At 43.4% G+C, this 288358-nt stretch overlaps 6 protein-coding genes across 10 annotated transcripts; all 6 read left to right on the top strand.

Moving 5' to 3' along the window:
* The first annotated feature begins 65344 nt into the window (after window positions 1-65344).
* Window positions 65345-81986, top strand: hmg20a (high mobility group 20A). Its single transcript, XM_083763068.1, has 9 exons — window positions 65345-65442; window positions 72360-72442; window positions 72639-72851; window positions 73010-73142; window positions 73737-73774; window positions 75799-75874; window positions 79391-79606; window positions 80052-80184; window positions 81161-81986. The coding sequence occupies exons 2-9, from the start codon at window positions 72377-72379 to the stop codon at window positions 81162-81164; spliced, it is 879 nt and encodes a 292-aa protein (XP_083619194.1). The 5' UTR covers window positions 65345-65442; window positions 72360-72376; the 3' UTR covers window positions 81165-81986.
* An 8404-nt stretch (window positions 81987-90390) lies between these two features.
* On the top strand, window positions 90391-225180 carry peak1 (pseudopodium-enriched atypical kinase 1). 5 transcript variants are annotated; one of them, XR_014569152.1, is made up of 10 exons: window positions 90391-90554; window positions 146870-146958; window positions 181045-181115; window positions 199873-203725; window positions 211899-212137; window positions 215480-215895; window positions 216331-216660; window positions 217853-218074; window positions 219153-221259; window positions 221395-225180. XR_014569152.1 is itself a non-coding variant. In XM_083763291.1 (9 exons), exons 4-9 carry the CDS (start codon window positions 200022-200024, stop codon window positions 220623-220625), a joined length of 6384 nt encoding a protein of 2127 aa, XP_083619417.1. In that variant the 5' UTR covers window positions 90391-90554; window positions 146870-146958; window positions 181045-181115; window positions 199896-200021; the 3' UTR covers window positions 220626-225180. The 5 variants fall into 5 exon arrangements, 3 of the variants coding, with proteins under 3 accessions (XP_083619417.1, XP_083619416.1, XP_083619418.1); XR_014569153.1 differs by having other exon boundaries at window positions 219153-221279; XM_083763291.1 differs by having other exon boundaries at window positions 199896-203725; window positions 219153-225180.
* On the top strand, window positions 113442-115544 carry LOC310857181 (thimet oligopeptidase-like; the record flags this gene model as incomplete). The annotated part of the gene is made up of 1 exon (XM_083762792.1): window positions 113442-115544. The coding sequence occupies one exon, from the start codon at window positions 113442-113444 to the stop codon at window positions 115542-115544; it is 2103 nt and encodes a 700-aa protein (XP_083618918.1).
* An 18887-nt stretch (window positions 225181-244067) lies between the features above and the next one.
* Window positions 244068-261935, top strand: syt12 (synaptotagmin XII; the record flags this gene model as incomplete). The annotated part of the gene is made up of 7 exons (XM_083762391.1): window positions 244068-244107; window positions 246358-246551; window positions 249148-249537; window positions 255338-255553; window positions 258514-258634; window positions 261234-261367; window positions 261762-261935. 7 exons carry the CDS (start codon window positions 244068-244070, stop codon window positions 261933-261935), a joined length of 1269 nt encoding a protein of 422 aa, XP_083618517.1.
* A 4923-nt stretch (window positions 261936-266858) lies between these two features.
* cat (catalase) lies at window positions 266859-281086 on the top strand. Its single transcript, XM_083763801.1, has 13 exons — window positions 266859-267015; window positions 270184-270355; window positions 271004-271114; window positions 272107-272237; window positions 275067-275171; window positions 276418-276543; window positions 277024-277215; window positions 277647-277799; window positions 278354-278492; window positions 278682-278812; window positions 279220-279327; window positions 279613-279696; window positions 279986-281086. The coding sequence occupies exons 1-13, from the start codon at window positions 266950-266952 to the stop codon at window positions 280043-280045; spliced, it is 1578 nt and encodes a 525-aa protein (XP_083619927.1). The 5' UTR covers window positions 266859-266949; the 3' UTR covers window positions 280046-281086.
* Window positions 281087-281743: 657 nt separating this feature from the next.
* On the top strand, window positions 281744-284570 carry tmed6 (transmembrane p24 trafficking protein 6; the record flags this gene model as incomplete). The annotated part of the gene is made up of 5 exons (XM_083762791.1): window positions 281744-281956; window positions 282501-282627; window positions 283047-283228; window positions 283944-284347; window positions 284458-284570. The coding sequence occupies 4 exons, from the start codon at window positions 281744-281746 to the stop codon at window positions 284175-284177; spliced, it is 756 nt and encodes a 251-aa protein (XP_083618917.1). The 3' UTR covers window positions 284178-284347; window positions 284458-284570.
* Window positions 284571-288358: the final 3788 nt, after the last annotated feature.

The raw sequence follows: 288358 nt of genomic DNA, 5'->3' as shown, positions 1-288358 counted from the left end.
TAAACGACCTGTGCAGAGTGGTGGGATCTCAGACTGCGGCCCTAGTGGAGCTTAATCGGAAGCTGGACACTCAGTCTGCGGCAATAATGGAGCTTAATCAGAAGCTGGATACCACCCTCGTTAGACTTTCTGAAAGACTCATTGCCCAAGATCGGAAAATGGACATCACCCTGGAGCGTTTGACAGCACTGCAAGGAACTTTGCTGCGGGCACAACTGAGGGGAGAAGATGAGTAAAGTTTGTCTCCTTGCTAAAAAATCCTGATTAACCGGCCATTAAACTGGCCTCCCTTACAGATGAAAAAGACAGTGGAGAGAAATCACGTGCACCCGCTCCCCCCCCGCCCCCACCCCCACCATACAGCCAACTGAGGGTGCTTTTCGACTGAGAACCAAGGCCGCAGTCTCCACAGCTAGCTGTGTTTACCTCCCACTATCTGGACTTTGAGACAACGTGACCATGGGACCCAGATCCGAGAGGGCCGCTCAGGATACGCAGACATAAACAATGAACTAACGAGACATTTCACACACATTTCGCACCACATGCCGCCTTCACCCTACCCACCCCCCAACCCCCACCTGAGCTGTTCCGGTTGTGCTACACTTTTTCCTACACGCACGCAGCCCCTCCATCCAGAGGGGTGGCGTGCGTGTAGTGGTTTTTTTGTTGCCCAGACCTACAACCCGCCCCGCCCCCCACCCAAGTGATTCTGTGCCTGCACGATACAATGACAATTGTAATGTGATGTGATGTATGCCCCCCACCCCCTCCCTCTCTGTCAATACCCCCACCCAAACCCTGCCTCCCTCCCCGCATCCTCCCATATCTTTCTTTTTTTTTTCTGCAAGGAAGAAACTAGTGGCGGCGCACTCACGTGCAGCGGCTCAGTGCACTCTTTGTACACCCTTCATTTCATTGCCTAAGTATTTGTATACTCTGTGTAGTGACAATAAATTGAATCTAATCTAATCTAATCTAATTGCACTCACTAGTGTGAGCACTGAGCGGACACCAACACACAAGGCACTGGTTTAGACTGGGCCACCACGGCCGTTTATTAAGGATAAACGCGCTTCTAGGCGCGCGGCATGAAATGCAACTCAAAATGTCATTAACGAACAAAACTCCGCCTCTTCTCTGGCGCCCGTCACACGGGCAGGATAGGCGGTTTAGTTAGGGTTATTTTTCCCTAACGGGCTTAGTGCGCCCTATTATATCACACTCTGTCCCCGGGTTTGACAGGTGCTTCTCTTTCCTGGTCAGTATTCTCCCGGGGAAGTGGAACTCTCATCAGTAACAATTCGTCCGGGGTAGCGGGTTACCTATACAGGAAGAGAATAGGCTTTTAATATCATGCTCACATCAATGTAGATATGCCTGGTGTCGTGGTGTGAGAGAATGAGTGAGATCTCGCTTACCGCCAAGCATACCCGAACTGTCCCTGTCAGCTGTCAGTGAGGAATGAGCGCAGAGGCAGACATCTCTTTCCTTTTAACCTGGCGTAGGCGCGTGCACTTGGCCTTGAGCCAGGTAGGCGGGGTAGTATGTCTGCTCGATGACGAGGCCGAGTAGGCGTGTCCTCCTTGGCTGCGCTCTGCCTCCTCCCCACTGCCTGTCTGGGCTACTATTATGCTCACCTGGCGGGTGGTTGCCTAGCGACACCCCACAACTAGTAATAGTTTCAATTTATTATATGATGGCGGATAGATGTTAGGGACATTTTATTTAAGTAAGTTCAATATATATTGTTTTGTCAACCAGAATAGATAATTTAACTTTGATTTATCAACTCCTAGTCAGAACTACCCTTTTGGTCGAGGATTGTAAACCTCCTACATTAAAAAAAATTCCCTCCCCCTTTCCTGTAACAAACAATAGGCTCACACCTCTTGGTCAGCTTCTAAAGGAGTTTGGTGACCACAGACAAGAATTTGCACTTACTGAACTGAGTCTACAACGATGAGAAACATGTTACTGACTTAGAATAGTAATTTGGTTCATTTATATGGAAATTATACGACAGTTGTTTTAATAAATAATGTTGTATTTGAGGGCCGATGCCTCTCCACTGTGTGTGGGCTGTCTGGTCAGCCAAGGACAGTAATAGAAACACAACAAAACAAAAAGCCAGATAGATAGCCTTCGACCAGACGAAAAATAGACATCAGTGTTCATTTTGTCGAATAAAACTATGCTGGAAAATGTCCGTCGATTACCTTTTTTCACAGACAAAAATGATGACTATGATGACTATAACACTAAGACAATTTCGTCAACAAATAGAAACTAGGCTAAACATTTTAGGGCGAAGAGCTAAAGACAGGTCCTTTTATGTTTGGTGCAGGTGGCACGTTTTGAGCCTGTAGATCGGCTATTTTCGGCACACAGCTGAGTATAAATCAGGCATTTCAATGCCATCACGGCCTGCCAAAAAACATTTTAGTCGACTAAATCAACTGTTGATAAACAAAAACTATGGTAGTCTAAAACTAGACTAAAAAGAATGTTATTCAAAAGACTACGACTAAAACTACATAACAATTTGCTATGTTTGTGTTTTCATAATATTACATTTCATCATCAATTCATTTATTATAACAGAGTTGACAGATTTTCTCTAATGAGTAACTATGCATGCATCCTCTCACACACAGCTAAGAGTTACTGTAACTGGGTAGACCAGGGGTAAGCAACCATAGGCCCAAACCACACCAAAGGGCTAAGAGTTACTGTAACTGGGTAGACCAGGGGTAAGCAACCATAAGCCCAAACCACACCAAAGGGTCCAGACGGGGCGAGGCGGTTTTAGAGTTACTGTAACTGGGTAGACCAGGGGTAAGCAACCATAGGCCCAAACCACACCAAAGGGTCGAGACGGGGAGAGGCGGTTTTAGCGTTCGTACCAGCGGTGTCATATGTCCTGTTGAACGTCGACCCACGTTGACCCAAGTTGACCCAAGTGATTGAACTGGTTTAATTAAATGGCCCAAACCACACCAATGGGTCGCCATGCAATGCCTCACAAATGGTTGCGAGGAGTTGTATACCCATTTAGGCATTAGGCATTAGGCTTTAGGCATTGGTAGGCTTTAGGCATGGGTGGCAGAGTGCCAACATTGGCACAGGGGAGGGTGATCACTGCACTGGCTCATATAAACTTGGCACACTGGCTATCAAGATAATGATGGTACTTCATGTAAAAAAGGTTGCCGACCTCTGAGCTAGACACTGTAGCTATCTAGTGTAGGACTGTGCATTAGATGGAAGCATCTTTCTGAGTTGACTGGAAAAAAAGAAAGGTCATTACATTTTTATTTGGGTCTACTCTAAGACCTTGCCCACTCACTCTTTTTCATGCTATTATGGTAGCCCAAAGTATAATTACATGTTCCAACATACAGTAGTATTTTAGATCACTTCTGAGGATCACTGGGGATCAGTTTCCCCAGACACGTGACTGGCGGCGGGTTTACTTTACACCCTATTTGGTGACTGGTGAGCCATCAGATTCCTGGCCTGGCCTGCCATTTGACATTTTTATGTTGTTTGAGGGCCGATGCCTCTCCACTGTGTGTGGGTTGTCTGGTCAGCCAAGGACAGAAATAGAAACACAAAAACAAAAAGCCAGATAGCCTTCTACCAGCCGATAAATATACACTAGGGATTCTCCCATGTGCTTCTGACAGCCTGTCCATCAGTGTTCATTTTGTCGAATAAAACTATGGCGGAAAATGTCCGTCGATTACCTTTTTTCACAGACAAAAACGAAATAAAACTAAGCTATGATGACTAACACTAAGACAATTTCGTCAACAAATAGAAACTAGGCTAAACATGTTAGAGCTAAAGGACACGTCATTTTATGTTTGGTGCAGGTGGAAAATAGACGATCTACACTGCGGCACGTTTTGAGACGATAGATCGGCTATTTTCGGCAGACAGCTGAGTATAAATCAGGCATTTCAATGCCATCACGGCCTGACAAAAAACATTTCAGTCGACTAAATCAACTGTTATATCAACAAAAATATTATGGTAGTCTAAAACTAGACTAAAAAAGAATGTTATTCAAAAGACTACGACTAAAACTACATAACAATTTGCTATGAAAATCAACACTGCTGCATGTCCATCACGGCTAATCTCAGTTCAACAGTCTCCTTTCTAATGAAAACGACGTTTCCAATGGTCAAACAACCTTAGTGCATGCCGGGTGGACTCAGGCAGTTGTGATACATACATTACTGTCTATCATCTGAGGCTATAAGCAAAACTCTATATTTCATTCACTGGGATCTCCAAGAGCTCTGTCCTTGGGCCCCCCCTTATTATATTCCTCAAATCTCTGGCGGAAATTGCCGTGTTACGATTACAACGTGACGCGTTGTGAGTTTCGGAGGCGTGCATTGGCACTGACTCGATTATGATTCACCGAGGTAACGATTCAATTTGATTCTAGGATGCATCGCGATGGATCACACTTTTCAATACAAGCAGTCAGATATACTGAACATGAACAACATATTTTATTTAGAAACTGCTGTGATCAATCATTCTCCTGTACCACGATTTTGCAAACCATTTTTCAACCAGTGTCAATTATCTAATGTAATCCTGGGCACTACACTTCCTCCGCCAACCTGGGGGGCAGCGGACTGACCTCATGCTTCCTTCTATGCATGAGGAGTGCAAGCTGCTTTTTTTCACCTGACAGGGGGAGTTTCCCCATGCAGCCGGACTTAGCGCATGGAAGGAACACGTTATTCCGACCAGTTCCTTTGGTGCATTCATGTAGGGGCATTTATGTAGGCTGTAATCGATTATGTCATGTTGCTGCATCGATGCAGAATCGTATACACGGCATTGCTGAATCGATTATTTTTGGCACCACTACTAGTTTGTAGATCAACTGTTTTCACAGAATGTTGACAGAATCGGAATCCCTTTAAGATATTTGTTTATATGTTTTTTTTTATGTTTTATCCCCTCCACATTTTGCAACGTGATGGGAATACTCTCCACTGTGTGAAACTACCACCCTGAGGATTGTTCTGTTTTGCTGAGCTGGGCATGTCTTGGGCCAGTTTTTTATTAACCTGATGTAAGCAATAAAGAAGAGACTTTGCCTTATTTTATCACATACTGACACTGTAGAACCATCTATGGATCCCTATTACAATAAAGTGAAGGTTAACAAGGTGGGGTCTGATCATGGTGTGGCTTCATGCGGATCAAGTCATCTATGACGTAATGACTCCGTATTTGGGAAAGTATATACTCAACCCTACTTGAGTAGTATATTATATAGTTACTCTACTCCAGGTCAAATATATACTTTATTTTTGCCAGCTAGCATTTATGACGTCATAAATATTTACATTTACACGGGAGGAACATGGTATACAAAGTCACAATTTTGATCCGAAATTTGGATGGCAGAACATCCACCAAGGACAGCTCCCCTAGATTCGGATTTATGGAGGTTTGAAAATCCTGTTTGTAACCGAGGTAGACGGTGGTCAGACTTTACGATCCCATAGCTCGAAGTGACGGGCGTTGCCACAGCAACCGGATATTTTTTTGTCTGTGTATACGGACATATTGATGAAACCTGAGCCTGAGTGTTAAAATGAACCCAAACATGTTTGAAAGTTAAATACCTTTGATGTAGGCTGTAGGTGCATGCATTTGAAGACTCCCCTCATGGTACTGTATGTAGTACGTTGGTCTTCCAGACCAACCATGTGCTCATCTCTGACGTTAAATCATTCTATTGGTATTTATTCTGATCACAGCTGAGCTACCACTCTGTAATTCACTTTCCTGCCACTGTCACTCTTTTATTCAATCAGGCCACACCTCCTGCTGCTCTCTGCGCACCTTATACTCATCTCCCGTGCGCTATGACACTCGGCCATCTGGCACAAACACACACATGCACGCACGAACGCACGCACACACACGCGCACATGAGACCAACGCAGGATCCACCATTGCTCTACTTCTGACACCCGGAGTTAAACTGCTGAGGTATTTAGAACAAGACTGGAGGTATATATATATATCTCTAAAACACACTGATTAATCATAAAACTTTATTATTTAAATATATCATTACTTAATTATTGAACCTGTAATGTGGTTGTAATCCCCTACAGCAGCCACGCTGCTGTATAGGGCACTGCAACCCTGCAAGCTCTCACATTGTGAATCCCTCTGGGAGTAGGAGAACGCCTATGGCAGTGTTCATTTAGTTGAACAATGTTGGTCGACTACCTTTTTGCGCAAAAAAGATCTAACTATGGCTAAATGTACTGACAATTTTGTCAACAAATAAAACGTAGCAACTATTGGAGAAGCGGTTGTGCAGGTGTCACTCACACGTTGTGAACTTGTAGATCGGCTATTTCTTGGCACACAGCTGATTATAAATCATCGTCATCGTCATTTCAACGCCATCACGGCCGGCCAAAATACATTTTAGTCGACGAAAATCATATGGTATTTAGTCTAACTAAAACTAGACATGAACTGAAAAGTTCAGATGACTAAAATACGACTAAAACTAAATGGAATTGTATTCAAAAGTCTATGACTAAAACTACATAAAAATGTGCTGTCAAAATCGTCACTGGTTTGTTTGTTCACCAGTGACAAAGTGAAGGCAGCCTTATGACTGATGATACTAGTAGCCATGTCATAAGGACCCACATGGAGGAATGCAGGTTGTTCACTCGTGGTGATGTTGGCCCATATGTGTCATCATCATCATCGCTGCTGTCTGTGAGAGGCCGCGTTAAGCCTCGCGTCGCTTGATCGGTCGTGAGGGGCTCCGCGTGGCGTAGTTAGTGTTCATGGGAACGGGACGCCTCGACGGGCCGCTTCTCAAATTGAGTTTCTTCTGGCACTTGCTGTCTCTCTGAGACACCCCCGGAGACGGCTCATGCACCAAAATATCTCTGCAGTGTTTTTACTTAGGGTGACTTCCAACGATTGTATGCCGTTTTGTTCCCTTAATGAATATTAAGAGTGTCTGTCTCTTCCCCTTAATGGAGAATCTTTACAACTTTCTTGCAGTAGGCTACATCTCTGCTTCCTGCTGTGATTCTGCACAGTTACGTAAGCGATTTAACCCATTTAGGCCTGACGTTGAAATAAAAAAAACGTTTGCTCTGAAAGAATATATACCTGAAAGATTTGTGCCGCATTTTTAAGATAAAAAAAAAATAGCAGACCTGCTATTTTTCAATAGCTAAAGTATAACAGAATGCTTGAAACACCAAAAGGGGTTCCCACCCAAAATGGGTTAATCAACGCCTCGGTAGGTGTTGACGGATTTCAAGGCACAACTTGGAAGAATTACTCGACATGAGAGGGTGGTCGGCGTCAGTGGTGGCAGACAAAATACATTTCATTGGGCAAAAAAAACTAAACTACATTTACAATAAGATACTGCCATCTCTTGGTATCCAGTGATCACAAGTGATCTTGTGCATTTTGTATATATATCCGTATCTCAATACACAGCCTTCTAGTCGATCATTATGCATGATGTACGTGCGCATCCCAGGAGTAAACATGCATTTCTCCATTGGTGTGTGAGGATCAGAGGTGGGCCAACTTCACACGTACAGTACAGTTGGCTTATGGGGGTTATGGGGAGGGCCTTGTTTCAGGTAGGAAAGACCCCAAAGGGGCACTATAGCCCCTCCTATTTACAGCTTTTTGTCCTTAACTCGTGTCACATAATTTGCCATTGACAATGAAAGCAGAATTTACGTCATATATGTCTGAACAAATCAGCTTTTTGTGCTAACACAAACATTAAATGCCATTGACAATGAATCACATAAATTCAGTTGTAATCTTACATGATCATGGTGAAAAGATGATTTGTTTTTAAACATTGTATCAGTTGACAAATTTGTCAAACATAAGTTGACAAATTAATTCATGAAGAACTATGTTAATTTTTTATTGGATGATGTACGACGACAAGAGCGCCCCTCACTTCACATGGGTGTGATTTTTGTTCTTCTAGTTGCTGCAATAGAACGTCGCAGTCCCGCCCCCTCGAGAGACCCGGAAAAGAAATCGCTGTTCATTTTCCTCATAGGCATTTCTTAAAGTATTTATTTAAAGACGGTTACGCCGCGGACAAAGCCAACTCGGATCGTGACAAATCATGACAATGAACACAATATTTTGGTCCGATCAAATCATTAGAAAGAAGAAAATAAAGGCAGGAGACAACACTATTAGTTTTGTTTTTCTTCTTATAAATTATTTGATCGGCGCAAAACATTGTGTTCATTGTCATGATTTGTCACGATCCGAGTTGGTTTTGTCGCGTAACCGTCTTTAAATAAATACTTTAAGAAATTCCTATGGGAAAAATGCATTGGGATTTATTTCCTGGGCCACTCGTTGTTCTGAAAGGGGGAGGGACTGCGACACTCTATTGCCTCTCTCCGTTGGGAGTGACATAACACATGATCAGTGGTGGTAAAAGTACTCACATTTAAGTTTTACTTAAATAAAAGTATCAATACTGCAATGTAGCAGTAACTCAGTTAGAAAAGTCCAGAATTCTACATTTTCTTGCAAGTATTGGCATCAAAATATGCTTATAGTATACCCATTATGCAGAATGTCCCATTTCACAGTTTCAAATGAATCAAAATCTTTTGAAAATAGCAGATCTACAAGCTCACAGCGGGTCATGATTCGGCACGTTGTGAGCTTGTAGATCAGCTATTTTACAAAATGTAGTCAATAATGTTAAGTGGTTAATGTATGTTTTGTAATAATACAAATCCACAAAGTAACTAGTAGCTAAGGTTTTCAAATAATTGTAGTGGAGTAAAATTATAATAATTGCTTCTGATGTATATGAGTAGAAGTATAAGTAAAAGTAATGAAAATTGGAAATAAGTTGGTAAAAGTACCTCAAATTGTTTTTTAGTTTTTTTCATTCTAGTACTTAAGTACAGTACTTGAGTACTAGTTACTTTCCACCACTGACAGTATCTAGATAGGAGAAGTGCTAAACTCCCTGAAGCACTTATAATGGTATAATTTCTGTTTGATGTGATAGCTATAAACCCTTGTAATGACCTGTGCCCTATAAAACTTGCACAAGGAGTTGTATATAAATGAGCCTGATGGTTTTAAATGTTACTCAGCTATATATAACATGTGCAGGACGGCAGGCTTGTGTTCTTCACTTCAACTCCCCAAATCCCCCTCGGATGGATGCTGCATGGTAAATACTGTGCACCACACAGCGTTGTGCTTCATGAGCCTCAGGCTGTTCTAGCATGAGTCCCTGTGTGCTTCACTTACTGTAGTGTACATCATCAACAGATACCAATACCTTGAACAATGTGATACATGAACCACTTGAACCCCTGCATGCAGCATCCCCGCCCATACTGGGAGGAACATTCGCCAAAGAAGTAATGGCAAGAGATAGTCATAGGGCCAGATTCACAACGCCGTTTACGCTCATATTTTGAGTGTACGGACATTTACGACCATTTCCACGTTATGTGTGGAATTCATCATTTTGAACTCGGCCGTTGGTCGTATAAAGTCCGCTCATTTCCACGTCAGCTCGGAGGGTGCCGTATCAGTGATCAAGGCATGCATATATTTATTTAGAATGGTTTATGGTCGTCATGCTGAATCAATTAATACGGTAGTCCCCAGACTAAAATATGTAGGCTATATGTCCCCAACATTGGTCAGCACATAAAAACATTATAGCCATATATATAGCCGAAAGAGATCATGTATTGCGCAGCTTCCGCTTGTATGCCTATATGCATGCATTATATGGTTCACAAACATGACGGTCTGACAGACAGACTGACAGTCACAGGGCTAATTATATAAAACATTTAAGTTCACATTATTGAATGGCATCAGTATGTTTGCAAGTCGTCATCATGAATGACATGCCTCAGCAGCAAACTTTCATTATGCCAAGTGCCAACTATAACGGCAAATGTCCCACGAAGACACCCTTTTGGTGTTAGCATTATGTTATGCTTTAGCTATTGAAAAATAGCAGAACTACAAGCTCATAGCGCGCCACCGAGTGGCGTGCTACGAGCTTGTAGGTCTGCTATATTTGAAAAATCGAAGAACGACTGACATAGAAACATAGCTTTTTCAGAAAACTGTCAGGATGTATGAGACATTTTTAGTTCAAAATGGGCTAGTTTAGCACTATGATGTCGTTGCCATGCATGCAGGGTATTTCAGGCCCTCTCTCCAACCAACTGTGAGGTGTCAGAAACCGCTTCACGTAGAGGAGAGGTGACAAAAAGACGGATGCCCCCGGGCAAGGCTAAACACTCGATGGAAAAGCTCCCCGCAGTCTGACTTGAAAAGCCTTGAAGGAAGGTATATGTACTGCAGGCAAAGGCATGTTTGCCGGTGGAGTTGCACTGTGGACGACGTAAACAGAAGCCAGAGAGCACCCGTTTCATTGTTTTATCATCGGAGCGCGCTCCTCTTACGAGTGTGGCCAGATCAATGCCATCTGTGATCTTAGCTGGAGATAGCACTTTATCTCAGGCAGTTTGAAGCATCGCAGATCATTAGTTCATTAGAGGGCCATCAGCGTGGTGGGTGGATCAGGAGAACGAGGCCTTGATGTTTCACAGGTATAAACAGACTGCATATCACCTACCGCCACAGTAGGGGGTAAAAGGGCTATTAAACCCATTTGATGACAGTTTTCTGAAAAATGGATAGATTTGAACAAGAAACAAGAACAAGAAAGGAGGCTTTCTTGGTTGGTTGCTTGGTGATCTTTACATGTATGTAGATATCTGATGTAAGTCAACTCTGTTAATGAACCTCAGCTACTACATGACTAAAATAGAATATTAATGTTACTGGAAATGAACTGCATGCTATTTTAATTAGATTTTTAGTTTTTGTGCGTTGAGAAATTTTTAGACCTGCTTACAGACATAATTATCATTTCAGAGACTTTGAAGTGAGAATCCTACAAATTAACTCTTAAGTGATTTATCCTTTTTCCCTTTTCCATGTAACCTGCTCCCTTTTGAACACAGTTTAGCTGCCATTATAGAAATGTCCCTAGCAAGGACCACACTGATCGCATCTCCAAAAACAACATGACATCCCTTCACGAGGAGAAAAAGAACAGCCCACACACAGACATTGAATAATTAAAGAGGCTGATTTCTTTTTCTATTAATGCTTTTAATTATAGAGGCTTCGTGATGGAATAAATAATTCATGGTGCATTTCCTCGTATTTACAATTCAAATGTGATGTGATGCTCGCCATGAGGTTTTCCCCACTGTTTCAACTACTGTAAGTTCACGCAGAGTTTCCTGTGACCAAGGGAAAGGGGCAGAAAAGTGCATGGTAATGATATTTCTCTCATCCTTCTCATAGTGACGCTGTCGGGCAGAAAGCTTCTAGTGCCATATGTCATCTCTTTATGTTTAATGTTGTCTTCTTTTTGCCGAACTACAGTGCAAGCTCTCAGTGCTCTCATAGGCCTATATTATATTTATTGTACTGTTCCTTACTTTTATATCTTTGGAAAATACTTTGTTGGCTCTATAGTAGTAGTATTTAGTATTTGTAATTGCTGTAGTTGAGTATGCAGTCGGTGCAAAGTTAGAATTATTAGTTGGTACGGTATAATGTAATATTCATAATTGTAACAGTACTCATAAGCTATCTCAGAATTCTAATCAGAATTTTACTTACATAAACGTTTCACCCTCCCTGCAGCAATAAATGGCAGGCCGGGTATTATAGTATTATAGTGTGCGTGCGTGCATGCATGTTTTTGTAAACAATGCAGGCCCATAGTTTCCTTGTTCAAGCACTTACCACGACGTCTTGAAGCTCATAAATGTTTAACTTTAAGCTATGAAATACCCATTCCTCCCTGCTAATTGGACCAACTCTGTCTCTCCTCTCCTGCCTCCTGCCTCCATTTTGTCACTGGCTGCTAATTTGTGTGCCAGAAATCTCTGACTCAGGATGACAGAGAGCTATTAACGTTGTGAGAGGTCCTGATCAAAGTGCCAGCCCAGCCATCGTTTACTCACTAAAGTGTTGAATATTATGTAAGTGACTTATGATGTCCTTTGAAACTCCTGTCATCCACAGAAGACTGATTAGCAGTCAGAGACGACCTTCATGGTCCCGCATGGTAACGAGTAAACATCTTCAGAGCCAGCCAACGAGTCTAAGTAGCGAAACTCAGAAACACAACTTCAAAGTTTACCTCCCACTCAGAAATAATTGTTCCATATTGACGTGAATGAGTGCATCCTTCTGTCACGGTTGTGGCACGGTTGAAATCTTCACTCTAGTCATGATCCACATCCATTATCTTTAAAACAGGACAGAAATAATAATAATAAACTTTATTTATATAGCACCTTTCATGTCATAAAATGCAACGCAAAGTGCTTTACAGGGCAGAAGAAGATAAAAACACAAACGTAAAATAACAGTTAAGCTAGCAAAAACACAGTAGCCTTAAGACAATAAAAAACAATAGCAAAGAGCATAAAACAACAAAGCATTAGCAAAGATTAAAAAAAACAGCAGTAAAACAGGCAAGGCAGTAAGAGCAAACAGGTTTAAAAACTCAACTAAAGCCAAGGCAAGAGTAAAGAGGTGGGTCTTGAGCTGTGCTTTGAATATGGCTAAGGAGGGTGTTATGATTCTGTACCGATCCCCAGTCCTATGGGGGACCGTACTTAATTTATAGATTGCTTGGACACAGAAGCCATGTTTCCTGTGCTGAAACTTAACTGTACAGGTCTGCAACATGTTGAGAACTTGTAGCATAGCTACTTAACCCATTAAATCCTAAGGCCGATTCATCAGTGGTGCTCAAACTCTTTCATGTCAAGGACCCCCAAAACTATATGTATTTAGTCGCAGACCCCCATCTCAAAATATTTGGTTCCGGGGACCCCCACAAGTAAAGGGGAGGCATACTATGGTCCGACGGAGCATTGGTTCGACACCGCACCTCGGACTAGCGCCTGCTCCCATGCTTGCGGTTATGGTTAGGTTAGGGTTTTGAGGTAGGTTGTCGTTTTTCGGACCAATGACTAGTCGGACCAAACACATCCAACCAAACCAAACGCACCCCAAGTAAAGACATGTGTTAAAATGTTTGCTTTGAAATAATATATGCATTCAAATATACACAAATGTTCACCATTTTTCAGAAATAGCAGATCTACAAGCTCTATTGCGGCACGAAATGAGCTTGTACTAGTCTGTATATCTGCTATTTTTTTATTTTATTTTTAGATCTTTTTTTGTGGCTTACGCCTTTTATTGGTTTTTTGAAGGGACAGACAGTAGGCTGACAGGAAACGGGAGAGAGATGGGGGAAGACATGCAGTAAAGGCCGTGTCGGGCTTGGGAGTCGAACCCGCGGCACACTGCGACTGGATTACCAGTCGGGTGCCCAGACGGTTACGCCACCGCCTGGGCCATATCTGCTATTTCTGAATAGCCATATAAAATAATGCATTTTAGATCAAATCTAAAATTGCTGATGCTTTCCCAGTGTCGTCCCGCAGATAGTCCATATTTTCATAATGTTCATAATAATTAGGACATTTTGGTCACCGTGCTTATTCAAGGATCATCATGGGTAAGAAGACGTCTGCAGGTCTAGCAACGAGACCCCATTGTCCAAGTCACTCTGTATGTAAAATCTGTAACTCCACCTTTCCTGTCTATGCAAAACGTATATCTTGTGTTTGTAACTACAATGATGCATTAGTCGTGGCTGTCCGCGTCCAGCGGTCAGGTCAGTTTTGCTGTGCTCCCGTGGGCCATCAGGCTCTGCTGTCTTTGTCTTGGTTCATTTCAACACTCTGAGGAAACCTCTCTCTGGCTGCGTTCTTCATCTGATGCTTTGATGACATGGTTTTCCACTACTCTGCAGTTTGCTTTAGAGAACATTATTTCATCTCTAGTTCAGTCAGTCTGTATAGAAAATACACGACACCAGTTACTGGGTGACACAGATTCTTCTCCTTTCTCCCACATTGTGTAATGACCTCTCCTCTATGTCACGACTGCAGACTGACATTCGCATTTCCTTGCATCAATACTTATATAATAGGCAATCTAAATAATTTAGATTAGGTCTAAATATTGTACTTTCACTCCACTACAATTATTTGAAAACTTCAGTTACTAGTTAGTTTGTAGTTTTTGAAACATACATTACCGACTTCAGCCCTATATAGACATTTTGGCCATATGAAAATAGCAGGTCTATAAGCTCACAATCTTTTGTGACACATTGTGAACTTGTAGTTTGGGTCCCGGGCAAAGGTCTAATTTATTTTTTGGGTCTTACTCTTCAGCTAAAAAGTTTGGGAAACACTTTACTAGATCACTTCGGTCCCATGTTGTTTATTGAACGAAACAAACAACCTGCAAGACGAAGAGAAAAGAGGCAGGGGAAGAGCTAGAATCTAGCTGCTAGATGGACGATGAGCAGACATACTCCTCTCTCTCTCTCTCTCTCTCTCTCTCTCTCTCTCCTGAGTGTGTTCTCTTATCCTCTCAACAACAGTTAGCTTAGTAAAGCTTACTGTAGGTGAGATGAGTTCAGTCCTCTTCCACAGCACCGTGTTCTCTTAATAATACCTGAGTGATACTTGGTTACCGCGAGTAGCTCACAAGCTTGCTCGTAATGCGTAATTGTGAGCTTATACATCTAAGCTTTTCGATCAGGCTATGAAGTCTGATTATTTTTTTCGTTGTATAATGTGTTGCTATATAGCTTATCTGCTATTGACAGAACACATAGTCTATCATTCTGATAGATTAGTCCTCACTCCTCATGATGTACCGTACTCTTTTCCTCTATTTTTACAATTTCTGTAAAAAATGATGCATTGATATTAAAAATAGAATGTATCTTGTGCGGGCGGCGGCGGTGGCGGTGGTTCAGGGGTAGAGTGCCTGGATGGTAACCGCAAGGTTGCCAGTTCAAACCCGGTCTCCCCCAGAGTTACTGTCGAAGTGTCCTTGAGCAAGACACTGAACCCCTAATTGCTCCCGATGTGCTAGTTGGTGCCTTGCATGGTTTCCGCTGCCATCGGTGTATGAATGGGTGAATGTAATGCACAATCTCTGTAAAGCGCCTTGGATAAAGGCACTATATAAATGCACCATTTACCATTTACCATTTTGTAATTTGTACTTTGAAAAAGAAAAAGAGTTCATCAATGCTTAAGAGGCCTAATTGAAATGGTAATGTCAAACTACCTGTTATTAAGTATAAGTATTATTTTCAAAAGCAAGTACTCTCTAGTCCTACATTTGAACTGAGCAACTTTCACTTGTAGTTGAACAATATTTATGTATCTACTGTATACTTTGACTCAAGTACTGGGGTTGAGTCAGGTTGAGAACTTTGTCCAACACTGCACAGGACAGAGTATATATAAATTAAGCATAAGACGCCTATCCAAATCCAAACCCGGGGCTATAATCTCCTTCCCTGTCCCTCTACTCTGATGTTCTTCCATTTATCCGTGTTAGAGTGAATATGCATGGAGGGGGGAGACGGAACGGACAGTGTGTGAGAAAGGACAGAGGGGATTTGAGCTTCTTTTTCCCCTCCCCTGCCTACTTTGCCATGCTGCTTGGCAGGGACCGGGGTGGTTAAGTCATGTGTCCAAAGCCTGTGAGACATCTCTGAGCTCAGCGTCCCCCTGCGGGCGAGAGCGCCCAAGGCAAGGGGGTCTCAGGGCTCAGCAGAGTGTTATCACTCCACTGCCAGGGGTGAGAACCTTGGAACCAAGCAGGGTTTCACCTCAAGGACATGCCAGCAGGAGAATGTGACCCTGCTGCAGTGCAAGGGGGAAAAAAATAAAGTTTTGTCTATACTTTGTTGAGTGCAGAGTAAAAGGGATGTTATAAAGCAGTGGTTGGTTCTCAAACATTTTAATGTCAAGGACATTTGAAAACACCTGTTGGAAATTACTTTGTGCGAGGGGATCTCCATACAACATTTGTCAACATTATTTGAAAACTAGACCTGTGCACTGGCCTATTCTGGAACGATGCATGGTGGGAGCAATAAGGGAATGCATTACGTGTGTGTGTGTGTGTGTGTGTGTGTGTGTGTGTGTGTGTGTGTGTGTGTGTGTGTGTGTGTGTGTGTGTGTGTGTGTGTGTGTGTGTGTGTGTGTGTGTGTGTGTGTGTGTGTGTGTGTGTGTGTGTGTGTTTGTTCGAATAGTTCTCTAGATACATATAGGCTAAACAACAGACGCATGCACTCACACATAGATGGACAGATTATGCAAAAAATTGTTTTACTATAATTTTTATCCCACAATTTTGTAACCCATTTTTCACCCCTGTGTCAATTATCTAATGTGATCCTGGGATCTACACACCCTCTGCCAACAGATTATGCACAGTTTAAACACTTCAGCCCTATTTTTATTGTACCTCTCAGTCCCGGCATAGTAGTTCCGGAGTGGTTCCAACGGATTGTGTGGCCCTGGTCTTTCCCTATGTGGGTCTGATTGAGGGTAGCTACTGGGACGTAAGTCGAGACTTGATCACCCCGGCTGGGTCAGCCGAGTGAAGGCTCATACATAGTCTGGATTTTCGGTGGTGAGCTGACCACCGGAGCTGAAATAACGTTGAGTGGTGGTGAGTAAAAACAGAGAGAAGGGCTGGAGCGGTGGCGGTGGTTGCTCTTCACCACGGCTCGTGACGTCATGTTGTAGTTTTGTGGTCACCTCACCACCGAAAATCCAGACTATGAATAACGCATATCTACGTATGTATGACTTCATGTGGTCTATGACACCAGTCATCTATAACATATCTACGTATGTATGACTCCAAATTTGGCAAATTTGACAACCCAAGCCCACTGACAGTAACTTCTATTAGTTTTTGTTGTTGGGGTATTTTGAAACATAGGAAAATACAGTAAGTAAAGTTTCCTAATTAAATTTGTGCTGATCGGTACAGCAGTTTGCGAGATTCAACAGCACGCACGCACGCATACTTCCAATGAGAGTGTGTGTGTGTGTGTGTGTGTGTGTGTGTGTGTGTGTGTGTGTGTGTGTGTGTGTGTGTGTGTGTGTGTGTGTGTGTGTGTGTGTGTGTGTGTGTGTGTGTGTGTGTGTGTGTGTGTGTGTGTGTGTGTGTGTGTGTGTGTGTGTGTGCGCGTGCATGCGCAAACTGAATCTGTCCATCTGGTATCCCAATAACATTGACATGACAGCATTGTTGACATTATTACCAAAGATGTGCCACCTATGTTTGATTCCTCTGTCACTCGGAGATCCGGGTTTGTATTCCAGGGAGGACATGAATGTTACGGATTGAAGCTTGAATGTAAGACAAGGAATTTTTCTGTTTTTTGTTCTATGTATTGTACAGTATGCAGTTATATGAATTGCCTAGCTGTGTGGTCGTCAAAAAAGAAAAACTCAAAAACGTGTGTCATTGGTTTAATCTAGCTGAAAAATCATGTGGCAATTACAGAGCATTTATTCAACCCAAAAATTCTACCAGAAATTCTATTGCTGTGCGAACACGGAACACATGGTGGGGAGTAACAGGGTTGGACTACATAAACGTGTCATATAGTAGCACTACATTCTCCTCTGTTTGTAGCCTTGCTTTAACTGAAGAATAGCCTCCTACTGTCACTTAAAATCCACCAGAGACTGATCTCCTCAGCACCTTGGGAGAAAGTGGAACATCTGTAATATCTGGTGATTTGTGTTGTTTTTCTTTGGTCCAAGGTCACATTGTTTCCAACCTGCTAGGAAATGCTGTATTGTCACCGAGGGCGAGGGCTCTGGTGGCTTGGAGGTTACAGGAGCAAGGGGTTTGGGAACCAAAGGTCCCAAGCCCCTGGGTTTGGGTAAGAAAGAAACTGGCGAGGAAAGCCAACGCGTAACTCCCTCCCCTTATAGTTGAGGTGCCCTTGAGCCAAGCAGCGATGACCTGATTGCTACTGTGGAGGTTCTCGAGGTCGGTGCCGGAAGGCTGGGGCTTCAACGGGGCAGCTCCTATGTGGGAGTTTGTGAAATTGGATGAACACAGAATAAATGAAGTAAATAAAAAAGATTGGTCCCTGTTGGATTGCTGTCCTAGAAAACCATAAAAGGGTAACCGAGTATTGAAAAATGTCCTGGAATGTGCACTTTACTTTCTGCCATGAGCATCGTCAGTATACTCAACGAGAAGTGTGTTTGTTCAGGAACATTTAGTGGCATGACTTTAGCTGATGTGAACTTCAAGTCCTAGCCATGACCTTTAACCTTTAAAGACAATAAAGGCAACGCATCAGTGTATCTTTATGGGGCAAATTAGTGCCGAGTCCAGTATGTGTGTGTATCTTGCAGTGACAACAACGATTGCGGAAGCTGTCAGTTACAAGCCTAGCCCGGCCGCCACAGCCCTCACACAGACACACACATGCAGGCCTCAGGCGCACTGGCCACTCGCCCAAGAATGACAGACACTCAGCCTGGACATGCATGATAAGAATGGGGATTACAGGGCCGTGCTCACTAAGAATGATAACTCTAAAGATCACTAGTATCAACATTTTAAAGAATGTGCTCTAGGTGGATGGTGGGGTCCCACAGTGATAACGACAGCTGACCTTGATTAGTCGACTAATCGATCGAGGGAGTCTTAGTCGACTACCAATCACTTAGTTGATTAGTCCAAATAAAATCCTGTAGTTGCCTATACAAAATGTGTATTTATTTGAAAAAGAAAAAGAGTTCATCAATGGTTAAGAGGCCTAATTGAAATGGTAATGTCAAACTACCTGTTTGGGTATGGTAATAATAGTAGATACAGTAATGTGTTACTTACCTTACCTTAATCCTCTTCGTTCCCGGTGGAACATAAGGCCTCTCCGTGTGCTGCTACCTTTCCGTGGTGGGGAGGCTTGCGAGCCTCCGTGACTCAGAAGGCTATACCGGAGGGGGTTCATACCCTCAGCAGGTTCAACCAATGCCGGGCAGGTTTCTAGAGTAGAGGCCGGACGAAAAGCAGCACCTGGCCCTCCAGGTTGGGGGTTGAGCGTGGGGCTAACAACCCCACCCCCTAAAACAACCACTTGTTACAGAAACTACGACAATGTGTTACTGCCAAACACTTATATAGTTGATACAGTAATGTGTTACTGCCAAACACTTACTGTATATAGTTGATACAGTGATGTGTTACTGCCAAACACTTATATAGTTGATACAGTAATGTGTTACTGCCAAACACTTACTGTATATAGTTGATACAGTGATGTGTTACTGCCAAACACTTACTGTATATAGTTGATACAGTGATGTGTTACTGCCAAACACTTATATAGTTGATACAGTAATGTGTTACTGCCAAACACTTACTGTATATAGTTGATACAGTGATGTGTTACTGCCAAACACTTATATAGTTGATACAGTAATGTGTTACTGCCAAACACTTAAATAGTTGATACAGTAATGTTTAAATTGCAGAATATAAACATGTAAATTGAATCAATAGTTTGGGTCAAACATTGCTTGTGAGATATTTAGCTAAACCACATGTTCAATTACTCCCATGAAGTGTCAATTCACCGCCAAAATGCGACAAACAGTAACCAGTATTAAACTATATGCGTGTATGTTCGTGTTTTCAGGAAGTTATACTATTAATTTGTCCAGATTTATATGAACGGATTTCTCATTTTAGACACCAAAGCACTTATTACTCCAGAGCTATTTCCTTTTCCCTTGCTGTGCTCCTCGATTCCCATCTCATTTCCTGTCCTTCCTCTCAGGCTTATAGACAATTATTCCGACCTTCCCCCAAGGCGGCACCATTGCTCCATGTCTCTGTGAGCCGCTGTCTTGTGTTATCTCATGACTTCCGGAGTGTTAGCACCAGGCAGTATCCTATACCTAGGCGAGCTCGCGTCAGTACAGTGCACACCACTACAAGTCTAGTTACTGTACTGTATAGAGGGCATGCGCGTGTTGTTTTTGATGTGGGTGTTTGAACAGACTGTGAAGACGAATATCCTTCGGGACAAAAAGATTATTGATATTGTTATTATGAATTCCACCAACGTTCTGGGATAGATCCACGTTACCTTGTGTCTGATTGGCATAGTTTTACTAGTTTTGTTATAATAACAGATTACACAATAAATTAAACTAAAACAAAACAATTCATTAGCAAGTAGCAACAGAGTAGCTTTTTCGTTGCTCTGATTAGGGTTGAATCATTTCACATTTTTGTCATTGGAATCAGGATATTTAACATCAGCAAGAGTGTACATATTACTAACAAGTCTCTGTAGAGGGAATACTAAGGGTGAGCCAGAAAATAGCAGCCAGGAGAATGAGACTATAGCAGGGCACTGCCAAAGACATCAAGAACTGCCATCCAGCAAACTGGTGCTCTGGGAACCAACCAGGAACCAACACAGGGGCATCGATCACGAGGACGTCCCACACTAACATACGTGGATGAACGCAAGAACAATGCATGAGCGCAGAGTATACAAACAAACTGGCCAGATCTATGGAAGCGACAATGGAGGGGTTGTCTGAGGACGACCTATAGAGAGATATGAATATAAATAGTGCAATAACAATAATACACAATTATCTATCATCATCATCATAATCTTTCGACCGCGGTCGAGATCATGTATTTCACAATGCCACACCAGACTAATGCACCACGTCTCTGTGTGTGTGTACGTACGTGTGTACGTCTGTAATCCACGTAACTCGAGAACCATTTTCCCCACCGACTTCAAATTTGACACACGCATTCCACATGCACCACCACAGGGAGTGCAGTTCCCAGTTGTCCAGAACCAGCACAAAAGCCTCTGCCCGGACTCTGGACCCGATCACCCCTGTATATATGCTGTCCTGACATCACAATGATGTTCTGACATCTGCATAGACTCCATATTTGGGCATGCCTGACAAATAACTCCATATATGGGCATAAAAGGGACTGGGTGGAGCATTTATTTCCAAGTAGGCCAGTGCCCAACGAGCACCGCTCTAGTATAGATAATGACGATGACAAGTAAAACCTTTTCAGGAGCATGTGTGAGCACAGAAGAAGATGCACACACAGCCATGGTCTCAACTGCAAGCTTGCAGTCGGACATTGCCTGCGGTCATCCATCCACATCTCCTGCCAATTAACAGACTCATTGTTGCCAGAGAACCAGGGCTATGTAAACAAACAAAGCCCAAAAGAAGTGACTATAGGCCCACACGAGCACTTGAAACCAATATTCAGTACACACTATTTTAAAATATGCGATGTGACACGCTGTGAGCTTGCGTAGATCGTCTATTTTCAACAAATCTTGAGGGAAAAAAGAGCTTAATGTGGAATATTTTTTTGAAACATTGTTTGGCAAGAAACCCAAGGCTTCACTCCTGAGCATGTAGCTTAGTTGTAGGGCCTGGTTGAGCCCACTAGAGGCTGTTGTGACAAGCCAAGACAAACCAATGGTTCTCAAACTTTTTCTTATTAATCTAAATATGTAGTTGGTCACAGACCCACATATGAAAATATGTTGTGCCAGGAACCCTCATGCAAGATTTGTGTTGTATTATGTTTAAATGAAATCACACCCGTGTGAAGTGACTCTTATCATCGTACATCATCATACATCATCTCATTCCGGGCCAATCACAATTTGCGTCCTCACCTTTGTCATCAATATTTGACGCAATGTTTGTGTTTACACAAACACTCAAAATTGTCCATTCATTGTCAATGGCATTTAATGTTTGTGTTAGGACAACGTTTGTGCACACACACACACCAAAAGCTGGACATAGGAGGGGGCCGAGGAGCTAGCTAGCGCCCCTCAAAAATCATACACATTTTTGTTCCCAAGGTTTTTAGTTCAGTTTTTAGTTTAGTTGTATAGGCATAGATGTATTTACAGTAGGGTTAAACTGGTTCAACGTATTGTGATGCTATTTTAAACTATTTTGCTGGGGACGCCCGGGAACCCGCTCAAGGACACGGTGCCCGGGCCTGGGGTGCCCAGACCTCACTTTGAGAACTGCTGGCTTATAGGACGAGGGCGCATAGGCAGAAAGAAAGTCTCTGCTTCGAGCCCACTCTAGTTGTGACAAGCTAAGACAAGTGTAATACACAAGGTGTGTGCTTTTATCCACAGCTAGACTATATGTAGCAAACTATAGTGGTTTTGTTTGCAGTCGGCCGGGGCAGCAGCCCTGCAGGCAGCGCCACTAAACACTATACTGATATTGGCTGCTTAGCCTCTCTCACTAAACACTATACTGATATTGGCTGCTTAGCCTCTCTCACGGCTTTGCTCTTACCTTACCTTACCACTAAACACTATACTGATATTGGCTGCTTAGCCTCTCTCACGGCTTTTCTCTTACCTTCGTCATTGAGACGACATCACCGTTAAACATGAGCAGCACAACAACTTGGCCTCTGCAGCCGGGTGCCAGCAGCAAGCTGTTTGGATTGTTTTGAACTCTGACCCTCACAGAACCAAAGGAATTGGCGGGTGGAGGAGGGAAAGTGGAGAGGGCGAAGGGAAGGGGGTGGCTGGCAAGGTCAAGACCAAGGTGATTATTGTTCTAGTGTGTGTGTGTGTGTGTGTGTGTGTGTGTGTGTGTGCACGTGCGTGCGTGCTTTTGTGTGTGTGTGTGTGTGTGTGTGTGTGTGTGTGTGTGTTTGTACTTGTGTGTCCGCTGCACAATGGTGCACGTCATTCAAGAATCAAGGCTTTATTTGCACTTACTAGCAGCTAAATGTTGGCGGCACTAACATAATAATACAATAAAAAAGTAAGTTGAACTGTGCCGTGCGTGCGTGCGTGCGTGCGTGCGTGCGTGCGTGCGTGCGTGCAGTCAGACAGCCATGTGAAAGCGTGCAGTGTGTTTGGCCTGGCTGTGATGTGTGTACACATTGTGCTATTCTATCCCAGGTGCTTTGTGTTGCAACGGAAGCAGCGGAGTCTTTGGCCCTCATCTGTGATGAATAGCTGTGGTGTGTGTGTGTGCGTGTGTGTGTGCGCGTGTGGGTGTGTGTGTGCGTGTGTATGTGGGTGCGTGCGTGCGTGGCTCTCACAATGAACACAACAAAGGTAATCTTCTCTTTACCTGGAGCTCACTCTGCTTTCAGACGCTTTTCAGCTCCCAACGTCCTCTGGGAACATCCTGCCGTCTTCATCGCGGCAGGAAATAACAGAACATGGAGCTGTTACATCAGATGTCGTTTTTGCAGTATATATATTATTTATTATTTTGTTACTGTGTGGTCAAAGGGTTGTCAATAGAAGGAAGTTGTGAATAGAAGGACAAATATTGGGTGTTGCTCAATAAAAAACAAGAACTGTATTTGTCACAATGGCTAAAATTGGCACCAATTCAATAGAAGGAAGTAGAAAGAAAGAAAATAGAAGAAAGATAGACAGGGAAAGAGATGCAGGCAAATAAAGTAGTAGCAACATTACACCTAGCTACATGTTTAAGCTACACTTAGTAGTAGTAAGTACAGTATAACATTCTTTAGGCGGTCGGGTGGCGCAGTGCTGAAGAGCTTGCCCACTACCGACATCGTGGGTTCGAATCTATTGTGGAGCATGGACACATTTGTACAGAGAGGCCTTTTTAACCCCCAGAACTTTTATTCCCCCTGATAGTGTTGTTGTTATAGTTTTGCTTGTAATTGTTGTGATTGCTTTAATTATGTTGTTAAGCACGTTGGAACATTGTTCAAAAAGGTGCTATATAATTATTATTATTATTATTATTAATAATATTATTACTGTTACACTTATACCAGTGGTTGCCAAAGTGGGGTCCGGGGACCCTTAGGGGTCCTTATTAGTGTCAATGTGGGGATCCTTGACAAGTTTGGGAACCACTGACCTATACTGTATGTTGGTTTATTTACTGTTGACTGAGAAAACAATGTTGCACATTGAGCTAACCCCCCAAGATAATCTCAGAGTTAAATTAACTTTGATTTTACAATATACATTGGGGTCCCAGAGAACTCCTTTTGAGGGCAGCAAGCTCATATTTGGCCTGGTGTTTAGCATTTTGAGGAACACCACCTTTTAAATGTGTACTCAGTTCTTGTCCACATTGTTTAGTGGGCAAATGAGCTGCAGAGGGGTGCTGCTCGCCTCTAGCCAATGAGCTGCAGAGGTGCTGCTCGCCTCTAGCCAATGAGCTGCAGAGGTGCTGCTCGCCTCTAGCCAATGAGCTGCAGAGGGGTGCTGCTCGCCTCTAGCCAATGAGCTTTGACCTGTGCATGCATTATGTTTATGGGTTTGCATTGAAAGTCTATTCCCTAACGAGCCATTCTACTGCTGCTGCTGGAATGCTTATCCAGAGTCTACTACATTATAACACGCCCAACTCATGTAAAAGAAAAGGAAAAACCCCGCCCAGTAGGGGAGGGGTTTGGGGAGGCGACCCTCCCATATTTATCAGAGATACAGCTCAGCTGATTTCACCCACCACTGTATAAGGTCCAGTTGAGGAGTGACTGATCTTTGAATTTGTATGTCAACTTCAGGGTGGTCAGACCAGCGCTTGGCAGAGTGTACCCGAGTTAAAACGCTGAGACAGGCAAAAAGTCTGAAGCCAATAAGGAGTGGTTGTTGCTGAGAAAAGATCGCCAAAGAACAAAGTTGTGACAATGTTGTTGATGACGAGTCCCCGGAACTGACTGGATAACAGTGAAATCTTGATGATTGTGATGAAAACTGCAGTCGCTGTCATTCTGTTGAAGTTTTCCTGTGCTGAATGGTGTCATGGAAACTGTCAAAAGTGCAAACCCCTGGAAAATACAGAGGAAAGATAGTGCTGATTCAGGGTAAAAGGCCCTGTGCTGCTAGGATGGGCTGGAAGAGGGAGGGCTGGCCTGAGATCAGCGGACTCTCATTTTCTATTCTACAGAATGAGCTTCACCAGAAGGGTCTCCGCCGTCCTGGACTCAGCGTTTCAGCTGTGATTGGCCTCAACGGTAACAGCTAGTGAGCACAAAGTGATGCATTCCATCATTCTGCTGTGTCATGGGCTCACTCTGCCAGGAAATGTTGTGAACAAAACTAATCAAGCAGAGCATCTCAATATTTACTGCTTGAATTACTGAGACGGCTGTAATAAAAAATAATGCCAAACAAAATAGTTTCATTTTCTAAACGATAATATTGTCTGGGCGTACTCGGTTTAGTGGAAAAACCATTCGTTGAAGTTCAGCCAGGTTGAAACTCGTATTATTTATCAGCCAAATAACTACCATTTAAAACAGCCTCATGTATCTTTAAGATACATGTCTACATGATATGCCTAATAGGCATAACTCTGCACTTGTGTGCGTGTGGTGTGTGCAGTAATGCATGGAACGCAGGCACGCACGCACGCAGGCACGCACGCACGCAGGCAGGCACGCACGCACACACACTATGGCGCTCCATTAGTGCCACGCAAAACGCTGCTCGCGTCGCGTGGACCCGTTGGATTTTTTAATGCGTGCGTGCGTGCGTGCGTGCGTGCATACGTTCGTTCAGCGCAGGCCATACAAAAACCATATACTGCATTGGTACTGCACATAGCCGCGTTGAGTTTTTTTAATGCGTGCGTGCATACGTCCGTTCCGCGCAGAAAGCACCGCTGCTTTGACGTATGCTTTGACGCATGCTTTGTGGCTTGCAGCTCTGCACCCCGCGTTACTACTGCATCGCGTTCGCGTTCTGTGTACTGTACTAAAAAATATTTAAAAATATTTAAAACATATTAATATTAATATTAAATATATTATAAATAATTTTATATAATATAAAAATATTAAAGATTATCATTATTATTATAATAATAAATATTAAAAAATAAATATAATACATATTAAATATTACATTAAATTAATAATAAATAAAATAAAATGTAATATATATATACATATATAATAATAATAATAATAATATAATAATAATAATAAATAATATTAATACATAATTAAAAAAAAAAAAAAATATTTAAAGTTACTTTAAATATATTAAATATTTCTATTAAATATCCTATTCATATATCCTATATATATATTAAATATCCTATATCCTAAATGTCCTATTAAATATATATAATAATATTACTTTAAATTAATTAAAAATATTTAAAAAAATTATAATAATAACTAAAGTTTGTTCGGTATCGTTTGTTCATTAATCATTTGTTCATAATCATTATGATTATTATTTTTAATGAGTTATGGCCTCATTAATTCCTCATTAATTCGGTGTTCATTAATTAACACCGATTGCACAACACAATGGGAGAGTTTATAAGTGCCGCCCGCCCACTGCTGTTTAGCACAGATTAATAGCCAGATTAATTCATAACATATTCAATTAAGTAATAAATGTCCTCTTCTCTGCTGTGGTCAACATGCTTCAATGCTGGAGACTGAGTGACAGCAAAGTTTGACCTACTTTTGAACAGCGCACTCAGGTAATAGCTAATTAATTATTTGGGCGCGCCTCTAAATTCCAATAGCATACTCCAGGGTTCCCCAATTAATTTTCCTCAAGGGCCATATTTTGACTAGAGTACCAGGCTGGGGGCCGAGTCAGTAATGCCTTGCTCCGAGCTGACAGTTTACATCCGCTACCATTGAAACGCAGCCTTCCTATAAGCCAACATAGCCGCATGAGGAGACATCCTCAGCAGCGACCCCAAACTGGCCAATACTTTTAAAGAAACACCTAAGGGTTGTTTACAAACGTCCTCCCAATATTAGACAAACTGTTGTCAAATCAGATCTCACTCCTATCTGGCCAGATTCTAACTTTTTGACTCAAATCCCCAATGGCAATTATAAATGCAGCAGGTGCGCACAATGCAATTTCACCACTAAGAGCCACACTTCCGCAGCAGCGTCCGCGGTGGCACCGATGGAGTGCCATACACACACACACACACACACACACACACACACACACACACACACACACACACATGGGTCCTGCGGGGGGCAGACGTCAACACTGCTGCCCCCCCCCCCCATGGGAAAGGGAACAGTTGGGGAAGTGAGGAAAGTGATCCCATCCCACAGGAGAATGTGGCTAGGTTGGTGACCAGCATGAGGATCAGGTGCCAAGCTGTTGTGGCTGCTTATGGATCTTAATCCACACGCTATACTGAGGTCCCTGACGCTGTGAAATTTAAATGTATGTTATTTTTTTTATCCTTATTACTGTGGGAGAGCAACTCAACACAAGAGTGCATACCAACAAAATACCTTCTGAACAGAAGAATATTAAAGGGGATGTTGGCACATTATTTGGGAGGAGGGGGGCGCTAACCACACACGGACGCGGTCAGCTGTGTTGCTCATTCCACGAATAAACACCATCCTTAGTTGTATCTCGTTGTAAAGGTGACTAATCAAGATTTCCAACGATATGAAACACAATACCAGTTGGTATTATTCAAGGGGAGAAATAATAACGTTTCCGAACTTCTTTTGAGGAGAGTGGTGTAGGTAGGTAGGTAGATAGATACATAGGTAGATATATAGGTAGATAGGTAGATAGATAGGTTGATAGATAATGTGTGCACCAATACACATTGACGCCATCAAGGCCCGCCAAAATACATTTCAGTCGACTAAATCAACTGTACATTTTAAAACTAAATCAAAATTTGCTGTCAAAATCAACACCTGTGCACCCAATTCAATTAAATTAGCCTTTATTGTCTCAGAGGAGAAATTTGTCTTGCACTCACCCCCCTCCAGTAGCATCTAGTCCTAGATGAATCCATACCCTGTAGGCCAGGTGTAGCTAATCAGTGCTGAGGTGTAAATGGTACACGTCACATTCGTCTATACCAGAGTACGTTTTGTTTCGCCTGCAGGAAGCCCTGCTTATACCTGAATGTTTTTATACACGACAACTATCGGCAGCTTTTTGGCATCTATGAAAAATATTGTGCTTTGGGTTTCCTCTCCTTCAGGGCCACGTCTCGTCTCAAACCATTTGATGCTGAGCACTGCCTTGCTCTCTTTTCTCCCCACTCTGCCTGTCAGAGAGTACACAGCAGCCCTCGTTCCATTCCCATCTGTGAGTGGCTTGTAAGATATTAATAACTCACCTGTGTGTGTGTGTGTGTGTGTGTGTGTGTGTGTGTGTGTGTGTGTGTGTGTGTGTGTGTGTGTGTGTGTGTGTGTGTGTGTGTGCGTGTGCGCGTGCGTGCGTTGTGGCCTTGTGTGTGGTAGCGCAGGTGTTTAGTAGGAGATGAAGGGAGTGCGTGCGTGAGTGCATTGTGGCCTTGTGGTAGGGGGGCCGGACTGGGTGTGCATGTAGACATAATAATGTGTATGTACGACGTGTTTCCGTGTGTGTGTGTGTGTGTGTGTGTGGGTGAGAATGAGAGTGAGTGCTGATGAGAAATCTGTTAAAAACCCACAGCTCCCTCTAGTGTCTCCAGAATTAACTGCTGCCTTTAGAAATATACTAAGCAAGCCACGCACGCACGCATGCACAGCTCACACATGCACAGCTCACACACGCACAGCTCACACACGCACAGCTCACACACGCACAGCTCACAGCCTCACACACGCACAGCTCACACACGCACAGCTCACACACGCACAGCTCTAAGCCTAACCTCGCGTCAGCAGGCTTTCCACTTCGGAGGAAAGCCTGGTCTGGGTACTGCCACACCAGAGCGGAAACCCGTTTTGCGCTGCCGACAGTTTCGGCTGTCGGCAGCCGAAAAACCGGGTTTTTAGACACCTGGTGGATGGAGAAAATGCTCCACTTCCGCAGACGACTTCCGCGACGGCCAGCTTACATCTGACGCTCTCCTCAGCTTCCATCGTCGGCGGAGGTGGAGCTTAATTCCCATCCACCAGCTGTCTAAAAACAGCCGCGCACACGACGTCACAGCTTTTTCTGTCGGCAGCGCAAAATCTTTTTCCGCTCCTGTCTGGAAGGAACCTCTGTGTTCCAAAACCATGTGAACCGGTCTGGAGTGGATTTTTAATTTAGTGTTGTAGTCACTGATTTGTAGCCATCAGGCAGGAATCCACAAGGTGGAATTAGAAGTACCATATTCATAATACTGATTCTAAACAGGGGTTCTCAACGTTTTTGGCTGGGGACCTCCGAAAATGCTTTGACCATGTCTCGCGACCCCCGCCCCGCCCCCCTCCCCACCACCAATACAAATTGACCACTACAATAACCTTAATAATAGAGAAAACTTTAAATACATCATAAATAAATACTGAAACCAGATAATCATTAAGGAAAGTGTATGCATGCATTATGTGTACTATGTAACTCAAAATTTCGATTTTCCAGCCATTCAGTTGCAAAAAAAAAGGAAAAAAAGAAAATAAATGTATTTGGGGACCCCCCAAAATAATTTGGGGACCCCCTGAGAGGTCGTGAGCCCCAGGTTGAGAACCCCTGGACTACAACATGACGAAAGTTACCATCCGCTCCCGACCGGATCATAAACCCGAAATGGAATGCTGCCCAGGCTAGTCTAAGCCTAACATACACACACACCCTTCAACACAACAGGTGTTTTCTGTAGATATGCTGTCTTATAGTTATGTCCAGCCCCATTACAGACACAGGCAGTACAAGGACTTGTGTTTGACCTGATGAACAAAGATCCTCCTGCTACACCAAACGCCATTAGTCGGTCCTATATTGGACATAACTAGCCTGAGCTAACGTGTTATAGGATTCTGGTCTAGAGGGGCGGGTCGCAGCAGAAATGTGCACACGCCCTGATTGGATCCACCCCCCCCCCAGTGCAGCGTTACATCACATCATTTGGAGCGACGCCCACCCGGAAGGGTTGACTCCCACTTCTAGCCCAGAGCGGCCAATACGTTCCTCCAGGCTTTCATTTTTTGCACAGACGCAAATGAAAGCCTGGGTATCGAGGCTAGTATACATACTGTAACAACTAACCACTCCTATACACTCAGCCGAAGCCAAACCTGGCGTCACCAGGCTTCCCACCGGGGAGGAAAAGCCTGCAGGTATTCGTTCTAAACTAGCCCCTGTGATCCGGTTTAGAAAATAGGAGACAAAAATAAACGGCGGTGGGTTCTGGCTCGACTGGCTGGCGTCCAATTGTTTTTGTTCCCCCACATAATGTGAATGAGAAACCAAACTAAAACTCATTTTAAACTATCGGGAATCATTTTGGAGGTGCACGCCATGCACCGGAGGTTCCGGTCATTGGCTCCGGTCGCCTGATGACGTGAAATTATTTCCTTTTCGAACAGATCAGAATACCCGAAAATGGTATTGATCCCAGGCTAGCCGAAAGCCAGACCTCTTCGGCACACCACAACACTTAACCTCCCCCCCACCCACACACACACACACACACACACACACACACACACACGTGTCCCTTCCCTCAGCCTCAGCCATATGGGAGCTAGCCTGCTGTGTCTGCGGCCCACACCATGCCTCGTGTTGACGTTGAATCTGTGCATACGATTATAAGTACCGATCAGTCCAGTGATATTATTCCGGTCACGCATGTGTGCACACAGGCGGATTTACGTCAGTTCTCGCGTGTGTGTCTGCGCTGGGTCACCCTTCAGCAGAACAAACCAGCAGGGAAAATGTTTGCGTTTGGATTTTGCGCGTCAGACAAGCTGTCGCAGAACACACGGACTGCTGAGATGACGAGGGCAGCTGTCAGGTTTTGTTTGCTCTGGGAATTTGTCTTGATGATCTCCATCCATGTTGTCGAGTGTTCAACAATGGGACGATGGAATCTAATCTAATACCTTATTGTTCTGAGATATTATCATGGGTGTTCTCTTATTTTCACATCACCGTACAATTCTAGAAAATTAAGCCTGATTTATTAATTACACGCCGGTGTCACACACTGAAAATAGCAAATTTTGGTGTGTGACAACAAGACAACCACACACACAACTACGTGTAACTCACACTTTGTCGTCTGCTTTGTCGTCTCCTTCTTCTCCCAAGTCACAACATGGACATTTTTCAAATGGAACATCTCGTTTTAGAGTGGAACGCAGTCTATATGCTGTTTGACTGGCTGGCCGGCTGATTGATTGATTGCCAGCAGTTGCGTTGTGTTGACTGCTCGAAACGTCCTTCCTGAAAACACATATAAACTCCCCTATAGCCTCTGACACATTGTACCGCGTTGTCCATCATCTACATTCTACAAGATGTTTCTTTATTTGATCTTTAAGTCTGATTCATACGTGCTGGCCACTCTGCTAGCTCATAAAGTGTGTGTGTGCCTACATGAGGCAATAGGATATGCTGATGCACACTGTGTGTGCTGCAATATATTGCTATTTTACTGACATCCAGGATATTGCGAACAATATATACTGGAATAAGTTCACTCTGCGTGTGTGCGTGTACTGTGTGTGCATCTCTCTGTGCGTGTGTGTGCGTGTGTGTGTGAGTGCGTGCGTGCGTGCGTGCGCGTGTGCGTGTGTGCAATAGCGTGTGGGCAATAGCAGACGTACACAGAGAGAATCCAGGGGGATAGACAGATTGGCTCTGTCCACCAGAGTATCTGTCCCTGACAACCCCTGGGACATACACCACACACACACACACACACGCACACACACAGGTACAGACCACAGTGCTGTGTGTAAACTGTGCTCCTAGCTATAATTGTTGGAATGTCGACGACTCGACACAATCTGTCTTCAATCTCTCTCTCTCACACACATTGTGCCAGTCTGACTCACTGTCTGCCTGTCTGTCTCTCCCCACTCTATCTCTCTATTCATCTTTCGCTCTCCCTCTGTCCTACACTCTCTCCATCCTTCTCTACAACTACACACGTTGTACTTTCTCTATTTTATACCCCTCCTCCTTTTATATCTCTTTCTTAGCTCAGTTCTAGACATACAGACGGATAGACGGATATACCATCTCTTTTATTTTCTTCTCTCTCTCTCTCTCTCTCTCTCTCTCTATCTCTCTCTCTCTCTCTCTCTCCCTCCCCACAATAGTTATCTTCAACACAATAGTTCCACAAACCTGATTACCTGTTCCCATGGCATCGCCGGGGAGTCGGGGACAACAGATGAGGGTATTGAACCGGCGAGTTGGTCGCCGAGAGACAGACTCATCTATCAACGCGGATACACAGGGAACGAAGTTTGCATGGCAAACATTTTTTATAACTCAGTCAAGACAATAATAACACCTAAAGGGCTCCCAAAATATAGTCGTTTATTTTTGTTTGTTTATACATAGAGTGGGTTATTTTTTTCACAACTCAAATTGTTTCTAATAACCTAATTATTTCCCTTGACAGCTAACTACTGTATCTTGGTGGATTATTTACTGTAGTTGATGTTTGGTGTTGTAGCTTGTTGTGTTAGTCAATAATCTGCTTAACTCACATATTAGCTTGTATAGCAAGTTCTGCAAGATAGCTTGACATTTTATTTGACAGACCACCATCATCATCATCATTGTGTTTTCAGCCAAGAAACAATAGGCCTGGCTATTGTACTGTCTTGTACTGTCATTTTGGCATTGCACTGATTGAAATGGTCACTTTATGTGTTTTGGGGTGGGATCCGGTGAGGACACTGTAACCTTGTGTTGTTCTGCATAGTGCAGGATAGCTGTAGAGGTATACCGTATACTGTCGTATGTTGTTCTGTATTGACTGTGATTATTATTGTTTTTTCTTGCCTTTGTACTGCTGTATACGACAATACTTCCCTTTCTGTACCTGTAACTCTGTAGCCTCGGAAATCCAGACGTTTTTATTTCCAGGGAGAAAAAAAAGTCTGGGTCCGAGTCCACTTCAATTTGGCATAGAGTAGCGCAAACGTTGATCACTCTCTGCTGATTTCTGACTTGTTAAATTGACGTACACACACACACTCCTCCCTCTCTCTCTGTCGCTCAAATTAATTAGTCTCAGCGCAGCTGTGTCTAGATTCTCCCGGCGGATCCTGCCGGGAGCTGCCTATGCCATAGAAAGCATAGGTGGACCCCAGGCTAGTAACTCTGCAACTCTTAACTGCTGTGCTGCCCCCGGGCAGCCTCTGAAATTCCCTAGTATAAATACCCTTCGTTAAAATGTCTTACCGTTAATTTCATACAAAACTAGTAGCGTTAGGGTCAAACATATAGGAAGGAAAATAACGAAATGGAGGACTGTGTCACTCTCTCTCTCTCTCCATCCCTCCCTAATCTCTGCTGTCTCTCTGCTCTGACCAGCTCATTAATGTGACATGCAGTAGGCTATTAACACAGGTAATGCACTGTGTTGCGTTGACATGGACACAAAAAAACATAATCACTGACATAGAGAGAGAGAGATTGAGAGAGGGGGGGGGGGGTATGATTACATGATGTGTTGCGTTAACCTGGTTTACATGGTTTGGTCTTTATTGGTCTTTGATTACCCAGAGAAAAATATGAATCTATCTTGATCCCTGGGTATAGTTGTCATAGCAGCAACAGCTGTAAGTGGAAAACACAGAGGGTACAGCAGGTTAGTAAGGGGCAGTTTTACCTTTTTCACAATATTTTGATAATAAAGTCTTAGTCTTTTGAATAACACACCATTTAGTCTTAGTCCTTTAGTCTTCTGAAAAACTTTAGTTGACTTAATCTTTAGTATTAGTCAACAAAATTAACACTGGTAAGGGGTTGTGTCCACCAAGAATCGTGTATAATTACGCGACTGGACACACAACAAGGCACTGGTCATCTATTCTGTGCTGCTGCGTTTACGTCTAGTGTTTTATCTGGCCGCAGAGTGTCGAAATATTTCAATTCAATAGGCATTTGGACAAGCGTTTACATTTTTTATTTACCCCTTTTTCTACGCAATTTAGTCGACACCAATTACTCCGTGCCGTACCGTGCCGGTGCTAATGTCCCGAGTCCCAGTATGTCTAGGGTGACCCCCTTCTTCCCCCCCCCACTTCTGAAATTGCACCGTCTGTCCCGCGTATTTCAGTACCCATCTCTACTCTTAATCCAAAGCGATATACAGAATAACACAAGGTAATACATCGAAATAGATACATCTAGGATTATCTAGTAAACCAAGAACCATCAGTCTAACAGTAGAATATCCGTACATTGGAACTATAAACACTATAGGATGCCAGATCAGTAATGACCTGGCATCTGTCTACACTAAATGCAATCTAAATCGCATGCTATCTGTTTACATCTGTCTACATAACATGCTATCTAAATTACATTTTTGGCCGTTGCATAAGCCTGCAAGGTCGTCGACAGGTCAAGTGCTACGGGCTAAGGTCGACTCTGTACGGCGGAAGATTGGGAGTGACGCGCATTTTAGAAGAGCGCCTTGTGTTTACAGCTGAGAAACAATGCTTTTACGACCTAAAGCCTGAAAGAATGTGACCGCTTCAACGCTACAGTACTCAAAATCCATTTCATGCGTTGTTGCATTCTGTCACCTGAAAATCATGACATGCAATAAGGGTTTCTATAACAGGCAACAACTGAATAAAGCTGTCTTCTTGTATTCATGTTCTCCGTTCTTCTGTTCTATATTTCATAGCATATAGCAGAGTATAGTTTCAAATGTAACGTTGAGTATGTTCATCACGCAGGGCATGTGTGCCAGCAAGGTCAGGCATGCATTGTTCATTTGCTTTTGCATACTTTTGTTTTTCAACATTTAACTTTTCAGCCTTGCTTTCCTGTGTCTCTATACACTCCTATTGATTGATTGATTGATTGAAATGTTACCCAATTAAGCATTACACTTGTTTACAAGAGGGTCCACCATGTTCAATTCATCAAAACATTTAGAGACGTACTACAAATAGACACTTCTATATAGTTAAAGAACAGAACAGGAATTCATCATAAAGGAAGCAGAAGGGGAAAAGAAACATATACAGTGAGGCGGAAAAGGGGGGGGGGGGGATTCAGATTTTACAGGGGCCAGTTTCGAATTGCAGCCGTCCGTAGGTGCCCTTTGAGAGCGGTTTTGAAGGAGTCAAGGGATTCACATGTCTTAATGACTGTTGGTAGGGCGTTCCACATTTTGGTGGCATAGGAGCGAAAATAATTTAGTCCCTTGTTTGTGCCGAATCTGGGTTGTACATGGGTTCGTTGCACTCCCTCTGGGGTTGAAGAATAAGCATAATACTGTAAATGCCAGAAAATACTTTAAACCAGAACCAAACCATTTGACAACTAGAAAAAGTGCCCTTCCGGGCACAGGTCTCCACCAGGTTATCCACAGATCCGTGCAGTTAGAGGTAAAAACACTTTTCGGCCAGTTATAGCGCCACCTTGAGGCTGAGTTGAAATTGTTCATGTGGCATTTCGTCCTCGGCCTAGTGGGAATGTGGGTGCACAATTTCACGGAAATCACGCGATGTGTTCATGATTTGCAGCATTTTGTTTGAAACTGAGCACTCCTGTGAACTTTGGAAGCCAATGTTAACCAATCAGGATGGAGTCTGATAAATCTGAAAGACCCGTTTCGTTGAATGGCTCTAGAGAGACTGTGTACCAATTTGCGTGATGTTTGGACAAAATCTGTAGGTGTACTGTGCAAAAACTTGTCCTGGTGGCGCTATAACAGGCCGTTCTGGAAAGTTTGGGGCAGAGGTTCATGGTTGGCATCCAGGGAGTGTGTGTGCAAAATATGGCATGGAAAAACTTGTTTTGCACAAAGCGGCCTCCTGGTGGCGCTATAACAGGCCGTTCTGGAAAGTTTGGGGCAGAGGTTCATGGTTGGCATCCAGGGAGTGTGTGTGCAAAATATGGCATGGACCGGGTTAACGGTGGCCGAGATTAGCTGTTCACGGACACACAAACGGACGGACACACAAACGGACGGACACGCGGACGGACGGAGTGCAAAACATACTCTCCCCACATGCCTTCGGCCTGGTGGAGACAATAATCATGCTAATAATAGAGAAATGATACTGTCTGCGAGGGACCATGTTGTAAAACAGCATGTCCAGCAGTTGGGTTGGCTCCCTCTGGCAGCCGGGTCAGTTCAACTACAGCTGAACCTGGTGCATACTATTATACAGCTCCCTGTACACCTGTGTCTGTGTGTGCAGGCTTTTTCAGAAGCCAGCATAGCAGACTTGTCCATGCCCACGTTCACCATTGAAATGGGAAAAGGCTCATTCAGATTTGGAGGAGCAGTAAAACTGGAACTCCCTACCCCCGATAATAAAGAGCATCAGCAGCCACAGCTCCCTTTTTAAGATAAGGGTTAAAGCATGGCTTCTAGAAAATGTTCTATAGTATGGTCACTTATTGTCTCCACCAGGCCGAAGGCATGTGGGGAGAGTATGTTTTGCACTCCGTCCGTCCGCGTGTCCGTCCGTCCGTTTGTGTGTCCGTTTGTGTGTCCGTGTGTCCGTGAACAGCTAATCTCGGCCACCGTTAACCCGGTCGATGCCATATTTTGCACACACACTCCCTGGATGCCAACCATGAACCTCTGCCCCAAACTTTCCAGAACGGCCTGTTATAGCGCCACCAGGAGGCCGCTTTGTGCAAAACAAGTTTTTCAATGCCATATTTTGCACACACACTCCCTGGATGCCAACCATGAACCTCTGCCCCAAACTTTCCACAACGGCCTGTTATAGCGCCACCAGGAGGCCGCTTTGTGCAAAACAAGTTTTTGCACAGTACACCTACAGATTTTGTCCAAACATCACGCAAATTGGTACACAGTCTCTCTAGAGCCATTCAACGAAACGGGTCATTCAGATTTATCAGACTCCATCCTGATTGGTTAAGATTGGCTTCCAAAGTTCACAGGAGTGCTCAGTTTCAAACAAAATGCTGCAAATCATGAACACATCGCGTGATTTCCGTGAAATTGTGCACCCACATTCCCACTAGGCCGAGGACGAAATGCCACATGAACAATTTCAACTCAGCCTCAAGGTGGCGCTATAACTGGCCGCAAAGTGTTTTTACCTCTAACTGCACGGATCTGTGGATAACCTGGTGGAGACCTGTGCCCGGAAGGGCACTTTTTCTAGTATTTATAATGCGGTCCTATGTAGTTATGCTGGTAGTGTTTTATTTATTGCTGTACTGTCTGTATTTTTGTTGCAATGTAATGTTTAATTGTCTTAGACCTTAATGTCTCTCCGATGAGATCAGAGAAATATGTTTCTCCTGCATAACATCTAATAATCAAATCAAATCTATCAACAGTGCTTATATGATATGATGAATATATGATGAATATATGAATCAATATAATTATAAACGTCTCTTTCAGTTATCTAACTCGCATTTTTCAAGGTTCTGTAGTGTACATCCTAGCAGTCCACGTGTCCATTTGTGTCAGAGTCAAAGCCAAAGTCAGTCACCCAAAAGAACAGACAGTGCCAGAGGCGAAGCAGGAGTGAGTGAATCCCAAAAGAACAGAGCAGACGGACATAGTGGAAGGAAGGCATTATTACCTGTATGAGAGTATTACATCAGATGACAAGAAGTGGGCATCAGAGTATTGTTGTGAGCGATTGAAATCTGGGCTCAGGGCGAGATAATAATATGAACCACGTCATGTGCACTTTAGAACAGTGTTTGGGCCCTGGGAGACCAGAGGATACATACGAGTGGAGTGGAGTTGGAACGGAATGAGGGGGGGGAGCGGCACCATTTTGAATTGAGCGTGGAGTGGGTTTTAGGGCTGCAGTCACGCATAGGCCTTATACACACTTACAGAACGCATGTTCTATGTTTGACTGGCCGCCTCAATGCTTTTCCAATGGGACTCACATGGTTTTGACCAAACATTTGTGTTTGATTGCTGATTGCTGCTCCCCTCCCACCCATCAAACACAAATGTTTGGTCAAACCATGTGACTCCCATTGGAAAAGCATAGGGGGCGGCCATTAAACACGGACAAGACACAAGACGGGGACAAGACAGCCTTCTCGATAGTGTGATTGAGGCCTAAGCGGAGTGCAGAGCGAGAGGTGTGCAAAACAGAGCGGCGGGGAGCGGAGCGGAGCAGGGGGGAATCAACAACATGAGCCAATGAGCGAGTGCAACAGACCCCTGGAGCGTGGAGCAGCTTTCTCCCCGCTCCACTCAGCTTGCATCAACTTTCTCTTTTGGATCTCAAGCTAAAAAGTTTGGGAAACGTCTGATCTAGAAGTTCTAGAAGTCGCATGACTATACCACTGTATATCCACCCCATCTTATTCACAACATATATTGCGCTAATGTTATGACAGCATATGACATGTTATGACAGCAACAACATATGCCCATATCCGTGTGGAGGTGGCTCCGATGCATCTTTGGGGTGTTATGTAGAAAAAGCCTGAAAATGGATCATGCTAATGTAGTCAAAACTGTCTGTAAATAATATTTGACATGGGTCATGTCATGTGTGCAAGTTGATAAAAACCAAAACACATATGACTAATAATGGAAGCCATTTTTCTTGCGTTAGTAAAAATCTAAATACTAATCTTTGAAATCTTGATAGGGAAAGAAATCTGCCTAAAGTTGATGTCACTGGTAGGCGGGTTTCTGAACTGTCCACAGCCTTTCTATGAGACACGGACCGAGTAGAAAACATATCATTCTGAGCATTACTGACGACCCAATTATATGAAGATAGGTTGAAAATGGTCCTTTAAGTGTTTGAACCGTTCCTTATTTGACTGCATGGGGGACTCGGTGGGGGCACTTTAAGAACCTGTAGACAGAGCTCTTTACATGCATGAATGTCCCTTCTCTCCCTCACTCCTTACCCTCCTCCTCATCTCCCCCACTGCACGACACACACACACACACACACACACACACACACACACACACACACACACACACACACACACACACACACACACACACACACACACACATCATCATCATCCTCTCCTCTGATCTCCTCTGAGCAGCTGCTGTTGCGTTGACAAAGACTCCTCTGTGTGTTTAAGCAGAGGGTTGGTTAGGCAGTGGTTGGTGTTACTCACGTTTTGTATATGCAATGTAACTAGTATAACTAAAGATTTCAATTTGATGTCAAAAGGGGAGTATTATAACTTATTGAAAAGAAGACATATAGGGTAAAAATAAATATAAACTGAATCAGCTTCATTGTCACATCACAGGTTTACAGATTATGAGCTCCATCCTTTTGTTATTTTCAGAAAGTAGGCTACACTAAGTAAATGTACTTCCAACACCGCTCTCTTCCATCTCCTCTCCTCTCCTCTCCTCTCCTCTCCTCTCCTCTCCTCTCCTCTCCTCTCCTCTCCTCTCCTCTCCTCTCCTCTCCTCTCCTGTCCTGTCCTGTATTCTTCACCCCTCCCCTCATATCCTCACCTCTCATCTCTTCTCTCCTCAGCCCTCTTTCATACATCACAAACACTGTCTTCTCTGTCCAGTTCTCCCCTCCTCATCCTCCTCCTCCCCCCCCTCCTCCTCCTCCTCCTCTCCTCCTCTTTACTATGTTCCTTCCCACCTGTCTTCTTTTCATCCTGTCTTGGTTGCATTGCATCCTCTCTCTCACCCGTTTCCATTTCCTGACGTTTGTTCTGCCACACTCCCTGTTCCCTCTGTGTGTGTGTGTGTGTGTGTGTGTGTGTGTGTGTGTGTGTGTGTGTGTGTGTGTGTGTGTGTGTGTGTGTGTGTGTGTGTGTGTGTGTGTGTGTGTGTGTGTGTGTGTGTGTGTGTGTGTGTGTGTGTGTGTGTGCTCCACATTTTAATTGAGCATTGAGTGTTGTTGAGCTCACTCAGACACTGCATGTCCAGCCTGTTGAGCTGGAAGCTGGACGTGTGGAAACTACTGGCCCACAATGGTAATACGGCTCCAATTTGAGACATTTATTGTAATGAACAACACAAGCATTTTCATCTTCAATGGCTCTTTCAACACTAAAACAATGATCTCCTCCACTCGAGTGTGGACCTATATTGTATTGTGAAACTGAGGAAGCTTAGCTGCAACTAGCTCTGGTCCATAGCTCTAATGCCGTTGCATCTGGAGCTATGTTACAGATTACTTCCGGGGCTCGCATAAATGCAGACCAGCCTCTCGTCTTTAGCGTAAATAAAAAAGAACGTTTTTGCTATACTCACCAATACAAAGGCGGGTTGTGTCATTAGAAAGCCTACTTTCCTTAGTGGAAGCACCACACGTATAAAAGGTACTTTTTGGCCAAAAGAAATCCACCGGAAAAAACTCCACTGCGACCTCTACCGATAATTATTGCCAAGAGAAAACCTTCATAGAGAATATTTTTCCTCCAGTGAAAAATAATCCCTTTCTAGACAAAAAGTAATGTTTATACATGTGGTGGGGGGCTCGGAGTGCTTCCACTAAGGAAAGTAGGCTTTCTAATGACACGACCCGCCTTCGTATTGGTCAGTAGCAAAAACTTTTTATTTACGCTAAAGACGAAAGGCTGGTCTGCATTTATGCGAGCCCCGGAGGTCATCGGTAACATAGCTCTAATGCAACGGCATTAGAGCTATGGACCAGAGCTAAGCTGCAACATGAGGTGAGGACACATCTGATATCGACGTTTAGGTTGTTGAAATGAAAAATATGTTTTTCACACTTTTAGTGGGGCGGCCATTATAGCTGAGTGGTTAGTGAGCCCGCCTGGGGAGCCAAAGTCCCTGGTTGTCCCATATGATGCCAGGCCAGGCCAGCAACGTGTCTCTGAGAACGCTCCCAGAGCTCCTAGATGTTATATAATGGCTAGTAAATGCAGAGGACGGATTTATGTGCATCATGTGGTGAGTATTATATGACCATATCATTTCATAGCATATGGTCATAATGGAGACATAGTTAACAACAAATGTAACATTAACATGATCCTGATTATTTCTACGCTGTTGCTATGTTACACCACGGTCAGATGTGCGAGCCAATCTGAAGCGTGCTGTGCCCTGAAGAAGACATATTTACTCCACCACACCACACACACTGCATAGAAGTATAGCAAATATCCTTAACACACTTTTAAACTAGCAGTTGCATGTGTGAAATGGAGATTGAGCAACATGCGAGGCCTATTTCTTACATAAAATGTATAAATCATTTACAAACTGCCGGAGGTGAGCATTGAGTACTTCTCCTCCCTCCCTGTCTGTCTGTCTGTCTGCGGGCTCCCTACAGCCAGGCGAAGCTGCTGTCTTTGATCCACTGCAATAATCGTATTGCATTTTGCGAACATCAGCAATACAGACATTTGCTTCCAGCTGCTGCGGTGAAGGATTTGCTCAAGGGCACAGGCTGGAGTATTTTCTAGCAAACATGTCTATTAGTGAGAGGATCTTGTGTTTGTCTCGCTCCTCTCCTTTCTTATAGTCCACTTCCTCCCACCAGGTGCTTATTCCTATTACTAACAACATGTTTAAGGCTTATTCTGAGACACAGCTGAATTAAATCAGCAGATTAGTGTGAGAGACACCCCACATCCTCTAGGGGTGTCAAACTCATTTTAGGCTGTTTAAGGGTTTAATGGTGTTCAGCAGAAGTGTTAGTCTACTCTGTACAAGTGAATACGTGCAAGTCAAGCTCTGTAGTCTCATTTCCATACATCAGCATAATTGAAAGATTATGTGATTATGTGAGGTGGAGGGGACGCCCCCCCCCCCTCATGGAACTGTGCACACCAGTGTTGATTTTGTCGACTCGAAAACTGTGACAAAAATGTCTGTCGACTACCTTTTTTGCTGACGAAAATATTATAGAAAATAAGCTAAAACTGAGACCAAATTGTCAACAAATAAAAACTAAAAGGTTTTGGGAGGGACTAGTGGAGAAGAGATCCAGTAGCACTAAAATACAAGTTTCATGCTTGGTTGAACTTTGTGTTGCAATAGCAGAACTAGCCTGAGCTAACGCGTTAGGTTTATGGTCTAGAGGGGCGGGTCGCGGCTCAGATTTGGATCTCATCGATCTGTCCGTCACCCCCGGCCCCTCCTCTCCCACCTAGTGCAGCGCTACGTCACATCATTTGGAGCGACGCCCACCCGGAAGGGTTGACTCCCACTTTTAGACCAGAGCGGCCAATGCGTTCCTCCAGGCTTTCAATTTTTGCACCAACAAAAATGAAAGCCTGGTACCGAGGCTATAGCAGAACTAGCTCGAGCTCAGCTCACCACGTGTCGACTAAAACTATAGACTAAACTAAAACATTTCCGATGGTTAAAACTGAATGAAATTGTATTCAAAAAGCAAATCTGTCAAAATGAACACATGCAATGCACACATCATCACACTCAGGGTGAAGTGATGTAGGCTATTCACCTTAACCACATGTGGCATCACAGAACAACAACAACCAGCATGCAGCATGCTTGCTGTAGCTGTAACCATGGGAATTGGGAACGCTAAGAAATACAGCCACCGTCAGTCTGACTTTGACCCCATGCACCCACAGCGTAACCATTTGTATTTAGACAGCTTTTTTCTTCATCCGCACCGAATTTCTTCCTCAAAAATTGCCAATCGTGTCACGTTGTGAGCTTCTAGATCATCTATTTTTGGCAGGAATAGGGATGTGGCAATTGATGCTGTTAATGACATGTCATTAATATACCGTGATATATCAAACCCTCACCCTAACCCTAACCGCCCACGGGGTAGCACACCTAAACCTAACCTTAACCCTCTCCCAACCCTTAACGTACCCCTCACCAACCTTAATCTGGTCGTTTTAACGCACCCCTCACCAACCTTAATCCGGTCGTTTTAACGCACCCCTCGCCAACCTTAATCCGGTCGTTTTAATGCACCCCTCACCAACCTTAATCCGTTTGTCTTAACGCACCCCTCACCAACCTTAATCCGGTCGTTTTAACGCACCCCTCACCAACCTTAATCCGGTCGTTTTAACGCACCCCTCACCAACCTTAATCCGGTCGTTTTAACGCACCCCTCACCAACCTTAATCCGGTTGTTTTAACGCATGCCCCTCACCAACCTTAATCCAGTCGGACCAATGCTATGTCTAACTAATGCTATGTCTAACCAAGGTATGCCTCCTGTCCCTGCTCAGACATTTGATCATTTTTGCTTTGTGATGCATTTGCAGTTTATATAATAGATCTAGACTTTTCTTATCGACTAGTCTCTCAAGACAGACTGTTGACTAACTAAAGAGACACCGTTTTTCCTTTATTTTTTGACGATGGGTTCTCAGATTGCTTATAGACAAATCCAAGGAGCAGAGCCCTGTAGGCCAGGTGTAGCTAATCAGTGCTGCAGTGTAAAGCTGCACTTAATGATACACCGCAGGCTCCGCAGCTATGGCCGAGCCCGGGGCTCTCCTCTGTGGATTCGTCTATATTTTTGACTGTCTTCACAGATGAATAATTGATAACGCGTGCACATCTTATGAGCACAGTCTTCTACATTTGGCCAATTTGCAACTTGAAACTACATGGGGGGGCCTGCATACAGCCTTTGTGATCTACCAGTAGATCACAAATATATATATATATAATTAAAATATATGAAAAAAACAATTGGTGACTTGATTAACATCTAAAGGTCCTGTCAGCTCAAACCAGCAATGCAATATTTTGTTTTAAGAATGTTGCGCACAAATGTCACTACTGTAGTATTACTAAAGATCAATTCCATTTCCCCCCACTATTTCCCATTCCAAGTGCGTTTGTCTTCTATGTAATGCCAGCACTGCTATGTGATGATGCACAACTTATTAACCGTTTATTTGAAAAGATACTTTTAAATTTAAATTGGCAAATTATCTAGAGAAAGCCTGGGACCTGAGGAAAATGGCCATGTACAGCCAGTAAGGGATATGTATGCTAGTTACGGTGTTTTGTTTTGTTTTGTTTTGTTTTGATTTGTTGTATTTGTATTTATGTTGTATGCGATCAGTAGTATGCGATCAGTAGTATACGTAAAGAACTAAGTATAACTGTTTATTGTAACTTGTGACATGTTGTGTCATATAATCCCATGAGGGATGGGCCACAAGGTGGCATGACACTTAAATAAATAAAACCATTCATTCATTCATTCATTCATTCATTCATTCATTCATTCATTCATTCATTCATTCATTCATTCATTCATTCATTCATTCATTCATTCAATCATTCATTCATTGTTGTTGAGAACTATATATACTATGCTCAAACGACCAACAGAACAAGACTGTCACTAACGGTAGAAAACTGTTTATAATGGGCAGCTCCCAGCAGGTCTGAATTTGTGTGCAACACTAGGAGAGAAAATAGATGTTGCAGTTGTGTGGATACTAGTGCATTTTTGTTTTTCCTCTCGTCAACAGGCAAAAGGTAAAGCGGGTCACCAAACAATTTCAGTTGTAGATGCGGTGGGACTCTGAGGTGAACCTTCACGTCCGACAGCTCACAGCAGGAGATGAAATGACCAGAAGGACAAAAATGGAAAAGGAGCGCTTGACCTTCTCTGGCAAGTTGCAAAACAGCAGGAACGGCTGCTATTGAAGACAAGTCCCCACGGTTATCGAAAAGCAGCAAGGGGTGGTGGGTACAGCAGAGGAAGTTGTGTGAAGCCTTTGTTGGCATCAGAGTTTAGTTGTGTTGTTTGCTGTGTTGCTGCATGACCGCATCTTTGAAATAGACAGGCTATAATGTCAGCGTGGTGTTCTGTCACCCCACTAGTGATTATTATGTCATGATCCATCTAATTTAGGACATTGCTTTAACTTGATTGAACGTCTCATAAATGGAATATGGCAGCATTTGCAGTCAATGGTGTTACCAACTGTAGGGGTATTCCGTCAATTTCCGTGAGGGAGTAACCTTTTGTCAACTAGACAGGTTTTACATATTAATTTAACAAAATGAGCCTGTTCTTGCACTGCCACCTACCCCCCCTCCCCCCGACCTACACATGTGTCTGTCTTTCACAATGACCAGCTGCACTGGTTTTTTGTCCCAAAGGGGCTTTTGCCTATGACCCAGCGTGCATGCTCTGAGCTACGGTGCATTCTAGATGTTTTTTTTGTTATTATTATATGATAACAAATGTAACTGTTTTGTAACTGTTTTTTACTTTCTCCAGATCTGTTCTATAACAGAAACTCTACTCTCCCTCGTGGCTGAAAGTGACTCACTCCACATTAACAAGCACAAAGACTAATTTTATCCTGCTCGATTGGAGGTGTCTATAAAGCATATTTCTTGCTTCTCGAAATGAAGTTTGATGAGGTTGAAAGAAAAAAATATATATAATGAATTGCAAAGAAAAGAAAAATGCACAAATACACTCCCATGCCAATGGTTTTATTTATTTATTATTTATTTATTGTGCATCTCTTGTGCCACCGAGATTTTCTAACTACAGCCACACCAAGATTATATCAAGAAAAGGAAAATGTCGAATAACAAAACAGACAATAGATAAGTCTCTTGTGCAAGTAAGACATCATCACTTTGCAGAAGATATCATATCAAGTGATAGTGCCAGTGTGAATCTGTGTGATGGCGATGCAGTATATTCATATCATATATTCATAGTCATGAACATAAAGTAATAGTGTGCCGGAAAGAAGTATGCTGCTCGCGAATCAAACTGCCCCTCACCCCCCAAACAAAAGTACCAGGGGAAACCAATTGCTCATTTCCTTTTTTTATATTTTTAAGTAAATATCCAGTGTCCTCCGACCCCCCACCCCCCAAGGTTGCGTTTCATTATTAGTTTATAACACTCTGCTCTAACTGCTGTGGCCTTCCGCCAGGGGACAAGCACACAAATAATGGATGAACAGAGAGGAGCAGCGAGCCGCCAGGCTCTAACAGGCGACTATAGAAGACATGAGTGATATTAATGGAAGCCATTAGAGGAGTCCTCCTAACACCAGACAATACGGCTCTGAGACTGGGCCTGGACTTGGCTGGATCGGAGCCGTTTTCTTTTGTTTTGTTGGTGTTTGCAGACACCGTCATGCGCTTCCACATTTTTAACCACTTGAACCCCATCCCCTACTTTGAGTTGGGTAGCGTACGCCCAAATAGCCAAGCTACAAGCTTGTAGATTAAAGAAGGTCTGCCTACGCCCCCAGCCATTGTAAAATACCCGGTAACCTGAGACCTCTCATGGCTTATTGCTTTTCTAAAACGGTTACAAACATATAGCAATATTAACCTAATAAAACTATTAAATTCACAAAAGTAACTATGCTTTGCGCCACCAGAGCGAGCCACAACACTTCCTTGTTTTGCTGCAAGTAGGCTATGTGACGGGAGAATAGTGCTTGATGTATTTACGGGGCCGCCTGGAGCCTCACATTCACAGTCATATGAGCCGGGCGGCGCTTAGACGCCCGCACGGCATGGGTTTGCAAGGCAATCAAGCGCTCCCATTCCCCAGTACAGCTACAGAGATGCGGAATCAGCTGCAAAGGATATAAAGTGATTGAAGGTGTGGGTTATCTGTGAAATTTACACCGGTCACGTGATGGTAACCAGCCAATCAGAATCAAGTATTGGGACTACCCGTAACACCAGAATGTTTTCTCAATCCACACAAACACCCGACCGCAGGTGTCAGTATTGCTGCCGATGGCGGCTGCAACTTCCTACAATGAGAAAACATGGAACAGGCTGACTAAGGCCCCGTTTAGAAAATGTCAAAATAAAATATAAGATGTGCCTGTGGAAATGTTTGAACATTGAACCAGGTTCAATATAAGAACATAGACACAATTGTGTCTATTCACTTAAGTGATAGCCTATTTGGCAGTCTGAAAATGCTTCCACCACAAAATTAAGTATAGGGTCCATTTCACTAAGAACATAGGGTTTCAGTATAGGGTCCATTTCACTAAGAACATAGGGTTTAAGTATAGGGTCCATTTCACTAAGAACAGAGGGTTTAAGTATAGGGTCCATTTCACTAAGAACAGAGGGTTTAAGTATAGGGTCCATTTCACTAAGGACAGAGGGTTTAAGTATAGGGTCCATTTCACTAAGAACAGAGGGTTTAAGTATAGGGTCCATTTCACTAAGAACAGAGGGTTTAAGTATAGGGTCCATTTCACTAAGAACAGAGGGTTTAAGTATAGGGTCCATTTCACTAAGAACAGAGGGTTTAAGTAAAGGTCCATTTCACTAAGAACAGAGGGTTTAAGTATAGGGTCCATTTCACTAAGAACAGAGGGTTTAAGTATAGGGTCCATTTCACTAAGGACAGAGGGTTTAAGTATAGGGTCCATATCACTAAGAACAGAGGGTTTAAGTATAGGGTCCATTTCACTAAGAACATAGGGTTTAAGTATAGGGTCCATTTCACTAAGGACAGAGGGTTTAAGTATAGGGTCCATTTCACTAAGAACAGAGGGTTTAAGTATAGGGTCCATTTCACTAAGAACAGAGGGTTTAAGTATAGGGTCCATTTCACTAAGGACAGAGGGTTTAAGTATAGGGTCCATTTCACTAAGGGCAGAGGGTTTAAGTATAGGGTCCATTTCACTAAGAACAGAGGGTTTAAGTATAGGGTCCATTTCACTAAGGACAGAGGGTTTAAGTATAGGGTCCATTTCACTAAGGACAGAGGGTTTAAGTATAGGGTCCATTTCACTAAGAACAGAGGGTTTAAGTATAGGGTCCATTTCACTAAGGACAGAGGGTTTAAGTATATGGTCCATTTCACTAAGGACAGAGGGTTTCAGTGGGCAGTTGGCTGACACCCACAGAGACTCACAATAAGCATGCAAGTAGGACAGCAGCGGCTTGAGTGACTTTTGCTCAAGGACACATTATCCCCCATTTACACGTTGGTATTAGACAAATGTGTCTTGGGTAATCAGTGCTAATTTTGTGTGTGTGTGTGTGTGTGTGTGTGTGTGTGTGTGTGTGTGTGTGTGTGTGTGTGTGTGTGTGTGTGTGTGTGTGTGTGTGTGTGTGTGTGTGTGTGTGTGTGTGTGTGTGTGTGTGTGTGTGTGTGTGTGTGTGTGTGTGTGTGTGTGTGTGTGTGCGCGTGCGCATGTGTGTGTGTGTGTGTGTGTGTGTGTGTGTGTGTGTGTGTGTGTGTGTGTGTGTGCATGTGTGCATGCATGTGTGCGTGCATGTGTGCGTGCGTACGTAAATGCACCCGGGACACACTGGGCATAAATTGAAATCTCACAGCTCACATCACCTCCGGTGGTGATGGCTTGAGACCCATTTGGCCGTATTTGGAATAAATGAGAGTACATTTTGTACACAGTCCTCTCTCTCTTTCTGTCTGTCTCTCTGTCTCTCTACCTGGTGGTAGAGGTAAGTAGGACAGGAGCAGGGGGCCTTTGGGGCCACAGTATGACAGCAGCCAGCCGGCTGGCTTCATATCCATGTTGGCCCTAAGCGACTCCCCCAGGAGAAAACCCTTAATTACCCCCCCCTACCCATCCCCAACACACACACACACACACACACACACACTGTACGCACACACACTGCACGCACACGCACGCACGCACGCACTGCACAGATATTCAACTCCTGAGAGTGTAAAATCATTTACACTCTTAAACTAAAGAGTTAAATTATCTGCTTTACTAAATTTATAAAAAATGAATAAATGTGTCTATACATATTAGAGAATGTAGTTTTTGTTTTATTTTTGATCAACGTTTGCCTGTTATCACTCCTTTGGTACCACAGCTTGAAATTGTTGACAAAATTTGCAACGACAATAATTTAATAAATTATTCTTGTCTTTGGTCTGAGAGGCAAAATCTCATAAAATGGTGGTCCGTGGCTCAAATGCCAAATGCATAATGGACCAATATGACATGACACCGGTTGAAAACCGCACTGATAGGGGGGCATGTTACGGCACAGTCGGTAGTGCTGTCGCCTCACAGAAGGTCCTGGGTTCGATTTCCGCTGGGGACGCTGTGGGTGCTGGGGGTCGTGTTCTCTCCTCCGTGTCATCAGTGCCCATGCATACCTGAGGCGGGGAGTTTCGATGTTCACCCTGTATCCCCGACTCCTCTAGGGTAGGTATAGTGTATACCCTCACAAAAAACATGCAGTAATCCTGGTCTCTAAACTGCCTCCCCCTGGCCAGCCTGGTTGGAATAACATGTTCCTTCCACACGCTACAGTACGTCCAACCAGGTAAACTCCCCTAGGTCAGGTGAAAAGAAGGAGCTTGGACTCCTCATGCATTGAGGAAAGCAATAGGTCAGTCAGTTTCTCTCCCCAGGTTGACAGAGGGAGTGTAGAGCCCCCCCAATAAAAATAAATAAATCCATATAACATGTAAGCATAACCAGACTGATGCTGTATTACCTACCTCCTTGAAGGTGAGCCTGATGACTTTCTCTACATCTCTCTCCCGCTAACTTTACATTTCTCCCTTTCACTTTCCATCAAGCCCCCTATGCTCTAATTCTTTCTCTACCCTATAGGGCTGAATGATATTGGAAAAACTGACATTGAGATATAAATATATATATATATATATATATATATATATATATATATTGCAATATGTGCTATGAGAAACATGAGTTACGTCATTTCACCAGATCATGCAAATTTGCATTACAATCTAAACTTTTGCATTACTTATCTTAACACTATAGTGTGCAAGACCACTAGACCAGTAATCATTATTACATATTATGTTATGTATAAAACCTTGTTTTATCACTGTCACTGTCTATTACTGTGTAATGTGTAGGCTGATTATCAGATTGAAGAGGCAGTCCAATCAAAGAGTGGGCAGGGTCTATGTGGTCTGGATCCAGGCTAGCCTGCATGGGATCAATTGTCACGGTACGCTCCTCTGCCCTTGCCCTTGGACTTTGTCTGTGTCTTGGGACTTTTTACTTGTATTTGTGTTCTGTACCTTATTTTGTAGTTCTGTGATTTCCTGTCTGCCTTGTTTGCTGTCACCTGCCATGTCTCACCTCCACCTTTGTTCTGTTGCCTGTTGGCCTATCCCAGTGTTGATTGTGTGTTTCAGTTCACCTGTGTGTAGTTAGTCTTCTCTATGACCCAGTGCTATCAGTTCCTTGTCAGTTCCTTGTGTATTTCATAGTCCTAGTTATTTCCCAGTTCCATGTATATTGTTCCTTGTGATTTTTCCATGTGGGTTTTTGAGAATTAAACCTCTTGAACATTCACTTCTCTGCCTGGCCTGGTCGTTCTGCATTTGAGTCCTACCTCCATGACCACACTGTGACATCACTACCATTTACAGGTTTCTAATCCGGTTGGAGCAGAAATAACTTTACGTCATCAGGCAACCGGAGCCAATGACCAGAACCTCCGGTGCTGTGCACCTCCAACATGATTCCCCTAGTTGAAAATGTGTTTTCATTTGGTACAATCTTTTCATTTCTTTTGGTATAATAATTGTTTGGTGTGTCCATCTTTTATTTTAACTTGTGGCACGACTAGCGAGACTAAAATAATTGATTGACATTATGATAGGAACAAAAACAATGTTCCGACCGCCCGGAACCCACCACTGGATTGACCGGAACCAGCGCTTGTTTGTTTGCTTGCTTGTTTGCTTATTTGCTTGCTTGTTTGCTTATTTGCTTATTTGCTTGTTTGTTTGCTTGTTTGTTTGTATAACACAGGCCAGTTCCAAACTGAGTCTGGTGATTAGATCCAGCTATAGGCTTTATTGCATTGTGTGTACAATGCAATAATGAAAGGAAATATTATTGTGCAGCCCTACCGACTCTATCTCTCTCCATCTCACTTTCTCTCAAACTCTCTTTCCATCTCTCCAGTTCTCTCTCTATATCTCTCTCTCTCACCCATAGTCTGTTTAAAGTCGTTTGTTCATTTCTCGCATTTCCTCTAACCCTCGGTTTTAATCAACCACATGTTAAGCTCCCATCCTGTCTAACCAGAGAGGATGCCTCTTTGTAGCCTATTTCTTTATCTGTCTTCAAATAAATGCAATAAAGTTCATTTTGGGACAAAATACAAGAATTTCATTCCTCATTCTCTCAGGAAATGTGGCTGTACACAATGCACATTGAGGAAATCAGCGTGTGAATGTGAATGCACACACACACACACGCATGCGCACGTACACACACACACACACACACACACACACACACACACACACATACACACGTGTGTGTGTGTGTGTGTGTGTGTGTGTGTGTGTGTGTGTGTGTGTGTGTGTGTGTGTGTGTGTGTGTGTGTGTGTGTGTGTGTGTGTGTGTGTGTGTGTCTGGCTTGGTGTCAGGGAAAGGTTATTCATGACATGTCTAACCCTAACCCTTTTTGACACACACACACACACACACACACACACACACACACACACACACACACACACACACACACTGTCATTCCATTAAGTGTACATGTACATGTAGAGTCCAGATGTCGTGTACATTAAGTGTACATGTACATGTAGAGTCCAGATGTCTCCACTCCACGTGGCTGACTGGACATAATATATCTCACTGTTGAACATGACAACATACTTATGACACACACACACACACACACACACAAATAGATCTATACATAACAACATGACTCAAGCAAGTCATGTGTAACATCTCATGTAACATGTCTCTTTCTCTCTCTCTCTCTCTCTCACACACACACACGCTCGCACGCCCATGTGCACGCACGCAGTTGCAGGGTCTCATGCGTGCCAGCGGTCCAGGGGGGCTACTTTGTGTTTTGAGACAGTCGCCTGTCCTGTTAGCCTAAGCTTTTATTCCAGGCTGCTAGGCTAATGGGAGCTAACACGTCAGTGTGAACTACACGCACTGAAGCAATGATGCCAGGACACTGCGGCAGGGACACACTAACCACTTGAACCCTAGCACACTTGAACCGTGTGAACATCCAGCGGAAATAGCCAATCTACAAGCTCACACGCTTGTGGCGCATGTGCACAAGTACAGGGTGGCTGTCACGCGCACAGCGTATGCAGTTTAAAGAAATTATTTATTTTCACTGATAGCAGCCTGAAGTCATTGTCATGTCTGTCAGTACGTCCTGGTACACACTCTGGCAGTCTTGGCTGAGGTTGAGTGGGTGACGCCTTCTGAAAATCTCCATGGTTTCTGACTGTTAACTTGTGTCTGACATCAGTGCATGTTGATCTCCATATAATTATGTGCATTAGAGGGGGGCCCTCTCGGTGGTCCACCGAACGCACCACCCATTAGGCAATTTTGATATAGGATATAATACTGTATTTAATACATTATGGATATTCAAGACATTTTAAAACACTATAGATACCGGCCTACTATAGGGAATGATGCAACGATACTCCCTTTCGTATCGCTTTTTACCCCTTCCTCCGTGTCATGGGTCACTCATTCGTGTTGTTTTGCGTCGACGTCGGTCGTAACCAGTGGTGTCATGCTCATAGAATGCAGTACCATGCCGTGGTACCCAAAAAACTGTGACGTGCACGCCATGCGCAGGTATGGAACGGAACGGTGCACGTGCGTGGATGCTAGAGAACGCACCCCTCCCCCCCCCTATATTCAAGAGAAGATGCACCTAACCTCGGGACGGGTCACCAGACTTTCCAGCACTACCCTGTGCTGAGTGCCCCGTGTGTCCGTGCCGAATTCAAATGGCTACTACTTTGCCGCAACGTGCACATGCATGTAGGCATATGTGCACATGCATGTAGGCATATGTGCACATGCATGTAGGCATATGTGCACATGCATGTAGGCATATGTGCACATGCATGTAGGCATATGTGCACATGCATGTAGGCATATGTGCACGAGTGACGTTCCATGGGAAGGAAGTAATTAAAAAATATATTTTTAAGGACTTTTGATATAGAAATACACAAAAATTTAAATGTTGCCATTTTTTTGGCATCCATTGTTACTTATGCACATATGATGACCACGGATATGGTCTAAAAGTGTGAAAAAAATTACCTAGGACCTTTGACCTTTAACCCTGATAAAAGTAATTAAAATGCCTGTAATATATATTTTTTTGTGATCATTAGAATGTCTAGAACATGTTTTATGTATTATTGTGAAAGATATCCCCCAAATGTAAATTAATTTATTATTATTGTCTCCACCAGGCCGAAGGCATGGGGAGAGAGTATGTTTTGCACTCCGTCCGTATTATTGTCTCCACCAGGCCGAAGGCATGGGGAGAGAGTATGTTTTGCACTCCGTCCGTCCGTCCGTCCGTGTGTGTGTGTGTGTGTGTGTGTGTGTGTGTGTGTGTGTGTCCGTCCGTGACCAGCTAATCTCGGCCACCGTTAACCTGGTCGATGCCAAATTTTGCACACACACTCCCTGGATGCCAACGATGAACCTCTGCCCCAAACTTTCCAGAACGGCCTGTTATAGCGCCACCAGGAGGCCGCTTTGTGCAAAACAAGTTTTTGCACAGTACACCTACAGATTTTGTCCAAACATCACGCAAATTGGTACACAGTCTCTCTAGAGCCATTCAACGAAACCGGTCTTTCACATTTCTCAGACTCCATCCTGATTGGTTAAGATTGGCTTCCAAAGTTCACAGGAATGCTCACTTTCAAACAAAATGCTGCAAATCATGAACACATCGCGTGATTTCCGTGAAATTGTGCACCCACATTCCCACTAGGCCGAGGACGAAATGCCACATGAACAATTTCAACTCAGCCTCAAGGTGGCGCTATAACTGGCCGAAAAGTGTTTTTACCTCTATCTGCACGGATCTGTGGATAACTTTGTATGCCAACTCCCTAGAGGCCAAGGAAAAACCTTTGCCTGGAATTTTTCACATCTGCTCTTTATAGCGCCACCAGGAGGCCGACATATGTAAAACACATTTTCTATTATTACTCCTTCAGATTTTATCCAAATTTCACGCAAATCGGTACACATGATCTCCATAGTCATGCCATGTCCTACATTCCTATCCTGGTGGAGACCTGTGCCCAGAAGGGCACTTTTTCTAGTTATAATTATTATTATACAAAACTTTATAATTTCAAGTCTAGTAGTAAAAAGTAGTAGTAAGTTTGAAATCTCTTTTTTTGCTAGTAGAAATTAATCCGGGTGTTACAGGGTTAATGTCATCCCTGGCTATAGCCTATATCATTTATATTCTACTTCAGTTTATGATTATTATCCTAGTTTATGTTTATTCAATACACACAAGTGTGTATACTAATGCTCTTTTTGCATACTTATTTGGTTTTTGCACTTTATTACTACTGGCCTACTGTATTGTTTATTAGCCTACTAGTAGCAACTTACTTATATTATAACATTTTAATTACCTATAGTCTGTGGCTTGTATTATATCTATTGTTATGTTGTTATTATATATATGTTGTTGGACAATAAGTTACTTAGCACAGTCTGGCATGCAGCGTGTGACAAATTAAGTGTTTGAAATCTTTTGGACAGCATTTAATTAACTCAGTCAGCAGATAAATTACCAATTAAATTAAACAGGCAGAACTTTGTGGGTGTGTGGGTGTGTGGCTGCGTGCGTGTGTGCGTGTGTGTGTGTGTGTGTGTGTGTGTGTGTGTGTGTGTGTGTGTGTGTGTGTGTGTGCATGCGAGAGAGAGTGTGTGTGCGTGTGTGTGTGTGTGTGTGTGTGTGTGTGTGTGTGTGTGTGTGTGTGTGTGTGTGTGTGTGTGTGTGTGTGTGTGTGTGTGTGTGTGTGTGTGTGTGCATTTTATAAACACACGCAGACACTCTTTTTTATCGTGCACACAACCACATAGCAAGACACAGCAGTAAATCCAGTTATGGGAATTCTACTTAGAGCCAGGCTCCATTTGTTCTCTGTGTGAGAGAAAACAGATTAACTAAATCTGCTGAAATGCACCTGCATATAGGCCTAGCTATGCATGCATGCGCAAACACACACACACACACACACACACACACACACACACACACACACACACACACACACACACACACGCACACGCACACAAATTGATATACACATTGTGCCATGTGGTTGTTGATCACACCGAATAATGAAAGAATGAAAGCCATTCTGTGCCTTCTGCACTGTATCACAACTAGGCAACATGTGACCATATATCGTAAATCGATTAAAATTGATTCAAACTGGTGACAATTTTAATCGCAATTAAATCGAGGGCATGTAAAAACAGTACGAATATACTAGCCTGACACTGAATTTTCATTTCGTCTCAGTTCATTATTCAGACTGAAGCTCCCCACGGTAGCAGTTTCTGGAATGGCCGTTGTCAAAGCAGTGCGTGTGCGTGCGTGCGTGCGTGTGCGTACGTGCATGCGCCCTATGACATCACACTGTAGCCCCTGTTTGAGGCCGATGCCCATTGGGAACCCGAGCCCCTCTGGTTTCCCGTCCCAATTCCCCCGTAAAAAATACTATCCTGTGCCCCAGCCTAAATCCCTAAATTAAGAGAAAACTGCAATCCATGATATCTTGCCTTACACTATATGGCCCATGGAATTGCCATGCGTGTTGCTGCCTTGGAATAAATGTATATTTATACAGAGGTTGGTTTTGTGTGTCCAGGCAGTAGCTCCTCTATCTATCATCCATGATTCCACTCTGCAACGACCCCCCCCCCCCTCCCCCCATGCAGATCTGCTACTTTGTGCCGTCACCGCGCACAGAACCATTATGGATATCATCATCATAATCTTTTGACCGCGGTCGAGATCATGGATTTCACAATGCCATGCCAGACTTCCCGGTCCTAGACATTGCCATTCCCAGTTCCTACTTACTGATGCATCTGTCCCTATAGCGATGACATCAGGGAACGACATCAGGGAAGTTAGGGGACTATGGATAACTAATTATAAATATTATAGCTATAAATATGTGGGTGAAACTATAGAAACACAATAGCAGAACTAAACCAACATAGATATAATATAAATAATGCAAAATAAACAACATTATATTAATTGTACAGTATGTCATGGAATTAGTGCCATGGAAGTTTGTGGTTTAGAACACAACAAAACCTGGACGGAGGGGGAATGCAGATTTACAGAAAAGCAGTGAATAGTAAAAATTAAACACCACATTTCTACAAGGCCTGAACAATACCAATCTGTAAATGGTAATAAGGGGAGCAAACAGGGGAGCAAACAAACCTCTAAATTGCTCTAAATTAGAGCAGAACGAAAATAAATCGCATGGATGCAACTGGGACGTATCCTCAGTGATGTATCCCAAGGTCATCGGGGTTTCGGGTCTCGCGAACAAGATCATACCCCTTAAGGCTCATACATAGTCTGGATTTTCAGTGGTTAGGTGACCACCGAAGTACAACATGACGTCACGAGCCGCGGTGAAGAGCAAACCGCTGCCCCCGCTCCAGCCCTTCTCTGTTTTTACTCACCACCGCTCAACGTTATTTCAGCTCCGGTGGTCAGCTCACCACCGGAGCGGTGGTCACCTCACCACCGAAAATCCAGACTATGAATAGGCCTTCACTCGGGTGACCCAGCCGGGGTGATCAAGTCCCGACTTACGTCCCAGTAGCTACCTTTGATCAGACCCACTAGGGAAAGACAGGGCTGCACAATCCGTTGGAAGCACTCCGGAACTACTATGCCGGGACTATTCTGGCATGTGGAGGGACTAGGCTCTGTGGGTTGACTCCTGTCCGGGCCCTTCTACGTCTCACCAGGTCCACTCATGCTCTCACCAGGAGTACAGCTAGGACCTGTGCGTTGCACCAGACTCCCAGCACTCATCTGCTATTTTTGAGTAGACGATAAAATGACCCAAAATTGTTAAAATTAAAATATTGTTTTCCTGGTGGGTGATGGGTGGTGATCCACCTGAATTTAAGCCGCACCCACAGCTGTAGTTGTATGATAAAGGAGGAGGGGTTAGGGGAGGGGCTGATAATGTGATGTCACTATATTACTGTTTTTTTCATTGGCACGTTTGACTGTCAAGGGTTCAGCCTCCAGGAAGAAACCTTAAATACAAAAGGAATACATCATTGTACATCAAAACGACTCCAGGGTGTGTGTGTGTGTGTGTGCGTGTGTGTGTGTGTGTGTGCGTGCGTGCGTGTGTGTGCGTGCATGCATGCATGCGCCCTATGACATCACACTGTAGCCCCTGTTTGAGTTTCTGTACATCTACTGTACAAGGCCGATGCCCATTGGGTTCCCAATTCCCCCGTAAAAATTACTATCCTGTACCCCAGCCTAAATCCCTAAAATACATCTGCTACGCGTGACACTATGCATAGGTGCATGGTTTTGTACATTGTCAGTTAGTTCAATGTAAATAGTTTACTTTAGGTTGTCCATGAAGCATGTGAAAACAACACTAATCCTTTCTATAAACTCTCACAAGAAATGTCAATTAGGTGTTTCTGATTCTGATTGTGGTTCAGAGAGAGAGAGAGAGGGATGGGGAGAGAGGGAGATAGAGAGAGAGAGAGAGATGGGGAGAGAAAGAGTATAGGAATGAGACAGAGGGTATAAGCAAGAGATAGCCACACACAAATGTAGAAATGTAAATGTAATTATTTGTGCATTCAAAGCAACACACCATCCGTGTCTGCTATCTGTCACAGCCACAGCGAGCCGAGGTGCCCGTGGTTGAATACATTACAATACATTACAATTACATGACAATGCATTACTGTTGCAACCCCACTTCTCCTGCAGACTCTCACGCATTGTAATAAACTGACACTTGTTTCACACCAGCTGCTTTTCCAAGAGTCCGTGTCAGGATAATTAGGTAGAAATGCAATTATCACAGAGAGTGGAGCTAGCAGAAGAATATCACACTGCTATTGTGTTGTCATTTCAGCCTTCCGTCATCTGAGACGCCTGCGATAAAGAAAACAGATCGTCTGCCTTTTTTGGAGTGTTCACTTGCTGCGAATGTTTGCACATTTACACGAAATGGCACTTTGTTTATCCATTGAGACATTTGAAGTATTTATTTATGTTTGGAGTCTTAAGAGACATTGAAAACATTTAGTTAAGTCATCGACAAAGAACAGCTTTATCGCTATCAGCAGTGTTAATTTTGTCGACTAAAACCATGGCGAAAAATGTTCGACGACTACCCTTTAACGAAAAATAAAGAAAAGCTAAATAAAAAATAAGTTATGATGACTAAAACTTAGACTACATCATTACAACCAGAAACCTTTACTTTACTAGCTAAAATACATCATTTTATTTATGGTTGCACTATATGTGTGTTCTCTAAAAATATGTCTACAAGCTCACAACATGTCGCACTGCAGGGCATTGTGAGCTTGTACATCGGTTATTTTCAGCATGCAAGCAAGTGTAAAATCTGTCACCATCAAGGCCCGCCAAAATAGTCCACTTGCCAGAATGTGAACCCCGGCATTTTGAGTACCCTAACGTTTTATGTTGAGTATGGGTCCCCAGCATGTAGTGTCAAACTAGGGTTTTTTCATGATTCTGATCCATTCCATTCCTTCTGCATTACAACACTTGTTGGACTAAAAATGGCCGTCATCACAAATGTTATGAGGTCAGCACATTTGGGCAAGTGGGGACCAATAATCAACATTTCTAACAGAACTTTAGGGTACTCAAAATGCCTGGGTTCACAATGGGGCTCTATGGGCTGGCAAGTAGACTTAGGTGGTTATAAAGGCACATAGAGAAGTGCTGTAATGTCTGTGTCATAATGCATTATAACCAATGTGTATGTCTGTATGACATGGAATAATGTCTTATAAACATCAATAATATGATATAGCAGGACTTTGAGACCTTTAAGTAAAGTGGCAACATTATTTAATGGTTATTAGCAGTTGTATCATTTTATAATACCCTATAGCATGACTTTGTGACCTTTGAGTAAAGGGACAAAACTTTGTATAATATGCTATAGCATATTATTGATGTGTATAAGACATTTTTCCATTTATTAAACACATTGGTTATAATGTATTATGACACAGACATTATGGCACTTCTCTATGTGCCTTTATAACCACCTAAGTTATAATAGTTATAATGTGCTGTTCCACTGAGCATAATAATGCGTTATGACCAGCACTTATACTATGTTATATACGTGGTTATAAGTTGTTTTATACATTACAAACATTTATAGCAAGTGTTATAATGCCTTATAAGCACATTATAATGCATTATAAATGAGCTTATAATGCATTATATAATTATATCCTTAATATAAAGTGTTACTGAAGAGTTTTCCTCTCATCCACTAAAATTACATTGGATGTTGCCCAATGGACGCTCCCAGCCTGTGGAGCGTGGATCGATAGGACGGAGACCTCTGTTGTGCCACCTCTGGCCGTGGGAAACAGTGGACATTGTTTTGTTTCTTTCCATCTGTTATGTTTCTTTAATCGTTTACTGTCAAGGTGTCCTCTCCTCACAATCAGTATGCACAAACACAATAACATTATTGTGTTTATAATAATCCATGCAACCATTTCAGTGTATAGAGGCCTTATTTCCGCCGCTCTCATCTTCATTAGAGACACTGTACACAAGATGACACTCACATTGTACGGTATTTGCAGCACATGAACACCATATTGTGTTCTATTATCATACTCACCTCCACGTCCTTGATGCTGGTTTAGTGCCGAGCCCACGTCGAAGCAATTCATCCAAATTTGTTATTTAAATAGATTTGTCCCCAGTGTGGTATATCACGTCAGACTGTGAGCTTTTGTACTTAAATTGTATACCATTCCACCGCATGCATCAATGCTAAGTGTTACATTAGATTCCACTTAAAGCACCTGAACATGATGATTGCTCGAAACCGTTCTCCTTGAAGTCAATATAACCTCTGTGTGTGTGTGTGTGTGTGTGTGTGTGTGTGTGTGTGTGTGTGTGTGTGTGTGTGTGTGTGTGTGTGTGTGTGTGTGTGTGTGCGTGCGTGCGCATGCGTGCGCGTGCGCGTGCGTGTGTGTGTGCGAGAGAAAAAGAAAGAGAGAGAGAGAAAAATAAAGAGAAAAGTCAGCAGCATAGCTCATTGCCATGTTTTGCTGGCCATGGTGATTGCTTCACTCATTTGTGAATTCTAAATTTGTTCAGTTCTTTGTCCATTATCTGCCAGATGGTACAGAGAGCATGACAGACGTGACATGGTTAAGGAGAAGCACAGGCTTTGTATGTGAATACAAACGTGTGCAGGGCCATAACATTCAAAGCTCATGCCAAGGTGCTATATATCAACGTATTATCCGCTGTCATCTCTTTCTCTCTGTCTCTTTTTTTCTCGCCCTCTCCTCATTATATGCCCTTACAAAAGCATGCTCTCATCAGCTGTGTGTGTGTGTGTGTGTGTGTGTGTGTGTGTGTGTGTGTGTGTGTGTGTGTGTGTGTGTGTGTGTGTGTGTGTGTGTGCGTGCGTGCGTGCGTGCGTGCGTGCGTGCGTGCGTGCGTGCGTGCGTGCGTGCGTGCGTGCGTGCGTGCGTGCGTGCGAGAGGGAGAGAGAATTGAAATCGACTGCAATTATGTAATCACAAAATCAATCATTAATCGCGTGTCAGCTGCTTTGTATTTGGACTGGGTTGTGTGATTGAACACAATTATTGTCTCACCTCCACATTTGTCACATCTTTTCATCCATTCACACTGTTTTGTGCTGCTGTGCCAGACAACTGAAGAGGTGCTCTCTTCACCTTAACCACAATTTGGACAGTTTCAAGAATCATAGTTGGCGAAAACTTCTGGGAACTCTGGGATTAATAATTAGGCTATATGAGACAAGAGGCTGGTAAAAAAGAAAAGTAAAAAGAAACTCACAATATATTGCAACTCGTTGTGAGCTTACAGATTGGCTATTTTCGCCGTAATGATTTGGTGTAGAATGTAGATGATACTAGACATAGGGATGGACATAGGGACATTGCTGTTCCCACCACTCAAAAAGGAAGGGGCCAACTCAATTTTGAGAATGTAATGTAATGTAAGAAGGCAAAAATGTTCTTTAGTTTATTTGGGCTTGTTTACCAAGTGTAGTTTATTTGGGCTTGTTCATTGAGTGTAGTTTATTTGGGCTTGTTTCTGTAGCACTGTCTCTTTAAGGGTAGTGCATAAAAGGGGTGACCAGGTTTGAGACCTCATGTTTAGCCAGAAGCCTGATTTGAGTGTTTGTTGGGGACCTGGAGAGTGGAGACATGAGGTCACAGCCCATTATGCTGGCCACAGTGGTTTTGGGAGTGGTGCCTTTCCCAGAAGCTCATACTTCTGAGAATATCGCCAGTGAGTTCAGGATTCTCATGGTGGAATGGGGCATCTATGATACGGTGGCAGCCATTGTGAGATGCAGGGGCTAACATGGTTGCAGCTGTCAAACTGTTAGGGATACGTAATACAATTTGCTTTGCACATGGACTGAACTTAGTCGTGAAGAAGGCACTAGTGTCAACGCCTGGCCTGGAAGACCTGCGCACCAGGTCACGAAGAGTTGTCACTTACTTCAAGACCAGCACTAGAGCTAAAGAGATGCTGAAACTAGTGCAGAAGACTAATAAGAAACCAGTCCTGAACTGATGCAGGAGGTGGACACTCGCTGGAACAGCACCTACCTCATGTTCCAGCGTCTGTATGATGAGAGGCAGGCAGTGGGGGCAACTCTTTTGTAGTATTTATGCCTTTCAACAATGACTTACACAATTATCAATGATTAGTTGACAATTGCACGTTCTTATGTCAATATAAAGTCAATATAAATACAGCTAGTTCTTTGATCGTTGCATTGTTGATAATTGTGTAAGTCATTGTTGAAAGGCATAAATACTACACTTTCCACTATCACAAATGATGTGCCACCGCTGTCCTCGGAGGATTACGAAACCATGGCTGCATGCATACAAGTCCTTGGTGCATTTTATATGGCAACAGTTGAATTGTCTAAAGAAAAGAGAGTCTCCGGATCAATGGCCATCCCAATGGTAAAAATGTTGCTTCACAATCTGTTTCAAATCACTGGTGGTCAGCAGCAGGCCACAGCAAAACTACTGGGAGAGAACCTGATGCATATTTGAAGGCCTGGAGACCCAGACACAAACAAGCCTTGCGACACTGCTAGACCCTAGGTTCAAAACCCTAGGGTTCAGTAGTCCGGGTCGTGCCCAGAACCAAGTCAGAAGACTGAGAATGTGCAACTGTCATAAGTGCAGCATCAGCAGCACCACCAGAAGAACGGCCATATACATCAACACAACCAGCAGATGCAGCCACAGGTAATATTCAATTCAACTTTATTAGCAGACTCATGAATAGGTATTGATAAAATGTAGAAATTGTAAACTTTCAGTCAGTAATTAGTACTAATTACTGTTATGTTTTGTCTTTCAGATGATGGCCTGTGGGCACTTATGGACCGGGAGGCTTCTGAAGCAAGGATGTCGAGGAATGTCACAGCAGATGCAACAGTGGAGGTGCAGAGTTATATGACAGATCCACCACTGGAAAGAAAAGAATGGTTTACTGGGCTGACCATAAACATGTGTATCCAAACTTATATGTACTGGCTAGGGCTGGGTGCAATAACCGCAATACCGCCATACCGCCGGTATGTAACGCATACCGCGGTATCGGGTTCATTACCGCGGTTAAAAAAAAATGAAATGTTTTTTTTGTTTTTTTTAATGAAATGAAAAGTGTATCATAATAAACAGTGACGCTCAGTCAGTCTAATCATGCCAGCAACACAACAACACCAGAGGGAGTTCAAAAAACCATGTGCAACCCAGATTCGGCACAAACAAGGATTGATTGAGTGATTGATTGATTAAAATATTTATTAACAGTTTGCAGAATTACACTACATTTCAAGCACAACTCAATACAAAGACTGTTAACTGTGAGTGGACACTTGTTTACAAGAGGGTCCACCTAAATTCATTTCACTCCTATGCCACAAAAATGTGGAACGCCCTACCAACTGTCATTAAGATGTAAATCCCTTGACTCCACCCACCCCTTTCCCCCCTCACTGTATACGTTTTCCCCCTTTTTACCTCCTTTATGATGATTTCCTGTTTTTGGCTTTATAGAAGTGCATAGTGCACAAAATTATATGATGAATTGAAAATGGTGGACCCTCTTGTAAACAAGTGTAATATAACCGCGGTAATAAAAATCCCATACCGCCCCAGCCTTAGTACTGGCAATGAAATTTCTGTGCATGCCAGCCACATCTGTACCCAGTGAACGTGTCTTCTCAAAATGTGGAGAAGTTGTAAGTAAAAAAAGAAACCGGCTAAAGCCAAAAACTGTTTTTCTAAATAAAAATCTTTGACTTACACAAGCATACCCTATGCCATTTTTTCTCCCACCACATCCTGTTTCCCACGCACACTTTGCGATAACACAATACACATCAATCTTTATTTGTATAAAGATATTCAGTCTTTGTATATTTTATTTATATAATGACACAATACACATCAATCTTTATTTGTATAAAGAACAAGATATTCAGTCTTTGTATATTTTATTTATATAATGACACAATACACATCAACCTTTATTTGCATGAACAAGATATTCAGTCTGTGCATGTACAGCCTATACACAAACCTGTCTAAAAGCCTCTAAGCCAGGCCAGCCTAATAGACTGCAGTCTAACATTTTGCCAGCAGATGTCACTATTCACTGAAGCTTCAAAGCTCCTCACTTCTCTGCAGCCGTGCGTCCTTGACCAATGTAAGCCCTTGATGTATTCTATGTTGATCACTTTGCCATAATGTTGAGTACTTTGCCATACGATTGGTCACATAGGCCTATGTTCTAGTGTATAATGCCCAGTGAGTAATAATCTATGTGTATATACACATACATCCTGTTGCCATTATGTTCTGAGCTATATCTGATTTACAGTACTTGTCATTTATATGGTCCCTTATTGTTTAATAGTGGTGCTAATGTATTCCCTTTCTTTACCTTGTTTATAGAAACCACGGTTTCATGGAGAAATAAACTACCACATTGTTGGATTATACTTTGGTGTCAAGAAACCTGTTTTATCGGAGAACCTTGGGTGGTCAGCTCACAACCCTGCACTAACAACCAGCAGAGAATATTTATTAATGTTGATATACATTTTGTTCTCTCACGGCTCTCCACTTCTTTTTGTACAAATGACATTAGGCTTTTTACACTGTCTGAACGTATACTGTTCTTTCCATCACCATCCTCATCACCGCCAGTTTGACGAGTTAACCCTAATGTGATTTCCTCCGGTATCATTTTCATGAGAATTGGTCACAATACGTTTCCTTACGTGTCGGATACAACTGCCATTGAATCTAGGCTTCTTACTTGTATATGATATCTCAATGTCATCATACAGTTTGCGTAATGCAATCACATCTGTGGCCCTTTTAACTGGAGTCAGATTTAAGTCATTTAACAGTTTGTTCATGTGGGCATTAATTATTAGATCTTTGCGCCCAAAACGACTGCAGCATTTTAATGGCATTGTCATAATTCTGCTCTGATAAAGCCAATCCCGCGACTATAGCCGCTGTACGTGCCACTTAAGAATTACTTTAAATATGTGAATTTATCAGACTTACTGAGACTCGTGTTTTTGTCTATTGCTGTCTCAAATTGACTTCAAAAGCTTTGCCATTGACTCACATCTATGCAGTGAACTTCTCCATGGTCAGTTTAGAGGCAGTTTGACGGACACAAAATATTATCATGCAAAACTATGGAGAGATATGTCCTACGGGTGAAAACATTTAAAAAGAACAGCAGGTGGCAGCATTGTCCTGCCAGAGAACAAAATGGTTCTGCAATAGAGCATAGGGTGGGGGGTTCTGCAACCCTTAGATGTAGCATAATACTTTATCCAGTGTTTCAGCCAGACTCGCTGACGCACTGGACCAGGGCTAGCAGCTGGAAGAATCAGTGTTTCTGTGAAAACTACAATAGCCTCAGCAGCACTACTATTTACACAGTCAGTAGCATATGAAATAAAATGCAATGAAGAACTTTATCCGGGCATTTTTGCATCTAAACGGGTCAATATTCATGTTTTACTTTTAGACTTTGTGTCTTTATTCTAAATGTTAAATTAACTTTATGTCCCATTTATATGATAAACAAAAACCCAGCCAAAGTCATATAAATAAATAATGCTAAAAATAGCCTTTTAGCTCTCTGTGTGTCTGAGTCTGTCCCATCCCAATGATCCCATTCAAGCAATTACACAAAACCTAAATATGAGAATATTCAAGCCACATCCCATACGCCTACAATAATCCTGGGATGTGCTATTGTGATCTCGCGTGAAGTCACGCGAGCGGCGAGATTAGCATAGTGACCCGGAGATGCCAGGTATTACATTGTTGTGCTAAAGGCTAGCCTTCAGTCATACTGTACACGTTGCGATAGAACATACCGTCCCAGGTAATAAAAGCCATTTTTTAATCTATATTTTTTAATTGGTCGAATTTTACCATTACTACTGTAACAGAAAATAATTATTGCTCTCCACTGCCAGCCAGTGAATGTGTATAGCTGTTAGCAAACCGATGCTAGTTGAAATGCTAACACCTTATTGTTTATTATGGCTGTATCTGGTGCTGATTTGTTGGGCCATTAATTAACGCCATTTGTAGCTGAAGTGAATGTTCAATTAACATTAATTAGCCATAATAACGTTAGCTTTTCGTTCAAGCCAAGATTGTATACATTTCATTGTGTTGTACTATATTAAAAATTATAGTAGAGAGAGAGAGAGAGAGTTGTACATTTCAAGGGAATAAATTGAGTCAATTTTATTATTTCAATATTTGCAGTCCATGTTAATGTGTTCTATTCCATTGTACAGGTTACTGTACTGTTGGTGTCAATCTCGTTATCATATTTTAGTCTGTCATAGGTAGCTTGTAGCCCTCCAAGCAGAACCCAAATGCTACTGAAGTTTCTGACATTTGTTCGACCCAGTGCATTGGGTCCTGTTCCACGTCGTCCATGCCACCTGATTAAAACATTTACTGGCTCATGTTTACATGTTAAAACGCCTCTCCGCGCTCTTTGACGATATTCTTCAGTATGAGGCTTTCTGAATATGTAAAGTATAAGTACACATACATACCTTTGCGAATATCTCCTGTGGCGCGGAAGCCGTTAAGTATTTTTAATATATGTTTGCCCGATTTGGAAGCTTGGATTCTTCTTTTCCTTCCTTGTTTATTGACACCTCATTGTACCGCCTATCTGGCTAGCTAGTGGCGCTATAGCTATGACACAGCAGATCAGAGGCAGGGACGTAGCCTCACAAGCCAACCGCACACCGGGAGGCGGTACAATAAACGGTAAACAAACAAGAAGAAATAAAGCGACCAAATCGGTCAAACAAAGATTAAAAATACTTAACGGCTTCCGCGCCACAGGAGATATTCGCAGCTGGATGTATAGCTACTTAAAGTTACCGAATTCAGAATAACTCAAGGAAAATAATGGCGTCACATGCCGCGGGTCCTATTTTAGAGAGAATCTCCATATCCGCATATAGGAATTTCCATACGAAAGTACAGTAGCGAGCAGGGACCCAACGTAAAACTCAACAAAATATCAGAAAAGTTTTACGTAGGGTCCCGAAAGGGGCTAGGTAGCTTGTTACTGTTGCACGTAGCCATGTCACCCTGCTGTTATGTGCTTTACAGTCCTGCTTGTGCTTTCAATGCATGCGTGTTTCCTCACTCTCCAGTTAATTTAAACCCTGCCATTCAGGTCCTATAATTATCTCTCCTTGTTATTAACACATGTCTACAATTCCTCTGGCTCAATATCAATGGAATGGTGCTGTACTGTACTGTATGTTGGCTTTGTAAAGTTTACTGTTGTCTCTGAGTTATAAGGTCTAATGTCCTTCCTAAGTTCCTTACTTGCCCATTAACCGTGTCAGCCCTTGCCTGTCTGTACAGCCACAGCAGACAATCTTTTTTTGCCTCAGGTCTCAGGTGTTAATACTTTTTCATCAATGAATCATGATGAATTTCATTGATACTTTATAGAATAGAATACATTGATCTCATTATGATACGTAAATATGTAAATATTCCCCTTAAGATACAGTATGTGTCACGACTCATGGGGAAAACTTGAGAGAATAGTAGTTTCCATTACGACAGATTGGAAATAACGCCATACTTGACATTTAACCACTTGAACCACAGCATCCCTATTCTGGGGGGAACATTCACATTCACTAAAAATAGCAGATCTACAAGCTCAAATGGGTATTGTGAGTTCAAGTGGTTAAACTAAAGTGATCCTGATGAATTCAAATTATGATCAAAGACAAAGTATTCTGCGGCACCCCTGGACTTGCGTTACAGCACCCTAGGGTGCCACAGCACCCACTTTGAGAACCAGTGGTGTACACGGTAGGTACCTTTACTTTGAGAACCAGTGGTGTACATGGTAGGTACCTTTTCGATAGACTCCCTTGTCTGTGGCCAGACAAACAAGGGACAACCAATGCAACTATCGTCACAACTCCTTGCAAGTTTCAAGCGCAATCCATCAATGCAACTCCTTGCAACTGCCTTTGGGAATGGAGTTGCATTGGTGTGGACTGTGGACTGGACTGGCTTTAACAGCTAATTATATAATAATAATAATAATATAATAATCAATTGAAAAATGATCGATAATTGATGTAAAATTGATTTGTAAATAGAAATTGATCCCTTCTTTAGGCATGATGCCATTATAGGCAGAAAGTTTCAAAACATTTCAAAATAGATGATTCACTATTTTCACTAGTTGACACCTTTGGTATAGAAAAAAGTATATATTTATAAATAATGCCAAATAAATGCCAAGTTATTAATCAATAGTAGCCATATCAACAAAGTTGTCAAAGAAATGTCCTCCTCCTACCTCCTCATAACAGCAACAAACTTACCTTTTTGGATGTTGACCGAGAGATGTAATGCATGTATTATTCCTAAAGAGGGCACTGTTACCCAAGCTAGGCATTGCCTGCTGTGCTCTCTAGTCTAGTGACTGTGGCAGATGTTGATTAATAAGCACATAAATTAACTGTCCAGTGATTAGTTCATTTCCATGCTGGTTGTGCTAAATTGATGCTATTTTTAACTTGTGACTGTGATGGCTGATAGCTTTTCAAACCCTGACATATCCCTCTCCCTCCATTCTGTAGATGGAATTTTAATTTAATTCTGTTTGGGGGCTGCTGTGGAGAACTCTTGTAATTTAGATCATTCATGCCATGATAGAACAAAGTCCTAATTGGGAGGATTGAAAAAATATATAGCTAAAAGCTAAATCATCAGCAGAATAGAATAGTTACAGTTTTTGACTATACTGTGTAAATTTGCCTTTGGCTTCATTGTGGTTGTATGACAAAAAAGACTGAAACATGATGCATTCTCATAACAGGAAGATGGGACAGTTATTCCTCTGTGGTCTGTCCAGTGTCCACACACACTAACTGGAAACTGCTTGTAAATATTGGTAGTTGCACGGTTGCTTATTTGATACGGTTGATAATGTTTAAAGTTTAAACCAGTGGTTCCCAAACAATTTCACATCAAGGATCCCAAAATGAATGTCTAGGGCCAGTCCTCATCTGAAAATATTTTATGCCAGGGACCCCCCCCCCCCCCCCCATAGTGCATACAAGATATTTGTGTTGTGAAATGTTAAAAAAAAACAAATTCCACATTTTTCACATTTTCTTTCAAGATATTTTAGAAAATAGCAGATTGCAACACATTGCGAGCTTGTATGATGTTAGATCCCTTTCGCAAAACCTGGCAACACAGCATGCTGTGGTCAGTTCAGCTGGTACACAGAGGTCAAGGGGTCAAGTAAGACACACTCATGCACTTCCTGTTTTCAGAGCTCATCTCCCGGCAATCTGTAGTTTTATACTGGGTGACGGAGACAGACGGATCTGGTTGGTGTTGGCTGTTGGGCCATTTCATTTTATTTAAATATATATCGTCATTATTGGATGGATATCTTGTCATGAATGTAATTGGAAAAATAACCTGTGTTCCAATGGATCCATTGTAGTAATTTTTATAATTCTTTTCATTGGTTCAATATCTATAAAATCCACAGACAGACCTTTAACGACACTTCACTGTAAAAGATTTTCAAAAACATGTACAATTTCGCAATGCGTCACGTCGTGAGTTTGTAGATCGGCTATTTTGAAACTTTTGTGCAAAGTAGGATGATAATTTAGTAGGTTGATAATTTACGAAGAAACATGAAATGTTGCAAAATGGATATATGAGGTTTCTGTCCGAAATCAACAATATGTGATCCAAGTTAAATGTGTTATTTCCATTTGCAAGGATTAGAAACCTTTTAGGGTAGAAATCCTTTTGTGTTTATGTGACTATTTTACAGATGAAAATCATGCAACGATATCCCCTATTTCAGTGCTATACATGTTTTAGGGTCATCCTGCTTCAGGCTCCTATTCCTAAGTTATCATTATTGTTAGAGCTGGAGATATTAATTCAGTGTTATCACATTTATCATATTCATAGACTGATATCCATATAGCATGTGTCACTCTCTGTATTTTTGTGTTTCTCCTAAACGTTCTTATTTCTCTGTCTTCAGTGGACTTATAACACAGTTTAAAGGAAAATAAATAGATGATTTAGTGATTTGGCTGGCTCTTAATCTACTTTACTTTTTACTCCATTCGGAGATGCATAAGACAATAAGCATATATTTTATCATTTCATTTTGACTTTGGACTTTTCATTGTTCATTCAAATATTGTCCTATTAGGCCCAGACTGCTGGCCTATCAGTGCAGGCACCTTGGCTACATTGCCACCGTGGTTCAAGTCCTGATCCTGACGGCCTTTGCTCCTTGTCATATAGAGCGCCGAAGTCCTGACGTCACTTGCTCATCCCCTGTTTCACGGAAGTCATTTCTCTATGGAGAATAACACACCGTCTCAGCAAAACTGTCGGGGAGAGGTGTGTGTGTGTGTGTGTGTGTGTGTGTGTGTGTGTGTGTGTGTGTGTGTGTGTGTGTGTGTGTGTGTGTGTGTGTGTGTGTGTGTGTGTGTGTGTGTGTGTGTGTGTGTGTGTGTGTGTGTGTGTGTGTGTGTGTGTGTGTGTGTGTGTGTGTGTGTGTGTGTGTGTGTGTGTGTGTGAGTGTGAGTGATTTGGATGTTTAGACATGAACATCTCACTCATGGTCATGGTCATGGTATGAAGTCTCTTCCAGGTCAGATACTGACCACCAGGCCATCTGTCTCAGGGAACAAGAGCATGAAACTCTGCTCCCTCCTCTGTGATTATGGAGGGTAATTCCTCCCAGCTCCACAGTGGTACTTCCTGCTGCTGAAAGCCAGGGCTATGAACTCCCTGGAGATAAGCACTTGTGAGGGAGGTTAGAAAAGAATGAGAGGTCTTTCTCTCTCTCTCTCCTTCAGCTGGCTCAATAATGAACTGGGCTGCAGTGTGAGATTCTATTCTATCACAGGAAATGGTGTCTGGCCAAGAGAGGGCTGAGGGCCAGAGCTGGCCGGAGAGGAGAGGCCTTTCTGCTTTGTAGGGCAGGGTAGCACCATCGAGTGCCAGCTTCCATGATGGGATCTATTTTAATGGCTGATATGAACATTTCAACATTTTGTGATTGTATTTTTAAACGGTCTAAACTTTTAAACCGCTTCTTCTCCTGTAGTAACCTTTTAAATGTATAAAACCACTTGAAGTTAGATTGTTGAATTGTGTCTGTCACAGTGTCACAGTGATGAAAATAGCCTGCATCCTGCATCCATAGACTCACTAAATTGAGAGAGGACGCAATCATGTCAACCTCCGGGGGTCCTGGGTTGGTCGTTGAAGTAGGACTCATCTAAAAGAATTACAGTGAAAACCTATTTACATCACTGCTACTCATTAAGAGTTTAGAGAAAACGTGACAAAATGGAGACATAACAAATATTGTGTTGTGGATTACACTTCTCTGTAACGTTGTGCGGAAGACTGGGACAGTACCAAAGGAGTGACAGACCGGGATGATGATGATGGTGGCTCCATAAGCGGTAGAAGATGGCTGGTTGGATGAACCTTCGGTAGATGAATAAGAGTAAAGAAGGAAAACAAACGATTGTCTACATTGTAATCATCTATTCTAGTTATATATTAGGATATTTTTGCAATCCTTGATTGTGTCTCTGCCAAAAGTCAGTCGGAACACTTTAACTGTGTGTGTGTGTGTGTGTGTGTGTGTGTGTGTGTGTGTGTGTGTGTGTGTGTGTGTGTGTGTGTGTGTGTGTGTGTGTGTGTGTGTGTGTGTGTGTGTGTGTGTGTGTGTGTGTGTGTGTGTGTGTGTGTGCGCGCTCTGCTCACGGTGTGATGTCTTTCAGCAGAATATGTGTTGACTCTGCTGTCTTTTCCTCTGAAGCAAACTTCAAAGCAATAAACACTGAACAGCAACTCCACTGTTGGCCTAACAATAGGCTGACCTATTTGTGTCATCTACCTGTCTGTCTGTCTGTCTGTCCGTCCATCTGCGTTCGTCTTACGAATTCTCTCTGACTGACCTGTGTGTGTCTATTTATTCATCTATCTCTATCTAGTTTGTCTATATGTCTGTCAATCAGTTTGTCTGTAACTGGGTGTGGTTTACATACATAATATTCATGTTCATGTCATGTTCAGAATACAGAGAAACCTAATGTCTCAAACACTTAACTGGCTTAGCTAAAACGTCTCTTTACCCACTGAACACTCCTTGGTGTTGTAATGTTGATGAAGAAACTTATTCTATGTTTCTAATTGGACAAGGGCATCGGTGAAAACCGAAAAGAAACAAATGCAAAGCAGTATAGCTGAGAACTGTTGTCTACAAGCTGGAATCCAATGTCCCGTCTCAAACCAGTGTCCTCCTGTCTGAAACCAGTGTCCTGTCTACTCTCAAACCAGTGTCCTCCTGTCTCAAACCAGTGTCCTCCTATCTTAAACCAGTGTCGTCCTGTCTGAAACCAGTGTCCTGTCTACTCTCAAACCAGTGTCCTCCTGTCTGAAACCAGTGTCCTGTCTACTCTCAAACCAGTGTCCTCCTGTCTCAAACCAGTGTCCTCCTATCTCAAACCAGTGTCCTCCTGTCTGAAACCAGTGTCCTGTCTACTCTCAAACCAGTGTCCTCCTGTCTCAAACCAGTGTCCTCCTATCTCAAACCAGTGTCCTCCTGTCTCAAACCAGTGTCCTCCTGTCTCAAACCAGTGTCCTCCTGTCTCAAACCAGTGTCCTCCTGTCTCAAACCAGTGTCCTCCTGTCTCAAACCAGTGTCTTCCTGTCTCAAACCAGTGTCCTCGTGAGGAGTTATGGAGGAGCAGTCTGTGTCTCCTGGGACCAACCCTGACAACACCAGCCAGCGTAATGGAGAGGAGGTAAACTGGTCCAAAGAAGGCAATATCAATCATACTTACATAATACATTGGATTAAATGTAAAAATACAACATTTCTAATGCTGATTGCTAATTCAGAACAATGCCTACAGAACAGTTGTTTGGAAAGTTATGAATAAAGTCTGTTCAAAGGCGATCATTACCTGACTCTCCCAAATGTGTTCCCCTTCCCTCCAGAAGCCCCGTCGGGGGGGCAACTGGTCCAAAGACAGGAAGAGGAAGAAGCCGGTGAAAGACAGCAATGCCCCCAAAGCTCCGCTGACCGGCTACGTTCGTTTCATGAATGACAGGAGAGAACAGCTGAGAGCCGAACGACCCGACGTTCCCTTCCCAGAAATCACCAGGATGCTGGGGAACGAGTGGAGCAAGTTGGGTGCCGATGAGAAACAGGTAGGGTGTGTGTGTGTGTGTGTGTGTGTCTGTGTGTCCTTTACCTCATTTTCTGATGTTTCCTCTTCTCTCCTGCACCTCCTGTTCCCACCTCTTCTCCTCTCCTATGCTCTCCTCCCTCATGGTGACTCCTCCGTTTCTCCTCTCTCTCTCTGCAGCGTTACCTGGACGAGGCTGAGAGAGACAAGGAGCGCTACATGAGAGAGTTGGAGAAATACCAAAAGACTGAAGCCTACAAGCATTTCACCAGGAAGGTTCAGGAGAAACAGAAAGCAAAAAGACAAAGAGGAGGTGAGTGGGTCAAGAAGAATACATTTGACACTGTAAATTCCATCTCCTGTTCAGTCATTGGGCATCACTCGCGAGCTGCTATTGATAGACAGCATGAAAGAGTATATAAAAGTGACGTTGAATCTCACTTCAGTTCAGCCTCACTTTACATTATTTGGATTATGTTGACAAATCCAGTCCTTGAAAGGTCATGAATACAGTTTCATTTATTTCAGTCTCTGAGGTCTTAAAATGATCGGGGTATTTTTATGCACTGAATTATACCTTATACTGAGACACACCAACAATTGCATTGTACCTCATAAAATAATATTTTATTTAACATGCCAAAAGTTGCAGTCACACTGGCTAGACGCCATTCTGTGCCCACAGTATGCAAAAACTACAGCTCATACGAGAGCTGTAGTTGATTTATTTCAGGTGAGTCTCAGTTACGTTGGAGCTGCTCTTAGTTTGATACACTTTTAATAGCTTGATATAAATCTGAAACACAGATGTGATAAAGGCCTCCTCTTGGTGTGTGTGCGTGCACGCTATATTCCTCTGTCATTACTTACTCCATTCTTCTGTCTCTATGCCTTCCTTCCTCTCCAGATGGTGGGCACCAGGTAGCCAACGAGGGGCTGCATGAGGTGAGCACTTAAGACCACGCTGACCAATCAGAATCACAATTTCCCGCTTCTTTTGTAGTATTTAATTTTGCTTGGCTCGTTGGCTCTCACGTACTGTACAGTCCCACCGGACAGTGTGAGACTTTGACTAGTACGATATTGACAAAAACATTATATAGTAACATTTTACCATCATATTGCTATAATTATGCCATTAAGAGGCCAGCACTATAACGCACCGAAATGTAGCTCTTCTAAAGAGGCTGAGACGAGTTCTGTAATTTGTGGACAATAGAACTATCCAAACGGCAACACAAATGAATTGAAGTGTGACAGGTAACTGTTGATCAGAGTAACAGCTGCTGTCACATTGCAAACCAAGCTACTAAAGTATCAATACATTTTACCATTAGACTTGGACAGTATAAGAAATGTGAGTGCTAGTAGAGCTTAGTCAGTTATGGTCTGCGTGGGGTGGGTCTGTGACTTTGGAATGCCATGCTAAAATGATGCTAAAAGAATATGTCCAACTTTCCATAAAAAACGGTGGTACCATAGGAGAGATAACAGGTAAAAGTTGACTAAATTAACAGTTCTTCTATATTCTCTAATTGTGTAGACTTATTTACGTAATGCAGATGTTTAACAATAATTTAACTCTTGTGAGTGTAAAAGAGAACCACTGCTCTACACCAAATGCAGTATCTTCACTACAAATCTACAAAGTCACAACACATCAGTTGCGATTAGTCGAGCACTCAATGTTCCCCCCAGAATAGCGGGAACACGGCATTCTAGCCGTGTTCTAGCAATCACCAGATCCCCAAATCTCTCTGACTTTGTTTCTTTCTCTGCATCTCTCTCTCTTTCCCTGGTATTTCACATTACACTGTTGCATCTCTAAAGCCGGCTTTCTGCCCCTTGTTTGTGTGTGTGATGCAACGCCCTCTAGCCTGTGCCGAGTGTATAATGGGGTTCTATTAAGTTAAGTAGTGTAATTAAGGCATTTCCTGCTGTAAATCTCTGACAGTCTTCCAGCAGAGCTGAAGGTGACTATGAAATCCGGACAGTGGTGTTCTTTAGAGAGCACTGAAAGCAGATTGCAGTGGAGATGAGATCAGAATAAATAAAATATCAGATAAAACTTGCGTTACTCCTCCTGAGAGGAACTTCAGTTGTTGCAGAAGTCAGTAGCAGAACAGAGATGCAAAATTCTTTGGTGTTTTTTTGTATTTTCTATCCCCACAAAGACCCATTTTTGAACAATCAGGCTTTCTCATCCTATAGGCCCAGGGGATTTTATGTAAATTCTATGTAAAAACAGTTCATCTGATTTGGTCGTATGGCTGACGTCAGCCCTGTCACCCTACTTTGCATAATTCCTTCCTCTCTGCAGTTCTCCTCCCCCTCTTCAGTTCTAAATTTGCATATCCTCCAGAGAAAAAGTTTGTTGACAACGGCCACCATTACTGGTTTTCGCGACTAAATGATATCATGTCTAAAGCTAAGGGTAAATCATCTGTAAGGTCCCATAAATGTGCAGTTGTAGACTGTATCAACCAAAGCAATACTACTCATACAGTTACGGCTCAAGAGGACATAAAAGCGGAGTGGCTTAATTTTATTTTTAACGGCAGCATTCCTTCAGTGGTCAAGCCAAGTCTTTTTGTGTGTCAAAATCACTTTGCGGTGGATTCTTATGAAAACTTGGCGATGCATATGGCTGGTTTCGCAGTAAGCAGGCGTTTGAAGCGGGGAGCAATACCAACAATCCGTCAGTTAACTGTAAGTAACTGCAGGGTCAATAGGTCCTACTCAGACAGGGGTCAAAGGTCCTACTCAGACGGACAGACAGACACACATTGCTGGGCATAGGAGACGGTGTGTCACCGCTCAAAAAGATGACACGATGGTTTGCTTCATAATTCACGTATAAGATGTGAAACTCTGTTAGGCTTTGGTTCAACACAGACTAGTTTTTGGTTTTTTTGCATGAATCTAAAACCACAAAGGAATAAAGTAACGTTCTCTCTTTCTGTCATCAGAAGGACATGGAGGGTAAAGACAGATCCGTATTTGACATTCCTATCTTCACTGAGGAGTTTCTCAACCACAGCAAAGGTACAGAGTGCTACAATATGACTCGTGTGTGTGTGTGTGTGTGTGTGTGTGTGTGTGTGTGTGTGCGCACGCTACCAGTAATGTCCAATATACTGTAATATATACTAGATCTGTGTGTGTATATATTAGCGACCGAAAGTCTACAGACATTCATGCCGCGAAACGATGAATACGTTTGAATTATTTATTACTATGTTTTAAGGGGAGTTCTGGACCAGCCGTTCTCTTACCGTAATATGATGACAATATATCCATTGATCACTGGACGTACTGGTGGAAAAAACCTCCATGCTGAGGCTGAGCGCTCCTGAAACGCTAAATCTGTTCTTAAATCTTATTTTCTTTTTGTTTACATCTGTTTTTTTGTGGGGGAAGTATTGCACCACTCAGTTCGCACGGGTGTGATTTTTTTTATCCCACTCTACACTCCCTCCGCCAACCTAGGGGGAGCAACGGACTGGCATCATGCTTCCTTCAATGCATGAGCGTCCAAGCCACTTCTTTTCACCTTTCCCCGGTTGAACGTAGCGCGTGGAAGGAACACGTTATTCCACGTGTCTCCTTTCCCCTCCATCAGGCGCCCGGCTGGCCAGGGGGAGGCAGTTTAGAGACCAGGATTAAAGCGAGGGTGTGAGGGTACCTACCCTAGGTTAGGGGACATGGGAGAACATGCAAACTCCACAAAGAAAGGCCCTTTCGCCAACCCCACCTAGGGTATGGGCACTGATTATGCGGAGGAGAGAACACGCCCACAGCGTCCCCAGCGGGAATCGAACCCAAGACCTTCTAGCTGTGATATGATATATGATATGATATAGTACTTTATTGTCAGTTCACACTGAAATTTGTCTTGCGACACAGCAGCCAAGTATGCAGAAACACATATACAAAACACAAATAACAAGACAATTTACATTTAAAGACATGAGCAATATCCACCGCTTAGATTATCCTGTGGCTACTACATCTCCTGATTAAGCCTCAAGGTCGACTGGTAGACAAAGGACCTCTTTAGTCTGACCTTATTGTATGCTGGTACACCATATCTCCTTCCTGAAGGTAGCAACCTATATTCTCCATACAACACATGCTTAGTATTAGAGGTGATATTCCTTGCTAACCTTAGGATGCTGTTATCATATGTGGATGTATAAAGTTTCTGAAGTTGTTGTCCAACAATCTTTGAACAAATGTTCAGTTGTTGCCGCAGTTGTGACTTTAGGGCTGCAGACAAACATCCATACCAGGTGGTACTACAGTACTGAAGAACACTCATAATAACAGAAGTGAAAAACGAAAGAAGAATCCGTCTACTAGCACCGAAGGATCTTAGACGGCGAAGGAAGTAGATTCTTTGCTTTGTTTTCTTACACACTGAATCAATCTGATCTTTCCATGACAAAAGATGGTCTATTACTACTCCTAGGTATTTGTACGAACATACCTGGTTGATCGGTTCACCATGAATAGTAATGGGGGATCTGTGTATCTCTGGTGGTGTACCAAAAACAATCTCTTCTGTCTTTTTTGTGTTAATGATGAGAGCGTTGTTATCACTCCATTCAACCACCTTATTGTCTCCACCAGGCCGAAGGCATGTGGGGAGAGTATGTTTTGCACTCCGTCCGTCCGTGTGTCCGTCCGTCCGTCCGTGTGTCCGTCCGTCCGTGTGTCCGTGAGCAGCTAATCTCGGCCACCGTTAACCCGCTCGATGCCACATTTTGCACACACACTCCCTGGATGCCAACGATGAACCTCTGCCCCAAACTTTCCAGAACGACCTGTTATAGCGCCACCAGGAGGCCGCTTTGTGCAAAACAAGTTTTTGCACAGTACACCTACAGATTTTGTCCAAACATCACGCAAATTGGTACACAGTCTCTCTAGAGCCATTCAACGAAACCGGTCTTTCAGATTTCTCAGACTCCATCCTGATTGGTTAAGATTGGCTTCCAAAGTTCACAGGAGTGCTCAGTTTCAAACAAAATGCTGCAAATCATGAACACATCGCGTGATTTCCGTGAAATTGTGCACCCACATTCCCACTAGGCCGAGGACGAAATGCCACATGAACAATTTCAACTCAGACTCAAGGTGGCGCTATAACTGGCCGAAAAGTGTTTTTACCTCTAACTGCACGGATCTGTGGATAACTTTGTATGCCAACTCCCTAGAGGCCAAGGAAAAACCTTTGCCTGGAATTTTTCACATCTGCTCTTTATAGCGCCACCAGGAGGCCGACATATGTAAAACACATTTTCTATTATTACTCCTTCAGATTTTATCAAAATTTCACGCAAATCGGTATACACTATCTCCATAGTCATGTGATCAACACGGAGCGCCACCATTTCCCATCTTCCATCCTGATTGGCTAAGATTGGCTTCCAAAGCTCACACGATTCGTCCATTTCGAAAAAAGGCCACAAATCACAAACACAGTGTGCAATTTCCGTTAAATTATACACGCATGGCCCAGGCAGTGGCGTAACCGTCTGGGCACCCGACTGGTAATCCAGTCGCAGTGTGCCGCGGGTTCCACTCCCGAGCCCGACACGGCCTTTACTGCATGTCTTCCCCCATCTCTCTCCCGTTTCCTGTCAGCCTACTGTCTGTCCCTTCAAAAACCAATAAAAGGCGTAAGCCGCAAAAAAATCTTAAAAAAAAAAAAAATTATACACGCACATTTTCACTAGGCCGAGGACGACATGCCACAATTTTTTCCTCAAAATCAGCCTCACGGTGGCGCTATAACAGGCCAATTCCTGTTTTTAGCTATAACTGCATCGATCTGTATACAACTTAAGTATGCACACATGGAAAAACATTGTACCTGCATCCCTCCAACATGAACCTCTGGCCCAAATCTTCCTCAACAGCCTGTTATAGCGCCACCATGAGGCCACAACCTGACCTGCCCTGGTGGAGACCTGTGCCGATTGGCACTTTGTCTAGTTTACTCTGTGTTGGTGCAGTCCAGGATCACTGGAACTATCTACAGTAGGAGAGAAATCAAAACTGTATCATCTGAGTATTTTAGAATGTATTGGTCTGGTGTGTCAGTGCGACATTCAGACAGGCATTCCTCAATACGACAGCTGTCAGTATAGTGAGGCGGCAGCGCTACAGACCGTGTCACAACTCCACAGAAAGTTGTCAATCTGTCGTTTCACCGGTTTGACCCCACCTACCTTCTTTTTTTTAAAGATATTATTTTTGCCTATTATTGATAGATTACAGTAGTTCGACATGAAAGGGGGAGAGAGATGCGGGGGGGGGGGGGGAGAGACGCAGCAAAGGTTGCCGGGATCGTGACTCGAACCCACGACACGCTACTGTGGAACTCCCCTATTAAGAATGACATGTGCTACATATTATAGAAATAGTAAAATGTCTGTGTCTGCGCGTGACGCGAGTGCATTACATGAGTGTGACTTACACACATGCATGTCTGGGAAGTTCCTGTGTTTGTTAATATGTACACATTCCAATGCGTGTCTTGTGGTCCATGTGCAGCGCGCGAGGCAGAGATGCGTCAGCTGCGTAAGACCAACATGGAGTACGAGGAGAGGAACGCGGCGCTGCAGAAACACGTGGAGAGCATGAGGGGAGCCGTGGAGCGTCTGGAGGGAGACGTGCTGCAGGAGAGAGGCAGGAACGGCCTCCTGCAGCAGCACCTGGAGACCCTCCGACAAGCCCTGACCTCCAGCTTCTCCTCTGTCCAACTACCTGGTGAGGAAGCACGGCCATTTACAGTTACACCCCAGAGAAGAGGAAGGCCACGTCTTCTTTACCGCCCTATACAAGGCTGTATTCTCATAGTCGGTTGTTTTTCAGATTATTTGATTAATCCATGTCGTGCACTACACTATAAAATGACGGTGAATTAAAACAGCTCTATGTAGTTTGGGATAACATGGCTGCAGCCCACGGCTTTGACTTTTACCCAAGAGTCTGCAAGCATATAAAATAATAATAATAATAATAATACATTTTTAAAATTATGTTTAACTAATACGATTATTTTATTAATAAAACAGTCCGGTTTCAGTAAGTGGTCAATGGTCAGTGGTCATTTTCTATGTTTTGTACTGTAATTTCAAAATATCATAAAGCACCTTGAGCATCATGTATGCAAAGTGTAATGTATTGCTCTGTGCTGGCGGTGGTCCTACAGGCAGCGGGGAGACGCCCTCATTGGAAACCATCGACTCGTACATGAAGAAGCTTCACACCATCATCGTCAATAGCCCACAAGAACATGACAACCTCATCAACACCGTGAGAGACGTGGTCAACCGCCTGGACAGGTAACACAACAAACAGTGCCCCCTATGGGCAGGATGAGGAACTGCATCAGAACACCCATGTATAGCTATTTGCCCTGTTAGAACGTTTAACACTTTTAACTGCCCAGTGTCAGTTGGAACCAGTAAATCGGTGTGCCCAGCTATTTGCAGCTTCAGAGCTCTTTTCAAGGTGACACAGTGACTCCATCTTGTTGTACAGATAGCATAGATTCTAACCGAAACATTCGCACGAGGATCGCCGACCACCCGAGGCATGAATTCTTCTACCGCGACTAGCGACGGGACCGCGTATCAGCGTTAGAAGATTTTTTCTCCCGTCCGCTAAAATGGAGGGGGAACACTTTTGATGACGCACCAACCAGAAGTGGTTTCGAAAGTTGCACAACAGACGCACTCAGACTGTAGTGTATCAAACAATTGCCGGTATAAAGCAATGGAACTTGCGTTCTGGGCAGACAGTGTGTTTGACGTCGGGTTGCATCACAAAGCTAATCGTACAATATTCGCTACATATTTATTTTCTGTGGTAACGGAAGAATTGTCACATCCGCCGTCCCACTCGGCCAGTAGCGACATAATGGTCCAGATTCATAATTATAATCCCCTCTCACTACAGGAGTGGTTCAGACCAGCCTCTCCCGGTGGGTCCCTGACCCCAAATCTACCCAGATTATCTTGGTAGTGAGAGTTGAGCTTCATTAAAACCCCATGGTTTTAAAAACATTGTAAGGGTTGGGTCATTTTGTTTTAAATATGGTGCATTCGAGAGCAGACTAGACACTCTTGGGGTTTTGGAGGAACCGAAACATGCCAATTTGAGTAGAGCTGATGCTGCTGAGTAAGAGCAGAGTGCAGGATGTTTGTTCAAAAATTTGTCAGTCACTGTCACAACGCACCTGCATCTGAACGACATGGATGTGCAGATATTTTCTTTGCAATGATGGTGCATTTAAAACCAAAATGTTGTCTTTTTCAGATAATTGGATGGGTGGACTGACGTTCAAAGTCAAAACCGTGTCTCCAGACTGATGCTTCTATCACTCGAGTACTCAAAATGTCACGTGAAGATAGATTTGGGTGACACTTTAATAGTGGCCTTGTTCTAGTGTATTTACGTTATTGTTACAGCAAAGTTCATTCAGAGGTGAATAACCCAATGTACGTGTATCAAACATTCAAACACTGCAATTTGTCTTACAAGCAAAAGAACATATAAGTACATTCTAATTATGCTAGATTCTTCTGAATATTTACTATTTCTATTGAGTACATGCTAAGGCTATATTCCTCCTCCGAACATTATATTTATATAGATCATTTCACAGGGTAATAACACTAGGAGAAGGCCACTGTAAAAGTATTATTTGTAATTTGTATTTATTTTTTATATTACTTTTTATGTTTTTTGTTTTGGTTTCCCCAAATGTTAACATTAATATAGCTGTAGTAGATTGTTTTTTTATATATTAAAAGAAATGTCAGCATTGGGAAAGTTAATTATGTGAATATATATGTTATTCACTGCTTCACTACTTGTGTGAACATGTTTCGGCGCCTGTTTATTTTGTATGGCATGTTAAAATGTTTGTTACCATTATTTTATGTCAAATATTTCCACTACCATATTTTACCTGTATCGCACATATCCAGTATGGGTTAGTGTAAGAAATGTCTATTTCCCAAAACCTTTTCTTTCTTCTCTTTTTTCCTTTTTTACCATTGTTAAGCTCTGTTGTGCTCATCTTTTTCTAATGTGGGAAAATGTAATTGTTTGTCTTTTCAATAAACACATTTAGACTGTACTTTATAGAAGGCCTCTTGTATAAATGTCCACTGTCGGTTGATGGATTTGTGATGTGTTTTGAAAGGTGTATTGGTTAGAAACCAATCTGCAGATAAGCTTGATGTGAACTCGGAAGAGAAAGTCCGAAAGGATGAAGTATGCATTGGCCATAATAAAGGTAAGATTTCATCATTTTCAAATAAATGTAGTGTATTTTTCAAAGTATTTTTTCAAAGTTTCAATGAAAAGATAGCAGACTGTACTTTTTGTTGTTAAACAAACCAATGCTTTCTGTATGACAGACAAATCTCACCCATTTTGCAATGCGACAACATTTCACAATGATAAAAAAATAAAGTGTTCTTGGCAGAGGAAACTCACCCTGCAGTATTGTTTCACAGCATGTCACAAAGTTTCTCCACAAACCCTCTGATTTCAAAGCTGCCATTTGCTTAATTCCCACATTATCGCTGCTTGGCATTGTGGTGTCTAAAGCTCCGAGCTGTTGGCTTTACGACTGTGGCTTAGAGTCAAACAGATTGGTAGAGGTTGAATTGATTGAGATGCTTGTGGTCACACCATTGATGGAATGTGGGGAGAGAAATGACTGTGAATGTTCTGTGGGACAGTTAATGGGGAGCCAGTAGCCTACACTGAAATATACATTATATATACAGTAGAAACCGTGAGTAGGCCACTACCTCCAGTCTAACTATGTTTGCCATTACCACTATTATTGCAAGATGTAGGAATGGCATGAAATGTAATGGGGGGAAGTTATTGCTTAGGCTACTACTGTAATGTTAAGTTTTGAGCTCTGATATTAGAGGACCCCCCCCCCCCCCCATTTTCCTATTTCCTCTGCTGCTGTTGCCCATTTCCTCTTCGCCAGCTGTGCCTTCCTATCCACAACAGCCCACATGTGGGTGTGAGCAAGGTTATAATAGAATTGGACTTTTCATCATAGTTAAGTTTTAGTTAGTAACCTATTCTTTTCCCCAATTCAGTTTATTTCGTTTTTATTTCTGTGAAAACGCTTAGTTTTAGATTGTTTGGCCCTTTTCAATCCTGCACCTGACGACAAATAAGGTGACTGAAAAGGGCCAGAGTAAGTATTGTGTAATAAAAACTCAAGAAAAGATAGCATTAAAATAAATATATATATATATTCAGTTGCCGATTAAGCTTATAAATAAATAAACTACCAAACCAATGGCATTTTGTCCTTTTCAGTTACTTTTAGTTATATGTAAACACATTTCCGTTATAATTTATTTTCCTTTTCTATTTTTTATTTAGTTCCAGGTAATGAAAATGTATTTTTGAGGGGCACCGCCCCCCCTATACACAGGTCAGGTTTGTCTTCAGTTCAATGTTTGTTTAGTAAACGCCATTGACAATGAAGTGAAGATTTACGTCATAATGTGCCTCATTACGTCATATTGTGTCTTTATTGTTAATGGCGTTTAATGTTTGTTGGCACCGTTTGTTTCACATCACCTAATCAACATGAGTCAGACTTTAATATATTAGCGCCCCTCACTTCACACGGGTCTGATTTTAGTTTTGGTAGTTTTAACTATAATAACCTTGATCTGGAGGCCTGTTTTGAGTATGTGGACTTCACAAAATCAATAATGCAGGGACATGAATTGCTTTATTAATTTACAATTTACAATTTAGAATTTAGGCATTTAGCAGACGCTCTTAATCCAGAGCGACTTACATTTAGGCAAGAACAAAAGCATGGGAATACATCACATAAAAGCATTTATCATGAAACATGCGTAAGATAAGAAGGTAACAGTGGAATATCTATATGATGAAACTATACATACACTATACATAATAAACTATACATATTCACTACTATGCTATACATATGTACTATGGCGTGCTATGACTATATACAATACAATTATAGTGCTGTCTACATAACATGCTATAAGTCTGTGTCAAATGCTATCTAAGCCAACAGAAATGCTATGTAAGGGGTTAGGGTAAGTGCTATGGGCCATGATGGAGTCTGAAAAGGTGGGTTTTCAGGCTACGGCGGAAGATTGGGAGTGATGCTGCAGTTCTGACTGCAATGGGAAGTGCATTCCACAGTTTTGGAGCCAGAAGGGAGAAGAGTTTGGGACGTGTGGAGCGTTGTCCCGGCGTTTTTAGTGAGGGTACTTCCAGTTTCCCTGCGTTGGCTGATCTGAGTGCGCGGGAGGGTTTGTAGGGTTCAATCATACTTGTAAGATATGGGGGAGCCATACCTTTGGTTGCTTTGAATGCCAGCATCAGAGTTTTGTATTCTGTGCGGGCAGCGACCGGGAGCCAGTGGAGGGAGCGGAGCAGGGGGGAGACATGTGAGAATTTTGGCTGGTTGAAGACCAAGCGAGCTGCTGCATTTTGGATCAGCTGGAGAGGCTTAAGTGCACATGCTGGTAGGCCAGTAAGGAGGGAGTTACAATAGTCGAGTTTTGACAAGACTGTTGTCTGGATTAGGAGCTGGGCTGATTCCTGGGTGAGGAACGGTCTAATTCGTCGTATGTTATAGAGTGTGAACCTACATGATCGAGTGACAGCTGTGATGTGAGCTTTGAACGAGAGCTGACTGTCCAGGACAACACCAAGATTCCTGGCTGTTGGGACAGACGTTACCAGGGCGTTGTCTACGGAAATAGTTAGCTCCCGCATAGGGCAGGACTTAGCTGGGAAGAAGAGAAGCTCAGTCTTGTCTGGGTTCAGCTTGAGGTGGTTGGAGGACATCCACTGTGATATGTCAGCCAGGCATGCAGTGATGCGCTCTTCCACCTGAGTGGCAGAGGGGGGGAAGGATAGGAACAGTTGTGTGTCATCGGCGTAGCAGTGATAGGATATATTGTGAGCAGAGATGATAGTGCCAAGGGATTTAGTGTACAGTGAGAAAAGGAGGGGACCAAGTACAGATCCCTGTGGGACCCCAGTTTGGAGGGTTCGGGGGGATGATAGCAGACCTTTCCAGGAAACCTGGTAGGTCCGATCGGTGAGGTAGGAGGAGAACCACTTTAGTGCCGTTCCACCGATGCCTAGCTCCGCTAGGGTTTCTAGGAGCAGCTGGTGGTTCACTGTGTCAAATGCTGCTGATAGGTCTAGGAGAATCAGTACTGCAGAGTGGGAAGCAGCTTGGGCAGCATGTAGTGCTTCTGTGACTGCCAGCAGGGCAGTTTCTGTGGAGTGGGCCTTCTTGAATCCGGACTGGTTGGGATCCAGCAGGTTGTTCTGTGAGAGATGGAGAGAGAGCTGGTTGGAGACGACACGTTCAATGGTTTTAGAAATAAATGAAAGGAGTGATACCGGTCTGTAGTTCTTGACATCTGAGGGGTCAAGGGTTGGTTTTTTGAGGAGTGGTGTTACTCTGGCTGACTTGAGGGCAGATGGGACGCAGCCTGAGGTTACTGAGGTGTTGATGATGGAGGTGATGAAGGGGAGCAGATCAGGTGCGATGGTCTGGAAGATTGGAGACGGGACAGGGTCAAGAGGACAAGTGGTAGGTCTAGAGGATGTTACTAGTTGTAGAACCTCGTCTGGGGAAAGAGGAGAGAAGGAGGACATGCATGGTATGTTGGGGTTGGTGTTGGTTGAGTCAGATGCCACTTTATGTGGGAGGGGAGGAAAGGAGCTGCTGATATCATCAACCTTCTTCTCGAAGTAGTTGATTGTAAGATTGTAATTTAATTTACTAGTAATTTCTTTTTAGCTCAAAGTTTGATTTCCCCAACTGAGATAATGGGGTGAAAGCCACGCCTCCATCGCAGTCAAAACAGTACTAGTGTAATATTGATTTTGGGGTTTTCTAGTAGTGTATGTAGTATGGAATTGCCAATCCGTGTTATTTCACTGGTGGACTATGCAGTGTGCACACACATTGCCATTTTTACATTAATGGCCAGCTTGTTTTGACAGCGGGAGAGGACGGACTGCAACAGGGAGAGATAGAAAGATCGAGTGAGGGGGATGTGGAAAGAAAATGAACAAAGGTGGCAAGAAGGAGCATGCCAGTGAAGGATGGGGAAAAGGCGCAGATTATGTGATGGATGTAGAGCGAAGCGAAAGAAACAGGAAGGGAGGCGATTGTAATAAGTAAAGGGTGGATGGACACGGAGAGAGGGATGAAGGAACAGAGTTGGAGTGTGGGCATTAAGACCAATGGAGGGAAGGGAGGAGGAAAGGAGGGGTGGCTATAGGTGGAAGGAGAGGGGAAGGAAAGGTGAGGGGGAGGAGGGGTGGTTGGATGCAGAAAAGGATGGAGTGACTCAGGGAGAGGCAATGAGTCAGCCTTCACATGCTGAGCTGGCCAGCCTCCGTTTTACCCTCCTGTTTTTCTCCATCTCACTCTCAATCTCTGTGTCCTCCACCTTTTAAGGCGCTATCTGTTTCCCATCTCTATATAGGCCTATTGCCCTCCCCCCCCCCCCCACCCTCTCTCTCTCTCACTTTCCAAGTTTCCATCTGGGACATTTTATAAACAGTGTTTGTTTTCTCCCACATGTTGGAATGGATGAAAAAACAAACTCAGCAGAGTTGAACAAAGTCTACAAGTTTTAATCCCAGATAATGTCTGGTATGTTTTCAAACTAGGAAACAAACAATCCAGCAAATATTTATCCCACATACTAGGTGGCTACTGTTTGCAAGAAGAAAGATGATGGTAAAATCCAAACAGATAAAAAGCACATTTCAGAAGCTAACAATTCTAATAAAAAATAAAAAATAACTTTAATACAGGTTCATGGAGTTGAGTCACCTTTTATACACGATAAAGCACATGGTGCAGTGCACAGCTGCTGCACGAAACATTTCCTGCAAAGGTTTCTTTTGTTTTCTTTTGGCCCTGTCAGCTATCTTTACTTCCTAAACACTGGAGTCGTGTTTCATTATTCATGTGAAACGGTGTAATTCTCTTCCACTCATCATGCTGACAGTCTATTCATCATCACTTCACAAGTGTCTCAGTAAGTAGTAACTGATCTGTGTGTGTGTGTGTGTGTGTGTGTGTGTGTGTGTGTGTGTGTGTGTGTGTGTGTGCGTGTGCGTGTGCGTGTGTGTGTGCATCCTTTGTGAATCTATTGTACAAGTCAAACTACATCCTGTGTTTGTGTGATCTCTACAGACCATGGGAAATTAGAAGCAGCAATGCATGCCAACAGAATATACATTGCATGTTTGTGTGCAATGTGCACATAATTTTGTGTGTGAGCGCATGGTTGTGTATATGTCTGTTTTTTGGCCAAAAGACAACCTATGTTTTTGTCTGCCTTTATTCCCTGATGGAAAAATATTTGGACAGATTGAATTCTTGTCAACATCGTCTGGTGATTGTACTGTTTGCATGTGGTGTGTGGGCGGCGGTGGCTCAGGGGTAGAGTGGCTTGATGGGAATCGCAAGGTTGCCAGTTCGAACCCGGGCTCCCCCAGAGTTAGTGTTGAAGTGTCCTTGAGCAAGACACTGAACCACCAACCTGCTCCTGATGTGCTGGTTGGTGCCTTGCATGGTTTCTGTCACCATCGGTGTATGAATGTGTGTGAATGTAATGCACAATCATGTAAAGCGCCTTGGATAAAGGCGCTATATAGATGCCTGACAAGAAAAAGGCAAATTCCCATATAATGAAAACGGGGACCCCTATACTGTCTACTTGCAAGTTGCAATCAAGATATTTATTAGATAAAATAGACAATGTTTCATCTCTCAGAATATTGACAACGATATATGTAGTTTCCTACAACATTATATCCTAACAAACGCTTTTCAGGTTTGCTACTACCGTTTTGCTACTACCATTTTTGCATTCGAATTCTGAATACATTCACACATGTCACACCAGAAATGTTACAGAACTACTGCAATGCCAATATAAATGTATACTGTAATGTGTAATATTACAAATTATTTGCTTATGAAAGATTACCTTTTCTGTTTCTCCTCCTTTTTCATAACTTTTCTTCACTTTTGATTGAGGAATTTATTAACAGTTTTGGAGAATTGTAAGTACATTTCAAGCACAACTCAATACAAGACTTAACTCTGGACGACACCATAAAGCATTACACTTGTTTACAATAGGGTCCACCATGTTCAATTCATCATAACATTTAGAGACGTACAAATATACACTACTATATAGCCAAAAAGTAGGAAATCACCATAGGAGGGAAAAAAGGGTTGAATTGCAGCCGTTGTTGAAATCCCTCTGGTGTTGTGGGCATGGACTTCGTTAACATTAAGGTAAGGAAGTATTTAGACAGGTACATGGGCATCCAGCTCACTGATGTGCTATATCAAAACTAATTGCTTTTAGCTTGTTAACCAGTATGGAGTGGTTCACGGTGTCAAAAGCCTTTTGGAGGTCCAGCATGACCATGCCACAGTATTTGCCAGCATCCACCTCATGTTTGATGTGGTTGCTCAAATAGAGGAGACATGTGTCAGTGGAGTGGGGTGTTCTGAAGCCAGAACATCCCACTTGATAATCATGAATCAAATCAAAACAAATACCCTACTACTGTATATGTATTTTCCCCATTTCTTCATTTGTTTAGAGCACTGAAAGCTACCACCAATGGTTTCAACTCATTTTCAAGTTTTCACTTTTCAAGAGATTTAAGTGACTCAATGCTCATTATGGCTACATAAAAAACTAAAAACCGCAGGAAACACTAGACTCCATCTTAATTACACTTAATGCTACAGGTAAAGCTGGGAAGGATAGCGCACGCACGCATGCATGCATGCATGCACGCATGCACGCGAGCACGCACGTGCATACACACTCCAACTGTCTTATTTATTCAGCTGGAGAAGTGTGAGTGTGACTGAGAGAGTCTTATAGGCGAGAAAATGGGGAAAAGCGAGTCACTCCATTGAGTTTGTCCTTGATCCGTCATCCCTTCCACCAACCCCCTCTGTCTGAACTCTGGAAAAACCTCCACCTTGGAACTGGTGCCAGGTCCGGGCCGAGCCGGAAACAATGCCAGGAATGTGTTAAAATGACTTGAGTCATTCAGACATGTCAACTGCTCTCCTCCCTACTCTTTCTCCTCTTCCCACTGGACCCAATTTTGCACGGTGAAAGAGAGAGGAGGGGAATTCCTTCCTCAGAGTCAGAGAGCTGGATATGCAATCTAATATGTAATCTCACAGTAAAGTCAGAACAGAAATTAATTATGCATACTTGTAGCATGAACTATAGTGCATCTATGAAATTAGTTAGTTAGTTAACTAACTTAACATTGATGAAATAATGTACAATATAAATAATTATAATTGCAACCGTATGTCACAATTATCTGCAAAACCTGTCAGTCCGTCACGCCTCGTGACACGCTCCATATATGGCCAATACAAAATTAATTATATATGTTGATCATCAAACCCTGTAAACTCAAGACACTGCTACCCTTAGATCTCCATATATGGAGCTGACCTGTTCTGACATTCCATATGTTGATCTGACATCATCAACACTCAAGACACGCTCCATATGGCCAGTATACAGAATTCATTCCATATGTTGATCTGACCCAGGTTTTTGTGCAATCATGAAAACACCCAAGTTTGACATATCACAAAGTTTTGACATTTTTGCCAATATATAGGGTGTTAATGGTATGGTCGCATATAAACTCCAATAAAACTAATTGCTCAATACCGACAGCCGGTCAGCAAGTGGATTCATGAATGTATATAGACAATATTTTAGGCCAATAAAAAATACTATAGGCCTACCAAAATTCCAACTCCACACCCCGGGCTGCCGGACAGACTACAGCGCTTTACCCAACATACCCAACAAAGAAAAGGCGCAATAAAACTGACTTTTTGATGTTTGTGTTGTGTTCTTGACTTCTACTTTGTAAAATAAATCTTGTCATATGTCTGTTATTTGCAGTGTGTTCTGATTTGTTAATTGTGTTAATTACAAAATGTGATTTTTATTTGCGTTTGAGTGGTGGGTGGTGTTAAGTACTTAATTGCGGTGAGTGTTTTATCACACGTTTATTAATCCTCAACTCAACTCCGCTCAGCTGTTTTTATACAGCCTAGTTATTTTTCCTCGTCTATTTTATTGATTTGTGGGGGTTTGAGACGTGTGTCCGTGTGCGCGTGACTGTTTAGCAGAAGTGAGAGGATCCATTCTTTCTAATCTACATCGTTCAGTTTGGGGACATGATTTAATTTCATGACAGCTTTCATTCAGTTTTCTGTCCCTTTCTTTCGTGTCCGTGCGCGCCCCCGCGCGTCGTCAAGAGGTTTGTGGAAAAATTGCGGCTGTGTTGAAGCCACGCAGACTCGCAGAGAGGGAGAGAGAAGAAATAGGAGAGAGGGAGGAGGAGTGTACGAAAAATCCGTTCGACTTCGAGAGAGAGAGAGCCAGACTCAGAGAGTGGGCAGCTCTGCTCACAAGTCACACTGAAGCGACACTGCCGTTGAAAGAAATCCACGCGGATTATTATTATTCTCACTTTATTCCCCAAAGCACGACACGCGGATTATGACCGCCGAACTGTCTGTAGGAGGACCGCGGATCTTTGTGGCCAGTATTTGGATCTGAAGGTATGTGTTGAAAAGTTCAAAACGTTGTTTCCCTCTCTGTCTCTCTATAGTCTCTTCTTTCCAAACTGAAACTGCCTCACATCCCGTCGCCACAGTTTGACTGTTGCTGCGAAGTTCCAGGCTTGTAGTTCCAACAACACAAGGCATGGCATGGTTGTTGTTCACTCACTCCGTCTCCAATGCAATGTCTCTCCCCGTTGGTTCACTGCAAAAACACTGCCTGAGCCGTGAGCACCCGCTCCAGTAAACACGCGGCAGTTTGTTGAAGGTGTTTGGGAAGTTTGCTTTGGTCTTCACCGAGTGCTCCATAATGTTGCGTCGGGGGGCTAAGGGGCTTCCTTAAGTTCCTTCCTATACTATGTTGGCTGCTGCATAAAACGTGTTAACGTGACGCTGATTTCCACCCCATAAACTAACGGGAATGTAATCAAAGATATCGATAATGTATGTTCGATGTCATTGTTGGTTTTGTAGTTTGAGATAAAATGTTAGTTTAACAACAACAACGTCATTTTGGCAATCCTGGCCCTTGACAAAAAGGGCTGTTTTAACACGCAACATCAACATGTACACATCAAGTGATAATGTATGTTTTCATCATGTGTTGCCTCTGTTGTTGGTATCGGTATGACGACCTACACATTGAACTGGAAAGGGAATGAAAACGCCAAGCTCGCAGTGTCGCTGCCATGCTCTCTAGTCAACAACAGTACCCACATAAGGACTGCTCAAGTGCCATGCAGTTCTCCTCGTGTTCAAAGATAAGCTAAATGTTGAGCCATATACCGTAGGCATTATGGATGCTGCTGTGCTGTCTAGTGTATAAAAGTTGTATGTATGGCTTCTTGAATCATGGATGTTGTCTAGACTAGTGTATTGTATTCTGGATTCGGCTATGTGCTGTTGTGTATACGTCGTAACTTCGTAAGTCGTATTTGGCTGCATTTGGGGTTCTTTTCACTGCAGAACAGAACCAGCCAAAGCAAGTCATTGTAAGAAATCTCAGTCACACTGAAAAGTGGCCTAGCGGTGATTCAGATTATAAAAAGAGTCATACTTATTATAGTGAGTTGGCAAAAGGTTACTGAATCTGTGTTGTACTAGAATCGCATGATGCCAACCTAGTGGACAATTGACAACCCCCCTGTGTCAATACTACAATACCAAGTGTAAAATTCTTTGGAACAATAGGTGATGCAGTAGACTGGATAAAAGTCATGGCATGTGTCATGTTTCCTTTTCTTTATTGACTGAAAACATCTTCTTGACTTTCATTCAGCTTGGACTTACCCTGCCTTAATAAAGCACAAGGTCAATGTTAAATTGGAAGCAATGGAGAGATAATGAGGGTGGTGAATAATCATCATTCTTTAATCATAATTAATTCATTCTTTAAAGTAAAAACATCACTTTGGACAACCTTTCTATGCTTGTCCTGCAGGTTAGGTAACCAGATGGAGATGTTACTCACTGTATGCAATTTTAAAATCACACCTGTGTGAACTGAGTGGTGCAATTCCGTGTGTCGATCCCTGGAACTTCCAAACCCACAGGAACGCACGCGCCCAGGGTGGTGGGCCGGTTCCGGCAAGCCACCCTGTGTCCGAAACGATCGAGAAATGACAGTTACCATTTGGGGGTCCCTCTACTGTACTGTACTGTCACACCCGGGGGGGGGGGGGGGGGGGTCTCTATCCTTGTATTACTCTATGGCTATCCTTGTATTACTCTATGGCTGGTACTAGGATAGAAAAACAGCAGCACTACCGGTAGGATAGAAAACCAGCTGTCCTGGTTAAAGGACCACTTCACCACTTTTCAACATCTCTTCATATAATTGGTCCTCACTAATGTTCATGATAAAACACCACCATTTTTTCCTACTCAGTCTGTGTCTCATAGGAGGGCTTTGGGCAGTTCGGACACCCTTCCACCAGTGACATCATCATTGGGCAGAATTTTTGTTAAAATATATTTAGATTTTTATTATCGTGAGAACGATGGCTTCAACTTTTGCATTGCAACTTTTCAGGAAAATAAATCCTGCCGTTTCTATTAGCTTGGAATCAGATTCACCATCGATGATGTCACTGGTGGACGGACGGGTTTCTAAACTGCCCCACAGCCTTCCCATGAGACACAGACTGAGTAGGAAAAAATGGTGGTATTTTATCATGAGCATTAGTTAGGACCAATTATAGGAAGAGAAGTTGAAAAGTGGTGAATTGGTCCTTTAAGGATAGAAAAACCAACAGTACTAGTGTGTCCTGGTAGGATATAAAACCTGCAGTACTAAATGTCCTGGTAGGTTGGAAAAGAGCCGTACTGATGGTCTAGTCTACTCTAGCTTTATATGGACCGGAGTTGATGAACCCTACTCCAGTGAGACCACCAAGTTCTTGGTGAATGACATCCTGTATTGTCATGTTTACATTGAGGTTGGAGTCTCTTTTTTTGTGTGTTATAGGATTAGGACTGTGACTGCTTGTTTTTACATGCCCCCAGGCCGTGCTATCATTACCACTCATACAGCTGACACTGTCAACAAAACGGCTCCATCAGTATTGTTATTTCTGCTACGCTTTCAGGAGCATTTCAGCTAACAAAAACACATTTTGTGTATTCTGTACATAATCTTGGCCTTAACCTCAAAACCATGAACCGTCTTGGAGGACTAATGTAATATTTAATGAGTCACTTACAAGAGTTAGGCTTGTACTTGGAAAATGTCTTCCTAGTAATGTTATTTTAAGATGCCAAATTTGAAACTGAACATATTGTGACCTCCAGAATTCAGTGATATACAGTATCTAGGAAAATGAGTACCACTGAATTTCTGTGACAGAAATGGGTTGAAATGGGCCTCTTTAAAAATAGATGAGAAGAGGCCTTGAAGTTTGAGATTTGGGATTCTGATAAGGTCCTTTTTTTTCATTGCTGCCACCAAAGTATGTGGGACAAATATTTGCCGGATTGTTTCCTGGCGTTGAGAGAGAGAGGGAGAGAGACAGAAAACATACCTGGAATTCTTTGGTGACAAATGGAAGACTTTGTTGTAATCTCTCTGTTGAGTTGCTTTGTATCCATTCCAGTAATGGTATGTTTGGTTTGGTTTATTCGTGTGTCCAAGAACGAAGCAGAGATGATCTTTTCTTCCATATGACCACTGATCCTGTTAATCCACCAAAAATATTCTGTGTTCTGTTGTACTTTGTCCTATTGACCCCATGAACAGTAGCGTCCATATAACGAGGCAAATGTTCAGTGAAAATAGCAGATCTACAAGTTCACAAGGTGACAACGTTAAGTGTCTGCTACTGTATGCAGTTTCACTTTCAAGTACGTACGGACGGTACGGTTTAAAATTTATTGCCATTATTTATTTCCTTTTATTATCAGTCCAACAATTCCTGTTGGAGAGTTTGACGTTATTGATCCACTCTACTCACAGCCATATCAAATAGACTACTAGCTGTTTAATTTGCTTTTCACCTTTCTGTTTACAGATCACAAACTAGAACTGCACTCTGTCGAGTGCATACTTGCTTGTTGCACACTAGTAGGCCATAAATGGCCAACTAGTGCGCAAGCAGAGCGCGCAAGTCCTTTCGACCGCTGTAAACTGTCAAATCTCAGTATCTCTGTGAAGGAACGTTTGGAATGTATAATTTTTAGATGTAACTATTTGCTACCTACCTACTTTATGCATATAAACACCTAGTATTATTAAGTATGATTCAAGTTTCTATCTATATAAGTTTGGGTGAAGAGCTAGTCATACATATACACACCACATACTCTGGTCCCAGCAGATCAGGCACAACTTGCTATTTTATTTTTATTGATTATGTATATAGTATACGTATGACTAGCTCTAAATGATGACGTAAGAGATATGGTAATTTGTGGTCGTTTGGTCCCAGCAAAGCAGGCATATACTATATAGGCATATACTATATATAGTATATATATAGTATATACTATTTAGGCATATACTATATACGTATACATATATACTATATAGAGTGTGTTGTTGTAAGTTGATTAGCGGTATACTGTGGTTACTTTGTGCCAAAAACTGTGACAGCTGTCCCGCCATTTGATGTTTATGCAAGAAAACAGCAAATCTGTGCCTGGTTTGCTGGGACCAAACGACCACAAATGACCATATTTCTTACGTCGTCATTAAGAGCTAGTCATACATATACACACCATATACTCTGGTCCCAGCAGATCAGGCACAATTTGCTATTTTATTTTTACTGATTATGTATATAGTATACGTATGACTAGCTCTAAATGATGACGTAAGAAATATATATAGTATATATATAGTATATAGGCATATACTATATACGTATACTATACATATATACTCTATACTGTATAAAGTGTGTAGTTGTAAGTTGATTAGCGGTATACTGTGGTTACTTTGCGCCAAAAACCGTGACAGCTGTCCCGCCATTTGATGTTTATGCAAGAAAACAGCAAATCTGTGCCTGGTTTGCTGGGACCAAATGACCACAAATGACCATATTTCTTACGTCATTAAGAGCTAGTCATACATATACACACCACGTACTCGGGTCCCAGCAGATCAGGCACAATTTGCTTTTTTTTTTTTTTTTTTTTTTTTTTTAAGATATTTTTTTGCGGCTTACGCCTTTTATTGATTTTTTAAGGGACAGATAGTAGGCTGACAGGAAACGGGAGAGAGATGGGGGGATGACATGCGGTAAAGGCCGTGTCGGGTTCGGGAGTCGAACCCGCGGCACACCGCGACTGGATCACCAGTCCGGTGCCCAGACCGTTACGCTACGGCCTGGGCCTGCTATTTTATTTTTACTGAAGTGATTATGTATATAGTATACGTGTGACTAGCTCTAAATGATGACGTAAGAAATATGGTCATTTGTGGTCATTTGGTCCCAGCAAAACAGGCACAGATTTGATGTTTTTCTGCATAAACATCGCAGTTAACTATGGAATTGTGCGTTTTCTGTCACTCAAAATCCCCATACATGGGGAAAGCCCCCATATATTGTGCCCAGGTCTCATGACATCACTATGACATCATCAGGGATGATAGTAAATCAGGGATCATAGTAAATGCGACTTGCTGTCGCAATTAAGCCCATATATGGAGATCCCTGATGTCATAAATATTAGTATATGGATATATGGCAGATGGCCTCTTCGATGTCTCCCTTTTGACTGATACCTGTCCATTTAAACTCTAGACGGGCCTGCCCCAAAGTTATTTGTGCAGCCGTGCCCGGCAGCCTGCAAAAACTGTGTTCTCAACAGGCCCGAATATTAATGCCCGACCCTACCTGGGCCCTCATCAAATCCTGTACACTCAAGACACGCCCCCGCTGCCACCCTTAGATCTCCATATATGGAGCTGACCTGTTCTGACTTTCCATGTGTTGATCCGACCTCATCAAACCCTGTACACTCAAGACACGCTCCATATATGGCCAGTGAAGGGCGAGGTCGCTTCTCGCCCTCAGGTGTCTTTCTGGTATCGTATACAGTTACTGAAGTTCTCTTGACATCACTCGCTAATCCCCAGAGTTGCAGAAGTGCTGCAAATTCTCTATGGAGAATAACATAACACAAATAGTCTCATATTGTGGTCTAAAACTAAACAAACTGACACTGTCTCTGTGATATGTCTCGGGGAGGTGGCTCTGTATAGTTTACGATAGTCAGTACACTCATATTTCATAAGTCTGTTTCTGGCGAAAACATTACTAATTTGGCAGCAGTAACATAAGCGTTTTTTGCCATTTGATTCTACATATCCATATGAGTGAAACCGCAGATATCATTTGTTTCTTACGTGATATAAGAAAAGTCTATGGTAATTCAGAATAATGGAAAAAAAACACAACCCAGGTAGGATGTGTAAAGTACGACACATTTCAGTGCTCTAATGTGATTATTTAAAAACACAATTTCAGCCAGTTTCAAAACTAGTGAAAGTAGTGTATCTACAAGCTCTCAACGTGTCGCGATGAGCTTGTAGATCGGCTATTTTGGAACCTTTTGAATACTTTTGGAAGTATGAAAGTGGGCTGAAGTGATTAAAATCAGGGAAAGACCACACCTATGGTATATTGCGATAAGCATAATCAAATAAGGATACAATATCAATATATTTCCCAGCCCTGTGGGGGGTGGGGGCTAGCTAGTAGCTACCATTGCGTGAGTGTAGTTGCAGCTGTCTTTCATAGAACTGGAAGCTACTACTAAAGTCAGAGAATAAATTATGAAAAGTCTCCGCCAGCCAGGTCAGGTAGGTTATAGTGGGCCAGAAATGTTCGGAATCGGAATTCACCATTCAGATTTCAAATCTGACTGATCCGCGCTGATCACATGACTATAGGGATACTATGTATAGATTTGCGTGATGTTTGGACATAATCTGTAGGAGTAATATCAAAGTATTCTAGAAGTAAAACTCATTGACAAATTATGTCAATAGAGTGTAGGCACTATATACAGTCAAACACAGGGGAGGGGTAGAGTGCAGTGAGGGGACATATTTGTCTGCTACACCGGTACATGGCGTCATTAGCTCTCCGTTTTTGCATTTTTGGTGGGTCTAGTTAAGCTTGGCTGGAAATTGGAGAAACGGTCATCTAGTATTCTGCTGGCTCAAGACCTGAGGTCGATTCTACAAATCGTCTCTGTTGGCTGGAAGCCACATACAGTATGTCCAAATTGGACTTTTCTTAAACGGCAAAAGTAGTTTAGCAGATTGAGCTCCAAACGCGTCACTTCATGACGCGTTTCGAACTTGCGGATCTTCTACATTTGATGCTTTTGTGTAGTGTGACACTGCTGTGGTGTGATCAAGTAGGGACTCGGGAGTTAATTTATGAAAAAAACGAAAAATGTATAGTATAGAATATGGAGATAAGAGGTTTCTGCCCGACAGGAACAAAATTCTTTATAAACTTATGTTGATCAAATAAAATGGCATGGATGCTTTCCCGGTTTTTATGTGTTAACACACTGACTGACCACAAAGGTTCTGTGTTAGAATCCCACCTCAAAGAACTGTGTTGCACATCATCTCCCCACAAGACTTGTCTTGACCTGTCTAAATAAAATATAAATATAATGCCCACTGCCCAGCCAGAGAAATACTATAAAGCATGATTTTTGTGTGATTTGTGATGCATGTAAATGTAATCTCTCAGATTTGTCTGCGGCTCTGCCTCATTGTTCTTCTGTGCTTATTAAAGTAAAATACAAATAAAAATGCTTAGTGAATGCCATGCGTTACATTTGTTAACCTTTAATGACCTACCGGCATCAGACTACCTTGTGTAGGACTGGCATGAACATTGCAGCCACGCAAATTCACTAAATTCCAATTTAGTGAAAAATATATTTAGACCTATGTTGCTTTTAGGTTGTCCCTGTATTCAGATGGTGAATGAAAGATTATGGAAGTGCTAGACTAGAGCGTGCCAGACTGATTGATGGCTGAGAGTTTGACCTGCCCTCGGGGTGTGTGTATGTGATGACTATCTGTTTAGGATGGAGGGCCGTTACAAATCAGAACCATTTGGGGCGCAATGATTAATTGATCATCACTTTCAAATCTGACTGCAGTCTCCTTGCAAAGGGTGTGTGTGTGTGTGTGTGTGTGTGTGTGTGTGTGTGTGTGTGTGTGTGTGTGTGTGTGTGTGTGTGTGTGTGTGTGTGTGTGTGTGTGTGTGTGTGTGTGTGTGTGTGTGTGTGTGTGTGTGTGTGTGTGTGTGTGTGTGTGTGTGTGTGTGTTGCACAATATGTTTCTTGTGCATGTGTGTGATTGAAACAAGATTTATGATGGCTGTCATTTGACACCATGAACTTTGCCTCTCCTCCTTGATGCCTAGGGGTCAGGCCAGGGCTGGAGTTGTGCAGCAGGTGTGACAGTGAGGTCAACAACACACACACATGGACACATGTACACCTACAACCAGACATTTCTTCTCACACATTCATTCTCTCTCTATCACTCTCTGACACACTCATCAGGCATATTCTAAAACATATTTAGCCAATCGAGTTTGGAGGTTGGTTCTACAAAAGCCTTCTAGATCAGTAGTATTTTTCAAAACTTTTTTCTATTCAAATATATTCAACACGAAAAGTTAAATATTTTTGAGTGGTGCAACCACTCCAAAGAACAGCAATGTCCGTGTTCACCTGTGTGTTCACCTATGTGACGTTAATGAGCCAGTTCCTATGAGTACCAGTAGGGGCGCTGTTGTGCCAGAGAGAGAGAGATAGAGAGAGAGAGAGGGAGAGAGAGAGAGAGAGAGACTCAGTTTTTTATACCATACATAGTTTTCTGTTATCTATTTGTTACTGTGTCAAGAATGAAGATTTACTGGTCACTACTCTATACAAGTAATAGCAGTGAAATAGAAGTGTGGTGTCTGCAATACGGTACGCCATAATAACAATAATAACTCTGAAGCTTATTTAATTAATGAGATAAGAAAATGAATTACTATAGCAGCAATGGGGATTAGGGAGGTGGAATAGCTTATAGGATAATGTGCAATGTATACACGTTGTGTATATATACATTGTGCAACAATATGGGTTATCGTTTTATTGTTTTGCATGTTAACGCATACTTTGTGGTAGTTAGAGGGGAGTATAAACATGGCTGTGTGCTCAGAGACGTAGGCCCTCGCATCAAGGACACGCATCTCCGCCTTTCCACAGAGAAGCTGATATGTATGAGCTTTGATCAGAGGTATACAGCAGGTTCATCACAAATGAGATCTCATTCTCCAGTGTGCACGCACACACACACACGCGCGCGCGCTGCACGCACACATACTGTATACACACCCTAGTTCTGAGGGAGACTGTGTACGCCTGCAGGCTCGTAATGAATGCAGATGCTATTTGATGAGGGCTGTGTCAATGTCAGGGGACACACACTTTAACTTCTATGGCTGCTGCTCCATTATTCTATTGTGGTGTTTCTCAAAGTGGGATTCTGGGTCATTCTGAATACATTTGCACAAAACAACTCTGTGGGGTTTACCCTGGCGCCAAAGACGGGTGGTCCGTGGCCAAATGCAAACGTTTGAGAACCACTGTCCTATGGTGTTCAATCACTTCAGTTTCTGTAAATGTAGTGTTGAAGTGGTTGAGCGATAAGGTTTCAAGTCCACCTGTGAGCTCTGGACCACAGGTTGAGAGAATCAGTGTTTTGGGACATGTTACTGGAATGTGACGTCAGGAGGAGTACTATTTATGTGTGATGCTGGTCACACTCACAATGTCTAGCTCTGTCCTGATCAAACTGAAGGAAGCAGTCACTTTACATCACTGGTCTGGCTCTAAATGTCACACTGTCTCTATGGCAACCGCCGAAAACGCTTCCTGTCTGGTTATCAGGTCTCCGGGGTCTTGTGTTGGTTGCTGCGGTAACAATATCCCACCTCTGAGAAGGTCAGATGAACTCTAAAGATTAATTGTTTTTTAGGCTAGAAGTCAATGTTGTTGAGTCGACCACTGTATGTGCAGTGGTTCTCAAACTCTTTTAATTAGAGTAGAAAACGACCTCCCCCCTACACTTCCGATAGCCTCTCTGCCTTAGGTTGTGACCAGGCTTTTCTCTTCGCAGATGAGTAAGCCTGGGATCGAGGCTAGATCTACGGTAGAGGACTGTGGTTGTACTGGGCAGCACCATAGAGGACTGTGATTATACTGGGCAGCGCCATAGAGGACTGTGATTGTACTGGATTATTAGATGTGATGTGTGAATCGGGGTGTTTCTGTGTTTTTCATTTTTCAGCGAGTTCATCCTGTACCGTCTGTCTGGCCTTATGTCCCTCAAAACATATGCCCTGGCTGCGGTCACAGTGGCCTTGATGCCCTATCTGTGCCATCTCCTCCTTTCTCCTGTCAATGTGTTTACTTTTAGACACCAATGATTCAGAATTCTTAAGTGAAACGCTGGCAGCACTGCTAGGTGTGATTTCGAACCTGTTTTGAACCATTGGCGCCAGCCAATCAGGAGACTTAATCTGGCTGATGGTGATGTGCCGGTGTCACAAAGATGTGACTTCAGTGAACATGATGTTGGAAGAGAATGGTTGACTGAGCTGGTGTAAAACGGTTTGATACATTTGTAAGTATTTAGACATTAAATAAACAATGCTACAGTGACATTGCTCACCCACTGCAGTAGTCTAACTCTAAGGAGTGTTACGTGCACTTTGAGCCTCTTCTCACCACAGGCACACAGACAGCTGCTGCATGGCTGAGATAGACTGGGTTAGACTGAAAGTTGACATGGTGTGCTCTGTGCTGCCACAGGGGTCAGACCTTCCTCCCACTATGTTCAAGGTTACTCCAACCTGCTACACTTTATATCCAAAACATAGCCTGCACTGCAGCTCCGCATCCCTATGTTCAAACAAGTCCAGTGACTGATGGGCTGAAGCTGTATGAAGTTTTGACTTCGGCAATAAAACTATGCGATAATTTGTACTTTATTTCACTGAAATATGACCTTATTGATGCCCTGGCATGTGGCCTTTGTGACCTCAAACAATTTACAACACCAAAGGCCAAGTGGCCTTGCCCCTAAAATGAGATTCCAGGCCTGGTGTTCAGTCAACTTTCCCTGGATAAATGAAGGTCAGACAGGTTCAGGGGGTGGCAGCTCATTCAGAGTGCCTACTGCAGCTGTCGGGAGGAAACAACTTGTTTCTTTAAAAAGGCAATATTTTACCCCTCTACCAGGAGTTAAGTGCAACTGTGTCATCTTTATTGTCTCCACCAGGCTGAAGGAATGGGGAGAGAGTATGGTATGCACTCCGTCTGTGTGTGTGCCTGTGTCCATTCGTCCGTCCGTCCGTCTGGTGGAAAACTGGTGGATTTTTGCAAAACACAATTTTGGAACAAAATGCCTCAAATCGTCCAATTGCCATCCAAGGCGTAAGAAGAAATATCACCCTTTTCACATTGGCCTATTATAGTGCCACCAGGAGGCCACAACCTGACCTGCCCTGGTGGAGACCTGTGCTCCGAGGGGCACTTTTTCTAGTTCAGATTGATTTTATAGGGCCGACGGTTAGCTCAAGCATCTGGGCACCTATGCTGACGAGCCAGCTTGACAGCGTGCCGCGGGTTCGACTCCCGATCCCGACGGCCTTTGTCGCATGTCTTCCCCCCCCCGCTGTATGTATGCCTTTTCCGGTTAATGTTCTGAGGAAAACTGGTATGACACCGTAGTTCTGACCTTATTGTCTCCACCAGGCCGAAGGCATGGGGACTCGGGGAGAGAGTATGTTTTTCACTCCGTCCGTGTGTGTGTGTGTGTGTGTCCGTCCATCCGCGTGTGTGTGCGTCTGTCACCAGCTAATCTCCGGCACTCCAGAATGGCCTTTTATAGCGTCACCAGCATGCCGACTTTTGAAAAACACTTTTATATTAATAATAAACACATTTTTGGATAAAAATTCATTATACATTACAACAGTTAAGTAGAACAATAACACATTTTATTTCTGTAAATGATTTCCCTAAATGAATGGATGTCAGTTTATTAATTATTATTATTATTAATTAAATTAATTATTATTAATTATTATAATGAATGTATATATGAATAACGTCACCATAGCATTATGATGAATGCATAATGAATGAATGAGTCCATTAACTGCTAATGGACGGATGTGGGCCTTTCCTACAGTAGCAGTAGTTGTCTAAAAAGTCATTTCAATTTGTGTGGAGTGAGACGGCAGAGCTTGGCAGACGATAAGGTTATAGCCGTGTGCGCGGATATAAGTTATCCAGACTGATGCTAGGTGCGTGATCTGGTAGATGGCACCATTCATCACTATTGTGTGTGTGTGTGTGTGTGTCGCAATGTGTTACTTTATGTGTATGTGCTTAATTGTATATGTCTGAAAGTGCGTGTGTGAACACACAAATGCACTTTAGAGCCAGTGGGGGGAAAAAACAAATTTCAGCCACTTTACACGTGTAAACCTGTGATGATGGTATCATTGCTTGACCGATGTTAAACAAACTATTAAGTTAATATAGTTAAACAGCATATATGCCATTATTAATCTATCCTTTAGTTCTCTCCTGACAGGCTCCTTTGTGCCTATGTACAACATGTATGTTTTATGCTGAAAAAAAATGAAAGCATATGTTCGACTTCCAAATATCGATTTTTATTTTGTTCAACGCTGGTTTGCTTGATTGTTGTTCATACAACTATCTTCTTTTATCAGTAATAATGAATTAAACATTTCCCTTTGGCAGTAATACATCATCGCTGACTTGATAAGCAATATTGATCTTGTAAGAACGTTGAAATTATACACCATGCTGTAATAGCCTATTTCCCGAGCTTATGACCTCGTTAACGTCCATCTAGTTGCATATTAACGTAGGTTATGGCTTTGTAATGGTGCTGATTAATGAAGCAACCTCCATGTATATCAATGTTTTATATGGACGGACAATAATGTATCCCTGTACTTCCCTTAATGACTGTAAAGGCACTGCAACACTGCATGTTGTGCATATGCATGTCCTTATTTCAGCTCATGAAACAGAGTGCTGCATTGTGTCCGCATGATCAATAAATTATCAGGTATTTGTGCAGTAATGCTCCATGCTTCATGCTGGCCATACTGATAGTCTGATTTCTGTGTTTGTTTCAATTTGATTATGAAACTGATTCAGCATCCAAAACAATATTGCGGGCCTTGAGGCTAATAAGTAGTCTTCATCTACTGCTGGTAAATTCTGCTGTCCTATGTATTAGCCCTCCCCGCTTCCCACTGGAACCATTTCTGGATTTATTTTTATCCGTGTTACCATAATACCATCTCTCTGTCTCTCTCTTGTTTCTGTTTAGTTTACTTTGTATCTTTTGGTTTCTTTTGTGGACATATCTGTCACAGGGTCATTTTAGACCGGGTGATGCTGCTGTGTGAGACTGAATGGCGCATGTCCTTTCAGCGGGAGTCTTTATCAGATTTCTCGATCTCATTTCCTTAATACTTCCGTCTCAGTGAAAGCTGATCTCGGCCTGCCAGCCTCAGGAAGCAGGAAGAAGTCACAGCCGGCTTATAAACGACACAGTAGTAGTTGGTGGGAAATATGAATCTCTGGATCAATCCGGTCTCCAGTTTCATGTTAAATATACAAAGTAAACGTCTTTAGGCCTTTAGTTTTCGCAGCTTGTGGTTTATGTGTATGCATGTATGTGTTTGTGCACCAGGCAGAAGATGGCAATAAAACTCTTCTAAAAAAAAAAATCATTGCACTTCCATGTGCATTGTCTGAAGAAGAAGAGTGATTTGTGTGTAGAATTGATTATCAATGTCGGTTCATTTCCTCAGCTAGGAATAAGATGCACTATTTCTGATGTGTAAACTATTGCAGTGACCAGTCGTGCATTGGACACATGGAAGATGATATAGACTATAACTACAGTATATACAGCTTTGTATATTGTAGTCTACTGCATAGTATTGTCATGAAATTCTGGATCAATCCGTTGTGTTTGTCCAAGAGCCTTTTAATACTTTTCTTTGGTTCAATATTTGTTTTCACCGACACACAGACGGAAACAACACTGATAAACGGGTGGAGTTAGCTGGTTTGGCAGATAGTTTGAGGATTCAATGGAGTTAAGAGGTTTTCGCAGAATCGCTTTTGGCCATTTGTTCAATAATGTTTTTTAACCAACACATAAATGTAAAGGGTGTTCAATAGCATTGATACAAAAATAGAGTTAGGTGGTTTCTTCCAGTCAGCAACAATATTATAAGTGATGGTAAAATATAAAGTTTAGATTTAAGCAACCATATAATTTCTTCCCAAGTATATTGGACATTTACACATTGGCCATTTTGAAGCATATGACCTATTTTTCGCTCCTGAATGAGTCGGTGTGTAGTAGAGATGCAACCGATCCGATATTATATCGGTATCGGCCTCCGATCCAGCTTAATTAGATCGGATTTGATGCCACCGATACACGCTCCGATACAGGAGGGGGACACGTGTTTAATGTTTACAGTCCGTCCTGCACAGAGAGTGCAGTGAGCGAATCCAACCTCCAGTATGTACAGACTGCAAACAGACTATAGAATAAAGCCCCACTAAGGTGCAATATGCAAGAGAATGGAATCACTTTAATACAGACTTAACAGTAATAAAAGTATAACGTTTACCCGTCGTCGCATTGATCAGTCATGTCACTGCAGTTCAGTTGTGTGGTGGAGCCTATCATCTAGCTGCGTTCTGACATTGTTGTTGATGAGCTTGCTCTTGTAATCCATTCTTCTGCTATATATTTACTGCACACACGTGCTGTTTAGCGCTATGTGATTCAATCTTTGTAACTTTATTATTGCCATTGAAAAAAATGCTGCTGTGTGACGACGATGATGATGATGAAGAATAAGCGCATGTCGTCGTCGCGGTTAAATCCGTCTTTATATAATTGGCTCAGTTATCAAACCATGACATTGTTGTCAGAAGCTCAAACACTGATTCAGATTGTAAGTGTAGTGCAATTCTTAAGACAAAGACAGAGTTTGCAAACTAACGTATCATAAACACAACACCAGCGCCATAACAAACGTCCTGAGGTATTTTCTTTCTCCCCGAGTTCTGTCGGTAAGGCTCAAGGCTTTTGTCACATGATAGTGCACTGCGCAGCTGATTCCCGGCATCGCATTAGGGGTAAAAAGGTACCACGTGTATATAACAATAATAATAATAATAATTATTATTATTATTATTATTATTATTATTATTATTATTATTATTATTATTATTAATAATAATAAACCATAGAATGAATTAACAGGTTACATGCAGGCATCACTTTAGGGGTAAAAATGTACCGTTGCACATAATAATAATCCATAGTATTAATTAACAGGTTGCCATTCCCTTAAGGTTTACAGGTTAAACAGTTCATATTCTTATTTTTACAAGTTAAACACTTAACCATAAACATCCCCTCTTTGAATTTTTTTGTATTTATTTGTTTTGCTATGTAGCCTACAGCAAATATCGGATCGGAAAATATCGGATATCGGGAAATTTCTAAATTAATATATCGGATCGGATCGGAATTGAAAAATCAGTATCGTTGCATCTCTAGTGTGTAGTTACAGTTGAAGTGCTCATACAGTAAAATCATGTTCATAGTCATTAGCCTGCCTCATAAAAAATACAACGTGACTTAGATGCACAACGTCCCAAAAGTGGTAAAAATTTAGTAATGTGCCACATTAAACTAAATTAGGGATGGCCATTTGGACACCGTATTACCAATTAACAGTTATGAAATATATACTTGGACGAATGTCTGTGAATCACTCAGAGTCACCCGACAGGACTGCAGAGATTCCGATCTTTTGAAAATCATGTGATCGGAGCCGATTTCCGATCACCCGGTCCGATCGGGACAACCCAAGTTACCGCTAAATAAATTCATGGTTGAGTAACATTTTGTAACATTTTATGGACTATTTTATTGGCTTTTTTGTATGATTTGTTTAACCTTACTTACTATCTAGTCCGTCACCTCCAGAGTGAATGTGTAAAACTATGTCAAACAGCTTCGTAGCTCTGGCCTATCCCTGTCTGGCTGTTATAAATACCTCTGTACATGTCTGAGACATACTTGCACTGTGTTGTTGGCCTTGTCTGCTGTTGTCAACCTGAACCACTGGCTGTCTACTGGGAGATTAGCTGGCCTGGGCACTGACATGCCTCAATGCCACATACAAGCAGGACACACGTACAGTATGTACAGTACATGACGCATGCACGTACATGACGCACGTATGTACATACTGTATGTACATGTATGTACATGACGCACATGCATATTCTGATGGGAGTTGTTCATGGACAAACTGGGTAAAAAAAGGTGTCTGTTATTAACCCATTTTGACCTGAGATCAGATTCTAAAGATGTCTTCTACATCCTGACAGTTTTCAGAAAAAGCTATGTTTCTATGTCAGTCGTTCTTCGATTTTTCAAAAGTAGCAGACCTATGAGCTTGTAGATCTGCTATTTTCCCGCCCAAAATGCGTTAAAGGAGCATCTCACAAAATAAACGTTGGAGTTATTCTGTACATAATCTAATCTCCCATAATGGCCAATATAAATCACACTAACTGATTTGTCTGGAGAGTTAACGTTTGACTTTGAGAGTTTGACTTTGTCGTCAGGGAGCACTCGGTCCATGTAGACTAGAGTTAAATCCAGCTCGGTGAAATGATGGCATGACTGAAGTGTCACTGGTGCGTGTTCATCGTGGGCACATTGCGTACAGAACTGATGATTTGTCACTGCTGGCAGGGAACAGACTTGTATACATCACTTTGCCCTGCATGCACACTGAAGTAAGTTCAGTCAGTGCACTACAGTAGGCCTACATTTATTTAAGGTGCAACAGCATAGTTGCGGCTGTGTGGTTTCTGTTTTGAAGCAAATAATAACAATGGAAAATGCACGGATATCGGTTATTATAATAATTGGAATATCCAGCTGCGTGTTGCGTGTTTGATCCCAATCCCGATGACCATTGCTGTCAGTCTACTGTCTTATAATTAAAGACGTAGTGAAATGAATAATACAGGTATTTTATTTAGTAGTTTCACTCTGAAAAGGAAAGCTGTGTGTTTTTAACCAATGAGTAGAACGTCACATCCCTCCAGGGTATGGGACGTAGATCCGCTACATGCGTGCACGCCGTGCACTTTGTTTACAAAGTCACAGAGATATTGGCAGAAAAGCTTGTGGCTTATTTCTAACCTATAATGTTTTCAGATACATATTTTAGTGTGCTGATTAAGTTTAAAACGAGTAATACTGTCTGGAATCTGGAGGTCATCTTGAATGAGATTAAAAAGTAGTTCTGTGATCAGAAGCAGCTGTGTTTGGACAGACGTGCAGCAATGGGAATAAAACGGGTCAATGACATCAAGTTCATTTTTACTCATGCTGGACTCGACACGCCATCATGCATCACGTTTTCGTTCAAAGGAAGTAATTAAAATTAGATTTGTATGTATGTATTTGATATAAAAATCACACCCGTGTGAAGTGAGGGGCGCTCTTATCATCTCACAACATCGAGGATGATGTAATGATGACGTAAAACAATTAAAAACATGAAATTCTCTTTATAGTTAATGGGATTTAATGTTTAACATTTAACGGATATGGTCTAAAAATGTGAAAAACTCATTTTTCATTTCACTAGGTCAGTAGGTCTTTAAAGGCATAAAAAGCCACCAAAAAATCTAAAAAGGAAATGCTCTTACTAGATTCTTTGAAACATCCCTACATTATGCCCCCATTATAGTGTCATCACACTCTGGATGGTCACATGATTTCAAATCCCAGCATGAATAGCTGCTGCACCACGTTGTAAACAAAGGTTCCCCTCGGCTGACCTAGGCTGACTCACCCACCCAGGGCTGCTGCTTTTACAAGAATAATGTCATTGGCGCCCAAATTATATTTGTCTACTCATCCGGATTTCATGTCAGTTCAGCTGGGAAAGGAAGGGGGAGGGGTGGGGTTCATATCACATTACCTCTCTGACTCAAATAGATGCTGTTTTTAGTCTGACACTCACGTGCACTCAAACATGTATGTACTCTTTTTCTCTCTCTCTCTGTCTCTGTCTCTGTCTCTGTCTCTGTCTCTGTCTCTGTCTCTGTCTCTGTCTCTGTCTCTGTCTCTGTCTCTCTCTCTCTCTCTCTCTCTCTCTCACGCACACTCACAGGGGAACCCTCTCACACTGTGATGTATGATCGCATTGGCAGTATCACCTGTTGCTAATATTGTGCCATGCCCATGTAACGATACCGTCCTCCATCACATGAAAACAAGCATGCCCTATAGTGTCCTGAGCTTCTAGCCATGATATCGTGGCTTTATTCAGGCTAGGGCGGGTCGGAGAATGGCGTGAAAGCAGTGTCACAGATCTGGAGTGCTTGTTGTGCCCTTACCTGACGTAAGATAAAATCCCACACACAGGCTAAATTCCTTGGTTCCTGCACGATGTGTGTAGACCATCTCTTAACACGATTAAAAACAATCACCTCACTTGAATGTCAGGAAACACTTTGCTCTGTTGCATTCACTCCGGATGCCACATTTTCGCTTGAAGTAATATCCCCCACCCACCCCCAACACACACTGGCTGCCAGCCTGCCACACACGATGTTCAATGTTGTTGTCACTGTCACTTTGGAGACAATGTGAGTTTAACTGAGGTCTTGTGCGTCTTACATTGTCCATTGAAACTAAGACTTACGTCAGCTGGTATGCATGCTGGGGCAATGTTATTATCATTAAAGGCAAAGGTGCAGTATATCACAGACGTACAATACCACAGCATAAAACACAACACCAGCATTCAACTGGAGTCCGAACAGGCAGCCTGCTCTGAGTCTGTGTACAGTTACTGGTGAATGGATGAACGTACCACGTATGGAATATGTATGTACAACATGATAATGGATCAGCTGTACCAACTGGCTGCACGCACGCACACGTGCACACAGTGTCTCGCACAATGTGAACATTTTAGACACAATGTATGCATCCGCTCATGTGCACAATCACAAAATCGGTGGACACTGTTAAGTTAACACAGTATAATAATGCAGGGGTGCGTGACATGTTTGGGCACAAAAGGGACATGTACAGACAGGTACTCTGACAAACCCCTGACACTGACTCAGACGTATTGGTCGGATCGGCAGCGTGCCGTAGTGAGAGAAAATTGTAACTACAGAGCAGGTTGCCTCCCATGTTGTTTCCAAACCTACAACTTTGAGAAGCTACATCATTGAAATCCAGTATTGCCAATTAAGTCTGCTTATTATAAGTGACTTTGGGCTTGTTTTTGTTGTTGCGGAACTTGCAGAGTTGTATTTCTTTTGGTTCAAGTGTGTGAACCTGGCCAGCCGGGGCAACTGATGGAGGGGAAAGGAACTACTTGGAATAACGTGTTCCTTCCATGCGCTACGTTCAACTGGGGAAACTCCCCCATGTCAGTTGAAAAGAAGCGGCTTCGACTCCTCATACAGTGAAGGAAGTATGAGGTCAGTCCGTTGCTCTCCCCAGGTTGGCAGAGGGAGTGTAGCACCCAGGATTACATTGGACACAAAATCATGGGCCAGGGAACCCCATACAAAATGTACTGTATGTGGTTAAAATTAAAATGGCAGATATTAAAGCTCACATGTCACATTGCGATGTGTTGTGAGCTTGTAGATCCTAGATTGGCTATTTTGTAATCGCTGATGTGTATGGTTAAACTGGCAAAACTGACCTTGATACTATTAACTCATTTTGCTGGGGACCCCCTGTGTCTGTGGTCATGCAACATAGTCGCTTCTTTTGGTGTTGTATAGGCCTATGATTAATTTATTCAGTTTAAAACATTGACATTACTCAATGTTTAAATGTGAGCATCTGTCTTTTTTTTAATTACTTGGCTTGTATAATTGCATTGCCATTGTAAACATTTTTGCACCACTAGGCTAGCGAGGTAAGGTCACAGCTTGAATGTTGCAATGTTTTCCTTGGATGGGGAGCATGGGATAAGTATGCATGTGAACCTGTACTTACCTGTGGCATGCACACAGCCTGTTGTTTGCTATAACTGGTGGACTTGTGCCAACACACTAAAACCTCCCTGCCCAGGTGCGTTTGCTAGCGATAGATAAACCAGGGGTCTTCAATGTTTTTCAGGCCAAGGACCCCTTCGCTGAAGCTGACAGAGATGAAGCAGGGACCCCCAATACATTGAATAAAATTGTGTTGCAGTTTAAACGTTCCCTGTGACTGTGAGGCAAAATTGAGCTACAGCCACGATATGCACAAATGAGGCCATTACACCACCTTTGGTGAATGACACATGAGATTGAGCATACGGATTATACACACTTCATTTACACCGGGTCGTACATTTAATTGGTGAATCTGGCCCATTGTCTTTTGGATTAATTTGTTGGGTTTGTGTTCATGTGTATTTTCAGACGACAAAACATTTTAAACCCTCAATAATTAGTCAACCTGACCATTGACTATACATGCTCTGCTCTTTTGGGGACTACCCATAGATCCGAAGTCCCGTTTATCCGAACATGCACTGCTCCCGTGCTTGCGGTTAGGTTTAGGTTTGCTCCCGTGCTTGCGGTTAGGTTTAGGTTAGGGTTAGAGATAGGGATAGTAATTTCGGACCAATGAACCTTCGGACTAATGACATGTTACCGCTCTTTTCCCCCCCTCTACAACACCAACTCTCTGAAAATAGCTACTGTAGAATTGTAGATGCTATTTTTGGCTAATGTTCAGTACAGTTTTTTTGTTTTTTAATTTTAAGTATCAATACTGCAATGTAGAAAGACAAGTAAAAGTCAGAAATTAAAAATGTACTTGAGTAAAAGTATTACAGTATTGGCATCAAAATGTAGCCTACTTAAAGTACCAAAAGTATAGAAAGTACTCAATGTCCCAAGTTTTCCAATGTATCTTTTGAAGCTCCAATGTATCTTTACAAGCTCACAATGTGTCACATCACGAGACATTGTGAGCTTGTAGATCATCTATTTTCAAATGGCGTAACTGTAATTGTATATAATTGTAGTGGAGTAATATTTGCCTCTGAGATGTAGTGGAGTAGAAGTATAAACTAAGTATTGAGTACATGTACTTAGTTACTTTACACCACTGGCAATAGAACCTTACATCAAAGACTAGACACCTGTTGGCTATTGCCAATTTGGTATAGGTGGCATGAATCCAGCAGTGACGGGTCATGTGATGGATTCACTTGTTCATAATATTTAAAGGCCACTACAACCTGTAGTAGACAATGGCTACTGGTTTGTCATCATTCCTTCCTTATGTTTAAAATCTAAAAAGGGTGTTTTTTTATATCGCTGTGTTGGTTATAGACGTTGGACCAGTTTTTAGGACTTGCAACTCGTACTGCTGCTGAATATTTCTGTAATTTTCATGTCTCTTCATGCATGACATTTATAGAACCGTTAGTCCATATATATATTTTTTAGAAAGAGTAGAAAATAACCACTCAACCCAGTTAGAACATCGATTCCAGGGAGATTGAAGCATGTCCAATTAATTAAAGTATTTAACTCAGCCCAGTGGAAGCAGCACACACACATGGCATGCACACACGTCTCCACTGCTCTCAGTTAATGGCTCCTTCAGGCTCAGGACTCAGGTTTTCCCTATTAACATATCGACTAGTTATCCAAGACATTTTAATCAACTTAAGCCCAAAAGAACAAGGATTAAGCTATAGCTTATTGGCCCCTAGCTGTGCAAACCTTGCTGGGGTGTTGGAAGTCATGCCTGGGTCCTATCAGAAAATTCCTTGCCTGCAATTTCATGCATCTGTTATTCCACTCGTACCGCAAAGGCTTCTCAAAGGTCATAGATAGCGGCGCTGATTAGCTGTATTACTATAACAAAGGTCTAGCACAGAGGTCATCGCCATGTTGGCTTGTGGTGGACATTTTTGATCAACATATTTATTTTGCCACGGTCATACAAAATGAGTCGGTGGACAATAATATTACCAGAAACACATAGATAGCCCTGAATAACAGCTCTGAGTGTTCAAGTGTAACCGAACGGACCCTTACGATTACCATTTGAACCCAGGGGTCTTTGCAAATAAAACATATGAAAACCACTAGTACTAGTTGGACTCCTAATGTGCCATAGTGTCATAATTATGGATGTGTAAATGTGTCCAAAATGTATTTTGTAGTTTTAAATGAGGACCACTGGTGGTCCCTGGACCAGTGTTGTGGTCTTTTACCTAATCAGGCTAGGCCTGATTAGGTAACACCTGCTAAATCCTCCAAACCTGTATCTTGATTGGAATCAATCTACTACTCTCAGTCATGCAGCTACACAGACACATCCCAGGCACACTTTGGTAGGCCTATAGCCCTGTCCCATTTGGATGACAATATTGCCTTTTTCCAACAGATTAAAAATAAATAAATATATATATATTTATATATATATATATATATATATATATATATATATTATTAATTTTCATAATTTCGGGTCATTATTAACGATAATCAATTAATCGATTAATCGGACCCATCCCTAACATAATTACCATACATATTCTGAAGAAAACCTGGATATTGACTTCGATTCTATAAAACACTACATTTGAAACTACTTGTAAAACACTCAATTTGACTTGTGTACTGTTCACTATTCAGAAAACCAGGAAACGGCTTGAAGCAGGCAGCGGTGGTGAGCTCTCTGTCTGGGTACGACTGCTGCTCTAAGTTCCTATAGAGCTTTCTGTCTGGGTACGACTGCTGCTCTAAGTTCCTATAGAGCTCTCTGTCTGGGTACGACTGCTGCTCTAAGTTCCTATAGAGCTCTCTGTCTGGGTACGACTGCTGCTCTAAGTTCCTATAGAGCTCTCTGTCTGGGTACGACTGCTGCTCTAAGTTCCTATAGAGCTCTCTGTCTGGGTATGACTGCTGCTCTGAGCTCTCTGCTATTCTAAATCCTTTAGATTGACCTTATACCGACCTTGAAACGTACCTTAGTTACGTCACCAAGAATGGTGGTCACTTATTGGCTGTTGGATGATACATACATACATACATACATACAGAACAAGTCCTAATAAGTCCAAAGCCTATATAAAGACTGTCGTATCTGGTGTTGTATACGGTCATGCCATATTAGTCCATCAGTAGATGGCGCTGTTTCAGTCCAAGTTCAAGGGCAGAGGAGCGGAGCGTGATTCACTGTGATTGTTTTTCACTTGAATGGGACAGACGGGAGAAGTGATCATCAGCAACCCTCCTCGGGTTTGCACTGAGAACCGCCTGCGCTGGGATCTGGGCCCTGAACACATCCGGGGGAAGTGTGCCAAGGTCATTGCCAAGCGCAGGAAGGCATACGACACCGTGGGCTCCCTGGACAGTGTCACCTTCGACAACACCCTGAAGGCCCTGGCCCATGCGGATGCCGAGTACACGCTCCAGTACAACATTATAGCCTTTCTCCAGCATGTGTCTCCCAGTAAGGAGGTGAGGACCGCCTGCGCAGAGGCAGATGAGAAGATGATAGACGGTGACGTGGACTTGGACACGATGCAAAGTACAGAGAATATCTACCAGAGGATTGTAGCTCTGGGGATGAAGTTGGATAAAGACAGTCTCACTGCAGAGGATAAGAGATATGTGGAGAGATGGGTTGGAAAAAGATTTGAGCGTACAATTCCAGAAGTTAATCGTCTGGGCGCCTCTAATATACAACAGATGTCTGACAATCTCATATTGGATACCAAGAAGGTATATGATGATGTGGGTTCCCTGGACCTGGACAGTACCACCGTCAATAACATCTCACATAAACTGGCCAACATTAAGGTGGAATACATTAACCAGATGAACATGGTGAGCTACCTCTGGCGAGTGTCTCCCTGGAAGATGGTGAGAAAAGCCAGCTCTGATGCCTATAAGAAGCTGTCCAAGTTGTATGAGGACATGACGCTCATGAGAGACAACGTGAACCTAAGGATTGAGAATTCACGTTGTGAAGAGAACTCAACCATGTTGAAAGAGTTGGCGAAGCTACGTGCACTGCAGAGCGCTTTGCAGGGCTTCAAATCCCATGCCGACTCTGTCCTGAAGATGAAAGTTGCAAAACCTGCAAAGGATGTCTCTACCTTCCTGGAGGAGCTGGCCCATAAACTGCAGCCGCTGAGAGACCAGGAGAGTGCCAACCTCTATAAGCTAAAGAAGGACTGTCAGAAGAGAGGTCTGCAATTCAACAGAAAGCTGTATGCACACGACCTGCCAGACCTCATGGACCAGGTGGTGAAGACCCAGTATGGAGTGGATCACAACCAGTTGAAGGAGTATTTTCCAGCGGAGGTCGTGATACGAGGTGTGCTGGACATCTGCCAGGACCTGCTGGGTCTGTCATTCAGCCTAGTGCACGGCGCCCCAGTGTGGCACCCCAATGTCACGTTGTACTGCGCCACAGACCACTCCTCTGGACAGGCAGTGGGACAGTTCTACCTTGACCTCTTCGCCAGAGAGGCAAAGAACGGACAGGCAGCTTGCTACTTCCTGCAGCCTGGCTGTCTGCTGCCTGATGGAAGCAGACAGATGCCCATCGTCGCCATAGTGACCAACTTTAGCAAACCCACAGCCGACTGCCCTTCCCTGCTGACGCATAAAGAGGTGATAACTTGCCTCCATGAGCTTGGTCACGCCATGCACATCATCTGTGCTCAGGTTGACTACGCTGTGTTCAATTCAATCCGCGTGGACAGGTACTTTGTGGAGGCTCCGTCCCAGCTGCTGGAGAACTGGGCTTGGGAGAAGGAGCCACTACAGAGAATGTCCAAACACTACAAGACGGGAGCTCCGATTCCTGACGACCTGCTGGACAAACTGATCAGGTCTCGCCTCGCCAACACCGTCATGACAACGCTGTGGCAGATAGTCCATACTGAATTGGACCTGGCTCTTCACAAGACTACATCGGATCCGGCTAAGAAATATGCCGAGCTTTGCAAGAGCATTCTGGGAGTCTCCGCCTCTCCAAACACACCAGCTCCAATTTGTGTTGGAGATGGCACAATATATCGCTACCTGTGGAGCGAGGTGTTGTCCATGGACATGTTCTACAGCCGTTTCAAGCGGGAAGGCATCATGAACCCTGAGGTGGGTTTGGACTACAGGAACTGCATCCTGAAGCCTGGTGCTTCTAAGGATGCCGAGGTGATGCTGAAGAACTTCTTGGGTCGTGAACCGAATCAGGAAGCGTTCCTCCTGAGCAAAGGACTAATTCCCCGTTCAGACCAGAAGAAGCTGCAGAAAAACGCACGCAGAAATAATTTTGAAGCAGCTCAGTAAGTGGGTGAGTGCCCTTGGGGCGAGACAAAAATAGTCAGTTTGAACATGCCCAGGTATATTGCAGTGACTACTATAGTGACTAGACAGTCCCATCTTCCACCAGGACACAGTCGTTTGGCTTCCAATTGCCAATGCTTTTGAAAAAAGTAAGTATGAAAGAAATGTTTTTCAGACCTCCAGTTCTAGGAAAAACAGAATGGGGGGACTTTTTTATACAGCTCTATGTTATATTAATGACATAGTAAAATCTTAAAAATTAGTGGAATGCCCCTTTAAGTACATTTTGAATAGCGTACTTGTAACAGACTATATCTACAATAGGGTATTGATGCTTTTACAGTAGTAAAACATGTGAGTACTAAGTTCTTTCCCCCACTGCATGGGGATATATAATTTGCTGCATCTCTCTCAAGTATATAGGCTACATTGTAAAGCTTGGTGCTGCACAGAGTCATGCCGTTGCTATGTCTCACTGATGACAGCGGTGGCCGGAGGCATTGTCTTGTTCGTGTTTCATATACATTCAAACATACATCCCATTCTCATGAACACCAGATCTCAGGGGAACACCTTGAGGGAATTTCTTCTAATTTGGAACAAACAAACGGCCGCTTGGACTCATGGGTGAAATGATTACTGTACTTCTGCTTCCATCCTTGGCAAATAAGCCTTATATGCCTTCATACATTATAATTACTTGCGCAAGCAGAGCGTGCAAGTACTAGTTTCGCCCGGGACTCGTATGTACCGTCCCAGCCGTTCCATGTGTATGCACCGTCCCGCCAATTTTGATGTGTATGCACCGTCCCAGCAAATGACGTAATTACTAATTGTGCCTGATACGGCAGTGGTGCCAGATTACATGCATGTATACATAGAAGCATTACCTTTAATCCTCCCAACACTAAAACATATCGTCATTACATCACCATCGAAAACCAATTGCACTCTGGCATTGGGTCCTTTAATCCACGTCCACGTAATCATTGAGAGCTAGTTATACATATACTATGTATATGTATAAAACCAATGGTTTTCGATGGTGGTGACGTATGACGATATGTTTTAGTGTCTGGAGGATTAAAGGTAATACTACTGTATGTATACATGCATGTAATCTGGCACCACTGCCGTATCGGGCACAATTAGTCATTACGTCATTTGCTGGGACGGTGCATACGCATCAAAATTGGCAGGACGGTGCATACGCATGGAACAGCTGGGATGGTGCATACGGTGCAAAGTAACCACAGTATACCGCTAATCAATTTACAAATTACATATACATATAGATAGAGGCATTTCCTTTAATCCACCAGGCACTGATTGACATCATCGAAAGCCGTCACTTATGTTTCTGAAGTGTATAAAAACAATTACCATTGTTTCAACATTATGAGAAAGTAGTTTAAAAAAATAAGTTTCTTTCAAGTAAGTCATAAAGCTTTATTCTAGACAGAGAAGGTATCCCAGGAATCTAAAGATCATCGGTATATTCCTAGGCAGACGAAGGTTGCGCCAGGGTGAAATAAATTGTCTTACCCAGGAGAGACAAAAGGAATCTAAAGATCTTAAGATCATCAGAATATCAATATCATCAGGTTATTCCCGATATTCAACATTTCAAACGTTCCTTCACAGAGAAACTGAGATTTGACAGTTTGTAGCGGTCGAAAGTACTTGCTCAACAAGCAAGTTTGCACTCAACAGAGTGCAGTTCTAGTTATAACTACATTTATAACACCTTGAATATCCTTTTAACAGTTTCCGTGCTTTGAATGGATTACTCCAGGTTAATGTCGCTGCCATATCGGACATACGCGAGTTTTGTTTTATGTGTTTAATCCGCCGTAATGTAAACAAAAAAAATAAAATTCTTCTTCGCCGCGGAGAAAGAGAGTAGGCGCATCTGTTGTGATAAAAAAAACCGGAAATCGTCACATGCTGTGGGCTGCTAGGGCTTCTGGGAAATTGAGGCCAATGTAAACGAATGGGGTGCAACGCCTCATTGAGACCAGTCTTGTGTGCGTCTTCCGGGTGCACCAAGATGGTGGATGCTACACTCGGATCATAACAAACCAGGGGAGCTTTTTTTGCTGGATTTTCGCGGATTAAAAGCCCAAATAATTCAGCGTATGCTCTAAAGGTAATACAACAATCTCGGCAGTGAAGGGGGGTTGATTAAAAGTCCGGTAAATCGTTTTCCGCAGTCAAACTGTTAAAATGGTATACATTACATTCTAAAGCTCGCTGCTGCTTTGCTGTGAATCATTTGTAATTTAGTTAGCCGAAGAGCTGCCATTTGTCTTTACTGTCATTTCAACAACAGCCTGTTTGCTAAAACCTTACTTAACCCCATGCATTTCTGCTCTCTCTGCTGCTGATGACATCATGCTTCAGGGAGTAATTACATCATGGGTGTCTCACACTGGAGGAAGTGCTTGACCCACACTCACTAACTGATCTACATCAGTAATCTGTGTGTGTGTGTGTGTGTGTGTGTGTGTGTGTGTGTGTGTGTGTGTGTGTGTGTGTGTGTGTGCGCGTCGAGGGTCTGTTTTCAAGTTGGCATTGTAAAGGTCAGTAGTTCGGTTCCCATACTTTATAACTCGAGTCTGCCCGGGACCCAAACTGCTGAGAATAATAACCGACCTGCTAGCTTGTCAATGTTCTTCTTCTGGGAACGAGAGGATGATCCCAGTAGATCTCCCTGTCCCGTTAAACATCACGCTTTGAACTGGCTGCACTTTAAAGGCAGACACTGGACTGGAGTTTATAAAAAAACAAATGAACCACAGCTTGTCTTTCCTGGACCTGGGTTAGTACCGGTCCACCAAACTGTAATTAGGGTGCCAACCATAAACAGGAGGTACTGGTGGTGGCAGTGGCTCAGGGACACGCTGCCATGGATGACTGCCTTCACCAAGACAATCTGGAGTTTCCCCTCTCGGTGTGTGTGTGATGTAGGGCCAAACGGCCACCCTCGGAGAGAGAGGGAGACAGAGAGGGCTGGGTACAGTTGGGGAGTAAGAGGGCGATGGGTAGAATGAGATGAAGAAACTAAAGAAAGAAGCAACAAAAGACACACATGGGACAGGCTTTGTGAGACAACAGACAGGGCATAGTAGAGGCACACACACACACACACACACACACACACACACACACACACACACACACACACACACACACACACACACACACACACACACACACACACACACAGGTTAATGGTCTGCCTCTTCTCCGATGTACTGTAGCTGTGTAAATCTCATTCTGCATGCAATTACTTTTCAGTTTTATGTGACACAGTGACAGTCTTGTTAACTGTAACTGTTGTTCAGTTGTCACTGATTGTTTTAGGGACTTTCCGCTCCTGACTCCAAGTCCATTGCTACTGGGGAACACAAATGATAAGCGCTCACGTGACAACGGCACAACATGGCATGGCACGGTGTGTGACGTCACGTGGCCTTGTGACAGCCTCAAAGAGTCCCTAATTTGAGAATGATAGAAGAACAAAGACATCGAAGAAGAGAATATTTCATGCGTTCTGTGAAAGAGGAAGTTGTATGGTTCAGGTCAGGATCAGGGAATATAGACAACATTAGGTGACAGCCTTCAAAGAGTGAAAAAGGGTGGAGAAAAGATTACCTGAAAAGGGAAAATAATGAGTAAAGGGGTTGGACAAACGAATGGGTCTGTTAGGAAGTGAGTTGAGCAGAGTCTCTCCTGTCCTGTTAACCAGCAGGGTTAAATATAGTGTCTGACGGTGTCTGTGAGTGATGCACACCCTGCCTCTATTGGCTCAGTGTGAGGGCTTAATGGGAACAACAATGACATCATGAGTTCCAGAACAGTGGGGTATAGCTGCTGGCAGACAACATTGAATTCTCTAGTTGGATATTGGGTAGAAACCACTTATCTCCATATTTTAACTTTTTTTTAGTTTCCTTTTTTTTGAGTGGTGCAACCACTCCTACATCCAGCAACGTCCGTGTACCTAGGTAGGTAGGTAGGTGTATGTATGTTACTTATTTATACCAGTAGGGGGCACCAGAGTACAGAGAAGAAATTGGAACGATACAGAGAAGAAATTGGAACGATACAGAGAAGAAATTGGACGATACAAATTGGAATGATACAGAGAACCAACACTCGGTTCACACTGGTGTGATTTTTTATATGAATTTGTGCCCAATTGTGTCACACAAAAGTAGCAAAAATGTTACGTTTTAAGCTTGTAGATCTGCTAATTTTGCTATTATTGAAATCCTGAAAAGTAACAGTTTTGCACATAATGAGGATTCCACCCGACCATGTACAGTATTTAACCATCCATGCAAATATTCTTGGTTTCCTTGCAATTTAAACACTGAAAGCAAAAATCAGATTTGTGTAAACGGATACAAACATGGAGACACATTGTTGACTTTGACTTATAAGGTCCAACCTTTGAGGTATTTGACTCATTCCCTTTCTTTGGCTGCTCTTTATGAACTAACTCTTACAATTTATATAAAATTGTGGATTTTTATAACACCAACACTGGAGGCAATCATGCAAGGCGCAAACCTGCACATTGGATCAGTTTAGTGTCATGCTCAACTGCTCACACTTCCACATTAAGCCATGAGTCTGGGATTTGGATCCATTCTCTAATATCGCCTATAGTAACTTTGGAGAGATTTGATATAATGCATTTCATTGTCAGTATTCAGTAATCGTCATAACGGAGGTCAGGGCATCGTGGTTCTTTACTTTCATGGTGTATTACTTCCGCTGCTGTCTGTGAGCTCAGTTTGTTTGCATGAAAACGTTTGGACACAGCTGCTAAATCTCTGATTCTGATAAAATGCAGGTCTTCCTTCTGTCAAGCATTGAAGAGCTTCAGAGAAAGAGATAAATCCTTTTTATATTCACTGAAAGTTCACGTGCAGATTTCAGTCCGCCTGCCACTCAGAGAAAACTACAGCCTTTTCCTGAACTTTTTGTGAAATGACATTTTGTTCACTCCTCTCCATCTGAGAATGTGGAGTTTGGGCGAGGAGGTGTCCAAGTTTCCAGCTCCTCGTTTTAAAGGTCACTGAGAGAACTCTTGGGTGTTTTTATTGCCTTGAGAACAGCGCTTAGCCTGAAGATGCGCTCCAGTCTCCACAGGCAACCATTATGTCATCCTCCTCTCCTTCTATTTTCTCTCTATTTTCTCTTATCTCATCCTTTTTCCTCTCTTCTGATCACCATTCTTGTCTCAGCTCCTCTCCTCATACAGACACAACCAGTTTGTGTACATAACCAATCTGGTCTGAGAGGAGGAAATTAATGTAGATGCAACCATAGACATTTAGGTTACATCAAATTCTCATGCCTGGCTCTCCTTTGGCCTGTGTTTAAATGGTCTCCATGCACAACCAAACCTCCAGGCCAGCAGTCAAGAGCATGGGATGCACTGGTTATGGTTGTTTTAATGCCGAAATCTGAGTATTTACTATACACAGATGCCCATATACTGTACATAAGGACATTTATGTATTAACTTTCTTTATTAACACAGACTAGAGCGCGTGTGAGCGAGTGTCTCTATTTTGGGCATGTCTCTATCTTTCTCTGTTTTGGCCATGTCATCATCATACTGTAGGTGAAAATGTTCAAAGAAAATGTTCAATGATCTACAATGTTATGCTCACGTACTTGATTATTATTATTATCTTGGTTTTTGAGCAGGGTTAATAATACAACTTTTAGATGGCACATGGGGGAAATAAAGAAGAAAATACAACGGATTCTCCACCTCCTCACAGCCCTCCATCCTGCCCTGCAGGTTTCCAGCGGCGTTGCTGCTGCTTGGGGACTGAAGGAGCGCAAAAGTATTAGATTTAATTTTGTGTTGAGCGCTGCGTATTTCCTTCCCATCCAAATCCCTTGCGGTATCGCCAGGTCCGACATCAAAAGCCTCCAGCTCCTTCTCTCAACTCGGCGTTGTTCCAAAACTGGGCTGATTTTCATTCGTGGACTAAACATTGAGATTTTATGTCGTATTGTAATTTGTCCTATTTCCATTTATTGTCCAGAACTATATATACTTTGTTGACCAGGAGGGTACCCCAGGGGTCTATACTTGGGCTCCCTCCTTTTCCCCCTCTACACCTAATCCCTCCACCGAAATAGCTGATGTACAAAGCTCAGTGTAATTTTGTAGATCTGCTATTTTCACAGAATGTTCACACCACCAGATTAGGGACACTGGTTAATATGGTTAACTGAAACCACATTTATGAATAACACAAATAATCAATAGAGAGATGATTTTTGTGAATTAGCCTAGTTCCATTGTTGTTGATATAGACATTTGTTTTGTTACCACTGCGTAAAAAAAAAGGTTCTCACTCCGTTACGAGATCATGGAGTTTTGCCTCAGAAATGAAAACAGTGAGTGGTGGTATAAAAGCCTTGTTGTTAAAATCTTCATTATGGCTGATTAAAATGCATGTGTCATGTTGGCCAACATTTAACTCAGCCCACACATCCTGGCAGCCTGGTTAACCTCCTGTGGTTGGTTCAGTCAGTCAGCCAGCCTTTCAGTTAGTTGTGAATGATGGCTTGCCCCGGCTGACAGGACAAACTTCACTGTTTTTTTTTGTTGAACTTGGCAATCAGAGCTATGGGGGAACTTGGGGAAGCTATCTCCTGTCCTAACCCACGGAAGTCTGGGAAAAATGGTTGTATATTTGTCACTTCAGCTGTTTGTGCAATGTCTGCCGTTCGTTTCTCAAAAGGTTTAAGGTTGATGATACTGTACATATTGTGACGTATATGTTGTTGGACATTTTTTTAAAGTAGGCCTCTAGTAATAAGATAAGTGCTGGGCCGATATGGGCATAATCAAATAACACATTTATTTTTACCAGCTTCTGAAAGCGGCTGGTTTAATAGAGAACAGCCATGAAAAGGTTGACATGTTAGTTTTACCAAATGCCTCCATATCAATGTTGTGAAAAATGTAAACGGGACTGCCGCATATCCAAAACCTTCCACGATTCTGCCAATATTCATATTCTAAGAAGAATATGCCCATGTTTCCTGTCCTGGTTCATTTCCTCATACATTTTCATTCTTAATTTGATTGGCCCAGCAGCAGATTTGAACGGGAAGTGTCACTTGTGTTTCCTGTTCAAATCTGCTGCCGATCCAATCATGCCGTATAGAACACAGAAATGGAACAGGACATGGGTGTATATATATGTCTATATGTATTTTTCTGGGTGTCCCCTGGAACAAAATATTTAGAGATGGGGATTCACAGCCAAATTAGGGGTCCTTGACTTGAAAAGGCGAGCTCTGGCGCTTTGGAATGGGGGGTAAGATCTTAAGTTTCGGGCCTGTTGAGAAGAACTCGGCTGCCGGGCGTGGCTGCACTAATAACTTTGGGGCAGGCACGTCTAGAGTTTAAATATAGGTATCAGTCAAAATGGAGACATAGAAGAGGAAGGATGGATGAGGATCAACATATGGAATGTCAGAACAGGTCAGCTCCATATATGGAGATCTACGGGTTTGAGGTGAGATTTAGAGTTGTTGGCCAATATATATAATATTGATGACATCAGGGATTTCCATATGGCTTAATATTGATGATGACATTGATCTCCATCCCTGATGATGTCACGTGATGTCACAGGCTCCATCCCTGATGATGTCACGTGATGTCACATGCTCTCTCACCCCGACCAACACACTGACGGGAAATGCACGATTCCATAGTTAACTGCACACAAGCAGGCCATACGTGGCCTACTTGTGCGCAAGCAGAGAATGCAACTAAGTACTGCTACTAACTAATGTCTTACAACTGCTGTTCTAAATCCTTTAGACCCGTTATTGACGGGGCATGTGCAGATATTAACCATCCACCAACAGCTCTGTGCCAGTTGATCCACAGGAAGGAAATGGTCATGGGTACAATCAGGAACAGATGACATCAACCACACTTAATCTGGCCTTTTCCCCCCTTTTTCTCACACAATGCTCTCAAATTAAGGGTCAGTTTGGCTAGTTTGGGCGTTTCATGCACATACTATTCAAACACACACAGTCACACACACACACACACACACACACACACACACACACACACACACACACACACACACTTCCTGGCCTGTCAGACCGCAGATTTAATAAATATTAGTGTTGGACTCTGTGTTGAGGACCTGAGTCATGTTCAACAACCTGAAACTAAAAACACACTCTCTTCTACATCCATTAGACTGTGTTCTGCTAACAAGTCTTTACATAGCTCTGTGTATGTTGGCTGCAAAGAGGGTTGAGACCAAGGTGCTGTGGCATGCCTGGCATTGCCTGCAGTGATTTAATTTACATTCTTGCGCTATTATCCCAGTGTTTATTATCAGTTCACTTCAATCGTGTGCAGGGATTTATCAAAGAATTTGATCATGGAATTGAATCCAATCTATTAGGGAATGAAGTGAAGGCAGAGCGTGTGAGGGAATGCTGCTCATAGCTGATGATGACTCACAGGATTTGATCAGAATAAAATTTGGGGGCAGCTTATAGTGCTGTTGCAATTAGTCCCGTAAACCCAAAGCCAACTAAGGGGTTTGGGAACCCAAGGCATGTTGGAAACTATGGTTGAACTTGGAAGCCCAATGCCTGTGTCCTGTAGGCTGTGTCCCTGTTGACACTTCTGTAGCCGCCAGCATCTTTCAAAATATAGGCGCTAGAGTGCCAGCAGATATGGCAGATTTTACCATAACCGGGAGGCATAATCTTCCTCGCGCCGGTCACGCTAAAGTCTCTCTAGAAGCGTTAATACTCCAAACGAGAGGCATGCTGAAGTCAGAAATGAAGACTGAACATTGCCCATCTGGTCAAAACCATGGAGAGTTCTCTAGATTAGGAGATACGAGCCATTCTTCATCAAGATCATAATCATACTATAATTCTAACAATGTCTGTCTGTCTGTCAGAAAAAACACTTATCTCCTCATTGCCTGGACCAATCACTCCCACTTTTCACAGAGGCATTGACCATATGGAGGTCTTAACGGAGCCCTTTTTTCGATTTGACACATTAATTATTAATAATGAATTTATTAGTGAATTAAAAACGCACCGGGCACAGCCGCGTCCCGCGTCTACCAGGGGGGGGGGGGGGGGGGGGGGGGGGGGGGGGCAAATGTCTCTCAACGGGTAAGGGCTAGTGCATTATAATTGTGTTTATAATGCTGCATTACAGACATGGGCGTCATAGAACTTGATGCATTGAATTAAAATTCTAAAATCCACTTGAGACAGACAGTACACTGAGAGGGAGACAATGTAGGAGAGACAGACAGGACGCTGAGAGGTGGACAGTGTAGGAGAGACGGACAATGGGACATCTTCTTACAGGACGAGTGTAGGAGAGACTGGTTGGAATGAACAGACAGTTGGGAATGTGAGAGAGGGAGAGAGTATGGTAGTGTAAGCTCTGGTGGCTTCTGCTCCTTGACCAGTTAAACGTGCATGGGGGTGTGGTTCAGGTGCCTCTTAAAGATGGAGTGCCGTGATTTTTTTCCCCACCCTAAAACATGATCATCAGGTCTTATTGTTAAGGAGGTATATTTTTTTCAAAAAAGTGTACATATTTGTTAAAATGTTGTTTTTATGTGGGCACGCCCACCAGTTCATTAAAGGCCTATTGATAGTCTGGATCTTTGGTGGTGAGGTGACCACCGCTCCGGTCTCCAGAGCTGAAATAACGTTGAGCGGTGGTGAGTAAAAACAGAGAAGGGCTGGAGCGGGGGCAGTGGTTTGCTCTTCACCGCGGCTCGTGACGTCATGTTGTAGTTCGGTGGTCACCCCACCACCGAAAATCCAGACTATGTATGTAAGTATGCCTGGTTTGCCTGGTTTGCCTGGTGGTGGTGGGTGGGTGGTGATGGATGGTGATCCACCTGAACTGAAGCCGCACCCACAGATGTAGTTGTATGATAAAGGGGGAGGGGTTAGGTGAGGGTCTGATAGTGTGATGTTACTGTTTATTTCATTGGCCCGTTTGACTGTCAAGGGTTCAGCCTCCAGGAAGAAACCATAAATACAAAGTTAATACACCATTGCACATAAAAACGACTCCAGGGTGTCTAATGAAGTACTGTCACGGTGTCACCTCATAGACACATGAAAAACTGGAAAAATACAAAATTGTGGCACTCCCTCTCTAAAGATTTAGCTGAGAACCAGGGCTTGACACTCATTCAGTGCGGGTGGAGACTAGAGAGTTGTTATGGCTGTTATCTTTATCTTCTCAAGACTTGCAGGATGTGAATGTTTGAATGTTTTGTTAAACATGGTCTTCAGCATTGATAAAAGTAGGAACTGAAGGGATGGTGTTTTACTCTGCCTTTATTTAGGACAGTTTTTGTGTGTGTACGCAAGCACGCATGCACGCACGCACGTGTGCGCACGCACGCACACACACACACACACACACACACACACACACACACACACCTCTAACCCTAGAAGGAATTGCCTTGATGTTAATTTTGAGTGTTTGTGCAGGGATGTGTAAATACTTTTCAGGAATAGTTCACCCAAAACATTACTTATTTCTATCAATTACACACTATGAAGCCTTGACTGCATTGAGTTTTGTTTAGTTTAGTTTGCATTCCTGAGCCAATAATTGGATGACCAGGTCATCACTCAGTAGCAGACTCTTTGAGTGGGCTCTTTCACTCTGCTGGTCATCAAATTATTGGCTTAGTCTGTGACAAAAGCCAAACAAAATCTCCATAAATTCAAGGATTCATGGAGTGTGTAATAATTGATAGACAATAAGTACTTTTTGGGGTGAACTACTCCTGTAGAATTCCCACCATGGTGTAACCTCGCTTCGGTGTCACCAGACTATCCACCTCGGCGGTCTGGTAAGACGGGCAGTTTCGGTAGGCCAATCAGAGGCAGGCAGGGCATGTCTATAGATGGACGTAGTTTAGAATCATGCAGACTTTCCAGTGTCGCCTGCAGTCGATTAGTTATATGCTGCTGATGACATCACACTTTCTGTAACCCTCGTTAAACTCGAGCGCGGCATTATTTTGAGTAATGTGCCGAATGAATCAGCTGTGGCCTTTTTTTAGGCGGTGATGAAAATGAAGCAGTTAAGAGTAGTTGAGAAGCATCTCATTGCGGCTGTGTTTAGTGTGAGGTGGGAAGTCTCTCTGGTCTATAAAACCACACACAAAACAAACACAGCAGAGGGGAGTGAGGAGTACAGGCAGTACAGTAACAGTAGTACTAGTAGCAGTAGTACTAGTAGCAGTCATTACTTTTTACTAGCAGTGGTAGGCCAAGAGATCGATGACACAAATGAAATGTCCGGGAAGGGAAAGTGTGATTTTCTTTTAGGTTGTTGTTTCATTCCGTCTCAATTAAATATTGTAGGCTAAAGGCTATTCATGAAGAACAATGCTACCTTTTTACTAGAGTTGTACCGATACTGGTAACGGTTACTCGGGCCGATACCACCCTCAAGTACTCGTACAACTCGGTACTTTGACCCGAGTACCAAAACATCCAATTGACAGTAGGCTGAACGAATGCAACGGGAGCAAGTCTGAAAACTGCAGCAAATCGCCAAAAACAAGCGATCTACAAGCATAAATGACAACAGACAAGTGTAGATCGGAGATCCATCTGCATTTTACCTCATACTATTTTTGAGTGGTGCAGCCACTCCATTGTCCAGCAATGTGTGTCCCCTGGGTCTGTCCGAGCACGGAAATTGCGTCACGGTAACTGTCATTTCTCAACCATTACGGACGCGGGGCAGCTTGCCGGAACCAGCCCGGCTCCCTGGCCGCATTACTGGGGGTCTGGATGTTCCAGGGACCCCCTGGGGACCCCCACACGGAGTTGCACCACTCAGTTCAGTGAGTTCACACAGGGGTTTGATTTATTCACAGTGACTGAGTAGTGAGTACTAAACACTTTTGTTCTCACCAAATTAGTTTGGTTTGGGAAGCCCTGCCCAAGACGACAAAGGTTTGGTGTTGTTTGCTGTAGGCTTAACACTGTTGTGTGTAGTAGGAGATGCAAGCATCATGTATGTTATGTTATGTTTTTAAGTGGTGCCTGCCTGGCTGGCTGCCTGGCTATGTCTGTTTAGAGTACCAGTAGGGGAAAAAGTGGCGCTGTTGTGCCAGAAACAGAGAGAGAGAGATAGTGTTCCACGGTTGCCTGATAATGAGAGAGAGAGAGAGAGAGAGGGGATGGGGGGGGGGGAGTTGCACAACTCAGTTCACCCCCCCCCCCCCCCCCGCCAGTATGAAATCATAACTATTATGAATTATACCACAGTCCTGTTTCAGTATGAAATCATCATTATTGTGAATTATACAACATTGAGTTCCAACCTTGCATTGTGACTGATCCCGAGGCCTTCTAATGGAAGTATCAAGCAATATCAGCACTAATTCTACATATAGTACTATGTCAAGTATAATTGTGTTATAATCGCAATAAGTCGTTGTGCTAAATCCTGAGAGATGTTGGCAGATATGACACTGGTATGCTGCAGTCGGCTAGTATATCTTGCCCTTTTTTAGTAATTTAAAACTGGCCTACATTGTATAAACCCAGTTTACTGCATGTGGATACAGAAAGCCAGAATAGAAAGCTGAGACTGAAGAATCCTACAAGTGCAGAGTTCTCAACCAATCACGACAAATCAGGAGGCGGGTTAAAGACATGTCCAGACATGACCAGCACAACATTTCAATCTGTCAAAACAATGACAATGTTTTGGGGTACCTGTCCCACTGCTGCAGTGATGTGTGACGTTCTGCCGAATGTTTATTAGGTACCTTGTTGAAAGCACGCTTGAGTCATTTAGTTTTATGTTGAATAACCGTAGGAGCACTCACACTCTGTGTGTCGTCCCCCGTCGTCCCCCCCCTCTTCTCTCTCAGGGTGTTTGATGGGAAATCTCACAGCTGTTGGTTTCCACAGTCTCAATCAGCATGGAATTATGGGAATGCCGGGGGGTTTGGGAGAGCGTAGGGGTGTGTTTGTGTGTGAGAGAGAGAGGGATTTACATCAGTGCTTCAGACTCTCACTCGGGGCATCGATCCACCAAGACTTTGCCTGTATTGACATGACTTTAGTTCAAGGACAGTCCTGTTGCCCAGCGGACTTCATTTCACGAGTCTCTCACTTTGTATGATTACATTTTAGTTTTTTTTATTATTGATTCACCTCTTCGGAGTCCCAATGGGCCAAAGCATGCATGGTTTGTCAGTCACTAGCCTCCTGTATCCACCAGGCCATCATCTGCCTTTGCAATGCATATTGCCCCAGGCTCGATCATGATTGGCGGAAGGCCCCTCTCTATCCTGATTGAATGATGGCAGGGAGGAACTCCTTATATGGTCAGCACACACTATAGTAGGGAGGATTATCACAAAAAAAAAAGAAGTGATATTTGAATTAAGTGAAATCACTGAATATAACTTTTAATTCAATCACATGAAGAACCCTATTGTCCCAATTATGTGCATGTCCTAATGGGACGAACATTCCTACTATTCTTACCAAATTCGGTGGCGCTGACGACCTGAGGGCACAGCACTGTGCCATGCGTCTGTTGTCCAGAACCGCAGAACAGACTGCATGCCATGCCTATATACGGTATATATACCGACTTCAAACTCGCTGTGCGTATTGGAGAGGACCTGAGGGCATCAGCGTGGATCTTCAAAAAAATATCGATGGGATCATGTGACCGCAAACATCCGAGTATACCGACAGTCGGGGTTTTCCAGTGTGAGATGGTCATTGCAGGGAAGTAAGTGAAGCGGATATACTAATCAATTTAACAAGGGCAATCAGTGTGAAGGGGAAGCTCAGCGATCAATAGACAACAGGATCTCTCAAAGCTTCCCTGAGTCAACACAGGGTAATCCTGGTGGGTCTGTGTCATATGCACAGAGTAGACAATACAAAATTACACCACACTCGCCAGGGGAAACAAAGATTAGATAACCCCGCCCCACCCCTTCTCTGAGGAAGATTGGGGTGAATGAGGATTTCCCCTTACAAATGTAAGTTTCTAATCAGAGTTTATGACGATGAGTCCACAGAACTGAACCAGTGGAAGAACAATAATTTGGCAGTTTCATATACAATACGTCGTTCTTGTGCTCTGCTGCTCTCTGACTATCTTACCCCATACATCATCATAAGTAACCACTCAAATCCCTTCTTGTATTATTATTATTATTATTTTATTTAATAAGGTAAAATTTTAATCTACAAGCTCACCACATGTTGCATCGCAATGCATTTGTATGACATTTTGAATGACGACGACATGGCATGCCCAACACCTGGATGTCAGGCTGAAAAGTGTGTAAACACCCTTTATTTCAGCATTATTCTAATGTTTGCAAATGGTCGAAGCCCTCATATGAATCTTCCACATTGCAACCACTTTAAATCTCAGGGGAGGTATGACCCTGGCCCTGACCTCTGTTCTCTGGCCCCCTGACCCATTTATTAGTGCCTATGGGGATAGACATGACCCTAACCTCGGCTAGTGCTCACTCAGCTCAGTGAACCCACTCCCCCGCCAAACCCCCGTCCCCCCTCGATTAGGTTAATAATAATAATAATAATATCTGGGACTTACTGTATATATAGCGCTTTTCATGACACTCACAGACTCTTTACATGTATCTGGGGCCAGGGGGGGGGAAACAAGAAAAAGGACAACTTTATTAGAAAAAACTATTACAAGAGTAAAACGAATAAAACAGTGCATATAACAAGTTTAAAAACACATCAGCTTGGAATTGCGATTCTGAACAGGTGGGTTTTCAGTGCAGATTTGAAGGTAGGAAGTGAGTGGGCATCTCCTCACTAGGTTGCACTCCTATCTACTTGCTCAGTGCTTTATCAAACTTTTTAATTTCAAGGACCCCAAACCTCTGGAAAATGGAATGTCGGTTTGGTTCCATTTGTTTCCTCTGAGTAGAACAGAGTTAGAGTTAGAGTCGTGTAAGTAAGGCTCTATTTGGAACCCCTTCAAGGAATGCTGAGTGTCCCTGGACCCCCACGTGGAGAACCGCTGCACTTTGTTGATTTGAAAATTAAATAAGGCTTATCTAGTTTAGTGCACCCTGCACCGTCTGAATGCATGTTGTGTCTAATTTAGTGTCCATTGTATGTCTTTTCTGCATGTTATGTCTAATGTATATGTGTCCATTGAATACATTTTTTGCATGTCTGGTTGGGTGTCTACTGTCTATTGTATACACGTGTCCTTTGATTGTATTCTGCATATTGTGTCTAATCATGTATGTGTCAGTTGAATGTATTTTCTGCTATGTCCTCTATTGCACCAATGGAACTGTACAATATGTCCACATTCTTCAGTCTGTGTAGATTTATTACGCTCTGCATTTATTATGCTCATAAATTCCTTCCTATTCTGGGCATGTTGTACTTAATACCAAATAGGCAAACATTCTGTGAAAATAGGCGAATATACAGTGTTGCGATGCAATGCCTTGTATGAGCTTGTAGATTGGCTATTTTTGACATTTGGTGTATATGTAACAAAGGAGGGGGCCAAATAGACCCCTGGTCAACAAAATATATGGTTTAAGTGGTTAAAATCCTTTTTCTGCACCAGTGCCATATTGAGACTCCAGTGTATTAAGTGTTGAATTGATTGTGACCACAGTACAAGTCTAAGTAAATTAATATAATGTCACTCCTACTTGTCATAGTTGTCAATGCAATGCATTCTGAATGTTGGAACAGTCCAGATTTCTTTGACCTTTGCTCCCTGAATCTGTTGGGAATATGCATTCTCAAACAGCTGCAGTTCAACATGACGATGCAGTATTGAATGCTGATCCTCAAAGAGAAGTTCAGTTTTTTTTTTACAGCGGGAAGTAACGGGACAAAGATAAAGCTATGATGACGGCAGGAAATAAAAATGAAATCTGAAATGAATGCCACAATTCCTGCAGTGAAACATCTGCCAGGCCATTGGTCTGTTTAAAATAGATCAAACACACAGATAGCCTTTTGAAATTCATCCTTTTCTTCACATGTGTAAATATTGTCCGGGACACCCCGGGGGAAGGAAATTTGATTTGAAACCCTGATGGAGTTGTTGGCATTCTGCTGTTCTGCGTAAATACAGTACATTGTTTGGTCTCAGCCTTACTCGCTCCTAACCAGGGAATGTGTTCTCCTCAACAGAAACATCTATGTGATACATCTACTTCTTTTATTTAAATATTTTGAGGTTTTTTTGCATTTTTGACAGTGAAGAGAGAGAGGAATGTGGAGAGAGTAGGGGGATGACATTCAGCAAATTGGCTAAATTGGTCCGGACTGGAACCGCTGCTTATTTGTGAGCATTAGCATTGCACCCTCAGGACTGAGGTTGCCCACATTCAATGGTTAAAGTGGTTACACAGACTCTTCCCTGGGTTTAATGCAGGGGTTCCCAACCTTTTATATTGTCACGGACCGGCTGACAGTTCATATGTTCACGGACCGGCAAGAGGAGGAGGAGGAGGAGGGGGGGGGAAGGGGGTCGCGCATCATCGTACCAAAACCTAACGTTCTCACGGAAGACAGTTGACTGGCCCTTAAATAGGCTACCCTTTATTGTTACATTGACCTAAATGGCGTTGTATCATTATCAACAATGATAGTTTGATTTGTCTTTTTGTCTTTTTCATGAATTGCTTTGGACATGTGGAAAACTTAGTTAAACATGCAGAGTGACACATTAGGCATTACGCGCAGACGAAATGAAAGCCTGGGTATCGAGGCTACTTTACCTGGGTAACATCACCTTTTCATTTTGACATGAAATAATAATCCTGTACCGTCACCGTGTAGCGTTTGGTTTCATTAGCGCGATTGTGACAAAATAACCTACTGTACAGCTTGCTGCTGCTGCTGCCCACAGAGCACACATGAACGGTAAAGATACCAAGGATTGGACAGTTATGCTACGCAACATGGAAGACGTAACACGGACTCAAAGCCGTTTATAAATCACAGTCAGTGACGTGTCCGCTGACGAATCCTTTGTATTTTCATGCGAACGGACGAGTCAACTTTTCACCGCCGTTTGATGTGTCGTCCCCGTCCCGTCGACAAAATGCTGGTCCCGTGTTGAAAGCATGCGATTTGCACTGAAGTCGGGAAGCTCCATATATGGTGTGTGTGTGTGGCATGATCCGGGCATACAGACACACCAACAGACAACTTGAAATTGAACTTAATTATAGTTGATTTAGATTGATGACACGTTGTTTAGTATTCTGGGAGACAAAACTGCCTTGATTCGTTATATTTACAAGCTGGAGTCTTCCTTTGTAGCTAGATTTAATGACCTGCTTCAAATGCAAATGCCTCTGGCGGCGTGTTCAGCACATATGGGTTGGGTCAAATGGCACACAAATCAATAAGCATATTTGGTACGTTACGTTTCCCTGAATATACAATGTATAACTTGGTGAGTAAATATGCTGACTGAACATAAAACATAGACACATCAAACAGTGATAAAATGATGACTAGTGGGTGAAGTGCCAGGAAGAAAAGTAACTGCACTGTTGTTCATTTGATAAGAGACCGACAGTAGGCTAAATCATGCATAATCCCTTTATCGTTTTTCTTGAATGTTTCTTTGCTTATGTTTACAATTTATTCAAGTTTCTTTCTAAGTTTGTCATTTCCATTCATCCGTTCTCTATAGATACTTTATAATAGATACGTCACGATTTTAGCATAAGAGCTTGTTTACAGGCTGCAGGGTTAGTGTCTAGTGCACTAGTACCAGCAACTCTGTCCCCTCAATGTGCAAGTTATTCAATAACTATAATATTACTGTACTATTATTATTATAATTCTAACCTACAGTAGTGGTTCTTCACAGCGTGAAGAGTCTCCAGTCTGTCTACCAGGGGTCGGACACACTAGAGTACTCATCTCCACAACATTCTAGTTAAATGTTCAGATTTTGCAATAATTGTATCCCCCTCTGCCTCCCTGAGACAGACACGCACACACACATGCACCGTGATGCGCGCGTGCACGCACACACAGATCTATGCACATTTTCAACCATCCATATCGCACACATGTGGTCTCTGACTGTCGGGTGGAATCCTCATATGTCCAAAACTGTTACTAAACTGTTACTTTTCAGGATTTCAAAAATAGCAAAAGTAGCAGATCTACAAGCTGAAAACCTGTCGCTTCGCACCACATTTCAAGGTTGTAGATCTGCTGCTTTTTATTTTGTGTGACACTGTACTATGATCAGGTAGAGTATTAATTTACTAAAGTCCACAAAACATCAGTGTATATGTAGATCAGAGGTTTCTGCCCGACAGCAACGATATGTAGTGATGTGACGGACCCTATCGGAGAGAACCCTGGGAACTGCTGGGGTAATGGGTTGTGGTTTAATGGTGGGTGGCTGGCCAGAACTCAGCCAAAGGGTTGGCAAGTTTAATTAAGCTGAGCCTGTTTCAGAGGCTGCCTCGAGACAAACGGGGGGACTTTTCGCTGCGGCGTTGGTTAATTAAGGGCTGTACCACCAGAGAGCTCACCACACACACAATATTATCACCATTAGTGAGCCACAGGACCGTGATTCTCTGATCTGTTATGGTCTGACAATTATAACTTTTCATTCACTGTACTCGGGATGGAATGTGTTTGGTATTTGGTACAGAATACAGATCCAAATCAGGACAGACCTGCAATCAGAGCTGAAATTCTATTCCCAAGCATCAACATGTAATGAAACACCTATTATTCAAACAACTTCTAATACTGAGTAATGCTGCATCTTTTTCCAATAAGTTTTATGCAACATACCGTTCATAAACCGTTCAAAATCTACTCCAAGGAGAGAGGTAACGACATAAGTATTATTGGCACAGTATTGTATGCCATTATTTATAAAGATAAGAATATTACACACTATAACTACATACTATAGCTACTGTCAGTAGCTATAGTCCAAACACTTTTGTTTTCATTTGAATAAAAAATACATAATACTCCTCCAACCATCATCCAACTGTTGTTTAGAGTTAGTTGGAAGTCACATCTGACTCACAGCTTCAGTCCGGCTAGGAACGAAACTTTAAAAACTTTCCTTAGAAGGCAAACAACGTTGGACTGTTTAGAAGAGGAAGAGAGGAAATATGCTCCCCTCGTTTCTGGAAAGTCCGCGGCTCGCATCATGAATACTTTGCAGATAAACTGTGAGGAGCTGTTGGTTTGCATACAGACTTGATCAACCGCAGGATCCCTCCCTGCCACAAGATTTCACAATAACACCTCCTCTTCCTTCCTCGCCAGCGATAGAAGTACTCACATTTTCTACTTAAGTAAAAGTATCAATACCCTCTTTTGGAAATAGTCTGTTACAACTACAAGGTCGGTATTAAAAATGTACTTGAGTAAAAATGCAAAAGTATTGGCATCAAAATGTACCAAAAGTAAAAGTGTTCATTATGCAGAAGATCCCATTTTCCAGGTTTTAAAATGTTTAAAAATCCTTTTGAAAATAACTGATCTACAGGCTCACAATGTGAGCTTTAGTCTGGAAGAGGCATTCCTTACCAAGGTGCTTAAGTACCAGCGTCTTAAGGATGCTATTATACAGCTTGGCTACAGATGTAAACTACTTGTGTTCATATTTGGAAGCCTCGGTAATGTCCATAAATCAGTCGTGAGGGGCCTGCAGATTGCAGGCATGCCCAAGCCGAGAGCTAAGGCATTGGCAAAGTTCTGTTCTGTGTCTGCAATAATTGGCAGTCGCCATATATGCTTTCTGTACCCTTGATCTGTATCCTGAAGCACTTGTTGTACAGTTTTCTGAAGTTTGCGCATCCACTATTGTTTGTGTTCAAGAAATTTCTCGTAAAATGTGAATACAAATAAAGATGTTAAATGTGGTTTTGTAATCGGAATCTACAAAGTAGCCAGTATTCAAATACTTATAGTGGAGTAAAAGTACAATATTTGCCTTTTGAGATGTAGTGGAGTAGAAATACTACCTCAAAATTGAACTCAAGTACAGTACTTGGATACTTTACATCACTGCTGGCCTCTGCTCCTCTACTCGGCCAGACACCAGAATGGAGCAAAACAAGACAAAATATAAAGAGGAACCCTGCTGTGCTTTATCGTCGATATACACAACAAACTACTGATAAAACCCAGAGTAGAAGGGGTGAGTGAGTGAGTGAGTGAGAGAGAGAGAGCAGAGACACATGGGAGGTTGGAGAGGAGATAGTGAGGTATGGGGGCCTAGTCAGGGAGGATCATGAGAAATATGGAAACCGTCTCAAAAATCTGTTTGCAGGAATGAAAAGAAAGGCATGTGGAGCGGTTGACCCTGAGGCAGCCTGGAGAGACACGACACAGGTGCCTGCGTCCGCTAAAGAAAGACATAAAACGTGTTGAATTGTGTGAATATTATGGGATGTTTGGGGCTAAATGTGACCAAGGTGTCGCCAACGGCAGGAATGTTGTGTTTTCCAACCGTTGATTGCAATGTCGCTGATCTAGGATCTGATTCCTTGCTCTCCTTATAAGTTTTATTTGTATTGTTGCCAGTCTAGGATCTGTTCCATGTAGCCTACTGTTAAAAATATAAAAATCACACCCGTGTGAAGTGAGTGGTGCAACTCCGTGTGGGGTTTCCCGGTTTCGGCGAGCCGCTCCGCGTCCGGAACGGTAGAGAAATGACAAAGTTACCGACGTGTGGGGGTCCCTCTACTGTACTGGCACACCCGAAAGCATCATATATACAATTAATACGCGCGCGTGTGTGTTTGTGTGTGTTAGGTTGCGCACAGGTGGTGAAAAACAACCATGCTGTTTTCGTGCTCATACCCAGCCACCCAACCAGCCACACACATAGCTCCATAAGGGAGTGGTTGCACCACTCAAAAACATTTACTGATGCACAAACTTGACACATCATCAGCGTTGTTTCCTGGAGTCACTGAGCGTTTCGGGTCTTGCAACAGAAGCCCTCCTGCCTCCTCCAGGCGACCGGCTGATCAGGCCCCGGCATGTGTTGCTGTTCTAGGATCATTGTACTTTTCCCTGCTTGATTGACTGTTATGTATTCAATCATAATCAAGGAAGTACTAATGTCTGAATGAACACACAGACTCCTAACCAGAGGAGTAGAATGTCCCTCTGAATTCCACCAAACTATGCCCTCACACACACAGTCACACACAGACACACACACACACACACACACACACACACACACACACACACACACACACACACACACACACACACACACACACACACACACACACACACACACACAGAGCGTGTCCACCAACTCCCTCCCTTAGCTGCTATAGATATCCCTGCTCTGTTTCAGTTTAACTATGGCAGGAATGTGGCCATAGCATGAGAAGAGGTCATCAGCCCCTTGCAGCCCGCTGTTGTACGGTACCCCCAACCCGCCATGCTCCCCCAGCCAACACACACACACACACACACACACACACACAGTCACACACACACACACACGCACCAAGTCCCTTGAGTCGAGGCTTGCGAGGCATGGACATGCTTTCCCACGCAAGCAAACCGCCCATTAAACCCAGTCACCCCAGCGCCCACACATCTGGATAGAAGTTTTTCTTTTGACATGACGTGCTGATGTTTTCTGCTCTATTAGACATGTCACTCTACCCTCTGGTTCCTGTCATTCTTTACTGTAAGTAGAGATTCCTTTACAGTGGTCTCTGTATATAAAAGCTGCAAATGTGCTTTCTCACGCGTTCAATGTCAGCATTCTCAAAATGGCTAATGGTAGGAGAATGGGTGGGTCGGCCGTCCATCACGATTAGGGATGCACCGAAAGGGAAATTCTTGGCCGAAACCGAATACCGAATATAGGAAACAGTTGGCCGAAAACCGAATACCGAATAGCCGAATACATATTTGTTGTAAAGCTACCTGATTATGGCAAAAGACATGATTATGGCAAAACCTAACTTAAATAATAAACACTTATGGGTCCATTAAAAAAACATCTAATTAATTGGAGGCTTTGTGATTAATTAATCTCAATTAATCACATTTTAATCGCATATCCTATTTGCCTATTTGACCTGAGCAGTGAGCTTTTCTTTCTACATAAGCATAGGCAATAAAACAAGTAGTAATAATAATAGTGATATTAATATTATTTATATAAAGCTTCTCTGAGTAGGCTACTTAGACACTTTTCAAGGAGAACATGAGAAAACAAATAAAAACAACTTTATTAGAGAAAAACTAAGACTATATGGAATAAAATAAATTAAAGTGGAATGAGATAGCAATATTCCAGAGGTGGGTTTGAATTTATAGGTAGTGGCATGTCTCTGAGTTTTGGGAAGTGCATTATAGTTGGACAGTGAAACCCTGACCATTAAACATGGGCAGACGCAACGATACAGTATCATTCGTTGTTAAAGCTCCAAATGATATTCCCATTCGTCTTTGTGTCTGCCCGTGTAAACGCAGCAGCGAGTGTGAGGTGTTAAAACTAACGTTAGCTCCCATGCTAGCTATAGCTTCCCTCGTCAACAGAACAACACCCGTCCACAGATCGGGTGGAAGAGCTGCTGATATCACGTTGCTTGTGCCCGTGGATGGGAAATAAGATTTAAAAGGCTATGGAAGCGTGGATGAAAGCACATATTATGTATGCAATAAAGTTGTGTCGGATCTGCCTGTGCATTGAAGCATTCCGTGACTGCTGCAGTGCTGCGACGTGTGTTGTGTTGTGACTGCTGGCTGCTGCCGGCTGAGCTGATGCATAGTTAATGAGCGTCATAAGCATGCGCCCTTCCTGCGCTGAAAGTAGCAGATCTACAAGCTATCTACCCGTCGCAATGCACAGCGCGTTGGGCTTGTACATCTTTGTTTTTCCTGCAGTTTAGTTCGATTCACAACTTTTGGACCACTACTACTATTCGGTGATATTTTTCGGCTTATTTGAGCCGAAACCGAATAGGCCGAAAATACATTTTTAGCCATTTTCGGCCGAATATTTTCGGTGGCCGAATTTTCGGTGCATCCCTAATCACGATCATGTCACTTTAATGCAGCTACGCCCAAATGATAGTGTGTTCTGTTGTTCTGTTGTTCATCATGGCTTAAGGTGCAAATACAGTACAGTACAATACAGTCAGTGAATCTATAATGTTGTCGTCTACATCAGTGGTTCTCAAGGCCCAAATTGGCACGATTCACTCAACTCAACTCGATACAATTCAAATCATACTAGGTTCATGATACAGTTTTTCACTACTTTTTAAACACAAAATAAATGTCTTCCTTTTTTACCCCTCCTTTTCAATACATTAGCAAATGACTGAAAACGCTTTACCAATTATCTTACAAAGATCCTGTCTTTTTTTTCCCTCTTTTTCCCGTGCCCTCTGCTGTTTGCATCACGATTCAAATTGTGATTTAATCAGTTTCAATTGTCACAAGATTTTAATCTACCGGTATTTAAATTATGATATATCATTACATGCCTAGTTCAAACCTCACTGTAAACAAATTATGATCTTACCTGTATATGCTTGGACCCTGTTGCCTCTTGTGGTTATATTTTTGAGGGGAGCTAGCCCCTCCAACATCTGGCTTTCGGAAATTACGTCATATGGCAACCAAGTCGGTTGCCAAGTCGGTTGTTCCCCGGTAGGACGTAGCACGTGGAAGGAAGTTGGAACACGTTATTCCAACCAGTCCCTTTCCCCTTCATCAGGCTGACATCAGGTTGACCAGGGGGGAGACGGTATAGAGACCAGGATAACTGCATGTCCAAATGATAAAACTCCAGGTGCAAGACCAGAACAACTTGAGTCTGCTCCCTGGATCACGCTCCCATGGATATATATTACATCACCACTCAAAGTATCAAGCACCCGTTGAAGTCACCCAGTCAGTCTGAGGAAGAGCTTGGTGCTCTTCCTCAGACTGGTAATAAATATTCATGGGAGCATGATCCAGTCTACAGACACTTTTTTTGTGTTAGCTTTGTCTTTTTCTGTTAGCTTTTGTCAACACTACAGTGGTGAGAGACAGAAGATAGATAGGTGGATGGATAGATAGATAGCCATAGTAGGTAACCATTATGACCTGAGGCTGATTCTACAAATACCTTCTAAATACCTAAATAACTAATAAACCAGTACTTCTTTCAAGATTTTTCAAAAATGATCATAAATAACAGATGCACAAGCAGCACGCTGTGATCTATCTGCTATTTTTTTTAATAGCCAAGGCCCCAGGGGTCCATGCTTGGTCCCAGTCTTTTGTTCCCCTCTACTGTAAACCTAGTCACCCGGAAATTTTGCTGATCTACAAGCCATTGAAGCCAACAACGTGTCGAGTGTTATGAGCTTGTTTCTATTTTTGCCAAACAGTCACCTATTATGACTTGTCCGGGAATTGGGCCGCTGGGGTTCATGTGGTTAAAGTCATGCTGCGGACGTGCATTCCGCACATTCTCAACACATTTCATTGTGATCACCAGGCAACCCAGCGTGTTGTTTTGGTCACGGCGGACATTTTCAGGTCAAAGTCCCCTGAAGACATTCCTCTGTGATGAACCTCATTTACATGCAGACAGAAGGTGCTATTTCCTACAGACTGTGGGTACAATTTCCCATCCTTCCTGCCTGCCACTGTCTCGGGTTGTGTCTAGAGACAAAGATCACTAGTACGTACTAATTGTGGAAACGACTCCCTTCAACAACTAACCTCAGTGTACTCACTGTTGAGCAAGGCACTTGGCCAGCAGTTGCTCATGTTGAGCTGCTCATTGGGCAAGAGATCGGTCAGGCCAGGTCCCAGTGGCCAAAAGTAGAAGACAGTGGTTGACAAGCGAGTGCTGTGACCACTTTTACACTGCATCTAATGAGCGGTCAGTTTGTTTTGGCCTCGGCCTGCACGTGCATACTGGTTCTACTCGGTGTGACGTTGTCTGTAAATGCATCTATTAGTGACCAACGGTAGAAGACTGTGGTTGGGCAGCTCCCACGTGTGTGAATAGGTGCATGAGTTACGCAGAGTGTTGGTATGAAAGATAAAGATTGTCAATTCTCGGTCACCTTTTCCCCAGAATAGAATTACTAAACGTTATACTGGATATGGGATGTAAATGAAGGGTCGTCTTTGCTTTCATTGTGCTGGACACAAACGTCCTCCTTGTTGGTGTCTGAATACATGTGGGACAAAGAAGGCACACCACGTGAGAGGATTGCTTTCATCCCGGTCTTTAATCCCGTGCCATGGTGGATGCAGCTCTGTGCCGCTCTGACAATGCAGTACAGGTGATTTCTCTCTCTCTCTCTGTCTGTCTGTGTCCGTGTCTGTGTCTGTCTCTGTCTCTGTGTCTGTGTCTGTCTGTCTCTCTCTCTGTCTGTCTGTGTCTGTGTGTCTCTCTCTCTGTCTGTCTGTCTCTCTCTCTGTCTGTCTCTGTCTCTGTGTCTGTCTGTCTCTCTGTCTCTCTCTCTGTCTCTCTCTGTCTCTCTCTCTGTCTCTGTCTCTGTCTCTGTCTCTGTCTCTGTCTCTGTCTCTGTCTCTGTCTCTGTCTCTGTCTCTGTCTCTGTCTCTGTCTCTCTCTCTCTCTCTCTATCTCTCTCTCTATCTCTCTCTCTCTCTCTGTGTGTGTGTGCGTGTGCATCCTGTACTGTTTAGTCAGACCCCCTCTGGCTGCCAGATCAAAGGTCTCAACACTGGTGCTGATCTGTGCCCTGTAGCGCATTATGAACAACGCACCATAACATAACAATATCTATGATTTAGTAATAGCCAGGAGTTTCCACTTTATTCTCTTCTCTTCTCGATTTCACTCATTCACTGTGAGAAATGTTCCGTCTTTTCCACTTGAATTCTAAAGATTTAAGTATATTCTCTGTGGTGGGAAAACATATTTCGTTTGTAACTTCTAACTCTTGTTGTGTCAGGGTAGTTGGGACTCGGAGCATTGGCTCCAAATGTCACTCCGTCCGTGCTCGTTAGCTAATAAAGTTACTCAAAGGAAGCTAGTACAGTCCTGCTTCTGTTCCTCTGGGTATTTGGACCTGTGTTTCCAGCTTGAACTATACAGTAGCTAAATATTGGCACAGATTTTCTACAGTGTTTAAACTACCCCCCCCCCCCCCACCCCCTGCTGAGAAAAGCTCCTCTTGCCTCCGGCCAAGTTCACAACGTTTGTCTGAGGAAAGTCTGGTGCTTCCAATTGCAGTTTAGAAAACGGTTTCTTGTGTCAAACTGAGCCGTTTCGCCAATAACTTTTTCAACAGCCTCACACCTGCTAATGTCAAGTTGAAGGACTGATGGTTTGGCAGTACACACACACACACACACACACACACACACATGTCGCACACGCACGCGCGCGCTCACACACACACACACACACACACACACACACACACACACACACACACACACACACACACACACACACACACACACACACACACACACACACAGACATGCAAATGTGTATAACCTTTCAGTCAGACACAAGCTCATGTATGAATGTGTAATGCTGCACATTAATTGTGACTGATGGTGATGCCCTTTTGGGATGATGGAGTGCAGCTGCCTGGATCGGTCAGGGTCAAAGTGTAATGATGAATTTTGCAGAGCTTTAGATGTGTGTGTGTGTGTGTGTGTGTGTGTGTGTGTGTGTGTGTGTGTGTGTGTGTGTGTGAACCCTCTAGACTTGCTAAGCTGGACCTGAGTTGGCTCCAGTCCCTATACACCAAATCAATTCGCCAAAACTAACCGATTTACAAGTTCACAGCGCGTGGCACGGTGTTGAGTTGTGAGCTTGTAGATCGGCCCTTTGTGTCTAATGTTCCCACCAGAATAGCGTCCTCGGTTCAAGTGGTTAAATGAAACGCACCATCTTCCATTCCATCGTAACATTTGAAAACATTGTCACTCATCACGACGTGCTGCAATAAAACAACGTTGAGTTCCTGCATCAGCAAAGTAGACGGTCGTTGACAGATGATATTCCTGTGATCCTTTAGTCTAGAAATATCATGGAAGGAGGAAGTGGCACAACCACAAAGAGATGAAGCAGAGTAGGAGGAGGACACCATCATACGATACTTTGTTGAATGGATATATTGGAAGAATGTAATGATAGAAGAGAGAGGGATGTTTGGAGAATGGAAGCATGTGCTTGTTGTGAAGGTTGAGTGCATGTGAAATGTATCATATTATTAAAGCTCATATATTTCCCAGAACACAACTCCTACAGCTTCCCAGAAAAAGGGTTGGGTTCGAGTGTGCTCCCTATGGCGCTGTGGGTGTGTGTGTGTGTGTGTGTGTGTGTGTGTGTGTGTGGTTGTGTGGTTGCGTGTGTGTGGTTATATATATTGAAATGGAAACCCTCCCTGAGTGTGAGTGCATGGCAGGCTGCAGGTTTATAATCCCTGTCATAATCTCATTAGGATTTTAAAAGGTGGAAATATTGACTGTGGACAAAGCACACGTGGACATCAAACCATGCTGCCGGCTTAGGGCATGTTTGTATGGTTGAATTTAGTCTATTTATAGAGGCGAGGCTCTAAGGAAGGCAATAGCAGTTGGTTGGCCAGTCAGTCTGTCAAATACTTCTCCAAACAAGATATGGTGGCTGTCGGTTACAAACCTTGTATTTCTATATTTACATTTATTTTTTTCTTAAATGTATTTCCCTACTTCATAATGCAAGACGAGCACAAAAGTAGCGAAAAGGGCAGATCTACAAGCTCACAACAATGCGTTGCGATGGACTTTACTGTGTACCTTCATGCTCCCACAAGGATGAACCCTGCTGGTTTGGGTGTGCCTTAGATATTCTTGCACCACCCTTTAGGCCAGTAGTTTTATATAAAAACAAAGCTACGAAGTGTGTTTGTGCGTGCAAGAAATACTGACACTCTGTATCCCTCTCAGCTTTCCCTATTATCTATCTCCATAAAGACAAAAGGGAGACAAGGCACTTTACAAGGACACGCCGGTGTCAAAGTGATTTGCAGCCTTTTAATGAGAGCGCTATACCTGAATGAATCTAAATGAAACGTACTGCAATGAGATCCTTCCAGTAAACCAGATGAGTGTCATGAGTTTGGCCCACGTCGATTCTGTTCAGTCAGTGTTACTGACACCCTGTGACATCACTCAGTGTGTGGACCTTTTCAGCCAGCTGAGCCTTGTTGGGACTCGGGTGGATAAGAATTAAGAAGCTAACCTCTGTGCCGGAAGGCTAATGCAAAAATTAATTATGTAACAGACTGATGATGTTTTCAATATGTCTCTCTCACACACACACACACACACACACACACAACACACACTGTTGCAAACGCCGCTGAAACACACACCACACACAAGCATTATCCGGGGTCCCTCGGCAGTGACAAGCTTGCCCAGGGCCAGCTGTTCTGGTAGTTGAAAGCGAAACGGTAATGGATGGCGTTCGATCGGGGGTGCTTGGAATTTAAATGCTTCCAGAATGTTCCTATCATTGAAATAAATGGAGTGAGCGAGGCTGGGCGGCTCAGGCATTCAGTCCATGCGGTGCAGCGCAGCAGGAGCATTAGGCTGATAAACGGCCCGCTTGGTATCGAGCAGAGATGGAGCAGGATAGATTAACAGTTAATGGAGGGCTCAATAACATCTATAATACATCTGTCCTGCAACCACTTCGTCATGAAGTCACTAAGTGATTAGGGAGGAGATAATAAACACAGACAGACGGGTTCATTTTCGGACTATACCAATTTCCGATCGATAATCGATGGCTTAGTTATAATGCCAGTGTGAAGACCACATTTGGGAGGAGCAAGAGAAAATAAAATGTCTTTATAATAAGTACTGTAAGAGGAAAAGTACTCTGCATTTAGTAACTTAGTACTTACAGTGTCTACCAGCAACGGTGTCCGAGTGCTCCCTGTCAGACAGAGATCTATAGGGTCAGTATTACTATTGGATGAGAAAAACTGATTTAACTGAATACTGACTTTGTTTTTCATTTTATTTAGATTTTTGGGGTGTTCTCTCTCTCTCTCTCTCTCTCTCTGTAATTTAAAATATATCTAGAAAATTGACATTGTCAATGATCGTGGCTGACCGGCTGACCCGGCATAGTGTTCCACATGGGCTCAAGTGCCCGACAGCGAGTCCCCGGTTCAGTTCCCGGCCAGCCGGATCATTTTCGTCCATTATTTTACAAAGCGCTCGGCTGTAATCAGGACAGTCCATAATGGGCATCGGTCGTGCTATACTTTTATTCTCCTAATTGCCAGTTTCAGCAGTGTTTTACTGTCCAAATGTGAAAGAGTTGGAAACGTATTGAAGGCGTTTGAAAGGCGTTTGAATTTGAAACCCTGTAAAGTCAGTTCTGTGGGCTCGGCACTACAGTGAATCTGGACCCTGCAGCTAATTGTAAAATGACTTATCTTGTCCACTATAGTCCCTTCCTATCATTTTAGTCTTTAGTCTTTGTTGACAAAATTGTCAGTATACAGTATTTAGTCTTAGTTTTTTATTTAGTTTCCATTTAGTTTTCGTCAGTGAAAAAAGGTAGTCGACGAACATTGGTGCCCGTGTGTGTGTGTGTGTGTGTGTGTGTGTGTGTGTGTGTGTGTGTGTGTGTGTGTGTGTGTGTGTGTGTGTGCAGACTGTGCACTCAGGCGTGCCCGGTAGCGCATCAACCATGAGCATTCAAGTGTCCAAGGACTATGTCCAATCTACTGTACTGTAGGTACTGTGTGAAAAATGTTTACAAACTGAAACAATCCATTTCAGGCTTTAAGTGTTTCTGTTATTTGCTTCACCTTTGTTTAGGTGAACAAAGACACATCTTGTGTTATGTGTTATCTTGTGTTGGGGGGTATTCCCCTTGTGTTGGGGGTATTCCCCTACAAGCTCCTGCAGATAAACACATCGTTCACAAGCTGTGATTTGTATTCCTGCAGCTGACTGGTATGCCCAGTGTATAGATCAAATGTGACGGTTTGAAGATGCATGATGATGACTGATAAGACATTAGCTGTGAGGTTTTATTAATGCAAATGAGTGTTTTCTGGGGAAGCTTTCAAGAGGGCCAACAAGTTGGAACATTTTTAAATAACAATACTACATACAAGCTGTTTATTTTGGCATATGGGCCAAAAAGTATGATATGGGAAAAAACATTTTAAATACAGAATGAGATCACATTGACATAGGATTATAGCGGTTATCAGCCATAGCGGTGATTTTTATCGTCCATAAATGTTAAATCGCCCATCCCTAAAACAAATACTCTGTGTTGATTATGAGTCTGCATTCAACTTTCAAAAGGCAGTAGAGTGTGAAGTGAAGTCGAGCTGGAATGTTTGACCCAAACATAATCTTGGATTCTAGGTGTAGCAGAGTGGCTCAGAGAGACTCACTCATTCTATCCACTCACTGTTTCTTTCCCCCACAGTGGAGTAAGGGAGTTCACTGTTTCTAATGTGACTTTCCCCCACAGTGGAGTAAGGGAGTTCACTGTTTCTAATGTGACTTTCCCCCACAGTGGAGTAAGGGAGTTCACTGTTTCTAATGTGACTTTCCCCCACAGTGGAGTAAGGGAGTTCACTGTTTCTAATGTGACTTTCCCCCACAGTGGAGTAAGGGAGTTCACTGTTTCTAATGTGACTTTCCCCCACAGTGGAGTAAGGGAGTTCACTGTTTCTAATGTGACTTTCCCCCACAGTGGAGTAAGGGAGTTCACTGTGTTTCTAATGTGACTTTCCCCCACAGTGGAGTAAGGGAGTTCACTGTGTTTCTAATGTGACTTTCCCCCACAGTGGAGTAAGGGAGTTCACTGTGTTTCTAATGTGACTTTCCCCCACAGTGGAGTAAGGGAGTTCACTGTGTTTCTAATGTGACTTTCCCCCACAGTGGAGTAAGGGAGTTCACTGCTGGATGGCTGACTAACCCAAACACACACTGAATATAAATTACTTTCTGAATGGTAGTGATGATGGTTCTTTTTGTGTCCGCCAGAACATCACACCTGTGTGAACTGAGCGCTGGAACTATACTGTAATTGTTATACTGTACTGAACTCCTGTACTACTTGTACTGTAGTGTACTGTACTGTACTCGTGCTGTATTGTAGCTGTACTCTTCTCAAAATAAATAAATGAAAGTTGAATGAATGAATAAATTGTTTTTTTTTCTTTTCTCTCTTTTTCCAGAAACCTGCGTGACATCACACCTGCTCAAGTCTTCACATATTAAGGGACTTCCATTACAACACAGAGACTGACTGAGTCTGACTGACTGGGTGAGTTCCTCATCTCTTTCTTAATGTCTGTCTCAACAAATAAAAAAAGACTAGAATAAAATGCTAGGACTAGTGGATAATATTATAATAAACAAAATCAACACTACTATGTTCCTACTTGTCTAATCTATACTGTCGCGGTGATGATACTCTCCAAAGAGCTAAAAAAACCCTCTAGGATTTCCCTAATGGGATTGTCTCACTGCTTCTCGACCTCCGCGTGGAGAAAGAAAACCTCATTAAGCAACCTGGCAGAAGTAATCTCCGACTCACCTCCCTCTCTCTGTCTGCTGCCTATAAGGCCCCATTATCCTCAGCCCTGCATCCTCTGCTGCCAGTATTCCTCTAGCCTTTGTGTTTCTCACATTTCTAATCCCATGCTTTCATCGTGGCTGCTCGGAAAGAACAGCCAAATGGCTCATTTCTTTTGGTTGAAAAAACGTACAATGTATGAGTACATTGTACGGCTCCTTCCATGAGCTAATTTTTGATCCTTGGTTGCTCTATTTATAGATTGGAGTGAAGCGAGGATGGTTTGAATGGAGTGGTTAAAAGGTTAATAGACTAAAGCCACTGGCCAGGCACCATAGCCTACTTTATACCCTTTTTAATTACATCGATATTGGCAATTATACAGCCCGATGTGTCAATCTTGATCTTTACTTTGATGGCTTAAATATTGTTCATGGTGGTCTGGGACTCTCAAAAATGAATATTGGCATCAGACCAAAATAATCTAGCCTCGATCAGGCTCTAGAATAATACACCATTAAAGTGTGTCATCATTATCTCCCACTCTCGTTGCAACCCAAAAGTGAATGGGGACGTAAAACAGATCGATGCCATCCAACGGTAATATGGAATATTTTATGTAATTTAATGGAGAGGTTGCTACTTTTTTATGTCATCTTATCATCAGAATCGTAGTGTTTTGGAAATCATTTGGAGTGGAATCTCTTTGCAATATCCTCATCATGGTTGAGAGTGACTGTCATATAGATCATTCATAGTTGACCTCCAAGTACTCTGTGCCTATATTTAACGCTGCGTGCCCGCCGCAGCGCCGCGGGTTCAGGTGTACTCTGTGTTAACATCAGCTCCACAAATGTGTCGGTTGCCACTCATCGTTCGACGGATGCCTTTTTCTTCATCCGTGTTGCTGTGGGGGTGCAGCGGCGGAGGTGGGTGTTTGTTCTTGAGACGTCGGGTTGTAGCTTTTCATCGTGTGACATCTGACAGGAATGTTTTTCTGCCTGGAGGGCATCAAGAGTTTAATGAACGCTGAGAGAGAGATCTAGATCTAGTGATCCCCCCCCCACACACACACACACACACACACACACACTCAATCTTGTGAAATGAACACATAGCATTTTAATATCTGCGGTAGATTCAGTGACAGTGATGTGTTTGTGTGTGTGTGTGTGTGTGTGTGTGTGTGTGTGTGTGAGAGGGGGGGGGGGATAATGAGTGCCATGTGGTTTTCAGCTGTTCAGTACTTGGGCATGCATCAACTATTGTAATGAGTGCATTAGATTGTCACAGCAGCATTGTCTCCAGGGATTAGCCTGTCTTTCATTTATCACTGTCTTTCACAACACACATTCCTCTCTTGGAATTAACTCAGTCAGTCAGTCCTGTTTGATTAATGTCGGGTGCATGGGGTTGATCGCTGTGCAGTGACAGAGGTTGTGTCTGGGAGGGGTTTGTGAACTTCGTCTTATGGAGTAAAAAAAGTGACGCTTTCTGCACTATCGCTCATTCCTTCTGATGAACTGCTGCTTCACCTCGGCTCTCCCTCTCCGCCCCCGAGAGGAACTGTTTATAAAACTACATTTTCTGTCTGTTAATCAAGCAGTTAAGGACACTTAGAGTGCGGAAAGAGAATGCAGAATGTGACAAAGATTAAGCACTTTTTGATGAGTGCTTTCGCTGTAAGATGAAGTGCTTCACAGATAAGAGCTGTGTGCAGTCAAATGTTTGAAGATTAGCTTGGCGTTTGTCCTTTTACCAGCGGCTTGAAAAGCGCTGGTCTAATATGAATACCCATGAAAAGTTCACGACAGATCGTCATGCTAGTCATACTGACGTGCAGTTCTGTGGTTCTGATTGGCTGCCTTTCTACGAACCAGACACTTTTAATGCCATCGTCTAATCTAAGCGGTTGCGCCATGATGCCACAGCGCAGCAAAGCAGAGCACACCCGCTGATTTAACAGTGACACATTTGAGACTCAGTTGACTCACTGTAACCACGGACCCCCACGCAGACTACTGCGGACCCCCACGCAGACTACTGCGGACCCCCACGCAGACTACTGCGGACCCCCACGCAGACTACTGCGGACCGCCGGACCCCCACGCAGACTACTGCGGACCCCCACGCAGACTACTGCGGACCCCCACGCAGACTACTGCGGACGGCCGGACCCCCACACAGACTACTGTGGACCCCCACGCAGACTACTGCGGACCCCCACACAGACTACTGCGGACCCCCACGCAGACTACTGCGGACCCCCACGCAGACTACTGCGGACCGCCGGACCCCCACGCAGACTACTGCGGACCCCCACGCAGACTACTGCGGACCCCCACGCAGACTACTGCGGACCCCCACGCAGACTACTGCGGACCCCCACGCAGACTACTGCGGACCCCCACGCAGACTACTGCGGACCCCCACACAGACTACTGTGGACCCCCACACAGACTACTGTGGACCCCCACGCAGACTACTGCGGACCCCCACACAGACTACTGTGGACCCCCACACAGACTACTGTGGACCCCCACGCAGACTACTGCGGACCCCCACGCAGACTACTGCGGACCCCCACGCAGACTACTGCGGACCCCCACGCAGACTACTGCGGACCCCCACGCAGACTACTGCGGACCCCCACACAGACTACTGCGGACCGCCGGACCCCCACACAGACTACTGCGGACCCCCACGCAGAATACTGCGGACCCCCACACAGACTACTGCGGACCACCCACACAGACTACTGCGGACCCCCACACAGACTACTGCGGACCCCCACACAGACTACTGCGGACCCCCACACAGACTACTGCGGACCCCCACACAGACTACTGCGGACCCCCACACAGACTACTGCGGACCCCCACACAGACTACTGCGGACCCCCACGCAGACTACTGCGGACGGCCGGACCCCCACACAGACTACTGCGGACCCCCACACAGACTACTGCGGACCCCCACACAGACTACTGCGGACGGCCGGACCCCCACACAGACTACTGCGGACCCCCACACAGACTACTGCGGACGGCCGGACCCCCACGCAGACTACTGCGGACCCCCACGCAGACTACTGCGGACCCCCACACAGACTACTGTGGACCCCCACACAGACTACTGTGGACCCCCACGCAGACTACTGCGGACCCCCACACAGACTACTGTGGACCCCCACACAGACTACTGTGGACCCCCACGCAGACTACTGCGGACCCCCACGCAGACTACTGCGGACCCCCACGCAGACTACTGCGGACCCCCACGCAGACTACTGCGGACCCCCACGCAGACTACTGCGGACCCCCACACAGACTACTGCGGACCGCCGGACCCCCACACAGACTACTGCGGACCCCCACGCAGAATACTGCGGACCCCCACACAGACTACTGCGGACCCCCACACAGACTACTGCGGACCCCCACACAGACTACTGCGGACCCCCACACAGACTACTGCGGACCCCCACACAGACTACTGCGGACCCCCACACAGACTACTGCGGACCCCCACACAGACTACTGCGGACCCCCACACAGACTACTGCGGACCCCCACGCAGACTACTGCGGACGGCCGGACCCCCACACAGACTACTGCGGACCCCCACACAGACTACTGCGGACCCCCACACAGACTACTGCGGACGGCCGGACCCCCACACAGACTACTGCGGACCCCCACACAGACTACTGCGGACGGCCGGACCCCCACACAGACTACTGTGGACCCCCACACAGACTACTGCGGACGGCCGGACCCCCACACAGACTACTGTGGACCCCCACACAGACTACTGTGGACCCCCACGCAGACTACTGTGGACCCCCACACAGACTACTGCGGACCCCCACGCAGACTACTGCGGACCCCCACGCAGACTACTGTGGACCCCCACGCAGACTACTGTGGACCCCCGCGCCGACTTCCACGCCTCCGTGGGGACCCCCGTTGGACCCGCCGATCTGCGGACCTTCTTGTTTTGCTCTTGTTCTTGTTATGCATTAGAAGACTCTGCAATCAATGTATTGTTCTGGTGACCCTGTTTTTTTGCCATTCAAAGATACTTTGAATTTTCCCCCACACATTTAGGGCGCTTTCACACCCAAAGTTCGCTTAGAAGGTCCGGATCAAGGACCAAGGACCAAATATTAGCATTTTGATTTTGGTCCGTTTGGCGTTCACACTGGACTTTGTAAAGCGTACCAAATATGTAAACAAATGACACGTGGACATGTTAAGCGAACCAAATAGTGAGGGGGAAAAGAACATGAGGGGAAATCATTGTCTACAAATTTTGGGGCAACCTTCAGTCACACAGAGAGAAGAGAACAGCAACATGACAGGCAGCAACAACTTGCTATTGCATTCATTCATATGAATTATTTTATTAGCCAAATAAGAGCAACAGATGAACAGAGGAGTAGGTGTTTGAACAATAATGTGCTTGCTGCTGATGTATACAATTCACGGAGATGTATAGCCTACAACAAGGTATCCCCGATAAAAAGGACTTTTCTTCCATGTACCTTAACCCGATTAGATATATATTTCTGCGCATCAAATCGGCGGGCATTTCCATGTCATCTTATGGTTTAAACTTGAAGGTGGTCAGTTAGTATTGAGCTTCAAGTCAGAACAGCTCCGCTGCAGCTAATTGAGTAATTGAGTTGACCTAGTTTTACGTATTTTGCTATAGTGATCGTGATGTAATCAATGAATCATTTGGGACCACCTGTGTATAGCCTATTTAACATTAAATATTTCTCTGTCTCTCCCCCTCATGTACACACACACACACACACACACACACACATGAAGACTCACATGCTTTGTCATAACTTGCGTGGCGGCGGCACATGCTTAAAATAAAACAGCCTCCCGAGGCAACAGAACAGAGAAGACAAAAAAATATATATAATTTGATTCACACCGTCAGCTTGTTCTTTTGTTGTTCTCACTGTCTTTGTCATTGCATCGCTTTGATTACGTTAATGGACTTCTGGTATCGTCGCATTATTATTAGTAGTCTATTTGAGAAAGCCCATCAAGTCAAGGGTTGCCTTTAGTCTTAAAGAAAGAGAATAATGAGAGAGAGAGAGAGAGAGAGAGAGAGAGAGAGAGAGAGGCGCTCCAAATTTACCATACCGTACATACCATTCCGTGTTATTTTTGCGCATGTGAACCACGCTGCCATTACATTTGCGCTGCGCAGTGCGCCTCGACATATATGCGTCTACTATTAAAATCAGACTGTCAGCTCAATAGTGATCCCCGTAAAAAAGACATGCTTTTATAACTAATTATTAATGCAGCCTCACAACTTCCGACGCCCGACGGCTATTTTGGCTATCGTACTGTATTTGGTCCTCTATAAAGTCCGAATGCGTTCACACCAGTAACGAACCGCACCGTGGTTCGTTTGGAAGCGAACCGAGTCCGGCCTTTTTTAGCGGACCATGGTTCGTTTCTTTGATCCGCACCAGAGTTCGGATGCACGTTCACACCAACCGAACCAAAGGGGTAAGCGGACCATGGTTCGTTTTAAACGAACCAAACATGTCCGGTGTGAAAGCGCCCTTAATTTAAAATATAGTCGTACATGGTACTGATAATAACACGCCTTTGATGTTGTATATTCATGCATTCCTTTCAAGTACTGTCTAAAGTCTATGCCCACTCTACATCAAACCTGTTAAATCCTTTAAATTATATCACTAAATGCAAAAAAAAAGAAGAAAAGTGTGTGTGTGTGTGTGTGTGTGTGTGTGTGTGTGTGTGTGTGTGTGTGTGTGTGTGTGTGAGTGTGTGTGAGACTTTGTGTGTGTGTGTGCCCTACTGTATACATACACATACAGTACTGTAGGACCATGAATGCAGCATTGATTCCTTTGAAATTCCTTACTGATTAAATCATACAGCACATTCATTATGAACTGTGTATGTGCATCGTTAGTGAACCAATCAATGCTGTGCATACTTCGACAAAACAATAAACCATTTAAAGTATTGCTGGTTTATTATACCGTAGCTGCCCCTCCACTACGGAGACCGAGGGGTCACGCCCACCGCGGTGCAGCCGGCTCTGTCTAGTGTCTACACAATCGGCCTGTGTTTGGTTTTGGGAAGCCGGGCAGGCTTGGTGACAGTCCCACGGGCTGGGTGACAGTCCCACGGGCTGGGTGACAGTCCTACGGGCTGGGTGACAGTCCCACGGGCTGGGTGACAGTCCCACGGGCTGGGCCGGCTGTTGGGCTGAGGATAGGATGAAGGCTCTAGTCTACATCCTCCCGGTGGGGGCTCCTCACTGCCATCTGAGCCAGAGTAGCATGCGAGAGCGGTGACAACACACATAAATGTGTGTGGGAAGGAACGAATTGCCAATAATGACTACATTGGGGAGAAGGAATATTGTTTATCTTTATGTAAAACTGGTGCATTGCCAACATATATTATATCTCATTACAAAGGCCTGCTGTACACCCCCCCCCCCCCCCCCCCCTCTCCCCCATGAGCTGCACAGGACTGGAAACATTCTCCGCTTTAAAAATACATCACTTATAAACCCGAAAGCACTCTTCAGGACTTTATCTTTGTTGATGATGCTCTATATATTCTCCCAGGTGACTCACACACGCACGCGCGCACACACACACGCGCGCACACGCACACACATGCACACATGTGGCTCAGGCTTCTACTGTAGGATGGTTCACGCATTGTCAGCCCACACTTCTCTACTGCTCTCTTCTTTTTTTTTTTTTTTTTTTTTTTTTAAGATATTTTTTTGCGGCTTACGCCTTTTTATTGATTTTTTAAGGGACAGATAGTAGGCTGACAGGAAACGGGAGAGAGATGGGGGGATGACATGCGGTAAAGGCCGTGTCGGGTTCGGGAGTCGAACCCGCGGCACACCGCGACTGGATCACCAGTCCGGTGCCCAGACCGTTACGCTACGGCCTGGGCCTACTGCTCTCTTCTTCTCCTCTCTTTTGCTGGTAGTTTGGTTGATGGGTTTATGAGAAAGATAATCTTTGATTTACAAACAAACAAACGGATAGCCTGGCTTTCAGGGAAGGAAGGCAATGTGCTTGTGACACATGAGAAGCTAGGTGTGTGTTTGAACCTGACATAATCACCCAATATCTGTCTAAAGTGCCTATAGTACATTTGCTCCAGTCCTCTCTAAGATATGTGTCATTGTGTAATTTAAGATTATAATTATCCGCTTCCTTAAAGGGTGGTTATTTTTCAACGGCACTCATGCTGCAGCTAAAGAGGTATGTGCAGTTAACGAGGTTAACGAGGTACGTGCTGTTCTTCAGAAGGAGATGTTCTGAACCCAGGAGGAGCTGATGAGCTCACAATATGAATAGGCCTGTCAACAATTATTACATAATTGTCTAATTGCAATTATTTGCGAAAATCGCAGTTATTTCTGCTTAATCGTCAATCGTTTTCATGTTGAAAATAGCAGAAATTTCTGATCTACACGCTTATGTCACTTCGTGATGTGTTATAAAATCTTGTTGATCAACTACTTCTGCTATTTTGTCAATTTTTGGGAAAGAAAAAAATTGATTTATTTGTATATTTAATTTATTTGTCATATCTGCCCTGTGCAATTTGTGATGATGAAGCCTAAAAGACAAACGGGTTGGCCTGTGCAGATCCCATTAGGACTTATTAGTACTACTTTTCCGAAGTGACTTTTCCGAATAATCAATAATCTTGAATTTATTTTATGTTTGACAAAATTGATTAGTGTGATTAACCACTTAAAGGCGCAGTGAAACGGAAATGGTGAACAACATGAAAATGGTGTTTCAACATGAAACACCGGTCTGAAGTTTCTGAACCAATCAGAGCGTTGCATCCCTTCAGGCGATGGGACGGTAGCTAGGGACGTTAGCTATGCTATGCGCAACAGCGTGGTGTTGTTTGTTTATAAATCAGATGGTCGGCCAGCACAACCAGTTTACTGTTATGTGGCTTATTTCTACCCTATAATGTTTTCGGATACATATTTTAGCGTGATGATTAAGTTGAAACCGAGTAATACACTGTCTGGATGTTATCTGGAATGGAAATAAAAACGGAGTATTCTGTAATCAGTAGCAGCTGTGATGGACGGCGGCGCAAATATGGGGAATTAAACGGGTGAGCTTCATTGTCTCCACCAGGCCGAAGGCATGTGGGGAGAGTATGTTTTGCACTCCGTCCGTCCGTTTGTGTGTCCGTTTGTGTGTCCGTCCGTGTGTCCGTGAACAGCTAATCTCGGCCACCGTTAACCCGGTCGATGCCATATTTTGCACACACACTCCCTGGATGCCAACCATGAACCTCTGCCCCAAACTTTCCAGAACGGCCTGTTATAGCGCCACCAGGAGGCCGCTTTGTGCAAAACAAGTTTTTCCATGCCATATTTTGCACACACACTCCCTGGATGCCAACCATGAACCTCTGCCCCAAACTTCCCAGAACGGCCTGTTATAGCGCCACCAGGAGGCCGCTTTGTGCAAAACAAGTTTTTGCACAGTACACCTACAGATTTTGTCCAAACATCACGCAAATTGGTACACAGTCTCTCTAGAGCCATTCAACGAAACGGGTCTTTCAGATTTATCAGACTCCATCCTGATTGGTTAAGATTGGCTTCCAAAGTTCACAGGAGTGCTCAGTTTCAAACAAAATGCTGCAAATCATGAACACATCGCGTGATTTCCGTGAAATTGTGCACCCACATTCCCACTAGGCCGAGGACGAAATGCCACATGAACAATTTCAACTCAGCCTCAAGGTGGCGCTATAACTGGCCGAAAAGTGTTTTTACCTCTAACTGCACGGATCTGTGGATAACCTGGTGGAGACCTGTGCCCGGAAGGGCACTTTTTCTAGTTTTTATTGGCTTTTATCGATGTGTATCTCTACACGTCATCACGCAGCACGTTTTCGTTTTAATAAATAAATAATGCAATCGTTTTTATGGACCTTTGATATAAAAACACACAGAAATGAGAATTTTCAAAAAAAAATGGCATCCATTGTTAGGTATGCCTATATGATGACCACGGATATGGTCTAAAAGTGTGAAAAACGTATTTTTCATTTCACAGCGCCTTTAAGCCGTGAGTTTGTACATTTTATTTAGTTTGTACGCTATTTTCAAAATATTTTTATACATTTGAAAACTTGAAACGGGACACCACTGGATGTTATGCATTGCGAAACGAGGTTCGGCTTGATACCGACGACAAGCCTCTCCGACCTACATATTTAGGTTGTTTCTAATATTATGCATCCGTACTTGGAATGTTCTAAACGTGTTTTTGTGTTTTTTTTTTAAGATGTTTTCCTTGGTTTGCACAGTGAAGAAATGTCTGGACATATGTGGTTGTGGTTTGTGAAGATGTTTTTCTGTAAAACGTTTCCTCTTCCTCTCAGCCCCGTCCCGTCCCGGGCTTGTCTCCTCTCTGTCTGTCTCTGGCAGACAGCCCTCTGCTTTGACCTGAATGTCCTCTCCTGTTTACAGAGATAGACACTGTTGTCATTTCTGTGACAATAGACAATTCTGTTCTTGTCCGGCATTTTTATGAGTCTTTTTTTATGTGTGCATGTGCATGTGCATGTGCGTGTGTGTGTGTGTGTGTGTGTGTGTGTGTTGTTTTCAGAAGTATGTTAGTGTCTTCCTCCCAGACAAAGAGTGCCTCTTAATCATATTGGTGAAAGTCATTGTATTGTCTTGTCTTGTGGTCCAGTGGGTAGATTGAACGTCTTGTAACAGAAAGGTTATAGAGGTTCAATCCTGCCACACAGCCTTGTATCCTGTCTTGTGCTCAAGTGTCCCAAGATCTGAAGACCTGCCTGTTCACTTATTCAGTCAGAATCCAGTGTTTATTTTGTCTGAAGCGATGACAAAAAATATCCGACTACCTTTTTTCACTGAAAAAACTTCAAGCTCACAACGTGTCATGCTGTGCTGCATTGTGAACTTCAGCTAAGTTCAGATCAGGCATTACGACACCATCGACTAAACTAAAATCTTATGACATTTAGTCAACTAAAACTAAACTAACTAAACATTTCAAATGACTAAAATGTGAATAAAACTAAAAAGAATTTTATTTAAAAGACTGAATAAAAAAGTCAACACTGCCAGAATATGACGTTTATCCTACAGTCATATTTAACATTTCTAAATATTTTATTCTGGGTGATCCATCGCCACTAAAACACCTCTAGCTGACTGGATTCAAACAGCATTAATGGTGGGCAGGGAAATCATTGTTAAGGAATGGAAGTCTGAGGATTTGCCTCCAGCACATGTATGGTTCACTCAGCTTGGTATTGTGGCTGCTTTGGAGAGGTTATCCTTTAAGATGAATAATCAGTTGGATATATATGATCTGAAGTGGGACGTGTTCCTCAGTCATGTTGCAGGTCCCTTGGTGTGATCCATGGTCAGGCAATACCCTCTTGATTGTTTATTGTATTACTACACATTATGATACGGTTGATGATGCTGCGTTTGGTCGTGTAAATAATGTAAACTATTTTCAAATTTTAATTTGATTTTCTTTTTTCTTTTTTTGTTTTGTTTATCTTATCTATCTTGTCTGTCCATGAATACGTACTCTGCTGTTGTTGCCTGTGTTTGTATTTTAGGTTTTCTGTTTTATGTGTTTGTAAAAAATCTAAAATAAAGAACTGATCATAAAAAAAAAACATTTCTAAATACTTTACCCTAGTATCTAATTTTTTCTATCTATAGTAGTAGTTCTCAATAATGTGGGAAAGAGCAGTGAAACGGTACACACAGCAGGAAGATTACCAACTCAAGACTAAACGTTGAGAATGCCTAAGAGCCGTGCCCTGCCTGCTTACAGTAACAGTTACAGTACGGTATGTTGATTATTCAGTAATGTCTGCCTCAGGACCTTTTCATAAGCAGCTTCAATTCACTAAGCCGGACAAACTCATTAGCTGGATCTCCACTGAGAATGCAGAAGAATAAATGAAAAGAACGCTTTAGTTTAGACGGAAGAGAAACGGCACTCGGTGTCTGTTCAGCACATGTATTCTTTATTCGGATCCCCATTAGCTTCCGCTGCCTCGCTGGTCTTCCTGGGGTCCACGTGTTGTGCTTTGCAATGCATTCTTCTGCACACTTGTTTATGACATTAAGCAAGGTGCATACTAGTATACTACTTTGGGGGAATTGTTTGGGTGCAGCCCATTACGGCTGAATAGATTCCTGTTCAAGCAGAATGCCTCAGTGATTGACCTTGTATAACACACTACACTCTGCAAGTCTGATGTTTTTTTGTTTTTTTTTATGTTTTGCAAAAAGTAATTTGTCTGGACAATAAATTTGTGGTTAAAAAAAACTTGAAAAATCTTATTGTGAACCTAATAATATCGTGAATTAAATCGTATTCATCAGAGCCAAAACTCACACCGAAAGTTCAATGAATACATGGCAGTGAATGGAGCCGGCTGGACCAGCTCATAATAAATATTATTTCTGAACAATTGAGACCTTTGTCATATAATTGGTTCAGGAATTTATCACAGGTTGTTTTCAAATCACTTATGCTGCACAGTATATAATTGTATTTGATGATCTAAACAGTAGCAGGTATCGTTTCTGGCTCAGGGGTATTGCGAGATTTGGCTGCCAGACAGGAAACGGTGGGAAGTCTCGCGATACTTGGTACATTCATAAAGGTACTTTGTGCTCTCTATAATAGTACACACAGTGTACATATCGAAAAGCAACACAACAGACAATAATTTGTTGTCTTCTCTTATTTTCCAGAAGCGATTACTTTACAAAAGGTCTCAGTCATTCAGAAATAGTGTTTGTTCATGAGCTGGTCACTGAGCTCTCATTGACTCCAGTACATTCTGCCGAACTTCCGGGTGTTGTTTGGCTCCCATGAAAGCATCTATGAAAGTGTCATGTAGCAGCCCAGTCACGTGACCATGTCCTATCCTTCTCTAAGCTTCCTTGGTTTCACTCACCCAAGGAGTACATTAGAGATGGGAAGGTCACTGTAGTCTGCCTGACCCCAGTCTTCTTTCTCCTCCCTGGGACGCAGACCAAAGTTTGATGGAATGCAGTGAAGTTGATGGGAGCCTGGTGGGTGGACATGCATTATGAATAAACACTATCTTTGAATTATTGAGAGTCGACATTTGTCAAAGAAATGGTCCGGAAAAACAAACATCTGAATGTCCTCTTCTATTATGCTGAACCGTTTCTTTATGACAAAGGTTGCAATAATTCAAAGACTGTGTTTGTTCATATGTTTGTCGACCCGTGGCTTCCATTCCATCACATTTTCGGCTGCAGTTTGCCTCCGAGTGAGTCCATGAAAATGGCTTTTAGTCTGTCATATGTGATATTTAATATCATCGCTGCCGGGTGGAAATAAAATACAAGCAAACCTTGTATGTCCAAAAGCGTTCCTTATTTTATTATTATTTCAAAACCACACCCCAGGGTGAAGTGAGCGGTGCATTTGAAGAGTTGATCTGCTGCACCCACTATCAAGTACTGTAGGTCTACCTGACGTCACGGTAATTTATTTTGCCATTTACATGAATGGGAATTGGGGGCTGAATTAGTTTGACATAATATACACACAAAGTCACTTGTTGGAGCTGCTGGCAGCGACACTCAAAAACATGCTAAAATTGTGAAAATAGCAGATCTACAAGCTCAGAATGTGGCACGTTCTGAACAACTGAGTGAGTACCTTCATCCACTGGGAATGACATTGGTTTTCAAAGTGCAAGAGACTCGTCCATTTCCTGGGTTTCACCCAAGGAGTACTCCTTGTAGATCTGCTATTTTCACTACTTTAGTATGACACTTGTAGGATGGAGTACGACTACGAAGTAGGCCAATATTTTACGAGAAAACATGTGACAATGTTGAAATACGGAGATACGAGGTATACAATATACTCCTTGGTTTCACACTAGTGCCTGAAACAAAAGCAGGATATCCATTTAACTGTGCTGGTTGCCCAGCTGTGAGAGCGAGAGAGGGCTCTCGGGAGATGTGAATCATCTGCCACCTTCCAGGACAATGACCGATACCGCATTACATCACCACACACTGGGGCGGAAAGTTACAATACCACAGGTGTAGAAATATTCTGTCACCATGCAGTAAAAGTATTCAGAACATTACTCAAGTAAAAGTATTCACATCGAAATATACTCATAGTTCCAATGTAAAACATACAAAAAATAAATAGAAAACTGATTTAGAAAATAGCTGAGTCATACAATAAGTTTAAATCTGTAAAGTTTTTCAAATAATCGTAGTGGAGTAAAAAAGTACAGAGATGTAATGGAGTAGAAGTAAAAAAAGATCACACTTGTGTGAAGTGAGGGGCACCCACTGTGGCTGCCACATGACATCACTGCTTAACGCAACATTAACAGTTCTTAGACTTGGCTGGGGTCAGAAAAACATGAATACATTAAAAGTCCATAGACTTGGCGGCCTTCACAAGTGGTACTGTTTTTCCTACAGTATGTCCAGCCTTTGGTGTATGTGCACAAACTTTGTTGAGAGACAGACCATGACCATGTAGCAAGCACTGTCTGGACCTGGACAAATTGGTGACGTCTCTATTGGGCCATATTTTACACGGCTATTGGTTCCCATGAAATTGTAACGACTACAGATCTCTCTAATTCATCCTAGTTAAAGAGCTATAGATAGGCCCCGGACATATTTCACCCCGTGGAAGAGGAGACATCACAAGTCATAAACCATTAAGCATCGAGAGTGGGTTATGTGATATAGCGTCACCCCAGCTGACACCATAAAGACTAATGTTCAATAAAACTGTGCAGTCACAGTGCTTGTCTGTAGGGCACGGCTGGCCTCAGATCAGGTCACCGCCGTGACATTTATCCTCCTGAAGCTGGCATCCATCTGCCGTGTGACAGCCAATAGGAGGATGGCAAACCGAACCAAAGCCCACAGGATTCAGTTCACACTGTAACTATGTGCACTGTTAATTTAACCCTCAAAGGAGAAGTTCACCCCCCAACCCCCCACAAAAAAAGACGTATTTTCTGCATTCCTAAGTCAATAATTTGATGACCGACGGTGTCTCCAGTAGGAGAATTCTCTCAGGTTTTCCTTGTGACATATTATTGTGTTGTATCTGAGGGGGAAATATTTACATCCCGTAATAAGGCGCTATAAAGCAGTGGGTCGGGACCCATGGGGGGGTTCCCCACATGATTTTAGGGGGGTCCTTGCCCTTGGAGGACAGTGAAGTGACAATTTAAGACCCTTTTTAATACCAAAACATTTGAGATTACTGTATACATTACTGTATCAAAAGTAATCGACAAGTCAATATACTCAAATATGCTTTGGGCCATCACGGCCTGAAAAGAACCACAGCCAGTGCCAATTCAGGGTGCCGTGGATAGAAAGGTTATTTACAGGGGTGCCTCGAGCTACAACAAAGTTTGAGAAGTCTCCCTCTGCCCTGTTCCTTCTGCACACTACAGACTCCTAGACGGTAACTCAGTGCCAACTTGCTTTAAACTGTCCATTCAGTTTTCAACAAGGCATTGTTTGACGGCAGCCCATTATTCAGCCTGAGTAGATTTCTATTCAGGCAGAATTCCTCAGGGATTGAGGCTGGCTCCCTCTTACACCGTCTCCCTCTTACACCGTCTCCCTCTCAGCTCTCCTACTGTCTGTCTCTCCTACACTGTCTGTCTCTCAGCTCTCCTACTGTCTGTCTCTCCTACACTGTCTCCCTCTCAGCTCTCCTACTGTCTGTCTCTCCTACACTGTCTCCCTCTCAGCTCTCCTACTGTCTGTATCTCCTACACCGTCTCCCTCTCAGCTCTCCTACTGTCTGTCTCTCCTACACTGGCTCCCTCTTACACCGTCTCCCTCTCAGCTCTCCTACTGTCTGTCTCTCCTACACTGTCTCCCTCTCAGCTCTCCTACTGTCTGTCTCTCCTACACTGTCTCCCTCTCAGCTCTCCTACTGTCTGTCTCTCCTACACTGTCTCCCTCTCAGCTCTCCTACTGTCTGTCTCTCCTACACTGTCTCCCTCTTACACCGTCTGTCGCTCAGCTTTCCTACTGTCTGTCTGTCTCTCCTACACTGTCTCCCTCTCAGCTCTCCTACTGTCTGTCTCTCCTACACTGTCTCTGTCTCAGCTCTTCTACTGTCTCTCTCCTACACTATACTGTGTATACATTGCTTGTCATATTGTCATTCACTCACTGTCATTCAGGTAGCATTATGCAATTTCACGTTCCAATCTATTGCCCTCATCTGGAATTCATTGAGTGTATGACTGTCATCTCATCCAGTCTGCTGCAATTACATTTGTCCTTTATTTTCCATTTGTGCTTCCTTCCCTGTGTCCCTTTCCGAAGCAATCAGTCCATCACAGATCGTCTCTCCCCGTCTAAACCCCGGAGTTTTAAATCACTCTTGTTCTCACTGTTGAAGTTCATCTCGTGGTGTTTAGCGCCGTCACACGCCGTGTGTGTGTGTGTGTGTGTGTGTGTGTGTGTGTGTGTGTGTGTGTGTGTGTGTGTGTGTGTGTGTGTGTGTGTGTGTGTGTGTGTGTGTGTGTGTGTGTGTGTGTGTGTGTGTGTGTGTGTGTGTGTGTGTGTGTGTGTGTGTGTGTGTGTGTGTGTGTGTGTGTGTGTGTGTGTGTGTGTGCTCTGCCTACAGACGCGTGATCTGACCGCCATTCATGACTCGTGATCAAAATACACTTATCACCAAAAATCTCTGGACACCCTTTCTAATTAGCACACTTTGTTCCACTGAAAAGAAGTCTCAAGTCTTCATGCTTGAACAACAGCTACAGTGACATTTTCTAGACGAATATGGTTCCATTTTTAAGTTTTAAAGCAACATTCCAACTAGTGAAAATCCATCCAGTAAAGTGGAGAATGTTATTAGGGGAGGGGACCAACTCGTGCGAGTAGGCCCGTCTCACATTTGGCATTCCGAAGGTAGGGTTTAAGATTAAGTATAGTTCTACACCCCGGGGTGCATACTTAGTTTAGACTAGTCATTGGTTAGACATGGGTTAGGTTTAGGTGTGCTGTCCCGTGGGAGGTTAGGTTTAGGCTGCACCCCTACAACCCAGATTTGAACCCGGGTCTCCTGTGCAAGTGCTGAAATGTTTGTTTGAGCCAATAGAACCTGTGCTTGCTAAGGAGAGCAATTCAATTTTGACCTTCAAGCACTACCACTGCCAACCAGACAGAAGGATCTAAATGTTGCTAAAGAAGAGCAGGGAGACCAAATACAGCCACCCCAATTGTATAAGTTCTATTGTATTAACATACGTGACCATACAGATTGGACAAAATAACATTGTATTCACTAAAGAAACTTACATGTATACAGCTTTAAAGGAGTAGTTCACCCCCATTGTCATCAAATTATTGGCTCAGGAGTGCGACAAAAACAAAATCCATAAATTCAAGGCTTCATGGGTGTTGTTATAATTATTTGATATTATGTCTGCATTAGTGCGTATTTGCGTTTCGGATGAATTCAGAAAGCCAGCTCTATAGCAAACAAAGGCTTATCATTAAGCCTTGTTGCAAACACAGGCCTGTGACAACATTTAGTTCTGTGCTGCCTGCCTGCCACGCTGGACCCATATGGCAATTTGCATATCGTCAACATGGATCCATCACCAATGCAACTGCCATGGCCCTTAATTCACCCCACCCTGTCTCACCTGGATGCTGTGTGTGGACTACAGCCAGTGGTGGAAAGATTACTAGCACTCTTTACTTAAGTAAACATAATACTGCAATGCAAAATACTGTTGCAAGTAAAAGCTTGGGCACGATACATTCAAAATGGCGTGTTGTTGACAACACCGGCTACAGTAGCAACCCAATGCTAATGTGGGTAGCATTACGACTTGATCGATCAAAAGCACTGTAAATGACCAATTGCCGCAGATCTACGGCAATGGCACTAATCATGGTATTTATTAATTGCTGTAAGTGTAGACCTAACGTAACGGAAGCGTGTTAATATACCGTACTGTGCGTCTTTCAAACATGCACATATTTTTGTCGAGCTCTCTCTCCCTCTCTCTCTCCCACACAATTTTGACATTTAACAATTTATCCAGCACGATTTACAACAAGGGCAAGATCAGAGCAGTAAATGTCATGAACCCCAGTCAAATGGCAAGGTAAATGTCAAGTAAATAGAATCAAAAGACTAAACAATTTAGTACAACAATGTAACTAGGCTAAGCCCCCCCACACCCCTTCACAGTGCAGACCTGCACCAATGTGAATGACTCAGGAGGTCTGAATGGGACTGGTTGTACTTACAGCTGATATTGGAGTCTGCAATGCTTTTTCAGGCAGATAGATGAAGCAATAACCCCCAAGTAAATACTGTAAATATATATTAAAAAAAGATTGGTTGCGCGCTGAACATAGCGTTCAAATCTGCTATTTTCCCACCAGTGCGCAATCAAACATAAAATTACTTGTCTTAGTTCTACTGGATGGATCTCTTCTGTACTAGTCCCCTCTCTTACATTATAGTCTGACGAAATTGTCAATATTTTGTCTCGATTTTAGTTATCATAGCTTTTACCATATAATAGTTTTTATAGTTTTTGTCAGTGGAAAAAATGTCGAACATTCTTCGTCATAGTTTTAGTCGACAAAATGAACACTGAGTCGTGTTTGTTTATGTGCATTTGCAGACATTCAACCACTGAAACCATCAATACTAGGTCAGGTTTTGTTCCCCCCCCCCCCCCCCGCACCAGAACTCATCGCTGAAAAACGACCTGCATGCGATTTTCGGCAAATGTTCCCACCAGAATAGCGATGCCAGGGTTGGAAGTGGTTTAATGTACCGTAGTCACTCTGAGGACCCTCTGGCTGTTGAAGACCCATGCCCTACTACTGCCTCATGAGCCAACCGTGTGTCACAAGAGAAACAACAACCCCAACGCTGTGCTTTTTATCGGAGCCAAACACTCCTCTGTTCCACACATCTCTCTCTTTCCTCTGGGCTCTCTCTCTCAGTCTCTCTAACTCTTTCTCTCCCCCCTCTCCCCCAGCAGTGAGACCATCCTCTTCTCGGTCTCTTTGATCTAGCTCATTAGGAGTATTTGCTGAGGGATTGAGGCAGGAACACCATGCTACTGTATGCCAGGGGGGGGGGGGGGGGGGAGAACAGGAGAGAGATGGTAGGGGGAGGGAGAGACACACACAAACACATCTCTTCACCCCACAACTAAGTATAAAATAGGGAGCTGGAGTCCTGACCTTCATCACATGTGTCGCAGAAGTTTTTCTCTTAACCATGGAGAATAACATTGGGTCATCTTAAAATCATCTCATTGTGGTCCAGAAATAACCAAACTGTCTCTGCGATATTGCTGGGGAGGTGGCTCTGTATTGTTCACGATAATCAGTCACTGATATCTGATACCTGTTTCTGGCGAAAAACGAATTCCGTGATGGTGGCAGTAACATTTTGGAACAGTTCTTATTTGATGCGATATTTAAAAAAAAGTCTATGGCAATTCAGAATGGGGGGGGGGGGGGGGGGGGCAACCCAGGTAGGATTTGTAAATTGCGCCAGACTTCGGTGCTCTAAGTTGTAAAATAGGGAAAACTCTAGCCCCTAAAACTACACTCTAAATGCTTAATCCTAACCTAATTCTGAATCTTAGAAAGTATTAACTAACCTTTTCTCAAATTTTACTACACTTCTGGGGACATTTGTATAGTATAGTATAGTAAGTAATACATGTATAACCGCACGCACGCAGCACACCTATCCTTGATGCTGCTGAAAGTAATCAAACATCATGTGTTAGCTAGAAGACTGGCCAAAAACAGCTCAACTCATCCCCGCTAATTGCCTCTTCCTCTCATTTCCTGAATCTCTGAGGTTGTGTGAACACTCAAACTGTGTACTAATGTAATCAGACTTGACCCAGAATTCTGTAACGGCGGTTTGTTCATAATATTTTAGACATTCTAAATGCATTAAAGCAGCACTTTCACCCATTTCCAACATTATCTTCATATAATTGGTCCTCCTCACTTATGCTCATTATATGATTGGAACCACTCTCTGGATCCTTGGTGGGATGTGGACAGTTCAGAAACCTGCCTACCAATGACATCATTGATTCCAAGCTAACAGAATATGCAGCATTCTCATCCTGGAAGAAGTTGGCATGCTGAAATGGAAGCCATTGTTCTTGCATAAAAAAAGTATGAGCACCAATTATATGTAGATTGGTTGAAAATGGGTGATGTGGTATTTTAAGGATTTCTTAAAAAAATAATTGTGTTTTTCCAGTTTATTCCTTTTTATTTGATGCGTAACTAGGGTTCGGGATTCGGAACTGTAGGAACCAGGGTTCCGGATCCAGCATTGAGGAACCTGAATCGATTCTGTTCCAACCCCCTATCCTATAGGAATCGTTAAAGGCAACTGTTAAAGAATCGGACCGTTAAGAGAGAAATAAATCGTTAAGGACCCGGAATCGTAAAATAGGCGTAACCACCTGGTGTTATTGGGAGTTGCCTCTGAGTGTTTTATTTAAAAAAAATTCCTTTAAAACATGATATGACTGTGAAGGACAGAGGATGGATTGAGGGAGGGAGGGAGGGAGATGAGAGATTGTTTCTGTCTTACTGCATGGAGAAAGACGGTTCACATCGTTCATGTAAAAAAAGAGGCATGAGAAATGCCTGTGCGTGCGTGTGTGCATGCGTGTGTGTCCTAGACTCTATTCCAAAAAGCAGATGAAAGAGAGACTGAGACGGATAAACATCATGTTGACCAGCAGCATCATCTAACCACAGGTCTCTCTCTCTCTGTGACTGTGTACAGTAAAGCTAAATTCCAGGTTGACCAGGTATAATGGACTATTACACTAACCACAGGCATGTGTGTGTGCGTGCGTACACAGTACAGTTAAACGTCAGGTTGAGCGACTATAAAGCAGTGCATAACACTTTAAACCACAGGCATTGTGCTGCAGGCTGTGGACAGACACAGACTGCTCTTCTCTGTGTCTGTCAGACAATAAAACACACACCACCTTCCTGTTACATCACTGCTTCTCATAGTCTGGGGACCCCTAGAGGGTCCTGGAAGGCAGGAGCCTAACAACATTGAAGAAATTCCATTACAGAAAAAAGGGAAAATAGCAAGCTGTGATACGGCACATTGTGAGGCTGTCGATTTTGGTATGGTAGACCAGAACTACTACACTATGACTGAGAGAACATAAATTTATTATTTTGTTGCGGTCAGCTGTTGACATCATTATTTCCTGCAGTTCTAAGGGTGTCCCTCCATCCAAACTGAAGCGGTCTGCCTCCAAATAATCTGCTCAGATTAGCTGTGATTGTCTCCATGTTTGACAGAGACAATACTGGAAATGTGCAGCTGTGATATATTGTTTTTATTTCACTGCTGTGTTTTTCAATCTCTAATATTTTATAGGCACCCTGTGGCTATAATCATCTGACTGTCATGTACTTTATCATGTACTAAAGAGGTCTTGAAAATCTCTCTCTCTCTCTCTCTCTCTCTCTCTCTCTCTCTCTCTCTCTCTCTCTCTCTCTCTCTCTCTCTCTCTCTCTCTCTCTCTCTCTCTCTCTCTCTCTCTCTTCCCCCCCCCCCCCCCCCCCCCCACAGCCTCATTCTCACTCAGGCGCACACGCACAGTGCACTTGCTCTCCTGTTATCCATTGTCCATTCTGCTCCTCCAGCAATCTGGCTTGAGAACTGTGGCTTTGAGGAAATCTCTCTCTCTCTCTGTCTCTCTCGCTCTCTGCCCCCCATAGCCCCTGCATGTCGTTCTTTCATTCTCTCTCTCTCTTGGGTTAGCAGTGTGTGACCAGAATCCTCTCAGTCTGTCTCTCGGGTATAACAACACCCACTGTAACCGTTTGCATTTTCCATTGATGAGTTGCAGTTTAAAGCTCTGCTGTTGCTAATCTTTTTTTTTCCCCTGTTTTTTTTTAAGAGTGAGGACTGATTCATACAGTAAGAGCCCTTCTTTCTATCCATCTCTTTCAGCTGGTATCAGACTCACTGCCCTTGCGGGTCCTTGGATTTAACTCAGTTTAGCTCCACAGCGCAGGTGGGGGGGGCGTTCACTGTGTGTGAACACTTGGCTCTCTGGCCCTTTGGCCCCTTAATACAGACACATCTGGACGTGTGGTCTAGATGTCTGGGCAGATGACCGCCGTCCATCCTTCTCCCTGCAGGATAGGAACTAGAGCAAACTGTGGGTTAGTTTTTAAATGTTTTTTTCTCTCCAGAAAACACTCCCGGAGCCTGCTGGAGTCTCCTGCATTCGACCAGATATCCTGCAGGACTCCTGCGTTGTCCAAACTCACCAGAACACAGGAACTTACATCTACTATATTGAAAAAGTTTCTCTGTTCACTTAAATCAGTGGTTTCCAACCCTTTTCACATCAAGGTCCATTATTTATACTGCATTGGCGCCACGGAGCACCATTTGATGAGATTTAGCATCTCAGCCTTAGCCATAGCACCCCTGAATTACATTTACTTTTACAGCACCTTACATTTATGTCATATTATGTGAATTCATACTTGATATTTAACCACTTGAACCCCAGCGTCCCTATTCTTGGGGGAACATTCACCAAAAGTAGCTACAAAATGTACAAGTCCATTTGGTTACATTATTTTGTACACTCTGTTACAAATGGATCAATTAACAGTGAGGATATTATTACCGTCCAACTTCCTGACTCTCTGTTGACATCATCTTCTCTTGAGCCAGCAGTTTTTTTTTTGTATTTGAGCACCAGGACTCATTCCCATCTCTGACTGCATCACTTCATTTGTATTCATTGCCTAAAATATTTAAGTAGGCGTTTCTGCGATCTGTCTCTCTCTCCTGCACAGAGGCTCAGAACATAAGGATCTGTCTCTCCTGCACAGAGGCTCAGAACATAAGTAGCTAAATAATATGCATTGTGTTGTTTTTCCATCTGTGTCACCTCTGGCCCAAACTCCAGAATAACATTAATGGCAGGCAGTACAACACATGTTGTAGTAACTTGGCTGCCAGTTCCACTATAAATCCATTCTGTGTACAGTATAATATTCTGCTTACTACGGAAACGCAAAATGTCTTCTCAATATTTAATTCACTCCCTCTGTGTTTGGTATAGCTGTAGGCTTCCAGATCATACAGTACGCTCACGCACGCACGCACACACACACACAAACACACACACACACCTATCTGTACATTTTATTGGGTGAGGAAAGTTTTTCTCACGTCAGCTTAATGGAAATCTTTGATGTATAATGGATTTCTTGGTGGATATGGAGTATGGAGTCAACAGCTCGGTAGAATGAACTATCACATGTCATCGCTGCCCCACTTTTACACCAAAGAGACGGTCTCGGTAGTGAATCAAAGTGAATCCTTAATCACATGACCTAGAAGTGAAGGTTGTAAAGGAGAGGGGAGGCTGACTGTGTGTTTTATGTTAGCAGCTTGTGGAGTTTTCAATGGGTGAACAAGTCGTATTAACCCATGAAGACCCGTGGACAATTCTACACATGCCCTCTAAATCCTAACCGTTTTATGAAGAACTTGTGATCAGTTGTGCGCAAACCTTTTCATGTCAAGGACCACCCAAACTTAAAGGATGTGTGTGTGTGTGTGTGTGTGTGTGTGTGTGTGTGTGTGTGTGTGTGTGTGTGTGTGTGTGTGTGTGTGTGTGTGTGTGTGTGTGTGTGTGTGTGTGTGTGTGTGTGTGTGTGTGTGTTTGTGTGTCAAAACATCCATAGAATTGACATATATCTCTCTCTCCCCTGCTTCAATTGTTTTAACATTAACTTTATTATGCATCGCTCTTTCACAATTATGCTGTCCCTCCCCCTGATCTCTCTCTCTCTCTCTCTCTCTCTCTCTCTCTCTCTCGTAGCTGTATGGTGGTGTTTATGCATGTTGTGTCAGCCCTCTGTCCACTCCTCTGTCTATCTGAGACGCTCTCCTCCTATGTAAGTGCACTCATCTCCCTCTATTTTGCTCCTTTCTCCTTCTCTTCTTTCCCTCCTTCTGTTGACCCTCCTCCTCCTCTCTCAGATTAACTGGCCTGCACACAATTGGCTTTTAATATCATTATTATTGTTTGTAGCTTCCTGTCCACCTGTTGGACTTCTGTTTTACATCAGTGTTCATTTTGACAGCAAATTATGATTTAGTTTTAGTCTTTTGACTAACACAATTTAGTTTTAGTCCCATTTTAGTCATCTGAAATGTTTTAGTTTTAGTCGAGTAAAGTAAACCAACATTTGATTTTGCCGCTTTCTTTATTTTATTTTGGCGGACGACAACAAAGCAAGTGAGTATATCACAGTCTAGTCTAGACTATCAGTTACATTCTTGACCTATGCACTGCAGTGTATACAGGTGACCTATACACTGCAGTATATACAGGTGACCTATACACTGCAGTATATACAGGTGACCTATACACTGCAGTATATACAGGTGACCTATACACTGCAGTATATACAGGTGACCTATACACTGCAGTATATACAGGTGACCTATACACTGCAGTATATACAGGTGACCTATACACTGCAGTATATACAGGTGACCTATGCACTGCAGTATATACAGGTGACCTATACACTGCAGTGTATACAGGTGACCTATACACTGCAGTATATACAGGTGACCTATACACTGCAGTATATACAGGTGACCTATACACTGCAGTGTATACAGGTGACCTATACACTGCAGTGTATACAGGTGACCTATACACTGCAGTATATACAGGTGACCTATACACTGCAGTATATACAGGTGACCTATACACTGCAGTATATACAGGTGACCTATACACTGCAGTATATACAGGTGACCTATACACTGCAGTATATACAGGTGACCTATACACTGCAGTGTATACAGGTGACCTATACACTGCAGTGTATACAGGTGACCTATACACTGCAGTGTATACAGGTGACCTATACACTGCAGTATATACAGGTGACCTATACACTGCAGTATATACAGGTGACCTATACACTGCAGTATATACAGGTGACCTATACACTGCAGTATATACAGGTGACCTATACACTGCAGTATATACAGGTGACCTATGCACTGCAGTATATACAGGTGACCTATACACTGCAGTGTATACAGGTGACCTATACACTGCAGTGTATACAGGTGACCTATACACTGCAGTGTATACAGGTGACCTATACACTGCAGTATATACAGGTGACCTATACACTGCAGTGTATACAGGTGACCTATACACTGCAGTATATACAGGTGACCCTCCATGATTTCATGTTCTTATCTATATCTTCATCTGAGCTCAGGTGCTGATAATGTACAATAAAACCCAGAGTGAATTTAACACTGGCTTGTGTTCTGAGCTGCTACTGAAAGTCTTTCAACCACCTAATAACGTAAGCTGAACCTCCCACACCTCCCTCGCTTTTGCTCTCTCACTCACTCTCTTCTCTCTCTCTCTCTCTCTCTCTCTCTCTCTCTCTCTCTCTCTCTCTCTCTCTCTCTCTCCCTCAACCCTGTAGGGTTGTGAATGATACAATCAGCAGAGTAGTGTGTGAAGGATCCTGCTACAATAGAAGTGTAAATGGAGTGACTTAAGGTGGCCTTACACTAGCCGATTTTTTTCAATCTGAAATCTGATAGCACCACACACTACAGAATAATCGGGATAGAGCAAATATCAAACATAATGGTGTTGATCGGGCCGATGGCGTTTTGAGTGGCCCCGAGTGGCCCCGAGCAAATTCCAAATGATGCATTGTTACTTTTTAGACTTGCCATTTGCCATCTGAATCATTCGGTCCGCAATCTCCGCATTACATTTTGGGGATACTTAACATGAACTGTTAGGATTTAGGAATAGGATTTAGAAGACATTTGAAGAACTGTCGTCGGTTCTTAAAATAACCATGCTGACCTCATGGCTCACGCACGTGTCAGGTCTATTATATGCAGGTTGATTTAGTTACCATAATGAAATGCAGGGATTGGATTCACCACAAATCTAACATACTGTGTACCAGGGTAAGCTTTGGAATACGGCCATCATAAATGTCAAGTATATCCTGCCAGTTGGCGAACACCACTGTGGACAACGTAGATGGACATGTCGTCACCGAGTGGAAAACAGAGTGGACAGTTGTATGTCCAAAAAGACCAAAACGGTTCCTTTTTTATTATTATTATAAAAAATAAAAAAAGGTCGATCTATGCAATGCGTTGCGAGCTTGTTGATCCGCTATTTTCACTACTTTTGTGCGACACTAGTATTAGTAGTGCATTCATTTAAGAAACATAATATACTAAATATAGCCATAATATAGCCTCAAATATGGAGATACAAGGTTTGTGAGTTTCTGCTCGATGCCGTGTCGCATCGACTTTGTTCAACTTCAACTTTGTTACCTGAACTTTCCTTTTAGCTTGTGTTGTTTTGAAGCTGTGTGTGTTGATAGAAGTAACAGATGGAAAGGGGGGAGAGAGAGACTGACAGATGTTTCTGGTAAAGAGAAGAGAGAAACGAGATGGAGAGAGAGAGAGATGTTGTGAAAGAGGAGAGCGATGTTTATCAGAAGCAGGAGAGATGGAGTGATGATCGATCGGTCATTTTCCATGTACATCTGTTCATTTTCGGACTCCTCCTTCCACAGAGTATGAATGCTTTCATTCGTTGTGTGGAGTTTATTTCACGTTTATCTAACAATTGCATGTACATGCCAGACACTGTAGAGATTAACAATAGGTGTATTTCAATGCACAATCTATGAACATAAATTGCTGATCTAGAATAGGATCACCACCAGCAGTTTTTCCTGTGTCTCTCCACCACTGTATCCCTCTCTTCCCTACTGTGTCTCTCCTACACCATCTCTCTCAGCTTTCCTACACCTGTCTGTCACTCCTATCATGTCTCCCTCTCATCTTTCCATTACTTTTCTCAAGAGAGAAACATGGTCATGACCGAAAGAATAAGGTTGTGAATACAAGCGGACGAAATGAGCTTTCTTTGACGGGTGGCTAGCATCTCCCTTAGAGATGGGGTGAGAAGTTCAGTCACACTAGGGAGACTCGGGGGATAGAGCCGCTGCTTCTTCACCTGGAAAGGAGCCAGCTTAGGTGGTTCGGGCATCTGGTTGGGATGCCTCTCTGGCGTCTCCCTGGGGACCTCTCTCGATGCACGTCCCACTGGGAGGAGACCCCGGGGCAGACCAAGGTGCAGTTGGAGGAAACGCATCGACTCGCTGGCCTTGGAACGTCTCGGGATCCCCCAGGAGGAAGTCACTGATGTTGCTCTGGAGAGGGGGGTCTGGGGCACTCTGCTGGAGCTGTTGCCCCCGCGACCTGACTACGGATAAGCGGTTGAGGATGGATGGATGGATGGATGGATGGATGAAGAGAGAAACAGTCTTAAGTTTAAGTCTTAAGAGTAAAGAATTTGAGTACTTTTCCCACCACTGTGTGTTGTGACCAATCAAGGTGCAGAGAATGTGCTGCCGAGTCATGGTGATATTCCATTATGATGAGTCATGCTGGATGGCGGTGCCAGTTGCGCTGTGGCGGCAGCGGCGCTGGTTCTGTAATGACTTTGGATTACAGAGAGAATTATTAAAAATGCATCCCGACCAATACCGCCTGGTGTCAGCAATATCACAGCAGAGGCAGCGCTGCGTCAGCACAGCTATGATTTCAGCAGAATGCCAAAGATAATCACATCTGTGCTGATTATTATTATAAGTAGAATTTCGTGGGCCTTTGGCCCGCTCATCCTAGCGCCATTCGATGTGTCACAAATGGGAAGAAGGCAATAGCGGGAGGGCGATGCGAGTGCTGTACTGTACCCCTTTGTACTGTACTGCACTCCTTAGTATTGCACTGTACTGTAACGTTGTCCTATGTACTGTACTGAAATGTACTGTACTTTTTTGTACTGTACTGTTAGTGTTGTTATTAGTGTTGTTGTTGTTCTTCTTATAATGATCATGATTATGATTATGATTATTATTGTTATTGTGATTATTACATGGATTATTGTTGTGATGTGAACTTGTTTGTAAATGAGTGAGTTTACAGGTGACCATGTATGATACGACATGGGTACACCTTTTTGCTCACATGTTTTCACTTGTATATATAGATTGTGAGAAAGGGATAAAGAACTACACACATCAAATGCTGCAACTTATCAATCAATGGCACTGCCAAAATTGCCAAATCTAATTTTTTTTTTTTTAATTGACATTTTTACAAACAAATCAATAGGCTAGTTACAGTAGCTAAGCTGCCCACTTAAGCACCCTGATCACACCCAGCACAATGACATTAGCACCCCTGGCTAGTTACAGTAGCTGCCCACTTAAGCACCCTGACCACTGCAACAATGACATTAGCACCCCTCCCCACCCCAAGGATGGCCTATAGGTGAGGAATGTTGTTTTTCCAGTTCTAGATGGGAGATCATTAAGATGCTGCTGCATCCTGTATTAAGATGCATCCTTACTTCCTTCCTTTCAAGCAATGGAATTTAATTGAATGCCTGGAAATTTACCATTGTTTTGTCTGTAACTATACCCCCTTTGCCCCCCGTGGCGCCGGGCCTGCAAATCCAAAAGTAGTGTGAATATTTCCACAGCCTAATTACTAAAGGATTGTGACTGTGGGGTGACAGACATACAGTCTGACATACAATAGGCTACACGTGTGCACAGTTAATAAACAATGACCTAATATGTCCAGAGTTCTTAAATTAACATAGTTGGATTTTAACAGAAAGACAATGCCATAAATCAGTCAAAGTGAGTGACAGACTCAACAGTAGCACACAGCATGCAAGGCAGCGATGCATGCATGCAAACATGTTTCTCCAGCTGATATTTAGTGTCTCCATCTCTCTCTGGAAGAGGTTGCACATGACCTATACGGCCACACTGAGGCGCTCCAACACAAACACATGAAGCTTCAGCTGACACAAAACAACACCATGCTGTTTGTCCAAAACACACAATAACTCCTCTCCCACCGATGTCATGTGTTCATTTATCTTTAGCCATATAGACTCCATTTGACCCAAATCAACACCAATGCTATAGCCTGTTTGTCCAAAACACACTATCTGCTCTCCACGTTTCTACTTCGCCACAACCTAATGTTAGTAACAAATCTATTGTTGTAGATTGTGAGAAAGGGATGTCAGAAAGCCAAGCGTTGTCAGTTTACTCACAGCACAGCACTGTCACTCCTGTCAGCTAGGGTTGAGCTGCAGGGTTGAGCTGCTTAACGACGACACTGTCTGTCAGGCGTACTGTAGTAAATATAGGACTAATATGTGCATGGAATGGATAGTGTGTGAGTCTGGGTTCAGCGCACACTCGCAATTGCGGCTGAAGGGCGATGTGACACACACACACACACACACACACAGACACACACACAGTCACACACACACAGGGCGATGTGTGGATAAATCACTGAGAGTTGGGAAATGCGCACGCAAGCACAGAATGCACGGGCGTCGCCGCGTCAGGCGTGCAAACGATTAAGCACGCACAGGCAAATGTTGTCAGAAGCATCTGTTTCGGTTTCGTTTGCGCGACGGTTTCGTTCGGATGGCTGGGCTCTGTGCTGCTAGTGCTGCTAGGGAGCAGTGTAGAGTAGGCGTGGCGCAGGCTGCCTTAGAAGGGCGCGTTCACGACATTGAGGGGTAAGAAACCATCCCGGTCACGTGGTTCATGTAACGCGTGTCACTGTGAAGGACTGGCCAGTCTGGCCCCAACATGACGATTTTGACGTAGGCTGTTGAGCTTGCGCAACAACAGCGTGTTTCACAAAAGTAATATTTGTACTGTAAATAAGAGAGTTGTGTCGATGCAAAGTAGCCTATACTGATTCTGGGAGCGTGCAGATTTTATTTTGCATGGAGATGTGTGCTAATAGTGTGGCTCGGTCGGAGATAGACCACGGACGGATAAACGGCTGTGCTGTCTATTAGGGTAGCAGGATACCGTAGAGCAGCGTGATCTGCAACAGTGTGTCTCACATCAACACAAACTGTCACTGAGCAGCTTATAGATCGGCTATTTTCAAATGTTGGATTTTAGATTTTCAATCTGTGGAACCGAGTCAAACATGTAATGCCTCAACTCCTACGTACATTCCAAGTGCTTGTCAGGGTGGGGTCATGGCATGAAAAGGTTGAGAACCAATAATGTAACATATCATACATATGTGTAAAAACCTCTAAGGAAGTAATATCTATTATATTTCAGACTTGTACGCTCCTCAATGACATCCAATCTCTGTGATGCTACTTTCTCACTTTTTTGTGTGATTTCCTCTCATGCACACGATACGATTTCGATACGTTCTTCTTTTTGTTAGGATCACAGTGCTGCTCTATACTGTATGTAAGTGTCTTGAGAAACAACGTGTGATTTGACACAAAAAATACAATTGAATTGGAATCACGGGATTGTTGTATAGCTGCCTCCGTCCGTACCGATGTTGACCCATTTAGACCTGAGGCCCATTCTAAAAATGCCTTCTGTTACAGTGACAGTCGAATGGAGCTTTTATAGTGGAATGGCCGGCGGCCAACTTCAGAAAATATATTTTGTGAACAGAACAATTGGGATGTTGTGCTGTGTGTCTATGTGGATATGGTGTTGTAGTCTAATGTATAGAGCGTTGCGGTCCCACCCCCTACCAGGGCCCAGGAAATTATTCCCTGTTCATTTTCCTCATAGACATTTCAAAAAGTATTTATTTAAAGACCTTTTACGCGTCGTACAAAGCCAACTCTAGTTGTGACAAATCATGACAACAAACAAAATTTTCGGGCCGAACAAATAATTAGAAAGAAGAAGAAAACGGTAGGTTAACACCTTTTTTATTTTATTTTCTTCTTTGAAATTATTTGTTTGGTCCAAAATGTTGTGTTTGTTGTCATGATTTGTCATAACTCGAGTTTGCTTATAAGGTCTATACATAAATACGTTTTGAAATGTCTATGGGAAAAATGCATTGGGAATTATTTCCTGGGCCTGGCGTCGTCATGAAAGGGGGCACAACTGCGACGCTCTATATTGTTCCAGGAGACAGAGCTGTTTCAAATGGTTCCAGAGATGCTTTCAAACATGAAGGACGGTTAAAGTGAGCACGTTTAAAAAGGAATAGACACCAGTGAAGTTGCCTTCCTGCCTTAGGCTGCAGCCAATCAAGTGAACTATAGGCTACAGAGAACAGTGGTGTGTTCTGTATGGACACTTCAGTGCACACACACACACACACACACACACACACACACACACACACACACACACACACACACACACACACACACACACACACACACACACAGAAAATCCGGGGCGGGAGATGAGGTTGGAGTCAGACTGCAGTGATGTGACTTGATGATGTCATGATGAAAGCTAAGCTGGAATTGGATTATTGGACCTCTCTGAGTGACCAACAATCTATCTAACCCATCTTGTCCCACATCTGTTCCAGTGGACAATTTAGAATGTAAGGCGTTGTTTAGCTTACAAAGTGCGAGGTTGGATAAATGTCACAAATGACTGCAGTTTCAGTGGAATACATGGGTGAGTTTGAGTCCAGACACTTTGGGATCCTAAAGGTCATTCTGTGAGAACGGCTTGTTTAGGAATTTGGGGAGCTAAGGATAAGGAAAGGGGTGACAGTGACACTGGTCTGTACTGTAGTTCTTGATGCCAGAGTAAAGGTCATTACACACTGGCGAATTAGAAATTAAAAAAAAAACAATTGAAGTCCATGCAAGCTTCCACATCAGTGGCGAATGTGCGAAAATGCGACCGTTTTCGCTTTTATTTGTTCGCTCTGGTGTCGTATTTTGCAGAGATTCGCAGGCGAACTGCAACATGCAATATTTCGCATTTTCAGATCGCTTATTCGCATCGCGTCGCTAATTCGCCAGTGTGTAATGACCTTAACTCTGTCTGACTGAAGGCAGATGGGAAGCAGCCGGCGGTATATGGATGTGTCGATGATGATTCCCTGCTTATTAAAACGAGATAAGATCAGGGGTATAATCCTCTGGAAGATGGCTTTTGTCTAGGGCATGTGGGTGGATAATCATAACACCAGTCCCCGAATCTCATCTGGAGATAGTGGAGAGAAGGAAGACAGGCATCATACGTTAGGGTTGATTAGAAGGAAGATGAGAGAAGTATAGCTTCTGATATTATCAAAAGTTTCTTTCTCGACGACTTCAGCAGAAGGGTGTTTATTTGTCACTCACTCATTCAAGTACAAAGCACTAATTGGTTTGGCATGCGTGATGTATATCACAATTCAACTATAGTAACAATGTAGTTCCCAACAACCTGTTCATGGTGCTCTATATAGTAACAATGTAGTTCCCAACAACCTGCTCATGGAGCTCTATATAGTAACAATGTAGTTCCCAACAACCTGTTCATGGTGCTCTATTTAGTAACAATGTAGTTCCCAACAACCTGTTCATGGTGCTCTATATAGTAACAATGTAGTTCCCAACAACCTGTTCACGGTGCTCTATATAGTAACAATGTAGTTCCCAACAACCTGTTCATGGTGCTCTATATAGTAGTAACAATGTAGTTCCCAACAACCTGTTCATGGTGCTCTATATAGTAGTAACAATGTAGTTCCCAACAACCTGCTCATGGTGCTCTATATAGTAGTAACAATGTAGTTCCCAACAACCTGCTCATGGTGCTCTATATAGTAACAATGTAGTTCCCAACAACCTGTTCACGGTGCTCTATATAGTAACAATGTAGTTCCCAACAACCTGTTCATGGTGCTCTATATAGTAACAATGTAGTTCCCAACAACCTGTTCACGGTGCTCTATATAGTAACAATATTGTTCCCAAACAATCTGTTCACAATGTCTTGTGAATGTGGGGCAGTAGTTGCGAACGCAGTGAGCCACTTACTATGACAGCAAGGGCTGAATGTCTGTCTGTGTGTGTGTCTGTGTGTGTGTCTGTCCCACTGTTACACCACCCGCCCGCCACCAGAGGGCGCAGCTGTAGCACACACACACACACAGGGCGCAGCTGTAGCACACACACACACACACACACACACACACACACACACACACGCACACGCACACGCGCACACACACACACACACACACACACACACACACACACACACACACACACACACAACCACACACACACAAGCTGCGTTCGCTTCACGCGTTTGCGCGTCTTACTTGTAGTAATGTACTGTATGTTCCAACAATTTACACACACACAGCTTCAAGGCTCTCTCTCTCTCTTTTATGACCAATCGCAGATATCTCTCTCTCTCTCTCTCTCTCTCTCTCTCTCTCCCCCCTCTCTCTCTCCCCACTCTCTGCTCTGCTTTCATGACAGATCACGTTTCCATTGAGAAATGAGTAACTAGTAAACCCATCCCAGTCCAGCTCGCTGGGGAAGATGTGGGTGAAGTTATTTTTAACTCCCAAATTAGATGCACATGCATATGAATATGGATGCAGAGCTCGCCTCTGGGTTTCTGTAAGCATTTTTACTAACGTTGGTCAGGAATCGGTTCCTCGTGTTTATTTTTTTGTTGTGGTTGCGTAGCAACGTTGAGCGAGGAGAGGACCGGAGGTCGGTGGAAGTGAAAGGAGAGATGTTGGAGAAGACAGAGGGGATGATTAGGAGGAGAAAGACACAGTGGTGTAGAGTTGTGTGATTGGAGAGGAGAGGAAAAAAACAATGGGTGGGAGAGAGAAGCGAGAGAAAAGGTGTGTGTGTGTGTGTGTGTGTGTGTGTGTGTGTGTGTGTGTGTGTGTGTGTGTGTGTGTGTGTGTGTGTGTGTGTGTGTGTGTGTGTGTGTGTGTGTGTGTGTGTGTGTGTGTGTGTGTGTGTGTGTGTGTGTGTGTGTGTGTGTGTGTGTGTGTGTGTGTGTGTGTGTGTGTGATAGTAAGTCCTCTACACACGGGACACCACACTGTGACAATGAGCAACAGCTCTGTAGTCTTCTAAACTCCTCGCCTCGAGGGAAGTAACAAATACGTCTCTCCTCCCAATGTCCCTACCCCCCCCCCACACACACACACACACACACGCACTCTATCTCCCTCTCATCTCTGTTTCCAACTCTATTTCTGTATTTGTGTGTGCTTGCTTGCTTGTACTCTTGAAGACCAGATACTCTTGAGGACCAGATATCACCGCAAGCATTGACGATCGTTTTTTATTTATTTTAGATTTTGCTTTATAATGAGGAAAATCAGACCCGTCTGAAGCGAGTGGTGCTGTACTGTACTCGTACGTACTGTACTTTATGCCTCTCTGGCGTGCGTTTCTATCTCCTCTCGTTCTCTGTAACTCAGTTTATCTCCACTGTGAATAATTAGATTGACGTACAGAATATGATCCTCGAGTTGCTACAATTGCTGCTTATTGTATTATTGCTATTTGCTAACAGATGACTGTAATTGAGACAGCAATCAATACATACTGTACTTGCATTTATGTTATTTTTGTTCAAATGTTTATTTTCCTCTCTCTTTCTCTCGCTCTCTCTCTCTGGTAACATTAACAGATGAGTGTAATAAAGACAACAATAATAATTCAATTTTTGTTCATTGATAAATGTTTATTATCACTCACTCTCTCTCTCTCTCTCTCTGTCTCTCTACCAGGTTGCAGAAGCAGTAGTACAGTCCTGTAGAAGCTGCTGAGACCTCATGGCTGCTGTCTGATTCATTACACTGTGAGTGTGTGTGTGTGCTGCGCATGGATAACCGACGTGTGTGTGTGTGTGTGTGTGTGTGTGTGTGTGTGTGTGCATGCGTGCATGCATGCGTGCATGCGTCTTGTGTTTTCTGTGGAGTTGTTTGTCATTAGATGTAGGTCAGTGTTGTTTTCCTTATAGTAATTCCCTGGTAGAATCTGTGCTTCATTTTAAAATCATTATACACACACACACACACACACACACACACACATCATCGACTCATTTGCATCACTGTTACTGTGTCAGAGTCTTGAGGGGATGTGTTTTCCTGAGCGCAGCGTTTTGAATTCTTTAGTGGGACAAGGTGTTTTTGGTAAGCCCAGTAGCGTGTTGAACAGTGGGACAAGGTGTTTTTGGTAAGCCCAGTAGCGTTTTGAACAGTGGGACAAGGTGTTTTTGGTAACCCCAGTAGCGTTTTGAACAGTGGGACAAGGTGTTTTTGGTAACCCCAGTAGCGTTTTGAACAGTGGGACAAGGTGTTTTTGGTAAGCCCAGTAGCGTTTTGAACAGTGGGACAAGGTGTTTTTGGTAACCCCAGTAGCGTTTTGAACAGTGGGACAAGGTGTTTTTGGTAACCCCAGTAGTGTTTTGAACAGTGGGACAAGGTGTTTTTGGTAACCCCAGTAGCGTTTTGAACAGTGGGACAAGGTGTTTTTGGTAAGCCCAGTAGCGTTTTGAACAGTGGGACAAGGTGTTTTTGGTAAGCCCAGTAGCGTGTTGAACAGTGGGACAAGGTGTTTTTGGTAACCCCAGTAGCGTTTTGAACAGTGGGACAAGGTGTTTTTGGTAACCCCAGTAGCGTTTTGAACAGTGGGACAAGGTGTTTTTGGTAAGCCCAGTAGCGTTTTGAACAGTGGGACAAGGTGTTTTTGGTAACCCCAGTAGCGTTTTGAACAGTGGGACAAGGTGTTTTTGGTAACCCCAGTAGCGTTTTGAACAGTGGGACAAGGTGTTTTTGGTAAGCCCAGTAGCGTTTTGAACAGTGGGACAAGGTGTTTTTGGTAACCCCAGTAGCGTTTTGAACAGTGGGACAAGGTGTTTTTGGTAAGCCCAGTAGCGTTTTGAACAGTGGGACAAGGTGTTTTTGGTAACCCCAGTAGTGTTTTGAACAGTGGGACAAGGTGTTTTTGGTAACCCCAGTAGCGTTTTGAACAGTGGGACAAGGTGTTTTTGGTAACCCCAGTAGCGTTTTGAACAGTGGGACAAGGTGTTTTTGGTAAGCCCAGTAGCGTTTTGAACAGTGGGACAAGGTGTTTTTGGTAAGCCCAGTAGCGTGTTGAACAGTGGGACAAGGTGTTTTTGGTAACCCCAGTAGCGTTTTGAACAGTGGGACAAGGTGTTTTTGGTAACCCCAGTAGCGTTTTGAACAGTGGGACAAGGTGTTTTTGGTAACCCCAGTAGCGTTTTGAACAGTGGGACAAGGTGTTTTTGGTAACCCCAGTAGCGTTTTGAACAGTGGGACAAGGTGTTTTTGGTAAGCCCAGTAGCGTTTTGAACAGTGGGACAAGGTGTTTTTGGTAAGCCCAGTAGCGTTTTGAACAGTGGGACAAGGTGTTTTTGGTAAGCCCAGTAGCGTGTTGAACAGTGGGACAAGGTGTTTTTGGTAACCCCAGTAGCGTTTTGAACAGTGGGACAAGGTGTTTTTGGTAAGCCCAGTAGCGTGTTGAACAGTGGGACAAGGTGTTTTTGGTAACCCCAGTAGCGTTTTGAACAGTGGGACAAGGTGTTTTTGTTAACCCCAGTAGCGTTTTGAACAGTGGGACAAGGTGTTTTTGGTAACCCCAGTAGCGTTTTGAACAGTGGGACAAGGTGTTTTTGGTAACCCCAGTAGCGTTTTGAACAGTGGGACAAGGTGTTTTTGGTAACCCCAGTAGCGTTTTGAACAGTGGGACAAGGTGTTTTTGGTAACCCCAGTAGCGTGTTGAACAGTGGGACAAGGTGTTTTTGGTAACCCCAGTAGCGTTTTGAATAGTGGGACAAGGTGTTTTTGGTAAGCCCAGTAGCGTTTTGAATAGTGGGACAGGGTGTTTTTGGTAACCCCAGTAACGTTTTGAATAGTGGGACAGGGTGTTTTTGGTAACCCCAGTAACGTTTTGAATAGTGGGACAGGGTGTTTTTGGTAACCCCAGTAACATTTTGAATAGTGGGACAAGGTGTTTTTGGTAACCCCAGTAGCGTTTTGAATAGTGGGACAGGGTGTTTTTGGTAACCCCAGTAGCGTTTTGAATAGTGGGACAGGGTGTTTTTGGTAACCCCAGTAGCGTGCCGAGGCTCTGGGCGTTTATTTCTTTGCTTGCGCTTCCGCGACTGTGTTGTGTTTTTATCCGCTCACCGAGAGCTGAGCTATTTTCCCAACTCGGGTGTTTTGGAAGCGCTTATCTTTTAGTAGTGGAGTAAAAGTACAATATTTGCCTCTGAGGTGTAGTGGAGTAGAAGTAACATTATTGGAAATACTCAAGTAAAGTAACTCAAAATTGTACTTGACTAGACCTGTACGTGCCCGTCGGCCACCGGCCTACTTGAGAACGATGCAACTTGGGAACCTAATAATACCCGTTGTCAACTTGTCATAGCACCGGTGAGGGGATTCTGGCTCATTAGGCCCACTGGCAGAGCCTGACCATGCCTTTTGTGGTGTTTCTGGAGAACCGTGGGTCAGACCGACTCGATACCAGGCACTGCGAGGGTGTGGAACGTGTGTGCACTCAGAGACGTGGCGCATTTATAGTACGATTGTAATAAGTACAGTTACTTAAGTAAATCTACTTAGTTACTTTCCACCACTGTCTAATGTCCATTCCACTTCACACTCAACACTGCACTGGACTTCCATCCTCATCAAAATACACCCAATCAGTGTAAAGTTGATCGGATGAACGCTTTAGAGATCTACTAAGGCAGTGGTTTTCAACCCAATATCAAGGTCCATTATTTATTTGACCCACGGACCACTATTTGATGAGATTTAGCCTCTCGAAACCTAAATGTATAATATTTTGTTGTCATTGAATATGATTTGGTCCACAATTCCATGTTGTACCATAGGATAGATAACAGGCAAACGTTGATCAAAATAGCAATTGTTCTACGTTGTGTAGACTTCTTGCAAATTATGTAACGCAGTAACTCTTGATGGCGTAAAATTAATTTTACACTCCCAAGAGTTAAACATCTATAAGATTTTAAACCAAATGGACCCGTACAGCTCCATTTGGTTTCATTTTACACTCTCAACACTGAAAGAGCTACAGTATAAGCTATTGGTTACAAACTCAACTCATTAATTTAGCTGGGGACCACCTGGAACCCCCCCAAGGACCACTGGTGGTCCCTGGACGAGAACCACTGTACTATAAAGGACACACGTTGGCATTACCATCTGCCCCAGTGGCAGATGGGAAAGTGTAAATGAATGTATTGCATTGTGTACACTGCTGTGTGTGACTGTGCTTGTACACGTGCGTGTGCTCACTCCAGTTTATCTAGCCAAACTCCAGACTGTATTGATCTCGTGTGTGTGTGTGTGTGTGTGTGTGTGTGTGTGTGTGTGTGTGTGTGTGTGTGTGTGTGTGTGTGTGTGTGTGTGTGTGTGTGTGTGTGTGTGTGTGTGTGTGTGTGTGTGTGTGTGTGTGTGTGTGTGTGTGTGTGTGTGTGTGTGTGTGTGCAGGTGTGCAGACAACCATGGCAACTGTATTGTCCTTGGTTTGTGTCTTATTGTGTACATGTCATTGAGATTACAATGAATACACACACAATACACGTTTTATTCTGTGACGTGTACTTTCTCATGGACTACTCTTTTCCTCATTCTTTATCTTGTGCTTTCTTTATTGCCTCTTTGTCTTTTTCTCACGCTTCCTCACACTTCCCTCAGGGTTAGAAAATGAATTTGCATTCGGGAATTAAAGCAATCATTGGAATGTATGTTAAAAGCTGTGTGTGTGGAGATATGTCTGCGGGCAAAACTCAGGAAAGTGTGAAAACGTTTCAAACGAGAGCTGCCGGGCACAATTTCACACATGCGTAACAACACACCCTGTTGGGGGAGAGAGGAGGAGAGGAAACCACAACACACCCTTTTGGGGGGGAGAGAGGAGAGGGAGCCACGGTGTTAACTAGGGAGGTGACTGATAGAAGGAGGAGGAGGAGAGGGTGTTAAGGGAGGTGACTGATAGAAGGAGGAGGAGAAGCTTATAAGGAAAATGGAGGCAAAGGAGGAGACATACGTAAGATACACGTTCTCTCTTCCACTCTTCACAAAGTACAACAAACACGTGTGGCACACACACACACACACACACACACACTACGCTTTAGGCGGAACTGGTGCAGCATGGTTGTTCCCTGGGAAATACATTTTAAAGTAGGGCAAGTTTCTTCTTAAAAGAGCTTTCATTTCGGCCTGCAGCACATTCCGGCTTCGTTAAGTGGTTCTGAGCTCTTATGTCATTTCTCTGTATAGTTTATAATAAAGTGAAATGTCTTGGCAGTTGTCAGCTAAGTGCATTTCTCTGTGCAGTGGACCTTTAATGGCATGTTTCAGTGGGTTCCGTCCAGTCATTTTTTTTACCTTGTTCTCTTTGAACCTTGTTGAGTCATCTTTGTTCCAAAATTGAGTCTGATTGATTCTGATTTGCCCTCGGGGTGTATTTTTAAATACCGTATACTGTGTAAACACTCGGGATACGCCGGGAGGATGTTTTGGTCGCCTGTGGAACCTGGCTACAAAACACATTGTCTGTACAACACACAGGGTTTTACGGACCGGTGCAGCTCCCTTATAGATACGCTGCTTTAGCTTTGTATTTATTACACTACCATGTTTTAAACCATCTTGCTGTTACGTTTGAAACAGGAGGAGAGGTTACGTTTGGCTTGTGTGTAAATCCCTGTATGATAATAAGCACACCTAATGGTGTTGCCACACTTTAGTAGTAAACATGGTGTGTGAATATTACAGTGAAATGTTCTTGTTACCACACATAATGCCTCTCCATCGGTCTGTCAGGCCAAACCTTTCAACCTTTCATCCAACTGAGAGCTGGCTGTAGCGCATCTCAAATGGCATGCTTGTTTGCTGTAGAACGGATCATATTTTCTTAATTTATCCAAACCCAATATAAAAAATTCCATTAGCAATCCGTGATGCATGGGAACCCAAGGCAGGAGTAACATCCGGTTTTGCCTACCAAACGACATCATCAATGTGGAACTCTCCTCCGTTTACACTAGTAGGTCTCTGTAACACTTTATTTTATGGTGCACATTTTCACCATATAACATTTAACTGTCCCTTATCTCCGTATTCTTACTTTTTGTGTTTTTTTTCATAAATGAATGCTCTACTTGATCATACTACATTTTATCTTTTAGGGGTGGCCATAGCTGAGTGGTTAGTGAGCCCGCCTGGCGAGCCAGAGCCCCAGGTTGTCCCAGGGACGATGCCAGGCCAGCTCAGCAATGTGTCCATAGTGTCCCTGAGCAAGACTCTTAACCCTGAGCGCCGGAATGGCTGCTCACTGCTCCTACTAGTTGTTATAGGATGGGCAAAAAGCAGAGGACGAATTTCACCTACAGTATGCTATAATATATACTGTACATGTAATGTGACAAAAACACCCCAAGGTAGTGGGGACTATTCTACTCTATTACAACAGTTACATCACACAAAGTGTGTGTGTGTGTGTGTGTGTGTGTGTGTGTGTGTGTGTGTGTGTGTGTGTGTGTGTGTGTGTGTGTGTGTGTGTGTGTGTGTGTGTGTGTGTGTGTGTGTGTGTGTGTGTGTGTGTGTGTGTGTGTGTGTGTGTGTCCGTGTGTGCATATTTATAATCCGCCCCTTATCCGACCGCATTCATTAATTAGTGGTTGCGGATTGCGAGATTGTGCGTTTTAAAAGCTATAATAAGCCTATAAATAGATGCCATTAATTTATTTCCCTCATTATTTCACCCGTGGTTTATCCAATATTAATTCATAAATAATATGTTGTAATGACCCAAATCCACCCTAAACTGCGGTTATCCGCTGTAACCACGGCTAAATCCGCCATCTGCAGGTCTCTACACACACACACACACAGTCATTGCTGGCAGCCATGTTTTAGTCAGCATGACGTCTAGCCTTGATGTTCTTGGGTTAGAACTTAGAACCAACCTGCACTCTGTGGGGGCTCTATGACTGCACTTTTTCTTTCTGCGTTTTGAAAGCGTGTGTGAGTGCATGTCACCAGATTCATTAAAATAGCAACAACAACTTGAATGGCCATTGAGTAAAAGTATCACTAAATCTGCAGATCCCCTCAAGGTCCCTAATGCCACCAGTATGCTGTCAGATGCATAGAATCTCTCTGCGTGCGTGCCCTTGTTCCGCCGCGTGTCTCAAGATTCAAGATTTCAAGATTGATTCAAGATTCAAGATTGCTTTATTTTGTCATTTGTTTCCAACTTTAGCAGCAGAAAAAAAAAACAAAATTACGTTTCTCCTAGTTAAAAAAGACAGCACAGGCTCATAATATACAATAATAAATTATCAGTGCAAGACAATACTAAGTATAAATAAGTCCTAAAAACTACAGGGATCCATAAAAAAGATGAATAGAATAAAAACCATTTAAAAAAACTGAACATAGATCATAGTTCATGTCCTATCTGCCAGGGAGGCTAGAGTTCAGGAGCCTGATTGCCTGGGGAAAGAAGCTGCTCCGCATCCTTTCTGTCCTGGCACTGATGCTCCTGTACCGTTTCCCAGAGGGCAAAAGGGAGATCAGGCTGTGAGAGGGGTGGGTGGCATCCTTAGTGATACCAGTTGCTCTCCTGATGCACCTTTGCTGGTATATGTCTGCCAGGGAGGGCAGCGAGGTACCGATGATTTTGCTGGCTGTTCTCACCGTCCTGTCCAGCTTTTTCCTCTCCTCAGCCGTGTTGCTTCCATACCAGGAGGTAAAACAATAGGTGAGAATGCTCTCAATAGTGCCTCTATAAAACATGGTCAGGGCTGGGACAGGCAGGTTGACTCTCTTCAGCTGACGGAGTGGGTAGAGACGCTGCTGGGCCTTTTTAATGATGGCAGTGGTGTTGCCGCTCAGATCCAGGAGTGTCCTGGTGTGAAGCCGCTCAGATCCAGGAGTGTCCTGGTGTGAAGCCGCTCAGATCCAGGAGTGTCCTGGTGTGAAGCCGCTCAGATCCAGGAGTGTCCTGGTGTGAAGCCGCTCAGATCCAGGAGTGTCCGGTCAGATCCACGGATTTCTAGCAGTAAGACGCCTGAGGGCGAGAAGCCGCCGAGGTCGCGTGCACGCATCCGCCTGGTTGACAACAGACTGCTGGGCGAGCGCTGGCGCTTTGGAATGGGGGGTCAGATCAACATATGGAATGAATTCTGTACTGGCCATATATGGATCGTGAGTGTACAGGGTTTGATGTGGTTAGATCAACTTATGGAATGTCAGAACAGGTCAGCTCCACATATGGAGATCTAAGGGTGGCAGCCGGGGCAGTGTCTTGAGTGTACAGGGTTTGATGAGGGCCCAGTTAGGGTCGGGCCTTAATTTTCGGGCCTGATGAGAACTCTAGTGTGGTAGCGGGGGCAGTGTCTTGAGTGTACAGCAGGGGTGGCCACACTTTTTTGACTTGAGAGCTACTTTCAAAATGACCGGCTCAACAAGATCTATCCACCATTGCTGAAAATAGTTTAAATATGTAGGCTTTAGAATAGTGGTGCTGACATTACATATAAGACAAATGCACTTGGAATGGGAAATAGAGGGGGAGAAATGGAATAGGTAGGGATTTTTGTATTTCATAATGCTACCGACATTTTGTGCACAGCAACACTCAAAATATTGCATTGTGGATTTGAGCTGACAGGCACTTTCTGATGTCAATCAGTCAAGTCACCTTTAATTCAAGTGGCAGGTGCCAAAAATAGTTTTTAATATATTTAAATTAAATATTCATTAGGGTCGTGTCTTGTCATGCGGTCTACCTGCACAGCCTTTGTGATCTACTGGTAGACAGCGATCTACCTAATTGGGCGCCTCTAGTTTTCGCCGGCTGCCGGGCAAGTGCCCGGCTCACTAATAACTTTGGGGCAGGCCCATCTAGAGTTTAAATGGACAGGTATCAGTCAAAAGGGAGACATCGACATCATCATCCCTGATTATCCCTGGTGATGTCACCATATATGGTCATGCCTGGGGTGACCAACCAACTGACAGGAATTGCAAGCTTTCATAGTAAAGCCGTCGCAATAAATCCTCAAATCCCCATATATGGAGATCACTGATGTCATCGAATGACCTAGAATGCCTTCCATGCACTATTTGTATTGTCTCTCTCATGGGGCCCTAATGATCTATTCTACACTATAAAGTCCTATCTGTGAGAGTGTACAAAATCAAACAAAACGAAATCTATCCGTAAGGCTTCACATCATTCACATCAAAGGGATAAGCAAAGATGGCATTCTACCATTTCCATGTAAACCCGATGAACTTGACCTGATAACTTGGTGCATGGAATTATTTAAGACTTAAAATGCAGAGGACTCCAGCCGCACCAGGCAGTATCGTTTATTTGTTTACATGACAACGTATCTCTGCCAGTGTATCCAACATCCCAAATTATTTGATAGTTTGGTTTATAGGACTAAAAGAAAAAGTAAAGTGATCTTGATGAGTTCAGTCTTTCAAGACGACAAACAGCCAGCGGCTTCAGAAGGCAGTTTACTGCTGCAACAATGGTCTGAAACAGTTTGATCTCATCCTGACTTATCTCATCTCATCGGGTCTGTAGACGATAATCTGCACCGGTCACACGATTCCGAAAACACAGTATCCGAGACCCGTACGGGTCGGGTTTAGTTAGACATACAAACAGTCGGATACCCTAACCTAAACCTAACTTCACAGGAAGCCACGGATGATTTTTAACCCGCAGCATGGATTAGTTGTAACGCGCCACGCATGTTGTTTGACAGACTAATGCCTGTAGGGCTGTTGCTATGTCTTACCAACGTATGCACCCCCTTTACAGATCATCATCACACTGTTGTCAATGTTTTATCATTACACTTTTTCTCACGAAAAACGTTGACGTACCCCTAGGGGCACACACGCCCCCAATTATGAAATAGTGCAAACAGAGAAGGCTTTTAAGGGGTCAGGTGTTAAGCGAGCTATAAAGCTTTCCATTACCCTTGAAATATATTTTGGTGGTGGTAATGACATTCAGAAGAGGGTAGAGTAGAATAACTATTATTCTCTCTCTCTCTCTCTCTCTCTCTCTCTCTCTCTCTCTGTGTTTCTCTTTCCTCTTTCTCTAACCTTTCTCTTTGGGTGGGCTCTGTTTGATGGCCGTTCTTGCATTCCCAGTTTAGTTTACATTGTCAAATGGATGGAAGTTGTTTTCAGTCTTGTTGTCGTCTATAACAGAGTTTGTCTGCATATGTGTTGTCTCTGTGTCTGTTTGGCGCAGATCTCATTAATAAAATAGTTCTGTTCTATTTCCAATATTTTGAATAGTATTTATGGAGAGGAGAATGTGTTTCATTCATGCTCTCTTTGAACAGCAGTGTTTATGAACCATCATATGGAAAACCTTGTTGTTGTATTGCGCTGGAGGCGCTCCCGTTCCTTATGACAATCCATTTGTATACTTTGAGCCTTAAATTAATGGATTTTACTGCCCGGATTGGATTTCACGGCTGTAGCAGATGCATTGTTCCAGTAATTTTCTCCTGTCAAAATAGCAGAAATGGCCCCGGAGCCCTGTGACACTGGAGGCACCCAGAGACAAACCAGCCATAAATTCCTTCCCACGGCAGAGACACACAGGCATTGAGCAGGAAATAAGGAACGGGGCAGATTGAATTAGGTGTGCGTTGATACAAGGCTGCCAAACGTCACTTCAAATTAGATTGTTCGCTCCGTTAGCTGGCCTACATACCACGCACGCCCCTGTCACCGACAACAAACCACCTGAATGACTCCTCCTGTGTGTGCGTGTTTCTTTTCCTAACCTGATTGGAAGGTGGAGGAAGCGCTTATCTGTTTGCTGAGCTTTTTTTTTCTCCAACAGAAGGTTGGAGACTAAATGAAAATTAATGCAAATTAGTTTGACACGCCGACCCCCCCCACAATTGGCCCACGGCCCGAAACTGGGCACTCTTTTCCCCGTTTTTCTCACTTGGTACTGGTTTCTCTACTTGTACTGTAACATATTCACTTCACTCAAAACCTGCACAGGGAGAGAGAAGGAGCCTATTTAACCCACGCAATAACCAAGAATAACATCATCCTGAATACGCTGCAATGTGTGGGTGGGTGTGTACTTAAAAGTAAGTAAGTAAGCCTTGCCTGGCAAATTAGCAAGCTTTGCTGAGCCATGAGGCCCATAGGAGCCTATCTCCCGTTTCTGTAGTCTGAGGCAGCTTGATATCCAAGCCTTGATGCTGAGTTGCCAAGCAGGGAGGCACTGGGTCTTTGGTATGACCCGGCCAGGGATCGAACAGCGACCTACGTACTAGTCCCAGGGTGGACACTCTAACCACAAGGCCACTGAGCTTGGCCGGGGTGGTACGGGTGTGTACATACGTGTAGTCATAGTGTATACTAGTATGTATAGTGTATGTGTCGTATCGGAATATTCTAAGTTTAGTAAACTTAACTTTTTAAGTTTTGTATTTTTTGTAACTAAATGCCCTAGCTACGGTGTCGCACAAAAAGGCAGAAGAAATAGCCGATCGGCAAGCTCACATTGAGTCGCCATGCAATGCATTGCATTGCATTGCTTGTAGATTGTCTATTTTTGCTCTATACAGCAGTCCGACTTTTGGAGTCGGTGATTCCTCTCTGTCTCTCTGCCTTTTTAACCAGGGAGGGACGTGGTGCTACTTTTAAATCTACTGTTAAATTTTATTCTAATGAAGTGTGTCAATGAGGATGTTTAGAGAAAGCGTGACTATATGCAAGACACATGAATGAATGTGTTGTGGTCTATAAACATCATTAACACTCAGTCTGCGTGTCTAATGATCTAGGATGGTGAGCAGTCACTCTGTCGTTCACCTCTCTGATCCAATAATGACTCATTATCTATTCATAACTCTGCCTAATTCATAACAGTAGCTGAGGGGCATACTAAACAAGCACAGAGTTAGTTGCTCTTGTGTGTGTGTGCGTGCGTGCGTGCACGCGCGCATGCGTTCGTGCAAATCGCCATTATCTCTTACACAACAGTGATTTGTATACTGTTTATTTATTTACTGTATTTACTTTACTGTATTAATGTATCTACTGTATCACTTACTGACATGTTTGGTGAGATGTGAAAATACTTTTCTCTGTACTGTACTGTACTTGTACTGTACATTGACAATACATTGGATCTCATCTCATCATAAAGAACACTCACAGCAATTGTATTGTGGAGATTTAAAATTATTGTGAAATTGTCCTCTATTATACACTAGAAATTGAGCTGCAAATTCAGTACCACTTAAAATAGACCTTTAAAGAGCACTTTTTTCACTAGATCAGCCATTTTTGTCCAATGTTATCCCCAGAATAGGGATGCTGGGTGTTCACGTGGTTAATTGCAATTATTTTTGCCACAATAATCGCGACATGCACACTGTGTGTGTGTGTGTGTGTGTGTGTGTGTGTGTGTGTGTGTGTGTGTGTGTGTGTGTGTGTGTGTGTGTGTGTGTGTGTGTGTGTGTGCATGTGTGCGCGCACAGCGTGCGTGTACAGTTTGTCAGAATGTGCATGGTTGCCAGCCCCCCTTCCCTCCCCCCAAACCTCCTAGTGCAAATCCATTCTACTCCCCCTTACAATGAAATTACCATGGAAGATGGATTTCTACATTAAAGGCCTTATGTAAGAGTTGTTACATAATGTAGAAAGTAATAAAAAAGGGGGTAGCTTATCTGTACGAAAACACATCCATGCATAATGTTCCTGCTCAGACAGATGACACATAGTAAGTTTCATTCTTCTGTTTTAAGAGAAGCTCTCCTCTCATATCTCACTGACTTGACAGGAGAGAGGATTTTTTTCTTTGGGGGGGGGGGGGGGGGGGGGGGAACTATGATTGATACATTCTGCACGTAATTTTCACTCTTTCAGCCAAGTGATTTATCTTGAGAGTCAATCATTTTGAATGTGTCCTCCCAGGAGGATACTTGTTCCATGCATGAAAAAAATAAATAAGCGAAGCTTTTTAACTCAAATCTTATTCTGGTGGTCTGGTGGTCCCTGGAAACAAAATATTTTTAGTTAGGTGGTTGGCGGCCAAATGCATATAATTTTGTAAAATTCTGCCTCAGGTTTCAATGGGTTTAAGATGTGATCAGTATCTGGATATCGTACTGTATGAGGACATCAGAGAAAGGAGAAAATAAAAGCACCCGGTGTAAAATGCACACGGTACATATTGAGATCAGAATGCGATCAGATCTGACAGACCATCTCTGGAAGTGGCCTGACTCACCGTCACGCTGCGATTGGATCATTCATTATCCAGATACAGGTCGCATTTTAACCACTTAAGCCCTATTATAATTCATCGCATGCCGAGTGGCGGAAATGGCTGATCTACATGCTCACCATGCAATCGTAAATGCAATGCAGAATCTTTGAAGGTCTATGAAAGATTTGCCCAATTAATGTGGTCAAACAGATTCTTCAATACTTTGTAACTCTGATCTGACCTGAGTCATGGTGTCAGGGGCTTTGACAGAGTACCTGTTGTACCCATCTGTCCCTTCTTATGGAGATCTCTGTGTCTGATGTCATTAGTATATGCCCATACCCTGTGTGTACCGTATATTATGTTGGTTGGATCAGTGGTTCTGAACAACTGGATGTCCACATTATGCATACATTAATGTGGATGGAAAGCAGCTGTTGCCTAAACGGCTGCTGTTGAATGGGCGATGGGTTACACTGTCGCGTCGGGTTACAAGTTGTGGGGAAGTGTCAGAAGTCGACCGAGCAACTACGGATAGCAGTGGGCTTATTGTTGAAAAAGGCATCAAGCCATAGGCTATTTTTAGTAGCCGTCTGTCTGTTTGGGCTCTCAGGTGCATTCATATATGCCTTACCAATGCATGGGCAGAGTTTGAAGTGGGTCGGTCCCATACAGTATATGCACATATACTGTATATTGCACACCATTATGTGCATAGCGGATGGATCTGAGGCTCTGGACAACCAGATCTCCAATGCATGCCTAAACTGTATATGGGCGTATCAGGTCTGTTTATGGTTATGTCTGAGCCATAATGACGTGCCTAGATATGGGTGTATTATAGCTGCATCATAGTGACATGTATATGGGCATATCATTGTGGTTACCGTATGTCAAATCGCAGTCAGAGTGCCGTGGCAATGGTCCGAGTCAGCCAATTTTAATGTATAGGATGTCAGTTCAATGCATATCTGTTGTAATGCTGTAATACAATACAGGATATATAACTTTTTCATAGTATCCCTCGGTTAGACTTCAGAAAGAATCGGAGCACACATTTATTTCACACACACACACACACACACACACACACACACACACACACACACACACACACACACACACACACACACTGGACAAATGTCTTGGTGTATATGTTATATGTAAACAAAAAGTACATACACATGGTTCACATGGTAACCACACAATCTTACATCATTCCACTGTGTAGTTTTTTTTTTTTTAATAATTTCCATCATGATTTCACTGAGCTGTGTTTAACGTCCAGCTGGAATGCAGGAATATGCGTCCTCCTGATGACCCAATATAAATATCCTCGTCTTTACAGCCCTGTGCGTCGGTCCTTCGCTGGAAAGTATTTGTGCAGCAGCCGTACTGCTCTCTCTCTCTCTCTCTCTCTCTCTCTCTCTCTCTCTCTCTCTCTCTCTTTCTTTCTTTCTCTCTCTCTCTCTCTCTCTCTCTCTCTCTCTCTCTGCAGCTGTGACAAAAACAAAGTCTTAAATATGAATCTTAGCTTTGCTGTCAGACCAAGACAAGGGGAAAAACGAGTACGCAAATAGTTTGTTTTTCTGTCGTGGAAATGGAGACAAACAACATCGGCACCATGTCATGAATGACACACAACTCGGAGTCGTAACCCCCCTGTCTCTCACACCCACACATAATCAATCACACATATGCACTCTGTCTCTCACATACTGTAGATACCATCACACATATGCACTCTGTCTCTCACATACTGTAGATACACACACACACACACACACTCTCTCTCTGTCATTCATATATTGTACATCCACATTTTGAAGTGTTGTACTGTAAAGTTTGGAAGTTTTGAAGCGTTTACATCAGCTTTAATCCATTTGTGGATTACTGTCAGTGTTCACGTCCTGCATGGTGCTCACTATTTAAATAGTCTCTCAGTAGCGCTTGACTTAATTATTCAACCTCAAATCCTTTTTAATTTAGGCAATGCTCAGTTTGTTACCAGTGCATGATTATAAGAAATGGTTGTGTAAACTTGTCTTAATCACTCTGGTATTAATCTCATTTGAGCATGACCTGATTAACACAGCTAGATTCATGCTCAAATCTGTTTTATTTAGGCTGCTATACTAAGCGTCTTATTTGGATTACTCTCCTTTTTTTTCAAAACCTGCACGTTTAATCACAGCCCGACAATATGGCAAGCAGCGGATAAACTAGGTCATTAACGATCGGATGATGTAAACCAAATTATTAGAGATTTGAACGGTAAAATATCACGTACTCTACTGTACCTTTAAGTCTGTTTATTTGTTTTTTATTTTGTACGCTGTAGACAGTGGTTTTCCTTTATGAAAAAGGTAGCTCTCCACCAAACAGACTGACAAAATACATAATAGAATACTACAGACAGGAGTTCAGTCGGTTGGAAGGTGTGGAAGAAAGTAGCTGAATGCACCTGAGAGACGGCCGAGACAGACGGCTGCTAAAAATAGCCTATGGCTTGATGTCTTTTTCAACAGCAAGGCCGCTGCTATCCGACAGTCGAAAGCCAACCGTATTTCCTCCGTCGGCTTTCGACACTTCCCCACAACTTGTGACCCGACGTGACGCGAGTGTACGCATTGCCCATTCAACATCAGCGTTAAGGCAACGGCTGCTTTCCAACACTTAGCGCCGCCACTATATCTTAGATCTTATTTACTCCATTGTGTGGAAAGATGAAGAGCGTAAAGTCAGTCGCCTAGAGAAACAAGCATGTCTCCGCTGCCATTTTGTTCATCACTGATTGAGTCTTTAACTTGGGAACGCTTTCACTTGAACAAACCAACTGAAGCCTGTAATCTGGGTATTCATGTGGATGAATGAACCTACGAGGGAGGCTGTTTGACCTTTCTTTTATACGTTTTTTCCAATCATTTTGTACAATTATGAAATGAAAACGCACGCAGATCTGACCACTTAACGGTAACGATATACTGCTGTGTTAAGTGGTCATGTAAAGGGTTCTGCCAACACTTTGGACACCCACTGGTCTAACATATATAGACCAGCATGTACTGTCGTTTCCTGTCAGGATGTAACAGGGTGGAGTGGTGGTGTCACGGTATAAATCTTCCCCCTCGTCACAACAGCCTCTCTCAGTCGAGGGGCTTTATTGTGACCTGAATAGGGTGGGGACACGAGCCCCAGGGCGTTGCCATGACGATATCCTCCTATTTCGGACCAGACCCCTGTGACCCCCCCGTTAGACAGACTGACTGACACATGTGGCTGTTTCCATGGAGACCGTAATTCGTTAATGTCGGGCAGGAACCTTGTATCTATTTATTTTTTTCATCTTTTAATGTGTTTTTCCTCAAATGAATGCCCTACCCCATATTGCAGATCAAAAAGCTCATAACGCGTCACAAATTCACAATGTGACACGTTATGATCTTGTTGGTCTGCTATTTTCTTGTTTTCATAATTGTGACCGGATTTGACTGACTGTCATCGTGCAACCTTGAGTTAATAGCACAGGCAGACTCTTCACTCTTCAAATAAACGTCAGGGGGCGGGGGGGCTACAATCGGACGAATGATTGCGAATGATTGCAGCTGACCTCTGATTAGCCGGAGGTCAGCTGACGTATTCCAATCCAGAGCTATTAGAAAATGCAGTCGTACACACACAGGTGTTGCATTTTATTGGATCTGTGAGCAGCGTGCTTGTTGGGTGTGCTCATCATTTAGTTCTCTGTCTCTGGGGCGTTTTAAGGACGAATGTTTTGTTAATGGCTGTGAATGTGTGGATGGGTCAAATGGAATGATGTAATTCAGGAAATACAAACACATTTTGTATAACATGAAATTAAGGCATTTAATGAAAAAGGAAAAAGAAAATGTGGCATTCCACAGGGCCTGATCTTAAACCAAATGGAAAAATGTGAAACAAGAAAAGTATAATGTTGGCAGGCATGATGTTTCTCATCGGGATTTAAGTAAACTTCAACGTTCTTAGTGAAAAGATAGGAAATGTTTTCTAAAACATTATTGAGAGCAATGTGTATCTGTAAATGACACTGTTTGTTTACATGGTTGCCACGTTGGATATGGCACAAAATCCAGCGACACAGATTGATATGAGCCAGGTGCTCTGAGCCTTTGATTAGACAGCAGTCTGTTATTATTTTCTTTTGATTTAGAGTAGCCACTTATCTTTTACCCCCTTTTAGTCGTTATTACAATTGATTCCTCCCCACTGCTGGCTCACCTGTCACGTAGAGCCTTCGTCCTGCTCCTCCAACACTCCCCGCCGCCCCAGCCCGTAGGAACTAGGAATACATGCAGCAGTGACAAATATCACCCCCACGGCACGGGTACAGGCTTTAGTTCTGACATACCATTGATCCGAAACCTCAATCCCTAACCTAACCATAACCGCAAGCACAGGAGCAGCGCATGTCGGACCATCGCATTCCCTCCCCCGGCCCAAACACGGGCCAGTTGTGTTCACATAGACCCCCGACAAAGCCGGATGCACCACGGTGGATTTGAACCAACAACCTCTGTGGTGGGTGGCAGGGATTTTACCACTGCGCCACCCGAGCGCCCCGGCCGACAGTGGTAATTTTTCAGCTGAATTCGGTGATTGACCAATCACAATCAAGCATTCAACCAAGCAGTGTACTAAAGTTGTACAGTGGTGGTGTACAACAATTATCGCTCAATAATCGTAATCGAGCCAAAAGTTTTAAACAATGCTACTACAGTATCTACGCTAAATACCCTAGCTTGATATATGTTCCGCTTGTTTCCTTTGGAAACATAACCCCAATGAAAGACTCGTGCTGTTTAGTCAGATGTCGGTAAATCTGTCTACAGCCGAAGATTTTTACTTCCATTGTGTTGAATGTGTTCCTCAGGGAGGCAGGATTTAGGAGATACTGCTTGAGATTTACTGCTATTGGAGACGGAGCTGCAGATGTGTCACAGCATGTGTCACATAAAAATGGCTGTTCAGGAACAATACAGGCTGTCTGGAACCTCTGTTCATTGGTTTCCATCAACACATGCAACACACACACCTTGTGGTACAGAATTTTCAATACTTTTACTTCTACTCCACTACATCTCAGAGACAAATATTGTACTTTTACTCCACTACAATTAGTTGAAAAGTTGAGTGACTACAGTTACTTTGTAGATTTTGATCATTATTTCAAAACATACATTAACCACTTCAGCTGTATTTAAACGTTGTCTATTTTAAAATGGACAATATACATGCTCACAATCTGTCGCAAATTCTCGCAAGGCAATGGTGTTTGAGTCTTGAGATTGGATGTGTGCCTGTCTCTTTGTGTGAGAATATATTTCAACGACCCTGTACATAACCAACAAAACACTAGACTAGAAAAAAAAACAGGAGTAACCAGATGCTCACAGGAGATCTGGGCACTCAAAGGTAAAAAGAGGAATGGGCTTCATTTAAATAATTTTAAGGTCTTCATCAGGGCGAAATTAAGAATACCAACAAACAAACTCATTATATATCACAAGAGCAAGGCTCTTTGCAATGAGGCAATCAAAGGTGTCAAATGCACGTGGGTGCCAATTAATACACAGGTAATTACATAGAAAGGCATGCATAGTGAGTCAAACAACCTCTCTGAAGCTGCATGCAGGAGAACTCTATAGCAAAAGCTATTCTAAATATAATTCACAAAAACAAATATTAAAGAAAAGAAAAGAAGACTTAAAAAAACTAGTCTAGTTCCTGCTCCGTTTGTGTTGTTGAAGGATGTTGCTGAGGTGACATGTAGGGTCATCTGAGCCAAGTTTAGCTCTCATTGTCCTATAGTGGAAGTGGACTGTAAAATAAAGAGTGACTGCCATCTAGTGGTGAAGCACCAGCTCTGCTATTGGCCAGAAATACAAACCAGCAGAGAGTGTGTGTGTGTGTGTGTGTGTGTGTGAGAAAATGCGTGTGTTCTCAAATTTTTGAATGTGTGTCTCGGCATGAGTTAAAATGTGTGCTCGTGTCTCTGTGTGAGTTTGAATATGAGCATCTCTCGATGTTAGTTTGTATGTGTGTGAGTGTACTGTTTTGAGTTGTTTATCAAATTGAAAATGTCTACTCTCTGTCATGTATTTTTTTGTGTGACCAGGCACACACGCTCACACACTTCACTGACTGACAAATAATATAAACGAAATACATTTTTACATTTTCTTCAGTTGAATTCTAACAGTCGATCTTTTTTGTTCATCTTTTCCCAGCTCCGGTGTCCATCTGTGTCCAGAGACGGAACTGCGTTTTGCTGCAACAACCAGTACAAGAGTCCGTTCCGGTGTCCTTGGGTGGCTCCATGGCAGGATTTCCTCCTGTCCACTGAGCCCAGCAGGGCCTCAGCAGGGCGGCAGCAGCCATGTCTGCCTGTGGCACCTTCACGGAGCACGTGTGGAAACCTGGCGAGTGCAAGAACTGCTTCAAACCCAAGAGTCTGCACCGCCTGCAGGGGCAGCAGACGGCCGGCTGCAGGGCTTCGTCTGAGCAGAGGCCTCCGGCGCAGGCGTCGACGCAGCTGCACCAGAACCAGAACCACCTTCCTCCTGGATCCAAACCCAGCAACAACAACCCTATCCTCACCAGCAGCACTACCCAGAGAGCCGGGACCGGTCCCACCTCGTCAGCCGCCCGCTCGGCGCACTTCCGTCCCCCGGTGGCCAAAAAGCCCACCATTGCGGTGAAGCCCACGATGATGCTGCTGCCTTGCTCGACGGCCACCGCGCTGGACTCGGAGGGGAACCTCCCGCAGCAGCAACTGTCGCCACCTCCGCAGGAGGACGCGCCCGCAAGAGGGGAGGCGGGGAAGAGCTCGTCGTCTTCACCCTTCACGGACGTTTGGAAGCTGAACGGGCTGAACCAGAAACGGCCCAACAACATCGGACCGAACAACAACAACGAAGGGGAGGTGGGTTTAGGGTTAGGGTTAGGGTTAGGCAGAGGAGGTGTAGAGGAGATGGACGGTTATGGACCACTGAGCCCAATAAGGGCCCCCAGCAGAAACAACAATAACAACGGACTGACCGACATTCTGAAGGAAATCGCCGGACTGGTCCCGGGCCCGCTTTCCGGCTCCAGGGACCTGTTCTTCGGTCGGATCAACACGTCGTACCAGCGCTCCTTAGAGAGAGGCCTCCCGGCCTCCAGCTGCCTGGCTATGGGGAGTGGCGGGGGAGGGGAAGTGGGCGGCGCCGCCCACAAACGTGTGTCACTAAGTGGCAGCGCAAAGGTCATCAGCACCGAAGGAGGTCGCTTCTGCTACCCAGAGTTCTCCAGTGAAGACGAAGAAGACGAGGAGGAGGAGGAGGATGATGAGGACGAAGAAGAGAGTGACGGGAATGAGGAGGACGATGAGGACGAGCACGAGAGCTGGGACGAGAGCGACGAAGAGCTACTCGCCATGGAGATCCGCATGCGCGGCCAGCCGCGCTTCGCCAACTTCCGCGCCGCCACCATGTCGCCGGTGCCGTTTGCGGTGGCAAAGGACAAGTGGAACACGGTGCCGCTGCGCAACCGCTCGCTGCAGCGGCTCTGCGCCGTGGACTACGACGACAGCTACGACGAGATCCTCAACGGATACCCGTCTCCCCTGGGCTCCAACGGAGCCCTGCTCGCCCTCACCTACGGACCCGCCATGGGCTTCCTCTCTCACTCGGAGTCCGTCCTCTCTCCGGAGTCTTCCTCCTCACTCCCGGAAGACTCCCATACTACCTCCAGCAGCGGGAGTAGCGCCCCCTGTGGCTTGATGAACGGCCTACACTCCCCGTCCTCCTCGTCTGCCTCCAAAGCGTTGCCTCTGCCCTCTGCCACGGCGGCAAAGAAGGAACCCGAGCCCCCGACACCACAGAGTCCAACGAAGGTGTTGGAGACGCACAAGGCCGTCCTGGCCATCCGGTTGGAGGAGCAGGACGGCCGGGACGGAGCGCCCATGCCTCAGGCTCTCCCTGGTCAGCCAGTGACCATCAGCTTCAGTCCCACGGAGGAGCAAGCCAAGCCGTATCGCGTGGTCAACCTGGAGAAACCTCTGATCTGTAAGCCCTACACTGTAGTGGACGTGTCTGCGTCCATGGCCAACAAAAAGGAGACGCCTCTTGAACTCTTTTCACCCAAGCACAAAACCCCCTGCTCCATTCGCTGCAGTCCCGTTTCGTTCCCCGCCTCCCCCTCTGCCCATCCTCTTTCACCGGTCTCCCCCGTGCCCCTGTCCTTGACCATCTCACCCACGTCACCCACCACCACATCCGACGCTGCTCTGCCGGGCAATTCCCGCAGGAAACCAGGAAACATCCGCTACCAGGAGGTGTGGACGTCGAGCACCAGCCCTCGCCAGAAGATCCCCAAGGTGGAGCTGGGCGTCCAGTTCAGCTCCCACCCGGGCCCGGCCATCCCTCCGCGACACTGCAGCCACAAATCGGCTCCCACGTCGCCCATCGCCGGCCTGTGCTCCGCCGCTTCCTCATGCTCCAGGACCGTGCCGGTGAAGTCGTCCAACCTGTCGGAGATCAAGTTCAACAGCTACAACAACGCCGGCATGCCGCCGTTCCCCATCATCATCCGCGACGAGCCTGCCTACGCCCGGAGTTCCAAGAACGCCGTCAAGGTGCCGATCGTCATCAACCCCAGCGCCTACGACAATCTGGCTGTGTACAAAAGCTTCCTGGGGCTCAGTGGAGAGCTGCCCCAGCCCAAAGGGGTGTCTGGGTCCGGGGCAGGTGGAGGGGGAACTAGCGGTAGGGTAGTCAGCCACACGTATGAAGAAATCGGCTCTACGGATAGCGTCCAGTCCTCATCGACGGAGAAAACCCTGTCGGGTCGAGGGACGTCGGAAAGAACCTCTTTTGACGAAGCGAGAGCTACGCCTGACATGGCCTCGAAGAACCAGAATCTACACTCCCTCCATTCGAAAACCACTACGGATTCTGGGACCGTGTCCAGCAGTATACTGAGCTCCGCCGTCGGCCCTGTCTCTCCGTCCACTCCGAGCAGCACCACCCCCGTTGCTGCTCTCCTCCCATTCACTGCAAGCCTGCCCAAAATCAGCCCCGCAGCCCCTGCTGCTGCTGCTGTTTCACCCTGCTCCCATAAGATGTTAAGCGGCGGAGACACCATGTCCAGTAAAGGCAGTAGCACTGGTACTGACTACTCCTTCTCCTTTGGAACCGGATTAAGCCACAGGGAGGAGGCCAGTGCGGTTCTGTCTCAGATCGTCGCCTCCATCCAGCCCCCCCAGTCCCCTCCGGAGGAGCCTCCGTCCTCCCCAGCCCAAGAGGAGCTGTACTCGCTCCCTCCCAACGACTCCAAGGAGTCCCTGTTCCGTCCCAAGTCCCTCTTCACCTCCTCAGTGTCCACCGATGGCTGGCTGTCCAAACCCGGGAGGAAGGAGTCGTCCTCCAAGCTCTTCCCCAAATCCCAGAGCTCTGCCTCTGCGGTCGCCTCTCCTCCGTCCAGCCCCAAGTGTGCAGAGCCTAGCGCTCCCTTCCCTCCTCCCAGATCCACGTCCTCGCCCTACCACGCCTCCAACATCCTCCAGAGACATTTCATCAACTGGACTTCCAAGTCCTCGGCTCCCTCCAGCTCTCCCTCGAGGCCCGGGGAGGGAGAGACCAGCCCGGCGGCGGCGGCCGGCGGCGGAGAGGGGAGGCGGAGTGCCGGGGCGGCGGCGTCGTCGGAGGCCACCAAACCCAAACGCTGGATCTCCTTCAAGAGCTTCTTTCGCCGGCGAAAGGACGAGGACGAGCAGCGGGAGAAGGCGGACAAGGAGAAGGGGAAGCTGGTGGGGCTGGACGGGACGGTCATCCACATGCTGCCTCCCCCGCCCATCCAGCGGCAGCACTGGTTCACCGAGGCCAAGCCGGAGGACCCCACCCAGAAGGCCACCATCATCTTCAGCTACAGGCCGGACGCCGGTGGCGCCCCCGGCGACGGCGAGGGAGAGCTGCGGGTGGAGGAGTGCAAGGAGACCGCGTTGCTCTCTGTGGGCGGAGAGGAGGGCGGAGCTACAGTCGGCGCCCCCAGGACGCCGTCGCCTCTCGGCATGGGACCCGACCTCCTCAGCCAGGTCATGAGGTACGTGACCGAACCACTGTTGATTTGGACAGCAAACCTTGACACAGTTTTATTCGTCTTTTGGAATTGTCACATTTGAATCATCTGAAATCAGTGAAATGTTTTAGTTATAGTCGACTACATCTACAGATTTATTGATTGATTGATTGACAGTATGTAGAATGGGTACATTTCAAACGAAAGCACAAGTCAATACAAAAACTGCTACTTTGTGGACGAAAACCATGAAAAGCACAAGACTTTACAGGGTCCACCATTTTCAATTCATCATAACAATTAAAGACGTACATTAAAATATACACTTTTTTGAAAAAACAGGAAATCATCATATAAATAAATTTTAAAAAGGGAAAAACGTACAGTATGGGGGGGGGGGGAAAGGGGTGGGTGGGGGGAACTCAGATTATTATTACGGGGGGCCGGGGGCCAGTGTGCAATTGCAGCCGTCCGTAGGTGATCATCATTACAGAGTTTATTAAACTCTCATCAATGTGAGACTGTCAGATGGCTCTTGTGATCCGCTCTTAAACTGAATTCTGGCAACTCTTGTCAGATTGATTTAATTGTATCCCACGTCTTTCCTCTTTAGTCTATTGTACGCTGAATGACCATAACGCAGCACACACCATGGTCAGCCACCTGACCTCGGGTTCAACAGCTGACAACTGGGGAAAGAATCCCACAATGTGTGCTCTTCCTGAATCATAATGGTCTGTGCTGCATTAGGATGGAGGAAAAAAAAATGTTGTGATTAATCCATTGCTAGGATTTTGAACATCCGGTGTAGTGTAGTGTGCAATATTCAGATTCTATAATCAGGATATTAACCTATTTTGGGACGGGAACCCCTTTTGGTGTTTTAAACATTATGTTATAGTTTAGCTATTGAAAAATAGCAGATCTACAAGCTCATAGCGCGCCACCGAGTGGGCGCTACGAGCTTGTAGGTCTGCTATTTTTGAAAAATCGTGAAAATATTTATTTCAGAAAACTGGAGGATTTAGAAGATTATTTTTTTTTTAATTTTGAGGTCAGGCCTAAAAGGTTTAATACAGTTTCTTAATTACCAGCGACGGGAACAACAGGAACATGTCGACCACCTGTTGAAACGACCCTTTCTCCATCACAGATGAGTCCCAAGACATCACAGAACGTTATCTTAGCATAACCACAAACGTGTTTTATAGTGAATGAACGAGGCTGTGCTTGTAACAACTGCTGTGTTCCAACTGTGGTGGATTCACGTGATGTGGACATTGTATTAGTTGTGGTAAAGTCCCTGCCCACCACCACGGATGTGGGTTGTGGGTTTGAGTCCACCGTGGACCATCCGGCGTTGTCGGGCGTATGTACATATTTATGTACCAACCTTTTCCAGCTGTGTGATCTGTGTCCCATTTTTCACCTCCTGTGTCCTTCCTATTTTAACGAGCCCTTACTTCCTGAGCAGTTAAAGTGTCAGTCATTAACGGAAGCTTTCTGAACACGGTGGAGAATCACTTCCATCTGAACTGCATTCTGTCTCATTCCTTCCACTACATTCTGTACTTCATTACATTCCAGCTCTGGAAAAGAATTAAGAGACCATTTCCAAAAGTATTCATTATTCTCTCTTTCTACAGTACAGACAACATTGAATTTCGGGGTCGTCTGGCTGCAAGGCCATGGCAGGGAAGGGACTACAGAGTACAGACTGAATCAATTCAGTCAGTAAATTAGTTTTATTAGTATAATTAGTTTTTGTGTTGGAGTTCAACAGGCATGGAATTGGATGGCTGCCTTACATAAGCAGAGCTGCCAACCTGCACACATTTTGTGTACCAACCACACAATTCTAGGCGTATAGACACCTAGAATTGCGTGGTTGGTACACAAAATGTGTGCAGGTTGGTAGCTCTGCATAAGGCACAATACACATAATAATATACATAATACACATGATAATATACATAATACATACACATGATGTAAGAAAATATAGTTTTGGTCTCAAACTTTTTCAGAACGTGTGTGTTATTGTAATTGGGGATGCACGATTAATCAATGGCATAATCTGAATTGGCCATAAAAATGCCATATCGGTATCGGAATAGTCTCAAAATAATAGATTATTTATTCGGTTTTCACCAGCAATAAAAATAAAATAAAATCTACATTTAATTTGTGTACTCATCTCATTCAGTAGTCATTCAGTTGTGAAAACAGACACTTTAAAAATTATTATGCTATTTATTTATTGATTGGTTGAATACTTTATTAACAGGCTTTGGGCCAAGCCCCTATAGGGCCTAGGCTTGTTTCCATTGTGGTCCTCTGTATAATATCGGAATCGGTCAGAATCGGTATCAGCAGATATGACCCTGCAAATAGTCGGAGATCGACATAATGTCATAATCGTGCACCCCTAATTGTAATGTTTTGCTTTGGTTTGATTACATTTAGAATTATTGCAAATACCTTTAAAACCTATATGTTCCCAGGCAGCAGCAATAAGGCTTTATATCCATGCCAGGTTTTCTTTTTCATAGTTTCACTGAGCTGCATTTGTGTTAAATGTTACACGTTAAGTGTGTTTTAAATGCATCAGTGGGAGTAGAATTAAGAAATACATTTACCAGACAAATACATTAAAGATGGAACTATCAGAGATGCACTTAGTTTGCAGGTAACTATAGGTTGTGCACAGATGCACAGTTGTTTTGCTTTGGAAATCCCCCTTTATGACGTCAGACATTGTACATTCATGTTGTAACCAAGTTCAAATCTAGCATGAGTTTGGAATGCGACTGCAATACGATTATACAAGCACACACACACACACACACACACACACACATGAGACCCCCTCTGGACACACACACACACACACACACACACACGAGACCCCCTCTGGACACACACACACAGGAGACCCCCTCTGGACACACAAACACACACAGGAGACCCCCTCTGGACGGACACACACACACACACACAGGAGACCCCCTCTGGACACACAAACACACACAGGAGACCCCCTCTGGACACACACACACACACACACACACAGACAGTACACAGTGTGTCCATGTTTCCATTTGAACCTGAAGAAAGTTGGAACCTTATGGGTCCATTTGGTTCCATTTGTACTCTCTGAGTAAAAGACACACGTTTCTACCCATTCTGAGGAGCTGGTGGAGAGATCCCACTAGTTCAGCTACAGGAATGCTCTCAGGGAACATTAACTACATCCTGTGTACTTAAAAGTCACAGGTCATGTCTTGGGCTCGGGTGCACGCGAAGATCAGACATGTGGAAATCCCCCGTCACTCCCGAACATGCATTGGTCCGACATGCGTTGGTCCGACATGCGTTGGTCCGTGCTTACAGTTGTATGTATTTTGGCTGGCCTTGATGATGTCGTAATGGATGATTTTACACTTATGCTGACAATAGCCAATCTACGTGATTTGCTTCTAGATCTGATATTTTCAGAGCGCAACACCAGATATAAAATTACTTTTAGTTCTACCTCCCTGACATTTTAGTTGTTGATGAAATGTACAGTATATTTAGTCATAAGTTTATTTTAGTCATCATAGTTTAGTTTTTATTTATTTTGTCAGTGAAAAAAGGTAGTCGACAAACATTTTTTCGTCGTAATTTTAGTTGAGGAAATGAGTGGTTGAATGTCTTCCAACCAGTCATGTAGGTCGGTCACTCAAACCTTCCCAGTTTATTGATCTTTGCCACCAATTTGTAGAACAAAGTGTTAACTCCGCCCTTTTCTTTTCTCTCCACTGAAGGGAAGTGTTATTGGCCAAGAGTGGGCGTGTATGTATATGTGGGGGCAGTGGGGCTCAGGCAGACACACATCACCTTTAGACAGGTGAGAGTAAACTCTTAGATCACAGAGGGGGAAAAGCGAGAAGGAAAATAACCTGCACCGTCCTCCGCAAACGAGTTACAGTACAGGAAGAACAAACAAATGACGGTGGTCTTTCCAACAACGTGAGCCGATCGGCTGTGTGAAACGTGTGAAGACGCGGGCGGCAGACATGGGCAGCTGTGTGAGTCAGTACAGCGGGTAAGCTTTTCAAATAGAGATAGGAGGCCTTAGTCTTCTCTCTCTTCACCTTTCAGTGACCTGCTCTTAGCGAAGACCTGCAATCTGGCTGGCCTCTTCGCCGATACACAAACACCGGCTCTGTCTTTCCGTCAGGTTGACTCGCTGGGTGAATTCACAGGCATGTTGATTTAGCAGGAAGGAGAGAGCTTGTTGGAGATTGGTTGTGAGATGTACTATGAATGGACGCTTGTGTACGCTTGGGGTTTATGGGATATGTCATTGAATGTGTATGGATATATGTATCAATATTTGAATATTCTGGTAATATGTGTAAGGGGATCTGTAGTAGTTAAATGTGCCTTGGCTGTAAGGAGTGTGTGTTTGTGTGCAACTGTGTGCCTTCTGAACAAGTCCGGTCCTGACATGGAAGCGTGCTGCAGTCATAAAGGTATTTATTGTGTCAGAAGCATTTCTGTTGCAGACTGGATTCATGTTGCTGCTCTCTCCCTCCGCCTCCACTCACAGGTGAAGGTCATGTAGGATTACATAAGCCTGGACTTGTTAATGTTTGTCAGTTGTTGGATGTGTAATCACGCAGGTGATGACTGAATATGTTTGTGCATACTGTTGTATACATTACGTTTGTGTTGTTTGTGTTTGTGTTCTAGACAGTGCTGCGTCTAAATCAAATGTCTCCTTTGGAATTTCAAGTGCTTCTTGAATTTTAAGTGTTGGGGCTAAAAGTATGCGTCACCTGTTTCTGCACATTTCAATTATATCTTCTAAGATGCTGAAAGTGAGAAAATCGACGTAGTCATCTTATACTCTCTCAACCACTTCTATTACTACACAAATATATTATACCGTATGAATTTTATATTGTAGGTACATTTTTTGTTGATGTGTGGAGTATATCATCATTTTCTACATAAACTGAAATAATACAGTAGTTCCTACTGGTGCCTAGAGTACAGGTGTTTTTGAGTGGTGCAACCACTCCTACAACCAACAATGTCCGTGTTCACCCGCCTATTTGTATCTGAGCTCCAGTATATGACTATTAGTACCAGTAGGGGCGCTGTGCCAGAAACAGAGAGAGAGATAGTGCTGCTCTGTTGCCTGCTAATGAGAGAGAGAGAGAGAGAGGAGGAGGAGGAGGAGGGGAGTGGGGGGGGAGAGGGTGAACATGATATAATACAAACCTTCAGTCTCAACAAATGGATTGCCAAGTCTAACCAGTGACCACTCATAATGTTGTTGTTTTTGAGTGGTGCAACCACTCCCTTACGGAGCTATATGGGTGGGTGGGTGGGTGGTTGTTTTTCACCACCTGTGCGCAACCTAACACACACACACACAAACACAGACTTGACGTGATTTTGGGTGTGCCAGTACAGCACAGTAGAAGGTACAATAGAGGGACCCACACGGTTACTGTCATTTCTCAACCGCTTCGGACGCGGGGCGGCTCGCCGGAATCGGCCCGGCCCCCTGGGTGCGTTCCTGTGGGTCTGGAACTACTACTAAATCTGGAATTTACATTTGCGTTTTTCTTTGGATTCATCACGTCTGACTGCAGTGTCTCAGAGGGAAGTTATTTAATCATCTGATAGCTTAAGCACTTTGTTTATTTTAGCTACAGTAAATCCTCATTTCTAGTCGTCAATCAATGAAGGGTCTGCATTTCTGAACCACTGAAATACGTGATTGTATGAATAAATAAGAGGGACAGCATAAAGTCATTATTAGTTCGATCAGAGCCACACACCTGAAGATGTTTTGACTGATTTGGGACTTGAACTCATTTCTGGATGCCACAAGTTTAATGACCTCACTTCCCCTGTTGCGGCCGCCACGCCCATCACAACCAGTATGACCTCTCAATGACCTCACCTATGACTCTTACACCCTTACTAAACAGACCTTTTGTTTTCCTGTTTAAAAGGAAATGACAAATGAGCTGTAACGACTAATCTTTATATTAGTCATTTCATATCACCAATTATTTTCACCATGTCTTAGAAACTCAAGTGAAGTTATTTTCAGCTTGGGATGAAAGCTAGGTGACCAAGAGAGAGAAAAAAAGAAGGTTGCTAGTTTGAGCATCAACAAGAGGGTGTATGTGTTACCACAAAAAGCTTTGAAACTTTAATATTTTACTTAGTGAATCAAATGTAAAGTTGACTTTACTGCCAAACACTCAAACGCACGGTTGGAGGTGTGTCAATACTACCCAGCAGGTAGACCCGCACACCCACCCACCCCACCCCCCATATTTCATCCAGCGCCCCTAATGGCGTTGAAATCTCTCCGTATTTGCCTTTAGGGTGAAGGCTCAGTGCTTCGCTTTGTTGCCATTTTGCCTCACAGCAAAAGGTAGGAACTTGACCGAGCCCTTTTTCTGTGTGGAGAATGGAGATTGTTGTTCTCTTGTTTCCTCCTGTTAGGAACATACTCATGGCAGCTCTTCTGACCGCGAGGCCTTCTTCAAAGCATGCAAATGTTCTCTGAAGAAGGAGGCCTCTCTCTGCAAAACACAACCTTGGGTTTTGCTCTTGGCCTACTAAAGGTGCTAATTTATATAGTTATAGTCTCTTCATCGCTTTTATCATATTTGGATGTTGCTGCACATGAGTTACTTTCAACTATAGAATGTGGTTTAACAGTTCACCTTATGATTCCAGCTAAGCTTAATCTGTTAAGGACATTTTAGATTTTTATCTACTGTAGGCTATATAGTATACTGTACAATATATAGCAACATAGGTTATTTAGAAAAATCTTAGGATTTAGAACAGTGGTTCTCAAAAATAGAAGATATACAAGCTCACAGTGGCCACTCTGCAAGTTTGTAAATGTGTAATTTTTAGAAAGATCTTGAAAGCGTAAAATTCAGAATATTTTTAACACAAAACCTCTCTTCTGGGGCTTGGCACAAAGGAGGTTTGAGAACTACAGATTTTGAAGGGATTTGCAGAATCGGCCTCAGGTTTTAATGTGTCTCAGTGCTGACACAACACCACAGTGGTTATTATGGAGTTCAACAAATAATCCTTTATTTTTCTGAGAAGAATCTTGTGTTATGTGTTCAGGTTGGTGAGAAATACAAACTCTTGTCAGCTGTGAGCTATTGTTGACACAGTAAGGTGTGTGTGTGTGTGTGTGTGTGTGTGTGTGTGTGTGTGTGTGTGTGTGTGTGTGTGTGTGTGTGTGTGTGTGTGTGTGCGTGTGTGCGTGTGCGCGTGTGTGCGCATGCGTGCAGTCTTTTCAGTCAAGTTGTGTTTTCATCTAACAATATAGCAAGGTCTAACAGGCACGGCACATCATAATACTGTATCACTGTTAATGTCTGTTTGTGTGGGTGGCTCCTGTGGTTTTAGTTTTTATACCAATTAAAGGAAGCAGATACATGTGTGTGTGTGTGAGAAATAATTGCTTACTTTAGCGATGAAAGTAGGCTGTGGTAATAATGAGGTGTCAGACATGAATGTGTTGTTGATTAGATTCTTGTCTCCGATATCTGAGACTGAATTAACGTTACTAAATGGTAAATGGTGCATTTATATAGCACCTTTATCCAAGGTGCTTTACATGCAGTAGATTGTGCATTACATTCCCCCATTCACACACCGATGGCGGCGTAAACCATGCAAGGCACCAACCTGCACATCGGAAGCAATTAGGGGTTTAGGAAGGCCCCAATTAGGGGTTTAGGGGAGCCCGGGATCGAACTGGGAACTTAACAGTTCCCATCCGGCTGCTCTACCGGCCACTCTACCCCTGAACCAATGCCGCCCTGTCATCACTGACCTTGTCTATTCACTGACTAAGGGACATGGAACACGGAAATCTAAGTGTGTTAATGGGTATAAAAAAATAAAAAATAAAACATTTTAAAGTTGAATTGTACTTTGTACTTTAAGTAGAAAGTGGATGAAAAATGATCAATACAAATAAATACATTAACGTGTGTGAATAAGTAGTGGTAAACATTACAATTAGAACATTAGTAATAGTAGTAGTAGTATTTATTTCCCAAATAAATGAAATTGGAACAAATATCTGTAATTAAACATTTATATATTTAATTGATTTTTAACGCACTCTCTCTCCTTTCAATTACAGCCACGTGCCAATCGTTACCAGCGATGCCAGAGGGGGCGGGGCGTCCCTACCAACCAAACTGGAGCTGTCGTCCTCTCAGGAGGCTGGGCTGTGCCTGGGGGAGGGGCTGGGAGGCGATGTGGGTGTGGCCAGTGAAGGTAGCACCAGCCTTGGGGAGGAGCCAGAGGAGGATGGAAGCCACTCCCACCACTCCAATTCTCCTGCATCCAGTTCCTGTAGCGCCACCTACAGCAATTTAGGTAAGGTAGCACATGATGAACTTTGAATTGTTTTCAATTAAAGTCTAAGTGGTATTAAAGTGGAATTTAAGTGTCTAAACTGGTAGAGCGCATAATCTCCACGAGGCATGCCCTAAATAATATATAACAAAGTTCAGATGAGGTGCAGTATTGTGTAATACAAAGTTACTAACACAACACGTGAATGCAATTAACTTGGTCTTGTAGATCTGTGGTTCCCAAACGTACCAGGAGACAAGTCCAGGTGTGCCTTGGGATTTAGTGACCACACTATGCAATGTATGAGGAATGGTGAGCAGAGAGTCATTGTTGAGAAATCAACTCTGACGGGGTTATTATTAGACCCCGACACGAAGCAGAGGGCTCTTTATCACCCTGGATACAGTTGTGTGTTTGAGAAAATGTATTTGGCGGCGAACCCAGAAGTAGCGCTGGAACTTGGAAGCCTGATGTTGCCACATGCCCAACGCCATTTGCCATATAATAATAAACATGGCATTAAATGTGTGGGAATTGGCACACGATTCTCTTCCTTTCTTTCTGTCACTCCATTTCTCATGCTTCCTCTCTCTCTCTCTCTCTCTCTCTCTCTCTCTCTCTCTCTCTCTCTCTCTCTCTCTCTCTCTCTCTCTCTCTCTCTCTCTCTCTCTCGGTCATGATTTAATCAGAGCTAAATAAAGCAATGCTCACTTCCTCTGTCAAACAATGTTCAGGCAGTAAGGAAGAATCATTCCTGTCTGTCTGTCTGTCTGTCTGTCTGTGTCAGTCAGTCAGTGTGCCAGGCTATTTGCCAGTGTAGTCGTCCGTTGGTATGCATAGCGCAGCAGGGTGTTGAGGGAACAGAGAAGTGAAATATTGTATTCTTCCCCATTATCTGAAAAGCCATTCCATTTCAGCAACAGCCAAGGTAGGATCTCTATCTTCTCCCTTCCACTTACAATCCCTTTATTTTCTCTCTCTGCTTCTTTTTTAAATCTCATCTCTCACTTAACCTCTCTTTGTTTGTCTCCATCTTCCTCTTCTCACCACCTCCAGCTGCTCCCATTCTGCCCCTCCACCTCTCTGTGTTGCTGTAATAGTGAACCTAAGTAGTATATAAGGTACTAACCTAACCCTCCACACCTCCTCTCCACCTCTCTGTGTTGCTGTAATAGTGAACCTAACCCTCCACACCTCCTCTCCACCTCTCTGTGGTGCTGTAATAGTGAACCTAACCCTCCACACCTCCTCTCCACCTCTCTGTGGTGCTGTAATAGTGAACCTAACCCTCCACACCTCCTCTCCACCTCTCTGTGGTGCTGTAATAGTGAACCTAACCCTCCACACCTCCTCTCCACCTCTCTGTGGTGCTGTAATAGTGAACCTAACCCTCCACACCTCCTCTCCACCTCTCTGTGGTGCTGTAATAGTGAACCTAACCCTCCACACCTCCTCTCCACCTCTCTGTGGTGCTGTAATAGTGAACCTAACCCTCCACACCTCCTCTCCACCTCTCTGGCCCCTTTTCCACCGGGGTTGAACCGGTTTGGTTCTTTCTTCCCGCCAAATATTGAACCAGTTCAGAACCATAAACGTTCGTTCCCAATGTGAACCACAAAACGGTGGTTCAGCTTTGTAATTGCACGCAGCGCTTTGTGAACCGAGACGATATAAGTGGGTGTGTCAGTAGGTTGGAACACAACAGATATTCGATGCGATCAACCATGTTTGAACAAAAATACGTTTACATTAATTGCCAACGCAAACGAAAAGGGAGATAGAATCGGATTGTCGGATTGTCTCCATTTTCCAGCTGTGCTGAAAGAACAGCTCATTAGCATGATGTATCGTTGTCATGTCCATTCCAACCTCGGGTTGAGTTGCTACAGGCGATTTTCTTTTCACACGTTTGCTTATCTGGGGAAAGTTGAAAGATCAGCAGTATTTTCTCCCACATGAATACAATTTTGCGCGCACACACATACACACACACTCACACTCACACACATGGACTACTGGAAAGCATGTCAAATGCTTTCTCACACATGCAGTATACTAATAGTAAACACACCAGTGTTATTACACTGTACAGTATATTGAGCAGAGCAACCTGAGATCACTGTTGACTTGATGTTAGTAGTCAGTCCAAGAACCAGCAGTCTATGTAGGCTTCTCTATGTAGTTCTATATACATGTATGCTTCTCTAGTATTATGTATTCCATGTGTGGATATCGTGTATGCATCTTGTTTTTTTAGTTTGTTTATCTTTAGTCCTGCCTCAATTTTGATGGTCAGTTCAAAAAACATTGAAGGGTGGCGCTCTTTTCTCCCAGCTATTTTCTACTCGATGCGACCAGAGCACACCGCCAAATATCTCTGGCCGCAAACACGAGGCTCGGCACTGAGAAGAAGAGTTGTCCTGTGTTTTCTGTTTTAATTGAGCATAACACTGATTCCCTCTCAACTGTCTGTCTCAATGCACACAAGCATAATAAGGTGGTAGACTGCCTAGTGCCTACTCTCCTTTATTAAAAACAAGTATGCCTATTTATTAAAATCAAGTATGTATTAAAAGGGAAATGTCTCCTTAAGTTCCCCTAGGGGGGACTGTAAGGCAAACATCTGGATGGATAGAAGAAAGGCCTGCCCAGCTGTTCTGCCCTCTGGTCTGACACGTGTGTGCGCGCGCACACACACACACACACACACACACACACACACACACTAACATATACTAGCACACGCAGAACACACTAACACATGCATGCCCACTCACACTGACCATGTTGTGATGTTTTGTTTGAGTACAGACCCAATGGGCAATGTTCTGCCAATGACCAATGACATGAGCACCATTGCTCATGTTGTGTTACATGTTGAATACAAATGTTTTTTGTATGTTTTGAAACCAATGGCAGGTTTGAAATCTATTTGATTTCCTATATTCCTATAACTCTTATTTCCTTAGCACTCTAAATCCTCGCCCAGTTACCCTGTTGGGTTGCCTAACTCAGTGGTTCTCTAACCTGTCGGGACCCCCAGGGCCGTCCTCACATTACTTTTGCGGGGGTCCCCACATGACAGTGAAGTGACAATTTATGGACTTTTAAGACCTTTTTAATACCTTAAAAAGAAAAGAGAGGCTAACATTTGCAAAAATCGCCGATCTCGCAATGCAAGCCATTGTGAGCTTGTAGATCTGCTATTTTCACGATATTTATCTGTGGAACCAAGTCAAACAAAATCGAATGCTGCAACTCATACAATTGGGGTGGGAGAGTCCGCAGTTCAAATAATGATTACAGGCCTGAAAAGGTTGCGAGTCACTGCCCTAACCAGTAGATGGTGCTGTTGTGTTGCAGGTCAGTCCAGAGCCAACATGATCCCTCTCAAACAGCCGCGGAACATCAAGGCCTCCGACGACACTCTGGCCTCCAACGACAACGACTACGACCTCGACCCCCCGCCCCCCCTCCTCCCCAAGACCCACGCCACGCCCCCTCCGCCCCTCCCCAAGAAGTCGTCCGCGGCGCCTCCGCCCGCTCGCTCCAACACGGAGCCCAACCTGCTGGGCCTGGGGGCGCAGGGGCCAGGGGGCCCGCGGGGGGCCGAGGCCCGGCCCGGAGGCACCAACCTCAGTGTGGCCAACCCCCTCTACGACCTGGACGCCACCTGGGAGACGGCCAGCCAGAGCTCCTCGCTCAGCTCCGAGCCCCCGCACCACCTCCACACGCACCACGCCAGCCCCCGAGGGCCGCACGGAGAGCACCAGCACAAGGTTAGTGTAGTTTGGGGAATTTTTCATTTTTTTTTTTGTTTTAGTTTGAATTTTCTTTCCTATTTCAGTTATCAGCGGATTTTCTCATGTATTATTAATTATTATTTTCTCTATTTTTTTTTTTTTTTATATAGTCTTTTATTTGTCAGGTGCAGAATTGAAAAGATAAGTATTTTGTCAAAAAACATGATAAGAAAATAGCATTTAAAATGGATTAAGTTACAGATGCAAACGAAACGAAAACTAAGGGCTGCAGTCTCAGTTCATTTAAATTAGTTTTGTAAGCACACAGTTTCAGTTAGTCATCGTTCTTCTTTATTCATTTTTATTGTAATTTTTATTTAGTTCACTTAACGAAAAAGTTATTTTCTTTTCTTTTCTTTTTAATTTGAGTGTTTGTTATTTCGTCAGTTTTGTTTAACCATAACCTTGCAGGAGAATGGCGGTGACTCCCTGGAGAGGCTTGGAGGAGGAGGAGGAGGAGGAGGAGGAGGAGGAGGAGCCGCCGCCGTCCAGGGCAGCGGCGGGGCCGTGGCTCCTCCCATCGCCACCTCCATGGCCAATAAGAGCCTCTCCTCCCTGGTGTCTCCTCCTCCTCCTGGGGCTGAGGAGAACAGCGGCAGCAGGGAGAGGAGAGGCTACAGGAGCACAGAGTGTCTGACCTCCTCCAGGGTTAGGACCTCTGGGAGAGGAGGAGGAGGAGGAGGAGGGGTTTCCAAACCCCATCGGCCCGTCCTCTACAGAGGCATGGACAGCTGGGAAGAGGTACGATCATAATTATTAAACCCACCCATTCTGGGCAGGAACCCCTTTTGGTGTTTTAAGTATTATGTATACTTTAGCTATTGAGAAATAGCAGATCTACAAGCTTGAGCTTGTAGATCTGCCATTTTTGAAAAATCGTAAAAATGGAGTGAAAATCATTGAATATATATTCTTTCAGAGCAAATGTTTTCAACTCAAATCTTTGCTTCTGGGGGGGGGGGGGGGGGGGGAACCAGTTTTCTGAAAAACATATGTTGCTGCAGAGATATTAGTCTGGAACGTCGGTCTTCGGTTTGGAAGATTTATTTCCAAGGGGGCGGGGTTACAAACGGATTCCAACGTCACAGCAAAAAAAAAGTCTCACTTTAGTGACGTGCTATGAGCTTGTAGATCTGCTCTTTTTTCAATAGCCAAAGTATGAAATAATGGTTCAAATAAAATCTGAAATGACACTAATGCTTTCCCGGTCTTATTGTTTTAATAATAATACTGTTAATAATAATAAAGGTGGTGGTGGTGATGTTTATACGGATACTATAATATTGAATATTTTCTACTTTTTCGGCGCCATTTTCAATTGTCAGCATACATTCTGGTCATGTAATTTCATTGAACAAGAGGTATTCCATAGGGTTGATACTGTATAATACAACAGCACTGGAACTTTTTAATGTAACAATTTGCTCTGTTAGCCAGCCAGGGTTATATGTTGCTTTGCAGCTGAAGGAGCAATATGGTATGGCTGAGCTGAATTAACGAACATATAGTGTTGTCTCCCAGTACTTCATTAACTTTATAGTAGGCCTGTGTTGTAAAAACTAAATAGTGCAGTATATCAGCTCGGCCTGTGGCCTCGTGCCTACAACGGAATTACAGCCATGCTAATTTATAGTGGGACAGCACTCCCTTTTTATTATTATTATAACCTTCATTTAACCAGTAAAATATTGATATGCACTGTAGGTCTTGTTTTTTACAAGAAAGAACTGAGTTGTTATGTCACACCGTTATCCAATAACTGCAATACCAATCTTTGAAGCCATCGCCAAAAAGAGGGCGGAATCTTTTTTTTCGTCCTTTTTTTATCATAGTTAGTTCAGTTACCGAAAATGTATTTATTTCTATTTCAGTTTTGGTTATTTGGTTAGTTTTGGTTAACTATAATAAACTTGTATGTGTCTCGTCTGTCCAGGTGGTTGGTAGGATCCGTGGTCTTCACACGGACACTCTGAGGAAGTTGGCGACCAAGTGTGAGGACCGCTTCATGGCGGGACAGAAGGACCACCTGCGCTTTGGGACGGACAGCTGGTCTCACTTCAGACTGACGACGGGGAAGCCCTGCTGTGAGGCTGGAGATGCCGTTTACTACACGGCCTCCTACGCCAAGGACCCGCTGGTCAACTACGCCATAAAGGTGAGACTTAGAATAATGCTGCTGTTGCCTTAACCCATTTAGACCTGAGTTAAAAACATTAACTTTGAAAGAATATATATTCAAAGATTTGTGCCACATTTTTACGATTTTTCAACATAAAACCCATTAAATCCGGGCAAGTATCTGTGACGTTTTAGATTTTAGCGTTCGCTTCCTGCCGCAATATGAGCTTGTAGATCTGCTATTTTAGAAAAATCTTGACAACCTGGCCTTTCCTCTCTCATTTCCTCTGTCTCCACTATACACTGGAACAGAGAGAAAGTGGGAGTCAAAGAGTAGACACATAGACATGGAGACAATGAGAGAGGAACAGAGATGGTGTAGTACTATTTATGTGAGGTGTAAATGTCTTTTTTTGAGCGGTGCACACCACTCCAATGACTGGCCCTATGTACAGTATGTGCGTTTGGAGTAGGAACATCAATACTGCTGGGTGACCTACCTTCAAGTGGCGCTGTTGAGCTTCACACTGTGCACTATAACTATTACAATAGTACAGTACAGTACATGAGTACAGTAACTACCGTACGGTACAGACTACAGTGCAGTACAGTAACTACCGTACGGTACAGTACAGACTACAGTGCAGTACAGTAACTACCACAATACAAGTATAGTTGCACCGCTCAGTTCACACAGGTGGGATCTTTTATTAACTGGATCCTTCAGGGGGGAATACTCGACTTTTATGATCCATCTTTTCATTTCTCCTCTCTTTCTCTTTCTCTCTCTCTGCCTTTATGTTCACAGATGCGTTATGTGTTATTTACATAGTCAATAAAATGATATGTAGTGCATAGTAAAATAAAATAATAACCCATGTTATATAGAGATGCCAGGTTTTATACTATAAAAGGGCTCTCTACAGCAACTATAACAATAAATACGGTATGTTATTTGACACTGTTACAGTATAGTCGTGGTGCATTGTTTGAACGGACCATTACACACACTTGTAATCTGATTGCTCGATAAGTCAACGCTGTTTTCCTTTGTCGCTCTGGATAAGTGTCTGCTCTGTGGCTAAATTGTAATGGTCTCCTCTCCTCTCTTCCAGATCTGTCGTAGTAAAGTGAAGGCGACCCAGCAGCAGTTCTTCCACAGCCTGGCCGTGAGACAGAGTCTGTCTGTCCACTTCAACATCCAGCAGGACTGTGGACATTTCCTGGCTGACGTCCCTGCTCGCCTCCTCCCCTGGGAGGAAGAGGAGGGCGAGGAGGAGGATGCAGGTGAAGAAGAGGAGGAGGAGGAGGATGTCGATGAAGGGAATGTGGAGAAGGTGGAACGTACGGAGGAGAACACAACGTCAGACTCTAACGGTAAACCCGATGACTCCCGAGTGGGCGCGGGGAGCCACGTGGGCACCCCTGGGGGGCGCCTGAGCAGCCGCGTGGTGGTGATCACCCGGGAGGTGCCCTTCCAGACCGTGGCGGACTTCGTGCGCGAGGGCGTGGCGCGCCACACCCGGAACCCCGAGCTGTACGAGCGCCAGGTGTGCCTCCTGATGCTGCAGCTGTGCTCGGGGCTGGAGCACATGAAGCCCTACCATGTGACCCACTGTGACCTGCGGCTGGAGAACCTGCTGCTGGTCCACTGCCAGGCGGGCGCTCCTCCTGGCAGCAACGACCCGCCAGAGCCTAACAACAACGGCAACGGAGGAGCCGGCAACGCCCTGTCTGCCGCTGGCGCCAACAGCGCTGCGGCTAACTCCACCTGCCCCGCCCGCCTCATCATCAGCAACTTCTCCCAGGCCAAACAAAAGAGCCCCGTCTTGTCGTCGTCGTCATCGACGACGGCGGCGACCTCCTCCGACCGAGAGACGATGCGGGATCAGTCGCGGCTGGCGCCCGAGCTCGTCACGGCGACGCAGTATCGCAAGTGCGACGAGTTCCAGGCGGGAATATTGATCTACGAGATGCTCCACCGGCCCAACCCCTTCGAGGAGACGCCCGAGCTCAAGGAGAGGGAGTACACGTGGGCCGACCTGCCGCCGCTCCCCGTGCGCTCGCTCTACTCGCAGGGCCTCCAGCAGCTGGCCAGCCTCCTGCTCACCGTCAACCCCTCCGAGAGGATCCGCATGGCCGAGGCGCGGGCCTGCCTGCAGTGCCTGCTCTGGGGGCCGCGGGAGGACCTGTTCCAGGCGCTGGGTGGCGGCGGGGTGGGCGGGGGCAGCGGTCCGGGGGCCGGCACCGGGGGTCCGGCCCCGCCCGTGTCGGAGTCCCAGCGCGAGACCACGCTCCAGAACTGGCTCGACCTCAAGCGGACGCTGATGATGATAAAGTTTGCGGAGCGCTCGCTGGACGCGGGCGGCGGCGTGAGCCTGGAGGACTGGCTGTGTTGCCAGTACCTGGCCTTCACCACCACCCACAGCCTGGGCCGGGTGGTGCACATACTGCAGCAGACTCAGTCCGCCGGCACGCAGAACCCGCCCAACCCCAACCACCCCTCTGCAGTGCACCTGGTGCAGCCTCAAACGCAAACCCATCTCACCCAGCACACCTTCCACATGAAACAGACCCAGCCACTATGAGCTGACTCTGTGCTGTGGTACCGTCCCCGTCCCCCCACAGACCCCCACTAGTCTGCAATGCTTCTTGCACCTGACCCAGTCTGGACTGCTATGCCCCCCCCCCCCCCACCGTGTTCGCTACGACAACAGACCTTTTGTCATTCCATGGTCTCTTTTCAGACGCTATGAGTGATGAAGGTTAACTATCCGTGCTAAAGGCTAACACGCCACCTTGTTTGTGATGATAGTGAATTGATAGTGTGCAGTTCTCACTGCGTCGTCGTCACTTCAGTCACCGTTTTATTCCACGAGAGGGAAAGTCTCCGTGTTTGTTATGGGGGGACAATAGAGATGCTTTATGCTTTAGTCGTCAAAACAACCAGACTTTACAATATGCCGTATGCATAATGTCTCAATTACAGTGGGTTCAAGCAGTTAAGTGACAGTGGTTAACGCTCCCACCCACAAATACATTAAAACCCAGTGTCAAAGGTACCCCACTTTCACCTTTACCTTCATCAGCACTTTCACCACAGATCCACTGAAACACACTCTGGCATCAAGCCTTCTGAACTCTGCAAGAACCACGTCAGAATGCTTTGCGTCTCAAGCCTCTCAGGCGTGTGTGTGTGTGTGTGTGTGTGTGTGTGTGTGTGTGTGTGTGTGTGTGTGTGTGTGTGTGTGTGTGTGTGTGTGTGTGTGTGTGTGTGTGTGTGTGTGTGTGTGTGTGTGTGTGTGTGTGTGTGTGTGTGTGTGTGTGTGTGTGTGTGTGTGTGTGTGTCCTAAGAAGAGAAGAAGGTGTGAGTTCCAATATAACACACTGGAGAGAGCGTGTTTTTGCAGGATCTGATGACGTTTCTAGTGTCACAACTGAACGTGAAAAGCTTCCATGTTTTGGCATGAGACAGAATGTTGTTCTGTTCTTGTTTTTTTTAGATGATTATTTTAGGCAGTGTTTTTCTTTCTACGTAGCAGAGAGTATAGAAAGTCAGGATGCCAAGGGTAGTGACTATAGAGGGAACGACATGCTACACATGGTCATTGTAGTTATGTGGTCGACACTGTCCAGTCAACTACTGGCGACTTGCCCTGAGAGAACGTTTCTCTATCAGTTGAAAGGACAAAGTTCCTGTGTTCAGTTGGCCGTAGTCCAAAGATGTATGCCCTCGTATTTCAGCCTGTTCACATCTCTGTAGCTGTATTGGGATTAGCTTTGAATGTGGGCCACATGTTCAAAAATAATTAATAAGCAGTGTGGTTGGCAACCAACAAGACAAAGTTGACCGATTATGTATACTTTATTACCTATTAATGATGCTCATACATATGACCACAGTCTTCTTCTGTTGGCCACTGTGACGAGTGAGAGTTTTACATTCACTTATATCCAACACAGCGACTGATTTTGGTCCTCTAACCTTCACAAGTCCATTGTATTAGCTCGCCATTGTTCTGTCAATGTGTGCTTGTGCTAATGTATGGGACTATAGGGTACACTCAATGCCTAATTTTGTAAGGAGGGAGTATAATTAATAACAACGAACAATGTACAAGACTGTTACCTCCACACACTGTTACTACTAAACACAACTGGAGTTGTTCTCTTCTAAATAAAAGCTACCCTTGGCAATTATTAGAGATATACTGTAGATGTCTGTAAGTGAAATATTTTTCTACCCAAAGAGATGTGCAAAAATCAGTCGCCAAAGATCAGAAACCATAGAGAGAGCTGTTGGGAAGCCCACAAGTCATTTTAACCGGGAACCCCTTTTGGTGTTTTAACTAAGCATTATGTTATACTTTACCTATTGAAAAAGCTATTTTTGAAAATTCGTGAAAATTCTGCACAAATCTTTGAATATATATATTTTGACGCCAGGCCTAAATGGGTTAAGATTGGTTTACATTCATGTAGTTCATTGCTGTAACATATCTATTGCCATGGACTGTCTTATTCATTTGAAGTGTCCTTACACAGTTCAAAGCAGTTGGGTTTACAGTTACACAGCCCTACAGAGAGCCCCACTACCCGCATACTGAATCCAAGAACAAACTTTATCTTATTGTATCACAAAACTAAAGTATTGTTGATGTAGAGGTGTTTAGTATTTAGTGGCATTTACAGTATCTGTATACTTTTTCTTGATATGAAATCTCACGCCAGTCACTACGTGTGACGTTTAAAGCATCAACTTGTTAGTATTTCAGGTCACGGCTGACAACGTGTAGGTGAATCCCGCATTGAAATGGTGCTGGTCTTGAAGTGTGTATAGACAATTGGTTCAAACAAATCTCTTTTTTTCTTTTCTTTTGGAACATGTGCAATTGTTTATATATCCAAGATGAGTTATTACCTATGGTAGAGGTGAAAGCATTTTGGAAATGTCTGTATTTTTTGTTTTTAATCCAAAGTTTCAGTTGTCTTCTTCCATTTCCCGTTGTGGCACATAAACCGATGAAAATGTCTCGCAAAGACACCGAATCCATTCTCATACGATCCTTTTAAGAACAATGTCATGTTGGACTCTCTGAACTAGACGGAGCCTTTTGGGATGGCGGTGAATAGGAGTATGTTTCAGGGACTGCAAGATGGTTTCTCTTCTTTCTCTTTACATTTCTACCGTGTTGTTTTGTGTTGTGTTGTTTTGCCAAGTGAATGCTTCTAGGTTATTTTTTTGGATGGCTTTTGCACATAAATAAATATGAACAGTGAATCAATCTCCTAGAGGGAGGTTTTTGACTGCGTTGAAGGTGTGAGTTGTTGTGGACGCAGAATGGTCAATCGGCACAATGTTTCCTCGCACTACAGCGATGGAATTGGCTTTGAATTGAACACGTCGCATGTGGAACGTACAAGTGTGTGTATGGACTGTTGGTGAGATGCCAGACTCGACTGGACTGAAATGAACAGGATCCTCATGGGGAACCGGTCTCACTCACTCACTCAACTCCCCCCAAAAGACCCCTCTCCTTTCTGCCATTGTGGAGACTGCTTGTCTGTCAACTCAACCACTACACTTTACAACCTTTTAACTTCAAGACTTTGTCCTTCACCAACCCGTGACAAGCATGAAGGACGCACAAAATGCGTAGGGACTAGGTGGAGACAGGAGTGACCTTTTAGGTCACAGGGTCAACACACACATGCCAGTGTGTGTGTGTGTGTGTGTGAGTGTGTGAGAGTGTCCTTGAGCAAGGCACTGTACCTCCATCTGCATATTGTCTCATTGTTGTTCTGGATTAGATGAACGCCTAAACGAAAAGTTGAGTGGGAGATCATGACGAATGATTGATGAGAGACGTTCAACACTCAGAAATCTGTGTCACAGATCAGCTCTTACAGTATATTAACATGAGTTTCTGAAATATCTCAAAGAACCATGCAAATGATAGCACATATAGAACAAATGAAACTGAATTAATACATTTTTCATATAACAGAAGCTGGACTAGCAACAAACAATGCATTAGCAGTTTGAGTAATGTCAATTCTGTCTTACTTAATGTATGGTATATGCTTCCATTTACACAGTTGCTTTTGGTCATGGAAAATAATTGAATGGGTCTGCATTTAACGAGGCAACAACCGTCCACATTATCAATAATAATAATCTCTTTACACTGACTGCACACGTTCCATTTCAACTTCAGTTTATAGTATTTTTTATTACGGTAGCTCCAGCAGGTTTATTTTACACATGTGCATTTCAATTTCTTCCAGTTTTCCGGAATGTGGCACAACCACATCGGCACATCTTATGTGGTCAATTTTTAATATCGTAATTTCAAAGGAGAGGAGCTTGGAGGTGGGGCGGTGTCCCATTGGGAAGGGGGTTTCTGGGTAATGTAGTTGTACAACTTATGTTTGGGACCCGACTTGAGTCCTTGAGTTAAAAAGTGAGACAAAGCAGGTGGATGTTTTATGGTGTTTGTTTTTATGTACTGAGGAATGTGTGTATAGACGGCACTGGTGGCTGTCACTGTATCTACAGAGTCAAACCTTTATTATAAATATATAAATATATATCTTATCTTGAATCTATCCTTATCTATTTTAAACCACACACTATTTTGCAGACTACAGAGCACCACCTATAATCAGTCTTGAGAGATGCACTCAGTAAGTATCATTACTTGTCAGTTATTTTTTTTGTTTTGTAAAAAAGAAAAGCTTTACTTGACTTTGGAATGAGTCCCATTTGACTTTGAGAGGAGAAGAGAATTGGTCAATGTTTATGTTATCAAAGTCCTGGAGAAAAAATAACAGTTTGGGGTTTGGGGGATTTCGGTTGTGTTTGGTGGGATGGTTTTACCATTAGTGTTTCTAGTTGTAAATTAACTTGTCAAGGATTCAAACCACTTTGAGAAACAGCCTAAAGTCTGCATGGTTTTAGAACGCTCAATCCATCATGGATGACATGATGGCTGCCATCACACCACGGAAATATTTTCAATTTAATGTTTTGCTTTTCAAGACGAGAGCAGATTTAGGCTTTCTTCTCCAGGTGTTCTGTGTACATCCCCTGTTCAACAAGTTAACCCCAATAACAGAACAATAAATATGTTTTTTTTATATGATGCACTGTCTGTGCCTTTCTTTCTTTTGATGTTGGTGGTATGTTTGCCTTGAAGCATGTTATCCAAAAGATGAAGGCCAAATTACTCATGTATTTACTACTGTCTCTCATACACTGTCTCTCTTTTCAACACAGCTGAAAATGCATAATTTGTAGAGCCAGTGGTCCAAAGGGAATGGGATGTGATGAAACATACATCGGCTTCATCACAGTGTAGCTGAACTCTACCACTAGATGGAGACATTGAGTAGCTTTTGATTGAAACTCAAAACATTTACATACTGTGTGTGTGTGTGTGTGTGTGTGTGTGTTGCGTGCTAATCTCCGGCACCATTAACCCGGCCGATGCCAAATTTAGCGCACACTTCCGGGCTGTTATAGCGCCACCAGGAGGTACACTTTTGAAAAACAATGTTTTTTATATTACTCCTCCAGATTCTGTCCAAAAGTCCCGCAAATCGTTACACACTATCTCTATAGTCATGTGTTCAAGACGGATCTGTCCGATATTTCATATTCCATCCTAATTGGCTGACATTGGCTTTCAAAGTTTGCAGGATTTGCCCGTTTTGAACAAAAAGCCTCGAATCATGAACGCTGCATGCAATTTATGTGAAATCTTTCACAGACTTACAAGGCTGAGGAATATATCCCACCCTTTTCACATTGGCCTGTTATAGCGCCACCAACAGGTGGAACATATTTTTGGAACAAAATGCCTCAGATCATCCGAAAGAAATGGCACCCTTTTCACATTCACACAAGAATATATATTCACATTGGCCCTGGTTGGCCTATTGTGGCCACCAGGAGGCCACAACCTGACCTGCCCTGGTGGAGACCTGTGCTCGGGGCACTTTTTCTAGTTCAGAGCTGTCAGTCAGGGGTGTGTGTGTGTGTGTGTGTGTGTGTGTGTGTGTGTGTGTGCGCGCGCGCTATTTGAAGACAAATGTCCCCAGTTAGATTTGACAGAAGTTCCATTATGTTTAGGGCTGGGGAACGATGTGAGCTGCATAGGGAAACAGGAATGTAGAAGCAACGAGTATGATTGAGTATGCTCAACGACATTTCAGATCAGATGGCATTAAAGGCCTTTCATTCTAGCCAGTTGGGGCCTGATACAGGCTTTAAATAACAAGGCACTAGACTAGAGGATGGAAGGATTGACAAAAGGAGAGCAGAGAAAGAGCGGAGAGAAGAAATACAAATACACAGGATGAGGCTGGAGTCTGGACCCCACTCAGACAGCACTCTGCATGATATAGTTGTCTGAGTGTGCATTTTGTGCAAGCTGCTCAATACCTTCTTCTCAAAGTAAACCCAGAGATTTGTAAGAAATGCTGGCCATTGCAATCAGATAGTTGTTTCTAGTAATTGTAATCTCTAGTGGGATGAATGCATCTTGCAGCCTATACTCTTGTCCAGGTGATGTCAGAAGGAACATTTGACGACCCCCAAGCCCAGTCTTGTAGGTCTGCTATTTTTGAAAAATCGAAGAACCACTGACATAGAAACATAGCTTTTTCAGAAAACTGTCAGGATGTAGAAGACATTTTTTAGAATCTGATCTCAGGTCAAAATGGGTTCAAATAAACATGCTCTTGAATGCATCTGCTTGTTAACACGGCAGTGTGGCGTGCCGCATCGCATGTCACCCAGAGAAGGTCGAGAACCGCCAGTGAAGAAGGGACTCGATACGTCCGCAGGGAACAATAAAGTGTGTGCTGGTAACTCTATAACGGATCCTGTGTGGCTGAATGCATCTTTGACATACTTTACCGTGTGCTGCGTGTGTTACAGTCAATGTACAGTTTTCAGCAGTACGGTAGGTCTCTGAAGAACCCCAGTGACTAATGATCACTGCTCGCCTGGCGGGAAGGGAACCACGTGAGGGAGACAACACCTCTCTGGAGGCGATGTGTACGTTCTGTTTGGTTGTCGGGGAAAGCCAGCTCTGGCAATTGGGTGATTAATAGTCTCACCACTTGCTGCATAGGGGCCCCTTAAGGGTCTATAGGAAACGGGGTCATTCAGCTGTCTGAGTGCCTGTAATTAACTTACCGGTAGTCCTAGTATGACAATTTGGCCCCCTTTATCTGCCTTTTTCATCATAATATCTTCCTCAAGCTCAGGGTATTGGCTTGTGTGAGAATAGCCCAGAAATCTGCACACCAGAATGATGGTCCCATCATGGGTTTACTTTATTGGTGGCACTTTTCTTTTTTGCATTTCTTTGTCAAATGGACCGCTCCCGCAAATTTGGATGGAATAGAATATGGGAAATCTGCACGATAGATGTTTATATGATATGCCTCCACTCCAGGGATCATGTATGATACAGAATTGTGTGAGTCCTGGATCAAATCTGTATGTGTAGTAGAAAAAAAATCACACCCGTGTGAACCGAGTGGTGCAACTCCCCTCCCCCCCCCCACTCCTGTCTGTCTGTCTGTCTGTCTGTCTGTCTGTCTGTCTGTCTGTCTGTCTGTCTGTCTGTCTGTCTGTCTGTCTGTCTGTCTGTCTGTCTGTCTGTCTGTCTGTCTGTCTGTCTGTCTGTCTGTCTGTCTGTCTGTCTCTCTGTCTGTCTGTCTCTCTCTCTCTCTCATTAGCAGGCAACTCTATCTCTCTCTGGCAAACAGCGCCCCTACTGGTACTCATTATATGATGCTCATAGTCACATGAACACATAGGTGAACACAGGCATAGGTGAACACGCACAAAGCTGGTTGTAGGAGTGGTTGCACCACTCAAAAATGTGTTTGGAAGAAAATGCTAAATGGTGGTGGAAAATCTAGATACAGTAGGTGGAAATGGGTGCGGCACATATGGGGAGTTGTGTCGTTGTGTCATGATCCACGATGTTGTGTGTGTGTGTGTGTGTGTGTGTGTGTGTGTGTGTGTGTGTGTGTGTGTGTGTGTGTGTGTGTGTGTGTGTGTGTGTGTGTGTGTGTGTGTGTGTGTGTGTGTGTGTGTGTGCGTGCGTGCGTGCGTGCGTGCGTGCGTGCGTGCGTTTCCAGTGTGTAAAAAACATTCCACCTGCTGCCTTGACATTGCAGACATTCCTTCTCCTCTCTTCTCTGCTTTGTGCTGACAGACTGACATGAGCAGGAAACACATCACCTCCTGCAATTAGGAGAGGAGAGAAAAATGACAGGAAAGATGAAGATTTGAAGAAGAAGAGATGGAGGCAGAATGTAGTTTACCCTGCACAACAAAAGTGAGTTTTGCGACACATGTTAACTGAGGCGGTACTCTTCATCAATATGCTCATCGTCACACTGTTGCTGTGTGTGTGTGTGTGTGTGTGTGTGTGTGTGTGTGTGTGTGTGTGTGTGTGTGTGTGTGTGTGTGTGTGTGTGTGTGTGTGTGTGTGTGTGTGTGTGCATAACAAGGCACTCACACACAGTGAAACTCTAGAGAGATGCCCCCTCAGCCAGCTGGCCCTGGAACTCCGGGCACAAACACAAACAGAGCCACGAGATAGAAAACCCATTGGACTAAACCAAATTATAAAACAGCAAAAGGAAAACTATCTGACACACTGGAAAGTGGCAACACAAAAGCAGAGTAAACTAGAATGCTATCTGGCCCTAAACAGAGAATACACAGTGGCAGAATACCTGAGCACTGTGACCGACCCAAAACAAAGAAAAATCTTAACTAGGTACAGACTCAGTGAGCACAGTCTCGCGATCGAGAAAGGCCGTCATAGGCAGACCTGTATCCCGAGAGAAGACAGACTATGCACCCACTGCACACTAAATGAAGTAGAAACCGAGCTACACTTCCTAACCATCTGTCCATTGTACCAAGACATCAGAGACACATACTTCCCACAGATTACAACCACACACGGAGATTTTGAAAACATGACCAATGACAAAAAACTCCCATATCTGCTGGGCGAAGTACAACAATGTGCAAACACAGCAGCAAGATTTGTGAGTTGCTGTGATAGGAGAAGGATATCAAATGGAACACAACCACCGTAAAGACTAATCATTGTGTATATGCCTGCACTATACCTGCATCGAGTGATCTTGGTACATAGAAGTTGATCTATTGAAGAATCTGACAAAGTACATAATTTTTGTTTTTGTTTTGATTGTATTGCTGTATTGTTGTACTGTTCTTTCTGCTTTGGCAATGTAAACGTATGTTTTCTCATGCCAATAAAGCCCTTTGAATTGAAATTGAAATTTAATTGTGTGTGTGTGTGTGTGTGTGTGTGTGTGTGTGTGTGTGTGTGTGTGTGTGTGTGTGTGTGTGTGTGTGTGTGTGTGTGTGTGTGTGTGTGTGTGTGTGTGTGTGTGTGTGTGTGTGTGTGTGTGTGTGTGTGTGTGTGTGTGTGTGTGCGCGCGCGTGTGTGCGCGTGCGTGCATGTCCTTGAGGTACAGGTTGAGTAGCCTATGCGACAGAATTATTGCATACCATCTAGAGATCAATAATTTAATTAATAGGTTAAGCAGATTTTGCTGCAGGCTCTCTCTCTCTCTCTCTCTCCATCTCTCTCTCTGCCTGCCGGTATACATACTATATATCTTTCTGTCACCGACCCACCCACACACATGTACACACACACACACACACACACACACACACACACACACACACACACACACACAAACACACACACGTGCACTCCAGTCTTTTGTCGTTACACAAGAAAAATAAATAAATAAAATAAAAAGGTGATAGATAATAATGACATATTGACAACAAAACATTTGTATCAGCGTATACAGATTGTTGTTGTTGTCCACTACAACAATCTGTCAACTCCACTACTCATCAACTCCAGAAGTTGTGGTGCTGCAGGCTGGGAGCCACAACATAACATCATAAGGCAGGAAGTCTAGCGACACCACTCTTCAAAATAAAACCATCATAAGTTGTTTGCCAAACTCTCAGCAAGAGAGCGGAAGATGTATGTTGGGATACTGAAACAATTAAGGACAACTTTGATTCCATTTGGAAGCCTTTTTTGTTTTTATTGTAGGCCTACCCCATTTATAAGGAAGAACACAAGAATGCTCGCCCAAAAACACGCTCGCCCCAGGTCATTAGCTTAGCTGCGATAAGACGGGCCAAGCCATATGAAGAAAGCAATAAAGAAAAAAGCTATACGCAATATTACACGCAATATGCACAATAAGGGCCCGGGCGATCCCGACGGCCTTTGCTGCGTGTCACCCACCCCCCCATCTCTCTCCCCATTTTCCTGTCAGCCTACTGTATACCTATCCCTCTATAAAAAAAAATAAAAAATAAAGGCGAAAGCCACAAGAAATATCTTTAAAAGAATATGCACAATAAGCCATAGAAATACCATACCAATACCGTGAAAAAGTCCATAGACTTGGCCACACGCATGACGTCACCGGCGGCACACAAAGCCAGGCGTTGGAGGGGCTATAGAAAAAACATAGACGGGTATGTGCCCTCAGTCCCTACGATCATTAAAAACATAGACGGGTATGTGCCCTCAGTCCCTACGATCATTAAAAACATAGACGGGTGGGTATGTGCCCTCAGTCCCTACGATCATTAAAAACATAGACGGGTATGTGCCCTCAGTCCCTACGATCATTAAAAACATAGACGGGTATGTGCCCTCAGTCCCTACGATCATTAAAAACATAGACGGGTATGTGCCCTCAGTCCCTACGATCATTAAAAACATAGACGGGTATGTGCCCTCAGTCCCTACGATCATTAAAAACATAGACGGGTATGTGCCCTCAGTCCCTACGATCATTAAAAACATAGACGGGTATGTGCCCTCAGTCCCTACGATCATTAAAAACATAGACGGGTATGTGCCCTCAGTCCCTACGATCATTAAAAACATAGACGGGTATGTGCCCTCAGTCCCTACGATCATTAAAAACATAGACGGGTATGTGCCCTCAGTCCCTACGATCATTAAAAACATAGACGGGTATGTGCCCTCAGTCCCTATACGATCATTCGGAGCTACAGAATGAGCGTAGGGACTGAGGGCATATACGGGGCTAGAGCACCCCCAAAAACGTGGGCACCGGGGGGAGTGTGTTTTGGGGGCGAGTCTTCCGGCTACCAAGAGATGAGCTGCATGGACTGCTGAGAGAAATAGCCAAACTGATTATTCTGCTGCTGTTATTGACTATAGATGTCATTTGATGGACTGGATATTCGTCCACTAAACTGACTAAAGTCTATCACTAACAAGGTAGAAACAACACATGCAACAATATATGTTTATTATAAACCGCCTGTCACCTCCTCCTCCTGCTGGTTACAACACAAGCCTGGTCACTGTGTGACCGACCGTCACACACTGCTGTGGACCAGCAGTGTGGCAGCAAATTTCTATCTTAGTTTCAGTCATATTTTAGTCACCTGGAAGGTTTTAGTGTTTGGTCTAGTTTTAGTCGACTAAATATCATAAAACTTTAGTCGACTAAATCTACAGTTGATTTAGTCGACTAAAATGTATTTTGTCGGGCCTTGATGCCGTCGTAATGACGCTGCGACGCGTTGTGGATTGTAGCTTGTAGATCTGCTATTTTCAGCATGCAACCAATTATAAAATGACTTATACTGGATCTCTTGTTCACTAGTCCCTTCCTAAAAAAATTGTTTAGTTTTTATTTGTTGACAAAATCAACAGTATATTTAGTCATAGTTTTAGTCATCATGGCTTCGTTTTTATTTAGTTTTTATGTAGTTTTCGTCAGTGAAAAAAGGTAGTCGACGAACATTTTTCGTCATAGTATTAGTCAACGAAAACAACACTGCTGTGGACAGTGGACTGGGAGTGAGTGGGTCAGATGGGATAGTAACCACTAACCAGGATTCCGTTGCTGTCTGCCAGAAACGACTAGACCTTATATGTAGACTAGGCCGAAGTATTAAGGTATGCTATTATCTATTGCTATAGTAGAAGCATATACATACCCTATTAGAAAGAAACCTCTCCTCGTCCTCCTCATCTTCTTCATAGGCTCACAGCCATCATCATCACCTCCCCCCTCCATATTTCCTCAGTCCTCTCCCGTCTCCGCAGGTGTAATTTGTAATTGTAAGCACTAAACTGGACCAAAATACTTTAATTTTGAAAAACCATGACCGGAAGCTGTTGTTTCTTACTCCGTTAGATTGACAGTAGTGGGCTAGTGGCCACTGAGACTCTGCGGTAGGGAGAGAGAGAGAGAGAGCGAGAGAGAGAGAGAGGCAGCGAGCTCAGGCTCTCAAACACAACTGCTGCCTGCAGCAGGTTTCTACAGCAGCAGCAGACCCTCTCCATCAGCCATCATCATCTTCATCATCATCACAGTTCCTCCTCCATCTCCTCTCCTCTTCTCTCGTGTCCCTGCTCCTCCGCGGCTGTCATTTCTGCAAGAAGAAGTGGTGCCTTTCTGGGAGGGGGAAAGAAAGAAACTGCTTTTCTGAAGTCACACAATTGGATAGGTGGCCAATCTGGTGGCCAATTTGGGGTGATTGGGCGGTGTTATTGTTGTAGAAGGAGTTTGGGACGCAGATTGCTGTTCCCTCTGGGCGGACGGACGGATAGAGAGAGAGATAGAGAGACATCCGGACAGACCGTGGATGGAGTGGAGGCGCGCGTGAAGGCGACGGACGGGTAGAGAGGTGGAGGTGGAGTTGTCCGGTGGCCCTCCCCTCCCCACACACCCCACTGCAGCAGAAAGAGAAAGTCCGGGTGAGATAAATGGGGAAATCCCCCTGTTGTTATATCGTTGTTCCCCCCAATAGCCCTTTATATTTATAGGCATTTCAGTTTGATGAGTTTTACTGCATCAGGACATAGTTAATAATTAAGCCTACCTTTCTTTTCCTTTTCATGTTTGCCAACGCATGAAGTTCCCATATGGGTCAGTTATGTTTTCGTTGTGATTGTAGACTACGTGTGTTGTGTTCATTCATCATTTGCAGTGCAGTGTGTTTTCAAGCATTTGTCCCTGCACAACATAGTGCCAAGTGGACATATCCTCCTTCATGCGAGGATTTGTTTTGTTTGTTGTAGAAACGATCATCATAGCATTAACAATCGGGTTAATTTATTTCATCGCGTAAAGGTGTTGTTTAAGTTGCCATAAAAGACCCGTTCTTTTTGGAAAGCGACGAACACCGACACAACAAGCACAAGGCGAGTGCTTGAGTTCCGTTTAAGCTCCATACAATACGTAACCATGCAGCCAGGCTATACATGGTGCTTCTGTAGTCTTTGCGGGACTGCCTTGTCTGAAATTGTTTACCGAATTGCCTGAGATCACAGTCAGTGTAAAATCCTGTGTTAAACAGGTAGACCTATATAAAAGTCGGACACAGTCTACATTTCTTAAATTCCTTCCACTTTTCTGTCGTCTTTTTTAAATGTAGACACTTAAGAAGTGGTTGCGGCTAATGCCTTATTATTCCACTCTTGGCTAAGTGGTAATGGAATAGGCTATCGCCTCTATTATTCCACCATAAGCAAACTGGCAAGAATATATATAGGCCTACTGTAGGCTAATATTGAAGATATTATGTCTATTCATTAAATTATGTGATATTATTATTATTATATTATTTTGATACCATTAGGCTATAGTATAGGCCTATAGAGACCGAGACACGTGGCTCTTTTTTATTCGGATGTAAATTTACGATTTCTAATGTTAATGATAAATGTAAGCGTGCGTGTGCGCGTGCGCGCGTGCGTGTGTGTGTGTGTGTGTGTGTGTGTGTGGGGGGGGGGGGGGGTGTAGGGGGAGAGTGGATAAGCATTTGTGTCATAGCGGATTACGAAAAACACCCGCGTCTCACTCTCTCACATAGCTTGGTCTGCCTCTTTTGCACGATTCTCTTGTAGTCTACTCTCTCTCTCTCTCTCTCTCTCTCTCTCCCCATCGACCACCAGCATATTGATTAGACATTGCAAGTGGGGAGCAGGCATGCCGTGAGTGAATGCCCAATGCAGAGGCTGAGGGAGGGAGCTGTTCTTTCAGCACCCTTCTTTACTTTAACCCCTTTCATGATGGAATGACAAAAAGAATCGCCACAAACTCTGGAGATGGTCCTCTGGAGACACTTTCTCCATGCAGAACCGAATTCCACTGAGCTAGAGACTCTCTCTCTCTCTCTCTCTCTCTCTATCTCTCTCTCTCTCTCTCTCTCTCTCTCTCTCTCTCTCTCTCTCTTGTCCATGCAAACGCAATGGGCTCCTTAAGGATCAGCCCTGTTATGTCAGCCCATAAACCTAATATCTCCCTGGCCAACTGCATGGGAACATATGTGGTTTCAAGTTACTGTAGCTTCAACATCTATAAGCTAACTAGAGCAGTGGGGATATATACCCACGCACATTGTAATGCTGATTTACATTCAAATCAATTATAATAAAAATGAAAGCATGCCAACCAAAGTTGTACAGAATTTTGTGTCCACTGGAAAAACAATCCACAGTGGGTTGTGGGTTACATTGGACTTTAAACACTGTGTCAGTGACTACTGTAGGTTGCGTGAAAGGGTAACACAGATCATGAGGTCTTTTGTGCGCATTTATGTCTTGAATGAAATTGTCATCCTGGCCTGAAGATGTATTGTCTCTACTAAGACCTGGAGAGATGTGGGGGAACTCTTTGTATTGGGAATATAGGAGAATTTTGAAAGGAAAATGCATGTGGTCTCCGAGGCTAACTTCTGTAGGACAGACAATGTTTGTCCCTTTAGGAGTGATAGTTCCATTTGTCTCTGTAGGGCAGACAGTTAGTTCCATGTGTCTCTGTAGGGCAGACAGTTAGTTCCATTTGTCTCTGTAGGGCAGACAGTTAGTTCCATTTGTCTCTGTAGGGCAGACAGTTAGTTCCATTTGTCTCTGTAGGGCAGACAGTTAGTTCCATGTGTCTCTGTAGGGCAGACAGTTAGTTCCATGTGTCTCTGTAGAGCAGACAGTTAGTTCCATTTGTCTCTGTAGGGCAGACAGATAGTTCCGTTTGTCTCTGTAGGGCAGACAGTTAATTCCATTTGTCTCTGTAGGGCAGACAGTTAGTTCCATTTGTCTCTGTAGGGCAGACAGTTAGTTCCATTTGTCTCTGTAGGGCAGACAGTTAGTTCCATTTGTCTCTGTAGGGCAGACAGTTAGTTCCATGTGTCTCTGTAGGGCAGACAGTTAGTTCCATTTGTCTCTGTAGGGCAGACAGTTAGTTCCGTTTGTCTCTGTAGGGCAGACAGTTAGTTCCGTTTGTCTCAGAACATGTTTGCTGTTTGTCCTGGTAGGACACACACTGTGCTGTTGTCTCTATGGACAGATGATTTGTGAAGTGTGTCTCTTTAGGACATCTCGCTGTTTGTCTTTTTGAACAGCTGGTCCTTACCCTGGCCTGTTCTTTACTGTTCTTGTCCACTGTGTTCACTGACACTTTGTTCAATTCAATTCAAATGAGCTTTATTGGCATGTGAACATGTGAAAACATTGCCAAAGCAAGTGACAATAAAAACAGTTGAAAATGGGAATACTGTATTGTTCAAGTTATTAAAAATACATTCATTCTAAGTACTTTGACCGGGGACTGCCCATAGATCCGAAGTCCCGTTAGTCCGAACATGCATTAAGGTTGGCGAACATGCATTAAGGTTGGCGAACATGCATTAAGGTTGGTGAACATGCATTAAGGTTGGCGAACATGCGCTGCTCCCATGCTTGCAGTTGCTCTGGACAGTAGCTGAACTAAGTACATAAAACATGAACACTGCAAAATCCCTCAGGACACTAGGGAGTATAGGACTCTCTGCAGTACTTTCTGGGTACATCCAAACCTCTCCCTGAGCCTGTACCACCATGTTCCTCCTGTTCTGTCACGCTTGTACCAATATGAGTAGTTATAGTTATATATAAACCCATATGATTCTTCTGCAGTATTTTTATTTCTTTGTGGCGGTTGAGTAAAAGCACTTGCTTCATCGCGAAGCAAGCTCGCTGAAAATAACCGATGTATACAAGCTTTAGTGGGTTATTCCAAACACCTGGCCAGACAGAACAACCGGTCTTCTAAGGCTGGACTTTAAGGAGGCTGCTTTAATCTAAAAATGTAGAAAAACTAACTTAGTAACGTAGTAGGGAGGCTGAAAGGGATAAAGTGACTACAGACTGTAGGAAATATGATATGGAAACAGTATAGGAGAGACAGACAATAGGAAAGCCGAGAGGAAGACTGTCAGGATTTGACACAGATTGTGTGTGTGTGTGTGTGTGTGTGTGTGTGTGTGTGTGTGTGTGTGTGTGTGTGTGTGTGTGTGTGTGTGTGTGTGTGTGTGTGCCTGCGTGCCTGAGACAAATGCAACTTGTCTGACTCTTAACACATCCTACCCCTTTAATTCTCTCTTTCTCTATTTCCTCTCTCTTTGTCACTTGATGCCTTAGACAATGTTATTGTTAAGCCATGTGATTGTAATTGAATGAAAGCCTAAATTGTAATTGTTAAATGCTGGGGCCATTTAGTTGTGAGATCCAGTCGCCCGGGGCCTGTCTACCCTGTCCTGACCTGGGTCTGGTTATAAGTGGACTCTGTCAGCTTTAATTCCCTCTGTCTTTTACATTATCTATTAAGAGTTGTTCGATTCGGTTTCAAAAGCTTGTCTTCCTGTTGGCTGAACAATGCAGTCCCTCTGAGATATTGCGACTACTAGTCTACTGCTATTGCTGGTACTGCTGCTCCAATACTATTACTGCTGCTCAAAGTTAATTGACTTAATTGTACTTCACAATAAAGGAAAGGGAGGTTTGCACACTAACTCAGCTCCCAGAAGAAAGTTTATTGAAGTTTAAGCAGCGTTTGGACCACTGTGGGTCATCGTCAGGTCTGGTTGGGATGTGTGGTCTTCCCTTTGGACTCTATCTCAAGCTGTCATATGTGGTCATGGTTTTGCATATAGCAGTGGTGAGGGGGTCAATAAATGGCAAATGTCGCATGTGAGGTCATGAATGATGTCGCTAAATAAACAACTTGATTGAACAACTTGAATTTAACAGATTATTGACAACATGGACAGCTACAGTACACAGCATGCAGTTTCCTGAGGTACAGTAGCTACGAGAGACCTCATGTTGCAGCGGTTCCCTAACCTTTCCTTGCCAAAGGGCACCCATATACAGTAGCCCCCCCCGTCCCCGTCTTGCGCCACGCCCCCCACTTTGGAAAAATCGATACCTACAGAAGCTAATGTGTCATTTAAGGGTGCCGTTTAGCAAGGCACTGAAATCCATCCTTCTCTTTCACTGTGCATCTGACCGGCTGAGCGCGTCGGCTAATCGCCCCGGAGATGTCGATGTGACTGTTCTCTTGAAAAACGGTGGTTTTGTGGCCAACCAGCCGGAGAGCCGTCCAGTCAGGTCTGACTGATCATCAATAACCTCATGGCGTTGATTCAAATGAGCGGTCCTCTTAGGCTCTGGGCCATATCTACATTAAGCAGAGTGAACAGAGACTTGTCCAATAATGTTCCTCATTTTCCTACTGCTTTGAATTGCTGTCTGACAGACACATTTTAACTACTGCTCACTTTAAGAAACGCTGGAGGCTCACGCTGTTCCAAACATCGTCCAAAGTCACAGTCAATAATAGTACCGTGATGGAGACAACTCTAATGCCTTGCTTAAATGCTATGTTCTTGTGACATTCTGAACGACCGTCCATAGGCCCTTTCTCATTTGGCTTACGGTCATATTATGGCACTGGGGTTTTTTAATTCTCAGCACTGTTTATGTTAGAGCCTGACAGATATAGTTGTTTTGAGACCAATGGCGCTTTTAGAGGGGAACATTAACAGATTGCCATATTGAATGATTTATGATGGGGTGAGGGGGCCTGGGAGACGTAGTGGGAACCTCTGTATGTTATGCTTTCTTGAAGAAACTCCTCAGTGTCAGGTGTAAAGGAGCAGCTGGTGACTCCATGCGTATCGGAGGAGGCATGGGGTTTCCTCGGGACAACCGTGGGGGTTAGCAGTGAGAGGGAATGTTTAATGAGAAAAGGGAACCAGAGCGTGAAATGGAGCAGTGGTTCTCAATCTTATTTTGTGCCAAGGATTGATATATACTGTATATTTGGAAATGCTTTGTGCCAGGGACCCTCATGTGCCAAGGACCCCCCCCCCCCCTATGTGTGTGTGACATGCTGCATGTGAGCTTGTATATCTTCTACTTTTGAATAGCCAACAGTCATTTCGCTGGACCCCACTTTGAGAACCACTGAAATAGAGGTTAAGTTTTGTAATTGTCATTCCTCATCCCATCATCTCTGTCTCTGTCTCTGTCTCTGTCTCTGTCTCTGTCTCTGTCTCTGTCTCTGTCTCTGTCTCTGTCTCTGTCTCTGTCTCTGTCTCTGTCTCTGTCTCTGTCTCTGTCTCTGTCTCTGTCTCTCTCTCTCTCTCTCTCTCTCTCTCTCTCTCTCTCTCTCTCTCTCTCTCTCTCTCTCTCTCTCTCTCTCTCTCTCTCTCTCTCTCTCTCTCTCTCTCTTTCTGAGTGCAGCATCCAGGCAGTTAATCTGATTATGAGTTATTGGACCAGATTAAAAGAAAGCTTGATTTATAAATGTTTCTGTGGCTGCCAGGGCAAAGAAGAGAGGAACCCCCACCTGCCGTTATCCCCCCCCCCCCCCACACACACACACACACACACACCCCACCCTTTCAGTCATTTATTTCTTACACATTCTTTTCCCTCTCCATTTTCCTTACCAGCCTCTTCTGTCCATTCATCTCTTTGATCTTCAATTCTCTTTATTGTGGTCGATCTCGTCTCGGCTATCTGTCTTTATTGTTCCTCTTTGTCTCTCTCGTGTGTCTCTCTCTTATCTATGAGTTCCATTTCATTGCTGTCGGGCAGAAACCTTGTATATAGAATATTGTTTTTCTAGAGTCTAGACTAATAGTTTTGGGCATACAAGGTTTCCCCCCAACCACAACGATATCTATCAGTGTTATTGGGTTATTGTGATCAGGTGTGTTTATAAGCTACAGACATTCACACGCTGTCGCCTCTGCTCTCCCTCTCTCTTCCTCTCTACTGCTCGTCTTTCCTGCTGCTTTATTCTCATCCTCTGTTCTCTCCTCCCTTTTCCTACATGGTGCCGTCCATTCTCCTGACTCCTCCAGTCACACAGCTGTCCTCTGCATGCATGAACACACACATAGTCAAACAGTGCAGCTACAGTATATTGGGTCATGTACGAACGGCACACGTTGGCTGCCAGACTTGACCCTTGCCAGATGGCGCTCCCTCCCTACCACGGCTGCAACCGGATGTTTTACTCTGAAGACCCTCAATCACCCCACAGTGAACCGGAAGCAGAATCTCCTAAGTGATTATTTTTCCGACGAAGTCGAAGCATTAATATTGTAGTGCGATCTAATCATAAACCACTATAAAGACTATAAATATACAATACAGTATTTGGTGTACCTGCATGGTCTTGTTAAGACCTGTGGTTACACAACACTCATTGCCCCACACGGAGCACGACAGTTCAGTGATGGAGCGGTTGTTTAGGAATCACAAGATTCCCGGGGGCACCCCTTGGCACAGTTGGTAGTGCTGTCGCCTCACAGCTAGAAGGTCCTGGGTTCGATTCCCGCTGGGGAAGCTGTGGGCGCGGGGTCCGTGTTCTCATCCTCCGCGTCATCAGTGCCCATACCCGAGGCACGGTTGGCGAAAGGGCCTTTCTGTGTGGAGGCGAGGTTGCATGTTCTCCCCGTGTCCCCTATAGGGTAGGTACCCTCACAAAAAACATGCAGTAATCCTGGTCTCTATACTGCCTCCCCCTGGCCAGCCTGATGGAGGGGAAAAGGAACTGGTCGGAATAACGTATTCCTTCTACGCGTTACGTCCGCACCCGGGGAAACTCCCACCTGTCAGGTGAAAAGAAGCAGCTGGACTCCTCATGCATAGAAGGAAGCATGAGGTCAGTCTGCTGCCCCTCACATAGGAAGTGTAGTACCCAGGATTACATTAGATTATTGATACTGGGTGAAAAAATGGGTTGCAAAATCGTGGGATCAAAATGTTTTAGTAAAGGAAGCACAAGATTCCGCCTGGGTCAGATGCCCGACTGGCATCAGGTTGGAATGTCCCGAGTTGAACTTGCTTTGTGCAATGTGTCTATAGCACCGTAAATAGCTGATTTCCCCTGTTGTTTACACAAAAATGCTAATAAACAGCTCACATTTTGGGAACGTGAAAAGCAGGCGTTGTGGTTGACCATACCACAATAAGCCTCTCCAACCTTTTAATCTCTCTGCCTTCACGTCACATCTTGTTTAGTTTGTTGATGACAAACTACTTGTTTACTACAATGTTTACCAAGTTAGCAAAATGTGTTTGACATCTCTCACTACTGCTTCAAGGGACATGGAAGGACTATTTTAGACCGACGTGTCAGATGTAGAAGTACTTTAGGTTAGATAGATAGATAGGTAGGTAGGTAGGTCGGTATGTAGGTAGGTCGGTAGATAGGTAGGTCGGTAGGTAGGTAGGTAGATAGGTAGGTCCCTAGGTAGGTAGGTCGGTAGATAGGTACTGTAGGTCGCTAGGTAGGTCAGTAGGTAGGTAGGTAGGTAGATAGGTAGGTACTAGGTAGGTCGGTAGGTAGGTAGGTAGGTAGGTCGGTCGGTTCGGTCGGTCGGTAGGTAGATAGGTACAGTAGGTACTAGGTAGGTAGGTCGGTCGGTCGGTCGGTCGGTCGGTAGGTAGATAGTATGTAGGTATATATATAGATGAGTAGATTCACACTCAGATGAGTCACACTCATTACTGAGTGTGACTCATTGCTCTCTGCCTCTTTCTGTCTCTAAAAACAAACACCAGACTAACAGCACAGTGAAACACACCTACAGCTATCCACAATGCAAGATTTTATTGAGAGAGATTTGTCAGTAACATTTGCCTTATCAGACTAAATCAACATGCTATGAGATCAGATCAGATAACTCACTAAACTCAGTAGCACGGTCGGTGAGTCATAATCAACTTCCATTGTTTGATTTCGGCTTTATAGTCTCTCTTGTCTCTCTGTCCTCAGTTTCCTGTTCTCTGTTCTGGGCAAAAACTGCCCAGAACAAATATTCAGAAATGGACAGGACATCAGAATAGAATCAGAGAATATCTTCTTTATACTAATTCTAACCTTTCCAACCAATCACAGTCAACAATTCGTTAATGAGCCATCACTCAGGAAGGAGAGGAGAGGTTGTAAACAGGGTAAAGAGTTCCTGCCCAGTGCCCACCACCACCTGGGGTTAGACCCCTCCGTGATGTGGTGCATGCTGGGGCGCTCCAACAAACACAGTAGGCCATGTTCACAGTTCACACGTGGGAGGGTGGCACAGGAGGGCTTTATCTGGGACTGCAATATAGTGAATCAGCGGAACTGGGAGGGATAGCGTCTTACTCCGTACATGTGTTCTGCCCCTCCAGTTGAAACTCTTCACGTGTATCCAAGATTCCAAGGAGACATGCTTGTCTGTACACCCTCCCCCAGAACAAACAGTTACTGTATAGGGGCTGACAGTAACAGGTGCTATACAAACGTGGTGGGAATTGGCATTATCAAGTACATTGAATCTCATCTCTGGTCCTCTCATTCTCCTGTTGATTTCCTTCTCTTCTCTTCTCTTCTCTTCTCTTCTTTCTCTTCTCTTCTCTTCTCTTCTCTTCTCTTCTCTTCTCTCTCTCTCTTCTCTTCTCTTCTCTTCTCTTCTCTTCTCTTCTCTTCTCTTCTCTCTCTTCTCTTCTCTTCTCTTCTCTTCTCTTCTCTTCTCTTCTCTTCTCTTCTCTTCTCCCCTCCCCTCCATGCTCTACTAATGTGCCATCAGCAGTTGACAGCAGACTGCACTGCAGCACTCTCTCGTTAATTGGACCCACAGACACTTAAGCACAATGGAGTGATACACACACATAACTGTACACTTACCACATGCATACAGTACATACATACACATACTGTACATACGCACATACAGTATATACACACACATTAAATGCACACATACTGTATATTATGCTCATTCTCGTCTTATACTATAATATAATACATCCATGATGTATATGCATGCACATACTGTAATACACAAATACAGTAAGTGCATATACACATCCCTATATAACACACATACTGATACAGACACACCAGTGCACAAAAATTCGTGAACGCACGCACGCACGCACACACGCACGCACACACACACACACACACCACACACACACCACACACACACACACACACACACACACACACACACACACACACACACACATTCCTTTCTCATTAATAGTTGTACCCTCCGCTATGGTGGCGCGCGACTCCCCTGCTTACGAGACATGGGGAGTTGAGGCAAATGGGGAACGGCAGAGATCAGAGGAGAGAAGACACTGAGTGATCAAACAGGAGGAGACAAGGAAACGAAGGGAGCGGAGGAGGAGGAGAAGAGACGAGGGGATGGCAAAGGGAGAGAGAGAGGAGCAGAGGTGGGGGGGTTGGGGGGGCTGATGAGTCACAAATCACTGATGTCGTATTATTTAGTAGTTTTGTTGAGAAGAGAGAGGAACTAGAGAAAGAGAGAGATACTGTATGAGGGAGAGAGAGTGCTGTGGTGGTTGGAGGGGGTTAGCAGTTAGCACTTGGCAGATGCTGCTACTATTTGTAGGAGGTTCCTGAGCACGTATGTAGTTTGTTCATCTTAACTGAGCAGTGAATGTAATGTGAACTGAAGTGGTCAGGAGGTGCACGCACATCCCGTGTAAATTCAACGGGTGCTCCAACAAAAAAGAACAGACTGAAAAAGGAAGAATAAGTCTGCACACCGTTTCGAAAGCTCCCCAAAAACGTTATTTACCAAGGCGGGGTAAACACACAACGTTTCGGCCTCTTTGGCCTTCGTCATTATTATGTAATGTGAACTGATTATGTAGTTTTTAATGTGAACTGACCACAGACTGTAGTTTTTAATGTGAATTGACCATGTAGTTTTTAATGTGAACTGACCACAGACTGTAGTTTTTAATGTGAACTGACCATGTAGTTTTTAATGTGAACTGACCACAGACTGTAGTTTTTAATGTGAACTGACCACAGACTGTAGTTTTTAATGTGAACTGACCACAGACTGTAGTTTTTAATGTGAACTGACCATAGCTGTAGTTTTTAATGTGAACTGACCATAGACTGTAGTTTTTAATGTGAACTGACCATAGACTGTAGTTTGTAATGTGAACTGACCATACAGTAGCTGTAGTTTTTAATGTGAACTGACCATAGACTGTAATTTATCATGTGAACTGACCATATACTGTAGTTTTTAATGTGAACTGACCACAGACTGTAGTTTTTAATGTGAACTGACCATAGCTGTAGTTTTTAATGTGAACTGACCATAGACTGTAGTTTTTAATGTGAACTGACCATAGACTGTAGTTTGTAATGTGAACTGACCATAGACTGTAATTTATCATGTGAACTGACCATAGACTGTAGTTTTTAATGTGAACTGTACACTCAGGATCAGTGGTGGAGTAATGGATTACATGTAGTGATCTAATTACACTAATGGTATCGGTATCTGTAATCAATAAGTGAATGTAACTAGCCACATATGGATTTCCTTTACATTCTACCTGTAAGAAAATTAACTGAGCCCAACTGATTTCTACCTACTGTGTCTGTCTGTGTGTGTGTGTGTGTGTGTGTGTGTGTGTGTGTGTGTGTGTGTGTGTGTGTGTGTGTGTGTGTGTGTGTGTGTGTGTGTGTGTGTGTGTGTGTATGTGTATGTGTATGTGTGTGTGTGTGTGTGTGTGTGTGTGTGTGTGTGTGTGTGTGTGTGTGTGTGTTTGTGTGTCCAGGCAGGTGGCACCATGTCGTCGGAACAGGATCTGCCAGGATATCATCTCAGTGGTGAGTATAATGTGACAGTAATGTTTATCCCCTGTGGTATGTTTATGTGACAGTAATGTGTATACACTGAGGTATGTTTATATGACAGTGATGTGTATACACTGAGGTATGTTTATATGACAGTGATGTTTGTATCTGAGTCTTAAAGTTAGTGAGAAAGGAGGAGTTCAATGCCTTGCTCAGTGAGTCAGTGTGAAAGACACTTTCACGCAGTTCCGGGTAACTGAATGTGTGTGAGTCTCAATGTGGTGTGCGTGCATGCGTGCGTGTGTGCGTGCGTGCATGCGTGTGTGCTTAACACACAGACAGTAAATGTTCTCTTATAGCGAGAATCACACAGCATACCTCAAAAGAAAGCGTAACTTGTCCACTCTAATTTTTTAAAAAAACTTTGATTTTACCAGCTTTCATTCTGGAAATATGTACCTTTATGTAACACCTGCTTTTGTAGTAACGCACTCTTCTTGGACAGAACGCCTAATTAGGAGCGGTTTTATGTCCGACGCTGTGTATCGTTCCAACTCGGCTAGCCGAGTTCGCCTGCTGTTTATTTCTCCGGGGTGGAAAGACTGTTGTGAGGCCGTTAGTGTTGCTGCCCACCTCTCGTAACACAGAGTATGAAGAAAAAAGGAGACAGAAATCTGACCGACAGACACTCAGTCATGACAGTCACACTCGGGTCATATTACACACAAGACCCCTCCGCTGAAACACACAGGAGGGAGCCCTCCCCTCCCTGAAACAAAGAGAGAGAAATCAGATGAGAGGTGCACCCCACTGCACCGGCTTGATATGCAGCGATTCTGTTGACATGAGTTGCATGGGAATCTCCGAGCCGCCATTACGTGACAATACGCCAACCCCCTCCCGTCCTGTTTTCAGGAAGGGAGGGGGAGAGGCATTTTTTTCATTTATTTTGGGATCACGTGATCGGAGTGTTGTGGGATGAATCAGGACTGCTTGAGGTATTGTCTGGGTGTGTAGCAAGGCAATTGAAAGTAATCAATAAAAACGGACATCTACATGCGGTAAACGGACATCTATGTGCGGTAAACGGACATCGGACCGTTGGGATTCGAACCACGTAGAAATCCATTTCTCGCACGGGATGTGTTAAGAGTGAGGATTTCTTTAAATCCGATCGGAAGTGAATGGTGCAACAGCGCCCCCTGTTGGTACCCTAAACATACATACATACAGACAGACATAGGGAGGGACAGACATTGCTGTTTCTAGGAGTGGTTGCACCACACAAAAATCAGACCTGTCTGAAGTGAGTGGTGCACCGGCGCCCCCTGGTTGGTACCCAAAACAGACAGACAGACAGACAGACAGACAGACAGACAGACAGACAGACAGACAGACAGACAGACAGACAGACACTTTAAAGGTGTAGAATGTCGTTCCTTCTTCTGCTATGAGAACTCTTAAAGTAATTCAATAAAACTTTAGTTTCCCAGACTTTGTCCTTGATATCCGCTCCTGCTCGCTGCAAGCCTGAATAATGATCAAGGAGGCAGCATGGCTGGCTGTGCCTGAAATGTGGTCAGCCGTACACAGAGATAAGGCCACTCTTATATGTGAGGCAGGCAATTAGTAGCTGCTCTCAGCCACGGAGATTTAACATTTTAATAGAGACAAAGTCACATGTATTTAGGAAGGATGTGTGTTTGAAGAAGGGATTTAAAAGGTACCCCTTGTCCCCTTCTCTCTCTCTCTCTCTCTCTCTCTCCCTCTCTCTCTCTCTCTCCCTCTCTCTCTCTCTCTATCTCTCTCTCTCTCTCTCTCTCTCTCTCTCTCTCTCTCTCTCTCTCTCTCTCTCTCTCTCTCTCTCTCTCAGTAAGAGAGACCATATGTCACTGTTTAAAAAAATGTCATCTTTATTCAGAAGTTCAGAACACTTGTCTTTTTGTTGATGTCTGTTGAAGAGACTTTTACTAGTCAGTTTATATTTGGTTCATAAAATAGCCTAATATGAAAAATTGGAGACTTGGATGTGTTCAAAAAAATGTGACTAAGAAGGCATAGTACATTGTTTCTGTAAATGATATGGGAATCACTTTTGTTGTTGATGTGTTGCTCTAAATTATTTTGGTCGTATTGTAGATCGTGAGATTCGTGACTGATTGTTTGAAAGAACTAATTTAGCAAACATTCTTATTAATAAATGAGTTGTCAAAAATCTCTCTCTTTCTCTCCCTCTCTCTCTCTCTCTCTCTCTCTCTCTCTCTCTCTCTCTCTCTCCCCCAGTGGTCCGTAACCCTCCGGGATGGGAGACGGGGGTGTACCTGGTGGGGTTTCTGCTCCTCCTGGGCGTGGCGGGCATCAACCTCTGGAGACTGTGGAAGTCTGGAACCTTCCCGACTGCGTCTCCGTTCCCAAACTTTGACTACCGCTATCTGCAGGAGAAGTACGGCAACTCGTTCTCTGAGGTCCGACAGAAGGTAGTGTTGCTGTGGAACAGGAGACTGTTGTGCTCTGTTCCTACTATAGCTGCCAGTGTTAACGCATTGTGTGTGTGTGTGTGTGTGTGTGTGTGTGTGTGTGTGTGTGTGTGTGTGTGTGTGTGTGTGTGTGTGTGTGTGTGTGTGTGTGTGTGTGTGTGTGTGTGTGTGTGTGTGTGTGTGTCTGTGCTCTAACCTAGCTCACAACGGGTCACAATGCAGCACGTTGTGAGCTGCTTAGTGCTTATAGCTGGCTATGGCTATTTGCAATGGTGGAAAGTACATTTACTCAAGTATTCTTTACTTAGAGGTACAATTTTCAGTACTTTTACTTCTAGGCCTACTCCTTCTAGGCCTGTCTCTAATCTCAGAGACAAATATTGTAGTTTTACTCCACTACAAAAACTTTAGTTACTAGTTAATTTGCAAAGCCGTTCAATGTTTTTATTTTATTTTATTATATTCTATGGATATGAACTTGTGAAATGGGACATTCCGCATAAAGAGTACTTGTAACAGTGTTTTTCTAAATTAGTATAAGTAAAAAATGTGAGTACTTTTTCCACCACTGGCTATTTGGGGGTTCTTGGAATGGGAGAACCTCTGCAACAGAATAAGGAAGCCCAGTTGAGAGCATCGAAATCCTGACGTCAAAGCCACGCCTCCTGGGCCATTAAATCCTGACGTCAAAGCCACGCCTCCTGGGCCATTAAATCCTGACGTCAAAGCCACGCCTCCTGGGCCATTAAATCCTGACGTCAAAGCCACGCCTCCTGGGCCATTAAATCCTGACGTCAAAGCCACGCCTCCTGGGCCATTAAATCCTGACGTCAAAGCCACGCCTCCTGGGCCATTAAATCCTGACGTCAAAGCCACGCCTCCTGGGCCATTAAATCCTGACGTCAAAGCCACGCCTCCTGGGCCATTAAATCCTGACGTCAAAGCCACGCCTCCTGGGCCATTAAAAATCCCATTTGCTTTTTTATGACATCGGCTCTGCATGAGGCTTATCATCAAGGTTCCTGGCACACTGCCAGTAGGAGCACCTCCACATATGTTTTATATATATTACCAATATTAAATCTTGAATTTTATATTGGAGGTCAAATGGGGCTTGGATCATACGTCATATAAACGACATGACTGTACTGTACGTCGCAAGACGGCATGAAGTTACACATAATTCAATTATTTCAAATCATTTTAAATACTGAATATGCAAACTCGCCTATACAAATCACAGACTGACAGAATTCCTGGACTAATTATTTTATATTCTTGGAAAACAGGAGGACATAGGAAAATGTATTTTATTACCCAACACGTCGCACAGCGTTGCGTTGTGAGCTTGTAGATCTGATATTTTCAGCGTGCAACACACGTGTACAAAACCAAACCTGTCCTTAATTCTACTGGCTCTCTTCTCCACTAGTTCCCTCCTAACATTTTAGTCTAGTTTTTATTTGTTGACAAAATATGTATAGCCTTAGCTTTAGTCATCATAGTTTTTATTTCGTTTTCATCAGTCAAACTTCCGTTTCGTTCTTTATTTTGGAGCGTGACTGGCAAGGATTTCCGGTAGCCGTGTTGACAGTTTGTTTATCATCAGACCGTCAAGACGTGTTTGTTTGTTGATTCTCGTACTATTGATTCTCGTACTTTGTAACTGATTAATAATGGAACACCCCGTTAGAGAGCATATTATGTGTTTGGGGATGTTGAAAGTAATGTTATTTCATCAGCTTGACACCCACGCCAGCCCAGCTGCCATACAGTGTTATATATCTTTGAGGCTAAGCTAGGTTAACAACACAGATGCGCATCATTATCTAACTGCTATTCATTTACTGAGGAGAGAACATGTTTGCCTGATCACTTAACGGTAAAATATGAAAGCTAAATGAATGATAGTCTAAAATAAAGGCGTCAGTCAGACTACAGCCTGACCCATAGCATACTACACCTCAAACTTAGCTGGAAATGAGTACACTTTACCTACGTCTGAACCCTGCAATGACAGCATAATGCCCGAGCAATTTATCCACAGAAACACAGTTGGTTTTGTGCTAATATACAAATGCAACAGCTTTATGTATTTGAAGCATGATTTGAAGGCAAGTGCTAACTAGCCATATAGCTGCAGCTACTGTACCTGGATTATTGCTAGGTGTAAGACGTTATTTCTGCTCCTTCTGGTTATCTTCTCCCTCGGGAGTTCTCTCATATATCTCGATCACAGTTCGATGACATGTTAAGGATGGTTAAATCATTTTAACTGTAGATAGTTATTTTCGACGGCACAAAGAGTCTCGTATTAGCTGCTTAAAATCAGCGTCACACGTTCAGCATTGAGTCTGTAACTATTACACTTTGCAGCCATACACGGCACAATTTGCTCCTGTCCTCGGCATTATATCCAGATAGTAAAAATATAAATAGTCCCAAAATAGCAGTAGTGTCAGTTGACAGACAGATAGATACCCGCCAGAAGTGCTTGCCAGTTTACACCACTATACTCATGTATAGTGGTCGACTATGTATAGTCGACGAAATCAACACTACTAGCGTTCTGTTCTTCTCCCTTCCTCCCATGCAGAGAGTCGCCGCCAACAACCACCGGCGCACCTCCGTCACCTCCGGCAGCCGCAAGCCCAGCCTGGCCCTGGGCGGAGGAGGGGACACCACCCCCCTGGAGGGCTACCGGGACCACCTGGAGATGATCCACCGCGAGTTTGACCCGTCGGCGGTGCCTCTGAACCGCTCCATGTCCACGGACTCTCTCAGCTCCATCTCCTCGGTCGTGGCCAACTTTGGCCACGACTACACCGTGGGCCAGCTGGAGGTGACGCTGGAGTACGACGGAGGGGTCCTCCACATCACCCTGCACCAGGGCAAGGACCTGCTGGAGAGAGAGGAGGGAGACTTCCCCGGGTGCTTCATCAGGGTGTCCCTGGGACCCCATGAGATCAGTGTGGGAGTCAGCAGGGTGAGTGTCTGGGACCCCATGAGATCAGAGTGGGAGTCAGCAGGGTGAGTGTCTGGGACCCCATGAGATCAGAGTGGGAGTCAGCAGGGTGAGTGTCTGGGACCCCATGAGATCAGAGTGGGAGTCAGCAGGGTGAGTGTCTGGGACCCCATGAGATCAGAGTGGGAGTCAGCAGGGTGAGTGTCTGGGACCCCATGAGATCAGTGTGGGAGTCAGCAGGGTGAGTGTCTGGGACCCCATGAGATGCTGATCTCATGGGGTCCCAGAGTCAGCAGGGTGAGTGTGTGTGTGGCAATATATACAGTCTAACCCCAGACCCACCAATCCCTCCAGGTATATGTGTGTGTGTGTGTGTGTGTGTGTGTGTGTGTGTGTGTGTGTGTGTGTGTGTGTGTGTGTGTGTGTGTGTGTGTGTGTGTGTGTGTGTGTGTGTGTGTGTATGTGTATGTGTGTGTGTGTGTGTGTGTGTGTGTGTGTGTGTGTGTGTGTGTGATGGTTGGGAATGGGATGGATGGATGGATGGAATGGAGAGGGGGTAGGGGTGGAGAGGAGAGGAGAGGAGAGGAGAGGAGAGGAGAGGAGAGGAGAGGAGAGGAGAGGAGAGGAGAGGAGAGGAGAGGAGAGGAGAGGAGAGGAGAGGAGAGGAGAGGAGAGGAGAGGAGAGGAGAGGAGAGGAGAGGAGAGGAGAGGAGAGGAGAGGAGAGGGTGGAGAGCAGCAGCAGAATTGCTGACATCAGCTCCACTCAGAGTGAGACCTGGCTGTGTAGTGTGTAGTGTGTAGTGTGTACTTATCTCTCTCCTGTTGTATATCTCTATCTTTGTTATCACATTAGTTTTTACTTCTTTTTGTTTTCATCACCTCCCCTTAACACGCACGCACGCATGCACGCACTGTATACACCGATGAATGCATTCACAATGAGACGCACGCACGCACACACGCACACGCACGCACGCGCACACACTGACACACACACATGCACACGGGTTGACAAACACAGCCAGCCCATAAAGCTGTGCGTGGACACCTCTCTGGCACACAGGGTTTTATTAGCTCATTCTGGCTCCATGTCAGGACTCATCATCTCCCAGGATGTAACTCAGACAGCCAAGATGCATCCATCCATCCCTTCATCCATCATCATACTGTATGGAGATCTGTAAGGTTTTGATGTCAGATGTAGAGTTGCTGGCCGGCTCCATATATGCAGATCTAGGTGATGATCCAGTCTTCTCCATGTATGGTTATCCAGGGTTAGATGAGGTCAGTGTCGTGATCGTCTTATATATATATATATGGTGGTATATATATGGTATAACGAATGGGAGATGCAGCTTTTCATAGTAAATGTGACCTATGGTCGCAATAATATACTGTAATACAATATAATACAATCAATACATTATATCACTCTCCACAGACTGCTTTCCAATGTAGTCTGTGCACATCCATTCATGGATGACAGATGGATGGATGGATATCTTTATTGATCTTGAAATAAAACAGTAATATGTCACATGATGTAACATAGACCTGAGCTACTATAATCAAAAGGATAATGCAAAAAAGTGTAGATCTTGTTTCCATTGCAGTCCTTAATACGATGTGTATTACTGGTGTACTGGTGTATTACTGGTGATAACATTATACAGTTATCACATGCTGTATATTTGTTAATTGTTAATAATAATAATACTACTACTACTAATAATAATAATAAAGACAAATACGTAGGTTAACTAAGGCAGACAAAATGTGTTCAAAATCAGTATTTCTCAAACTATTTCGTAATTCAAAATTATAAAAATAAACACTCAACACTCAAAAACTGCAGTGCGGCACGATGTGACGTGTTGTGACCACATGTGCTGTTGTTTAATGGGCTAATTATTAACATAATTGGTGAGCATGTGTGACAGACAGTAGGACACGTGAGAGGGAGACGGAGTCTGACAGTCGTTTTATCCATTGGCTTTCTCTCGTTAAGTATTCATTGAAACGCTTCGCACGGAGATGGCCTTGAGTAAAGCAACATTAGGTTCAGAGTTTATATATTCAAGGCGTGAATATTTTTAATTACACTCATCATGCACCATGACGCAATGATTACAGGTTTTCTCATTTGAGATGTATACCGGCCGTGCACTGCAGAGCGAGACCAATGCAGTGGATACCATTAAGCATGTTGACACACTGACTGTGAAACGTGTCACTGCTTGCTTTTTGTGTCGTTTTCACACCTCAACACGACTCCAGAGAACTGAGATGAAGGAGTGTATATTGTTTCATAAGGTTACATCATTAGTTGCTTGGTAACTTCAGAGCGCTTCAAAGTCTTTCTTTAAAGGCAGGGCAAGAGACCATTGCAAATGCTGGATATTCAAATGATGTAAGTAGACTACTTATGTTATCATTTGGCATTCCCATAAGAAAGCAATAAATATGTTTTTTCAAAGGTTGGAAAAGGGTGTTTGAACGACTAAATCTGCCAATTAAAACAATTAAAATCTGTGTCATTTTAGATTTTAGCGTTATTTAAAAAAAACACACACACAAATCGTCTCTTTTGGGGGGCTCCTGTCATAAAACCTTTTCAGATGGGGGGTCCCTGGCCAAATTTATATCAATTTGGGGGGTTCTTTTGGCAGGAAACAACTTTGAGAACTACTGATTAAGTAACCCTGCATCACCAGACTTTCCACTTTGTTTTTGTTCCCCCAATCCCCATTTAAATGCTGAATCGAGTATACCAACAAACCATTACTACTATTATAAGCTAAGCTACGCCGCATCAAGAGTTTAATTAGGTAGGCCCTAAAATTACTTATCGCAGGGAATTATTTTGGGTAGATCTGTTTCCGGTTTGGTGGTTCTGACAAGATGACTACAAGTACAAACCAGTGACTAGAACATGACGCAAGTTATTTCTGCTCCCGACCGGAATCAGAAACCCCAAAATGGTATTGATCCCAGACTACTGATTAAGAAGGCATTTGTAGAATCGGCCTCAGGTTTTAATGGGTTAGAAGTTAAACTAGAGCATTGCACATAGCACATGCCGCTGCAGGACAGTTACGTATGTTGATGTATGCAGTGGCGTGGTGGGCATGTGTGGGCGGAGCTGTATAAACTAGTCAGGGATCCTCAGGGAGAGAATGAAGGAGCTAACAGCTGTTCTAAGCATCCTGGCTGGTTAGACGAGGCTTAAGTTATATTTGGGTTTATCATGAAGTATATCAGGGCTGAATCACGCTGTGTCTTTGGCCTACAATCAATGTTGATTTTGTCGACTAAAACTGTGATGAAAAGATTTCGTCGACTACCTTTATTCACTGACGGAAACAAAATAAAAGCTAAATAAAAACTAAGCCATCATCATGGCTAAGACTAAATAAATACACTGACAATTTTGTCAACAAATAAAAACTAGACTAAAATGTTCGGAAGGGACTAGTGAAGTTCTAGTAGAAGTCAAGTTTGGTTGTGCTCCGAAAGTAGTAGATCTACTAGCTCACAACGCGTTGCCCTGCAATGCCTTACAGATCGTCTATTTTCAGCATGCAACCATGCAACCTGCTTGTAGATCAGCTATTTTCAGCATGCAACCAAGTGTGAAATCAGCCATTACGGCGCCATTATTAAAGTCCCGCCAAAACCAACACTGGTTTTTGGCCTGCAATGCGGACACTCTGCAGAGAGCCATCTGCAAAGCTGTTGGTTATATCGGAGCCGCCCAAACAAAACCAAGCCACTGCAATCAGCCAGAGTAGCTTGTCTGTATTTACATAACTGTGGCTTTCAGTTTTATGGCCGTGCATGCGTGCATGACCTCACACATGAATCCCTGCACCAGAAGATCACAGAGGCGGTCATTTGGTTGAAACATTTCTGAGGGAATTGTGATATATGTTTATGGGTTTGTTTATATAGCTCTGTAAGAATAGAACCATACCTACGTTCATCAACAAATGTGAATTTGTAAACTCAGTCTCAGACGGCCTGGGCCATGGCTCAGCGGTCCAGGCACCTTGGCTGGTAATCCAGTCTGGCAGTGTGCCGCGGGTTCGACTCCCGATCCCTAAGGCCTTTACCGCATGTCTTCCCCCCATCTCTCTCCCCATTTCCTGTCAGCCTACTGTCTGTCCCTCCATAAAAAATATAAAATGAAGGTGAAAGCCACAAAAAAACATTAAAAAAAAAGAAAAGACTAGTGTCCTGTGTTCGATTCCTGTCATTGTTCCAAATGTCAGTGTGATCAGGTGGGAATCTGGCAGCTGGGGGATTGTGTCCTCGTCATTTCAGTAGCAACACCTGGGTGCTGTTCAGCAGGGAACTCAGTGGGAGAGAGAGAGCGTGAACGAATGTCTGTGTGTGTTAAGCACATGAAACTTAGGCCTCTTTTAGACGGCGACCATCTCCATATAACACGTCAAAGTCCTGTTGCGTTCTCAATTTTTCTTACCCTTTACACGAGAACGCACACGTTATGATATAATGTGCTATTATGCTATACTGTCGCTAGGTGGCGATAACAGGCTGCCAAATAGACAGGTCACCCACGTACAAGAAGAAGACGCAAGCGGCGCAACACTGCTCTGGGCGCGCCACGGGATGATATATATTTATTAAATAAACGCTGCTGCCGCGGCTGCCGTCTATCACAAGGCTTTTTATTTACATCATGTTTTTACATTCAACATCGCTGATGAGCATCACTTTGTAGGCGAGGAGGGAGGCTTGTTCAGGAACTCCAGGCATTATATCATAATGATATTGCTCTGCATCAATGTAATAAACATATGCGCTGTGAGCCAACGTGAGCCATGATGTCATACGTTTTGTGGATTCACCGTTTTGCCTGTTTATATGGAGACCATAGGAAACGGCGTTCTCAAAGATTTCCACTCTGGGAGGCGGTTTCACTTCGTTGCGTTTTCACCTCCTGAGAACACGGTTCTCGTCTAAATTACAGCAGCAAATGATACTTTATTTTGACGTTTTATATGAACACCATCCTCGTGTAAATGGCACCTTAGTGTCCCTGTCGGGGGGGAACATTCAGCCATAATAGCAGATGTACAAGCTCACAACACGTCGCCGTTGTTACGCATTGTAGAGCTTGTAGATCAACTTTTTTGGGGCAACTGTATTTGGTGTATAGACGGAAACATGGAGCGGTCTCAGCATAAACCCCTGGGGGACTCCTGTCACTGAGGTATTTAGCATTGAAGTGGTTTTGCACTGGTTTTGCAACTCACATCACTGTTGGGTGGAAAGAAGCTTAGTGATTGGCTACACAGCCTCCATGGACCAACAGTGGAGGTTGGAAGAGAAAGAGAACACTACACATGGGAGAAAAAATATGGTCATGATAAAAAATTGGAGGAAACAGAAAAGGGAAAAACAGCATCTGCATTACAGAAGCGTATATTCATACAATGCAACAGTGCTAATTTCCCCGATTAATACTGACTTTTTCACTAACAAACACGCTCACAACGTGTCGCACTGCTACGCATTATGATCTTGTAGATCGACATGCAAGTGTAAAATCAGGCTTTGCGACACCATCAAGGCCTACCAAAATAAATTTTCAGCGACAAAATCAACTGTAGATTTAGTCGACTAAAATCTTATGATACTGTATGTAATCGACTAAAACTACCGTAGTTTAAAACTAAAACATTTCAGATGACTCAAATAAACTATATTAAATTGTATTCCAAAGACTATGACTCAAACAAAATGAACACTGCAATTCCATTTTCAGCTGGAGACGGTCTTGTTTTTGTGTCCCAGATCCAAGCCAACGCCTTCACGGTGATGTTTGACGAGCGTTTCTCTGTGATGTTGGACCCCTCAGCGCTGGATGAGTACAGCCTGAGGTTCGCCGCCTTTGGCATCGACACCGACGAGCGAAACATCAGCGCCGGGATCGCAGAGCTCAAACTGACTGACCTGGACCTCAGCGTCCGGCCCTTCAACGCCTGGCTCTACCTCCAGGATGTTAACAAGGTAGGCCCAATACAAGAACGCTCACCCCCGGGTCAAATCCGCCAATCTCTGAATGGTCTCCAGCATGGTATTCCTAAATGTAATCTCAGTAAAACTATGCCTGAACCTAATCTTATTCCTAAACCGAACCTGTTTCCTAAATGTAACCGCAGTAAAACCGTATTCCAGTAAAACAAATGGGGCCGAGTATGCTTTGTGGCGAGCCTTCCGCTTACCGGTAGGCTACCTATGATACTGATGTGATAGAACGAAATCTTTATTTATATCTGATTTCCTTTAATCTTTCTACAGGATTCATTTAGACCAAATAAATTGCGTTAATGTGGTACAAAATGATGTAAAATTCTCACCAGAATGTGAAGCCATCTTGAAATTGCTTAATATCTTTAACCAGCATTTTGTTTTTATGCTCAAGGGGGAAATGTGTTGTACAGCAAGTGCTTGTTATTATTGGCACACTGATTCTTATCAGTCCGAAGGGGCTGCTTTTTTTGCAGACATGAGCCTAGCTGACCTCGTATCAACCCCATTCAGTAAAGGCTGTCTGTATTTTGACCGATGGAAGATCTGACTTGAGGTGGTTCAATCGGGGACATCTAGTAATGATCAATCAAACAATCATGGGAGCCTCCCCAGGGGAGGTCTTGCCAAGGCCAGGGAACGCCTGGGGATCCTCCAGTCAGAGCCAGAGAAAATCATGTCTGGCATTCTCTGCTGGAACCTCCGTGACTCCACTCTGGGATAAGCAGACAGAGATGGATGGATAGTGGATGGAACTGTAGTTTGTTGCATTGTGTTTTTTGGCAAGTAGCCTAAAATGTACTCTTATAGAGATGCTCATTAGGCAAGGCTCAATATAGCAGTAATAGTAGGCCTAATAGCAAATTAAGTTTGATAGATGCATGTCAAGGAGATAAACGTTCAAAGACTGTTATTTACTTTTTACAAAAGTAAAAAGTAAAAAAAAGAAAGAAAATACTGTAGACTTTATATTCATTTTCATTTTAGAGTAGAAAGCACATACCGTTTTTTTGTTGATAGACAATTTATAGACAGTTCATATATCATTCATCAAAATAATAATTGGTTATTGGTTATATTCTCGTTTGAACTACTGCAATGCCCTGTATTCTGGTCGCAGCCAAAACCTCATTCACCGCCTACAGCTGGTACAAAATGCGGCAGCTAGGCTCATCACAGGAACCAGGAGATTTGAGCATATAACTCCGGTTTTAGCTGCACTTCATTGGTTGCCAGTATCATTTCGCATTGATTTTAAGATTGTATTACTAACTTTTAAAGCTCTTAATGGTCTAGCGCCTAGCTACTTATCCAACATGGTTGAATTTTATGTGCCGCCACGTACCTTAAGGTCATCGGGTCAGGGTCTACTGAAGGTGACCCACAAGGCTAAATTGGTCACTAAAGGGGATCGGACTTTTGTGGTTCTGGAATAGCCTACCAGAGGAGCTGAGACTAACCCAGTCCCTAACACATTTTAAAACCCTCCTAAAGACCCATTTTTATAGAATAGCCTTTGCATCTCCCTGATTTTTATCTGTGTTTGTTATTTTGCTTTTTCTACTGTTTTTTTTCTTTTGCACCTGTGATGTATTCTGTTATTGTTGTCTGACTTTAAAACACTTTGTTTTAAAAAGTGCTATATAAATAAAGTTTTATTATTATATTATTATTATGGACTGTCAGAGAAAAACAAAGAAGAACACCCAGGTGCTCAGATATATAAAAACAAAGAAGAACACCCAGGTGCTCAGATATATAAAAACAAAGAAGAACACCCAGGTGCTCAGATATATAAAAACAAAGAAGAACACCCAGGTGCTCAGATATATAAAAACAAAGAAGAACACCCAGGTGCTCAGATATATAAAAACAAAGAAGAACACCCAGGTGCTCAGATATATAAAAACAAAGAAGAACACCCAGGTGCTCAGATATATAAAAACAAAGAAGAACACCCAGGTGCTCAGATATATAAAAGGTAACAATAAAAAGTCTCCATGGTGCTCACGGATCAAACGGGATCAAAACATGTGATAAAACAACAGATGATCCGGCCACTCAGGAGGAGGAACAGCCTTTATTTATCAACACATTTTGATCTCGTTATTATAGACAGCATATTCATTCATATTCACTGTAGACAGGGAAACTGCATGAATATGGATTAAAGTCAACAGTGATTCACTGGCAAATGCGTCATATATTATTTTTGAACACATACTGTATGGACAAACCCACACATTGACATGAACACAGAGAATACACACATTTATCCATAGACAACAGTGTAGGAATGTTAAATGGAAAAGTAATTAAACCCCTCTTTCTTTTTTCTTCTTAAAATTGCTACATACAACGCACAAGTACTTAGTATTGATACAATCGATTATTTGCATTGCAAAACATTCAATACCGATTCAATAACGATACAATACGATACAAAGTCAATGTTGCTGTTTACATTTTGATACACTTCGATTCTTGAAATTAAAATACATTTTTCGATGCACTTTACTATATCGTTACACCCCTACTATAGCTACTGATGCATGACTCAGAATTCATGCACTGTTTGCACACCACTTCTCTGAGTGGTGACTTATGATACCCCCTGCTGGACATTTATCAGAACTACAACCTCTGTCTGTAGGATAATGTATGTTGATCATGAAGGAATTAACAACACTATTGACAGACCATTATGTTTCCCCTTCAGTTTAGTTTACCAATAGCAATTATACATTGTGTGTGTGTGTGTGTGTGTGTGTGTGTGTGTGTGTGTGTGTGTGTGTGTGTGTGTGTGTGTGTGCGTGCGTGCGTGCGTGCGTGCGTGCGTGCGTGCGTGCGTGCGTGCGTGCGTGCGTGCGTGCGTGCGTGCGTGCGTGCGTGCGTGCGTGCGTGCGTGCGTGCGTGCGTGCGTGTGTGCGTGCTTCCAGACTGTAGATGCTGTTGGGGAGATCTTGCTGTCTTTGAGCTACCTGCCTACAGCGGAGCGTCTCACTGTGGTGGTGGCCAAGGCCAAGAACCTCATCTGGACCAACGGAAAGACAATGGCTGGTGAGTGTGTGTGTATGTGTGTGTGTGTGTGTGTGTGTGTGTGTGTGTGTGTGTGTGCGCGCGCGTGCGTCAAGCAATCTTTGAGTCAATATTTTGTCACAGCACAGGCTATCGTAAATGTCGTAAAAAAGGCTTTACAGGGCAGGAGAAGATAAAAACACAAACGTAAAATAACAGTTAGGCAAGCAAAAACACAGTAGCCTTAAGAACAACAATAAAAGCAGTAAAACAGGCAAGGCAGTAAGAGCAAGCAGGTTTAAAAACTCAACTAAAGGCAAGGGTGAAGAGGTGGGTCTTGAGCTGTGCTTTGAATATGGTTACCCCCCCCCCCCCCAACAACTTTAGTATGCTCTACTTATTTTGAAAAACAGCTTTTATGTGGCTTGGTGAAGGAAAATGCTTCATTAGGCTATTGTGGTCTGCAATAGTCAGTCCATTTTGTATCAGCATTGCCATTTTGTGAAATAAGTGCATAAGCCGTAGTTGTATACAATCTACAGGCAACAGCTGTCAAACAGCATTGGACGGTGACACTTTTCCTATTGCAAGTCATCCCTCTGACTTCGCAGTGTTGGCATTTTTTATTGCCACTGTCACACAAAAAATGTTTGCTCAGGGTGGGACAATGCCGGGTCTCTGTTCTATACGTGAAGTGTCTTAAGACAACGTGTTGAGATGTTTCTGTATAATAAAATTGTATTGATAGAATTTAATCTAAAACCACACATGAAGCAGACGGCTTTGGTTCTTCTGTGTAAAAAAAACAGTGGGACAGCTCTTCTTCACACCTAAATGCACACCTAAATGCACCATTTACCATTTCACACCGAAGAGGAGCTGTATTGCGGCTACTCTGTATAGTGGGCCAGTAATAAAGCCATTGAGTGGAGACTGGAGACTGACTGTGATGACTAATTACAGTTCCATTAACCTGAATGGGCAGGTCATCATATTCCCATTAGCACCGATTCCATACAGTCATTAACACATGTGCTCTACCTTACTCTAACTCCCCAATGAGTGAAAAATGTTAATTAAAATGAAGTGTCTCCCTCTCCTCCCTTTCCTCGCTCTTATCCCCTCCCTCTCTCACCTTCCTTCTCTTCTTCTATCATTCCTTTCCTCTCCTCCGCCTTCCCCATTCGTTTCTCCTTTCCTTGACCCTCCTCTCTTGTCCCTCCTACCCTCTTCTCCTTTCCCCTACCCCCATCCTCCTCTCAATCCCCCCTTCGCTTTATGCAAGTGTCAGTCTGCCTTATGTGGATTATGCGGTCGACACGCACTGGCATTTTGCACACTAATCCCATGTACAACACACTGACCTCTGTCTCTCTTTTTTGTGTTTTCCTAGCACCTTCAATAACATCCATAAGTACATCATGCACAGTATACATCTGCTGCAATGCTCACGCACCTTTATATCTTATCTCAGGGACTATGTGTAAATATTTTAGTGCTGCCAACGAATATTCCATATTCGAACGAATTTTCGAAAAAAGAAAATAAATTAATAACTGAATATATAAAATGAAGGTTCTAATTAAAAAAGTTCCTGCAAGACTCTGGGCCACATAACGTTAATCGGTGGCTTGTCTCGTGAGATCACCAGAACCCTCAGTCAGAGAGGGGCACCCAGCCGACACCGGCATACAATGAAGAATAAATCGGCTGCCTCGCACCGCTCCGCTCTGCCTGCCTGTTGTTAACACCATGGGGCCACACAGACCACAGTGACACGGTAGCCTTGGAGGAGTCGCTAGGCAGTTTTGACTTTAACTTGCTCCGCATGAAGCACACATGTTTAATCACTCAATGTTAACAGGTCAAGCTGAAACGGTGATTCATCTGGTCACTCAAGGCAGACAGTTTACAGTGAGACTCGATGACCGACGCTCTATAGGCACGTCAAAAGTCACATGTAAAAACAATGCATGGATTCTTGTCTCTTGCGGTAAAGCTCCCTCTGTGACTGTGACACATTTATCTTGTAGCCTACCTTAATTTTATTTAAACCAAAAACAAATGTATTGCTATTGCTTTGAGTATTTCCCGGTTCATGTCAAGGTAAGAACTTCTTCTATCACAGCAGCACACCGCACAATGTGCACATCGTTGGAGCGATGCGTCTCTGTTCTCTAAGTTGTATCTAAACTAAACCATTATACAAAAATTAGGCTATTAAGATCATTTTGAATCATTCAATTGATCTCACAAGAGAGCGCATTTCTCAGCACCAACCTCAGCCGATTCAGGACCGGCGCATATAGAGAAAGAAAAGAGAAAGTTTTACTGCATATTAGGCTGCAATATTTTATATTCAAATTATATAAATTCGAAATTTGAGCCGTTCGAATCATTCCGAACACATGGTGTTTTAAAAGGAATATTCAAACGTCATTTTTGGCCAATTCTGGCAGCACTAAAATATGTAGATATAGATATATATTTTTTTCTTCCCTTTCTTTTTTTCTATGGAAATAACAACGATGAACCATGCACGAAAACACATTTCACACACCTTTTAACTTGTGTAACGTGATGTAAAATAAATCTGAATCTGAATGACCTCCATCCTCTCCTCCTCGCCTCCTCCTGTCAGATCCGTTTGTGAAGGTCTACCTCCTGCAGGACGGCAGGAAGATCAGCAAGAAGAAGACGTCGACCAAGCGGGACGACACCAACCCCATCTTCAACGAAGCCATGATCTTCTCCGTCCCCTCCCTCGTTCTGCAGGTGAAAGCACGGCACAACCACAACTCTGCTATTTAGTTTTAGTTTTTTTACATTTCTTCAAGATTTTATTCAAATATCCCATGTATATATAGGTTTAGTTTAAAGTGGTTAAACTTAAAGTGGTTATACTGATGTAGGGCAAAATCCCATATCCTCTGCCTTTGCTATACTGTGTCCCTCTCAGATTTCCTATACTGTCTGTCTCTCTATAGTCTATACTATCTCCCTCTCTGCATTCTCAACCATTTAATACTTAGATTTAGGATATATACACACTGCATCAAAACAAAGGCACCTCACATTGTCCAACTGTTATTGTATCGTATTTTTGTGCTATAGTTTTCTTACTGAAATGTATGTTATTGTATTGATGTTTGTCCGTCTGTCTGTCTAGGAATTGTCTCTCAGAGTGACAGTAGCGGAGGCGACAGATGACGGCCGTGGTGAGAACTTGGGCCACGTGGTCATCGGTCCAGAGGCCAGTGGGATGGGAATCACCCACTGGAACCAGATGTTAGCCACGCTCAGAAAACCAGTCTCCATGTGGCACACTCTACGCATAACCTAGTCACTCTGCTGTGTGGGTGTGTGTGTGTGTGTGTGTGTGTGTGTGTGTGTGTGTGTGTGTGTGTGTGTGTGTGTGTGTGTGTGTGTGTGTGTGTGTGTGTGTGTGTGTGTGTGTGTGCGCGTGTGCGTGTGTGTGTGTGTGTGTGTGCGCACCGTGTGCGTATGTGCGTGTGAGGACAAAGCATTGGTACGGTTGTCCTCGGTTCCTGTGTATTTGTGTATAAGTGAAAAATAGTAGAAATAACTTAATTTAAGAGAAAATCAAGTAGCCTACCAGTGAAGGCAGACATGGGTTTTAGGATGAAGGGGGGATAACAGTTTAAATATAGTGCACGTGGAGCAGTGCACGGCACGTTGTGTGAGATTATTTCAGCCCGATTCTGGCGAAAGGCTTTGAGGACAAGGAAAGTAGAGATGTTGATTTCCTGCTTGTCGGGGTGCATATGTTGTATTTTTGCCCCCTCCAGTGGTTGGACAGTGAACTGTGTGAGGTGAGAGCCCATGGCTTGGCGGGCTGCCTGCGACCCCTCTCTGCATGGTGCCTACCGAGGATATTTATTGGTCTAGAGAATGATCAGGAATCCACCCTATATGGGGTCAGTTATGCCTGATTTATACTTGACTGCGTGCCATGTTGTTATGCGCCGAAATCGGACAATCTACAAGCTCACAGCGCACTACGCATTGCCGCGTTGGGCTCGTTGTAGATTGTCTATTTTCACCGAGGATATTTATTGGTCTAGAGAATGATCAGGAATCCACCCTATATGGGGTCAGTTATGCCTGATTTATACTTGACTGCGTGCCATGTTGTTATGCGCCGAAATCGGACAATCTACAAGCTCACAGCGCACTACGCATTGCCGCGTTGGGCTCGTTGTAGATTGTCTATTTTCAGTAAGTATAAAGTCATCCTTTACTGGACATTTTCCTTCAGGAAGAATGACTTGTTTGTCTCTTGAAACGGTGTTTGATGCACCGTGTTTTATTGATTTTGGAGCATTACAAGTTAGAACTAAATTAGAGTATTTGAGTATAAAGGTCTATTTATGAGATTTATTTGCTTGTGTCATTTGTATAAAAACTGTGTGAGTGATTAATATAGTTCTGGGTTTTGGTATGTCCTGTATGATGTTGTGCTTTTTATTTTGAAGATAAAAAAAGAAAGAAAACATAATCCAGGTACTCTTATCCAGGTGAAATTACTAGTGATTTGTAGCAGCTGTTACAGGGTGGTCCAATGACAGGTAACCCGCCACCTAAGAACTAATATGTCGCATTCTTCACTTTATCTGCCATGTTGAAATGCAATAGTCCTACCAGTTGCAGTTTAAATTCTTTCTGATTTAAGTATTATTAATATCCCCATGTAATTAGTATACTAATATCTCAGCATTATTTATTTATTTATTAAATACAATTTAGTATAGCCAATTATTTTTTACCCCCCTTTTTTCTCCCCGATTTAGTCGTTATGCCAATGAATTTGTCCCCACACGCATTAGTGTGTTTTCACTTCTGTTGTATCCCACTGACTATCACCTGCCAGTGATTACGTGCAATGACCAATATCACCCTCCCCACCCAGCTTCCCTCCCCCCAGCGGGCGCCAAACACGGGCCAGCTGTGTTTGTGTACACTCGACAAAGTCGGATGCACCACGGTGGATTCAAACCCACAACCTCCGTGGTGGTGGTCAGGGACTTAACCACTGTGCCAGCCGAGCACACTTTTATAAATACAATAAAATATATAAATTATTGTTATTATTATTATTATTATTAAGTTGAAGCTATTTTTGTTTAACTAACAATATTATCAACACACGATGAGGTTAACATTTGTTACAGTAAGTGGTATTAAGCATTATTAATCTTCAGCTCAATGTATTCAACACAAATAGCCTCATTCATTGTTCAGTAAATATTATTATTCTAACACCTCTGGGTATTGATGTGTGATAGAATGTACAAATAGCAACTTTGATGCCCATGATTTATTTACTGAAACTATATAGTATGATGTGTTTTCTTCTGCCGGTTCAACACATAATATGGGGTAGAAGTTTATGTTATTTGTGCTTCGGCTTGCTGAACATTTTATAGCATACACTTTGCTGTTTTAACCAGTGGGTACCATTGGCTATTTCCTGCCATTAGCCTCAATGGGGAACACTTGACAAATGACAATATTACTAATAAACATTTTCCTCTGTGTGTGTGTGTGTGTGTGTGTGTGTGTGTGTGTGTGTGTGTGTGTGTGTGTGTGTGTGTGTGTGTGTGTGTGCGTGTGCGTGTGCGTGTGCGGCTGTGCGCGTGCGAGTGTGTCCATAATATGTTGAAAGCCTGGTAAATCTCCTCTACCAGGCACCATGCATTACTCTTGTTCTGTTGAAACTTGTGTGAACTAGCCCTTCACTAAATCCCACTCCAAAAAGCGATTGTCCAATGCCAATCCAAATAGTTTAGCAACGGTTGCTATGCAGGTCAAGCTTTCTTCGCTGCTAACGTGCCTATTGGACAAGGATGGGTTGGGGAGGGACTTAGTGAAGGGCTAATTCACCAAAGTAACGCAAAAGCCTCCATTTGTTGACCACATTCTTCACCACACATTGAAAATACACATTTCCAACCGTGCCAAATACTGAAGCAATATTTCCATTTATTGTCAACGTAATGCATTTGACACACCACAGACTTGTAGCCTACATTTGATCATGCATGAAATTATTTAGCACTTGATGTGAATGTGCCTCCTGAATAAAGTGTATTGTGTGAACGCTGTTTGAAATAAAAAATATATATATATAAAAAAAGCTTTGCAACGGCAATACATTTTCAACACTTGAATGTCCTCTTGGAGTCTAATGGAATTTAATTGAAGCATAGGTGGATCTAGAGATAATGGGCCCCTGGCCCACCAACATGCAAATCCCCCCCCCCCCCCCCTGTTTTTGGAGACCTCCCTAGTCTGGAAGCCTTATGGATAAACTGAGGGTTTAAACACTTGCAGTAACATGTATCATGAATGATGGTTTAGGACAGGGGTTTTCAACAGGTCGTCCGTGGAGGTATTGCATGTGGACCCTAGCCTGAGCTAACATGTTAGGTTTCTGGTCTAGAGGGGCGGGTTGCGGCTGAGATTTGCGCACGCCCTGATTGGATCTCATCGATCTGTCCGTCACCCCCGGCCCCTCCTCTCCCCCCTAGTGCAGCGCTTCACATAATTTGGAGCGACTCCCACCCGGAAGGGTTGACTCCCACTTTTAGACCAGAGCGGCCAATGCGTTCCTCCAGGCTTCCAATTTTTGCACCAAAAAAAATAAAGCCTGGTACCGAGGCTATGTGGACCCTGACCATGCATTTGTTGATGTAGGATTTGTAGATTATTTTTACATTTTCTTTCTACTACTGTTGAGAAACAGTGAACTGAATGACCTGGTGACATTGATGACCGTCCATGCAGTGGGAGGTTAAGAAATTCAACAGAAAAAGGGAGTTAAAATCTCAAGAGGGGGAAGTTCACCGAAATGTCTGGATGAATCATTATTATTAGGAAATTATTAGTCAATGGACCATTGGTTGAGAGTTGAGACAGTGGGATGTTGCACATGGGATGCATAGCAAGTGATACAAGAGCACTAATCTTAGCCCATATCCCCACCCAACACAACAGTGGTCCCCAGGTTGATTCAGGCTGGCAGTCCCTCATTCACAATCAGTTGAAAACCACCGGTTTAGGACATTTGGGGTTATTTTATTGACATGATAAGCCCATTACTGGCAACAAGTTCGAAGGTAATAACTGTTATTAACTTTGCACTTTTTGGCCCCCCCTAGCTCAGAGGCCCCTGAGCCTGGGCCCAACAGGCCCGTTGGATAATCCTCTCCTGCAGGGGGAGCCATGCTGGCTTATGGTGGACATTTTTGTCACCAGACAATAATATTACTAGAAGAAAGACATAAAGAGCTAGCCCTAAATGTATGAGAGACATATCTCTGCCATTTTATTTTCAAGGACCACCCACAACGAGACGAGAGTATGAACATGCTATGGGTCCATTTGTACACTCTTAAGTGTTTAGGGCTAGCCCTTTGTTGTGTTTGTCTACTCATTTTGTATGTCCATGGCAAAAATATAATTTCTTGACCACAATGTCCAGTTTGTCCGCCACAATGTCCAGGCGATGACCCCTGCAGTAATGTGTCAATGTAAATCCATACATATTCTGAAGAAAAACTGGAGACCGACATTATTGAGTCTTATGATCAAAACGTGATATGTAAAAACAAAACAAAGAAAAACAGAAGAAAAACAGGAGACTGACTCAGTGCATGGGTCTTATGATCAAAACGTGATATGTAAAAAGTAAAACAAAACAAAGAAAAACTGGAGACAGTATTGGGTCTTGTGATCAAAACGTGATATGTAAAAACAAAACAAAGAAAACAGAAGAAAAGGCCTAGACATAACAAAGGCAAAGTCTTGGAGAATATATTGATGTCCCCTGCCCTAGGTCTGTAACTCGCAGAGAGTGTAAAATGGATGGATTTTGTACACTCCGAGTGTAGTGATTTAGTAGGTCGAGGTCCCATATATGGATGGAGAATTTGGAGATGGTGGTCTGTGGCCCCAATGCATATCAAACTGCAACTATTTGAAGGGGGAAAAAGAGATAGATGAATATCTTTAACCTTAACACACACATGATGAAATTAAACTGTTTGACCACATGTTTTCAAAACAACAGTTTTTTTTAGACATTACATTAATTAGACTGTTTGACCACATGGTTTCAAAACAACAACTTCCCCTTCTTTTACTAGTGTCCTTAAATATCCTGCAAGTGTCCTGAAATATAGGTCAGTGCCAGCCAATCACAGCAGAGGGGCGGGGATACCGTGCAAAGTCCAGGAAGCTTCTTCGTGTGTGAAAGCCAAGTGTAAACAGTTCAACTTCAGACTCCCCTAGCCTTTGCTCTTCATTTGACGTGTGACCGTTGATCTGTGGACATCATGGCGGACTCCAGGGATAAGGCTACCGATCAGATGAAACTGTGGAAGGAGAGCCGAAGCTCTCAGGTTGGTATATTTTTTATACGTTTACGTCTCGTGAAAGATGTGTAGGTTGATATTATGTGGCTAAATAAATGGGTGAGAGGTCGTCTGACTGCAATGCAGAATTAACGCAAACAAACGTTTTATTTGACCCAAATGTTGCGTTTGATTTGATCAACATGTGAATTATTAGCCCGTAAGGTTTGCATTATGGCCTCTTAATTGTGAACTGGAAAGCTTTATAGCAGCATGAGCATTGTATTGGTTAAATGTCACTGAACTTCGAGGGGAAATGCTAGTAGCTGATCTACGAGCAAAGAGCGACTTTAACCCTGCAAGACCCACCGTTGCAACTATACAACCATTTATATTTTAATTAATTCATATATATATATATATACTTTTTTTTCACCTAAACATCGTCATTGATGTTCATTGTCTTGCAATGCCATTGGCCATGATATTTGCCTATAACAGAAATTCACACAACTTCAAAATCTCTGAACAATCTTTAACCCTGATAAAAGTAAGTAAAATGCATGTAATATATATATATATGTGATCATTAGAATGTCTAGAAGGCTAGAACATGTTTTATTTATTATTGTGAAAGATATCCCCCAAATGTAAATTATTAATTTATTACTATTTTAATAATTATTATAAATGTGCATAACATTAGCATATTATTATTTTTTACATAATTTCCTCTACAAAGTCCGCTAGTAGTACAAGTAATAGTACGGTGTTGCAGGGACAGGGTTAAACCTTACATGTTAGTGAGATACTGGATAATGCCTCATTCAGTGGTGCAATTTAACTCAAGCCGAACCAATGACTAAGAGAGCTGCATGCATGCTATTATCTATTTTCTCTATTTACTATCGGTTATAAGCATAACATAAATTCTTAGACGAATGAGGTTCTAATTTGGTCAATTTCCCATAGGAGAAACAGGGATTGCACTTTAACTTTGACCCTGTGTCTACTCATTCTTACATAATCACAGACCAGGGCAACCTTATAAACAATTCACTCTTTTGTCTTTGATATAGAATAGATTTAGAAACTATGCACTAAATTACTTTAGCTACTGTGTTTCCAATTCCAGGGTTCATCACCATGTTGTTTGGTTTGTGTGGATACTTTTGTCAAAATAAAAAAATTGCCACAGACATAACAAAATAATACAATAATATTACCAGAAACGCACAAAGACATAGCCCTCAACCGTGAATGACCATAGCAGGTATGCAACTCTGAGAGTGTACTGTACAAATGGAACCAAATGGACCCGGGCCATTTGGTTAAATCTTTTGCACTCAGAGATATGGGGGTCCTTTCCTTGCAAATAAAATGTTTGAGAACCACTGGACTCTCATAATGTGCACGAACATGTTGATGACACTTGTGTTTCTGGTAGTTCCACATTCATCCTAGGTTGTATGTATACATATTTGCTGGGAGATAATGACAACAAGACTATGACTCCAATCATGAAAGGAATATCTGGAAAATAGGAAAATCTGCACTCTGTAATAGTCTTTGGAGTGTTGTTTAATTATGATAACCCAGCAAGCCAAATTACATCATGACGATGTCCTCCAGTGATGTTCGGGACATTCAGGACTAGGCCAGATCACAGCCCATATGGGGATGATCTTTACGTAATTTCCAGGACGTCTTCACCAGTTGAACTAGCTGGAATAGCTTATTCTGGGCCAGATCTGACTCTCTGATTCATCCAGGGATGTCCGTCTCAGTGTGCAGAATGTATGTTGGTTGAAATCAGGTGATATTCTGGGCCAGATCTGACTAGTCTTGGTTTGACTTGATCTGGCCACAATCGAGACGTCACTATTTTGTCCAGGTCCTGAACGTGCTTGCTGGGAAAGGCTCAACAGCAGCGGTCAAACGAAACAGACGCGTTTCGGCACACAGTCCCAGGCCTTCGAATTTTGCAAATTCCAACACCGTTTGGTTTTACTGCTGCTGCGCAGGCCTTCATCTGTGTTGGAATTTTGCAAAATTCAACACAATTCTGCACGTGGCCAGTATATTCCTTAACTCTTCCAGACTGTCCTTGAGTCGAGCGAGCTTTTCCCTCGAAGTCACTCCAACAATGAGTCATTGTTGATAAATACAGTCTGAAAGTCTGAAAAAGACACAGGCCACGCACTCGCACTTCCCATAACCCCTCTGGGCTAGGTGGTCAAAACTAAACCTGCACGCCAGCATGGCAGCATCATGCTCCCACTGTGAAATGTATTTGGCAACATTCCTCAAACCTTATGATTAGCTCTCCCTCAGACCTTATGATGATGATCATAAGTTCTGAGGAAGAGCCTCCCGGCTCGGAATGTAGCCAAATAAATTACACAGTGGGAGCATGATACTGGTATGCACTGCACATTAAAAAAGATCTGCTGTTGTTAAATAATATGAATTCTCCCATCATCATGTATTTATCCTTCGTCTTTGTGGAGCTGATGATGCTGACACTCGTGTGCAGTTACTGTTAAATATTGTGATTGGTATGAAATTGGAAGTGATTTATAGGAAGTAGTGGTTTTGTACATGACTGTGTCTTTTTGTAGCTAGTTTCAGCTGACAAAGACAACAGCCATGTGCCCTACAGTCCACCATGGTTTGTTTGGCCTTTTTTTAGTTTTTGGCCTTTGAACCACAGCAAACCAAACCTTACAAAACCTCTAACACTTGACTTTGATCAGCTCGGCAATGCCAAGAGCTTGGTTAGATAAACAATAAACATGCTTTGGTAATGTGGTTGCTGTGAATAGGAGAACATGTTGAATTCAGTGGCAGAAGTAGTATTTTCTATAAAAAAAATTGTGGATCTGCTTTGCCACCAATAGACTCTTTACACTGGACTCTCGCTCTGGATTAATGCAACAAAACGCTCTTTGCCATTATCAGCTATTGTATTTTGAGTGTTGTACACTGTTGATGAGATTGCCCCAAATAACTGTGATTGGGGTAGACAAGTCTGTGACGCCCTCAAATGCAGGTTTTGAAGATTGTGTTCAAGCTAAAAATGTTAACTTATAAAGATGCCTCGTCCTCTAATCAAGAAAACTGACCACCATTATGTGAATATCAGTCATATTGTCATTCTGAATTGCAAGTAAACTGTCCCTGACTCTTTTTATGTTTTTTGTTTATTTTTGCCAGAAACGAGATGTGTTGACGACAGGAGGCGGTCATCCCGTGGGGGATAAGCTGAACTCGCAGACGCTAGGCCCCAGGGGTCCCATGCTCGTCCAGGATGTGGTGTTCACGGATGAGATGGCCCACTTCGACAGAGAACGCATCCCAGAGAGAGTGGTCCATGCCAAAGGGGCGGGTAAGGCATTGGTAGAGGATCAAACACAATAAGGCTTAAAGGTGTAGTGAAATTAAAAATATGTGTGAGTCCAAACACAGGTACTACTGATTACAGAAATCCTCCGTTTTTAATCCAATTCAAGATGACATCCAGACAGTGTATTACTCGTTTTCAACTTAATCATCACGCTAAAATATGTACCCGTATATAGGTTGTGTACAGGTTAGAAAGAAATCCCCTGGCTTTTCTGCCGTCTCTCTGACCCATAGCCTGGAGGGATAGGACGCTCTGATTGGTCTTCAGAAACTTAGATCCTGCCATCTGAGGCTGATACTTCAAAATAAAATGCCCCAAAAATCCATTTCACTACACCTTTAAGCCCGATTTCTACTTGTTCAACCTGTTGTTGAACGTACACATTGGCCCAATGACTTCCTGACTCACTCACTTAACCAACAACCTACAGTACAGAAAGTTCATAGACCCTTTAAAGTTGTCCACATTTTCTTTGGAAAGCGACTAGTATCACCATCCAAAAAGTAGCTGATACTGATCATCTGGCTGGTGGACAAACATGCATTTCTTGTCATGCATTTTCATCTAATTTAGGTCATATATATTATACAGTATATATATTGTCTCACTGTGTCATTTCCCTCTCTACAGGAGCATTTGGCTACTTTGAGGTGACTCATGACATCAGAATGTACAGCAAGGCCAAGTTGTTTGAATCAATGGGTAAACAGACACCCATCGCTATCCGCTTCTCCACTGTGGGTAAGAATGACCATGTGTTCCAACTACATAAGAGCTCAGAAATACTTTCCCCTCACATTCAGAAGATTACGTGTATAATCCACGTAACTCCGGAACCGTTCGCCCCTCAAATTCGACACACCTGTTCCACACACCCACAGGGAGTGCAGTGCCCGGTGTCGGGCGGACCCACGGTTGTCCAGAACGGCCACAAAAGGCCTCTGCCCGGGCTCTGGACAGTGTCCAGTGTCCATGATATATGGAGCAGGCCTGTACTGACATCATTCTGACGTCTGCATATTACTCCTTATTTGGGCGTGCCTGACAAAGAACTCTATGTATGGGCATAAAAGGTACACAGACATAATATCTGGGTGGGGCATGCATTTCCAACTTGCATCGTTCCAAGTGGGCCAGTGTCCAACGGCCACCGCTGTAGAGGCCCCATGGGCACTGCTCTAGTTTATATAAATATTTCAAACACAATATGTGGCCTACTGGCAGTATGCACTGAAATATGATGCTGATCTGTCTGCGAGATAAGCTACAGACAGACACACAGACATGGACATCCCTCTTCTTGCCATGAATATGAATATTTGCTTTTATTTGGAGGAAGATTGAAATGAAATAAACTGTAAAATAACCACCTAGGCCGGGCGGTAATCCAGCCTGACGGCGTGCCGCAGGTTCGAGTCCCGAGCCACCCCCCCCTCCCCTTTCCTGTCACTTACTCATTACTGTACCCTATCAAATAAAGGCAAAAAAATATATATAAAAAAAAAACCCACATGCATCACTGGCCTTGGGACACAGCATTATGAAATATCCTATGCAGCCATGAAGCCACTTGATGTTTCCTCAAAATCTTGTCAAAATCTACTTGCAAAACTTCATGACACAGAGCCAGTAAAAGAGACCAGAGCTTATACTGACACATATCCTTAAAATTTTTTTTTAAATCCAATCTCATTTAATGTCATTTAATATATTTTTTTTCTGTTGACTTGTAGCGGGGGAGTCAGGCTCTGCAGACACGGTCCGTGACCCACGAGGATTTGCGGTGAAGTTTTACACAGAGGAAGGAAACTGGGACCTTACAGGAAACAACACACCCATCTTCTTTATCAGGGATGCCCTGCTGGTGAGGCGTGTGTGTGGTGTGTGTGTGATAAAGAGAGGGAGGCCTCTTGCGAATGATAACCTTAAAGGACCTATAACATAAAATTCAACTTTTTCAATTTCTTTTGTGTTTTTGGGGCTCCCATGTGTGTTTTCTATCCCCACAAATAACCAATTTTGAACAATCAGGCCTTCATGTCATATGGGTGTTTTAATGGAAATTGCTCTCAGAAACAGCTCGACTGATTTTGGCCTCATCGTGATGTCATCAATGTCACCCTACTTTGTATAATTCCTCCTTTTCTTCAGTCTTCAGTTGCAAATTTGCATTTCCACTTTGTTTACAATGTCCACCATTGTTGATTTTCCAAGCTGGCATGGAATGGAAACAAGCCTGGTTTTATCTAGCATGATTATTATAATGACTCAAATATTAAATAATCTGCATATCAGCACCCTCTCCACCTCAGGACAGTGTGGTACTGCAGCTAAAACTGCTTTCAAAGTCCAGAAAGAATTGACAAGGCCTGGTTATATCAGAGTGGTGATTGAGGCTCAAACCATTAGAAATAACTTTGAGGGACATAGACAATATGATTATTAGATATTAAAAGCAGTTTTAAAATGCATGTTATTTGCGCTTTAATATTTATTGGCAGCATCGCAATTTTTCATGTGTAGGCATACTTAAGAGTTAATTGTGGGCGTATTAAAAACAGATGACCCACAATAAGAACACTGTTTTTATTGCATTTTTATTATCAGTCTTTGCACCCTATCCAGTCTGTGGTTCACCAAAGAAAGGGAAGAGGGCATGAATGAACATCATGTTGGTTTTTTCCTTTTCCTTTTTTTCCAGCAGTTTTGGCTGTCAAAATCATTAGTTACTGGAATATTGACCGGAAAGCGGTAGCTTCTTGCCACCCGCAGTTGTTCACAGCCACTCTCGACAATGTTTGTGATTCAACCAGATGTGTTTTAAGACGTGTCCCAAAGCGTCTCTCCGATCCCTTACGTCATTCTTGTAGTCCGGCAGCCGAGGTGGACGGGTGGGAAATTTGGTATAGTCCCTTTTTTATTGGCCTAAAATATTGTCTATATACACGCATTCATGAATCCACTTGCTGACAAGCTTTCACTATTGGGTTTCTTGTGACCCTACCATTAATCCTATGGCAGGCAAAAATGTCAAACATTCCTTTTGCTTTAAGTAGAATGTGACATGTCAAACTAGGGGGTTTTCATGATTCTGAATCCATTCCAAGCATTAGTTTTGCACAAAATACACTCCTTGGGCTAAAACCCGCCATAGACAAAGTGGCTATGGCTGCTTTTGTGCATTTTGTGCAAAACTAATGCTGTATTTTGGATTCAAGATCATGAAAACCAATTTACAATTTAGGCATTTAGCAGACGCTCTTAATCCAGAGCGATTTACAATAATCAAGAACAAAAGCATGGGAATACATCACAAAAGCATTTATCATAAAACATGCATAAGCTAAGAAAGTAACAGTGGAATATCTATATTATGAGACTATACATATAAACTATATATATATACTACTATGCTATACATATGTACTATGGCGTGCTATGACTATATACAATGCAATTATAGTGCCGTCTACATAACATGCTATAAGTCTGTATCAGATGCTATCTAAGTCTACAGAAATGCTATCTAAGGGGGTAGGGTAAGTGCTATGGGCCATGATGGAGTCTGAAAAGGTGGGTTTTCAGACTACGGCGGAAGATTGGGAGTGATGCTGCAGTTCTGACTGCAATGGGAAGTGCATTCCACAGTTTTGGAGCCAGAAGGGAGAAGAGTTTGGGACGTGTGGAGCGTTGTCCCGGCGTTTTTAGTGAGGGTACTTCCAGCTTCCCTGCGTTGGCTGATCTGAGTGCGCGGGAAAACCCCATAGTTTGACATCTCACATCATGCTACTTAAAGCAAAAGGAAAGTTTGAAATTTTTTACATTTTTCCCTGCCATAGGATGTTAATGGGAAGGTCATAAGAAACCCCTATAAAAAAAATTGCCCAATAGTGACAGCCGGTCAGCAAGTGGATTCATGAATGTATGTATATAGACAATATTATTTTAGGCCAATAAAAAAGACTATATACCTAATTTCCCACATTAAACAAAAGAAGCTTGTCAGCTGCCGGACTATTGCAGATGTCCCTGATGAAAATGTTTGATATTTATCGGGCAGGCCCCTGGTGCGTCTTGAGCAGACCGGGCGGTTTAGGATTCGGTTGTCTGGAGGGGCGTTTCCGAACTAGAATGTACACAATTATCCTGTAGTCGTGTCTCGGCTTAAGGAATGTTAAGTACCTGCCTGGTACTCTGTACCAGCCAAATGAAAACACTGTATGGGGTAGTTACCACTTACCAGCCAAATGCAACAATCTACTGTTTGTAGCTACTGTAATCCCCGACATTGATGTGTCATGTTTGGAAGTGGTTTGTCTTTTTAACCTGTCTCCTGAAAGGCCTATTCATCTTGAGTTGTTTAAATTGTAAATATCAGCAGATGCTGGACGTTACAATAATACTTTTAACACATATGCCAAAACACGTCAGTATTCAGTCGACTGCTGCTGCAGATATTAAAACATTATTAAAAATAGACTCCTAAGACTTCTACAGAGAGAGAGAATTGTTTTCTTCTCTGTATAGAATAATACTGTTAACGGAATTGGATTACAAATAGTTTTGGGCGATCTAAACGGCAGCTAAATATTTAGATCTTGTTGCAGATATCTAAAACCAAAAAAACAGAAAACATGTTTTATGTCTATTTATGAGTGAAGTATATTTGAGTCCCTTTCTTCAACCCCTTTAGTTCCCATCGTTTATCCACTCTCAGAAGAGGAACCCGCAGACCCACATGAAGGACCCAGACATGGTGTGGGACTTCTGGAGTCTCCGGCCTGAATGTCTGCATCAGGTAACATCATTTTCATCCACCTCCATTATGTGTGTTGAGATGGATCGGACCTCTGTGTCTCAAGCAACATCCTGTGCTGGTCAAATGTACAACAGTAAGTTATAGTTGACAGTTGTTATGCAAATAATTGTGATGAATTATATCGTATAGATGGCATACATACATTGTACATAAATAAAAAATAAAATTCTGTTAGTTTTTTAGGTGTTGAAACAAATGTTTCACAGGGCAGATACTGTATATGCAAACAATGAGTTGTGCACATCCATGTCTTTGCTGGTTGCGGGACACAGTGTTTTAAGTAAACGACTGCAACTGTCATGCAACTACTCGCAACCATTATTTGATATGGCAGTTGCAAGGAGTTGCATTGGTGTGACATGCCTTCAAAGTGTTTTGTTGCAAGGAGTTTCAACTCGTTGCAACTTAACCCTTGACCTACGGTTGACGGATTGAATCCATAAATCCAAACCTTCCGTTGACGGAATTGACGGATTTGTTTTATTCCATATAATCGGGGGCTTAATGTAGCATCATGTAGCAACTTTTGGCTATTTTGGCTAACGGCCGATGTAATCTACCTAAAAGTAAAACCGTCCGAAAACCAGTCTGAGGGTTTTTAAGGATGTATTAATTATGACAGGACTCACTGCAACATCCTGTGTTGGTAAACAGTAAGTGTTTCAGATGGTCTGCAACATCTCGTGTTGTTCATGTGCTAAACCTCCTGTCTTTCTGCCTCTCGGCTGCTGTGTCAAGTGGTCAGATGGGTGGGCCAATAAACAATCAATCCATTATGTTCCTGCTTGGATCAATGGCAAAGTTCATATTTATCTAATATAGGGTAACAGTTAAAACAACCTTTTCAATGTTTTACGAATAAATACCATGACTTTTGTTTATTTTATTTTATCATAAAATATTTATGTAATTTCATCATTTAATTGTTTTGGCAATTATTTGGGGGCTTATCCTCACGGCCCAATGGGTCCAGCAGTGGGCCCCCCTGACCCACAGGTTGAGAATCACTGTTGTACGCTGTCTCTCTCGGCTCTCCTACAGTCCATAATATCAGTGGAGAGATGAGTTCAGATTAGAGTGGACTGCGCTCTTCCCTTGTGAGGAAAAACAAACAAAAGCCAATACAATGTTACTGTGTTCTGTTTTGGGTCCACAATCTATCCTTTCTTCTGGTTAAATAAAAAGTCAAAGATGGATTCATTAAAGTTCCCTCTCTGTCCACCAGGTGTCGTTTCTGTTCAGTGACCGTGGCCTACCGGACGGCCACCGGCACATGAACGGCTACGGTTCACACACCTTCAAACTGGTCAATGCTCAGGACCAAGCCGTCTACTGCAAGTTCCACTACAAGGTCAGTGTAACGTTGTGTAAATGATGCTACGGTCCCTACCATACTGTACTGAGGTTGTCTTTATTCTGTAAATACTGTCAGAATGCATTTAACATTTCCATTACATAAAATAGTGTACGGTAATTTTATTTCTGAAATGTAAATTAGGGATTAATGGCTTGGATTTTGAAATCTCGATTTTGATGTCAGTATTTTGTTCAATGTATTGCTTTGTAACACAAAAATACAGTTGTATAAATGTATATTTATCTTGTTCTATATTAAAAGTTAAATGTTTTGACAGGAGACATTGATTTACAGTAACTGCTATCTATGAATATCTGCCCACATCCATATAGTAAAAGAAATATAGATCAGCCTTTTTTTCCTTTCCATTTTTGTTGCTGCGTGTATTCGAATGTGGAAATCACTTCAAATTGCCATCCCTAATGTAAATATCTGTTCTGCCTTGCATTAATTTCTCCTGTTGTTCTTTCTCAGACTGACCAGGGCATAAAGAACCTGACCGTTCAGGAAGCAGACCGTCTGTCCGCCGCTGACCCCGACTACGGCATTAAAGACCTCTTCAACTCCATCGCCAATGGGAACTTCCCCTCCTGGACCTTCTACATCCAGGTCATGACCTTTGAGCAAGCTGAGAGGTTTCCCTTCAACCCCTTCGACCTCACCAAGGTACACTGAAGTTGTAATTTCATACTGTACAAAAAAGGAAAAAATAATCATTTCAAACCACTGGAATAGAAAAAATAATCAGTCTTTGGACACCAAAAGATCCCCCACAAGCCCTCCCCTTCATGCTAGGCCTTCTAGTTTTGTTTCTCCCCAAATGCCCAATATAGAATGGAAGACAGACAACGATTATATTTGCTAAAAGAAAATGTTTATTGTAATAATAATATTTAAAAAATATATATATCCTATGCATCACATATATTTACAGCATATCTGTAATTTGTAATGCGGCTATTGTCCCCTGCCCCTATGCACAATAGCCAGCAGTACTAGAGGACCTGGTAGGATAGAATTCCAGCTGTACCAGAAGTCCCTGAGGACCGTTGCTGTGAATAAAAGACTAAACCCTATTGAATTGTGTGCCTGTCTAGGTGTGGTCCCATAAAGAATACCCTCTGATCCCAGTGGGCAGGTTGGTTCTCAACAGGAACCCAGCCAACTACTTTGCCGAGGTGGAGCAGCTGGCCTTCGACCCCAGCAACATGCCACCGGGTATCGAACCCAGTCCTGACAAGATGCTGCAGGTAACGGAACTTTAAAGTCTATGCATAGTTTACGTTTACGGCAGTGATTCTTAACCTTTTTCACTTCAAGGACCCCCAGTTTGATATGCATAAGGGAATGGACCCCATTTGATGAACATTTCTTATCTCTGGGGACCCAATCTACACTGTATTAATCCTCAGTGTTTTATGAGTTTAGTGTGTCCATTTTGACATCTGGTAGCCTGCAGACCCGACTTTGAGAAACATGCTTTACTGTTAGTTTTGATTATCCCTATTTCTACCTCCTGTTTTATATATTTTACAATTTATGTATCCATAACTGTTTATGTATTTTTTTGTGTATCTACATTGTGTGATTATCTTGTGAGCCTGTGCGGGCTGGGCATCTTATGCGGGACACTATAATAAAAAAACTTATCTTATTTGTTTCATGACATTAAATGCTAGATACTCTTATAATCTGTGGAGAAGTTTGGAGATGAAATGTGCTTACTAACCATGAATAGATTTACACACATTTATCTTTTGAGTAGTGATTACTGAATCCTAACTGTTTGTCTCTCTCCTGGTAGGGTCGTCTGTTCTCCTATCCAGACACCCACAGACACCGTTTGGGAGCCAACTACCTCCAGATCCCTGTCAACTGTCCCTACAAGACCCGCGTCTCTAACTACCAACGAGATGGGCCCATGTGCATGTATGACAATCAAGGTCAGTCAGTCCTGAACTCAGACACCAAACCAAATGGTGTGTCAAATATGAGAAAACATTGATGTCCTCAGAAATTCAATAAACGGTAACCGTGTGTGTAATGACTTTGTCTGTGTGTGTGTGTATACATGCCCATGTGTTTTATAACCTTCTCCCCGGTTGGGGTGTGTTCTCTTGTCTGACCTGTAGGTGGTGCTCCCAACTATTTCCCCAACAGTTTCAGCGCCCCAGAGACCCAGCCTCGCTTCCTGGAGTCAAAGTTCAAGGTGTCGCCTGATGTGGCTCGTTACAACAGCGGGAGCGAGGACAACGTCACACAGGTAAACACCAGAGGGCGGGGTCATAATGACACACACACACACACACACACACACACACAGTAGGACTTGTTTTAGCAGCTGCACCAAGTGAGGGGATGCGTCACATCCGCTTTATCGCTTACTCATGGAAAGAGCATCCGTTCTCCAGACTAAATGACAGAAACCAGGGTCATCTTAAATCCAGAACCTGTCCAAATATTTAGGATTCAGATTACATTTACACTTGTTATTACAAGGTGTCTCACATTGAAACCAAGCCTTGTTTTCCTAGATAAAAGTGTCTGTCTGTCTGTCTCCTCGGTTCCTGTGTATACGTGGACATTTGAAATAACTTAATTTAATGTGTGTGTGTGTGTGTGTGTGTGTGTGTGTGTGTGTGTGTGTGTGTGTGTGTGTGTGTGTGTCAGGTGTGTGAATTCTACACACAAGTCTTGAATGAAGAGGAGAGACAGAGACTGTGTGAGAACATGGCAGGGGCCTTGAAAGGAGCCCAGGTCTTCATCCAGAAACGCTGGGTGAGTCTTCTTCACTTTATTCATGCTCTGCAATCCATTTACCGGTACCTAGTTTTGCATTTTCTCTTCCCAAAACTCTTAAAGGTATATTCATTGATTTCACTTAATTCAAATATCACTTTTCTTCCCTTTTTTTGGGATAATCCCCCAGAGTGTGCTGACCATATACTGTAAGGAGTTCCTCCCTGTCCCCAGTACGCCCTGGGGTAAAAAAACCTAGTTTCGGTTTTGTTTGGTTAAAGTAGTGTATTTTATAGTTCTGTTTTCCTCTCCTTCCCTCTCCAGGTCAGCCAGCTAATGCTAGTCCATCAGGACTATGGTAACAGAGTCCAGAATCTTCTCAACAAGTACAGCGCAGAGGCCCAAAAGGTTCGTATTCAACAGTTAGGCAAATTACATCTATTATAATGCATCACAAATGTTGTGATGCCACGTGTTAAAAACCACTTCAAAGGTTATGGGTTTCATTCCCTCTGTAGCTCAGTGGGTCGAGCAAGGCAGTGAAGGCACTGACCCTGCCAGGGTTGTGTGTTTGTTTCAACTAGTGGACCTGTAAATATCTGCTGTCACTGATTTTGCATGGAACCTTGGATTTGAAGTATGTCCTGTCTTTGCTTTATCCCCCCCCCCCGCCCTCCGTTCCCTTTCTCCTGACCAGTGTGCACCTGTGCACGTGTACTCCCGTGCCTCTGCCATCGCTGCCGCGTCTAAGATGTGATGCCTTAAAATGTCCACCAGGGAGCACCCACACACCCCATCAACGCAAGTGGTGTTTGCACTTCCTCTTTCTAACTGCTCCTATGAGTACATGCCATATGGCTGCATTTATAACTAATCCATCCACTTTTACATGCAATATCCAACTTCAAAATAAATGACTGAGATGAAATCTGTCACTGTTGTTGAGTGACAGAACTAGGTTTTATCTTCAGTCCATTGGGTAACGAGGCTAATGATCTTGATAATGTTTGTTCTAATATCTGCGGAGAGTAGACGGCTAAGCAGCTTTGCATTCTTCCTGGGTCACAATGTTATCCATAGTAACATTCTTCCGTTTTACTGCTTTATTCACATTTTGCCACACGAGATTACATTTCAACATAACAAGTTTTACTTTGCTCGAACGTAAACACAGCTTGTTGCTCTACTAGGGCAAAAGACTACGAGAGCTCTGTTAATGATTACCTTTGGCACGGGTGACATGTGATGCGACTTCTAGCAAAGTCAATGATATTTTTGTGATTATATGTAAAGTCAAAGCTAAACACATTTCAATGTCTTCGACTCAAGATAATTGCGACAGCTAAATGAATGACTTTTTAACTGCATTGTTTGTGGAATTGTTTTAATTCAAGTCAATCTGATTGAGGTTTTACATGGAAAATGCGACTCTACAGCAAGTAGTAGTATTAATATTATATACTAAAGTTAAGGGGTATAGGGCAGGTTTGTTTGGATGGCTTGTATAGTTGGGTCAGAAGGAGCTGGACACATTTGTGCCCAATAGCTTCAAATGGCATGTCCTGGAATCCCTAATTCATTGTTTGCCTGAAAAGAACAGATTTTTTCTGGGATGTATATTTTGTGCTTGTATCAATTAATTTTGTAATCAAAAGCTTATGCTCATGCCTTTCTCTTTTTTTTTCCTACTGAGTTTTTGTTTTTGTTTGAAACAGGTTTGGTCTCAAACTGGTTCAGATAATTTCCAAAATCTTGTGTTAAGGACTCAAATTTAATAAAATAAATATAATAAGCTGTGTGTGTGTGTGTGTGTGTGTCAGACTCATAGTACTTGTTCTACTTTCAAACCTGTGATTCAAGACAATCGGATTTAATTTCTGTTTAATTTCAGGAGAAGATTAGCACAGTAACTGTGGTTCATGCACATACAGTACACAGAAGCAATACAATATGGCCTGGGCCGCGGCTGGGCGTTCCAGGTGCCTTGGCCAGTGGTCCGGCCTGGCGGCGAACCGCGGGTTCTGGTCCCGAACCGTCTGCCTTTGACGCGTGTCCTTCCCCGTCTCTCTCCCCTTTCCTGTCACATTACGGTACCCTATCATATAAAAGCAAAAAAGCTATAAAAAATATCTTTCTAAAAAAGAAACAATACTATATAATAAAAGTACATTGTAGAAGTAGAAAAAGGATTTGGTGAAATATTATTTGACTTGATGCACCGATCCTGGTGGAAATTATAGTATGTATGGAAACTAATACCAGCCACTGCAGCTTGTAGATAACAAGAAATGACACTGCCCAACTGACACCACACCTGACAGGGGACCTCTAATTTCCCACAGGTTTGGCTGTGTGTTAATCATTTCTATCCAACGTTACAGACCGAATTTCCACACAGCGACTCCAAGTTGGTTAAATCCTTAACGGTTTTAAAGGAATCATTTGAACCATAACCATGTTGTGTAGAATTCCTTGCTTTCTTGCGTGGTGGTTGTTATTTGGCCATGTTTCTGGGGGTCCCACGGCGGACCTGAGACCTGGAATCACCGACCAGGAGCTGTTCTGGGGAGCAGACCAATATGACTTCTCCATCGTGCTGCGCGCCTCAGGGATGGAGTGCTTCTGGCATTTTGCTCACGAGGGAGAGAGATTCTACCTAACGTTCATGGTAAAGACTGTCCTCTAATTTAATTGTAACCAGAATGCATTATGTCAACCATTCCTGTGTTGTATGATAGTAATAGGGATCAGAAAAGTACACAATTATATTAGTATTTTCCCCCAACTATACAGACCTAGATGTATAATGTATTTATTTTCTATTAAGTTGGCTTTTAAATGTTCAAATGTCAGACAAGAAAAGTGCATTTTGGTTCCTTGGTTGTGCTATATATATATATATATATATATATATATGTTCATTTAAATTTGTATGCCTATTAGTATTTCCCCCAGCCATACAGATCAAGATTAATGTATTTTTATTTTATTTCAAGTAAGCTAATAATGTTCAAAAATGTTTACAAAGAGTTGAAGGTAGTTAAGACAAGAGTTTAACATACTTTGCTTTTAATTGTCTTTTTTTCCATATCATCATAGTATAAATGAAGTAGAAAAACATCCACTTACAGTAGTTGCTGCGTAATACTATGAGGTGTTTTCTGTTATCATACCGTGTGTGTACGTGACTACGTGTGTTTGTGTAACTGTAGGTCCAGTGGGTGACAGGGGTTGGTCATGACAGACACCTGTCAGTTTCAGTCAACTCCCCCAGCGGTTTGCTGGTGTCCACTGTGGACGATGCCACTGGTCAGATCAACTTCAAAGCCGAGGAGACGGGTCAGTTTAGTCCTTTTCCTACGTCGTTGACCATGTGACGCAACATTTCAAAAGCAGCCCAGACAAGGGCCTGATTAGTGCTGTTTATGAGAAGAGGAAGAAGATGGTCAGTTGTGCCAAACCATGTGGTTTGTTGGGCTTCTTCCTCACGGAAGACACAGGCTGGGGCGCCAACTCATACTGCTACCGGGTGCCGTCTACATTCCGGCTGCCACCCGTCTCTCCGGTGGTCACCAGACTATTCCTGGTTGTCACAGTCTATTCCTATGAGTCACTATAGTAATACAAATTCACAACTCCTTGTGATGATTTTTGGCTAATGTTCCCCCCCAGAATGGGCATGTTCAAGTGGTGAATATGCCTGTTTCATAATGAAGCTGCATGTTGTCTCATTGCTTTTTTTTCTTCTTATTCCCCAGGCTTCTATCAAATGTGCTTCAGCAACTTTCACAACCGCTTTGGTGTGATGCAGATCTTCCTCAACTTTGGCGTGTATTATGATTCACCTGGTGGTGTCGCCGCTGCGAAGGCCAAGGAAGAAGAGGACACGGCGAAAGAGGAAATCAGACAAGACCTAAACAACACCCTGTCCGCCATAGAGGTATATCATCACCTTGTCCTGCTGTCAATCACAATGTAGTGTGTATATATATATATATATATATATATATATATATATATATATATATCATAATACTAATAACTTGAGTATTATACTATACAGTAGGCCTATGTCAGTGTCTTATGATTGGTTGAAACTGTTAACCATGCTACCCTGTCAACTATAATAATGCTTACTTACTTGATTAAACCCTAATTACGTTGACTGGTCTCCACCAGGGTTTCATACTCAGTCCTCCCCCCCTCAACCGTCTGAGCACCTAGGCTGCCAAGCCAGCCGGACAGCGTGCCGCAGGTTCGACTCCCGAGCCAGACGGCCTTTGCCGCGTGTCACTCCCCATCTCTCTCACCCTTTCCTGTATAATTACTGTACCCTATCAATAAAGACAAAAAAAACGCCAAAGAATATCTTTAAAAAAAAGAAAATAGCCTGAATATTCACCCCAGAATATAAAGATGTGATTAACCCCCCTGCCTCAGCCCCTGCCTCTCTATTCATAGTCTGGATTTTCGGTGGTGAGGTGACCACCGCTCCGGTGGTGAGCTGAGTAAAAACAGAGAGAAGGGCTGGAGCGGTGGCGGTGGTTTGCTCTTCACAGCGGCTCGTGACGTCATGTTGTAGTTCGGTGGTAAACTAACCACCGAAAATCCAGACTATGTATGAGCCTTTACACTCTCTGCACGTCCCTGTCCAGGCGACCTCCCACAGGGTAGAGAACCGTGTTTTCCACATGTTCCGCTTCTACAACTTTGGCCGCATGAGGAGAAGCCTGGACTACTACGTGCTGCTGTCCAACTCCAAGTATGTGACGTGGTGGTCGGCGGCCCAGAGCGCCGTCATCGTCCTGGCGGGCTACCTGCAGCTGCTCTTCCTCAAGAGACTCTTCAACACCAAGAACAGCACAGAGGGCGAGAGGCTACGCTGCTGAGGTCGTCTCGGGCTGCATCTTCTTCTTGTCCATACTGTGAATGATTTACTTCAGTGGTTTTCAACCTTTTTCATATCAAGGTCCATTATTTATTCGGCATTTGAGCTACACGGACCAACCATGATGAGATTGAGCCTCTCAGACCCAAAACGTTGAATATTTTTGTTATCGTTGGATAAGATTCCATGTTATGTTGATGTGGTACAATAGGAGAGATAACAGGCAAACGTTGATCAAAATAACAATTCTTCTATTGTTCTCACATTCTCTAATTGTGTAGACTTCTTGTAATGTTTAGTAACAATTTAACCCTTGGGAGCGTAAAAGTAAACCAAATGAGGACCCAAGGGTCCACTTGGTTTCATTTTACACTCAAGAGTTAAAGATCTACAAGTACATTTGGTTACCAACTCTCAATATCAAGTTTCAGAATATCAAATAATTAATAGCTTCTCTTATGGCAAGTGGTGGGGGGAAAGTTGCCTACAAGTATGCCTACACTATTATAGCCAGATTTGTATTTAGTTAAAGTTCTGTACTTGTGAGTACTTACTGTAAGTATTCAAAAGTACAAAGTACATTTTATTTGTACTTCTGGCTGAAAGTGGTGCGTCGATGCTGCACCTCACAGTCCTGTCTTGAGGTATACAATACAACTATCTTTTTCCTTTTTGATGAATTCTCCCTGGGGAGGTGGTCAGAGTCCATGTAGTTTTGTAGTTAATACAGAGCTCTTTAAAATTCTTGAAATTTGAAAACACATGACACAGTGATGCCTATGAATGAGGCTTTGTATCAAGGACCTTGAAGGCTCTTTTGAAGAGCTGTTCTAATTTGAGGACCCTCTTCACTGAAAGCATTTTCCATTTTCAAAATCAAAGTTCCGCTTGATGTCTTTGCCCATGAATGCATAGAGAAACGGGTTCATGCAACTGTTTGCGTGTATACAAATGTCACCAATATCATCGTTCCAGTTCTAATAAATGTATTGTCCTGTAACCTGTGACCTGAGGTTAATTTCTAGTAAAATTACAATGTGGTAGGGAAGCAAACGGATGACAAATGTGACTATCAGGGCAGTCATGACTTTGAAGGGCATGGCAGACCTGGCCATCCTGTTGTTCTGGATCCTTTTAATGATAATAAAAACAAAACAAAAATACATCGCATGGATGCACCTGGGACGTATCCTCAGTGATGTATCCTAACTCCTAAGGTCATCAGGGTTTTGGGTCTCGCAACATCATACCCCTCACTCAGGTAGGGAAAGACCAGGGTTCACACAATCTGATGCTCCGGAACTGGGAGTGAGAAGAACTGGCACGTAGGCTCTGTGTGTTGACTCCTGTCCAGGCCCCTCCTACGTCTCGCCAGGTCCACTCCTGCTCTCACCAGGTCCAGCACCTGCGCGTTGCACCAGACACTCCATTAGGAGTGGTAGATTCTTGAGCCGCAATGGTTCTGCAGGCTCCACCTGGGCAACGGTGGTGCTGCAGGCTCCGCTTGCGGCTTGAATGGCTCTCCTTAAGGCCTCACCGTGGGTTTGTTGGGCTTCCTCCTCACGGAAGACACAGGCTGAGGCGCCAACCCTTACTGCTCCCGGGTGCCGTCTACATTTTGGCTGTCACCGTCTATCTAGTGGTCACCAGACTATTCCTGGTTGTCACATAGTCTAGACTATTCCTATGAGTCACTATAAATAGAATAACTAGAACGAAAAACATCAAATACACAAATGTGGTTTGCACGTGGTTAGTTGAATTCCCTCGGGTTGTGATCGTGGACATCGTTGACATTAAGGAAGTATTTTGACAGGCATAGGCTACATGGGTATTGCAAGTTGCTGTACTCTGTCGTGGCCTCAACCCTAAGCCATTCCAACTAGGGGTGCACGATTATGAAATTATTACCGATATCTGACCTCCAATTATTTGCAAAGTTATCTGCCAATACCGATTCTGACCAATTCCGATATTATACAGAGGACCACAATGGAAACAAGCCTAGGCCCTAGGGCCTTGGCCCAAAGCCTGTTAAAGTATGAAATCAATCAATGAATAGCCTTATACTCTTGTCCAAGTGTCTGTTTTGCACAACTGAATGAGATGAGTACACAAATTAAATGTAGAAAAATATTAAGTTTATTTTTACTTACTTTTTTCACTTACTTAATATTTTTCATTTAAAAACAATTTTGCTGGTGAAAACCGATTAAATATTCTATATTATTTTAAGACCGTTCCGATACGGCATTTTTATGGCCGATATGGCCTATTCCGATTAATTTTGCATCACTAATTCCAACCCATCAAAATGGGCGTTCTGGGTGTTTTCTGCCATCGTTTTTATTTTGTTGATAGTCAGTGTGCTACTGTATATCAACATCAAGTATAGGCTATTATGATTCTTTATAAAACGTAAAAAATGTAATATTTCCAATACATTTAGATTTAGATGGGGTTTTTTTCGTCTGCTTGCTGTTGCTTGGTGCAATCAATCAAGTATTGTCTCATTGTCTCATTTTGGCCTCTTTTCCACTATGGGGTGGAACAAGAACCAGAACTAGAACTCTTCTGAAATACCTCATGTTTCTTTGTCAGTGGTGCTCAATATTTCATGTCAAGGACCACCAGAATTATGTGTATTTGGCCGCCGACCCCAATTTGAAAATATATTGTTCCAGGGACCTCCCAGAAGCAAAGATTTGAGTTGAAATGTTCGCTCTGAAAGAATATATATTCAAAGATTTGCGCCATGACTTTTCAGAAATGGCAGATCTACAAGCTCGTAGCATGGCACTTGGTGCCGCGCTATGAGCTTGTAGATCTGCTATTTTTCAAAAACTAAAGAATAACAATGCTTAAAACAAGAAGGGGTTCCTTCCAGAATGGGTTAAACGGGGCTGACAACTTTTCAGAGACTGAACACAGCAATTTATTTTGTGGCCTGTTCAGGGGTTTTGTTAAAACTTTGCATGAGAGTAACGATAAAATCACTGAAAACAGGCAAAAGTCAGAATGTTTCTTTAATAAATAAAAGCCCTGGTACAGTGGTCTTTAAAATGCCATAAAACAATCACAATAATACCAATAAAACGTGTATGAGAGGACCCGAGAACTTTGTATAGTGTGTCTATAAGGAACACCTCTCTGTATGTGCGTGTCAGCTTGTATAGAAGAGGCTTCTCTTACATGTAAATAATAAACTCTCTCTTGTTCACACACGCTTAGAGCTTTATTAGAGGATGGTCTTTTTCTGTCTGGTGGCAGTTCTACACAACTCATGAAGTGAAATAGTCTGTATCTTTGATAAATCAATCCTTCTGCACTGCTATAGGCTGCATAGCATAATTCGGTATGTATGGAACAGGCTGGTTTGTCCACTCTCAATACAGTGTTTATCTAAAAGTACAAACTATAGGAATTATCTTTATATATAACCAAACAGGAAGGGGCAGGACCCACCGATGGTCTGCAATCGCCACCCGGGGGAGGGGGGGGGGGGGGGGGGTGGGGGGTATTCCGTCTCGCTTGGGGTGGCCCGGTCTGAAAGGGACCTGACCGGTCATGGCCCCCCGTAGTTCTTCTATTGTCAGCAGCGGTTTGTCACTCCAACATTTCACTGTACCTGTATAAATGAGTGACTCTTTTGTATATTATTGTGTGTACTGTAGCTGTATGATTGTGATTGCTGTATATCACATTAATTTACATGCCCCCCTTTGCCTTAAAGCAGCACTATGTAACATCTTATACAATTGCAGTGGTTGTATTTTGTCTCCCTGCCCTTCTGTTGAGGCATTTAGATCGTGTCAAAGATTGTATTTATCCCCTGAGCAAGCAGGCAGGCTCTATTGGCTCAATGGTAAAAACAATTCAGCACTTCTTCACCTCTGAACCCTCAGTGGCCCCGATACAACTGGTTTTCTATATTAAAAAATACCAGCCAGCTCACCAGCTGAATTGAATTTAAATTAAAAGCAGTGGTCAAGAAAGTGAAGAATCCTGGTTTGAAGGGAAAAGGTATTGAGAAGGAAAATGACACCCTCTGCACAGCGCTCAGCCATAGACGAGTTATGCACAGTAATCACACTGAATCCTGATTTATACTTAGTCGCATGCTGACAATAATCAAGCTACAAGCTCACATCGGGTCATGGATGCGACACATTGTGATCTTGT

Source organism: Protomyctophum parallelum (genome assembly GCF_964188405.1).
Source record: "Protomyctophum parallelum genome assembly, chromosome: 4".
NCBI lineage: Eukaryota > Metazoa > Chordata > Actinopteri > Myctophiformes > Myctophidae > Protomyctophum > Protomyctophum parallelum.
The sequence above is the reverse complement of the archived record's forward strand: the minus strand, read 5'-3'. Positions and strand labels throughout refer to the sequence as shown.

Excerpts from the sequence above, each read along its gene's own strand:
- peak1 (XM_083763292.1), top strand. The coding sequence starts at position 200,022 with ATGTCTGCCTGTGGCACCTTCACGGAGCACGTGTGGAAACCTGGCGAG. Across the intron at positions 212,138-215,479 it reads CGCCACCTACAGCAATTTAG|GTCAGTCCAGAGCCAACATG; the intron begins GTAAGGTAGCAC and ends GTTGTGTTGCAG. Across the intron at positions 215,896-216,330 it reads ACGGAGAGCACCAGCACAAG|GAGAATGGCGGTGACTCCCT; the intron begins GTTAGTGTAGTT and ends ATAACCTTGCAG.
- hmg20a (XM_083763068.1), top strand. The coding sequence starts at position 72,377 with ATGGAGGAGCAGTCTGTGTCTCCTGGGACCAACCCTGACAACACCAGC. Across the intron at positions 73,143-73,736 it reads AGCAAAAAGACAAAGAGGAG|ATGGTGGGCACCAGGTAGCC; the intron begins GTGAGTGGGTCA and ends CTTCCTCTCCAG. Across the intron at positions 73,775-75,798 it reads CCAACGAGGGGCTGCATGAG|AAGGACATGGAGGGTAAAGA; the intron begins GTGAGCACTTAA and ends TTCTGTCATCAG.
- cat (XM_083763801.1), top strand. The coding sequence starts at position 266,950 with ATGGCGGACTCCAGGGATAAGGCTACCGATCAGATGAAACTGTGGAAG. Across the intron at positions 276,544-277,023 it reads ACTGCAAGTTCCACTACAAG|ACTGACCAGGGCATAAAGAA; the intron begins GTCAGTGTAACG and ends GTTCTTTCTCAG. Across the intron at positions 277,216-277,646 it reads ACCCCTTCGACCTCACCAAG|GTGTGGTCCCATAAAGAATA; the intron begins GTACACTGAAGT and ends GTGCCTGTCTAG.